Here is a 288,358-nt window from a genome sequence, read left to right as displayed (position 1 = left end):
TGTAGGAACTGCACTCTTCAAGGCAAGTGGAGAGTATTCTATCACACTCCTGACTTGTGCCTTGTAGATGGTGGAAAGGCTTTGGGGAGTCAGGAGGGAGTCACTCGTCGCAGAATACCCAGCCTCTGACCTGCTCTTGTAGCCACAGTATTTATGTGGCTGTTCCAGTTAAGTTTCTGGTCAATGGTGACCCCCAGGATGTTGATGGTGGGGGATTCGGCGATGGTAATGCCGTTGAATATCAAGGGGAGGTGGTTAGATTCTCTCTTGTTGGAGGTGGTCATTGCCTGGCACTTGTCTGGCACAAATGTTACTTGCCACTTATCAGCCCAAGCCTGGATGTTGTCCAGGTCTTGCTGCATGCGGGCATGGACTGCTTCAGTATCTGAGGAGTTGCGAATGGAACTGAACGCTGTGCAATCATCAGTGAACATCCCCACTTCTGACCTTATGAGGGAGGGAAGGTCATTGATGAAGTAGCTGAAGATGGTTGGGCCTAGGACACTGCCCTGAGGAACTCCTGCAGCGATGTCCAGGCACTGAGATGTTTGGCCTCCAACAACCACTACCATCTTCCTTTGTGCTAGGTATGATTCCTGCCAGGTTAGGCTGTCTGGCCAGTAATTACTCAGTCCATCCCTTTCTCCCCGTTTAAACAACTGTACAACATTTGCAGTCATCCAATCCTCCGGCACCATGCCTGTAGCCAGAGGGGATTGGAAAATGATGGTCAGAGCCTCCGCTATTTCCTCCCTTGCTTCTCTTAACAGCCTGGGATACATTTAAGAACATAAGAACATAAGAAATTGGAGCAGGAGTAGGCCAATCGGCCCCTCGAGCCTGCTCCGCCATTCAATAAGATCATGGCTGATCTGATCACAACCACAAATCTAAAGAACACAAGAAGTAGGAGCAGGACCCGGCCACACAGCCCCTGGGCCCTCTGCGCCACCCACAGGGCATTGACCGATCCGAACTCTGCTTCATGTCCAATTTCCTGCCCGCTCCCCATAACCCCTAATTCCCTTTACTTCGAGAAAACTGTCTATTTCTGTTTTAAATTTATCTAATGATGTAGCTTCCACAGCTTCCTGGGGCAGCATATTCCACAGACCTACCACCCTCTGAGTGAAGAAGTTTCTCCTCATCTCAGTTTTGAAAGAGCAGCCCCTTATTCTAAGATTATGCCCCCTAGTTCTAGTTTCACCCATCTTTGGGAACATCCTTACTGCATCCACCCGATCAAGCCCCTTCACAATCTTATATGTTTCAATAAGATCGCCTCTCATTCTTCTGAACTCCAATGAGTAGAGTCCCAATCTACTCAACCTCTCCTCATATGTCCGCCCCCTCATCCCCGGGATTAACCGAGTGAACCTTCTTTGTACTGCCTCGAGAGCAAGTATGTCTTTTCTTAAGTATGGACACCAAAACTGTATGCAGTATTCCAGGTGCGGTCTCACCAATACCCTATATAACTGCAGCAATACCTCCCTGTTTTTATATTCTATCCCCCTAGCAATAAAAGCCAACATTCCGTTGGCTTTCTTGATCACCTGCTGCACCTGCATACCAACTTTTTGATTTTCTTGCACTAGGACCCCCAGATCCCTTTGTACTGCAGTACTTTCCAGTCTCTCGCCATTAAGAAAATAACTTGCTCTCTGATTTTTCCTGCCAAAGTGCATAACCTCACATTTTCCAATATTATATTGCATCTGCCAAATCTCCGCCCACTCACCCAGCCTGTCTATATCCCCTTGCAGGTTTTTTATGTCCTCCTCACTCTCTACTTTCCCTCCCATCTTTGTATCATCTGCAAATTTTGATATGTTGCACTCGGTCCCCTCCTCCAAATCATTAATATAGATTGTAAAGAGTTGGGGACCCAGCACCGACCCCTGTGGAACACCACTGGTTACTGGTTGCCAGTCCGAAAATGAACCATTTATCCCAACTCTCTGCTTCCTGTTCGATAACCAATCCTCCACCCATGCCAGAATATTACCCCCAATCCCGTGATTTTTTATCTTAAGTAATAATCTTTTATGTGGCACCTTGTCGAATGCCTTCTGGAAGTCTAAATACACTATGTCCACTGGTTCCCCTTTATCCACCCTGTACGTTATATCCTCAAAGAACTCAAGCAAATTTGTCAGACATGACTTCCCCTTCATAAAGCCATGCTGACTTTGTCCTATTAAATTATGCTTATCTAAATGTTCCGTTACTGTCTCCTTAATAATAGACTCCAAAATTTTACCCACCACAGATGTTAAGCTAACTGGCCTATAATTTCCAGCCTTCTGCCTACTACCCTTTTTAAATAACGGTGTTACATCAGCAGTTTTCCAATCTGCCGGGACCTCTCCTGAGTCCAGGGAATTTTGGAAAACTATCACCAAAGCATCCACAATCCCTACTGCCACTTCCCTCAAGACCCTAGGATGGAAGCCATCAGGTCCAGGGGATTTATCCGCTTTGAGTCCCATTATTTTACTGAGTACCATCTCCTGAGTGATTTTAATCGTATTTAGCTCCTCCCCCCGTAGAGTCCCCTGTTTGTCCAGTGTTGGGATATTTTTAGTGTCCTCTACTGTAAAGACTGAAACAAAATATTTGTTCAGCATTTTTGCCATCTCCATGTTTCCCACCATTAATTTCCCGGTCTCATCCTCTAAGGGACCTACGTTTGCCTTAGCCACCCTTTTTCTTTTTATATAACTGTAGAAACTCTTGCTATCTGTTTTTATATTTTTTGCTAATTTCTTTTCATAATCTAACTTCCCTTTCTTAATCAATCCTTTAGTTACTTTTTGCTGTCTTTTGAAGACTTCCCAATCTTCTATCCTCCCACTAAGTTTGGCTACCTTATATGTCCTTGTTTTTAGTCGGATACTATCCTTGATTTCTTTACTTAGCCACGGATGGCTGTCATTTCTTTTACACCCTTTTTTCCTCAGTGGAATATATTTATTTTGAAAGTTGTAAAATAACTCCCTAAATGAACACCACTGCTCATGTACCGTCTTACCCTTTAATCTATTTTCCCAGTCCACTTTAATCAATTCCGCTCTCATACCATCATAGTCTCCTTTATTCAAGCTCAGTACGCTTGTTTGAGAATCAACCTTCTCACCCTCTAATTGGATATGGAATTCAACTTTCAAAGATACTATTCCTGTTAATACTTCCTCTCTCACTATGTTTATCCCATCCAATATTTCACACTCCTCCTCCTTAACTATAATGTCTGCATCGTCCCTCTCTTTTGTGAAGACAGACACAAAGTATTCATTGAGAACCATACCCATATCTTCCGACTCCTTAAATACGGTACGGTAGCATAGTGGTTATGTTACTGGACTAGTAATCCAGAGGCTTGGACTAAAATCCATAGTTAAGTGTTCAAATCCCACCACAGCAGCTGGCGAATTTAAATTCAATTAAATAAAAATCTAGAATTAAAATGCTAATATCAGTAATGATGGCCATGGAACTACCGGATTGTCGTAAAAACCCATCTCCGGTGTGGCCTATATGTGACTCTAGACCCACAGCAATGTGGTTGATTCTTAATTGCCCTCTGAAATGGCCAAGCAAGCCACTCAGTTGTAAAATCTCGCTACGAAAAGTCACAATAATAAAAAAATAAAACCGGACAGACCACCCGGCACCGGACATGACAACGGCAAACCAAGTCCCAGTTGACCCTGCATAGGTCCTCCTCACTGCCAAAATTGGGAGAGCTATCCCACAGACTAGTCAAGCAACAGCCTGACATAGCCATACTCACAGAATCATATCTTTCAGCCAACGTCCGAGACTATTCCAACACCATCCCTGGGTATGTCCTGTCCCACCGGCAAGACAGACCCACCAGAGGTGGTGGTACAGTGATATGCAGTCAGGAGGGAGTGGCCCTGGGACTCCTCAACATTGACTCTGGAACCCATGAAATCTCATGGCATCAGGTCAAACATGGTCGAGGAAACCACCTGCTGATTACCACCTACTGCCCTCCCTCAGCTAATGAATCAGTCCTCCTCCATGTTGAGCACCATTTGGAGGAAGCACTGAGGGTGGCAAGGGCACAGAATGTACTCTGGGTGGTGGGACTTCAATGTCCATCACCAAGAGTGGCTCGGTAGCACCACTACTGACCGAGCTGGCCGAGTCCTGAAGGACATAGCTGCCAGACTGGGCCTGCGGCAGGTGGTGAGCGAACCAACACGTCCAACACGAGGAGAAAAACTTACTTGACCTCGTCGTCACCAATCTACCTGTCGCAAATGCATCTGTCCACGACAGTATTGGTAGGAGTGACCACCGCACAATCCTCGTGGAGATGAAGTCCCGTCTTCGCACTGAGGACACCATCCAACACACGTGTTGTGTGGCACGACCACCGTGCTAAATTGGATCGATTCAGAACAGATCCAGCAGCTCAAAACTGGGCATCCATGAGGCACTGTGGGCCATCAGTAGCAGAATTGTATTCCAGCACAATCTTTAACCTCATGGCCCGGCATATTCCTCACTCTACCATTACCAACAAGCCAGGGGATCAACCCTGGTTCAATGAAGGAGCGTAGAAGAACATGCCAGGAGCAGCACCAGGCGTACCTAAAAATGAGGTGCCAACCAGATGAAGCTACAACTCAGGACTACATGCATGCTAAACAGCGGAAGCAACATGCTATAGACAGAGCTAAGCGATTCCACAACCAACGGATCAGATCAAAGCTCTGCAGTCCTGCCACATCCAGTCGTGAATGGTGGTGGATAATTAAACAACTAACGGGAGGACGAGGCTCTGCAATCATCCCCATCCTCAATGATGACAGAGTCCAGCAAGTGAGTGAAAAAGACAAGACTGAAGTGTTTGCAACCATCGTCAGCCAGAAGTGCCGAGTGGATGATCCATCTCGACCTCCTCCCAATATCCCCACCATCACAGAAGCCAGTCTTCAGCCAATTTGATTCACCCCACGAGATATCAAGAAACGGCTGAGTGCACTGGATACAGCAAAGGCTATGGGTCCCGACAACATCCCAGCTGTAGTGCTGAAGACTTGTGCTCCAGAACTAGCTGCGCCTCTAGCCAAACTGTTCCAGTACAGCTACAACACTGGCATCTACCTGACAATGTGGAAAATTGCCCAGGTATGTCCTGTCCACAAAAAGCAGGACAAATCCAATCTGGCCAATTACCGCCCTATCAATCTACTCTCAATCATCAGCAAAGTGATGGAAGGTGTCGTCGACAGTGTTATCAAGCGGCACTTACTCACCAATAAACCTGCTCACCGATGCTCAGTTTGGGTTCCGCCAGGACCACTCAGCTCCAGACCTCATTACAGCCTTGGTCCAAACATGGACAAAAGAGCTGAATTCCAGAGGTGAGGTGAGAGTGACTGCACTTGACATCAAGGCAGCATTTGACCGAGTGTGGCACCAAGGAGCCCGAGTAAAATTGAAGTCAATGGGAATCAGGGGGTAAGCTCTCCAGTGGCTAGAGTCATACCTAGCACAAAGGAAGATGGTAGTGGTTGTTGGAGGCCAATCATCTCAGCCCCAGGACATTGCTGCAGGAGTTCCTCAGGGCAGTGTCCGAGGACCAACCATCTTCAGCTGCTTCATCAATGACCTTCCCTCCGTCATAAGGTCAGAAATGGGGATGTTCGCTGATGATTGCACAGTGTTCAGTTGCATTCACAACCCCTCAAATAATGAAGCAGTCTGAGCCCGCATGCAGCAAGACCTGGACAACATCCAGGCTTGGGCTGATAAGTGGCAAGTAACATTTGCGCCAGCTAAGTGGCAGGCAATGACCATCTCCAACAAGAGAGAGTCTAACCACCTCCCCTTGACAATCAACGGCATTACCATCGCCGAATCCCCCACCATCAACATCCTGGGGGTCACCATTGACCAGAAACTTAACTGGACCAGCCATATAAATACTGTGGCTACGAGAGCAGGTCAGAGGCTGGGTATTCTGCGGCGAGTGACTCACCTCCTGACTCCCCAAAGCCTTTCCATCATCTACAAGGCACAAGTCAGGAATGTGATGGAATACTCTCCACTTGCTTGGATGAGTGCAGCTCCAACAACACTCAAGAAGTTCGACACCATCCAAGATAAAGCAGCCCGCTTGATTGGCACCCCATCCACCACCCTAATCATTCACTCCCTTCACCACCAGCGCACTGTGGCTGCAGTGCGTACTATCCACAGGATGCACTTCAGCAACTCGCCAAGGCTTCTTCGACAGCACCATCTACCACCTAGAAGGACAGGAGCAGCAGGCACACGGGAACAACACCACCTGCACGTTCCCCTCCAAGTCACACACCATCCCGACTTGGAAATATATCGCTGTTCCTTCATTGTCGCTGGGTCAAAATCCTGGAACTCCCTACCTAACAGCATTGTGGGAGAACCGTCACCACATGGACTGCAGCGGTTCAAGAAGGCGGCTCCCCACCACCTTCTCGAGGGCAATTAGGGATGGGCAATAAATGCCGGCCTCGCCAGCGATGCCCACATCCCACGAACGAATAAAAAAGAACGTTACCTTTATGGTCTCTAATAGGTCCTACTTTTTCCTTAGTTACCCTCTTGCTCTTTATGTATTTATTTACCTTTAGGTTTTCCTTGATTTTACTTGCCAGTAGTTTTTGCTTTCCTAATTTCCTTTTTAATTTCATCTCTGCACTTTCTATACTCCTCTCGGCTTTCTGCAGTATCTGACATAAGCTTCCCTTTTTTCCTTTATTGTACCCTGTATGCTCCTTATCATCCAGGAGGCTCTAGATTTGGGAGTCCTACCCTTTCTCTTTGTGGGAATATATTTGCCCTGAACCCTCACTATCTCCTCCTTGAATGCCTCCCACTGCTCTGACACTGATTTACCTTCAAGTAGCTGCTTCCAGTCCACTTTTGCTAAATCGCTTCTCAGCTTAGTAAAATTTGCCTTTCCCCAATTGAGAACTTTTACTCCTGTTGTATCTTTGACTTTTCCATAACTATGCTAAATCTAACTGAATTATGATCACTACCACCAAAATGCTCTCCCACTGATATTCCTTCCACCTGCCCAGCTTCATCACCTAAAACTATGTCCAAAACTGCCCCCATTTAGTTAACAGCTTAACTGTGTATGAACATCTATGCAATAGCGATCATAACATGATCGAGTTCAAGGTAGTGTTTGAAAGGGGAAAAAGTGAATCAGCTGCTAAGATTCTAGACTTGGGTAAGGCCGACTTCAATGGGATGAGATAGAGACTGTCCACAGTAAACTGGGCAAATCTGTTAATGGGTAAAACGACTGATGATCACTGGGAAATATTTAAAGAAACATTTAACATGATGCAGAACCGGTTTATACCCCTGAGGGGCAAGAACTCTACTTGCCAAAAAAAACAGCCATGGACAACTAAAGAGGGAAGGGTTAGTATAAGAAATAAGGAAAGGGCATACAAAAAGGCAAAAAATGGCACTGATCCTGGCGAATGGAAAAGATACAAAGATGAACAAAGGGTCACAAAACAGATGGTAAGAGCTACAAAAAGAGAGTATGAAAAGAAGCTTGCAAGGGATATCAAAACCAATACGAAGAACTTTTATAGTTACATTGGGAAAATGAGGGTGGTCAGGAGCAGTGTTGGCCCCTTAAAACTGAAAGTGGAGATATTGTCATTGACAATGGGGAAATGGCGGACATGTTGAACAATTACTTTGCATCAGTATTTACAGTCGAAAAAGAGGATAGCATGCCGGAAATCCCAAGAAAACTAATATTGAATCGGGGACAGGGACTCAATAAAATTTACATTAGTAAAACAACACTAATGAAGAAAATAAGAGCACTAAAGAGTGACTAATCCCCAGGACCAGATGGTTTCCATCCCAGGGTTTTAAAGGAAGTAGGTGAGCACATTGCAGATGCCCTAACTATAATCTTTCAAAGTTCTCCAGATTCAGGAACCGTCCCTCTAGACTGAAAAATTGCACATCACTCCGCTTTTTAAGAAAGGAGAGAGAGGGAAATCAAGGAATTATAGACCAGCTAGCCTAACATCTGTTGTGGGGAAAATGCTGGAGTCTATAATTCAGGATAGGGTGACTGAACGCCTCGAGGATTTTCAGTTTATCAGAGAGAGCCAGCACGGATTTGTGAAAGGTAGGTCGTGCCTGACAAACCTGATTGAATTTTTTGAAGAGGTGACTAAAGTAGTGGACAAGGGATGTTATTTATATGGACTTCCAGAAAAAAAATTTCCACACCACCTGAGGAAGGGGGAAGCCTCCGAAAGCTTGTGGGATTAAAAATAAAATTGTTGGACTATAACTTGGTGTTGTAAAATTGTTTACAATTGTCAACCCCAGTCCATCACCGGCATCTCCACAACAAAGATTGGTGGCATTGTAAGCAGTGTAGATGAAAACATAAAATTACAAAGCAATATTGATAGATTAGGTAAATGGGCAAAACTGTGGCAAATGGAATTCAGTGTAGACAAATGTGAGGTCATCCACATTGGATCAAAAAAGTATAGAACAGGGTACTTTCAAAATGGTAAAAAGTTAAAAACAGTGGATGTCCAAAAGGACTTAGGGGTTCAGGTACATAGATCATTGAAGTGTCATGAACAGGTGCCGAAAATAATCAATAAGGCTAATGCAATGCTGGCCTTTATATCTAGAGGACGAGAGTACAAGGGGGCAGAAGTTATGCTGCAGCTATACAAAACACTGGTTAGACCGCACCTGGAGTACTGTGAGCAGTTCTGGGCACCGCACCTTCGGAAGGACATATTAGCCTTGGAGGGAGTGCAGCGTAGGTTTACTAGAATGATACCCGGACTTCAAGGGTTAAGTTACGAGGAGAGATTACACAAATTGGGGTTGTATTCTGTAGAGTTTAGAAAGTTAAGGGGTGATTTGATCGAAGTTTATAAGATATTAAGGGGAACAGATAGGGTGGATAGAGAGAAACTATTTCTGCTGGTTGGCGATTCTAGGAGTAGGGGGCACAGTATAATAATTAGAGCCAGACCTTTCAGGAGCGAGATTAGAAAACACTCCTACACACAAAGGGTGGTAGAAGTTTGGAACTCCCTTCCGCAAATGGCAATTGATGCTAGCTCAATTGCTAATTTTAAATCTGACATAGATAGCTTTTTGCCAACCAAAGGTATTAAGGGATATGGGCCAAAGGCAGGTATATGGAGTTAGATCACAGATCAGCCATGATCTTATCAAATGGCGGAGCGGGCTCGAGGGGCTGAATGGCGTACTCCTGTTCCTATGTTCCTATGTTCCTGTCTTGTTCGGCTTGCTAGATACTGGCTAAAAAAGTTCTCCCAAATGCATTTTAAGAATTCTGCACCTTCTACACCTTTTACACTGATTCTGTCCCAGTTAATATTGGGGTGGTTGAAATCCCTTACTATTACTGCCCTATTGTTTTTGCATTTCTCAGAAATTTGCCTACATATTTGCTCTTCTATCTCCCTCTGACTATTTGGGGGTCTATATTACACACCTACCTGTGTGATGAGATTTTGGAGATTTGAGACTTTTGATGAGATACAGTTTCAAGAAGGCCAGCCATCTTTCAATACCTTACCCAAATGACCATTCATCATGAGTCAGCCTGGACAGCACTTGTTGGCAGCTATTTTGTCATGGGGAACACAACAGCTATGCTGATCCTGGCCCCACCCACCATCCTTGCATGCACACTTCCAACAGGAATTAGTGGATAGTGATCAAGAGTGGGAATACTGTCTCATTTTTTCCCTACCTAGCCCAGGGATACTCAGGCCAATTGTAGTACCCCTATTTTTGCTCCTACTGAGATCGGCTCACTCAGCACAGACGAGGGATTGAATTTGGTTTGTATGGCTCAGTTCCACACTTGGAAGTGCACTTGTCAGCTGGGCCACTAGGGGAGCCTTTGACATCAGATTTATGGTGAGACATCTGCTGGCTTGGAAATCAACAACAACTTGCATTTATATGGCGTCTTTAAAGTAGTAAAATGACCCAAGGCGCTTCATAGGAGTATAATCAGACAAAAATTGACACCAAACCAAAGGAGACATTAGGATAGGTAACCAAAAGCTTGGTGAAAGAGGTAGGTTTTAAGGAGCATCTTAAAGGAGGAAAGAGAGGTGGAAGAGGTGGTGAGGTTTGAGAGAGAATTCCATAGCTTAGGGCCTAGACGGCTAAAGGCACGGCTGCCAATACTGGGGCAAAGGAAGTGGGGGATGCACAAGAGGCCAGATTTGGGGGAACGTAGAGTACTCGGAAGGTTGTAGGACTTGAGGAGGTTACAGAGATACAGAGGGGCGAGTCCATGGAGGGATTTGAACACAAGGATGAGAATTTTAAAATTGAGGCAATGCGAGACTGGGAGCCAATGTAGGTCAGCGAGAACGGAGGTGAAGAGTGAATGGGACTTTGTGCGAGTTAGGATACGGCCAGCAGAGTTTTGGATGAACTTAAGTTTATGGAAGTTGGAAGATGGGAGGCCGGCCAAGAGAGCATTGGAATAGTCAAGTCTGGAGGTAACAAAAGCGTGGATGAGAATTTCAACAGCAGATGGGCTGAGTCAGGTGCGTGTTAATTGTATCATGCGATTTATATCAGTTAGTGTTAATTGTATTCAGGTGGTGTGTGTCAATTGGGGACTTTCTTGTGTCCTTTTTATATGAGAGCTTAACTAGGGTGTGGTGTGTGCGTAAGGGGGATCTCTGTGAATAAAGGCTTGGAAGCAACTGAAGACTAGGCTCCAGGATTCTACCCTTCACCACCAGGCTATCCAGTTATAACAGTGTGAAGTCGGGCGATATTATGGAGGTGGAAGTAGATGGTTTTTGTGGTGTAGAGAATACGGGGTTGGAAGTTCAACTCACAGAGTTTGCGAACAGTCTGACTCAGCCTGAGACGGTAGCCATGGAGGATTGAAATTGATGGCTAGGGAATGGAGTTTTTGGCTTGGGCTAAAGACAATGGCTTTGGTCTTCCCAATGTTTAATTGAGATACAAACAGTGTGAATGTTATAGAGGGCGCAGAATTCTTAAATTGCAGACAGCAGAATTTTTTTAGCCAGTATATAGCAAGCCCAATGAGAGTGGGGGACAGTCCTGGATTTAGTTCTAGGAAATGAAGAGGGGCAGGTGGAAGAAGTAGCATTTTGGTGGTAGTGATCATAATACAGTTAGTTTTATCATAGTTATGGAAAAGGACAAAGACAGAGCAGGAGTTAAAGTTTTGGGGAAAGGCCAATTTTACTAAACTGAGAAGTGATTTAGCAGAAGTAAACTGGAAACAGCTACTTGAAGGTAAATCAGTGTCAGAGCAGTGGGAGACATTCAAAGGGGTGATTCAAGGGGTTCAGGGTAAACATGTTCCCACAAAGAAAAAGGGAGAGGCTGCCAAATCTAGAGCCCCCTGGATGTCAAGAACCATTCAGGGTAAGATAAGGCAGAAAAAGAAAGCCCATGATAGACACCGGAAACTCAATACTTAGAGGAGTATAGAAAGTGCAGGGGTGGTTAAAAAAGAAAATTAGGAAAGCAAAGAGAGGGCATGAAAAAATATTAGCAGATAAAATCAAAGAAAACCCAAAGATGTTTTAGAAATACATTAAGAGCAAGAGGATAACTAAGGAAAGAGTAGGGCCTATTAAAGACCAAAAAGGTAAACTATGTGTGGAGGTGGAAGATGTGAGTATGGTTCGTAATGAATATTTTCCATCTGTCTTCACAAAGGAGAGGGATGATGCAGGGATCGGGGTTAAGGAGGAGGAATGTGAAATATTGGATGGGATAAACACAGTGAGAGAGGAAGTGGATAAATTACCAGTGCCAGATGAAATGTATCCCAGGCTATTAAAAGGAGCCAAGGAGGAAATAGCAAAGGCTTCAACAATCATTTTCCAAACTTCACTGGATACAGGCGTAGTGCCAGAGGATTGGAGGACTGCTAACGTTGTACCGTTGTTTTAAAATGGAGCAAAGGATAAACTGAGTAATTACAGGCCAGTTAGCTTAACCTCGGTGATGGGTAAATTATTGGAATCAATTCTGAGGAACAGAATAAACCGTCACTTAGAAAGGCACGGGCTAATCAAGGACAGTCAGCATGGATTTGTTAAGGGGAGGTCATGTCTGACTAACTTGATTGAATTTTTCGAGGAGGTGACAAGGAGGATCGATGAGGGTAGCAAGGTCCCACATGGCAGATTGGGCAAAAATGTAAAGGCCCATGGGATCCAAGGGACTGTGGCAAATTGGATCCAAAATTGGCTCAGTGGCAGGAAGCAAATTGTAATGGTCGATGTGTTTTTGCAACTGGAAGGCTGTTTCCAGCGGGGTGCCGCAGGGCTCGGTACTAGGTCCTTTGCTTTTTGTGGTATACATTAATAATTCGGACTTAAACATAGGGGGCACGATTAAGAAATTTGCAGATGAAACAAAGATAGGTCGTGTAGTTGATAGTGAGAAGGAAAGCTGTAGACTTCAGGAAGATATCAATGGACTGGTCAGATGGGCAGAAAAGTGGCAAATGGAGTTCAATCTGGAGAAGTGTGAGGTAATGCACAAGGCAAGGGAATACACAATAAATGGGAGGATTCTGAGAGATGTAGAGGAAGTGAGGGATCTTGGAGTGCATGTCCACAGATCACTGAAGGTAGCAGGATAGGTAGATAAGGTGGTTAAGAAGGCATATGGAATGCTTTCCTTTTTTAGCAGAGGTATGGAATATATGTTTTATCAGTACATTAAGAACAAGAGGATAGCTAAGGAAAAGGTGGGACCTATCAGGGATGATAAGGGTAACTTGTGTGTGGAAGCAGAGGATGTGGGTAGGATTTTAAATGAATATTTTGTCTCCACATTCACAAAGGAAAGGGATGATCCGGACGTAGTAGTTAAAGAGGAAAGGTGTGAAATATTGGATAAGGTAAACATAACAAGAGAGCAAGTACGAGAGGGTCTGGAATCCTTGAAAGTTGATAAGTCACCAGGGCCAGATGGATTGTTTCCTAGGCTTTTGAAGGAAGCCAGGAAGGAAATAGCAGATGCTCTGAGGATTATTTTCCAATCCTCACTGGATACAGGGGAGGTACTGGAGGACTGGAAGACTGCAAACGTAGTACCATTGTTTAAAAAGGGTACGAGGGAAAGGCCGAACAATTATAGGCCGGTCAGTCTTACCTCGGTGGTGGGCGAACTATTAGAATCAATACTGAGAGATAGGATAAACTGTCAGTTGGAAAGGTATGGTTTAATCAGGGATAGTCAGCATGGATTTGTTCAGGGAAGGTCATGCCTTACAAATCTGATTAAATTCTTTAAGGAAGTGACAAGGAGAATTGATAAGGGTAGTGCAGTGGATGTTGTCTATATGGATTTTAGTAAGGCATTTGACAAGGTCCCACATGGCAGACTGGTCAGAAAGGTAAAAGCCCATTGGATACAGGGAAATGTGGCAAATTGGATCCAAAATTGCTCAGTAATGGGAAACAAAAGGTAAAAGTCGATGGATGTCTTTGCGAATTGAAATCCATTTCCAGTGGTGTGCCACAGGGCTCAGTGTTGGGTCCCTTGCTGTTTGTGGTATATATTAATGATTTGGACTTGAATGTAGGGGGCATGATTGGCAAATTTGCAGATGACACAAAAATTGGCCGTGTAGTTGATAGTGAAGAGGATAGCTGTAGACTCCAAGAAGATATCAATGGGCAGAAAAGTGTCAAATGGAGTTCAACCCGGAGAAGTGTAAGGTTTTTTTTTATTCGTTCACGGGATGCGGGCGTCGCTGGCGAGGCCAGCATTTATTGCCCATCCCTAATTGCCCTCGAGAAGGTGGTGGGGAGCCGCCTTCTTGAACCGCTGCAGACGGTGTGGTGACGGTTCTCCCACAGTGCTGTTAGGAAGGGAGATCCAGGATTTTGACCCAGCGACAATGAAGGAACGGCGATATATTTCCAAGTCGGGATGGTGTGTGACTTGGAGGGGAACGTGCAGGTGGTGTTGTTCCCATGTGCCTGCTGCTCTTGTCCTTCTAGGTGGTAGAGGTCACGAGTTTGGGAGGTGCTGTCGAAGAAGCCTTGGCGAGTTGCTGCAGTGCATCCTGTGGATGGTACACACTGCAGCCACAGTGCGCCGGTGGTGAAGGGAGTGAATGTTTAGGGTGGTGGATGGGGTGCCAATCAAGCGGGTTGCTTTATCTTGGATGGTGTCAAGCTTCTTGAGTGTTGTTGGAGCTGCACTCATCCAAGCAAGTGGAGAGTATTCCATCACACTCCTGACTTGTGCCTTGTAGATGGTGGAAAGGCTTTGGGGAGTCAGGAGGTGAATCACTCGCCGCAGAATACCCAGCCTCTGACCTGCTCTCGTAGCCACAGTATTTATATGGCTGGTCCAGTTAAGTTTCTGGTCAATGGTGACCCCCAGGATGTTGATGGTGGGGGATTTGGTGATGGTAATGCCATTGAATGTCAAGGGGAGGTGGTTAGACTCTCTCTTGTTGGAGATGGTCATTGCCTGGCACTTATCTGGCGCAAATGTTACTTGCCACTTATCAGCCCAAGCCTGGATGTTGTCCAGGTCTTGCTGCATGCGGGCTCGGACTGCTTCATTATTTGAGGGATTGCGAATGCAACTGAACACTGTGCAATCATCAGCGAACATCCCCATTTCTGACCTTATGATGGAGGGAAGGTCATTGATGAAGCAGCTGAAGATGGTTGGGCCTAGGACACTGCCCTGAGGAACTCCTGCAGCAATGTCCTGGGGCTGAGATGATTGGCCTCCAACAACCACTACCATCTTCCTTTGTGCTAGGTATGACTCCAGCCACTGGAGAGTTTTCCCCCTGATTCCCATTGACTTCAATTTTACTCGGGCTCCTTGGTGCCACACTCGGTCAAATGCTGCCTTGATGTCAAGGGCAGTCACTCTCACTTCACCTCTGGAATTCAATTCTTTTGTCCATGTTTGGACCAAGGCTGCAATGAGGTCTGGAGCCGAGTGGTCCTGGCGGAACCCAAACTGAGCATCGGTGAGCAGGTTATTGGTGAGTAAGTGCCGCTTGATAGCACTGTCGACGACACCTTCCATCACTTTGCTGATGATTGAGAGTAGATTGATGGGGCGGTAATTGGCCGGATTGGATTTGTCCTGCTTTTTGTGGACAGGACATACCCGGGCAATTTTCCACATTGTCGGGTAGATGCCAGTGTTGTAGCTGTACTGGAACAGTTTGGCCAGAGGCGCAGCTAGTTCTGGAGCACAAGCCTTCAGCACTACAGCTGGGATGTTGTCGGGGCCCATAGCCTTTGCTGTATCCAGTGCACTCAGCCGTTTCTTGATACCACGTGGAGTGAATCGAATTGGCCAAAGACTGGCTTCCGTGATGGTGGGGATATCGGGAGGAGGCTGAGATGGATCATCCACTCGGCACTTCTGGCTGAAGATGGTTGCAAACACTTCAGCCTTGTCTTTTGCACTCACGTGCTGAACTCCGCCATCATTGAGGATGGGGATGTTTGCAGAGCCTCCTCCTACCGTTAGTTGTACGGTACGGTAGCATAGTGGTTATGTTACTGGGCTAGTAATCCAGAGGCCTGGACGAAAATCCAGAGTCATGAGTTCAAATCCCGCCACGGCAGCTGGCGAATTTAAATTCAATTAATTAATTAAATTCAATTAATTAAATAAAAATCTGGAATTAAAATACTAGTATCAGTAATGATGGCCATGAAACTACCGGATTGTCGTAAAAACCCATCTGGTTCACTAATGTCCTTTAGGGAAGGAAACCTGCCGTCCTTACCCGGTCTGGCCTATATGTGACTCCAGACCCACAGCAATGTGGTTGATTCTTAATTGCCCTCTGAAATGGCCTAGCAAGCCACTCAGTTGTAAAATCTCGCTACGAAAAGTCATATTAAGAATAAAACCGGACGGACCACGAGGCACCGGACACGACAACGGCAAAACACCAAGCCCAGTCGACCCTGCAAGGTCCTCCTTACTAACATCTGGGGACTTGTGCCAAAATTGGGAGAGCTGTCCCACAGACTAGTCAAGCAACAGCCTGACATAGCCATACTCACAGAATCATATCTTTCAGCCAACGTCCCAGACTCTTCCATCACCATCCCTGGGTATGTCCTGTCCCACCGGCAGGACAGACCCACCAGAGGTGGCGGTACAGTGATATACAGTCAGGAGGGAGTGGCCCTGGGAGTCCTCAACATTGACTCTGGACCCCATGAAATCTCATGGCATCAGGTCAAACATGGGCAAGAAAACCTCCTGCTGATTACCACCTACCGTCCTCCCTCAGCTGATGAATCAGTCCTCCTCCATGTTGAACACCACTTGGAGGAAGCACTGAGGGTAGCAAGGGCACAAAATGTACTCTGGGTGGGGGACTTCAATGTCCATCACCAAGAGTGGCTCGATAGCACCACTACTGACCGAGCTGGCCGAGTCCTGAAGGACATAGCTGCTAGACTGGGCCTGCGGCAGGTGGTGAGCGAACCAACACGAGGGAAAAACTTACTTGACCTCGTCATCACCAATCTACCTGTCGCAAATGCATCTGTCCATGGCAGTATTGGTAGGAGTGACCACCGCACAGTCCTCGTGGAGATGAAATCCCGTCTTCGCACTGAGGACACCATCCAACGTGTTGAAATGGGATAGATTCAGAACAGATCTAGCAGCTCAAAACTGGGCATCCATGAGGCACTGTGGGCCATCAGCAGCAGCAGAATTGTATTCCAGCACAATCTGTAACCTCATGGCCCGGCATATTCCTCACTCTACCATTACCAACAAGCCAGGGGATCAACCCTGGTTCAATGAGGAGTGTAGAAGAGCATGCCAGGAGCAGCACCAGGCGTACCTAAAAATGAGGTGCCAACCTGGTGAAGCTACAACTCAGGACTACATGCATGCTAAACAGCGGAAGCAACATGCTATAGACAGAGCTAAGCAATTCCACAACCAACGGATCAGATCAAAGCTCTGCAGTCCTGCCACATCCAGTCGTGAATGGTGGTGGACAATTAAACAACTAACGGGAGGAGGAGGCTCTGCAAACATCCCCATTCTCAATGATGGCGGAGTCCAGCACGTGAGTGCAAAAGACAAGGCTGAAGTGTTTGCAACCATCTTCAGCCAGAAGTGCCGAGTGGATAATCCATCTCAGCCTCCTCCCGATATCCCCACCATCACGGAAGCCAGTCTTCGGCCAATTCGATTCACTCCACGTGATATCAAGAAACGGCTGAGTGCACTGGATACAGCAAAGGATATGGGCCCTGACAACATCCCAGCTGTAGTGCTGAAGACTTGTGCTCCAGAACTAGCTGCGCCTCTGGCCAAACTGTTCCAGTACAGCTACAACACTGGCATCTACCCGACAATGTGGAAAATTGCCCGGGTATGTCCTGTCCACAAAAAGCAGGACAAATCCAATCCGGCCAATTACCGCCCCATCAGTCATATAGGATGTCATTTGTGACTTTGATAAGGTCTTTTTCAGTGCTGTAGCAGGGGTGGAAATCTGATTGGAGGGGTTCAAACATGGAGCTGTGGGAATGATGGACATGTATTTGGGAGGCAACAACACGTTCATGAAACTTTGGAGAGGAAAGGGAGGTTGGAGATACATATGAACATATATACAAATTAACAGCAGGAGTAGGCCATTCGAGCCTGCTCTGCCATTTGATAAGATCATGGCTGATCTGATTGCGATCTCAACCCTACTTTCCCGTCTACCTACTATAACCTTTGACTCCCTTGTTAATCAGGAATTTATCTAACTCAGCCTTAAAAATATTCAATGACCCTGCCTCCATCACTCTCTGGGGAAGGGAGTTCTACAGACTCAAGACCCTCTGAGAGAAAAAATTTCTCCTCATCTCTGACTTAAATGGGAGAGCCCTTTTTTTTATCTGTGGCCCCTAGTTCTAGTCTCTCCCACAAGGGGAAACATCCCCCCAGCATCTACCCCTTCTAGTCCCCTCAGGATCTTATATGTTTCAATATGATCACCACTCATTCTTCTAAACTCCAGTGTATACAGGCCCAACTTGTCCAACCTTTCCTCATAAGATAACCCCCTCATCCCAGGAATCAGCCGAGTGAACCTTCTCTGAACCGCCTCAAAAGCAATTATGTCCTTTCTTAAATAAGGAGACCAAAACTGCACACAATATTCTAGATGTGGTCTCACCAATGCCCTGTACAACTGTAGCAAAACATCTCTACTTTTATATTCCATTTCCCTTGCAATAAATGACAACATTCCATTTGCCTTCCTAATCACTTGCTGTACTGGGACACCCAGATCCCTCTGTACCTCAGAGTTCTGCAATCTCTCTCCATTTAAATAATATACTGCTTTTCTATTCCTCCTGCCAAACTGGACAAGTTCACATTTTCCCACATTATATCCATCTACCAATTTTTTGCCCACTCACTTAACCTATCTATATCCCTTTGCAGACTCCGTATGTCCTCTTCACAACTTACTTTCCTATCTACCTTTGTGGGTCATCAACAAATTTAGCAACTATACATTCGGTCCCTTCATCCAAGTCATTGATATAGATTGTGAATAGTTGAGGCCCAAGTATTGATCCCTGTGGCACTCCACTCGTTACATCTTGCCAAGCTGAAAATGACCCATTTATGCCTACTCTCTGTTTCCTGTCAGCTAACCAATCCTTTATCCATGCTAACATGTTACCCCCTACACCATGAGCTCTTATCTTGTGTAGTAGCCTTTGATGGGGCAGTTGTTTGCAAGGACAGAGGTGGGTTTTTTGAGGGGGGGGTTGATGATGGCAGATTTGAAAGGGAGGAAGACAGTACCCAAGGAGAGGGAACAGTTAACAATATCAGCTCGTATGTGGCCAGGAATGGAAGTTAGGTGGTCAGCAATTTAATGGGAATATGGTCCCAAGAGCAAGTGGTGGGTCTCATGGACAAGGTGAACTCCGAGAGGGCATGAGAGGAGATAGAACAGAAACTAAAGAAAAATGCGAGTTCAGGGCTAGGTCAGGGGGGAACCGTAGGGGAAATTTGGCTTGGAGGGCTAGGGAAAGGGAGGGGTGAGGCAGAGGCAGCTGAACGGATGGTCTCAATCTTAGTGACAAAGAAGTCCATGAGCTCCTCACACTTGTTGCTGGAGGTGAGGGTGAAGGGAGCAGGAGAGAGGAGTTTAAGGAGATGGTTGATAGTTGAGAAAAGAAGCCAGGGATTATCTTATCATTCCAGGATGATCCTGGAGTTGTGAGCAGTTTTGGCAGAGTAGACCAGGGGCCACGTGTGCCAGATCTGGTGATGAATGGCCACACCAATTGTGCCCTATAAACGTTCAAATCTGCATCCCTTGGACTTATGGGAGCTTTGTATGACCTAGTGATGGTTTTGCAAGTCACCCTCCTGTACAATTATTAACCTCCATCTTATTTGCAAGGCAGAGGGTCAAGGTGGGTTTTTTGAGGAGGCGGGTGATGATGGCAGATTTGAAAAGGGGGGGGACAGTGCCTGAGGAGACGAAACCATTTACAACCTTGGCAGTGCTTCATGTGATGAGAGAAGGTACTGGGAGTTCAGGTGTAAAGATTAGGTTTTTCATCTATTAAAATGAATTAAATGAAGCTCTATGCCATGGGTCTTAATTTGTTAAATCTACCCTCAAGTTCTTGCATGTTGTTTATTTTCTTTGATATTTCTTCAGTTGGTCCTGGTGAAGCAGGAGAGATGGCCTACCCCCTACGGGAAAGCAGTGGTGAGGTACAAGAGGGTAGGAGTGATGTGGGGCTTGAGCAAAAAACAGAAAACAGCTTCTATGTTGAGAGAAACAGAGTTAACGTTTCAGGTCAATGACCTTTCATCAGAACTAGAAGTTAGAGATTTAACAGTATATAAGCAAGTACAGAGCCAGGGAAAGATGTGGGAGGGGAGGAAAGAACAAAAGGGAAGGTCTGTGATAGGGTGGAAGCAGAAGTAATTAAGTGACAAAAGGGATGATGTTGCAAGGCAAAGGGGGTGGTAATGAGGCAAATAAAGAAACAAAAGCACCTGCTGCCTGAAAAATGGGAGCAGTGGTTATTGAAATCAATGTTGAATCTGAAAGGTTGTAAAGTGCCTAGTCGAAAGATGAAATGCTGTTCCTTGAGCTTCTGTTAAGCTTCATGCTTATATATTGTTTAAATCTCTATTCTGATGGAAGTTCATCAACCTGAAACATTGGGCTCGATATTGCCAGGGCTGCGGGTTTGCGGCGGGGGTCTGCGCCCGGCGAAATCAGTCTGCCCCGCGCGCGATGACAGCCTAATTGGATCCACTTACCTGTTCTTCCGGGTTCCCCACTGCTGATCTGCGCGTCAGGTGGACTGTGCATACGCAGTAAGGTCTGTCAGCTGGAGGAGCTCTATTAAAAGGGGCAGTCCTCCACTGACAGATGCTGCAACAAATAGGAAAAAATACATCATGGAGCAGCCCAGGGGGAAGGCTGCTCCCAGGTTTAATGATGCCACACTCCAGGTATCATTGGATGGGGTGAGGAGGAGGGGCAGGACAGAGATCTTCCCCCCGGCGGGCGGGAGGAAGCGGCCTGCCTCTGCCACCAGGAAGGCCTGGCTCGAGGTGGAAGAGGAGGTCACCTGCACCACCAACATATCGCCCACCTGCATACAGTGCAGGTGGCGCTGCAATGACCTAAGTAGGTCAGCCAAAGTGAGTACACTTACTCATTCCCCTACACTCCATATGCCACATCACCGTCCCCACCCCACATCTCCTTCTGCCACATCACCCCTCACACCCACTCAAACCTCAGCCTCATCTTACCTGCACTTACTCACCTCGCCAGTACTCATCCCGCCACTACCACTCAACCCAATCCTCATACAATCTCATGGCTCTATCTCATACTCACCCTCTCATGCATCTCTTTCACAGTCAGCCTCACTCAACCTGCCACTACTTGTGCTGCAGCCACAGGGCATGCATCACATATGTGCAGTAGGAAGCATAAGGCAAACGTGTCGTGAGCATGAAGGGGATGCACAAGGGTGTTTGAGGGTTTGTCATGGTTTTTACTCATATTTAATTTCTGATCAACTCACATCACATATTATATTGGCACCACTACTGCCACATCTTTGCGAATCCTGTCTGGTTTGTGCAATAATGCCCTTTCCTGAGGATCACTATGAAGACCCACAACTGATGCCACCCATTGTGTCACTGCAGAGTGGGTGTAGGTGTATTTGCAGGGCTCTTTTGTGCAGACGACTGAGAGACATCGGCGATGTCCCCGGTGGCACCCTGGAAGGATGCGGAGGAGAAGTTGTTGAGGGCAGTGGTGACTTTGACAGCGACAGGTAAGAAGATGGTGCTCAGGCCAGCCGGGAGCAGCTCGACATGAAGGAGGCTGCAGATGTCCACAACTACATGTCGAGTGACTCTGAGCCTCCGTGTGCACTGCTGCTCAGAGAGGTCCAGGAAGCTGAGCCTCGGTCTGTGGACCCTGTGGCGAGGGTAGTGCCCTCTGCGACACATCTCTCTCTGAGGTTGCCCTCCCTCCTGCTGTGCAGATGGATGTGTCACAGCACTGTGTTGTGGAGCTCCACGTGTCAGACGTGGACGGCTTGGCCGGCGAGGCTGGTGATGCTGTTCGCCCTCCGAGGAGGTCATGACTGCAGCTACGGCGGCCCCCATCCGGAAGATGTACATCTGAGGGGGTCCACAAGGTAGGTACATGTCTCCGGACCCCGGGGTAAGTGTGCAAGTTGGTGAATTTGATTGTCAGGAGGAGGGTGGTAGAGGCCAAACTTTGTCCCAAGAGTGGCCTCCTGCAATGAGTGAGGGTCTCCCCCCACACCTGTCAAATGGACCTTGGCAGCTGCCACAGGCTGATAGCTGCAACACGTCCATTTCAACTGGGAGTGTTTCCCCCAGTACGGGAAACAGTCCCAGTTGTTTCTAAAATCCCACCCCTCCTGACATATTCCCTTAATCAGGTCTGTTAATGACCTGAAATAGCAAGGTAAATACTCATAAGTGGCACCCCGCCGGCTTTAATAGCCTGCGGGAGTCCCACATGCGGGGGCTGCGTGCGCGCGTCGGCGCGTCTGTAGGGAACCCGGAAGTGGGCGGGTTGGAGCTGGACTCCCGACCCACTCCGGGATTCCCCGATTTTCGGAGCCCCCCTGCCAGGAATGCACCCGATAGTGGGTGCTAAAATAGAGCCCATTAATTCTGTTTCTCTCTCCACAGGTGCTGCCTGACCTGCTGAGTATTTCCAGTATTTTCTGTTTTTATTTCAGATATCCAGCAACCGCAATATTTTGCTTTTGTTTTGGGGCTTCAGCTATTGTTTTTTCGTGACTACCATGGTCAAATTCAAATTCCAGTTTCTATGAGACTCTTAATTGGTCCAGTTCTTAAACAAAGAGCTGAGGCCGATACGAGCCAATTTAGACTTGGGCAGTTTGGCAAATCTGTCTTACAAAACAAAGATTGAATTTGTCAGAGTTCAGATATAGTTCTGACATTTTTTTTGTGATCTAATTGTGTTGTTATATCACCGGGGTGCCCTGCAGCTGGGAACTAAATTATTTCTGTGGAACAGCATGTACTGAACAAATTATTATTGCAAAATAAATTAGGTAAAATTAAGACATAGAGAAAACTTGCCTTTTGGCAGACGTATTTAACTTGAGCAGTCCACATTGACCGGAGACACTTAGAATATTCTGATGGCTAATTTTTTTTTTTATTCGTTCATGGGATGTGGGCATCGCTGGTGAGGCCAGCATTTATTGCCCATCCCTAATTGTCCTTGAGAAGGTGGTGGTGAGCTGCCTTCTTGAACCGCTGCAGTCCATGTGGTGAAGGTTCTCCCACAGTGCTGTTAGATAGGGAGTTCCAAGATTTTGACCCAGCGACGATGAAGGAACGGCGATATATTTCCAATTCGGGATGGTGTGTGACTTGGAGGGGAACGTGCAGGTGGTGTTGTTCCCATGTGCCCGCTGCCGTTCTAGGTGGCAGAGGTCGCGGGTTTGGGAGGTGCTGTCGAAGAAGCCTTGGCAAGTTGCTGCAGTGCAGCCTGTGGATGGTACACACTGCAGCCAGTGGTGAAGGGAGTGAATGTTTAGGGTGGTGGATAGGGTGTCAATCAAGCGGGCTGCTTTGCCCTGGATAGTGTTGAGCTTCTTGAGCATTGTTGCAGCTGCACTCATCCAGGCAAGTGGAGAGTATTCCATCACACTCCTGACTGGTGCCTTGTAGATGGTGGAAAGCCTTTGGGAAGTCAGGAGGTGAGTCACTCAGCCCCGAATACCCAGCCTCTAACCTGCTCTTGTAGCCACAGTATTTATGTGGCTGTTCCAGTTAAGTTTCTGGTCAATGGTGACCCCCAGGATGTTGATGATAGGGCAAGAACTCTACTTCCAAAAAAAACAGCCATGGACAACTAAAGAGGTAAGGGACAGTATAAGACATAGGAAAGGGCATTAAAAAAATGCAAAAAATGGCACAGATCCTGGTGAATGGGAAAGATACAAAAATCAACAAAGGGTCACAAAACAGATAGTAAGAGCTACAAAAAGAGAGTATGAAAAGAAACTCGCAAGGGATATCAAAACCAATACGAGGAACTTTTATAGTTACATTAGGAAAAAGAGGGTGGTCAGGAGCAGTGTTAGCCCCTTAAAAACTGAAAGTGGGGATATTGTCATTGACAATGGGGAAATGGCGGACATGTTGAATAATTACTTTGCGTCAGTATTTACAGTCGAAAAAGAGGATAGCAAGAAAACTAATATTGAATCAGGGACAGGGACACAATAAAATTAACATAAGTAAAGCAAAAGTAATGAAGAAAACAATAGCACTAAAGAGTGACAAATCCCCAGGACCAGATGGTTTCCATCCCAGGGTTTTAAAGGAAGTAGATGAGCACATTGCAGATGCCCTAACTATAATCTTTCAAAGTACTCTAGATTCAGGAACCGTCCCTCCAGTTTGGAAAATTGCACATCACTCCGCTTTTTAAGAAAGGAGAGAGAGGGAAACCAAGGAATTATAGACCAGTTAGCCTAACATCTGTGAAAGGTAGGTCGTGCCTGACAAGCCTGATTGAATTTTTTGAAGAGGTGACTAAAGTAGTGGACAGGGGAATGTCAATGGATGTTATTTATATGGACTTCCAGAAGGCATTTGATAAAGTCCCACATAAGAGACTGTTAGCTAAGATAGAAGCCCATGGAATTGAGGGAAAGTACGGATTTGGTTAGGAAGTTGGCTGAGCGAAAGGCGACAGAGAGTCGGGATAATGGGTAAGTACTCACATTGGCAGGATGTGACTAGTGGAGTCCCGCAGGGATCTGTCTTGGGGCCTCAATTATTCACAATATTTATTAACGACTTAGATGAAGGCATAGAAAGTCTCATATCTAAGTTTGCCGATGACACAAAGATTGGTGACAGTGTAGATGAAAACATAAAATTACAAAGCGATATTGATAGATTAGGTGAATGGGCAAAACTGTGACAAATGTGAGGTCATCCACTTTGGATCAAAAAAGGATAGAACAGGGTACTTTCTAAATGGTAAAAAGTTAAAAACAGTGAATGTCCAAAGGGACTTAGGGGTACAGGTAAATAGATCATTGAAGTGTCATGAACAGGTGCCGAAAATAATCAATAAGACTAATGGAATGCTGGCCTTTATATCTAGAGGACTAGAGTACAAGGGGGCAGAAGTTATGCTGCAGCTATACAAAACACTGGTTAGACCGCACCTGGAGTACTGCGAGCAGTTCTGGGCACCGCACCTTCGGAAGGACATACTGGCCTTGGAGGGAGTGCAGCATAGAATGATACCCGGACTTCAAGGGTTAAGTTACGAGGAGAGATTACACAAATTGGGGTTGTATTCTCTTAATTCAAATGTTTATGTATGTTCGTATGTATGATACAGTGGATACAGTGTCTGACCTGGAATATTAATGACCAGTCCATTCATTGTCTGGGCTGAATTCAGCTCTTTTGTCCATGTTTGGTAATGAGGTCTGGAGCCGAGTGGTCCTGGCGGAACCCAAACTGAGCATCGGTGAGCAGGTTATTGGTGAGTAAGTGTCGCTTGATAGCACTGTCGGCGACACCTTCCATCACTTTGCTGATGATTGAGAGTAGACTGATGGGGCGGTAATTGGCTGGATTGGATTTTTCCTGCTTTTTGTAGATAGGACATACCTGGGCAATTTTCCACATTGTCGGGTAGATGCCAGTGTTGTAGCTGTACTGGAACAGTTTGGCTAGAGGCGCAGCTAGTTCTGGAGCACAAGTCTTCAGCACTACAGCTGGGATGTTGTCGGGGCCCATAGCCTTTGTTGTATCCAGTGCACTCAACTGTTTCTTGATATCACATGGAGTGAATCGAATTGGCTGAAGACTGGCTTCTGTGATGGTGGGGATATTGGGACGAGGCTGAGATGAATCATTTACTCAGCACTTCTGGCTGAAGATGGTTGCAAACGCTTCAGCCTTGTCTTTTTCACTCACGTGCTGGACTCTGCCATCATTGAGGATGGGGATGATTACAGAGCCTCCTCCTCCCGTTAGTTGTTTAATTGTCCACCACCATTCATGACTGGATGTGGCAAGACTACAGATCTTTGATCTGATCCATTGCTTGTGTAATCTCTTAGCTCTGTCTATAGCATTTTGCTCCCGCTGTTTAGCATGCATGTAGTCCTGTGTTGTAGCTTCACCAGATTGGCACCTCATTTTTAGGTACGCCTGATGCTGCTCCTGGCATGCTCTTCTACACTCCTCATTGAACCAGGGTTGATCCACTGGCTTGTTAGTAATGGTAGAGTGAGGAATACGCCAGGCCATGAGGTTACAGATTGTACTGGAATACAATTCTGCTGCTGCTGATGGCCCACATCGCCTCACGGATGCCCAGTTTTGAGCTGCTAGATCTGTTCTGAATCTATCCAATTAATGATACTTGCATATGGTGTCTGGGCTGGAATGGTAATGTCAACTGCATACAGTGTTTGGGCTGGGATATTAATGACGTGCATATAGTGTCTGGGCTGGAATATTAATCACAGGTGCCTTTAGTGGCTGACCTGGAATATTAATTGTAAACAATTTTACAACACCAAGTTATAGTCCAGCAATTTTATTTTAAATTCACAAGCTTTCGGAGACTTCCTCCTTCCTCAGGTAAAACATTTACCTGAGGAAGGAGGAAGTCTCCGAAAGCTTGTGAATTTAAAATAAAATTGCTGGACTATAACTTGGTGTTGTAAAATTGTTTACAATTGTCAACCCCAGTCCATCACCGGCATCTCCACATCATGGAATATTAATGGCATACGCATTGAATGTGTGGGCTGGAATATTAATAACCCATCCATACAGTGTCTGGGCTGGAATATTAATGATACGTGCATACAGTGTTTGGGCTGGAGTATTAATGATATTTGCATACAGTGTTTGGGCTGGAGTATTAATGATACATGCATACAGTGTTTGGGCTGGAGTATTAATGACATGTGCATACAGTGTTTGGGCTGGAGTATTAATGACATGTGCATACAGTGTTTGGGCTGGAGTATTAATGATACGTGCATACAGTGTTTGGGCTTTTATATTAATGAATTGTGCATAACGTGTTTGGGCTGGAATATTAATGACACGTGCATAATGTGTTTGGGCTTCAATATTAATCGCAGGTATATAGCTTGTCTGGGACGGAGATGAGGAGAATTTTTTTCTCTCAGAGGGTTGTGTATCTGTGGAACTTCCTTCCCCAGAGAGCGGTGGAGGCAGGGTCATTGAATATTTTTAAGGCTGAGTTAGACAGATTCCTGATTAACAAGAGAGTCAAAGGTTATAGTCGGTCGACAGGAAAGTAGGGTTGAGCCATGATCTTATCAAATGGCAGAGAAGGCTCGAGGGGCCGAATGGCCTGCTTTGCTCTTAATTCAAATGTTTATGTATGTTATGTATGATACAGTGGATACAGTGTCTGACCTGGAATATTAATGACACTTGCATACAGTGACTGGGCTGCAATATTAATGACCAGTCCATTCATTGCCTGGGCTGGAATATTAATCACATGTATATAGCTTGTCTGGGCTGGAATATTAATCACATGTATATAGTTTGTCTGGGCTGGAATATTAATCACACGTGCATACAGAGTCGGAACTGGAATATTAACAACACATGCATTCAGAGCCGAGACAGGAATATTAATGACACATTCTTACCGTGTCTGGCACGGAATATTAATGACACGTGCATACAGTGTCTGACACGCAATATTAATGACACTTGCATACAGTATCTGGGCTCGAATATTATTGACACGAGTATACAGTGTCTGGGCTGGAATATTAATGACACCTGCAAACAGAATCTATGCTGAAATATTAATGACACGTGCATACAGTGTCTGACACGCAATATTAATGACACTTGCATACAGTATCTGGGCTCGAATATTATTGACACGAGTATACAGTGTCTGGGCTGGAATATTAATGACACCTGCAAACAGAATCTATGCTGAAATATTAATGACACGTGTATACAGTGTGTGGGTTGGAATATTATTGACATATGCATACAGTGTCTAAACTAGAATATCAATGACAGATGCACAGCGTGCACAGCGTGTCTGGGCTGGAATATTATTGACACTTCAATACAGTTTCTGACCTGGAATATTAATGACACGTGCATAAGGTGTTTACGCTGGAAAATTAATGATACCTGCATTCAGAGCCGGGACTGGAATATTAAGGACACATTCTTACTGTGTCTGGCATGGAATATTAATAACACGTGCATACAATGCCTGACCTGGAATATTAACGACATGTGCATACGGTGTCTGGGCTGGAATATCAATCACACGTGCATACATGTCTGACCTGCAATATTAATGACACTTGCATGCAGTGTCTGAGCAGGAATATTGATGACAGAAGTATACAGTGTCTGGGTTGGAATATTAATGACACATGCTTAGAGTGTGTGAGTTGGAATATTAATGACACATGCTTTCATTGTCAGGGCTGGAATATTAATGACACATGCTTTCATTGTCAGAGCTGGAATATCAATGATAAGTGCATACATTGTCAGGGTTGGAATATTAATGATAAGTGCATACATTGTCAGGGCTGGAATATTAATGATAAGTGCATACATTGTCAGGGCTGGAATATTAATGATAAGTGCATACATTGTCAGGGCTGGAATATTAATGATAAGTGCATACATTGTCAGGGCTGGAATATTAATGATAAGTGCATACATTGTCAGGGCTGGAATATTAATGATAAGTGCATACATTGTCAGGGCTGGAATATTAATGATAAGTGCATACATTGTCAGGGCTGGAATATTAATGATAAGTGCATACATTGTCAGGGCTGGAATATTAATAACACATGCAGACAGTGTATGGGCTGGAATATTAATGACACCTGCAAACAGAATCTATGCTGAAATATTAATGACACGTGTATACAATTTGTGGGCTGGAATATTAATGACATATGCATACAGTGTCTAAACTGGAATATCAATGATAGGTGCACAGCGTGTCTGGGCTGGAATATTTTGACACTTGCACACAGTGGTCTGACCAGGAGTATTAAAGGCACATGCACACAATGTCTTGGATGGAATATTAATGACACTTAGATAGTTTAAGTATTTGAAGTAGTTAATTTCATGGTGATTGAGGCAGGGGACCGATTTCCATTCAGCCTCAGTGTGTTTCCCGTGCTGTGGGAAACACTCCGGGCGCTAAATTCGGCCATGTAGCGCCCATTGTTTCAGCGCTACACGGCTTCTCTGACATCCAAGATGGCGTCTTGGATGCGTACGCACATTTTCCGTGTGACGTGCGCCAGACGCCATCTTGGTATAGGAGTTAGCGCAGGCGCAGATAACGAACGCAGGAATCATGTAAAGTAGGGTGAAAATGGCTTCAATCAGTGTGCAATGCTGATTTAAAGTGATGGACACCAATTTGGGACTTAACGCTCAACTCAACGCACAGTCTTAACCGCGACCACCTGAATGTTTCTTAGAGTGCCTGGAGGACCCCCCACCAGTGCTGTTTAAAGGGACCATGCAGGATTTACAGGTTAGTGGCTGGATTATTACTTCTGGCTGCCGAGACATTTGTAACTGTTTTTGGAGGTCTCCTAGACTTCAATGCTAGGATGCGAGGACATAGCCGAACATGCAGGAGTGAAGTTAGGAAATGCTTCGATACGCAAAGGGTGGGAGACGTTTGGAACGCTCTTCTGCAGATGGCAGTTGATGCTAGCTCAATTGTGAATGTTAAATCTGAGATTGATAGATTTCTGTGAACCAAGTGTATTAAGGGATATGGGGCTAAGATGGGTATATGGAGTTAGGTCACAGGTCCACCATGATCTCACTGAATGGTGGAACAGGCTCGAGGGGCTAAATGCCACTGTCACTTGCTGCCTCTTGATATGTGCCACCTTCTCCCGCAAGAAAACTGGACATGTGTCTGGATGATGTGCCTGTCATGGTTGAATAGCTGTCAGTGTGTGTGGCCTGTGAGTTGTGGTTGGGCGGCTTGAAACAGTTTTAATGTGTAAGAGTGAGAGGAAGCATCTGATTGGAAGAGTTGAGAACTGATGGAAAGAGTTTATTGGGATGTGGGGGATGGGGGTGTAGTGCATGGAGCAGTTGGTAGGAGACACCACTTGACAGTTGACCTCACTCACCTTGACCACTCATGTCAAAGCATTGAACTTCTTCCTGCACTGCATCCATGTTCATGATGCTGTGCGCCTGGCATTGACTTCATCCCCCGCTGCCTCCCACTGTCTTTTGAGTTTATGTCTGGAGGGCCTCTTGCGCCCCCCCCCACCCCCTGCGGATATAGGATGTCCCTCCTTCTGTCCACCTCTTGTACCAAGATCCCTAGTTCAGCAGAGAACCTTGGTGCATGCACTCTCACAGGCCTGGTACCAACTCAGATCGGCAGATTGGTGAGGTCTGGCGTGCAGATTGGAGGATGTGGGATTTAGTAGTGAGCAACCTTTATTCAATGTTTTAACATAACTCATCAGTGTGTAAACATAGGGATGGGACCTGCATCTGTATTTTACGTGTGCGATGTCTGATCTCTGTTCAGACTCCGTGCAGACAGTAGGCTGTTGTTTTCATCAAATAACGGTTAACAGCTACCTTTAAGAGATTTCTAAGCAGCATCCTCCCTTTAAGAGATTGAGCTCCCTCTGGTGGTGTAGAGTGTGAATTGCATTGATTCCACGTGCAAGGCCTGGAAAGGAAGGCTGATTGCAGGTAAGTCCTTGGGTGGGTCCAAACTTGTGTCCTGCCTGCACAGGAGTCATTGGGCGCAGGGTACTAGTGCATCGTGCTACCTGCGTCCAAAAACGGCCCCTATCGAGATTTTCCCCCTCCATGTTTTAGGAGAACGTGTTTCAGCCAGCAGCCAGTTTGACAAATGGGATAAAAGGCAAGTTATTGCAGCGGAGCACTCTGTTCTTTCAGACAAACTTTTGGCTGGGAGTATTCTTAGTTTCCGCTCAGAATTGTTCTGTTGACAAATATTTACCAACTTTTCGGACCACCTCAAACTCACCGTCAGGAATGGGGGGGGGTCACCATGGCTGCATTCTCCACTACATCCAAGGAAGAGCACCATCACCAGCCTTGCCAGGCACGGCATCCACCTCCGCCACGTGGAGCTCCACAATTCAGGGCTGCGCCACAGGCACCTGCACAAGAGCACAGAGGGCAATAACAGAGAGAGCGATGGAGCAGGAGGCGCTACCCTCGCCAGAGGGTTTACAGACCAAGGCTCAGCTTCCTGGGCCTCTCTGAGGAGCAGTGCATACGGAGGCAGAGAGTGAGTCGCCAGGTGGTCGCAGACATCTGCAGCCTCCTTCATGTTGGGTTGCTCCTGGCTGGGCCGAGCAGCATCTCGTTACCCGTCACTGTCAAAGTCACCACTGTCCTTAACTTCTTAACGCTGGATCATTCTTTTTCTTTTATTCGTTCATGGGATGTGGGCATCGCTGGCGAGGCCGGCATTTATTGCCCATCCCTAATTGCCCTTGAGAAGGTGGTGGTGAGCCGCCTTCTTGAACCGCTGCAGTCCGTGTGGTGAAGGGTCTCCCACAGTGCTGTTAGGAAGGGAGTTCCAGGATTTTGACCCAGCGACAATGAAGGAACGGCGATATATTTCCAAGTTGGGATGGTGTGTGACTTGGAGGGGAACGTGCAGGTGGTGTTGTTCCCTTGTTCCTGCTGCTCTTGTCCTTCTAGGTGGTAGAGGTCGTGGGTTTGGGAGGTGCTGTCGAAGAAGCCTTGGCGAGTTGCTGCAGTGCATCCTATGGATGGTACACACTGCAGCCACAGTGCGCCGGTGGTGAAGGGAGTGAATGTTTAGGGTGGTGGATGGGGTGCCAATCAAGCGGGCTGCTTTATCTTGGATGGTGTTGAGCTTCTTGAGTGTTGTTGGAGCTGCACTCATCCAAGCAAGTGGAGAGTATTCCATCACACTCCTGACTGGGAGGTGCCACCGGGGACATTGCCGGGGTCTCTCAGTCGTCTGTACACAAGTGCATAAGACAGGTCACTGACAGCTTGTTCTGCAGGGCCTCGCAATATGTCAACTTCCCCATGGACGACTTCAGCCAGATGCAGAGGGCAGTGGAATCCCACTTTTGTGGCTGGCTTCCCACAGGTGCAGGATACAATTGATTGCACCCATATAGCAATCAGAGCACCTCCACACGAGCCAGGACTGTTCATCAGTGGTCAGCCAATGAATGCATTGCTTTGGGTGAGGCCGACCGTGAAAGAGATGCATCAGAGGGTGAGTATGAGACAGAGACATCACATTGGACGAGGATTGGGGTGAGTGGTGGTGGTGGGGTGACTAATGGGGAGGTGAGGAAGTGCTGAGGAAGTGAAGGTACGTTGAGGATGAGCTTTAAATGGGTGTGAGGAGTGATGTGATAGAGAAGTATTGGCAGTGCAGAATGAGTTGGGGGGGGATGATGTGGAACACGGAATGCAGGAGAATCAATAAATGTACACACTTTTGTTGATCTAGTTAGTTCATTGAAGTGCTTCCTGCACTGGACCTAGGTGCGGGAGATGTTGCTGCTGGTGGTGACCTCCTCTGCCACCTTGAGCCAGGCCTTCTTGGTGGCAGAGGCAGGGCACTTCCTCCCGTCCATAGGGTAAAACACTTCCCTCCTCCTCCTCACCCCAGCCAGTAGCTGCTGCATTGAGGCATCATTAAATCTTGGAGCAGCCTTGCCCCTGTGCTGCTCCATTGGGCCTTTTTGTTCTTTGCTGCAGCAAAAGCCTTTAGAGCAATATTAATGTCGGGGCTGGAATATTAATGACACAGGCTTACAGAGTCTGACCGGAATGTTAATGACACGTGCACACAGTATCACAGATAGAAACATAGAAAATAGGAGCATGAATAGGCCATTCGGCCCTTCGAGCCTGCTCCGCCATTCAATATGATCATGGCTGATCCTCTATCTCAATACCATATTCCCGCTCTCTCCCCATACCCCTTGATGCCTTTTGTGTCTAGAAATCTATCTATCTCCTTCTTAAATATATTCAGTGACTTGGCCTTCACTGCCTTCTGTGGTAGAGAATTCCATAGATTCCCCACCCTCTGAGTGAAGAAATATCTCCTCATCTCAGTCCTAAATGTCCTACCCCGTATCCTGAGACTGTGACCCCTCGTTCTAGACCCCCCCCAGCCATGGGAAACATCCTCCCTGCATCCAGTCTGTCTAGCCATGTCAGAATTTTATGTTTCAATGAGATCCCACCTCATTCTTCTAAACTCGAGTGAATACAGGCTGAGTTGACCCAATCTCTCCTCATATGACAGTCCTGCCTTTCCAGGGATCAGTCTGGTGAACCTTCGCTGCACTCCCTCCATGGCAAGTGTATCCTTTCTTAGGTAAGGAGACCAAAACTGCACACAATACTCCAGGTGTGGTCTCACCAAGGCCCTGTATAACTGCAGTAAGACATCCTTGCTCCTAAACTCAAATCCTATTGCAATGAAGGCCAACATACCATTTGCCTTCCTAACTGCTTGCTGCACCTGCATGTTTGCTTTCAGTGACTGGTGTACAAGGACACCCAGGTCCCTTTGAACATCAACATTCCCAAATCTATCACCATTTAAATAATACTCTGCCTTTCTGTTTTTTCTTCCGAAGTGGATAACTTCACATTTATCCACATTATACTGCATCTGCCATATATTTGCCCACTCACTCAACTTGTCTAAATCGCCTTGAAGCCTCTTTGCATCCTCCTCTCAACTCACGATCCCACTTAATTTTGTGGGCTGGAATATTAATGACGCGTGAATACAGTGTTTGGGCTGGAATATTAATGACACGTGCATACAGTGTCTTGGCTGGAATATTATTGATACATGCATAAAGTGTCCGGGCTCGAAAATTAATGACACGTGCATACAGTGTCTGGGCTGGAATATTATTGATACATGCATACGATGTTCAGGCTGGAATGTTTATGACACGTGCATACAATGTCTGGGCTGGAATATTAATGACACGTATATAGCTTGTATGGGCTGGAAAATTAATGGCACATTCTTACAGTGTCTGGCATGGAATATTAATTACATATGCATACAACGTCTGGGCTGGAATATTATGACACGTGCATACAGTATCTGGGCTGGAATATTAATCACATGTATATAGCCTGTATGGGCCAGAAAATTAATGAAACATGCATATCGTATCTGTGCTAGAATATTAAAGACATGAGCATACAGTGTCTGACCTGGAATATTAATGACACGTCCATACAGTGTCTGGTATGTAATATTAATTACATATGCATACAACATCTGGGCTAGAATATTAATGACATGTCTATACAATATCTGGGCTGGAATATTAATGACACGTGCATACGGTGTCATCAATCGCCAGAAGTGACGAGTGGATGATCCATCTCGGCCCCCTCCCGATATCCCCACCATCACAGAAGCCAGTCTTCAGCCAATTCGATTCACTCCATGTGATATCAAGAAATGGCTGAGCGCACTGGATACAGCAAAGGCTATGGGCCCCGACAACATCCCAGCTGTAGTGCTGAAGACTTGTGCTCCAGAACTAGCCGTGCCTTTAGCCAAACTGTTCCAGTACAACTACAACACTGGCATCTACCTGACAATGTGGAAAATTGCCCAGGTATGTCCTGTCCACAAAAAGCAGGACAAATCCAATCCGGCCAATTATCGCCCCATCAGCCTACTCTCAATCATCAGCAAAGTGATGGAAGGTGTCGTCGACAGTGCTATCAAGCGGCACCTGCTCACCGATGCTCAGTTTGGGTTCCGCCAGGACCACTCGGATCCAGACCTCATTACAGCCTTGGTCCAAACATGGACAAAAGAATTGAATTCCAGAGGTGAGGTGAGAGTAACTGCCCTTGACATCAAGGCAGCATTTGACCAAGTGTGGCACCAAGGAGCCCTAGTAAAATTGAAGTCAATGGGAATCAGGGGGAAAACTCTCCAATGGCTGGAGCCATACCTAGCACAAAGGAAAATGGTAGTGGTTATTGGAGGCCAATCATCTCAGCCCCAGGACATTGCTGCAGGAGTTCCTCAGGGCAGTGTCCGAGGCCCAACCATCTTCAGCTGCTTCATCAATGACCTTCCCTCCATCATAAGGTCAGAAATGGGGATGTTCGCTGATGATTGCACAGTGTTCAGTTCCATTCGCAACCCCTCAGATAATGAAGCCGTCCGTACTCGCATGCAGCAAGACCTGGACAACATCCAGGCTTGGGCTGATAAGTGGCAAGTAACATTCACGCCAGACAAGTGCCAGGCAATGACCATCTCCAACAAGAGAGAGTCTAACCACCTCCCCCTGACATTCAACGGCATTACCATTGCCGAATCCCCCACCATCAACATCCTGGGGGTCACCATTGACCAGAAACTTAACTGGACCAGCCACATAAATACTGTGGCTACAAGAGCAGATCAGAGGCTGAGTATTCTGTGGTGAGTGACTCACCTCCTGACTCCCCAAAGCCTTTCCACCATCTACAAGGCACAAGTCAGGAGTATGATGGAATACTCTCCACTTGCCTGGATGAGTGCAGCTCCAACAACAATCAAGAAGCTCGACACCATCCAGGACAAAGCAGCCCGCTTGATTGGCACCCCATCCACCACCCTCAACATTCACTCCCTTCACCACCGGCGCACTGTGGCTGCAGTTTGTACCAGCCATAGAATGCACTGCAGCAACTCGACAAGGCTTCTTCGACAGCACCTCCCAAACCCACAACATCTACCACCTAGAAGGACAAGGGCAGGAGGGACATGGGAACAAACCACCTGCACGTTCCCCTCCAAGTCACACACCATCCCGACTTGGAAATATATTGCCGTTCCTTCATCGTCGCTGGGTCAAAATCCTGGAACTCCCTTCCTAACAGCACTGTGGGAGAACCTTCACCACACGGACTGCAGTGTTTCAAGAAGGCGGCTCACCACCACCTTCTCAAGGGCAATTAGGGATGGGCAATAAATGCCGGCCTCGCCAGCGACGCCCACATCCCATGAACGAATTTTAAAAAACGTGCATACAGTGTCTGGGCTGGAATATTAATGACACATGCATACAGTGCCTGGGCTGGAATATTACTTAAACCGCATACAGTGTCTGACCTGGAACATTAATCACACGTATATACAGGGCTCGATTTTAGCACCCGCGATCGGGTGCGTTCATGGCGGGGGGGCTACGAAAATCGGGGATTCCCGGGGCGGGTCGAGAGCCCGGTTCCAACCCGCCCCATTTCTGGGTTCCCCACTTACGTGCTGACATGCGTGCGCAGCCCCCGCATGTGGGACTCCCGCCGGCAATTAAAGCCGGCAAGGTGCCATTTAAAGTAATTGAACAGGTACTTCAGGTTGTTTACGGACCTGATTGACCTGTTATTTTAGCAGGGATGGGATTTTGCAACTGACTGGGACTGTTTCCCGTACTGGGGGAAACACTCCCAGTTCAAATGGACGTGTTGCAGCCTTCAGCCTGTGGCAGCTGCAAAGGTCCATTTGACAGGTGGGGAGGGAGACCCTCACTCATTGCAGGAGGCCACTCTGTCACTTTGGACAAAGTTTGACCTCCACCACCCTCCTAACAACAAAATTCACCAACTTGCACACTTACCCCAGTGTCCAGAGACATGTACCTACCTTGCGGACCCCCTCAGATGTACATCTTCCGGATGGGGGCCGCTGTAGCTGCAGTCATGACCTCCTCGGAGGGCGAACAGCATCACCAGCCTCGCCGGCCATGCCGTCTACCTCTGACATGTGGAGCTCCACAACACAGTGCTGTGACACATCCACCTGCACAGCAGGAGGGAGGGCAACCGCAGAGAGAGATGCGTCGCAGAGGGTCCACAGACCGAGACTTAGCTTTGTGGACCTCTCTGAGCAGCAGTGCACACGGAGGCTCAGAGTCACTCGACATGTAGTCGTGGACATCTGCAGCCTCCTTCATGCCGAGCTGCTCCCAGCTGGCCTGAGCACCATCTTCTTACCTGTCGCTGTCAAAGTCACCACTGCCCTCAACAACTTCTCCTCCGCATCACCGGGGACATCACCGACGTCTCTCAGTCGTCTGCACAAAAGAGCCCTGCAAATACACCTACACCCACCCTGCAGTGACACAATGGGTGGCATCAGTTGTGGGTCTTCATTGTGATCCTCAGGAAAGGACACTATTGCACAAACACCCTTGTGCATCCCCTTCATGCTCACGACACATTTGCCTTACGCTTCCTACTACACATATGTGATGCATGTCCTGTGGCTGCAGCACAGGTAGTGGCAGGTTGAGTGAGGCTGACTGTGGTCTCCTCTTGTGCTGGTACCTACTATGATAGTATGATACTTCTATCGCAACTTCACCAAGGAGGCTATCACTGAGCTATGTCATGTAAGATTCTCAAAATTCACAGATCCCCCAAAACTCGGAGAAAAACCCTAAAGAAAAGGACTTTGGACTCTTTTCTAACCATTTCAGGGTGACTCACACACGCGCCACACCTGAAAGGGTGGTAGAAGTTTGGAACTCTCTTCCGCAAACGACAATTGATTTCAGCTCAATTGCTAAATTTAAATCTGAGATAGATAGCTTTTAGGCAATCAAAGATATTAAGAGATATGGGCCAAAGGCGGGTATATGGAGTTAGATCACAGATCAGCCATGATCTTATCAAATGGCGGAGCAGGCACAAGGGGCTGAATGGCCTACTCCTGTTCCTATGTTCCTCTTAAAGTCCCCCATGATTACTGTATTACCCTTGTTACATGCACTTCTAATTTCCTGCTTTATACCGTGCCCTAAATTACCACTACTGTTTGGTGGCCTACAAACAATTCCCACCAATGTTTTCTGCCCCTTGCTGTTTCTTAGCTTCACCCAAACTGATTCTACATCTTGATCTTCTGAGCCAAGATCCTTTCTCACTGTGGCACTGATCTCATCCTTTATTAACAGCGCTACCCGGACTTCAAGGGTTAAGTTACGAGGAGAGATTACACAAATTGGGGTTGTATTCTCTAGAGTTTAGAAGGTTAAGGGTTGATCTGATCAAAGTTTATAAGATATTAAGGGGAACAGATAGGGTGGATAGAGAGAAACTATTTCCGCTGGTTGGGGATTTTAGGAGTAGGGGGCACAGTCTAAAAATTAGAGCCAGACCTTTCAGGAGCGAGATTAAAAAACATTTCTACACACAAAGGGTGGTAGAAGTTTGGAACTCTCTTCCGCAAACGGCAATTGATACTAGCTCAATTGCTAAATTTAAATCTGAGATAGATAGCTTTTTGGCAACCAAAGGTATTAAGGGATATGGGCCAAAGGCAGGTATATGGAGTTAGATCACAGATCAGCCATGATCTTATCAAATGGCGGAGCAGGCACGAGGGGGTTAATGGCCTACTCCTGTTCCTATGTTCCTACCCCACCTCCTTTTTCTTTTTGCCTGTCCTTCCTAAATGAGAATATCCTTGAATATTCAGTTCCCAGCCTTGGTCACCCTGCAGCCACATCTCTGTAATGGCAATTAGATCATACCCATTTACTTCTATTTGTGCCATCAATTCATCTACCTTGTTGCAAATGCTGTGTGCATTCAGATAAAATGCCTTTAATGTTGCCTTTTTAACATTTTTTCCTAATTTGACCTTGTTTGCTGCTGGCCTTCCAATTTCACTTACTACTTTTTTGCCTTCCACTTCCAGCTTTGTTACTCTCCCTTCTGAATCTCCTCTCAGGTTCCCATCCCCCTATCCCCCTCCCCAACAGCACTAGCAAACCTGTCCTGCAAGGATATTGGTCCCCGCCCTGTTGAGGTGCAACCCGTCCGGCTTGTACAGGTCCCATCTCCCCCAGAATTGGTCCCAATGCCCCAGGAATCTAAAGACCTCCCTCCTGCACAATTTCTCCAGCCACGCATTCATCTGCTCTATCCTCCTATTTCTATACTCACTAGCGCGTGGCACTGGGAGTAATCCAGAGATTACTACCGTTGAGGTCCTGCTTGTTAATCTCTTTCCTAACTCCTTAAACTCTACCTGCAGGACCTCATCTCTCTTTCTACCTATGTTGTTGGTACCGATATGGACCGCGGCCTCTGGATGTTCACCACCCCCCCCACAGATTGTTCTGCAGCCATTCAGTGACATTCTTGACCCTGGCACCAGGGAGGCAACATACCATCCTGGAATCTTGTCTGCGGCCGCGGAAACATCTGTCTGCTCCCCTAACTATGGAATCCCCTACCACTATTGCTCTCCTGACCTTTCTCCTCTCCCCCTGTACAGCTGGGCCAGCCATAGTGCTATGGTCTTGTCTCTGGCTGCCTCACCAGTATTCAGAACTGAATACTGGTTGAAGAGTGAGATGCCCTCAGGCCCTGCACTACCTGCCTGCTCCTCCTTGTCTGTCTGGCGGTCACCCAGTCCCTCTCTGCTTGCACTCTCCTAAGCTGCGGGGTGACCACCTCCCGAAACGTGCTATCCACTTGGCTCTCAACCTCGTGAATGCGCTGCAGTGACGCCAGCTGTTGATCAAGCTCCGAAATCATGAACTCCTCGAGCTGGCAACACTTCCTGTACCTGTGGTTGTCCAGGACATAAGAAGCATCCTGGAGTTCGCACATGGCACAGGATGTGCATTCCACAGGTGTGAGCTGCCCTGCCATGCCTCGATTTATTAGATTAACTAAATTTAACAAAAATAAACTAAAGACTTAAAAAAGACACTCACCAGAAAAAGAAAACCTCACCAGCTAGCAGCCAATCAGCTCCTTTCCTTATGCTGACATCAATCTTGATTTTCTTACCTCACTCCTTGAAGCTCCAAAGTGGTTATAACTCCTCCTAATTTTATCATGTTCATTTACAAGGAGCTCAAAAACATTTCAGTTTAAGCTTGGGGCAGCTTTACAGAGGAAGAATGCATAAGAAAAGGTTGCAACATAACAGGAGGCAGCGCATGCAGATGACAGACCTTAGCTATGACCCTCGTTATGAGGTGAGGGTCGCACAGGTTTTCAGTGTGGAGGCAATAGCGGGAGGGGGAGGTCAGTGGTCTCCCTGAGCTCATGGTTAGTATCATATTTTGTTTCACATTCTCCTTATTCATTCACTCACTACCTTAGTCACAGATATAGACTATGGCATAATGCATGCCATGTACGTTTTTTCAAGGGGTCACTTGCTTCCATTCGTCACGGACTCGATGGGCCAAATGGCATCCTTCCATGCTGTCACCTTTCTATGATTCTATGATTATTCTAAAATATTCTCATGTATTTAATTTTTATTTCTTCCTTTTTTAAAAACCCAGGACATTCAAGAAGTCGGCGAGTGGCGGGAAAGACTGAGACCAGAGCGGGGATACAAAGAGTGTGGAGAAAGCAGGAGTTCAGATGGCGAGCGGCAGGAAGAGTGAGACCAGATCGGGGATATAAACAGCGTGGAGAAAGCAGGAGTTCAGATGGTGAGCGGCAGGAAGAGTGAGACCAGATCGGGGATATAAACAGCGTGGAGAAAGCAGGAGTTCAGTCGCTGCCAGTCAAACCCACCCACCACAGTCTGAGAAAAACCATAGTGTGACATCACAGGGAAACACATAATTGATTGGTTGGTGAGAATATTTTTTTTATTTGTTCATGGGATGTGGGCATCGCTGGCGAGGCCGGCATTTATTGCCCATCCCTAATTGCCCTTGAGAAGGTGGTGGTGAGCCGCCTTCTTGAACCGCTGCAGTCCGTGTGGTGACGGTTCTCCCACAATGCTATTAGGTAGGGAGTTCCAGGATTTTGACCCAGCGACGATGAAAGAATGGCGATATATTTCCAAGCTGGGATGGTGTGTGACTTGGAGGGGAACATGCAGGTGGTGTTGTTCCCATGTGCCTGCTGCCCTTGTCCTTCTAGGTGGTAGAGGTCGCAGGTTTGTGAGGTGCTGTCGAAGAAGCCTTGGCGAGTTGCTGCAGTGCATCCTATGGATGGTACACACTGCAACCACAGTGCGCCGGTGGTGAAGGGAGTGAATGTTTAGGGTGCCAATCAAGCAGGCTGCTTTATCCTGGATGGTGTCGAGCTTCTTGAGTGTTGTTGGAGCTGCACTTATACAGGCAAGTGGAGAGTATTCCATCATACTCCTGACTTGTGCCTTGTAGATGGTGGAAAGGCTTTGGGGAGTCAGGAGGTGAGTCGCTCACCACAGAATACCCAGCCTCTGATCTGCTCTTGTAGCCACAGTATTTATGTGGCTGGTCCAGTTAAGTTTCTGGTCAATGGTGACCCCCAGGATGTTGATGGTGGGGGATTTGACGATGGTAATGCCGTTGAATGTCAAGGGGAGGTGGTTAGATTCTCTTTTGCTGGAGATGGTCATTGCCTGGCACTTGTCTGGCGTGAATGTTACTTGCCACTTATCAGCCCAAGCCTGGATGTTGTCCAGGTCTTGCTGCATGCGGGCACAGACTGCTTCATTATCTGAGAGGTTGCGAATGGAACTGAACACTGTGCAAACATCAGCAAACATCCCCATTTCTGACCTTAGGATGAAGGGAAGGTCATGATGAAGCAGCTGAAGATGGTTGGGCCTAGGACACTGCCCTGAGGAACTCCTGCAGCAATGTCCTGGGGCTGAGGTGATTGGCCTCCAACAACAACTACCATCTTCCCTTGTGCTAAGTGTGATTCCATCCACTGGAGTGTTTTCCCCCTGATTCCCATTGACTTCAATTTTACTCGGGCTCCTTGGTGCCACACTTGGTCAAATGCTGCCTTGATGTCAAGGGCAGTTACTCTCACCTCACCTCTGGAGTTCAGCTTTTTCGATGAGTAGGTTATTGGTGAGTAAGTGCTGCTTGATAGCACTGTTGACGACACCTTCCATCACTTTGCTGATTATTGAGAGTAGACTGATGGGGCAGTAATTGGTCGGATTGGATTTGTCCTGCTTTTTGACTTTCAAAGCAAGTGTAACTTAGTAATTGTAAGGTTTTAGTAGTAGTAGAAGGTTTACTAGCAGCTGTAAAGCTTATTGTGAGTAGTAGGGTTCATGAATTATAAATTTAATTAAGAAGAATAATAAATTAATTAACACATAATAAAGATGGCAGGGCAGGTGATGTGTAGCGACTGCAAAATGTGGGAGCTCCTGGACGCCAGTGTGATCCGGGGCAAAAACGTTTGCAGTAAGTGTCTGCGGCTTGAGGAGCTTCAGCTCAGAGTCATTGAGCTGGAGGTCGAGCTGCAGACACTGCGACACATCAGGGAGGGGGAAAAATTTGGACATTTGGTTCCAGGACGTGGTCACACCCCTTAGGATAAGGTCGTTTAAATTGGTCAGTGGTCAGGGACAGGAGGGTGTGACTGCGAGCGAGGCAGGTAAGGGGATTGAGAAGGTAGAAGTGGAGGAGACGCAGCCTTTGCAATTGTCCAACAGGTTTGAGGTGCTTGCAGCCTGTATGGACGAAAGCGGGGGCTGCAGGGTAGATGAGCAAACTGACTGTGGCACCATGGTACAGGAAGCCATTCAAGAGTGGTGAGTTAGTAGGAATGTAGTGGTAGTAGGGGACAGTATAGTCAGGGGGATAGACATAGTTCTCTGCAGCCGAGAACGAGAGTCCAGAAGGCTTTGTTGCCTGCCTGGTGCCAGGGTTCGGGCTATCTGCTCTGGGCTGGAGGGGAACTTGCAGTGGGAGGGGGAGGATCCAATTGTCATGGTCCATGTAGGTACCAACGACATGGGTAGGATGAGGGAAGAGGTTCTGCTTAGGGAGTATGAGCAGCTAGGGGCTAAATTAAAAGCAGAACCTCAAAGGTAATAATCCCTGGATTATTACCTGCGCCACGAACAAATTGACATAGGGTAAATAAGATTAGAGAGTTAAATTCATGGCTCAAAGATTGGTGTGGGAGAAATAGGTTTCAATTCATGGGGCACTGACACCAGTACTGGGGAAAGTGGGAGCTGTACCATTGGGACGGGCTTCATCTGAACCACGCTGGGGCCAGTGTTCTGACAAATCGTATAACTAGGGCGGTAGGGAAGGCTTTAAACTAAATAATGGGGGCGAGGGTTCAAGAAAGGGAAGATGTGATAAATTAAAGAAAGAAGACAAGGCAAGAGAGCAAGGTAGCAATAAGGGAAATGATAATCAGAGAGTGGCAGGAAGGGACAAAGCATGCAAACTTAAGAGCGTGCCAGCAGATAAGGCTAGAGGTTGCAAAAATAGTAAAAAGTCAGCACTAAAGGCTTTGTATCTGAATGGGCATAGCATTCATAACAAAATGGATGAATTGACAGCTCGAAGAGAAATAAATATGTATGATCTGATAGCCATTACAGAGACATGGCTGCAAGATGACAAAGGCTAGAACCTGAATATTTAAGGGTACTTGACATTTCGGAAGGACAGGAAGCTAGGAAAAGGTAGAGGGGTAGCTCTGTTAATTAAGGATGACATGAGTATAATAGAGAGAAATGACCTTAGTTCTAAAGACCAAGATGTAGAATCAGTTTGGGTAGAGATAAGAAATAGTAAAGGCAAGAAATCACTTGTGGGAGTAGTTTATAGGCCCCCTAAAAGTAATCATGCAGGGTATACAGGAAGAAATAATGGGAGCTTGTGAGAAAGGAACAGCGATAATCATGAGTGATTTTAATCTACATATAGATTGGATGAATCTGATTGGCAAAGGTAGCCTGGAAGATGAGTTCATACAGTGCTTTCAGGACAGTTTCTTAGAGCAGCACATTCTAGAGCCAACCAGAGAGCAGGCTATTCTAGATCTGGTAATGTGTAGTGAGACAGGATTCTAAAGGAGCCTTTAGGTAGCAGTGATCACAATATGATTGAATTTCGCATTCAGTTTGAGGGAGAGAAGAGTAAGTCTCAGACTATTGTTTTAAACTTAAGTAAGGACAATTATGAGGGCATGAAGACAGAGCTGGCTAAAGTGAACTGGGAACTTAGGTTAAGGGATAGGTCAGTAGAGATACAGTGGCTGTCATTTAATGAGATATTTCATAACATTCAGCAAAGATACATTCCAGTGAGAAAGAAAGACTCTCGGGGAAGGATGTACCATCCGTGGCTAACTAAGGAAGTTAAAGATAGTATCAAATTGAAAGAAAAAGCATACAATTCCGCGAAGATTAGTGGCAGAAGATTGGACAGAATATAAAAAACAGCAAAGAATGACGAAAAGAATAATAAGGAGGGAGAAATTAGAGTGCAAGAGAAAGATAGCTAGAAATATAAAAACAGATAGTAAGAGTTTCAACAGGTATTTAAAAAGGAAAAGAGTAAGTAAAGTGAGCGTTGGTCTTCTAGAGAGTGAGTCTGGGGAATTAATAATAGAGGATAAGGAAATGGCGGATGAATTGAACAGATTGATCATAACATGATCGAGTTCAATGTAGTGTTTGAAAGGGAAAAAAGTGAATCAGCTGCTAAGATTCTAGACTTGGGCAAGGCCGACTTCAATGGGATGAGACAGAGACTGTCCACAGTAAACTGGACAAATCTGTTAATGGGTAAAACGACTGATGATCAGTGGGAAATGTTTAAAGAAACATTTAATGTGATACAGAATCAGTTTATACCCCTGAGGGGCAAGAACTCTACTTGCCAAAAAAAACAGCCATGGACAACTAAAGAGGTAAGGGACAGTATAAAACATAAGGAAAGGGCATACAAAAAGGCAAAAAATGGTACAGATCCTGGCGAATGGGAAAGATACAAAGATGAACAAAGGGTCACAAAACAGATAGTAAGGGCTACAAAAAGAGAGTATGAAAAGAAACTCGCAAGGGATATCAACACCAATACGAAGAACTTTTATACTTATATTAGGAAAAAAGGGTGGTCAGGAGCAGTGTTGGCCCCTTAAAAACTGAAAGTGGGGATATTGTCATTGACAATGGGGAAATGGCGGACATGTTGAACAATTACTTTGCGTCAGTATTTACAGTCGAAAAAGAGGGAATCCCAAGAAAACAGGTGATCAGAAAATCAGAATTAACAATGACCCATCGGGAGAAGCATGCGGAAATCCCAAGAAAACTTATATTGAATCGGGGACAGGGACTCGATAAAATTAACATAAGTAAAGCAACAGTAATGAAAAAAATAACAACTCTAAAGAGTGACAAATCCCCAGGACCAGATGGTTTCCATCCCAGGGTTTTAAAGGAAGTAGGTGAGCACATTGTGGATGCCCTAACTATAATCTTTCAAAGTTCTCTAGATTCAGGAACTGTCCCTCTAGATTGGAAAATTGCACATGTCACTCCGCTTTTTAAGAAAGGAGAGGGAAACCAGGGAATTATAGACCAGTTAGCCTAACATCTGTTGTGGGGAAATGCTGGAGTCTATAATTAAGGATAGGGTGACTGAACAACTCGAGAATTTTCAGTTAATCAGAGAAAGCCATCATGGATTTGTGAAAGGTAGGTCATGCCTGACAAACCTGATTGAATTTTTTGAAGAGGTGACTAAAGTAGTGGACAGGGGAATGTCAATGGATGTTATTTATATGGACTTCCAGAAGGCATTTGATAAAGTCCCACATAAGAGACTGTTAGCTAAGATAGAAGCCCATGGAATTGAGGGAAAGTACGGATTTGGTTAGGAAGTTGGCTGAGCGAAAGGCGACAGAGAGTCGGGATAATGGGTAAGTACTCACATTGGCAGGATGTGACTAGTGGAGTCCCGCAGGGATCTGTCTTGGGGCCTCAATTATTCACAATATTTATTAACGACTTAGATGAAGGCATAGAAAGTCTCATATCTAAGTTTGCCGATGACACAAAGATTGGTGACAGTGTAGATGAAAACATAAAATTACAAAGCGATATTGATAGATTAGGTGAATGGGCAAAACTGTGGCAAATGGAATTCAATGTAGACAAATGTGAGGTCATCCACTTTGGATCAAAAAAGGATAGAACAGGGTACTTTCTAAATGGTAAAAAGTTAAAAATAGTGGATGTCCAAAGGGACTTAGGGGTTCAGTTACATAGATCATTGAAGTGTCATGAACAGGTGCAGAAAATAATCAAGAAGTGTAAGATTCTCAAAATTCACAGATCCCCCAAAACTCAGAAAAAAACCCTGTATGGGAAAACTTTGGCCATTGACTATAATCCTAAAATGGAAGGATAGGTGACAGGTCACCAGACGAAATCAACAACACACACACCGTGGAACTTCGGAGAATTAATGCTTCAGACATGTCTCTGTTTTAATGCAAAACCAACAGCAGGTGGTCGACACTCAGAACAAATTCGAAAGACAGTCAGCCATTGAAAGAGGCAACTGCTCCAGACATGGTGGGGCCATGTTTTTGTTTTAATGCAAAACCTATCAACACCTAGGACATTGGATACAAAAGGAAGCCTGTGTACCAGGTGATCAGCAAATCGGAATTAACAATGACCCATCGGGAGAAGCAATTGCAACATGATGAGGGACCATCAAAAGGCCATCAAAGATTCTTAAGGACTTTGTAAGAACTGTTTAAACAGACATGAAGTGTTTTTTTTAAAGTGTCGAAGACCAATTGTAAGAGAGACATCCACAAGTGGAAACTCGAAACCCCTCTCTCGCTCTCTCTCTCTCCCTCTCTCTCTCTCCCTCTCTCTCTCTCTCTCCCTCTCTCTCTCTCCCTCTCTCTCTCTCCCTCTCTCTCTCTCTCTCTCTCTCTCTGGCTTGCTGGCTCTGGTGGGCTGCTTGTCTTGGTTCTGCCTGTCTCTGAAAGGAAAGCAGCTTCCAGCAACAACAAGGCAAGGGATTCTACAGAGAAGGTCAGCAGCTCTAGAAGCAGGCCGACACACAAGAAGAAACCAGAGCAACAGCCCCAGTGACCATCAGACACCTCGCGGCAACAAGGGCCTTACGAAACAACCAACCGAATATTACCACCAACCAACTGGGTAATATTGGCCACCGCGACCAAAGAAAACCAACTCGGGAGAAAACCGAAGATCCGCAAAGTTTCCACTCTGCAATCTATTTCTGACTTACCTTTGAGTGAATTACTGTCAAGGGTTCGTTTGGTGAGCATTATCTCTGGTCCTTTAGAGTCCAACTTAGCTAGTACAGTGGGATTGGGAGGGGTGAGGTATCTTTCTACTGTATTTTCCCTCGTGTGTACTGAAGTGTTCCCCATTTTATTAGAGTGTTAAGATTGTTGTGTTGTATTTCCTCTCTTGAATAAAGGTCAAAGTTTCTTGCACCAAAACCAGTTGTCTGCTGCACTTTGTCACAACCCCCAAATAAGTCCAAGGTCTAGAACCCAGGGAGTGGGAGCGATTCGGACCGCTCAGAAGTCAGAGGTGAAGCTGACACACACCACCACCCCCCAACAGAAGGCAAATGGAATGCTGGCCTTTATATGGAGAGGACTAGAGTACAAGGGGGCAGAAGTTATGCTGCAGCTATACAAAACCCTGGTTAGACCGCACCTGGAGTACTGTGAGCAGTTCTGGGCACCGCACCTTCGGAAGGACATATTGGCCTTGGAGGGAGTGCAGCGTAGGTTTACTAGAATGATACCTGGACTTCAAGGGTTAAGTTACGAGGAGAGATTACACAAATTGGGGTTGTATTCTCTGGAGTTTCGAAGGTTATGGGGTGATCTGATCGAAGTTTATAAGATATTAAGGGGAACGGATAGGGTGGATAGAGAGAAACTATTTCCGCTGGTTGGGGATTTTAGGAGTAGGGGGCACAGTCCAAAAATGAGAGCCAGACCTTTCAGGAGCGAGATTAGAAAACATTTCTACACACAAAGGGTGGTAGAAGTTTGGAACTCTCTTCCACAAACGGCAATTGATACCAGCTCAATTGCTAAATTTAAATGTGAGATAGATAGCTTTTTGGCAACCAAAGGTATTAAGGGATATGGGCCAAAGGCAGGTATATGGAGTTAGATCACAGATCAGCCATGATCTTATCAAATGGCGGAGCAGGCACGAAGGGCTGAATGGCCTACTCCTGTTCCTATGTTCCTATATATTTTGTGTCCGTCTTCACTGTAGACGATACAAATAACATGCCAGAAATAATTGTGAATCAAGAGGTGAAAAGGAGGGAGGAACTTATAACATTTACAATCACCAGGGAAAGTGTTCTGAAAAAAATATTAGAACTAAAAGCTGACTAGTCCCCAGGTCTTGATGGACTTCATCCTAGGGTCTTAAAAGAAGTGGCTGCAGAGATAGTAGAAGCATTGGTATTAATTTTCCAAAATTCCCTAGATACTGGAAGGGTCCCATCAGATTGGAAAATAGCGAATGTAACTCCTCGATCCAAGAAAGGAGGGAGACAGAAAGCAGGAAACTACAGGCCAGTTAGCTTAACATCTGTCATAGGGAAAATGCTGGAATCTATTATTAAGGAGGTTATAGCAGGGCACTTAGAAAATCTCAATGCAATCAGGCAGAGTCAACATGGCTTTGTGAAAAGGAAATCGTGTTTGTCTAATTTCTTAGAGTTCTTTGTGGAAGTAACAAGCAACGTGGATAAAGGGGATCCTGTGGATGTGGTGTATTTGGATTTCCAGAAGGCTTTTGACAGGGTGCCATATCAAAGGCTATTACACAAAATAAGAGCTCAGGGGGTGTAGGGAGTGTCGGGTGTAACATATCAGCATAGATAAAGGATTGGTTAGCTAACAGGAAACAGAGAGTAGGCATAAATGGATCATTTTCAGGTTGGCAAGATGTAACGAGTGGAGTGCCACAGGGATCAGTGCTTGGGCCTCAACTATTTACAATCCATATCAATGACTTGGATGAAGGGACCGAATGTATGGTTGCTAAATTTGCTGATGACACAAAGTTTGGTAGGAAAATAAGTTGTGAAGATGACATAATTAGTCTGCAAAGGGATATAGATAGGTTAAATGGGCATATAGATGGGCAAAAATTTGGCAGATGGAGTATAATGTGGGAAAATGTGAACTTGTCCACTTTGGCAGGAGGAATAGAAAAGCAGTATATTATTTAAATGGAGCGAAATTGCAGATTGATCTCCCTCCCGACCAACGATCGATCTCCCCCTCGACCAACGATCGATCTCCCCCTCGACCCAACGATCGATCTCCCCCTCGACCAACGATCGATCTCCCCCTCGACCAACGATCGATCTCCCCCTCGACCAAAGATCGATCTCCCCCTCGACCAACGATCGATCTCCCCCTCGACCAACGATCGATCTCCCCCTCGACCAACGATCGATCTCCCCCTCGACCAAAGATCGATCTCCCCCTCGACCAACGATCGATCTCCCCCTCGACCAACGATCGATCTCCCCCTCGACCAACGATCGATCTCCCCATCGACCAACGATCGATCTCCCCCTCGACCAACGATCGATCTCCCCCCGACCAACAATCGATCACCCCCTGACCAATGATCGATCTCCCCCCGACCAACAATCGATCACCCCCTGACCAATGATCGATCTCCCCCCGAGCAACGATCAATCTCCCCCACGACCAACGATCGATCTCCCCCCGACCAACGATCGATCTCCCCCTCGACCAACGATCGATCTCCCCCTCGACCAACGATCGATCTCCCCCTCAACCAACGATCGATCTCCCCCTGACCAACGATCGATCTCCCCCTGACCAACGATCGATCTCCCCCCGAGCAACGATCGATCTCCCCCTCGACCAACGATCGATCTCCCCCTCAACCAACGATCGATCTCCCCCCGACCAACGATCGATCTCCCCCTCGACCAACGATCGATCTCCCCCCGAGCAACGATCGATCTCCCCCTCGACCAACGATCGATCTCCCCCTCAACCAACGATCGATCTCCCCCTCGACCAACGATCGATCTCCCCCCGAGCAACGATCGATCTCCCCCTCGACCAACGATCGATCTCCCCCCGACCAACGATCGATCTCCCCCTCGACCAACGATCGATCTCCCCCTCGAACAACGATCGATCTCCTCCCCCTGAGCAACGATCGATCTCCCCCCGACCAACGATCGATCTCCCTCCCGAACAACGATCGATCTCCCCCTCGACCAACGATCGATCTCCCCCTGACCAACGATCGGTCTCCCGCTGACCAACGATCGATCTCCCCCCCCGACCAACGATCTATCTCCCCCGACCAACGATCGATCTCCCCCTCGACCAACGATCGATCTCCCTCCGACCAACGATCAATCTCCTCCAACCAACGATCAATCTCCTCTGATCAACGACCAATCTCCCCCCTGACCAACGATCGATCTCCCCCCCCAACCAACGATCGATCTCCCCCCTGACCAACGATCTATCTCCCCCCCAAACCAACGCTCGATCTCCCCCCGACCAACAATCGATCTCCCTCCGACCAACGATCGATCTCCCTCCCGACCAACGATCGATCTCCCCCCGACCAACAATCGATCTCCCCCCGACCAACGATCGATCTCCCCCCCGACCAAAAACCGATCTCCCCCCGACCAACGATCGATCTCCCTCCCGACCAACGATCGATCTCCCTCCGACCAACGATCGATCTCCCCCCGACCAACGATCGATCTCCCTCCGACCAACTATCAATATCCTCCCCGACCAACGATCGATCTCATCCCCGAGCAATGATCAATCTCCCCCCCAACCAACGATCGATCTCCCCCCCAACCAACGATCGATCTCCCCCGACCAACGATCGATCTCATCCCTGAGCAATGATCAATCTCCCCCCCGACCAACGATCGATCTCCCCACCGACCAACGATCGATCTCCCCACCGACCAACGATCGATCTCCCTCCGACCAACGATCAATCTCCCCCCGACCAACGATCGATCTCCCTCAGAACAATGATCAATCTCCCCCCACCCCCGACCAACGATCAATCTCCTCCGACCAATGATTAATCTCCCCCCGACCGATGATCAATCTCCCCCCCCAACCAATGATCAATCTCCCTCTGACCAACAATCGATCTCCCCTCTGATCAAAGATTGACCTCCGACCGCACGAACAATCGATCTCAACCCCGACCAACGATCGATCTCCCCCACAACCAATGATCTATCTTACCCCTGAACAATGATTAATCTCCCCCCGACCAATGATCGATCTACCCCCGACCAACGATGGTTTTCCCCCCCGACCAACGATCGATCTCCCCCCGAACAACAATCGATCTCTCCCCACCGACCAACGATTGATCTACCTCCAACCAACAATCGATCTCCCCCCAACCAAAGATCAACCTCCCCCCCCGACCAAAGGTCGATCTCCCCCCGACCAACGATCGATCTCCCCCCGATCAACGATTGATCTCCCCCCGACCAATGATCGATCTCATCCCCAAGCAATGATCAACCTCCCTCCGGCCAATGATCGATCTCCCCCGACCAACGATTGATCTCCCTCCGACCAACAATTAATCTCCCCCCCGACCAACGATTGATCTCCTCCCCCAACCAATGATCGATCTCCCCACAACCAATGATCGATATCCCCCCCGACCAACGATCGATCTCCCCTTCCGACCAATGATCAATCTCTCCCCCGACTAAGGATCAATCCCCCCCCGACCAATGATCAATCTCCCTCCGACCAATGATTGATCTCCACCCCCCCCGACAACGATCTATCTCCCCCCTGACCAACGATCAATCTCCCCCCCAACCAACGATCGATTTAATCCCAACCAACGATTCATCACCCCCTCGACGATCGATCAATCTCCCCCGCACGACCAACAATCGATCTCCCCCCGACCAACAATCGATCTCTTCTGACCCAACAATTGATCTCCCCCCCCCGACGAACGATCGATGTCCCCCCCCAGACCAATGATTGATCTCCCCCCGATCAACAATCGATCTCCCCCTGACCAACGGTCGATGAACCCCCAACCAACGATCGATCTCCCCCCGATCAACGATCGATCTCCCCCTGACCAACGGTCGATGAACCCCCAACCAACGATCGATCTCCCCCCGACCAATGATCAATCTCCCTCCGACCAATGATCGATCTCCCCCAACCAATGATTGATCTCCCTCCGATCAACAATTAATCTCCCCCCGTCCAATGATCGATCTCCCCCCGACCAATGATTGATCTCCCCACAACCAACGATCAATCTCCCGCCCCGACCAACGATCGATCTCCCCCCAACCAACGATCGATCTCCCATCCCCGACCAACGATCCATCTCCCCTCAGAACAATGATCAATCTCCCCCCGACCAACGATTAATCTCCCCCCGAGCAACGATCGATCTCCCCCCCCCGGCCAACGATCAATCTCCTCTGACCAACGATTAATCGCCCCCCCCCCGACCAATGACCGATCTCCCCTCCGACCAATGATCGATCACCTCCCCCAACCAATGATCAATCTCCCGCCGACCAATAATCGATCTTCCCCTGACCAATGATTAATCTCCCCCCAACCAATGAACGATCTCCCCCCCGACCAACGATCAATCTCCTCCTGACCAACGATTGATCTCCCCTCCCCGACCAATGATCGATCACCCCCCAACCAACGATCGATCACCCCCCAACCAATGATCAAACTCCCTCCGACCAATGATTGATCTCCCCCTAACCAATGAGTGATCACCCTCCGACCAACAATTAATCTCCCCCCCGACCAACGATCGATCTCCCCCCCGACCAACGATCGATCTCCCCCGCCGACCAACGATCGATCTCCCCCGCCAACCAACGATCGATCTCCCCCCGACCAATGATCAATCTCCCTCCGACCAATGATCGATCTCCCCCGACCAACGATTGATCTCCCTCCGATCAACAATTAATCTCCCCCCATCCAATGATCAATCTCCCCCGCCGACCAACGATCGATCTCCCCCGCCGACCAACGATCGATCTCCCCCCCGACCAACGATCAATCTCCTCTGACCAACGATTAATCACCCCCCCGACCAATGATCGATCTCCCCCCCGACCAAAGATTGATCTCCCCTTAACCAATGATTGATCTCCCACTGACCAACAACCGATCTCTCCTCCGACCATTGATCGATCACCTCCCCCAACCAATGATCAATCTCCCACCGACCAATAATCGATCTCCCCCGACCAATGATTGATCTCCCCCTAACCAATGAGTGATCTCCCTCCGACCAACAATTAATCTCCCCTCCGACCAACGATCGATCTCCCCCCCGACCAACGATCGATCTGCCCCCCGACCAACGATCGATCTCCTCCACGACCAATGATCAATCTGTCCCCGACCAATGATCAATCTCCCCCCAACCAATGATCGATCTCCCCGCCCCCGACCAATGATCAATCTCCCCCGACCAACGATTAATCAACCCCCGGACAATGATCGATCTCCCCCCACCTGACCAATGATCGTTCTCCCCCCGACCAATGATCGACCTCCCCCTGACCAACGATCGATCTCCCCTCCATGACCAAAGATCAGTCTCCCCGCCAACCAATGTTTGATCTCCCCCCAACCAACGATTGATCTCCCCCCCCAACCAACGATCGATCTCCCCTGACCAATAATCTATCTCCCCCGACCAATGATTAATCTCCCCCCAACCAATGAATGATCTCCCGCCTGACCAATGATCGATCTTCCCCTGACCATGATCGATCACCCCCTGACCAACGATCGATTGCCCCCCCGACCAATGATCAATCTCCCCCTGACCAACGATCGATCTCCCCTCCCCATCCAACGATCGATCACCCCTCGAACAACAATCGATCTCCCCCTCGACCAATGATCGATCTCCCCCCTAATCAATGATCAATCTCCCTCCGACCAATGATCAATCTCCCCCTGACCAACGATCGATCTCCTCCCCCCACCAACGATCGATCTCCCCCTCGACCAACGATCGATCTCCTCCACGACCAATGATCGATCTGTCCCCGACCAATGATCAATCTCCCCCCAACCAATGATCGATCTCCCCGCCCCCGACCAATGATAAATCTCCCCCGACCAATGATTAATCAACCCCTGGACAATGATTGATCTCCCCCCACCTGACCAATGATCGTTCTCCCCCCAACCAATGATCGACCTCCCCCTGTCGAAAACTTAAACTTATTATTACCCATTATATACAATTCATTAACTCCAAACAATTATTTCAGACAAGTAAGAATTTATTAAAAGAAACTTGTATACAAGGGTAGCGTGCCCTAAACAATGGTCAGGGCTACGTCTTCCCTGAACAAAGGAAACAGCTCACGTTTATACAGTTAATCAGCAACGCCCACCTGTCGTAGAATATGGGCGTACACGTACATTCTTTATTGGTCGATGCACCCCCAACCAACGATCGATCTCGCCCCGAACGACGATCGATCGCCCCCCCCAACCAACGATCCAACTCCCCTCAAACAACAAACGATCTCCCCCCGACCACCCATCGATCTCCCACCAAAACCAACGATCGATCTCCCTCCAACCAATGATCGATCTCCCCCCAACCAACGATCAATCTCCTCCGACCAACGATTAATCTCCCCACCGACCAATGATCGATCTCCCCCCCCACCGACCAATGATCGATCTCTCCCTGACCAATGATTAATCTCCCCCCGACCAATGAACAATCTCACCCCGACCAACGATCAATCTGCCCCCGACCAACAATCAATCACCCCCCAAACAACAATCGATCTCCCCCCACCGACCATCGATCGATCTCCCCCCGAACAATGGTCGAACTCCCCCCCGTAACCAACGATCGATCTCCCCCCGACCAACAATCGATCTCCTCACTGACCAACGATCGATCTCCCCCTGACCAATGATCAATCTCCCCACAAGACGAATGATCGATCTCCCCCCCGACCAATGATCAATTTCCCCCCCGACCAACAATCGATCTCCCCCCGACTGTTGATCGATCTCCCCCCACCGAACAACGATCGATCTCCGCGCCGACCAACGATCGATCTCCCCCCCGACCAACGATCCATCTACCCCCCACCAACGATCGATCTCCCCCCAATCAACGATCGATCTCCTCCCCGACCAACAATCGATCTCCCCCCGACCAATGATCGATCTCCCCCTGACCAACTATCGATCTCCCCCCGACCAATGATCGACTCCCCCCGACCAACAATCAAACACCTTCCCGAACAAAGATCGGTCTCCCCCCAAGCAATGTTCGATCCCCCCGACCAACGATCAATCTCCCCTCCCCGACCAACGATTGATCTCCCCCTGAACAATAATCGATCACCCCCCGACCAATGATTGATCTCACCCCAACCAACGATCAATCTCCCCCCGACTGAGGATCAATCCCCCAACCAACGATCAATCTCCTCCGACCAACGATTAATCTCCCCACCGACCAATGATCGATCTCCCCCCCACCGACCAATGATCGATCTCTCCCTGACCAATGATTAATCTCCCCCCGACCAATGAACGATCTCACCCCGACCAACGATCAATCTGCCCCCGACCAACAATCAATCACCCCCCAAACAACGATCGATCTCCCCCCCCCCGACCATCGATCGATCTCCCCCCCGAACAATGGTCGAACTCCCCCCCGTAACCAACGATCGATCTCCCCCCGACCAACAATCGATCTCCTCACTGACCAATGATCAATCTCCCCACAAGACGAATGATCGATCTCCCCCCCGACCAATGATCAATTTCCCCCCCGACCAACAATCGATCTCCCCCTCGATCTCCCCCCCGACCAATGATCAATTTCCCCCCGACCACAATCGATCTCCCCCCGACTGTTGATCGATCTCCCCCCACCGAACAACGATCGATCTCCGCGCCGACCAACGATCGATCTCCCCCCCGACCAACGATCCATCTACCCCCACCAACGATCGATCTCCCCCCAATCAACGATCGATCTCCTCCTCCGACCAACAATCGATCTCCCCCCCGACCATTGATCGATCTCCTCTTCCGACAATGATCAATATCTCCCCAACCAATGATCAATCCCCCCCAACTAAGGATCAATCCCCCCCGACCAATGATCAATCTCCCTCCGACCAATGATTGATCTCCCCACCCCCCGACCAACGATCAATCACCCCCCCCCCAAACAACGATGATCTAACCCCAACCAACGATTGATCTCCCCCCCGACGATCGATCAATCTCCCCTCCATGACCAACAATCGATCTCCCCACGACCAACAATCGATCTCCCCCGAACCAACAATTGATCTCCCCCCTCCAACGAACGATCGATCTCCCCCCCAGACCAATGATTGATCTCCCCAATGACCAACGATTGATCTCCCCACCCCCGACCACCGATCCATCTCCCCAAAGACCAATGATCGATCTCCCCCTGACAACGATCGATCTCCCCCCCGACCAATGAACAATTTCCTCCCGACCAACGATCGATCTCCCTCCCAACTAATGATCAATCTCCCCCGACCAAAAATCGATATCCCCCCGTCCAACGATCGAACTCCCCCCCCCGACCATGATTGATCTCCCCACCCCCGAACAAGGATCTATCTTCCCCCGACCAAAGGTCGATCTCCCCCAGGACCAATGATCGATCACCCTCCCGACCAGTGATCAATCTCCCCCGACCAACGATCGATCACCCCCCCCGACCAACGATCAATCTCCTCTAACCAACGATTAATCTCCTCCCGACCAATGATCGATCTACCCCCGACCAACGATGGTTTTCCCCCCCGACCAACGATCGATCTCCCCCGAACAACAATCGATCTCTCCCCACCGACCAACGATTGATCTACCTCCAACCAACAATCGATCTCCCCCCACCAAAGATCAACCTCCCCCCCCGACCAAAGGTCGATCTCCCCCGACCAACGATCGATCTCCCCCCGATCAACGATTGATCTCCCCCGACCAATGATCGATCTCATCCCCAAGCAATGATCAACCTCCCTCCGGCCAATGATCGATCTCCCCCGACCAACGATTGATCTCCCTCCGACCAACAATTAATCTCCCCCCCGACAACGATTGATCTCCTCCCCAACCAATGATCGATCTCCCCACAACCAATGATCGATATCCCCCCCGACCAACGATCGATCTCCCTTCCGACCAATGATCAATCTCTCCCCGACTAAGGATCAATCCCCCCCGACCAATGATCAATCTCCCTCCGACCAATGATTGATCTCCACCCCCCCGACAACGATCTATCTCCCCCCTGACCAACGATCAATCTCCCCCCAACCAAACGATCGATTTATCCCAACCAACGATTCATCACCCCCTCGACGATCGATCAATCTCCCCGCACGACCAACAATCGATCTCCCCCGACCAACAATCGATCTCTTCTGACCAACAATTGATCTCCCCCCCCGACGAACGATCGATCTCCCCCCCAGACAATGATTGATCTCCCCCCGATCAACAATCGATCTCCCCTGACCAACGGTCGATGAACCCCCAACCAACGATCGATCTCCCCCCAATCAACGATCGATCTCCCCCTGACCAACGGTCGATGAACCCCAACCAACGATCAATCTCCCCCTGACCAATGATCAATCTCCCTCCGACCAATGATCGATCTCCCCCAACCAATGATTGATCTCCCTCCGATCAACAATTAATCTCCCCCGTCCAATGATCGATCTCCCCCCGACCAATGATTGATCTCCCCACAACCAACGATCAATCTCCCGCCCCGAACCAACGATCGATCTCCCCCAACCAACGATCGATCTCCCATCCCGACCAACGATCCATCTCCCCTCAGAACAATGATCAATCTCCCCCCGACCAACGATTAATCTCCCCCGAGCAACGATCGATCTCCCCCCCCCGGCCAACGATCAATCTCCTCTGACCAACGATTAATCGCCCCCCCCCGACCAATGACCGATCTCCCTCCGACCAATGATCGATCACCTCCCCCAACCAATGATCAATCTCCGACCGACCAATAATCGATCTTCCCCTGACCAATGATTAATCTCCCCCAACCAATGAACGATCTCCCCCCCGACCAACGATCAATCTCCTCCTGACCAACGATTGATCTCCCCTCCCCGACCAATGATCGATCACCCCCCAACCAACGATCGATCACCCCCCAACCAATGATCAAACTCCCTCCGACCAATGATTGATCTCCCCTAACCAATGAGTGATCACCCTCCGACCAACAATTAATCTCCCCCCGACAACGATCGATCTCCCCCCGACCAACGATCGATCTCCCCCGCCGAACAACGATCGATCTCCCCGCCAACCAACGATCGATCTCCCCCCGACCAATGATCAATCTCCCTCCGACCAATGATCGATCTCCCCCGACCAACGATCGATCTCCTCCACGACCAATGATCAATCTGTCCCCGACCAATGATCAATCTCCCCCAACCAATGATCGATCTCCCCGCCCCCGACCAATGATCAATCTCCCCCGACCAACGATTAATCAACCCCCGGACAATGATCGATCTCCCCCACCTGACCAATGATCGTTCTCCCCCGACCAATGATCGACTCCCCTGACCAACGATCGATCTCCCTCCATGACCAAAGATCAGTCTCCCCGCCAACCAATGTTTGATCTCCCCCAACCAACGATTGATCTCCCCCCCCAACAACGATCGATCTCCCTGACCATAATCTATCTCCCCCGACCAATGATTAATCTCCCCCCAACCAATGATCGATCTTCCCCTGACCATGATCGATCACCCCCTGACCAACGATCGATTGCCCCCCCGACCAATGATCAATCTCCCCTGACCAACGATCGATCTCCCCTCCCCATCCAACGATCGATCACCCTCGAACAACAATCGATCTCCCCCTCGACCAATGATCGATCTCCCCCTAATCAATGATCAATCTCCCTCCGACCAATGATCAATCTCCCCCTGACCAACGATCGATCTCCTCCCCCCACCAACGATCGATCTCCCCCTCGACCAACGATCGATCTCCTCCACGACCAATGATCGATCTGTCCCCGACCAATGATCAATCTCCCCCCAACCAATGATCGATCTCCCCGCCCCCGACCAATGATAAATCTCCCCCGACCAATGATTAATCAACCCCTGGACAATGATTGATCTCCCCCCACCTGACCAATGATCGTTCTCCCCCCAACCAATGATCGACCTCCCCCTGTCGAAAACTTAAACTTATTATTACCCATTATATACAATTCATTAACTCCAAACAATTATTTCAGACAAGTAAGAATTTATTAAAAGAAACTTGTATACAAGGGTAGCGTGCCCTAAACAATGGTCAGGGCTACGTCTTCCCTGAACAAAGGAAACAGCTCACGTTTATACAGTTAATCAGCAACGCCCACCTGTCGTAGAATATGGGCGTACACGTACATTCTTTATTGGTCGATGCACCCCCAACCAACGATCGATCTCGCCCCGAACGACGATCGATCGCCCCCCCAACCAACGATCCAACTCCCCTCAAACAACAAACGATCTCCCCCCGACCACCCATCGATCTCCCACCAAAACCAACGATCGATCTCCCTCCAACCAATGATCGATCTCCCCCCAACCAACGATCAATCTCCTCCGACCAACGATTAATCTCCCCACCGACCAATGATCGATCTCCCCCCCCACCGACCAATGATCGATCTCTCCCTGACCAATGATTAATCTCCCCCCGACCAATGAACAATCTCACCCCGACCAACGATCAATCTGCCCCCGACCAACAATCAATCACCCCCCAAACAACGATCGATCTCCCCCCACCGACCATCGATCGATCTCCCCCCGAACAATGGTCGAACTCCCCCCCGTAACCAACGATCGATCTCCCCCCGACCAACAATCGATCTCCTCACTGACCAACGATCGATCTCCCCCTGACCAATGATCAATCTCCCCACAAGACGAATGATCGATCTCCCCCCCGACCAATGATCAATTTCCCCCCCGACCAACAATCGATCTCCCCCCGACTGTTGATCGATCTCCCCCCACCGAACAACGATCGATCTCCGCGCCGACCAACGATCGATCTCCCCCCCGACCAACGATCCATCTACCCCCCACCAACGATCGATCTCCCCCCAATCAACGATCGATCTCCTCCCCGACCAACAATCGATCTCCCCCCCGACCATTGATCGATCTCCTCTTCCGACCAATGATCAATATCTCCCCCAACCAATGATCAATCCCCCCCCAACTAAGGATCAATCCCCCCCGACCAATGATCAATCTCCCTCCGACCAATGATTGATCTCCCCACCCCCCGACCAACGATCAATCACCCCCCCCCCAAACAACGATTGATCTAACCCCAACCAACGATTGATCTCCCCCCCGACGATCGATCAATCTCCCCTCCATGACCAACAATCGATCTCCCCACGACCAACAATCGATCTCCCCCGAACCAACAATTGATCTCCCCCCTCCAACGAACGATCGATCTCCCCCCCAGACCAATGATTGATCTCCCCCAATGACCAACGATTGATCTCCCCACCCCCGACCACCGATCCATCTCCCCCAAAGACCAATGATCGATCTCCCCCCTGACCAACGATCGATCTCCCCCCCGACCAATGAACAATTTCCTCCCGACCAACGATCGATCTCCCTCCCAACTAATGATCAATCTCCCCCGACCAAAAATCGATATCCCCCCCGTCCAACGATCGAACTCCCCCCCCCGACCAATGATTGATCTCCCCCCACCCCCGAACAAGGATCTATCTTCCCCCGACCAAAGGTCGATCTCCCCCAGGACCAATGATCGATCACCCTCCCGACCAGTGATCAATCTCCCCCGACCAACGATCGATCACCCCCCCCGACCAACGATCAATCTCCTCTAACCAACGATTAATCTCCCTCCCGACCAATGATCGATCTACCCCCGACCAACGATGGTTTTCCCCCCCGACCAACGATCGATCTCCCCCCGAACAACAATCGATCTCTCCCCACCGACCAACGATTGATCTACCTCCAACCAACAATCGATCTCCCCCCAACCAAAGATCAACCTCCCCCCCCCGACCAAAGGTCGATCTCCCCCCGACCAACGATCGATCTCCCCCCGATCAACGATTGATCTCCCCCCGACCAATGATCGATCTCATCCCCAAGCAATGATCAACCTCCCTCCGGCCAATGATCGATCTCCCCCGACCAACGATTGATCTCCCTCCGACCAACAATTAATCTCCCCCCCGACCAACGATTGATCTCCTCCCCCAACCAATGATCGATCTCCCCACAACCAATGATCGATATCCCCCCCGACCAACGATCGATCTCCCCTTCCGACCAATGATCAATCTCTCCCCCGACTAAGGATCAATCCCCCCCCGACCAATGATCAATCTCCCTCCGACCAATGATTGATCTCCACCCCCCCCGACAACGATCTATCTCCCCCCTGACCAACGATCAATCTCCCCCCCAACCAACGATCGATTTAATCCCAACCAACGATTCATCACCCCCTCGACGATCGATCAATCTCCCCCGCACGACCAACAATCGATCTCCCCCCGACCAACAATCGATCTCTTCTGACCCAACAATTGATCTCCCCCCCCCGACGAACGATCGATCTCCCCCCCCAGACCAATGATTGATCTCCCCCCGATCAACAATCGATCTCCCCCTGACCAACGGTCGATGAACCCCCAACCAACGATCGATCTCCCCCCAATCAACGATCGATCTCCCCCTGACCAACGGTCGATGAACCCCCAACCAACGATCAATCTCCCCCTGACCAATGATCAATCTCCCTCCGACCAATGATCGATCTCCCCCAACCAATGATTGATCTCCCTCCGATCAACAATTAATCTCCCCCCGTCCAATGATCGATCTCCCCCCCGACCAATGATTGATCTCCCCACAACCAACGATCAATCTCCCGCCCCGACCAACGATCGATCTCCCCCCAACCAACGATCGATCTCCCATCCCCGACCAACGATCCATCTCCCCTCAGAACAATGATCAATCTCCCCCCGACCAACGATTAATCTCCCCCCGAGCAACGATCGATCTCCCCCCCCCGGCCAACGATCAATCTCCTCTGACCAACGATTAATCGCCCCCCCCCCCCCGACCAATGACCGATCTCCCCTCCGACCAATGATCGATCACCTCCCCCAACCAATGATCAATCTCCCGCCGACCAATAATCGATCTTCCCCTGACCAATGATTAATCTCCCCCCAACCAATGAACGATCTCCCCCCCGACCAACGATCAATCTCCTCCTGACCAACGATTGATCTCCCCTCCCCGACCAATGATCGATCACCCCCCAACCAACGATCGATCACCCCCCAACCAATGATCAAACTCCCTCCGACCAATGATTGATCTCCCCCTAACCAATGAGTGATCACCCTCCGACCAACAATTAATCTCCCCCCCGACCAACGATCGATCTCCCCCCCGACCAACGATCGATCTCCCCCGCCGAACAACGATCGATCTCCCCCGCCAACCAACGATCGATCTCCCCCCGACCAATGATCAATCTCCCTCCGACCAATGATCGATCTCCCCCGACCAACGATTGATCTCCCTCCGATCAACAATTAATCTCCCCCCATCCAATGATCAATCTCCCCCGCCGACCAACGATCGATCTCCCCCGCCGACCAACGATCGATCTCCCCCCCGACCAACGATCAATCTCCTCTGACCAACGATTAATCACCCCCCCGACCAATGATCGATCTCCCCCCCGACCAAAGATTGATCTCCCCTTAACCAATGATTGATCTCCCACTGACCAACAACCGATCTCTCCTCCGACCATTGATCGATCACCTCCCCCAACCAATGATCAATCTCCCACCGACCAATAATCGATCTCCCCCGACCAATGATTGATCTCCCCCTAACCAATGAGTGATCTCCCTCCGACCAACAATTAATCTCCCCTCCGACCAACGATCGATCTCCCCCCCGACCAACGATCGATCTGCCCCCCGACCAACGATCGATCTCCTCCACGACCAATGATCAATCTGTCCCCGACCAATGATCAATCTCCCCCCAACCAATGATCGATCTCCCCGCCCCCGACCAATGATCAATCTCCCCCGACCAACGATTAATCAACCCCCGGACAATGATCGATCTCCCCCCACCTGACCAATGATCGTTCTCCCCCCGACCAATGATCGACCTCCCCCTGACCAACGATCGATCTCCCCTCCATGACCAAAGATCAGTCTCCCCGCCAACCAATGTTTGATCTCCCCCCAACCAACGATTGATCTCCCCCCCCAACCAACGATCGATCTCCCCTGACCAATAATCTATCTCCCCCGACCAATGATTAATCTCCCCCCAACCAATGAATGATCTCCCGCCCGACCAATGATCGATCTTCCCCTGACCATGATCGATCACCCCCTGACCAACGATCGATTGCCCCCCCGACCAATGATCAATCTCCCCCTGACCAACGATCGATCTCCCCTCCCCATCCAACGATCGATCACCCCTCGAACAACAATCGATCTCCCCCTCGACCAATGATCGATCTCCCCCCTAATCAATGATCAATCTCCCTCCGACCAATGATCGATCTCTCCCTAACCAATGAGTGATCTCCCTCCAACCAACAATTAATCTCCCCCCCCCCCGACCAACGATCGATCTCCCCCCCCCACCAACGATCGATCTCCCCCCCGACCAGCGATCGATCTCCCCCCCCCACCAACGATTGATCTCCCCCTCGACCAACGATCGATCTCCTCCACGACCAATGATCGATCTGTCCCCGACCAATGATCAATCTCCCCCCAACCAATGATCGATCTCCCCGCCCCCGACCAATGATAAATCTCCCCCGACCAATGATTAATCAACCCCCGGACAATGATTGATCTCCCCCCACCTGACCAATGATCGTTCTCCCCCCAACCAATGATCGACCTCCCCCTGTCGAAAACTTAAACTTATTATTACCCATTATATACAATTCATTAACTCCAAACAATTATTTCAGACAAGTAAGAATTTATTAAAAGAAACTTGTATACAAGGGTAGCGTGCCCTAAACAATGGTCAGGGCTACGTCTTCCCTGAACAAAGGAAACAGCTCACGTTTATACAGTTAATCAGCAACGCCCACCTGTCGTAGAATATGGGCGTACACGTACATTCTTTATTGGTCGATGCACCCCCAACCAACGATCGATCTCGCCCCGAACGACGATCGATCGCCCCCCCAACCAACGATCCAACTCCCCTCAAACAACAAACGATCTCCCCCCGACCAACCATCGATCTCCCACCACAACCAACGATCGATCTCCCTCCAACCAATGATCGATCTCCCCCCAACCAACGATCAATCTCCTCCGACCAACGATTAATCTCCCCACCGACCAATGATCGATCTCCCCCCCCACCGACCAATGATCGATCTCTCCCTGACCAATGATTAATCTCCCCCCGACCAATGAACGATCTCACCCCGACCAACGATCAATCTGCCCCCGACCAACAATCAATCACCCCCCAAACAACAATCGATCTCCCCCCCCCGACCATCGATCGATCTCCCCCCGAACAATGGTCGAACTCCCCCCCGTAACCAACGATCGATCTCCCCACGACCAACAATCGATCTCCTCACTGACCAACGATCGATCTCCCCCTGACCAATGATCAATCTCCCCACAAGACGAATGATCGATCTCCCCCCCGACCAATGATCAATTTCCCCCCCGACCAACAATCGATCTCCCCCCGACTGTTGATCGATCTCCCCCCACCGAACAACGATCGATCTCCTCACTGACCAACGATCGATCTCCCCCTGACCAATGATCAATCTCCCCACAAGACGAATGATCGATCTCCCCCCCGACCAATGATCAATTTCCCCCCCGACCAACAATCGATCTCCCCCCGACTGTTGATCGATCTCCCCCCACCGAACAACGATCGATCTCCGCGCCGACCAACGATCGATCTCCCCCCCGACCAACGATCCATCTACCCCCCACCAACGATCGATCTCCCCCCAATCAACGATCGATCTCCTCCCCGACCAACAATCGATCTCCCCCCGACCAATGATCGATCTCCCCCTGACCAACTATCGATCTCCCCCCGACCAATGATCGACTCCCCCCGACCAACAATCAAGCACCTTCCCGAACAAAGATCGGTCTCCCCCCAACCAATGTTCGATCCCCCCGACCAACGATCAATCTCCCCTCCCCGACCAACGATTGATCTCCCCCTGAACAATAATCGATCACCCCCCGACCAATGATTGATCTCACCCCAACCAACGATCAATCTCCCCCCGACTGAGGATCAATCCCCCAACCAACGATCAATCTCCTCCGACCAACGATTAATCTCCCCACCGACCAATGATCGATCTCCCCCCCACCGACCAATGATCGATCTCTCCCTGACCAATGATTAATCTCCCCCCGACCAATGAACGATCTCACCCCGACCAACGATCAATCTGCCCCCGACCAACAATCAATCACCCCCCAAACAACGATCGATCTCCCCCCCCCCGACCATCGATCGATCTCCCCCCGAACAATGGTCGAACTCCCCCCTGTAACCAACGATCGATCTCCCCCCGACCAACAATCGATCTCCTCACTGACCAACGATCGATCTCCCCCTGACCAATGATCAATCTCCCCACAAGACGAATGATCGATCTCCCCCCCGACCAATGATCAATTTCCCCCCCGACCAACAATCGATCTCCCCCCGACTGTTGATCGATCTCCCCCCACCGAACAACGATCGATCTCCGCGCCGACCAACGATCGATCTCCCCCCGACCAATGATCGATCTCCCCCTGACCAACTATCGATCTCCTCCCGACCAATGATCGACTCCCCCCGACCAACAATCAAACACCTTCCTGAACAAAGATCGGTCTCCCCCCAACCAATGTTCGATCCCCCCGACCAACGATCAATCTCCCCTCCCCGACCAACGATTGATCTCCCCCTGAACAATAATCGATCACCCCCCGACCAATGATTGATCTCACCCCAACCAACGATCAATCTCCCCCCTGACCAACGAACAATCTCCCCCCGACCAACGACCAATCTCCCCCCCCCCGACCAACTATCGATCTCCTCCCCCCGATGATCAATCGATCTTCCCCCGACCAATGATTGAACTCTCCCCTGAGACCAACGATCGATCTCCCCTCAATCAACGATCAATCTCCCCCCACAATGAACGATCGATCTCCCCCCCCAGATCAATAATCAATCTCCCCCCGACCAACAATCGATCTGCCCACAAACAACGATCGATCTCCCAACCCCCGACCAACGGTCGATGCACACCTAACCAATGATCGATCTCCCCCCGAACAACGATCTATCTCCCCCCGAACAACAATCTCATAGAGTCATAGAGTTATACAGCACGGATAGAGGCCCTTCGGCCCATCGTGTCCGCGCCGGCCATCAGCCCTGTCTACTCTAATCCCCCCCAACCAATGATCGATCACCCCCCCGACCAATGATCGATCTCTTCCCCAACCAACGATCAATCTCCCCCCCAACCAACAATCGATCTCCTCACCCGACCAATGATCGATCTTCGCCCCGACCAATTATAAATCTCCCCCCAACCAATGATCGACTCCCCCCCCCCACCGAACAACGATCAAACTCCCTCCCGACCAACGATCGACCTCCCCCCTGACCAATGTTCGATTTCCCCCTGACCAATGATCCATCTCCCCTCGACCAACAATTGATCTCCCCCCCCGACGAACAATCGATTTCCCCCCCCGACCAATGATCGATCTCCCGCCGACCGATGATCGATCTCCCCCCCGACCAATAATCGAATTCCCCCCCACCGACCAATGATAAATCTCCCCCCCGACCGATGATCGATCTCCCCCCCGACGAACAATCGATTTCCCCCCCCGACCAACGATCAATCTCCTCCGACCAATGATTAATTTCCCCCCGGACAAATGATCGATTTCCCCCCCACCGACCAATGCTCGATCTCCAACCTGACCAATGATTAATCGCCCCCTGACCAATGAACGATCTCCACACCCGACCAACAATCAACCTCCCCTCAATCAACAATCGATCTCCCCCCCAAACAATGATCGATCTCCCCCCGACCAACGATCGATCTCTCCCCCAACCAACGATCAATCTACCACTCAACCGACAATCGATCTACTCACCCGGCCGACGTTCGATCTCCCCCCCAACCAACTATCGATCTCTCCCCTGACCATCAATTGATCGTCACCCAACCAACGATCGATCCCCCGCCGACCAACAATCGATCTCCTCACCCGACCAACGATCGATCTCCCTATCGACCAACGATCAATCTCCCCCCGACCAACGATCGAACTCCCCCCGACCAACGATCGATCTCCCCCGGACCAACGATCGATCTCCCCCCGACCAACGATCGATCTGCCCCCGACCAACGATCGATCTCCCTCCGACCAACAATCGATCTCCCTCCGACCAACGATCGATCTCCCTCCGACCAACGATCGATCTCCCCCCGACCAACAATCGATCTCCCCCCAACCAACGATTGGTCACCCCCACAAACTACGATCGATCTCCCCCCACTGACCAACGATCGATCTCCGCCCCGACCAACGATCACTCACCCCCACGAACAATGATTGATCTCCCCCACAACCAACGATCGATCTCCCCCCGACCAACGATCGATCTCCTCCCCGACCAACGATCGATCTCCTCCCCGACCAACGATCGATCTCCCCCCCGATCAACGATCGATCTCCTCCCCGACCAACAATCGATCTCCCCCAACCAAAGACTGATCTCCCAACGACCAACGATCGATCTCCCCCCCCCGATCAACGATCGATCTCCCCCCGACCAATGATCGATCTCCCCCCGATCAATGATCGATCTCCTCCCCGACCAACTATCGATCTCCCCCCAACCAAAGACTGATCTCCCTCCGACCAACTATCGATCTCACCGCGGACCAACGATTGATCTCCCTCTGACCGACGTTCGATCTCCCCCCCGACCACGATCGATCTCCCCCCCAACCAACTGTTGATCTCTCCCCTGACCATCAATTGATCGCCACCCGACCAACGATCGAATTCCCCCCTGTGACCAACGATCGATCACCCCGTCGACCAACAATTGATCTCCCCCCGACCAATGATCGATCTCCCCATCGACCAACGATCGATCTCCCCCCGACCAACGATCGATCTCCCCCCGACCAACGATCGATCTCCCTCCGACCGACGATCGATCTCCCCCCGACCGACGATCGATCTCCCTCCGACCAACGATTGATCTCCCCCAGACCAACAATCGATCTCCCCCACAGACCAACGAAAAATCTCCTCTGACCAACGATTAATCTCACCCAGACCAATGATCGATCACCCCCACCACCCGACCAATGATCAATCTCACTCCGACCATTGATTGGTCTCCTCCTAACCAACGATAGAACTCCCCCGCCCGACCAACGATTGATCTCCCCCACCAACCAATTTCCCCTCCCCGACCAACAGCCGATGCCCCCCGACCAACGATTGATCTCCCCCCCCGAACAATGATCGATCTCCCTCCGACCAATGATCGATCTCCTACATGACCAATGATCGATCTCCCCCGAGACCAACGATCGATCTCCTCCCCGACCAACAATCGATGTCCCTCCCGACCAATAATTGATCTCCCTCCGACCAACAATTGATCTCTCTCTGACCAACGATCGATCTCCCTCCAACCAACGATCGATCTCCCTGCGACCAACAATCGATCTCCCTGCGACCAACAATCGATCTCCCTGCGACCAACGATCGATGTCCCTGCGACCAACAATCAATCTCCCCCCGACCGAAGATCAATCTCCCCCCCAACCAACGATCGATCTCCCCCCGACCAACGATCGATCTCCCCCTGACCAATGATCGATCTCCCCCCGACCGACGATTAATCTCACCCCGACCAATGATCGATCTCCCCCACCCCCCGACCAACGATCAATCTCCCCCCAACCAACGATCGATCTAACTCCGACCAACGATCGATCTCCCTCCGACCAACGATCGATCTCCCTCCGACCAACGATTAATATCACCCCGACCAATGATCGATCTCCCCCCGACCGACGATTAATCTCACCCCGACCAATGATCGATCTCCCCCACCCCCCGACCAACGATCGATCTCCCCCCGACCAACGATCGATCTAACTCCGACCAACGATCGATCTCCCTCCAACCAACGATCGATCTCCCTCCAACCAACGATTAATATCACCCCGACCAATGATCGATCTCCCTCCGACCAACGATCGATCTCCCTCCGACCAATGATCGATCTCCCCCACCCCCCGACCAATGATCGATCTCCCTCCGACCAACGATCGATCTCCCTCCGACCAACGATCGATCTCCCTCCGACCGACGATCGATCTCCCCCCGACCGACGATCGATCTCCCTCCGACCAACGATTGATCTCCCCCAGACCAACAATCGATCTCCCCCACAGACCAACGAAAAATCTCCTCTGACCAACGATTAATCTCACCCAGACCAATGATCGATCACCCCCACCCCCCGACCAATGATCAATCTCACTCCGACCATTGATTGGTCTCCTCCTAACCAACGATAGAACTCCCCCGCCCGACCAACGATTGATCTCCCCCACCAACCAATTTCCCCTCCCCGACCAACAGCCGATGCCCCCCGACCAACGATTGATCTCCCCCATGGTCAACGATAGATCTTATCCCCGACCAATGATCAATCTCCCCCCAAACAACGATCAATCTCCCCCCCGACCAACGATAAATCTCCCCCCCGACCAACGATCAATCTCTACCCCCGACCAACGATTGATTACCCTCCGACCAACGATCGATCTCCCTCCGACCAATTATCGATCTCACTCCGACCAAGGATCGAGCTCCCCCTCGACCAAGGATCGATCTGCCCCCCAAACAACGATCGATCTCCCCCCCGACCATCGATCGATCTCCCGTCAGAACAACGATCGATGTCCCCCCCGACCAATGATCAATCTCCCCCCAACCAACGATAGATCCCCCCCCGACCAAAGATCAATCTCACCCCCGAACAATGATCGATCTCCCTCCGACCAATGATCGATCTCCTCCCCGACCAACGATCGATGTCCCTCCCGACCAACAATTGATCTCCCTGCGACCAACAATCGATCTCCCTGCGACCAACGATCGATCTCCCTGCGACCAACGATCGATCTCCCTGCGACCAACAATCAATCTCCCCCCCGACCGAAGATCAATCTCCACCCCGACCAACGATCGATCTCCCCCCGACCAACGATCGATCTCCCCTCTGACCAAAGATTGATCTCCCTCTGACCAACAATCAATCTCACCCCCAACCAATGATCAATCTCCCTCCAACCAACGATCGATCTCCGCCCGACCAATGATCGATCTCGCCCCCAACCAATGATAGATCTCCCCCACGATCAACGATCGATCCCCCCCCACGACCAACAATCAATCTCCTCTGACCAATGATTAATCTCCCTCCAACCAATGAATGATCTCCCCCCGACCAACGATCGATCTCCTCCCTGACCAACAATCGATCTCTCACCCGACCAACGATTGATCTCCCTCCGACCAACGATCGATCTCCCCCCCCTGACCAACAATCGACCTCCCCCCCCGACCAACGATCGATCTCTCACCCGACCAACGATCGATCTCCCGCCGACCAACGATCGATCTCCTCCCCGACCAACGATCGATCTCCCCCCCGACCAACGATCGATCTCCTCCCCGACCAACGATCGATCTCCCCCCCGACCAACGATCGATCTCCCCCCCGACCAACGATCGATCTCCCCCCCGACCAACGATCGATCTCCCCCCCGACCAACGATCGATCTCCCACCCGACCAATGATCGATCTCCCCCATGACCAACGATCGATCTCCTCCACGACTAACGATCAATCTCCCGCCCGACCAATGAACAATCTCCCACCGACCAAGGATCGTGCTACCCCCTGACCAACGATCCATTGCCCCCCCAACCAACGATCGATCTCCTCCCCGACCAACAATCGATCTCCCCCCGACCAATGATCGATCTCCCCCCCGACCGAAGATCAATCTCCCCCCCGACCGAAGATCAATCTCCCCCCCGACCAACGATCGATCTCCCCCCGACCAACGATCGATCTCCCCTCTGACCAAAGATTGATCTCCCTCTGACCAACAATCAATCTCACCCCCAACCAATGATCAATCTCCCTCCAACCAACGATCGATCTCCGCCCGACCAATGATCGATCTCCCCCCCGACCAATGATAGATCTCCCCCACGACCAACGATCGATACCCCCCCCCGACCAACAATCAATCTCCTCTGACCAATGATTAATCTCCCTCCAACCAATGAACGATCTCCCCCCGACCAACGATCGATCTCCTCCCTGACCAACAATCGATCTCTCACCCGACCAACGATTGATCTCCCTCCGACCATCGATCGATCTCCCCCCCCTGACCAACGATCGATCTCCCCCCCCGACCAACGATCGATCTCTCACCCGACCAACGATCGATCTCCCTCCGACCAACGATCGATCTCCTCCCCGACCAACGATCGATCTCCCCCCAGACCAACGATCGATCTCCTCCCCGACCAATGATCGATCTCCCCCCCGACCAATGATAGATCTCCCCCACGACCAACGATCGATACCCCCCCCCGACCAACAATCAATCTCCTCTGACCAATGATTAATCTCCCTCCAACCAATGAACGATCTCCCCCCGACCAACGATCGATCTCCTCCCTGACCAACAATCGATCTCTCACCCGACCAACGATTGATCTCCCTCCGACCATCGATCGATCTCCCCCCCCTGACCAACGATCGATCTCCCCCCCCGACCAACGATCGATCTCTCACCCGACCAACGATCGATCTCCCTCCGACCAACGATCGATCTCCTCCCCGACCAACGATCGATCTCCCCCCCGACCAACGATCGATCTCCCCCCCGACCAACGATCGATCTCCCCCCCGACCAACGATCGATCTCCCCCCCGACCAACGAACGATCTCCCCCCCGACCAACGATTGATCTCCCACCCGACCAACGATCGATCTCCCCCATGACCAACGATCGATCTCCTCCACGACTAACGATCAATCTCCCCCCCGACCAACGATAAATCTCCCCCCCGACCAACGATCAATCTCTACCCCCGACCAACGATTGATTACCCTCCGACCAACGATCGATCTCCCCCCCGACCAACGATCGATCTCCCCCCCGACCAACGATCGATCTCCCCCCCGACCAACGAACGATCTCCCCCCCGACCAACGATCGATCTCCCACCCGACCAATGATCGATCTCCCCCATGACCAACGATCGATCTCCTCCACGACTAACGATCAATCTCCCGCCCGACCAATGAACAATCTCCCACTAACCAAGGATCGTGCTACCCCCTGACCAACGATCCATTGCCCCCCAACCAACGATCGATCTCCTCCCCGACCAACAATCGATCTCCCCCCGACCAATGATCGATCTCCCCCCCGACCGAAGATCAATCTCCCCCCCGACCGAAGATCAATCTCCCCCCCGACCAACGATCGATCTCCCCCCGACCAACGATCGATCTCCCCTCTGACCAAAGATTGATCTCCCTCTGACCAACAATCAATCTCACCCCCAACCAATGATCAATCTCCCTCCAACCAACGATCGATCTCCGCCCGACCAATGATCGATCTCCCCCCCGACCAATGATAGATCTCCCCCACGACCAACGATCGATACCCCCCCCCCGACCAACAATCAATCTCCTCTGACCAATGATTAATCTCCCTCCAACCAATGAACGATCTCCCCCCGACCAACGATCGATCTCCTCCCTGACCAACAATCGATCTCTCACCCGACCAACGATTGATCTCCCTCCGACCATCGATCGATCTCCCCCCCCTGACCAACGATCGATCTCCCCCCCCGACCAACGATCGATCTCTCACCCGACCAACGATCGATCTCCCTCCGACCAACGATCGATCTCCTCCCCGACCAACGATCGATCTCCCCCCCGACCAACGATCGATCTCCTCCCCGACCAATGATCGATCTCCCCCCCGACCAATGATAGATCTCCCCCACGACCAACGATCGATACCCCCCCCCCCCGACCAACAATCAATCTCCTCTGACCAATGATTAATCTCCCTCCAACCAATGAACGATCTCCCCCCGACCAACGATCGATCTCCTCCCTGACCAACAATCGATCTCTCACCCGACCAACGATTGATCTCCCTCCGACCATCGATCGATCTCCCCCCCCTGACCAACGATCGATCTCCCCCCCCGACCAACGATCGATCTCTCACCCGACCAACGATCGATCTCCCTCCGACCAACGATCGATCTCCTCCCCGACCAACGATCGATCTCCCCCCCGACCAACGATCGATCTCCCCCCCGACCAACGATCGATCTCCCCCCCGACCAACGATCGATCTCCCCCCCGACCAACGAACGATCTCCCCCCCGACCAACGATCGATCTCCCCCCCGACCAACGATCGATCTCCCCCCCGACCAACGATCGATCTCCCCCCCGACCAACGAACGATCTCCCCCCCGACCAACGATTGATCTCCCACCCGACCAATGATCGATCTCCCCCACGACTAACGATCAATCTCCCGCCCGACCAATGAACAATCTCCCACTAACCAAGGATCGTGCTACCCCCTGACCAACGATCCATTGCCCCCCAACCAATGATCGATCTCCTCCCCGACCAACAATCGATCTCCCCCCGACCAATGATCGATCTCCCCCCCGACCGAAGATCAATCTCCCCCCCGACCGAAGATCAATCTCCCCCCCGACCGACGATCGATCTCCCCCCGACCAACGATCGATCTCCCCTCTGACCAAAGATTGATCTCCCTCTGACCAACAATCAATCTCACCCCCAACCAATGATCAATCTCCCTCCAACCAACGATCGATCTCCGCCCGACCAATGATCGATCTCCCCCCCGACCAATGATAGATCTCCCCCACGACCAACGATCGATACCCCCCCGACCAACAATCAATCTCCTCTGACCAATGATTAATCTCCCTCCAACCAATGAACAATCTCCCCCCGACCAACGATCGATCTCCTCCCTGACCAACAATCGATCTCTCACCCGACCAACGATTGATCTCCCTCCGACCAACGATCGATCTCCCCCCCCTGACCAACGATCGATCTCCCCCCCCGACCAACGATCGATCTCTCACCCGACCAACGATCGATCTCGATCCGACCAACGATCGATCTCCTCCCCGACCAACGATCGATCTCCCCCCCGACCAACGATCGATCTCCCCCCCGACCAACGATCGATCTCCCCCCCGACCAACGATCGATCTCCCCCCCGACCAACGAACGATCTCCCCCCCGACCAACGATCGATCTCCCACCCGACCAATGATCGATCTCCCCCATGACCAACGATCGATCTCCTCCACGACTAACGATCAATCTCCCGCCCGACCAATGAACAATCTCCCACCGACCAAGGATCGTGCTACCCCCTGACCAACGATCCATTGCCCCCCAACCAACGATCGATCTCCTCCCCGACCAACAATCGATCTCCCCCCGACCAATGATCGATCTCCCCCCCAACCAACGATCGATCTCCCCCATGACCAACAATCGATCTTACCCCCGACCAATGATCGATCTCCCTCCCCCCGACCAATGATCGATCTCCCTCCCCCCGACCAATGATCGATCACCCCCCGACCAATGATCGATCGCCCCCTGACCAATGATCGATCTCCCCCGACCAACGATCGACCTCCCCCCTGACCAATGATCGATCATGATTTTAACTTGGCAGTGGGAAGTCAGCAGGTGGATGAGTAGTCACGTGGGAAACCTGGAAAAATTTTTGCACATCATGACTGAATTGAAGGCCCTTAATTATACTTCCGGATTTCACGTCTCCAAGGTGTGCAGAGGGCGGGGATACTTAAAGGGCTATTGCAAAAATGGAATTTGAAGGAGAAAGGAGGAGCATCCAGAATGTAGCATCATAGACCCAAGGCAGCACCCCGTTTCAGTGACTCCTCCCTTGAATTGATACTGTCTGGTGTCAGAAGCACCAGCTGATAGGAAGAAGTGACCTGCTTCTGCCACTAAGAAGGTATGGCTGGACGTGGCAGAGGAGCTAAACAGCAGGAGCTCGGTGCCCAGGTCATGGGTGCAATGCAGGAAGCCATTTAATGACCTAACCAGGTCAGGAGAAGTGAGTACTTCGGTGAAAAGTACATTCTGTGAAAAGAATCCCTGCCCCCCCCCCATTACTCTGTCTTGCCAAGCGTACTCCATCACATCACTCCTCATACCCACTTAAGTCTCATCATCAACTAACCTTCACTTTATGTGCACTTCCTCACCTCCCCATTTCTGAACCCACTACTCCCAGTCACCCCAATCCTGATGCAATGTGATGAATCTGTCTGACAGTCACCTTCTGATGCATCTGTTTCATTGTCAGCCTCACCCAAAGCAATGCATCCATTGGGTGATCACATCACCTTCAGTCACTCACAGGTCTGTTCTTTCTCCCCTTGTCGGGGAAGAGAGCGCAAAATGTAAGGGAGAGGAATAGAACTAGAGGGGGCCTACCATAAATAGTACCCTTGACAGATGCGGAATAGGAGGCGATGGATATAAGTCAGACGGTTGCACGCCTGGCCATCGGAGATGGAGAGACTGGCAACCCACAGATGGCAGGTAACAGAACTTCAACATCTTCACACACATGATGAATTGATGTATCAATGATTGAACTGTTCCATACCTCAGTACGCTCACTGGAAAGATTGTCACTCTGCGATGAATTTTTTAAATATTGCTTTTGTTCTCTTCCAGGGCCTTCATGGGCCTTGATAAGGAGGCAGCTGCCATGGAAGAAGACGATTCCTCAGAGGAGCTCAATTCCTCTGAGGGTGCACCGTCACATCGTATCCAGCCATGCACCAGCGCAGATACTCGCAATTTGGTGGGTCCTGTTAAACAGATTGTTGGGTTGTCAACTGGTGATTCAACACTCACAAGTATGCACGAGCAGACACTGGTGGCAGGGATAGCTGTGGAGAGTCCGCCTTGGAGGGCACACTCCTCTCCGAGCTCTGCTCAGCTGAACACAGATGCTGAACTCTGGACATCATTGAGAGTGAGAATGATCGAGGTACAGCTCCACCTTTGTGAGGTAATGGAAACGGTGTCACACATACTCTCCACAATAGCGGAGGATAGATGGAGGAGTCCAACTCCATTGCTAGTGGATTGGTGGCACAGTTAAGTGCGGGAATGTCTTCAATGGAGAGAGTAGCAGCCTCCATTGAGCTTCAAGTATAGCTCTCGAATGAGTCCATTCAGGCCATGACAACGGCTGTGCAGGTTCTGGATGCCAACATATCTACCACCTTAAATAGACAGGCAGAAACTTCAACCGTGGCCTTAGAACACGACACATCTCCTCACCTGCCTGCTGGCCAGCAGAGTGGTGGGAGTGATATTGAGCTGGCCCGGGAGAGGGCTTGATGGCAAAAGGGGACATGGAAGTGGGGAGTCCACTCAACGCACTCCCACTTCTCACACATTGCACACCCCTCCCAACCAGTACCCACAATGCTGCCTCCTCTCCTGATGTCCAAGTCTGCCCTGCACAGGTGCAGGTGGAGCATTCTTTAGCAGGGCCCTCATGAGCTCCAAAACCCAGAGGTCGTAACCCGAGAGCATCTCATCAGACAGGGCATGAATCTGAGCAACCTGCCACTACCTCTGCTGAAGCCACAGGCGATGCACAACGTAGAAGTGCTCGGAAGAGGTAGGCTAAGATTTTGTAATTCACCAAGAGTATACACAAGGGTATTTCACGGTCTGTTATGTTGTTAATTTACATTTGTTTTTTGTTAACTCCACAGTAAATGTTATAATTCTCACCACCACTGCCACGTCTTGCCTATTCTTGAATCCCTTTTGTGAAGTCACCCTTCCATGTGCTTTATCATGAACGACAAGACATGATGCCACCCATTGGGCGCATGTGCAATGGGTGTATGCACGGTTGAGGAACTGTTTTGTGCAAACGGAAAGGGTGGTTGGTGGTGATGGTTGTTCCAGGCGGCCTGAGTAGTTCACATTCTTCAGTTTGCAGATCTCATTCTGAGAACATGTTAGGTATGAGTAAATCCCTGGCATCACAGGCAGCAATGTGCACCGCTGCTCTGGCGATGGGTTCCCCATCTTCTTCTTCATCCTCCTCCTCCTCCTCCTCTTCTTCTTCAATGTTGCCAGCAGATGAGGATGCTTTATAATCGCATTCGGGCTCCTTCACCTGTAACCCTCTCTGATGAGCGATGTTGTGCAGGACACAACACACAACTATTATTCTGCACACCCTCGCTGGTGAGTACTGAAGGGCTCATCCAGATCTATCCAGGCACTTGAAGCGCATCTTCAGCATTCCTATGGCTTGTTCAATAACAGACCTGGTGGTGATGTGACTGTCGTTGTACCGCTGCTGTGCCTCATTGGTGGGGTTTCTCACAGGTGTCATGAACCACGGCTGCAGGGGGTATCCCTTGTCTCCAAGGAGCCAGCCCTTAAGCCTGACATGGAAGAGGTCTGGGACGTTGGACTCGCACAAAATGAAAGAATCATGGTAGCTGCCAGGAAATCTGGTGCACACCTGTAGAAACCTCCTCCAGTGGTCGCAAAGCAGCTGTGCATTGATGGAGCGATAACCCTTTTGGTTTATGAACAGTTCTGGCTCATGTGCAGGCCCTCGGATTGCTACACGTGTGCAATCAATTGCACCATGCACCCATGGGAAGCCAGCCAGAAAGTTGAAACTCACTGCCCTCTCAGTCTGGCTGATGCCATCACGGGAGAAGTTGACGTAATTGGAATGCCCTGGCAAACAAGCCATCCGTCACTTGTTGTATACACTTATGTGGAAACGACTGAGACCCTGGAGATGTCACCGGTGGCGCTCTGGAAGGAGCTGGTGGTGAAGAAATTGAGGGCAGTGGTGACTTTAATTGTGAAAGCAATGTGTGACCACCGGGCCCAGCCGTGAGCAGCTCTGCACGAAGGAGCCTGCAGATGTCTGCGACCACCTGTCGAGTCACTCTCAGCCTGCGTAGGCACTGCTCCTCAAAGAGGTCCAGGAAGCTCAACCTCTGCCTGTAGAACCTCTCATGTTGGTAGTGCCTCCTGCGACTTCAGCCCCTCCATTGGTCCCCTCCCTGTTCTTCTCCAGGTCCTTGCTGCGCACCTCTGTCTTTTACACCTGCAGATCCCAGAACTGTACGCCGTCCTGCCATGGATGGTGATGTGCCTCCTCCTCAGATATACTGTGGAATACATCCACTGCACACCCCATCCTGATATTATCAGTTTGAGGGGGTCCAAAATGTGGGTAAATTTGTCCAAACACAAGAATTCTCAGTCTCAACAAAGAAATCTTAGTCTAAACACAAAGAACTCCCAGCCAAAGGTTTGTCTGAGAGAACTGAGTGCCCAGCTGCAAAGCCTCATCTTTTATTCAGATGTGTCCATCACTGGTTTAAAGGGTCAAATGAGGTACGGCTGCAACTTGCCTCTGTTTCAATGGCATGTTTCAGAAGCCACAGGAAACACATTCAGTATGAGTTAAATTCGATTGCAGAATCCTCAGAAAATGAATCCCCTTAAGTTTTAAGTACCTAAATTGGCCCTTTAAATATCGACCCGCCAGCTTTAAGTGCCAGTGGGACTTCCGGGTGCCTATTGCGCGCATGCATCCCAACGCACCTGGGTCAAACCTGGAAGTGGGCATGTTGGAGCCGGGATGCAGTCCCGCTCCGAAAGCTTAATATTTTCACTGCCCACCCGTCCGCAACTCACCCTTCTTGGGGTTAAAATTAGCCCCTCGGTGTTTTACTTTTATTCCAGATGGCAAAACAAGTCCGTCAAGAAGTTGCTGATCACATGGAAAGGATCATGTTGAATTAGCTGTAAACTGTCACCTATGGTCTATCAAATAGAAATAGCCCTGGTAGGGAAAAGGAAAGGCACAAGTGGGTTTATATCAATTAGTTGAAGCCCTGCTATGGTAGAAAATCACACATGATAGGAAACAACTGGGTGACGAGTAGGAGAATACCTATGATATCTCTTAAAGAAACAAAGCAGAGTAGCTGAGAAAATCTTACTAAACTCTCTAATCTGATTAGATGAAGGGATAGACATTTACCTATTGGTTACACTATAGGTAGTTGACCATGTTTTAACTAAAGGCTCTAATGGCTCAAATAACTAATACTATAGTTTTACGGTAAGGTGGAGTGATGAACAGGCTCCAAATAGAACAAGCCCTAGCAGGTGGGAGACAAAATTAATGATAACCAGATGAAAAGGACTTTGGTCTGTTATGGTAATGATATTTATTAGCTTAATCACTAATCAATACTTAAGTTTTGCATGAATTCACCGATATTCTTCTAACTACAGATCGGAAGAGACTTGACCATTCCATCTTTATAGCCAGTATAGCTAGGCCAATTGTGTTACTCATTTTAGTTGAATGTATTCATTGATTTATATAAACTCTACGGCCATCATGTATTGTAACGGTAAGGCAACACGTATGTCAGAGGTTATTGTGCTAAGGTACGCTCCTTATAAGGGAGAGTGGAGGATTGTAGAAACAGTGCCCATAAATTGCCTGAAGGGTGCCTTCAAGATTCGAAGGGAGAATGCCCTGTAAACTGCCTAAGGTGTGCCTGAAATAGAGTTTTAGCTTGAAAGCTGCCCACACAATATTGAGTTCAGCTGTTGAACTGAATGCTGGGAAGTAGCTAGTTATTACGGGCTTCCAAGCTCATTGAACTACAGGCTTTCAAGCAATTAAGCCATAAAGCGTCTAAATTAATTATACCTTGACAGTTGTGTAAACACAAGACATTCCTTAATGGTGCCGCAAAGCTATTTAGAAGACAGGTCCAGGGAGGAAGCACTTAGTGAGTCATAAATATGTCATGTCCCCTCATATTTGTGTGGGACCCTTTGTTAAAGATGAGGCTGGAAGGTAAGGTGCAGCGGCCTGTCTAGAAATCCATGCTTCAGTGGTTCAAGAGTACTTACTGATTTGTTGGGGATAATTGGAATGAAATCTGGCACATGTGTGACACAGATTAGTCAGGCTTTCTTTGTCTCTGTTAGTGGTGGCAATCTTTCTTAGTAGTCGGTAGTCAATAGCAAAAGCAGAGTCTCTCATTGTTAGTTCTCTTAGATTCTCTTTATTAATCAGAAGAATTTAGTTTATTTTCTCTAGTCTTCTTCTGTGAGAGCTTTTACCAGCAGACACAGAAAGGTGCCTTTACACGTACAATATATTAAAAACAAAGACAACTTAGAGAAATTAAACAGCTATATAGGTCAGCCACAGGCAGAGATAAGGGTGGCACTTAATTGTGAGTAGCCTGAGATTGAGAAAAGTGGAAGTGAAACCGGCTCTGATATTGTTGCTTGTGCGTAAGGTGGGTTCAGCCGGAACCAAAGATCCAAGTGGAACAGATAACCCATTGCAGAAAGGGAGCTCATTGACTTGATGCTCCAGGGAAGGAAGGAGATTGACTCAACCATGCTGCTCATAAGCTCTGAAACATTGCTAATCACCAGTATCTAGATGATAATCTATCCAATAGAATGACTATCCAAAGCTGTTAACTTGTCAGCCATCTAGGGAGTTATTCACAATAACCTCACCAATTTGTAATCTCAGACTCTGATCACTGCTATAATTAATACTCAGCCTTTGTTAATGCTGATTTACTGTGATAAACTAAATTATCTGTGTAACCTTAAGTAATCAATTTGTTAGTAACTCTGTCCATTAATGATTTGTGGTTCAAACTGCTAGGTAACACTAACTACATTTACTCATATCTATTAAGCAACCTACGACATTTTACTATATTAAAGGTGCTATATAAATGCAAGTTGTTGTTGTTGTTGTTAAGTGTTCATGTACCCAACTTTAACCTTAAATTGTGATTTTCTAGCCAATAAATAGTCTTAAATGTTGTCTGACTCTCTTTGATGATTTGGCAAGAAAGAGTTCACTAAGTAGTATGTGGGTATCCTAATCGAGAGTTGAAAACTAAAACTTAAATTTAATCCAAACTGGTTGATGTAAGCCAGACCCCACGAGTCAACTCAGGCATCACTTACTCCTAGACCTAGGCCTAAAATTGGACAGTAAAACCCCAGACAGTTCCTTAGGGGTAAGGTAAGGGGGTTAAGGATTTGTCTGGTTCCTTTGCATATATTTGTCAGGATACCAAAACCCAGTGTTCTTACGTAGCCACGTCCCCCATACGCATTCCATAGCCACGTCCCCCATACGCATTCCGTAGCCACGTCCCCCATACGCATTCCGTAGCCACGTCCCCCATACGCATTCCGTAGCCACGTATAATGTAGTGTGGGTATGCTGGGTACGGTAGCATAGTGGTTATGTTACTGGACTAGTAATTCTGAGGCCTGGACTAATAAGTTCATTCATTAATGGAATTTAAATTCAATTTATTAAATTAATGTTAAAAAAAGCTAGTATCAGTAATGGTGATCGTGAAACTACCGGATTGTCATAAAAACCCATCTGATTCACTAATGCCCTTTAGGGAGGGAAATCTGCCGTCCTTACCCCAGTCTGGCCTATATGTGACTCCAGACCCACAGCAATGTGGTTGATTCTTAATCACCCTCCGAAATGGCCTAGCAAGCCACTCACTTGTACAATCCCGCTACAAAAAGTGATAAGAATCAAACTGGCATCAGACCACTAGGCACTGGACACGACAAAGGAAAGCCAACCCTTCAAAGTCCTCCTCACTAACATCTGGGGACATGTGCCAAAATTGGGAGAGCTGTCCCACAGACTAGTCAAGCAACAGCCTGACACAGCCATACTCACAGAATCATATCTTTCAGCCAACGTCCCAAACTCTTCCATCACCATCCCTGGGTATGTCCTGTCCCACCGGCAAGACAGACCCACCAGAGGTGGCGGTACAGTGATATACAGTCAGGAGGGAGTGGCCCTGGGAGTCCTCAACATTGTCTCCAGACCCCATGAAATCTCATGGCATCAGGTCAAACATTGTCAAGGAAATCACCTGCTGATTACCACCTACCGCCCTCTCTCAGCTGATGAATCAGTCCTCCTCTATATTGAGCACCACTTGGAGGAAGCACTGAGGGTAGCAAGGGCACAGAATTTCAATGTCCATCACCAAGAGTGGCTCCGTAGCACCACTTCTGATCGAGCTGGCCGAGTCCTGAAGGACATAGCTGCCAGACTGGGCCTGCAGGAGGTGGTGAGCGAACCAGCATGAGGGAAAAACCTACATGACTTCATCCTCGCCAATCTACCTGTCGCAGATGCATCTGTCCATGACGGTATTGGTAGGAGTGACCACACGCACAGTCCTTGTGGAGACAAAGTCCCGTCTTCACACTGAGGACACGTCCAACGTGTTGTGTGGCACTACCACCGTGCTAAATGGGATAAATTCAGAACAGATATAGCAACTCAAAACTGAGCATCCATGAGGTGCTGTGGGCCATCAGCAGAACTGTATTCCAGCACAATCTGTAAACTCATGGCCCGGCATATTCCTCGCTCTACCATTACCAACAAGCCAAGGGATCAACCCTGGTTCAATAAGGAGCTTAGAAGACCATGCCAGGAGCAGCACCAGGTGTACCTAAAAATGAGGTGCCAACCTGGTGAAGCCACAACACAGGACTACATGCATGCTAAACACCAGAAGCAACATGCTGTAGACAGAGCTACCACCAACGGATCAGATCAATGCTCTGCAGTCCTACCACATCCAGTCATGAATGGTGGTGGACAATTAAACAACTGACGGGAGGAGGAGGGTCTGTAAACATCCCCATCCTCAATGATGGCAGAGTCCAGCAAAAGACATGGTGAAGCGTTTGCAACCATCTTCAGCCAGAAGTGCCGAGTGGATGATCCATCTCAGCCTCCTCCCGATATCCCCACCATCACAGAAGTCAGCCTTCAGCCAATTCGATTCATTCCATGTGATATCAAAAAATGGCTGAGTGCACTGGATACAACAAAGGCTATGGGCCCCAACAACATCCTGGCTGTAGTGCTTAAGACTTGTGCTCCATAACCAGCCGCGCCTCTAGCCAAACTGTTCCAGTACAGCTACAACACTGGCATCTACCCAACAATGTGGAAAATTGCCCAGGTATGTCCTGTCCACAAAAAGCAGGACCAATCCAATCTGGCCAATTACCGTCCCATCAATTTATTCTCGATCAGCAAAGCGATGGAAAGTGTCGTTGACAGTGCTATCAAGCGGCACTTACTCACCAATAACCTGCTCACCGATGCTCAGTTTGGGTTCCACCAGGACCACTCGGCTCCAAACCTCATTACAGCCTTGGTCCAAACATGGACAACAGAGTTGAATTCCAGAGGTGAGGTGAGAGTAACTGCCCTTGACATCAAGGCAGCATTTGACCGAGCGTGGTACCAAGGAGCCCGAGTAAAATTGAAGTCAATGGAAATCAGGGGGAAAACTCTCCAGTGGCTGGAGTCATACCTAGCACGAAGGAAGATGATAGTGGATGTTGGAAGCCAATCATCTCAGCCCCAGGACATTGCTGCAGGAGTTCCTCAGAGCAGTGTCCTAGGCCCAACCATCTTCAGCTGCTTCATCAATGACCTTCCCTCCATCGTAAGGTCAGAAATGAGGATGTTCGCTGATGATTGTTCCATTCGCAACCCCTCAGATAATGAAGCAGACCGTGCCCACATGCAGCAAGACCTGGACTACATCCAGGCTTGGGTTGATAAGTGGCAAGTAACATTTGCGCCAGACAAGTGCCAGGCAATGAACATCTCTAACAAGAGAAGTGTAACCACCTCCCCTTGACAATCAACTGCATTACCATCGCCAAATCCCCCACCATCAACATCCTGGGAGTCACCATTGACCAGAAACTTGACTGGACCAGCCATATAAATACTGAATTTAAGAGCAGGTCAGAGGCTAGGTATTCTGCAGCAAGTGACTCACCTCCTGACTCCCCAAAGGATTTCCACATCTAAAAGGCACAAGTCAGGAGTGTGATGGGATACTCTTCACTTGCCTGGATGAGTGCAGCTCCAACAACACTCAAAAAGCTCGATACCATCCAGGACAAAGCAGCCTGCTTGATTGGCACCCCATCCACCACCCTAAACATTCACTCCCTTCACCACCATGGCTGCAGTGTTTGCCATCTACAGGATGCACTGCAGCAACTCGCGAAGGCTTCTTTGACATCACCTGGAAGGACAAGGGCAGCAGGTACATGGGAACACCACCACTTGCACGTTCCCCTCCAAGTCACACGCCATCCCGACTTGGAAATATATCGCCGTTACTTCATCGTCGCTGGGTCAAAATCCTGGAACTCCCTCCCTAACAGCACTGTCGGAGAACCTTCAACACACGGACTGCAGCGGTTCAAGAAGGCAGCTCGCCACCACTTTCTCAAGGGCAATTAGGAATGGGCAATGAATGCTGGCCTTGCCAGTGATGCCCACATCCCATGAACAAATAATAAAATGTACTTTGTACTGTACAACTTTGTACCTATATACATTCCATAACTACTTGCTGCATGAAAAATGAATGGCAACAGCACTGATAAATGGAAATCCAGTGGGCAGGAGCACATATCTTAATGGAAATATTAGCTTAGAAAGAATAATATGTCATGACACTCACTACAGAATACCTGCAATTTTATTACAATTCTTTCAGTACTGTCCCTTATAGAATAATCCAATACAAAAAAAAAGGGCCAGATTTTGCTGGCAAAATCAGTGAGTTTAATGAGCATGCCGTTATTAGTGTGAAAATCATCCAGCAATTTGTGGTGAGGAAGAAATAGCTTGTGAGTTTAAAAGCAACACAAATTGCTGGATGATTTGCGCTGCTCTGCCGTTAGCCTTGTGAAAATGAGATCTCGCCGGCAATCTCCCTGTGAGTTTGCTGCATTTGTGCATTAAGTACCAATTGAACTCGCTGCAGAATGTCAGAGCTGATACTTAATAGTGTAAGTACCTTTTTATTGAGGAGATTTATGTTCCTACAATGCCATTCAACCTCTCCGGCCCAGAAAGGGAACAATTCAAACTGTGGAGTCTCATTCCTACAAGTAGTAAATTATTGTTAAGAGATTTTTAAAATTTTAAATTTAAAATTTTTAAACTATTTTCTTACTTTTCCTTTCTGTCTCTTTTTTCTCTCTCTCTCTTAATCCAATCTTTCCCTCTCTTTATTTCTCTTTCTGTAACTAATTTGACTCTAATTCACCCTATTTCCTTTTCCGTCCTTCCTCTGTTTCTTTCTCAATCTTTAAATCTCTGGTTAAGGAAATAGACTATTGGCCCCATCTGTTAGATTATGCAGGTGTGCGCTAGAAGTGTAACAAATATCAAAGAATTGTTTTTATGCAATGTATGTATTATGAAATACATTTAGCATGTGGCCACACATATTGTACAAGTGATAATTCTGTATCAGGGACTTTTACTGGGGATAGCCACAGACACTCAGTATATTAAGGTGATTAGCTGGGAAGGTGTGTATTGTAGACCCACAGCTCACCCTTTGTTTGAGATGGGGGTTGACATGACTGGGACCAAGTGGGCCCTCTTCCCCCCCCCCCCCCAGAGAGATAAGAGCCCATCTCCTCTTGATGAGATGAAGTACCTTGCCATTGTCCCATGTTGTTAGCATCACTAGCCATCTCCTCTCAGAGGTTAAATGGCTTGCCATTGTCTCAGCAAGTCAATATCATCAAGTCAGGTGCCAGCCAGTCAGGATCTCTTTTGTCAAGCTGATGGACTACGTCTGGCATCATCAACTGTGCTGAGGATGTTTAGTCAGCTCACCACAGGATTTCCTGCTAAACGGTGTATAAAACACAGCTCAAACAAGGGCTCAGCATTGAGGATCCCTCCAGAGACAGAAGGCTAGGTTTGTTAAGGCAGATGTGCTGGCTGGAGCCCAACACCCGTGTCGGAAGAAGGAAAGAAGTCTGCAGAAGGCAGGATCCACGGAATCCAAGAGGGTGGGGCCGTGAGGACCGGGAGAGGCCAAGGTGCAAGCTCTACCCAGAATGGAAGCCGGTAGTATATCTCCAGTCTCCATTCTATAAACTGCTGCTTAAATACTGAGTGTATTAAACTGTTCTTCGTACTAAAGTATGTGCCACCGTAACCAGTTGGGGTCGACTCAAATCCTTTGGAACCGGGAAGTGAGTAGCAGAGCAGGGACTCCCTAAGACCGTATATATATTCCCAATATATCATTACCCAGGTCCCAGCTCACACTTCCAGCAATTTGCAATGCAAAAAATTTCCAAGCTGAAGAGTGAGGGGTAAAGTCTAACTAACGCCGCGAGATGCCCCACTGCAGCAAATTCTGGGCCATTAACAAGCTCCTGAAAAACTATATAAAATGTTTTGTTTTTGATAAGAGATTTTAAAATAATAAAATGTAGATGCTTGTTTGAGTTGGTTGACCATGCTGCACTCAAGAAATCATAGGGGCTCAAAGACTAAGAGACAACATGAGACTTGATCTAAGGGCCAACATAATGGGGCAGGAAGTTTATTTTTGCCTGTTTCTGTTATTTCACACATGGTGACAGCCAAGCATGGATATCTAAATACCCACCTGACAGATTTCTAGGAGTTCAGCTCCTCCTTCTTCCAACTTGATTCAACCACACTGTTCGAGTCTTGTCCTGATGAATACACTGTTTGAGAGATGTTTAGAAGGTGGGAATGAGGTAGCATGCCAGCAATATAAAAACTGAAAATCAGTTACAGCAGTCTACCTACTCATTCCCTACTGCCTCATATTGTCCCTATGCTCCATACCAGCTGCTTTAAAGACAGCAGGGAAAATGGCTTGACTGACTGTAGCTGCTATTGATAGATTAAAGCAAGTGGAAAACCTGGTAATGGCTGAGGTACTAAATGAGTACTTTCCATCTGTCTTTACCAAGGAAGAAGAGGCTGCCAAAGTCACAGTAAAAGAGGAGGTTGTTGAGATACTGGATAGGCTAAAAATTAATAAAGAGGGGGTACTAGAAAGGCTGGCTGTACTTAAAGTAGGTAAGTCATCCGGTCTGGATGGGATGTATCTTAGGTTGCTGAGGAAAGTAAGGGTAGAAATTGCAGAAGCACTGGCCATAATCTTCCTATCCTCCTTAGATACGGGGGTGCTGCCAGAGGACTGGAGAATTGCAAATGACACCCTTGTTCAAAAAAAGGGTGTACGGGTAAACCCAGCAACTATACGCCAGTTAGTTTAACTTTGGTGGTGGGGAAACTTAGAAACGATAATCCGGGACAAAATTAATAGTCACTTGGACAAGTGTGGATTAATAAAGGAAAGCCAGCATGGATTTGTTAAAGGCAAATCTTGTTTAACTAACTTGATTGAGTTTTTGATGAGGTAACAGAGAGGGTTGATGAGGGCAATGCTGTTGATGTTGTGTATCTGAACTTTCAAAAGGCATTTGATAAAGTGGCATATAATAGGCTTGTCAGCAAAATTGAATCCCATGGAATAAAAGGGGCAGTGGCAGCATGGATATGAAATTAGCTAAGTGACAGGAAACAGACAGTAGTGGTGAACAGTTGTTTTTCGGACTGGAGGGAGGTATACAGTGGTGTTCCCCAAGGGTCGGTACTAGGACCACTGCTTTTTTTGATATATATTAATGACTTGGACTTGGGTATACAGGGTACAATTTGAAAATTTGCAGATGACACAAAACCTGGAAGTGTAGTAAACAGTTAGGAGGACTTCAAGAGGACATTGACATGGTGTTGGAATGGGCGGACACATGGCAGATGAAACTTAATGCAGAGAAGTGCAAAGCGATACATTTTGGCAGGAAGAACGAGGAGAGGCAATAGAAACTAAATGGTACAATTCTAAAGTGGGTGCAGGAACAGAGAGACCTGCGGGTATATGTGCACAAATCCTTGAAGGTGGCAGGATAGATTGAGAAAGCGGTTCAAAAAGCATACAAGATCCTGGGCTTTATAAATAGAGGCATAGAGTACAAAAGCAAGGAAGTTATGTTGAATCTTTATAAAACAATGGTTCGGCCACAACTAGAATATTGTGTCCAATTCTGGTCACCGTACTTTAGGAAGGATGTGAAGATCTTGGAGAGGGTGCAGAAAAGATTTACTAGAATGGTTCCAGGGATGAAGGACTTCAGTTACGTGGATAGACCAGTGAAGCTGGGGTTGTTTCCTTAGAGCAGAACGTTAAGAGGAGATTTGATAGAAGTGTTCAAAATCATGAAGGGTTTAGATAAAGTAAAAAAAAGAGAAACCGCTCCCATTGGCACAAGGGTCAGAAATCTGAGGACACAGATTTAAGGTGATTGGCAAAAGAACCAAAGGCATGAGGAAAAACTTTTTTACGCAGCGAGTTGTTATGATCTGGAATCTGTTGCCTGAAAATGTGGTGGAAGCAGATTCAATCATGGCTTTCAAAAAGGAATTGGATAAATACTTGAAGAGAAAAAGTTTGCAGGGCTACAGAGAAAGAGCGGGGGAATGGGACTAACTGGATTGCTTTTACAAAGAGCTGGCACAGGCTCGATGGGCCGAATGGCCTCCTTCTGTGCTGTAACCATTCTATGATTCTATGAAATCCACTTTGAGGAAAGATGGCCTTGAATTATGCCTGACACTCTGCGATCACCATTCATTGCAAAGACATTGACCAACATAGCCACCACTAATGTGAGATTCATTACCAAAAGAAAAATCGAGGCTCAACCATTCAGGTGACAGTTTCATCATGGTCACTAGTGTAACATATAACATATAATATAAATGCACAGACAGATTTAATTACACTCATACCCATATAATAATGTAAAGGCACTGATGCTCAGCCCTATATAGCGTTGACAGATAATGGACGATCATCCTCAGTCTAGATTTCTTCTCATTAATAGTGAATAGGTGGAAGATCTTAACTTGGAACTTTTCTTGAAATCTGCTAACTTCTTCCACAGTTCCTTCCAAGTGTGGTGAGTTGTTTTAACAGTGTGATTGCATGTCATGCCTTTGAACTGCGGAGGGCAGCTGTGTGTTCCCTCATGCCATAAGTCTCTTCAGTGAAGCAGTTATCCATGCCTTAGTCCTTGCATCTGCTCTCCAATTGTCCCACCCTATAGCTGGATTGAGACGCTGAACTTCATTTATAGTATTTACATGTCCAGCACAAGGATTGCAGCTGTGCAAGGAGAAGACCCACCAGTATCTTTTGGGGCAACTAGGAATGGGTGATAAATGAGGCCTTGCTGACATCACCCACATCTCGAGAACAATTAAGAAAAAAATAAAGGGATTACCGTGATTCAGCAACCATTATTGTAGGAGTTTCCTGATTAGCAGCCCAGCTGTGCATTAGTTATAAAGGTACCTAAGCACTACAAGCAAACCTGTGTGTTCATGAGTACTCTAACAGAAACAGGAGAAAAACAATCAATCATTCTCATTTAATACACGATTAAACCCCTAAATGTGTTAAGTCCTACAAGTCCCATAACTGCTTTGTGAAGAATAATTTTGCCACTACTGTTGTTACCTGTTCTAAGTGAACAATTAGAAAAAGCACGTTCTTGATGGTTCTGTAATCATTTTTATGAGCGTTTTTGTTGAGATGTTTTACTGTTCCTAACCCACTGCAAATTTTTCAATATTTTTCCACTGGCAGTGCTTCTGCAGCTGTAGGTGTGATGAGTTGTTATGAGGTTATTACTCACATACAACAACTTTTCCTGGAGGCAGCAAACCTTTGGAAAAAGAAACAGAATTTGGGATAATGCCAAGTGGTTAGGACATTTTCCTTTATCAGATTTAGAAGACACTTGAGCTGATTTCGGCTGTGACAGTCTCCTTGTGATGAGTGAGTGGCTGTTGATAGAATAAACTGCTTCTGAGGCACTGAGCCAGCTACATTGGAGTCTGTCACTTGGAGAGTGAGAGATTGCAGACTGCTGTTGGTGCTTGAGTCTTATATGACGCATACTACTCTGCCAGCCTGCCTTTCCATTCTTTAGATACTCATGTGTGAATGGGGAGGCTGAGATTGAGCCAAATGTGCACAGAGTCCACAAGGCTGCATATGGCTCAAGGCATTAGCAACAAATGTTTAATAACACACTTTGTTAGGATCTGTGTTAAAGGACTGTGATAACCAGATTATTATCCACCATGAAAGCTGGGAACTTTTCTGTTCAATCAAGTGATCTCTTAAACTTATGGGCTACAATTCTTCACATGACAATGTAGAGCAGAGTAGAAATTTGGGTAAAAACAAGCAAAGTGTGTCAGGGAAGGGACAGAAAGTTTAACAAAGGTAATAGAGCATTAATGACTAAGGTCACAACAGGGAGAAAAAGTAAAAAGTTAAAATTAAAGGCGTTATATCTGAATGCATGAAGCATTCGTAACAAGATAGATGAATAAATGGCACAGAGAGATAAATCTAGTAGCCATTACTGAGATGTGGCCACGGAGTGACCAAAGTTGGGATTAAATATTTCTGGGCACTTTACTTTTAGAAAAGAAACGCAAAATGGAAAAGGAGAGTGGGGGAGCCCTGATAATAAAGGAGGAGATAAAGGCATTAGCGAGAAAGGATCTTAGCCTTGAAAATCAGGATGTAGAATCAATATGGGCGGAGCTAAGAAATAACAAGGGGCAGAAAACACTGGTGGGAGTAGTTTACACACTGTTCCCCCCCCCTCCCCCAAACGGTAATTACTGTGTTGGACAGAGTATAAATCAGGAAATTAGAGGAGCATGTAACAAGGGTAATGCAATAATCGTGGGGGACTTTAATCTTCACATAGACTGGGCAAACCAAATTGGCAAAAGTAGTTTGGAGGACAAGTTCATGGAATGTATTCGAGACAGTTTTCTAGAACAATATGTCGAGGAACCAACTATGGAACAGGTTATTTTAGATCTAGCATTGTGTAATGAGACAGGGTTAATTAGTAATCTAGGAATAAAGGATCCCCAGGGCAGAGTGATCATAATATGATAGAATTTCATATTGAGTTTGAGAATGATGTAGCTAAATCCGAAACTAGGTCTTAGATTTAAACAAGGCCAATTATGGACGTATGAAGGGAAAATTGGCTGAAGTAGATTAGGACATTAGATTAAAAGATATGACGGTAGCGAACATTTAAAGAAAGAATTCATTATTCTCAACGAATATACATTCCCTTGAGGAAAAAAACTCCAGGGGAAAAGTGATCCAACCGTGGCTAAGTAGAGAAGTTAAGGATAGTATTGGATTAAAAGAAGAGGCTTACAATGCTGTCAAAAAGAGTAGTAAACCTGAGGATTGGGAGGGTTTTAGAAATCAGCAAACAATGACCAAGAAATTGATAAAGAGGGAGAAAGTTGAATATGAGCGTAAATAGCAAGAAATATAATAGATTGTAAGAGCTTCTACAAGTATGCAAAAAGGAAGAGATTAGCGAAAGTAAAGGTGTCTCTGTTAGAGGCAGAGACAGGAGAAATTATAATGGGGAATAAGTAAATGGCAAACACGTTAAACAAATATTTTGTATCTGTCTTCACGGTAGAAGACACAAAAAACATTGGAAATGGTGGGGAACCAAGGATCTAATGAGAGTGAGGAACTTAAAGTAATTAAGATTAGTAAAGAAAAGTACTGGAGAAATTAATGGGACTAAAAGCCAACAAGTGCCCTGGACCTGATGGCCTACATTCTAGGGTATTAAAAGAGGTGGCTGCAGAGATAATGGATGCATTGGTTTTGATCTTCCAGAACTCCCTAGATTCTAGAATGGTCCCTGTGGATTAGAAGGTAGCAAATGTAATCCTGCTATTCAAGAAAGGAGGGAGAGAGAAAACAGGGATCTACAGACCAGTTACCCTGACATCAGTAGTAGGGAAAATGCTAGAATCTATTATTAAGGACATAGTAACAGGGCACTTAGAAAATCATAATATTATTAGGCAGAGTCAACATGGTTTTATGAAAGGGAAATCATGTTTGACAAATCTATTAGAGTTTTTTGAGGGTGTAACTAGCAGGGTAGATAAGGGGGAACCAGTGGATGTGGTGTATTTAGATTTTCAAAAGGCATTCGATAAGGTACCACACAAAAAGTTGTCACATAAGATTAAGACTCATGGGATTGGGGGTAATATATTAGCATGGATTGAGCATGGTTTATGGACAGAAAACAATGGCCCAGAAATTACTCACCTCCGGACGCCTTCCCTGAATGGCATCCTCTCTGACCGCCGGCGAATCGATGGAGTTAGCTCGCAAATGCGCACATGCACAGTAAAACTCTGAAATCGCGAACTTGCTCCCATTGGTTAGCCAGTGGTTTGACAGTTCTGAATTAAAGAGACATAGTACGCTAAAATCATAGAAATCATTAAACATTTGTAAACTTACCCATCTGCCCAGCTGGAACGAAGATACTTATGCCATCAAAAGGTACGCTGGAAAATACCAGCCCTACACTACTTTTTAAAAGCGCGGTGACTGTTAATGACTGCGAAACAACAAAAAATGTGGAATGTCAAATTACTCTTAATATTTTTTGATCATTAAAAAAGAAATTAAAAATTTAAAACATTTTTTTTACTTTTAATTTCTGTAAGTTTCATTAAATTAAATCATTTGCTTGGCTTTTTATAATGAGATATGTTAAATTTTTATTTAAATTAACATCATTCATTTAAAGTAAACTTCTCTATTTGTACTTGCCTGCTTGTGGGCGTGACATCTCTTCTTGACAGATTCTGTGGGCATAGCTTCTGTTCCATAGTCTTTATCAATATGAAGGAGGCTGTGCTGAAATCACAGCGTGAACTGAAAAAAAAATTGAAAAGGGAGCAAGTGGACATCGGAGACCGCGAGGTAAGTGTTTTCGTAGTCTTTGTCCGCAGGAGGTGCGGACAGCATTGCCATGCCGGTCGGAGCGAGTTCCGCCCCAGAGAGTAGGAATGCAAGGGTCATTTTTGAGTTGGCAGGTTGTAACTAGTGAGGTGCCGCAAGGATCGGTGCTTGGGCCTCAACTGTTCACAATATATATCAATGACTTAGATGCGGGGACTGAGTGCAATGTATCCAAGTTTGCTGACGATACAAAGCTAGGTGGGAAAGTAAGCTGCGAGGAGGATGCAAAGAGGCTGCAAAGGTTAAGTGAGTGGACAAGAAGATGGCAGATGAAGTATAATGTGGGGAAATGTGAAATTATCCACTTTGGTAGGAAGAATAGAAAAGCAGAATATTTTTTAAAAGGTGAGAGACTAAGAGGATGCAAAGGACTAAATGTTGGTATTCAGAGGGATTTGGGTGTCCTTGAACACTAATCACGGAAAGTTAACATGCAGGGTATTCTGCGGCGAGTGACTCACCTCCTGACTCCCCAAAGCCTTTCCACCATCTACAAGGCACAAGTCAGGAGTGTGATGGAATACTCTCCACTTGCCTGGATGAGTGCAGCTCCAACAACACTCAAGAAGCTCGACACCATCCAAGATAAAGCAGCCCGCTTGATTGGCACCCCATCCACCACCGGCGCACTGTGGCTGCAGTGTGCACCATCCACAGGATGCACTGCAGCAACTCGCCAAGGCTTCTTCGACAGCACCTCCCAAACCCGCGACCTCTACCACCTAGAAGGACAAGGGCAGCAGGCGCATGGGAACAACACCACCTGCACGTTCCCCTCCAAGTCACACACCATCCCGACTTGGAAATATATCGCCGTTCCTTCATTGTCGCTGGGTCAAAATCCTGGAACTCCCTTCCTAACAGCACTGTGGGAGAACCGTCACCACACGGACTGCAGCGGTTCAAGAAGGCGGCTCACCACCACCTTCTCGAGGGCAATTAGGGATGGGCAATAAATGCTGGCCTTGCCAGCGACGCCCACATCCCGTGAACGAATTTAAAAAAAATTTTTTTAAAGTGCAGCACTCCTGCAGTACTGTACAGAAGTGTCAGCCTAGATCATGTGCTCAAGTCTCTGGAGAGGGACTTAACTTTGAGTCAGAGGGTTGTGGGTTTAAGAGTGCTACCACTGAGCCAAGGCTGACATGTGCTCTCTTTCCTGCCCCATTTCCATTAGATAGAGAACTCAACATGGAGATACCTAATCAGAGGATCCATGTTCCACCACTCTATGGCAAAATTATTCATTTAAAGATCTCTCTCCCAACAAGTATTGTTAGTTATTTTTTAACATCCTGGTAAATTGATAGAGACTAGGAAATGGAGGAGTATTCCTCATACCGTATATATCATCCACATTCCTCACCAAAATTGTTGTTTCCAGCCACTGAGTGGAATAATTAGAAATTTTCCCAAATGTACTCCATAGTATTGAAATTCAAACTTACAGTTGGTATAAAGAAAGGCAAATGATGGAGCAAGAGCCCCATCTCCTGGTATCAGCTAAAAATGCAGTAAGACATGCAGCAGGGTAGATTTTCAACTTGCCGCCCAGGCATAAAACTGGCATTGTGGCTGCCTGTTATAGAAACTGAAACCAATGTAAACAAAAATTGGGCAGTTTCTATAGCAGGCAGCCACAACACCAGTTTTACACCTGGGCGGCAAGATGAAAATCTACCCCAGAATGTCCGGGTCTGTTGCTGTTTTTGTTACCTTACCCAGGTGGAGTGAAGAATGTCCACTCAGAAGTGAATGTTCCCACGTTGCTGGCAATGAGCCAGCAATGGTAAATGGGGGAAGATTTTCTCTGTACGTTATAGAAAGAACAAGCTTGCATTTATAAAATGTCTTTCATATCCTGGTGAAATTTTAATCTGCTGTGAGGTGTAACTGTAAAAAAACTATAAAGAACAGGTTTATGATTTCATTACACACCACATTTAGTGGAATCCCTCTCCCAGATTTTTTAAACTTTTCCCTGATTCAGGCCCTGATTTTGAGGGCCTCTGCCAGGCAGGAATAGGGTGGTAGCACCTTGACAAGTGCATCACAGAACTTATCACCCAGTTCCTGCTTGTGATCCGCTTGCTGCCGTTTTCTTGAGGGCTTTCACCAGGACTGTTTCAACAACAACAACAACAACAACAACAACTTGCATTTATATAGTTCCGTGAACATAGTAAAACATCCCAAGGCGCTTCACAAGAGCATTACAAAATTTGACACCAAGCCACATAAGGAGATATTAGGGCAGGTGGCCAAAAGTTTGGCCAAAGAGGTAGGTTTTAAGGAGTGTCTTAAAAGAGGGGGGAGAGGCAGAAAGGTTTAGGGAGGGAATTCCAGAGCTTAGGACCTAGGCACCTGAAGGCACGGCCGCCAATGGTGGAGCGATGAAAATCAGAGATACGCAAGAGGCCAAGATTGGATTAGTGTAGAGATCTCAAAGGGTTATAGGGCTGAAGGAGATTACAGAGATAGGGAGGGGCAAAACCTTGGAGGGGTTTGAAAACAAGGATGAGAATTTTAAAATAGAGGTATTGCCGGACCGGGAGCCAATGTAGGTCAGCGAGTACAGGGGTGATGGATGAACAGGACTTGGTCAAAGGAGACATAAGGTGACCAAAAGCTTGGTCAGAGGTGGATTTTAAGGAGAGTCTTAAAAAAGGAGAGGGAGGTGGCGAGGTTTAGGGAAGGAATTCCAGAGCTTAGAGCCTGTGCACTGAAAGCACAGCCACCAATGGTAGGACGAAGGGAGTGTGGGATACGCAGAAGGCTAGGTTGGAGGAACGCAAAGCTTTCAGAGGGTTGTAGGGCTGGAAAAGGTTTACAGAGATAGGGAGAGGTGAAGGATTTGAACATTAAGATTAGAATTTTAAATTTGAGTCATTGGGAAACCAGGAGCTAATGTAGGTCAGCAAGCACAGGGATGATGGGTTAGCAGGACTTGGTGGCCGGCCATGAGAGCTTTGGAATTGTTGAGTCTGGAGGTAACAATGTCATGGATGAGGGTTACAACCATAGAACCATAGAAAAGGTACAGTACAGAAGGGGGCCATTCGGCCCATCGTGTCCACGCCGGCTCGAAGAACAACCATTCTAATCCCACCTTCCAGCACCTCGTCCGTAGCCCTGCAGCTTACAGCACTTTAGGTGCAGGTCCAGGTACTTTTTAAGAGTTGAGGGTCCCTGCCTCTACCATCAATTCGGGCAGTGAATTCCATACACCTACCACCCTCTGGGTAAAAAAGTTTTTCCTCATGTCCCCTCTAATCCTTCCGCCAATCAGCTTAAATCTATGTCCCCTAGTTCTTGAACTCTCTGCTAGGGGAAACAGGTACTTCCAGTCTACTCTATCTGGACCTCTCATAATTTTGTACACCTCAATCAAGTCTCCCCTCACCCTCCTCTGCTCCAAGGAAAACAACCCCAGCCTATCCAATTTGTCCTATTAGCTGCAATTTTCAAGCCCTGGCAACATTCTTGTAAATCTTCTCTGCACTCTCTCCAGAGCAATTATGTCCTTCCTGTAATGTGGTGACCAGAACTGGGATGATGGGTTTCAGCAGAAAATGTGCTGGGGCAGGGGAGGAGATGGGCCATTACTGTTGCGTCACTGGTAGTCCCATGAGGCTACGGCCCAGCACTCCCACTGATCTACCAGAGAACAGACTGTGGGAGATATGTGACAAAATTTAAATTCCTTTCAAAGGTGGTGGAGATGATGGATCCCAAAGCCTGAATGACACCATTTTGATCAGAGGCGCAAGAGCTGATGACACAGACTTCTGGTGTGAGGGCCCAGCTGCAGTGTCCATAGAGTTGACCACATGCTTCATGGTAAACTGCAGAGTTTTGATGCCTTATTCCTGAACGTCACACAAGCTGGACATGGTGCGTCAACTCCTACGCAGGCTGGCCAATGCTGGTGTGCAGAAAGCAGTTGTCTTTTGAAGGCTGGGCCCCTAAAGTTGGCATCTCTGTCGTCTTCAGCAGAGCTAGGAATCAAGCTTGCCCTCCAGTGAGCTGTCTCCTGGGCTGTCCTTTCCACTACTCCATGCTCCTCCTCACTTGTGCTCTGAGCTTCACACTGTGTAGAACCCTCAAACCCACTATCTAGACCACTCAGTGTGCCGACTTCTGTGCTGCGCTGTGCTGGTGTTTGAGCGAGTGCCTGGGTTTCATCCGAAGGGTTGACCCCCTCTGAATCTTCTTTTACAGGGTCCAAGTCATGGGATGGACCTAGAAAAATAGGAGAGGGACAAAGATCAGTATGATCTGTGTTATTAGGTTAGCCAGTAGCAGATGTTCAATGTTTCCATGCTGGTATGTGTGACTGCTTGAGGAAAGAAAAAAGGTAAGAGTAATAGGCAGAAACCTGCTAAGCATGGCCTTCAGTCTCACCATCCCTGATGCCCCTTGATCATCATCAGCCTTCAACCACCTATGCTGAAGCTAATTGGGAGAGAGCCTGGATGGAGGCTGGCCCTCCCCTGACTGTTGTGATCCAGATTCTCCAGCAAAAAGAGAGGTGTGATTCTTGTAAATGGTTGTGCAGATGTGTGAGGCAGCTTCATATAATGAGCATAGTGAGAAAGAGCAGCAAGTTGTGAACAGGATTGGGAGGTACTCATTCAATCAAATCATGGGTGATCTGTATCTCAATTCCTATTAAATCATGTAAATTGGCAGGCCTCCCAAACTTGGTGAGGTCAGCTCCTCACTGTATCACCATGGGAGCGTATGATCAGGCTCATGGAAACAGAAACAGTGGTAGAAACAGAATCCAGAATAATTTTTAAAAGGGAAGAGGATAAATCTTTGAAAAAAATATTTAAAAGGGTATGGAGAAAGGGCAGCGGAATGGGCCTAAGTGGGTAGCTCCTTCAGAGAGCTGGTGCAGGCACTCTGGACTGAATAGCCTCCTCTGAGCTATAAAATTCTATGATTCTCTGACTCTTGAAGAACTTCATTTCACTTGTCCTAATTACTAATAAATTAATCTTGAGTGGCATATGATGGATGCCAAATGAAAAAAAAAGTTTTCCATGCCTTGCAGGGGATTCTTCATTGAGAGAGCTGTACTCCCACCTGATCTTGTACAGAAAATTCATATAACGAGGGGGCACAGATTTAAGGTGAGAGGGGAGAGATACAAAAGGATCCAGAGGGGCAATTTTTTCACTCAAAGGGTGGTGAGTGTCTGGAACGAGCTGCCAGAGGCAGTAGTAGAGGCGGGTACAATTTTGTCTTTTAAAAAGCATTTGGACAGTTACATGGGGAAGATGGGTATCGAGGGATATGGGCCAAGTGCAGGCAATTGGGACTAGCTTAGTGGTATAAACTGGGCGACATGGACATGTTGGGCCGAAGGGCCTGTTTCCATGTTGTAACTTCTATGATTCTATGATTCTATACTTTAGGGTTGGTCAGAATGAACTCCCTTTCCGATGTATGTGCAGCACTTTTATGCCTTCCATGAGTTAATGGGAAGGCTAGAGTCCAGGCTAGCATCAACTGAGATTAACTGGCAGAAGCACACACTGTCAGAAACTGTTTTACCAGAATGTGACCAAGGCATGGTTCAACTCCAATGTGTGGAGAATGGCCTCCCTTGCAGAATTCTTTTTTCTTCAATTTTTGTTATCAGGTGTGGGCCACATTGGCAAAGCTGCATTTATTGCCCATGCAGGAGATGGCAGTCTTCTCTCTTGAGCCACTGCTGTCTGTGTGATGATGGTACTGCCACAATAGTGTAAGTAGACAATTCCAGGACATTATCCAGCAATGATGAAGGAACAGCGATATATGTCCAAATAAGAATGGTATGCAAGTTGGAGGGGAACTTGGAGATGATGGTACTCCCACAACATTGCTGCTCTTGTACTTCTCAGTAGAGGTAGAAGTTGCAGGGGAGGGAGATACTGTCCAAGGAACTTAGGTGAGTTGCTGCAGTGCATTCTGTAGATCATACATACTGCAGCCACAGTGTGCCAATGGTGGAGGGGGCGGATATTGAGTCCAGTAGCAGGGAGCCGATCAAGTGAACTGCTCTGTCCTGGATGATGTCAAGTTTCTCTAGTGGCTTTGTGGAATGAAGAAGGCATGGTGTGTTGCCTCCCTAGTGCCAGGGCAAAGGACATCACTGAGAGGGTACAGAACATTTTGAGGGAGGAAAGGGAACAGCCAGGTCGATGTGGTCCATGCTGCCCTTTCTCCATGCCCTTTAAAATATTTTTTTCAACTATTTACCCTCTTCCCTTTTAAAAATTATTCTGGTTTCTGTTTCCACCACTGTTTCTGTTTCCATAAGCCAATTCCCTGATCACATGGTCCATATGGGAACCAATGTCATAGGAATGAAAAAGGTCAAGGGCCTGCAGTCAGAGTTTCAGGAGCTGGGGAGGAAGTTAAAAAGCAGGACATCAAAGATACTAATCTCTGGATTACTCCCAGTGTCACGTGCTAGTGAGTATAGGAATAGCAGGATAAGGTTAATGCATGGCTGGAGCAATGGTGCAGGAGGTAGGACTTCAGATTCCTGGGACCAGTTCTGGGGCAGGAGGGATCTATTCAAGATGGGACTAATGTCCTCGCAGGGAGGTTAACTAGTCCTATACATGGGAGGGTTTAAACTAATTGGCAGGGGGATAGATACCAGGATGGAATATTAGAGGGGAGAAACAAGGTGCACAGAGGACTAGGCAGGATAAGTAGCACTAGAGTAAAGAATAGTTCAGAAATAGGAGGGATCAGACAGGAGGCAAATGCAAGGCAGTCTAAGATGAGATTGGAGTGCATGTCTATAAATGCACGTAGCGTGGTAAATAAGGTTGGTGAGCTGCAGGCACAAGTTGCCACTTGGGACTGTGACATAGTCGCAATAGCAGAGACGTGGCTCAAAGAAGGGGCGGATTGGGTACTTAATATTCCTCGCTACAAGGTATTCAGGAAAGATAGGGAAGGAAAGAAAGGTGGCAGTATTGATCAAACAAACAATTATAGCACTGGAAAGGGATGATGAAGTTAGAGTCATAGAGTCATAGAGTTATACAGCACGGATAGAGGCCCTTCGGCCCATCGTGTCCGCGCCGGCCATCAGCCCTGTCTACTCTAATCCCATATTCCAGCATTTGGTCCGTAGCCTTGTATGCTATGGCATTTCAAGTGCTCATCCAAATGCTTCTTGAATGTTGTGAGGGTTCCTGCCTCCACAACCCTTTCAGGCAGTGAGTTCCAGACTCCAACCACCCTCTGGGTGAAAAAGTTCTTTCTCAAATCCCCTCTAAACCTCCCGCCTTTTACCTTGAATCTATGTCCCCTTGTTATAGAACCCTCAACGAAGGGAAAAAGCTCCTTAGTATCCATCTTATCTGTGCCCCTCATAATTTTGTACACCTCAATCATGTCCCCCCTCAGCCTCCTCTGCTCCAAGGAAAACAAACCCAATCTTCCCAGTCTCTCTTCATAGCTGAAGCGCTCCAGCCCTGGTAACATCCTGGTGAATCTCCTCTGTACCCTCTCCAAAGCGATCACATCCTTCCTGTAGTAGGGGTCAAAGACAGAATCTATTTGATTAGAATTAAGGAACAATAGAGGAGCTATTACACTACTGGGTGTATACTATAAGCCATCAAATAGTGGGAAGATAGAGGAGCAAATTTGCAAGCAAATTACAGAGAGGTGCAAGAACTATAGAGTAGTGATAATGAGGGACTTCAATTATCCCAATGTAGACTGGGACCATAACAGTGTAAAGGGCAAAGAGGGGGGTGAATTCCTGAAATGTGTTCGCGAACTTTCTGGAACAGTGTGTTTCCAGTCCAACCAGGAACAAAGCAGTGCTGGATCCAGTTCTGGGGAATGAAGTAGGGCAGGTGGAGCGTGTTTCAGTGGGGGAGTAGTGGGGAAGAGTGACCATAATATCATTAGGTTTAGAATAGTTATGGAAAGGGACAAGGAACAATCAAATGTGAAATTGCTTGACTGGAGGAGGGCAAATTTTAGCTAGAGCTCCCTGGATGACTAAAAATATAGAGATTAATATGAAACATAGAAAATAGGAGCAGGAGTAGGCCATTCAGCCCTTCAAGCCTGCTCTGCCATTCAATATGATCATGGCTGATCCTCTATCTCAATACCATATTCCTGCTCTCTCCCCATATCCCTTGATGCCTTTTGAGTCTAGAACTCTATCTAGTAGCTCCTTCTTAAATATATTCAGTGACTTGGCCTCCACAGCCTTCTGTGGTAGAGAATTCCACAGGTTCACCACCCTTAGTGAAGAAATTTCTCCTCATCTCAGTCCTAAATGTCCTACCCCATATCCTGAGACAGTGACCCCTCGTTCTGGACCCCCCAGCCAGGGGAAACATCCTCCCTGCATCCAGGCTGTCTAGCCCTGTCAGAAATCTATACGTTTCAATGAGAACCCCTCTCATTCTTCCAAACTCTAGTGAATACAGGCCTAGTCGACCCAATCTCTCCTCATAAGACAGTCCTGCCATCCCAGGAATCAGTCTGGTGAACCTTCGCTGCACTCCCTCTATGGCAAGTATATCCTTTCTTCGGTAAAGAGACCAAAACTGTACACAATACTCCAGGTGTGGTCTCACCAAGGACCTGTATAACTGCAGTAAGATATCCTTGCTCCTGTATTCAAATCCTCTTGGAATGAAGGCCAATATACCATTTGCCTTCCTAACTGCTTGCTGCACCTGCATGTTTGCTTTCAGTGACTGGTGTACAAGGTCACCCAGGTCCCTTTGTACTTCAATATTTCCCAATCTTTCACCATTTAAATAACACTCTGCCTTTCTGTTTTTCCTTCTGAGTGGATAACTTCACATTTATCCACATTATACTGCATCCACCATGTATTTGCCCAAACAGAAAAAGGAGGTTTATGATGAATGAAAGGTTCATAATACAATAGAGTGCCAGGCTGAATACAGAAAATACAGAGGAGATCTATAAAAGGGAATAAGAGGGGCAAAGAGAGTCTGAGAATGGATTAACAGCTAATATAAAATGGAACCCAAAAATATTTTAGAAACATATAAATAGTAAAAGGGCAGTCAAAGGAAGGGTTGGACTGATTAGCAACAAAAAAGGAAATCTTCTTGTTGAGGTAGAGGGCATGGCTAAGGCACTAAATGAATACTTTGCATCAGTCTTCACTAGAGAAGAGGATGCTGCCATTGTAACAGTAATAGAGAAGATAGTAGCGATATTGGATAGGATAAAAATAGATAGAGGTATTTAAAAGATTGGCAGTTCTCAAAGTAGAAAAGTCAGCTGGTCCAGATGGGATGCATTCAAGGTTGCTGAGGGAAGTAAGGGTGGAAATTGCAGAGGCTCTGGCCACAATCTTCCAATCCTCCTTAGTTACGAGGATGGTGCCGGAGGACTTGAGGATTGCAAATGTTACACCCATGTTCAAAAAAGGGGAGAGGGATAAACCAAATAATTACAGGCCAGTCAGCCTAACGTGGGTGGTGGGGAAACTTTTATGGACATTAATCCGTTGGATTAATAGGCACTTGGATAAGTATGGGCTAATGGATGAAAGTCAACACAGATTTGTTAAAGGAAAATCGTGTTTGACTAACTTGATTGATTTACGAAAATGATTTGGACGCAGGAATTGAAGGTATGGTAGTGAAATTTGCAAATGATACCAAATTGGGGAGTATAGCTAACAACGTGGAGGACTACACCAAAATATAAACAGGAAGACAAACGGGCTTAGAAATTGGGCGGATAAATGCTAAATTCAATATGGTAAAGTGTGAGGTGGTTCTTTTGGTAGAGAAATAAGGAGGGTAGGTAAAAAACTAAATGAGGTGGAGAAACAAAGAGATCTGTGAATACGGATAAACAAATCACTAACAGTAGAAACACAAGTTGATGGGGCCATAAAAAGTGCAAACTGGGGTTCATATCTAGAGGAACAGAATACAAAAGCAGGGAGGTAATGTTATATTTATATAGAACTGTGGTTAGACCACACTTGGAGTACTGTCTGCAGTTCTGGTCTCCATACTAAAGAAAGAATATTGAATCATTGGAGAAAATGCAGAAAAGGTTCATAAGGCTGTTACCAGAATTGAGGATGCAACTATCAGGAAAGATTGAACAGGCTGGGGCTCTTTTCTCTGAAAAAGAAAAAAAAGCAAGAGGAGACCTGATAGAGGTGAGTGCAAAAGACAAGGCTGAAGCGTTTGCAACCATCTTCAGCCAGAAGTGCTGAGTGGATGATCCATCTCGGCCTCCTCCCGAGATTCCCACCGTTACAGAAGCCAACCTTCAGCCAATTCAATTCATTCCATGTGATATCAAGGAACTGCTGAGTGCACTGGATACAGCAAAGGCTATGGGTCCCAACAACATCCCGGCTGTAGTACTGAGCCTTGTGTTCCATAACTAGCCGCGCCTCTGGCCAAGCTGTTCCAGTACAGCTACAACACTGGCATCTACCCGACAAAGTGGAAAATTGCCCAGTTATGTCCTGTCCACAAAAGCAGGATAAATCCAACCTGACCAATTACCGCCCCATCAGTCTACTCTCAATCATCAGCAAAGTGATGGAAGGTGTCATCGGCAGTGCTATCAAGTGGCACTTACTCACCAATAACCTGCTCACTGATGCTCAGGTTGGGTTCCGCCAGGACCACTCGGCTCCAGACCTCATTACAGCCTTGATCCAAACATGGGGAAAAAAAGCTGAATTCCAGAGTGACGGCCCTTGACATCAAAGCAGCATTTGACTGAGTGTGGCATCAAGGAGCCCTAGCAAGATTGAAGTCAATGGGAATCAAGGGGAATACTCTCCAGTGGCTGGAGTCATACCTAGCACAAAGCGATCATCGTGTAATAAGGTTTAGATTAGTTATGGAAAAGGACAAGGAACAATCTAGAATAAGAATACTCAATTGGAGGAGGGCCAATTTCAGTGGGATGAGAACGGATCTGGCCCGGGTAAATTAGAATCAAAGATTGGCAGGCAAAATTGAACAATGGGTGGCCTTTAAAGAAGTGATGGTTCAGGTACAGTCTAGGTACATTCCCCCGAGGGGACAAGATAGGGCAACTAAAGGCAGAGCTCCCTGGATAACAAAAGAGATAAAGAGTAAGATGAAGCAGAAAAAGGGGCATATGACAGATGTCAGGTTGATAATACAAGTGAGAACTAGGCGGAATATAGAAAGTTCAGAGGGGAAGTGAGAAAGGAAATAAGAGGGAGTCATAGAGTCATAGAGTTATACAGCACGGAGAGAGGCCCTTCGACCCATCATGTCCGCGCCGGCCATCAGCCCTGTCTACTCTAATCCCATATTCCAGCATTTGGTCCGTAGCCTTGTATGACCGATCCCTGTGGTACCCCACTGGCCACAGGCTTCCAGTCACAAAAACAACCTTCGACCATCACCCTCTGCCTTCTGCCACTAAGCCAGTTTTGTATCCAAAGTGCCAAGGCACCCTGGATTCCATGGGCTCGTACCTTCTTGACCAGTCTCCTGTGGGGGACTTTATCGAAGGCCTTACTGAAATCCATGTATACCACATCCACTGCGTTACCCTCATCCACAGGGACAAAGAGAGAGTATGAGAATAGACAGGTGGCTAACATAAAAGGGAATCCAAAAGTCTTCTATAGGCATATAAACAGTAAATGGGTAGGAAGACGAGGGGTGTGACTGATTAGGGACCAAAAAGGAGATCTACGCATGGAGGCAGAGGGCGTGGCTGAGGTACTAAATGAGTACTTTGCATCTATCTTTACTAAAGAAGAAGATGCTGCCAAAGTCACAGTAAAGGAAGAGGTATTTGAGATACTGGTTGAGCTAAAAATTGATATAGAGGAGGAATTAGAAAGGCTAGCTGTACTTAGAGTAGATAAGTCACCAGGTCCAGATGGGATGCATCCTAGGTTGCTGAGTGGAAATTGTAGAGGTACTAAGCATAATCTTTCAATCCTCCTTCGATACGGGGGTGGTGCCAGAGGACTGGAGAATTGCAAATAGAATCATAGAAAGGTTACAGCACGGATGGGGGCCATTCGGCCCGTTGAGTCTGCGCCGGCTCTATGCAAGAGCAATCCAGCTAGTCCCATTCCCCCGCCCTATCCCCATACCCCTGCAAATTTTTTTACTCTCAATTATTTATCCAGTTCCCTTTTGAAGGCCATAATTGAATCTGCCTCCACAACCCCCTCAGCCAGTGCATTCCAGATCCTAACCACTTGCTGTGTAAAAAAAGTTTTTCCTCATGTCACCTGTGGTTCTTTTGCCAATCACCTTAAATCTATGCCCTCTGGTTCTTGACCCTTCCACCAATGGAAACAGTTTCTCTATCTACTCTGTCTAGAACATTCATGATTTTGAATACCTCTATCAAATCTCCTCGCAACCTTTTCTGTTCCAAGGAGACCAACCCCAGCTTCTCCAGTCTATCCACGTAACTAAAGTCCCTTGTCCCTGGAATCATTCTACACCCTTGTACAAAAAGGGTGCAAGGATAAACCCAGCAACTACAGGCCAGTCAATTTAACCTTGATGGTGGGGAAACTTTTAGAAACAATAATCCAGGACAAAGTTAATAGTTACTTGGACAAGTGTGGATTAAAGAAAGCCAGCACAGATTTATTAAAGGCAAATCATGTTTAACTAACTTGATTGAGTTTTTTGATGAGATAACAGAAAGGATCGATGAGAGCAATGCGGTTGATGTGGGATATATGGACTTCCAAAAGGCGTTTGATAAAGTGCCACATAATAGGCTTGTCACCAAAGTTGAAGCCCATGGAATAAAAGGAGCAGTGGCAGCATGGATACAAAATTGCCAAAATGACAGGAAACAGAGTAGTGGTGAACAGTTGTCTTTCAGGCTGGAGGGAGGTATATAGTGGTATTCCCCAGGAGTCAGTGCTAGGACCACTGCTTTTCTTGATATATTAATGACTTGGATGTGGGTGTACAGGGCACAATTTCAAAATTTGCAGATGACACATGGAGGTGTAGTGAACAGATGATTTCAAGAGGACGTAGACAGGTTGGTGGAATGGGTGAACACATGGCAGATGAAATTTAATGCAGAAAAGTGCGAAGTGATACATTTTGGTAGGATGAATGAGGCGAGGCAATATAAACTAAAGGGTGCAGGAACGGGGAGACCTGGGGGGTATATATGCACAAATCTTTGAAGGTGGCAGGGCAGGTTGAGAAAGCAGTTGAAAAAACACACAGGATCCTGGGCTTTATAAATAGAGGCATAGAGTACACAAGTAAGGAAGTTATGATGAACCTTTATAAATCACTGGTTTCGCCACAACTGGAATATTGGGTCCAGTTCTGGGCACCGCATTTTCAGAAGGATGGAAAGGGCTTAGAGACGGTGCAGAAGAGATTTACTGGAATGGTCCCCAGGCCCGGACGAAATGTATCCCAGGCTACTGTGTGAGGCAAAGGAGCAGATTGCGGGGGCTCTAACACACATATTCAGAACCTCTCTGGCCACAGGGGATGTGCCAGAGGACTGGAGAACCGCTAATGTAGTACCATTATTCAAGAAGGGGAGTAGGGAAAAACCGGGGAACTACAGGCCAGTGAGCCTAACATCAGTGGTAGGAAAATTATTGGAAAAAATTCTGAAGGACAAAATTAGTCTCCACTTGGAGAAGCAAGGATTAATCAGGGATAGTCAACATGGCTTTGTCAAGGGAAGATCATGTCTGACTAATTTGATTGAATTTTTTGAGGGGGTGACTAGGCGTGTGGATGAGGGTAACGCAGTGGATGTGGTACACATGGATTTCAGTAAGGCCTTCGATAAAGTCCCCCACAGGAGACTGGTCAAGAAGGTACGAGCCCATGGAATCCAGGGTGCCTTGGCACTTTGGATACAAAACTGACTTGGTGGCAGAAGGCAGAGGGTGATGGTCGAAGGTTGTTTTTGTGACTGGAAGCCTGTGGCCAGTGGGGTACCACAGGGATCGGTGCTGGGTCCCTTGCTGTTTGTGGTCTACATTAATGACTTGGATATGAATGTAAAAGGTATGATCAGTAAGTTCGCTGATGATACAAAAATTGGTAGGGTGGTAAATAGCGAGGAGGATAGCCTCAGTCTGCAGGACGATATAGATGGGTTGGTCAGATGGGCGGAACAGTGGCAAATGGAATTTAACCCGGAAAAGTGCGAGGTGATGCACTTTGGAGGGACTAACAAGGCAAGGGAATACACAATGAATGGGAGGACCCTAGGCAAGACAGAGGGTCAGAGGGATCTTGGTGTGCAAGTTCACAGATCCCTGAAGGCGGCGGAACAGGTAGATAAGGTGGTAAAGAAGGCATATGGGATACTTGCCTTTATTAGCCGAGGCATAGAATATAAGAGCAAGGAGGTTATGATGGAGCTGTATAAAACACTGGTTAGGCCACAGCTGGAGTACTGTGTGCAGTTCTGGTCACCACACTACAGGAAGGATGTGATCGCTTTGGAGAGGGTGCAGAGGAGATTCACCAGGATGTTACCAGGGCTGGAGTGCTTCAGCTATGAAGAGAGACTGGGAAGATTGGGTTTGTTTTCCTTGGAGCAGAGGAGGCTGAGGGGGGACATGATTGAAGTGTACAAAATTATGAGGGGCACAGATAAGATGGATACTAAGGAGCTTTTTCCCTTCGTTGAGGGTTCTATAACAAGGGGACATAGATTCAAGGTAAAAGGCGGGAGGTTTAGAGGGGATTTGAGAAAGAACTTTTTCACCCAGAGGGTGGTTGGAGTCTGGAACTCACTGCCTGAAAGGGTTGTGGAGGCAGGAACCCTCACAACATTCAAGAAGCATTTGGATGAGCACTTGAAATGCCATAGCATACAAGGCTACAGACCAAATGCTGGAATATGGGATTAGAGTAGACAGGGCTTGATGGCCGGCGCGGACACGATGGGCCGAAGGGCCTCTATCCGTGCTGTATAACTCTATGACTCTAATGAAGGATTTTAGTTACATGGATAGACTGGAGAATCTGGGGTTGTTCTCCTTAGAGCAGAGAAGGTTGAGAGGAGATTTGAAGAGGTATTCAACATCATGAAGGGTCTAGACAGAGTAGATAGGGAGAAACTGTTCCCATTGGCAGAAGGGTCAAGAACCAAAAGGACATGGATGATTGGCAAAAGAACCAAAGGCGATATGAGGAAAAGCTTTTTTACACAGCGAGTGGTTAAGATCTGGAATGCACTGCCTGAGGAGGTGGTGGAGGCAGATTCAATCGTGGCTTTCAAAAGGGAATTGGATAAATACTTGAAGGGAAAACATTTGCAGGGCTACAGGGAAAGGGCGGGGGAGTGGGACTAGCTGGATTGCTCTTGCAGAGAGCCAGCATGGACTCAACAGGCCGAATGGCCTCCTTCCCTGCTGTAGTCATTGTATGATTCTATGATAGGAAGATGGTAGTGGCTAATCATCTCAGCCCCAGACATTGCTGCCGGAGTTCCTCAAGGCAGTGTCCTAGGCCCAACCATCTTCAGCTGCTTCATCAATAACCTTCCCTCCATCATAAGGACAGAAATGGGGATGTTCGCTGATGATTGCACAGTGCTCAGTTCCATTCGCAACCCATCAAATAATGAAACAGTCTGAGCCCACATACAGCAAGACCTGGACAACATCCAGGCTTGGGCTGATAAGTGGCAGACAAGTGCCAGGCAATAACCATTTCCAACGAGAGAGAATCTAACCACTTCCCCTTGACATTCAACGGCATTACCATCACCGAATCCCCCACCATCAACATCCTGGGGGTCACCATTGACCAGAAACTTAACTGGACCAGCCATATAAATACTGTGGCTACAAGAGCAGGCTACAGGCTGGGTATTTTGCAGTGAGTGACTCACCTCCTGACTCCCCAAAGCCTTTCCACCATCTACAAGGCACAAGTCAGGAGTGTGATGGAATACTCTCCACTTGCCTGGATGAGTGCAGCTCCAACAACACTCAAGAAACTCGACACCATGCAGGACAAAGCAGCCCGCTTGATTGGCACCCCATCCACCACCCGAAACATTCACTCCCTTCACCACCGGCGTACTGTGGCTACAGTGTGTACCATCCACAGAATGCACTGCAGCAACTCGCCAAGACTTCTTCGACAACACCTCCCAAACCTCTACCACCTAGAAGGACAAGGGCAGCAGGCACATGGGAACAACACCACCTGCACGTTCCCCTCCAAGTCACACACTATCCCAAATTACAAATATATTGCCATTCCTTCATCATCGCTGGCTCAAAATCCTGGAACTCCCTACCTAACAGCACTGTGGGAGACCCTTCACCACATGGACTGCAGTGGTTCAAGAAGGCGGCTCACCACCACCTTCTCAAGGACAATTAGGGATGGGCAATAAATGCTGGCCTCGCCAGCGACGTCCACATCCCATGAACAAATAAAAAAAATGCCCTGAGAAAATCTTGATAATTACCTGCATCTGTTGAATTCTTATAACTGTGATTCAGAGAGGGAAATCCATTCAACCAGAGAACCAGGACAGTCACCTTGTAGCCTTGGCAGAGGAAGAGGAATGTGAAATGGGTGAGACTGATGTGCGGTCAGAAAGATTGATGTATTCACTTAAAAGCTGCACTTATGGCCCTGCATGAACAACAGCCATTTAGTTCTTTCTTTACTACAATAACCTCATTAACAACATAGTTTCATGGTAGTGGTATAATAGTCTGGTACAGCACAGGAGGTGGCTATTTAGCCCATCATGCCTCTTTATAAGAGCTATCCAATTTATCCCATTCCCCAGCTCTTTCCCCAGAGCCCTGTAAATATTTTCCCTTCAAGTATTTATCCAATTCCCTTATTAAAGTTACTATTGAATCTGCTTCCACCACCCTTTCAGGCAGTGCATCCCAGATCATCATAACTCGCTGAGTAAAAAATGTTTTCTCAGATCCTTTGGTTTCTGACCCTTCTGCCACTGGAAAGTTTCTCCTTATTTACTCAGTCAAAACCGTTCATGCTTTTGAACACCTCTATCAACTCTCCTCTTAACCTTCCCTACTCTAAGGAAAAGAACTCCAGCTTCTCCAGTCTCTCTGCATTACTGAAGTCCCTTGTGCCTGGTACCATTCTAGTCAATCTCTTCTGCACCCTCTCTAAAGCCTTGACATCCTTCCTAAAAAGTGTGGTGTGTAGAACTGACTGGGACTGGGATGTTATCGCTATTACTGAAACATGGCTAAGGGAGGGGCAGGACTGGCAGCTCAATGTTCCAGGGTTCAGATGCTATAGGAAAAATAGAGAAGGAGGTAAGAGAGGAGGGGGAGTTGCGTTCTTGATTAGGGAGAACATCACAGCAGTAGTGAGAGGGGATATATCCAAGGGTTCGCCCACTGAGTCTATATGGGTAGAACTGAAAAATAAGAAGGGAGAGATCACTTTGATAGGATTGTACTACAGACCCCCAAATAGTCAACGGGAAATTGAGGAGCAAATATGTAAGGAGATTACAGACAGCTGCAAGAAAAATAGGGTGGTAATAGTAGGGGACTTTAACTTTCCCAACATTGACTGGGACAGCCATAGCATTAGGGGCTTGGATGGAGAGAAATTTGTTGAGTGTATTCAGGAGGAATTTCTCATTCAGTATGTGGATGGCCCAACTAGAGAGGGGGCAAAACTTGACCTCCTCTTGGGAAATAAGGAAGGGCAGGTGACAGAAGTGTTAGTGAGGGATCACTTTGGGACCAGTGATCATAATTCCATTAGTTTTAAGATAGCTATGGAGAATGATAGGTCTGGCCCAAAAGTTAAAATTCTAAATTGGGGAAAGGCCAATTTTTATGGTATTAGACAGGAACTTTCAAAAGTTGATTGGGAGAGTCTGTTGGCAGGCAAAGGAACGTCTGGTAAGTGGGAGGCTTTCAAAAGTGTGTTAACCAGGGTCCAGGGTAAGCACATTCCTTATAAAGTGAAGAGCAAGGCTGGTAGAAGTAGGGAACCTTGGATGACTCAGGAGACTGAGGCCCTAGTCAAAAAGAAGAAGGAGGCATATGACATGCATAGACAGCTGGGATCAAGTGGATCCCTTGAAGAGTATAGAGATTGCCGGAGTAGAGTTAAGAGAGAAATCAGGAGGGCAAAAAGGGGACATGAGATTGCTTTGGCAGATAAGGCAAAGGAGAATCCAAAGAGCTTCTACAAATACATAAAGGGCAAAAGAGTAACTAGGGAGAGAGTAGGGCCTCTTAAGGATCAACAAGGTCATCTATGTGCAGAACCACAAGAGATGGGTGAGATCCTAAATGAATATTTCACATCGGTATTTACGGTTGAGAAAGGCATGGATGTTAGAGAACTTGGGGAAATAAATAGTGATGTCTTGAGGAGTGTACATATTACAGAGAGGGAGGTGCTGGAAGTCTTAACGCGCATCAAGGTAGATAAATCTCCGGGACCTGATGAAATGTATCCCAGGACGTTATGGGAGGTTAGGGAGGAAATTGCGGGTCCCCTAGCAGAATCATCGACAGCTACAGGAAGATTGGAGGGTAGCAAATGTTGTGCCTTTGTTTAAGAAGGGCGGCAGGGAAAAGCCTGGGAACTACAGACTGGTGAGCCTGACATCTGTAGTGGGTAAGTTGTTAGAGGGTATTCTGAGAGGCAGGATCTACAGGCATTTGGAGAGGCAGGGACTAATTAGGAACAGTCAGCATGGTTTTGTGAGAGGAAAATCATGTCTCACGAATTTGATTGAGTTTTTTGAAGAGGTAACCAAGAAGATAGATGAGGGCTGTGCAGTAGACGTGGTCTACATGGACTTTAGCAAAGCCTTTGACAAGGTACCGTATGGTAGATTGTTACATAAGGTTAAATCTCATGGGATCCAAGGTGAGGTAGCCAATTGGATACAAAATTGGATTGACGACAGAAGGTGGTTGTCGAGGGTTGTTTTTCAAACTGGAGGCCTGTGACCAGCGGTGTGCCTCAGGGATCGGTGCTGGGTCCGCTGTTATTTGTTATTTATATTAATGATTTGGATGAGAATTTAGGAGGCATGGTTAGTAAGTTTGCAGATGACACCAAGATTGGTGGCATTGTGGACAGTGAAGAAGGTTATCTAGGATTGCAACGGGATCTTGATAAATTGGGCCAGTGGGCCGATGAATGGCAGATGGAGTTTAATTTAGATAAATGTGAGGTGATGCATTTTGGTAAGGCCACACTTGGAATACTGTGTACAGTTCTGGTCACCCTATTATAGAAAGGACTATTAGAATCATAGAAGTTTACAACATGGAAACAGGCCCTTCGGCCCAACATGTCCATGTCGCCCAGTTTAAACCACTAAGCTAGTCCCAATTGCCTGCATTTGGCCCATATCCCTCTATACCCATCTTACCCATGTAACTGTCCAAATGCTTTTTAAAAGACAAAATTGTACCCGCCTCTACTACTGCCTCTGGCAGCTCGTTCCAGACACTCACCATCCTTTGAGTGAAAAAATTGCCCCTCTGGACCCTTTTGTATCTCTCCCCTCTCACCTTAAATCTATGCCCCCTCGTTATAGACTCCCCTACCTTTGGGAAAAGATTTTGACTATCTACCTTATCTATGCCCCTCATTATTTTATAGACTTCTATAAGATCACCCCTGAACCTCCTACTCTCCAGGGAAAAAAGTCTCAGTCTATCCAACCTCTCCCTATAAGTCAAACCATCAAGTCCCGGTAGCATCCTAGTAAATCTTTTCTGCACTCTTTCTAGTTTAATAATATCCTTTCTATAATAGGGTGACCAGAACTGTATACAGTATTCCAAGTGTGGCCTTACTAATGTCTTGTACAACTTCAACAAGACATCCCAACTCCTGTATTCAATGTTCTGACCAATGAAACCAAGCATGCTGAATGCCTTCTTCACCACCCTATCCACCTGTGACTCCACTTTCATGGAGCTATGAACCTGTACTCCTAGATCTCTTTGTTCTATAACTCTCCCCAACGCCCTACCATTAACGGAGTAGGTCCTGGCCCGATTCGATCTACCAAATGCATCACCTCACATTTATCTAAATTAAACTCCATCTGCCATTCATCGGCCCACTGGCCCAATTTATCAGATCCCGTTGTGGGATTGTGGCTAGAGTCTCTGCAATTTCCACCCTTACTTTCCTCAGTAACCTGGATGTATCCCATCTGGACCTGGTGACTTTTCTACTTTGGGTACTGCCAATCTTTTAAGTACCTCCTCTTTATTTTAACTTAACCAATATTGCTACTACTTCCTCCTTTACTACTGCAATGACAGCATCCTCTTTAGTGAAGACCGATGTGAAGTATTCATTTAGTACCTCAGCCACATCCTCTGCATCCACAAGTCGATTGCCTTTTATTGTCCCTACACTTTTAAGAACACAAGAAATAGGAGCAGGAGTCGACCATATGGCCCCACGAGCCTGCTCCGCCATTCAATAAAATCATGGCTGATCTTCAACCTCAACTCCACTTTCCCACCCGATCTCCATATCTCGATTCCCTTAGAGTCCAAACATCTATCGATCATGGTCTTGAATATACTCAACAACTGAGTTTTACAATTTATAAGTTTAGAAGAGACTTTTAGGTTCCCTCTTATGTTAGCCGCTAATCTATTCTCATACTCTCTCTTTGCCCCTTTTATTTCATTTTTTAGATCTCCTCTACTTTCTGCATTCAGCTTGCTTCTCTACTGTATTATGAACATTACATTTGTTATTAGCCTCCTTTTTCGGTTTCATTTTAATCTCTACATCCTTAGTCATCCAGGGAGCTCTAGCTCTTCCTTTCCCCTTCATGAGGATGTGTCTACTCTGTACCTGAACCATCTCCTTCTTGAATGCCTTCCATTGATAATTACTTTTTTGCCTACCAGTTTGTGATTCCAATCCACCTGGACCAGATCCTTTTTTAACTGATTGAAGTTAGCCCTCCTCCAATTAAGTATTTTCACGCTTGATTGTTCCTTATCCTTTTCCATAACTATGATTCAGCCTTGTCTTTCGCACTCACGTGCTGGACTCCGCCATAATTGAGGATGGGGATGTTTACAGAGCCTCCTCCTCCTGTTAGTTGTTTAATTGTCCACCACCATTCAAGACTGGATGTGGCAAGACTGCAGAGCTTTGATCTGATCTGTTGGTTGTGGAATTGCTTAGCTCTGCCTATAGCATGTTGCTTCTGTTCAGCATGCATGTAGTCCTGATTTGTAGCATCATCAGCATTATGCCTCTTGTTCTATCCAGACAGCAGAATCCCTTTTTCAACATGGCAATTGTATATTCCAGCTGAATTTGGATGGAGGTATGAGCCTCATTGTACTTTGTCAGCCTTCGTTCAAGAGTTTGTAACTGGACTTAACAGTCAGCGTTTCAAAAAGGTAACCCTGATCCCATACCAACCTTCCGACCAATCTGCTTGTTCCTTGAAACAGTGCTGGCGGCATGGACTGACTCAAAATAAGGGTATTGTAGCAACTGCCAGGGCATTAAACATTCACTTCCAGTATTCTGTCCCTGTGGCCCAACATCACCTATATGTTGATGGAATGAAAGTCTTTCTTATTCATATGTACCATGCAGTAGTTGTTAGGGGCTTTAATGGCTACATGTTTGCCAGCAAAGAGGCCTTGCACTTTAGGGAAGCCTTCCACCTAGTAAAATTGCTGCCCCTATCATTCTGTCATCTCCTTTCAAGGGTGAAAGTGACTCTAGTCTTCCTCCTGTTGAGATCTGCTTGATACATTGGTGGACTGAAGTCTAATGTGGTAAATGTCACTAGTGGTGACATAAAAGTATCTATCATTTCTATAGCACCTTCCAAAACCCGCGACCTCTACCACCTAGAAGGGTAAGGGCAATAGGCACATGGGAACACCATGTTCCCCTCCAAGTCATGCATCATCCTGACTTGGAAATATATCGCCGTTCCTTCATCATCACTGGGTCAAAATCCTAGAACTCCCTAACAGCACTGTGGGAGTATCTTCGCCACACGGACTGCAGCGTTTCAAGGCGGTGGCTCACCACCACCTTCTCAAGAGCAATTGGGGATGGGTAATAAATGCTGGCCTTGCCAGCGACACCCACATCCCATGAATGAATATTAAAAAAATGATCGGAGCCAAGTTTCTTCACACAGACAATAAAGGATGATAAAAGCGAATATGAAGAGGTTGGGAAAGAAATCAAAAAAAATTAGGAAAGCAAAGAGGAACTACAAAGTTAAATTATCAAGGAATATGAAAATACATAGTAAAATACTCTACAGACACACAAATAACAAAAGAAAAATCAGGTTACTAAGGGATGCACAAGATAAACTCACCAGATAATGACAGCAAAAATGGCAGAAATATTGAATAGTTACTTTGCCTCAGTGTTTACCAGGGAGAGTAATATGGTGGGCATGACATTAGAAGTGTTGAAAAAAGATATAAAGACATTTAAGATAGAATGGGGGGAGATAATTGATAATCTAATCAAACTTGAGGATAAAACCCTGGTCCGGATGGATTGCATCCGCACATATTAAAACTTAGGGAAGAGATAGAAGAGGCACTATTACACATATATATCAAAATTCATTAAAAAAAAAGGGAATAGTGCCATAGGACTGGCGGACAGCTAATGTTTTTTTATATCCCTTTTTAAATATAGGAATAAGTCCAGGGAACTATAAACCAGTTAGCTTAACGTCAGTGGTAGGAAAGATAATGGAATCTCTATTCAAAGATGTAATAGAAAAACATCCAGAAAATGAAAATAAGAGCAGTCAGCACGGATTGCAGAAGAGAAAGTTATGCTTGACCAACCTTATTGAATTCTTTAAAGAAGTAACAGAAAGAGCAAAACATGAATGGCATCCAATCCTTATTTTCTTAATTTTTGATATAAAATTCAACTACAGGGAAGCACACTAACAGTTCAATCCCAATTCCCACTATGCACATCATGCTTGCAAACAAAGATACTTTCCAAACTCGTTACACAAGTTCATTTTGTATAATTGACCTTGCATTTGAGGGAACTGATTTGAACACCACAGCCAGTGGATAAAAGAAAAAAAAGCTAAGTTTACATTCTTTTAATCGTGAGATTGTACAATAACAAGTACTTCAGAACTGTAATCATTTCACAATGAAAGTACTCGCCACATGATTAGATATGTTTTTTTTTAAAAAAAGAGAATACAAATCATACTTGCTAGGTGCTTTCATAGATTTAATGCTTTAAACATGGTCCTGATAGCTGCAAACAGTGTTTAGCAAATATCACAGAAGAACATTTTAAAACAGCAATGGCAGGATTCTGCTGGCTGCCTTGAATTCCAGCATGAATATTCATTTCTTGGCAGCTTTGAGTCTCTCGCCTACATTCTCCCAGTTGATAACATTCCAGATAGCTTTTAGATAGTCGCCCCGCACATTCTTGTACTGCAGGTAGTAGGCATGCTCCCACACGTCTATTCCCAGAAGGGGAATTAGACCTGAAACACATGTGACATGTTGGTTTTAGTGAGTTTGTATCAAGCAATATAGTCTTTTAAACAATTTTATATGTAAGCCATGGACAGATACACAAACATCATTGAATAAATATTTGAAGAAGAATATAAAAAAGGATTGTGAAGAGAAATGGGATTAGAATAGATAGCTCCAGTTGAAGAGGTACATTGGGCCCAATGGCCTCCCTTCTGTGCTGCAATTTCTACGAAATACTCTCTTCCATTTCATCAGTACTGTACTTTGTTTTTCTGGCAGTAGAAAATAATAGAATTATCAGAAAGAATACAATAAAACTAGGATGAACAACTATGGATCTCAAATGATAATGGAAGTGATTACTCTTGCCTCCTCTTTTCTAGAGAAAAAAAGGCCCAGCCTGTTCAATCTTTCCTGATGGATATAACCTCTCAGATTTCAGGTATCATCCTTGCAAATCTTTTTGTACCTTCTTCAGTGCCTCTATTTCCTTTTTATAATGTGGAGACCAGAACTATGGTCTAACCAAGGTTCTATACAAGTTTAACATAACTTCTCTGCCTTTCAATTCTATCCTTCTAGAAATGAAATTTTAAAAATGGCCTAAATAGTGTTTGATAAATTTATTAGAGTTTTTTTGAGGATGTAACTAGCAGGGTAGATAAAGGGGAACCAGTGGATGTAGTATATTTGGATTTTCAAAAGGCCAAAGATAAGGTGCAATATAAAAAGGTTGTTATACAAGATAAAGGCTCATGGGGTTGGGGGCAATATATTAGCATGGATAGAGGATTGGTTAACAGACAGAAAACAGAGAGTAGGGATAAACAGGTCATTTTCATTTTGGCAGGCTGTAACTAGTGGAGTGCTGCAAGGATCAGTGCTTGGGCCTCAGCTGTTTACAATCTATATTATTAATGACTTAGATGAAGGGACAGAGTGCAATGTATCGAAGTTTGTTGACGATACAAAGCTAGGTGGGAAATAAGCTGTGAGGAGTACACAAAGGGTCTGCAAAGGGATATAGACGGTTAGGTGAGTGGGCAAGAAGGTGGCAGATGGAGTATAATGTAGGGAAATGTGAAGTTGTTCACTTTGGAAAGAATAGAAAAACAGAATATTTTTTAAATGGTGAGAAATTATTAAAATGTTGGTGTTCAGAGAGATTTGGGAAATAAGCTGTGAGGAGGACACAAGAAGCACAAAAAGTTAGAATGCAGGTACAACAAGCAATAAGGAAGGCAAATGGCATGTTGGCCTTTATTGCAAAGGGGCTGGAGTATAAGAGTAAGGAAGTCTTACTACAATTGTTCAGGGTTTTGGTGAGACCTTACCTGGAGTACTGTGTACAGTTTTGGTCTCCTTATCTAAGGAAGGATATACTTGCCTTGAAGGTTCACTAGATTCATCCAAGGGATGAGAGGGTTATCCTATGAGGAGAGTTTAAAAGAATGAGAGGTGATCTCTTTGAAACATACAAGATTCCGAGGGGGCTTGACAGGGTAGATGCTGAGAGGGTGTTTCCCCTGGCTGGAGAGTCTAGATCTAGGAGGCATGGTCTCTGGATAAGGGGTCAGCCATTTAAGACTGAAATGAGGAAGCATTTCTTCAGAGGGTTGTGAATCTTTGGAATTCTCTACCCCAGAGGACTGTGGATGCTGAGTCACTGAATATGTTGAAGGCTGAGATAGATAGATTTTTGGACTCTAGGGGAATCAAGGGATATGGAGATCGGGCAGGAAAGTGGAGTTGAGGTCGAAGATCAGCCATGATCTTATTGAATGGCGGAACAGGCTTATGGGGCTATATGGCTTACTCCTATTTCTTATGTTTTTTTTTATTAACTTGGGGTTGCTGCTTTTGGTGATTTGTGTATTTGTACCCCTAGATCCCTTTGCTCCTCTACCCCATTTAGACTTTTATTTTCCAAAGAATATGTGGCCTCCTTATTCTTCCTACCAAAATGCACCATTTCACGCTTATCTATATTGAAATTAAAATAAAAACAGAAAATGCTGGAAAAGCCATGCAAGTAAGGCAGCATCTGTGGAGAATGAAACAGAGTTAATGTTTCAGGTCAAAAGACCTTTTGTCAGAACGAGAAGATATTAAAGAGTTAAAGTTTTAAGCAAGTACAGAGCCAGGGAAAGGGGGGGTGGGGGAGGAAAGAACAAATAAATACTGAAATTAATTTGCTAACTACATGCCCATTTAGTATGTTTATTAATGTCATCTTGTATTTTGTCACAGTCTTCCTAATTATTAACTATACACCCCAATTTGGTGTCATCTGCAAATTTTGAAATTGTTCTTCCAATCAAGTGAAAATTGTTTATGTACATGGTAACTGTATTCCCAGCATCAATCCTTGTGGACCTCCACGTCCCATCTTTAGCCAGTCTGAGTAACTACCCTCAACTCCTACTCTTTTGTTTTATATAGCCAGCTTGCTATTCCTTCTGCTGCATGTCCCCTGACTTCGCATGCTTTGACCTCAGTCATGAGTCTACTATGCAGTACCTTATCAAAGGCCTTTTGAAAAACCAAATATATATTATATCTAACATGCTACCATTTCAGAAAGACCACATATGTAGCTACTCTTTTCAGTAATCTGATTCATGCAAAATTACAGGACCATTATTGGGTTTGTCATCTCACAGTCTGATAACTTGGAAAAGTTCTGAACCCTTTCCATCTCAACATGAAAAGGGGGGGAAAAAGTGGTAGTCATTTGTAAACCTTCAGCTAAAACAAGAGAAGACAATTAAAGGGTCTGACCAAATTTAGAGATTGGTTACTAAATTTGGAGGTAGTCAACATTTACCAGCGAAGTAAAATTATAATAACAACTAACCATACGTGACTTGGTGTTCTATTTAAACCATGTGCATTGACACATGAGAAGGGAAAAACTCACAGGATAAAAAAAAAGGAATGGCTAACCAGTTGTTCCTTGCAGTGGGTCTTGATTGGAACAAGCAGCAAGCTGTAGCCTTCCAGAATTCTTGCTGTAACCCAGCCATCCCCATCCTGAGCCTTGAACACCTACTGAGATTGCAGACATCTTCTCCTTAAACTTCTCAAAGGAACCAAAGTCCCGTTTGATGGTTTCCATTAACTCCCCTAAATATGACCAAAAAACACTGCAGTTAGGAAGCATTCACCAACTCAACCAATATCAAAAAACTCACTAAACAGCTTACAAGACCATATTTTACCAGTTAAAGAACATGAATATTTAAAATGTCTTATTAAACCTACTGAGTATTGCTCGAGTACATTTGAGACGGAGCCTTAATCAGCATCAGCAGCATATTCCGAAGATTACCTGGAGCTACCAGGGGTATACAATGGAGCCCAATTAAATAGCTCATTGGTCATCAAAAAAAACTTATTTGTTCTTCCTTGCTAGAAGTTTTTGCAATTCTTCTACTCAAACCATTTCCAATAAGTACAGCAGTTGACAGCTCATGTCTCACCAGTTCTCCCAACCTACTACTGCTACTGCCTATCTCAATCTCAACAATCTACAAAAGACTGTGGGTATCTAGATGGGAACCACCCATACCCATGAACCTGCTCCCCAGGCTGAAGCACAGCTAAGCCTAGCCTCAGCACCACTGCCGCTGAGAAGATGGGCAAAGGTAGGGAGTACTTGCTGCCATATCACAATTGCAGTATCTACATAATTTCAGACAAGTGTGCAATAGCATTCTCACCTTCCATTCCTACTCTTAGATAGAATACTCCCAATATCCCCCTGTAGCTGACCACTCAGACACTAGGAATCTCCCTTCCCTCTCCCTGCAGAAAGATGCTGCAGATCCACACGGATCTGCAATAAATGCTGGCCTTGCCAGTGACGCCCACATCCCATGAAAGAATATATATATATTAAAAAAAAATCGGAGGAATCGAACTTCAATTCACTTCTCACTCCATGGCTCTTAAGCATAGAAGTCTAATGCTCATCATCACTCCCTCCACCTTAGTTACAAGTATTCATTACATTATTTGCACTAATTAATTGGCACACGAGTCAACATCATAGCTTATTTAATTCCACGGTTCAGTGAAATTCAAACCATTATGAAATGTAATTAAATGCAGTACTTATTACCTGCAAATACTATTAAATGTTACAAATGTATGCATTTTTAAATATCCTTGTGCTACCTATATTAACATATGGCTAACAGTCTCAATCTATTTAGGATTAGGAACAAAAAGAATCATATTGCGCACAATTACTGCAATATCTCCATTACTTCATGTTTTAACATATAGTATCAGATGTGGCAACAGATAATCCCTACCTAAGGGTCTAGTCAGAGTAGAGAGAAACTGTTCCCATTGGCGGAAAGGTCAAGATCCAGAGGACATAGATTTAAGGTGATTGGCAAATGAACCAAAGATGACATGAGCAAAAACTTTTTTTACACAGCGAGTGGCAAGGATCTGGAATGCACTGCCCGAGGGGGTGGTGGGGGCAGATTCAATCATGGCCTTCAAAAGGAAACTGGTTAAGTACTTCAAAGGAAAAAATTTGCAGGGCTACAGGGAAAGGGCGGGGGAGTGGGACGAGCTGGATTACTCTTGCATAGAGCCGACGTGGACTCGATGACCCAAATGGCCTCCTTCCATGCTGTAACCTATGATTCTATTACCTTGCCCACCACTTTGCATTAGTTGCCACTCCACCAGGAGATGAATGCGGCAGTAGGTAACTAAATATGAATAGTCTAAATATGAAAAGTTCCACATCACAGACCACCAAGTTAATGTATATTAATAAACATTTGCCCTTATCCAAAATTAAAAAAAATTAAGCTCAAGGTCATTTATGATGTTCTTAATTCTTTGCATTATACCAGGGGGAAAAAAAGCTTTGCAGCAAAACATGCATTGTACATACGGTTTATATATTTGTGGAAGAAATACCTTATATAACTCACAACCAAGACACCAATCTCAGCAGTTTTATACCAGAGTATTCCATTGCTTCCAGATCATAATTCATACAGGAAAACTGAATTATGTGAATTAATAATTTTTAAAAGTGTAATGTGCTGAGTTTGGTAGATTTGTACCCAAGCATTCCAAATTAAGTTACAAACCTTCACATGGGTTTACATAATGCAAATTCACCTGTAGGTTCTCCTCCACCATTAGGAGACAGATTGGTCCAGAAAATGGAGTGATTAATATGACCCCCACCATTAAATCGCAGTGCTGATTGCAGAGCAACTTGAGTTGTCACATCACCTGAAATACATGAAATAAACATCAAGATCCACACATTTTGCGAACTGTGCAATGCGTGGAAATGTGTTTAATGTTTACATCTATTTACTTGTATTTTATGTTTACATAAACATCTTTCCACAATGGAAACAAAGCCAAATTGTCAGGTTTTTTTCTCCACCCCAACCTGCATCAAGTTATCACTATTTCTGGTTACATAAACCAATATCATTGTATCCATTAACCAGTGAGGACAAGTCATTAAATTCTGAAAATGTTGGACTAAAGCACAGTGTTATTTGCTACTCAGTGCAAACCACGTTCTGATTGAACCTAGATGCTAGAGTAGTAGCAATTTGCTTTCTGTAACACCAGCGTTCTGGCCATTTTTATGAATCATATTTTAAATCCAATACCCCCAAGAAAGAACTGTACTGTGTGGCAAGCTTGTGGGAGTGGCTTAGGGAATAGGATTCACTGGCAGGAGTTTTGAGCCAGGCTCACCTGACTAGGGTGCATTCATTTGCAAATGGACATTTCATACTGACAGGCTGGGTGGAAGGGAACCCAGGCCGATTGACATCACCATTTAACACGATGGCAGGGAACAATACCCCGAGAGGTAACTCAGAGACACTCAGTCCCTACCGAAACTGGTGGAAGGCAGGAGATGGTCTCTTCTTCCAGATCGAATCCCATTACCTGCTAATGGGGGCCATCAATTCAGGCAATGACAGACATCCAGTAATCAGCACCCATTGCCTCTCCAGGTGCAAGGCCTGGGAGCGGGAAAACGAAATAGCATTTTTCACAAAGATTTCAAAGGTTATGAGTCACTCCAGGCCACGGGAGGGGGGGCGAGGTCCCAGACAGATCACCTGAGTCAATGCATCGATCAGTATTGGCAGAAGAAAGGGTGATGGGTTTTGGGGATATAAGGAGCCGCTTGGCAACGGTTCCTGGCTCGGCTCTGCTCTCTTTGGCATCAATCTACAGTGAGTCTCCCGAGCGGGACACCGCTCGATTCAACGGAACACCGCCAGAAGCTGAGCGCCGCTCTTCATCCCTCATCAACGGACCTTGACTCAAACTGGAACTTGGATACTGCGTCGGTGGTACGGAACCAGGAAGAAACTGCAAGCAACAACGGGCAATCGGGGTGAGCATATTAATGGCGCCTACACATCCACAAGACCACTTAGCTGTGTGAGGGGGTGATTGTAAGTCCCAACTAATCCTTAGAGGGTTTTAATGCTTGGGGGGTGGGGGGCGAATCCTGTGTTAGTTTATTTCATGGGAGGGTTCTCTTATTAGGCAGTGGCAATTTAGCACGGCTTATTGGACAAGCCAGGGTTGTACTGTTTAGTAGTGTTATTGTTAATCTTATTAAACACAATACGGTTGAGCCCGAAAACACATGTCAGAGTCTGATCTGTCCTTATAATCCCCATCGTTCCAGAACTTATAGTAAGAGGTGTGTTTTCGGTAAGCCTGAGAAAACCGCGAGCCAGGTAGGAAGATAGGTTTTGTGTCAGATCATAGATAATTCTAAGGGCAAGAGACCTGGAATGGAGGATAGGATTTCCTCCTACGTGTTCAATAAGATTAATGTGTCTCAGCCATGGGTGCTGGAGATGCTGTGCTCAGAGACCCCAGGATAGGGCTGCAGAGTGGACAGATAGCAGGGATCACAGGAAGTCAAAGGAGAAAGCGATCTGGCTCCTTTGTCTGTAGAAGCAAGTTCAACTGCTCAGGGAGTGGGTTGAAAAGCTAGGGAACGAGCTTAAAGAGTTTGAGGATAGGTCAGACGCGAGGGAGATAGTCGGGAGTAGACTATTAGAGGAACTGCACGAGGAAAGGCAGAAAAGACGTGCGCAAGAAGAGACCTCCCGTAACATGGTTGAATACCTACAGTGTCAGGTTACAGAGGCCAAGGTAAACAAGCAGGCCCCACGGGAAGAAAATGCGAGGCTAGTAGCAACAGCTGACAGCTTGAAGGGTCAGCTAAGGGATATAAAGATAGCTTATAGCTTATAAAATAGCCAGGAGCAGAAGCTATGAGGAAGCAGATCACGGTCCCTGTAAGGAAAGGATCCAAAAATTGACCCAAGCCGCGTCCGGAGCCAGAGGTATGGCCTGTTTAATGTGACCGGGGGAAACCGGGGTAGACTGGGACAAGGTGGAACACAGCCTGATGATGGGGCTCAGGACAGGGAGGTCCGACCGGCACCTGAAGCGCCACCGAGACCAATGTCCTCTGCAGCAGAAGGTCGGTCCACCCGCACTGAACGATGACCAGGGCCCGCTGCAGAGCGATTACGTGGTCCCGTACACAACCCCTCAGCTGCAAGCCATGCTGGCAGGGACGCCCAAGCTCAAACAGGACGGGGACCCCTCAATTCACTTTATAGACGTAGGAAAGATAGGGGCGTGGGGGGGTGTCAATGGATGCACTGAGGGTGAGATCAATAGGCTGATGCTGTTCTCCCTTGATGGGAGATTGTATCAGAGCTTATCCGCAGCCACAAAGCGCGGAGGAGGCACCACAGAGGGGTTGAAAGGAGAGATCCTGAGGCATCAGATGCATTCGCGGACAGGCCATGGCCTGCATACGTAAAGGCAACTGGAGGGACGCTTGACCGCGCGCAGTTGATAGGGGCCCCCAGGAATCACTGGCTCAGGGTCCTTGTAGCGAACAGCTTGCCAAGGATCTGGGTCAGGGCAGAAGCGTGGTTTGACCCAGAGGACCTCGCAAATATGGAGGCAGGCGTGCTCAGAAAGTTGAGTCCAGCCTTTAAGGCTGGTTCCGGGGAGGAGGTCAAACCAAAGGGGAGGGTCCATGAAATGAAAGCCAGTGAGGGTAATAGAAAGGAATGGCAACAGGATGGGGTTAATATCAACAAGTCCAGGATTTGTTTCAGGTGTGGGAAGACGGAACACTGGAAGCGGGACTGCCCGTTCTCAAAAGGGAGGAGGCGACAAGGGGGTCCTCCAGTACAAAAGCCATGTGTTACAGGCAGAGGGGATGACCGGCAAGTCATTCGAGCTTCTGGTCGCCGCCCGACGGAAGGCTACGAGGAAGGACAAAGGCAAGTTGGACGCTGCCGTGAGCAGTGAAGCGCCCACCGCACCCGTACGCCCCCCACCCTGACTAGAACGCGCCCAGCCTGAGTACCTATGTCCGCTCACGTACGATGAGTGGGGCAGGCCCTGTGTAAGATTGGGGGTGAAGACGGTGTAGGGGAAATATTTGGTGGACACCGGGGCTTCCAGCACGGTGGTCCATTCAAAACACCCAACCAATTCACCCTGGTCTAGCAGGGTCCCATTCAGCCTCGTGGGGTTCACAGGGAATGAGCAGGCTGAGGCAATCTCAAAACCCCTGGCCATAGAACTAGGATTCCCTCCATGCCACGTGGGAGTGCGTCTTGGTGCAATGGGAACAGCCAGGATCAGGAGTCCTCGGGGCTGACTTTATGTTAGCCAACTGAGTGATTGTGGATTTAAGGAATCACTGCCTACAGGGGGCAGTGGATTCAGATAAAGCCAAGGAGGTGCTAGTGATCCCAAGAGATAGGAAAGGAAGAGGTAATGTGCATACGATGAAGCTCATGGGGAATTACGACCTAGAGCAGTTGGTTTGTAATACCCCAGCCAAATATCAGGCGAATGTGCGGGACAACCTCGCTGCATTCGCCACTCAAAAGCACGACTGTGGCAGGGGTAGAAGTCATGGTGCAAGGGTACCCCATGTCACGGCCACAGAAACAGTAGTTCCCCCAGAGAGGCAGAAGCCGACTTAGAGATGGCACTGGGATCCCTCGTAGAACAGGAGGCATTGAGGCAGATAGCCACCCACGTAAACTCACCACTATGGCCGATTAAGAAGCCCGACCAGTCGTGGAGAGCCACCGTGGACTATCGTGTGCTCAATAAAAATATCCCAGCCTGTGCACCCAGTCGCGGCTGTTGCTGACCTCATAGGGAGCATTCCAGCGACCACAACCACTTTCACGGTGCTGGATATCTCCAATGGGTTCAGGTCAATTCCCCTTAAACGGGAAGACCAGTACAAAATTTGCCTTTACATTTAAAGGGCAACAGTACACCTGGACATGCCTTCCCCAGGGATTTCATAACAGCCCCTTCATATTTCACCAGTATATGGCAGACGCACTCAAAGGCTTCAACCGACCCAACTGGCTAATCCTGTACGTGGACGACTTGCTTTTGTTCTCCGCGGGGGGGGGGGGGGGGGGGGGGGAGGAGCACGAGCTGTTGAGGCTGTTGCAGGAGACAGGGTTTAAAGTGAACCCAAAGAAAGCCCAGAAGGAAGTCAAATTCCTCGGGCTGACCGTAAGAGCTGGTGAGTGAGCGATAGATGAGGCAAAAAGAAAGGTAGTACAGGAGTTATCAGCCCCCAAGGATGTAACTGGGGCAAGATCCTTCCTGGGACTCACAGGGTACTGCAGGGACTTTATAGAGGGTTACGCAGCCACGGCAGCCCCTCTGCTTCGGCTCCTCCGCAAGGGAGTCGGGTGGGAGTGTGACCAGAACTGCCAGGAAGCGTTCACCTGCCTCAAGGAGAATATACAGACAGCACCCGCATTGGGAGCCATCAACAGTAGCGAGGAATTCTTTTTGGAGGTAGCAGCCAGTGGGGATAGCTTGAGCGCGGTGTTGCTCCAGGAGCGGTATGGCAAGCTACGACCTGTGGTCTACTCCTCAAGGGTTCACACTGAGGTAGAAAGGGGATACTCCAACTGAGAGGCATTTCCTAGCCACGTACTGGGCCGTAAAGCGCTCCCAGCTCTTTACGGGATCATCCCCGATAACTTTACTAACTCGCCACACCCCCACTTAGATGTTGTTAGACAGGAGAATAAAGGACAGAACAGTGCTAGTATTACTCGCTGGACTTTATTGCTCACGCAAATGAATCTGGGAGTGCAGGGGTTGAAAGAGCCAAAGCTGGTTATGAATTTAATCTACCCAGGGACTGCCCATGCATGTACTGTAGAAGGGGTGTGGGACGTAGATGTGGGATTCCGGGCTGGGAGACACCCGAAAGGCCTGGACATCGACGTTGACGGTTCGGTGAACGGGGAGCGGCTCACCGGGTGCAGGATTTATGACCCCACAGCTAATGTAGCGAAGGCCATTAAACTCATTAGCACCGAGCGTTCAGCACGCCGAACTGTCGGCGGTGGCGTACATAGTTACCCACCCCGACGAATTCCCCACCCCCATACCATCTGCTCGGATTCCACGTTCACCTGTAATTCCTGCACGGTGCACATGGCCATTTGGGCCAGGCGCGGTTTCAAGTCCGCAGATGGGAAGCCCCTAGCAACAGCACGGTTGCTAGGGAGAATGAGAAGTCACGGGCACCTAGGGAGATTACTACATACACAAGGTCAAAGCCCATTCAAAGACAGAGCCCAAGTGGGAGGGCAACCAAAAGGCAGATGAGCTGGCCAAACAGGGGGCCAGGGGAGGAGTATTCTGGGATCCGTACAGAGCAGGTCCGGTAGCAGCAATCCGGGACAAGGGAGGCACACAGGGTAGCTTTGGCCCTGGACTTAACACAAGTCTAAGCGCAGGATGCCGCACTTAAGGCCATCCTTGTAAAAAGGGAGAACGGCGAACCGGTAGAGGGTCCGTTCGGGGCAGCGGACATCACTGTTAAGGAGAGGATGTTTTTCAAGGGGGATTGTTGGATAGTTCCAGCACAGCACCGGGAGGAGTTCCTCCAGTTGGCCCACCGGGAGCGGGACACCCAGGGCCGGAAACTACCTGGCTAAGGGTAGAGGCGGCGGGGTGGTGGCCCCATCTCAGGGAGAAAGTCAAGGAACTCTGTGCAAATTGTTTGGTGTGTGCGGCTAACAACCCAATCCTCAGCGCAGAAAAGCCCCCATAGGACACACCAGAAGGGACCGTGGCGGTCCCTGCAGGTTGATTTCATCGGACCACTACCCACCATTAAAGCAGGTAACAAGTACTGATTAGTCCTGGTGGACGTATTCTCGAAGTGGGTGGAGGCCTTCCCATGCCGAGCAGCCACAGCACTAGCAACAGCTAGGATCTAGGTGAGGGAAGTGTTCTCCCAACGGGGACTACCACAGGTCATGGAGTCCGACCAAGGGAGCTATTTCACGGGGAAGACGATGCAGGCCACCGTAAAACTTCTGGCAGTACAAGAGAAGTGGCATGTGGCTCACAACCCTCAGTCATCGGGGATTGTGCAGCGCATGAACTGGACACTGAAAGAAAGACTGAGGAGGGAGATAAGCCGGCTACTGCACAGATGGGACGAGATCGTGCCTTAATGGGGTGTCCGGGCCAGCCCCTCCAGAAGCACAGGGTACTCCCCACGAGCTCATGACCGGGAGGATTATGCGCACCCCAACCCACATGTTGGCACTGGCCCTCACAGAAGCTCAGGTCAGAGAGGTAAACCGGGACAGGTTTGTCCAGAATCTGTTTGACACTTTAAAACAGATTCACTGGAGAGCCAGCAGCAGAAAAATCGGTTGCTGCTACAGCCCCAGAGAGCCCACGAGTGGAAGGTGGGAGACCAGGTAATAGTCAGGAACTATGCCCGCCTAGGGGCAGTCGAGCCACCGTACATGGGGCCTTATAACATCGTAGTTAAGATGAGGCCCATGGTATATGCAGCGAGACTCCTGAAACGCACAAAATGGTATCACATCACCTAGTGCAAGTTGTTTAACCCGAGGAGTGGAAAACAAAGAGAAACCAGGGCACGATAATGAGCCTGGTGAATGCAGGTCTTCCTCCCATGATGTGGGACGATGATGATAACCCGGAGGACGGGGCAGCAAGAAGCAGTCGAATACCACGGCCTAGGGTGCCTTGAACGCCTCCTTACTCGCCGACTGCGAGCCGTAAGAGGCCCCAGTTGGAAAGGTTTTAACCGGGAGCACTCGATAACACAAAGAACTGTAAATATATGTAAATAACAAAACCCAGACCTGTGGGGGAAAAACTTCTCACAGAACAGTGTTGCTGTATGGTATAAGAAACGGGATTCCAGGTGTAATTGATAAGTAATGTACAATTTGGTCGAGACCTACAATGCGCCTCCCGCAGTGAAGACGACGAAATTCGTGATATTTCTGGTTTTGATGACGAAATATCAGTGGGGAATGTAGCACCAGTGTTCTGGCCACTTACATGAATCATATTTTAAATCCAATACCCCCAAGAAAGAACTGTACTGTTTGGCAAGCTTGTGGGAGTGGCTTAGGGAATAGGATTGACTGGCAGGAGTTTCGAGCCAGGCTCACCTGACAAAGGTGCATTCATATGCAAATGGGAATTTCACAATGACAGGCTAGGTGGAAGGGAACCCAGGCCGATTGACGTCCTTACCATTTAACATGATTACTGGGAACAATACCCTGAGAGGTAACTCAGAGACACTCAGTCCCAACTGAAACTGGTGAAAGGCAAGAGATGGCCAGGCCATTGTCTTCCAGGAGAGAAGCCAGTTCAGCAAGATCAGTTTGAGATCGAAACCCATTTCCTGCTAATGGGGGCCATCAATTCAGGAAACGACAGACACCCAGTAATCAGCGCCCATTGTCTCACCAGGTGCAAGGCCAGGGAGCGGTAAAACGAAATAGCATTTTTCACAACGATTTCAAAGGTTACGAGTCACTCCAGGCCATGGGGGAGGGGGCGGGGTCCCAGTCAGATCACCTGAGTCAATACATCGGTCAGTACTGGCGGGAGAAAAGGTGATGGGTTTTGGGGATATAAGGAGCCATTTGGCAACGGTTCCTGGCTCGGCTCTGCTCTTCGGCTTCAATCTACAGCGAGTCTCCCGAGTGGGGCTCAGCTCGATTCAATGGAACACGCCAGAAGCTGAGTGCTGCTCTTCATCCCTCATCAATGGACCTCGACTCAAACTGGAACTTGGATGCTGCGTCGGCGGTACGAAACCAGGAGTGAGACGTGCAGGAAGAAACTGCAAGCAAGACAACGGGCAATCGAGGTGAACATATTGCCTGCGCCTACACATCCACAAGACCACTTAGCTGTGTGGGGGGTGATTGTAAGTCCCAACCAAACCTTAGAGGTGGTGGGGGGGTCCTGTGTTAGTTTATTTCATGGGAGGGTTCTCTTATTAGGCCGTGGTAATTTAACATAGAGCTTATTGGACAAGCCAGGGTTGTACTGTTTACTAGTGTTATTGTTAATCTTATTAAACACAATATGGTTCAGCCCGAAAACGTGTGTCCGAGTCTGATCTGTCCTTATAATCCCTATCGTTCCAGTACGTCTGAGAAAACCATTTACATTTCAATATTCAGACTTGCGGGGGTATGGCAGAATGAAGGTGAGGAAGGGTTAGGGACAGGAGAAAACTAAAATCTGCGTTCATTTGCTGGTATGGGTGCACAGTAATGCAAATCCAATTTAATGACTTAATAGTCAAAAAGCAACCACCATCCTCCTTAGATATGGGGATAGTGTCAAAAGACTGGAGGATTGCAAATGTTACATCCCTTTTCAAAAAAGGGGAGAGGGATAAACCTGGCAATTACAGGCCAGTCTGCCTAATGTCCGTGGTGGGAAAACTTTGAGAGACAATAATCAGAAATCAAAAAATAAATTGGCACTTGGAAAAGTATGGGCTAATAAATTAAAGTTAGCACGGATCTGTTAAAGGAAAATCGTGTTTGACTAACTTGATTGAGTTCTTTGATGCAGTAACGGAGAGGGTTGATGAGGGTAGTTCAGTCGATGTTGTGTATATGGACTTTCAAAAGGTATTTGATAAAGTACCACATAATAGACTTGTTAGCAAAATTAAAGCCCATATGATTAAAGGGACAGTGGCAGTGTGGATAGAAAATTGGCTAGGAGATTAATGATCTGGACTTCGGTATAATTTCAAAGTTTGCAGATGACACGAAACTCAAATGTAGTCAACAATGTGGAGGATAGTAACAGACTTCAGGAGGACAGAGACAGACTGGTGAAATGGGCAGACACATGGCAGATGAAATTTAACGCAGAGAAAAGTGTGGAGTGATGCATTTTGGTAGGAAGAATGGAGAGAGGCAATACGAACTAAATGATACACATGTTCCTGCACCCCCTTTAAAATTGTATGTGTGCACATACACAAATCTTTGAAGGTGACAGGACAAGTTGTGAAGGCTGTTAAAAAAACATATGGAATCCTGAGCTTTATTAATAGAGGCATATAGTACAAAATCAAGGCAGTTATGCTAAAGCTATATAAAACACTTTATCTGAATGCACAAAGCATTCGTAATAAGGTAGGCAAATTAACAGCGGAAATAGATGTAAATGGATACAATATAATTGCGATTACGGAGACATGGCTGCAGGGTGACCAAGGCTGGAAGCTGAATATCCAAGGGTATTCAATATTTAGGAAGGACAAGCAAAAAGGAAAAGAAGATGGGGTGGCATTGTTAATAAAGGATGAAATCACAGCAATAGTGAGAAAGGATATTGGTTCAGAAAAACAAGATGTAGAATCAGTCTGGGTGGAGTTAAGAAGCACCAAGGGGCAGAAAACACTGGTGGGCGTTGTCCAGAGGCATCCAAACAGTAGTGGTAATGTAGGGGATGGCATCAAACAGAAAATTAGAGATGCACGTATCAAGGGTACTACAGTAATCATGGGTGACTTTAATCTACATATCGACTGGCCAAACCAAATTAGCAAAAATACTGTGGAGAATGAATTCCTGGAGTGTGTACGAGATTTTTTTTAAACCAGTATGTTGAGGAGCCAACTAGGGAACAGGCTATCCTAGATTGGGTATTGTGCAATGAGAAGGGGTTAATTAATATTCTTGTTGTGCGGGGTCCTTTAGGGAAGAGTGACCAAAACGTGATAGAATTCTTCAATAAGACTGAAAGTGAAGTAGTCCAATCCGAAACTACGGTCCTAACTCTAAACAAAAAGGACATTACGAAGGTATGAGAATTAAATTGGCTATGATAGATTGGGGAGCTTCATTAAAAGGCATGATGGTGGATAGGCAATGGCTAACATTTAAGGAATGCATGAATTGCAACAGTTATGCATTCCTTTCTGGCACAAAAACACAAAAGGCAAAACGGCCTTGGCTAACAAAAGAAATTAAAGATAGTATTAGAGCCAAAGAGGAGTCATATAAAGTTGCCAGAAAAAGTAGCAAGCCTGAGGACTGGGAGCAGTTTAGAATTCAGCAAAAAATAACCAACAGATTGATTTAAGAGGGGAAAAATAAGAGTATGAGAGTAAACTTACAAGGAACATACAAGCTTCTACAAGTGTGTAAAAAGAAAAAGATTAGGAACATAGGAACAGGAGTAGGCCATTCAGCCCCTCGAGCCTGCTCCGCCATTTGATAAGATCATGGCTGATCTGTGATCTAACTCCATATGCCTGCCTTTGGCCCATATCCCTTAATACCTTTGGTTGGCAAAAAGCTATCCATCTCACATTTAAATTAGTGAAGACAAATGTAGGTCCCTTACAGTCAGAAACAGGAGAATTTATAATGGGGAACAAGGAAATGGCAGAGCAATTAAACAAATGCTTTGGTTCTGTCTTCACGGAAGAGGACACAAATAACTTCCCAGAGATGCTAGGGAACCAAAAGTCTAGTGAGAAGGAGGAATTAAAGGAAATTAGTATTAGTAAAAAAAAGTGCTGGAGAAATTAATGGGACTGAAAGCTGATAAATCCCCAGTGACTGATAATCTGCATCCCAGAGCACGAAAAGAGGTATCCATGGAAATAGTGGATGCGTTGGTTGCAATCTTCCAAAATTCAATAGATTATGGAACAGTTCCTGCAGATTGGAGGATGGCAAATGTAACCCCACTATTTAAAAAAGGGAACTACAGACCGGTTAGCCTAACATCAGTAGTAGGGAAAATGCTTGAGTCTATTATAAAGGATGTGATAACAGGACATTTAGAAAATATCAACAGGATTAGACAAAGTCAACATGGATTTATGAGAGGGAAATCATGTTTGGCAAACCTACTGGAGTTTTTTGAGGATGTAACTGGTAGAATAGATAAGGGAGAACCAGTGGATGTGGTGTATTTGGATTTTCAGAAGGCCTTTGATAAAATCCCACATAAGAGGTTAGTGTACAAAATTAAAGCACATGGGATTGGAGGTAATATTCTGGCATGAATTGAAAATTGGTTAACAGACAGGAAACAGAGAGTAGGAATAAATGGGTCTTCTTCGGGGTGGCAGGGATCAGTGCTTGGGCACCAACTATTCACAATATACATCAATGATTTGGATGAGGGAACCAAATGTAATATTTCCAAGTTTGCCGATGACACAAAACTAGGTGGGATTGTGAGGAGGATACAAAAAGACTTCAAGGCGATTTAGACAAGTTGAGTGAGTGGGCAAATACATGACAGATGCAGTGTAACGTGGATAAATGTGAAGTTATCCACTTCGGAAGGAAAAACAGGAAGGCAGAGTATTATTTAAATGGCGATAGATTGGGAAATGTTGAAGTACAAAGGGACCTGGGTGTCCTTGTACACCAGTCACAAAGCAAAAACGCAGGTGCAGCAAGCAGTTAGGAAGGATAAATGGTATGTTGGCCTTCACTGCAAGAAGATTTGAATACAGGAGCAAGGATGTTTTACTGCAGTTATACAATGCCTTGGTGAGACCACATCTGGAGTATTGTGTGCAGTTTTGGTCTCCTTACCTAAGAAAGGATATACTTGCCATAGAGGGAGTGCAGCGAAGGTTCACCAGACTGATTCTTGGAATGGCAGGACTGTCGTTATGAAGAGAGATTGGGTCGACTAGGCCTGTATTCACTAGAGTTTGGAAGAATGAGAGGGGATCTCATTGAAACATATAAAATTCTGACAGGGCTAGACAGATTGGATGCAGGGAGGACGTTTCCCCTGGCTGGGGGTTCTAGAACGAGGGGTCACAGACATAGGATACAGGGTAGGACATTTAGGACTGAGATGAGGAGAAATTTCTTCACTCAGAGGGTGGTGAACCTGTTGAATTCTCTACCATAGAAGGCTGTGGAGGCCAAGTCACTGAATATATTTAAGAAGGAGATGGATAGATTTCTAGACACAGAAGGCATCAAGGGGTATGGGGAGAGAGCGGGAATATGGTTTTGATATAGAGAATCAATCAGCCATGATCAGGCTCGAAGGGCCGAATGGCCTACTCCTGCTCCTATTTTCTGTGTTTCTATAAAAACAGGCCTCAGCTGGAGTAGTGTGTTCCATTCTGGGCACTACAGTTAAGGAAGGATGTCAAGGCCTTAGAGAGAGTGCAGAAGAGATTTACTAGAATGGTTCCAGGGATGAGGGACTTCAGTTATGTGGAGAGACTGGAGAAGCTGGGGTTGTTCTCCTTAAGAGAGAAGGTTAAGGGGAGATTTGATAGGTATTCAAAATCATGAATGGTTTTGAGAAAGTAAATAAGGAGAAACTGTTTCTAGTAGCAGACGGGTCAGTAAGCAGAGGACACAGATTTAAGGTGATCAGCAAAAGAGCCAGAGGTGACATGAGGAAACATTTTTTTAATTCAGTGAGTTGTAATGATCTGGAATGCACTGCCTGAAAGGGTGGTGGAAGCAAATTCAATAGTAACTTTCAAAAGGGAATTGGATAAATACTTGAAGGGAAAACATTTTCAGGGCTACGGGGAAAGAGCAGGGGAATGGGATTAATTGGATAGCTCTGTCAAAGAGCCGGCACAGGCATGATGGGCTGAACGGCCTCCTCCTGTGCTGTAACTACTATGATACCAGCAGAAAAAAATTACAGCAAAAATTCAGTGTGCTAGTTTTTAATAAGTGGATGTTGCAGTTGTATTTGCCCAATACAAAGCATGAAGGAAAAACAAAATAAGTGTCAATTCACCAAATTAGCAGATATAGCATGGGTAGCATTTACCATGCCTATCTGAAGCAATCTGCGATTCCCAAATTTGTAACTATTCCTCTCCCCTGATTTTGTTTTTTAAAACGATTTTTCAAAAAGTCCGAAGTAAACGGTGAAAAATTGAGGAGCGTTTTCAAAAGTTAAAAAAATGTGTATCGTAGCAATGTTTGGGATTTATTGTAGGCCCCCTGTAGGAGACAGAGAGTAGGGATAATGGGTATGTACTCAATTGGCAGGGTGTGACTAGTGGTGTCCCCCAGAGATCTGTACTGAGGCCTCAGCTTTTCACTATATTTATAAATGACTTGGATGAACGAATAGAGAGCTGTATATCTAAGTTTGTTGACAACACCAAGTTAGGTGGCACAGTAAATAGTGTAGATGGGAGCAGAAAGTTGCAAAGGGACATTAATAGATTAAGTGAGCGGCCAAAACTGTGGCAGATGGAGTTTAATGTGGGGAAGTGTGAGGTTATTCACTTTGGACCCAAGAAAGATCAGAGTATTGTCTGAGAAGCTAGGAATTGTGGAGGAGCAGAGAGATTTAGGGGTCCAAGTACAGAAATCACAAAGCTAGTGGGTAGGTACAAAAAAGTAATTAAAAATGGAATTTTGGCCTTTATCTCAATGGGGCTGGAATACAAAGGGGTGGAAGTTATGTTACAGTTATATAAAGTTAGACTTCATTTAGACTTTAATTCCATTTAATTCCGGGCTCAGCACCTCAGGAAGGATATATTGACCTTGAAGGGGGTACAGCGCAGATTCACCAGGATATTATCGGGGCTAAAAAAATTTAAATAATGAGGACATGTTGCATAGACTAGACTTGTATTCCCTGGAGTATAGAAGATTAAAGGGGTGATCTAATTGAGGTGTTTAAGATGATCAAAGGAATTGATAGGGTAGATAGAGAGAAACTATTTCCTCTGGTGGGGCATAACCTTAAAATTAGAGGTAGGCCGTTCAGGGGTGATGTCAGGAAGCACTTCTTCAAACAAAGAGTAGTGGAAATCTGAAACTCTTTTCCTTGCCCTCACCTTCTCCCCCTGCCCCCCAAAAGGAAAAAGCTGTTGAGGGTTGGTCAACTGAAACTTTCAAAATTGAGATTGATAAGATAGTTAGGCAAGGATACTCAGGGTTATGGAACTAAGGCGGGTCGATGGCGTTAAGCTACAGATCAGTCATGATCTAATTCAAGGGCGGAACAGGCTTGAGGGGCTGAATGGCCTACTTCTGTTCTTATGTTATTAGATACTGTGTATTCCAATTTATTTGTTGAACTTATTAGATATTGATAATTGGCATCTACAATATTTTTGAATACTGTCATTACACCAAATGACAAACAAAATGATGCCATGCGATTTCCAAAATCAATCTAAATGAGGTAGACATCTGAACCATGGCAACAGTCACATACAGATTTATTTCTAGATGTGCTACTATTTCCTATAGAGATGCTAACTGTTGGGATTCCTAAGAGGGAGATGAGAAAATTGAAGAAAATCTCATCCTAGGGTGCCATTACTATGCTTCACAGTGGCCAGCACAGGGTAGCAAGTGCAAAGGTCTAGAAGCTGGTCTCGGTTGGTGCGTTGCATTCAGCCCCAAGCCTGTTCCACCATTCAATTAGATAATGGCTGATCTGCATCATAACTGCATCTACTCACCTTGGTTCCATATCCCTTAATACTCTTGCCTAACAAAAACCTATCAATCGCAGTTTTGAAATTTTCAACTGACCTGCCCCCAGCAGCTTTTTGGGGGAAGAAAGTTCCAGATTTCCATCACCCTGTGTGTAAAAAAGTGCTTCCTGACATCATCCTTGAACTGCCGAGCTCTAAGTTTAAGGGAAATCCCCTTTGTTCTGGACTCTCCCGACAGAGGAAATAGTTTCTCTATATCTACCCTATCAAATTGTTTACACCGCTATGTTTACACCGCAATTAGATCAGCCCTTAATCTTCTATACTCAAGGGAATACAAGCCTTGGCTATTTAACCCTTTTAGCCCCTGTATCATTCTGGTGAATCTGCACAGCATCCCTTCCAAAGCCAATATATCCTTCCAGAGATAAAAACAGAAAATGCTGGCAACACTCAGCAGGGCAGGCAGCATCTGTGGATCTGTTAATTCTGTTTCTTTCGCCAGAGATGCTGCCTGACTGGCTATTTCCAGCATTTTCTGTTTTTATTTCAGATTTCCAGCATCCGTGGTATTTTGCTTTTGATATCCTTCCTGAGGTATGGTACCCAGAACTGAATGCAGTACTCCAGACAAAGTGCAGCCTTCATTTGTCTCTAATTAGTTTGTGTACCTGTCCACTAGCGAGCGAGCGTCCAGCCGTCTATCTATCCATCTAAGGTCCAAAGTGAATGACCTCACACTTCTCAACATTAAACTCCATCTGCCACAGTTTTGCCCACTCACTTGGTCTATCAATGTCCCATCTACACTATTTACTGTGCCTCCTCACTTAGTGTCATCACTAAACTTGGATAAATGGCTCTCTAGTCCTTCACCTAAATCATTTATAAACATAATGAAAAGCTAAGGCCCCAGTTGATCCCTGGGGGACACCACTAGTCACATCCTGCCTATTTGAGTACATACCCATTATCTCTACTCTGTCTCCTAACTGTTCACCAATTCCCTACCCTGGTCAATAGGTTACCTCCAATTCCATGCGCGCTCATTTTTTTTTACAAAAAAAAGTCTCTTATGTGGAACCTTATCAAATGCCTTCTGGAACTCCATGTAAATAACATCCATAGACACTCCCTTATCTACCACGTTAGTTACCTCCTCAAAAAATTCAACTACAAATGCATTATTCTTTACAAATCCATGTTGGCCCTCTCTGATCAGCTCATATTTGACCAAATGCTCAGTCCCACTGTCCCCAAGAAAAGATTCTACAAACTTCCCCACAACAGATTTTAGACTAATAATTTCCTAGTTTATCTCTCCTACCCTTCTTAAATAATGGAGTGACAGACAATTTTCCAATCCAAGGGGACAATTGCTGAATCAAGAATTTGGAAGATCATGACTAGGGCATCTACAATTTCCTTACCTAATTTGTCTGCATTGGTCTGATAGCATGTTGATTTTCTGCCATCAAAAGGGTTGGGAAAATGTGGTGGACATCCCACATATTTTCCAGCGAGCAAACTTGGGCACAGTAAGACGAACAATGCAATTATAAAGGATAGAGGTTTTGGTTTATAGGAGATGGTCTGCTTATGGAAACTATTGTCTAACCGAGAACTCAGAGCAAAAGCGTTGGGAGAAAGCCCAAACCACAACACAGTTTTCAAAAGTAAAAAGGGATTTAGGTACAATTACTGACCATTCACTGAAATGTACCAGTCAACAAGGTTAAATCAAGTGTTGGGATGAGTTAAGGGCATTTAATTATAAATCAAACCGGGTAATTTTAATTTTGTACCTTTCATTGTTAAGAATATTGTGCACAATTTTGGCAACCTATTTTCAAAACGAAGACATTGATGCATTCAGAAGCAAATGATTTCAGGACTTAAGGCTTTAAACTATGAAGAGGTTTCTTCATTGTTGAAATGACGTGGGGAAGAGCAACAACAACTTGCATTTATATAGCACCTTTAATGTAGTACAACATCCCAAGGTGCTTCACAGGAGCATTATCAAACAAAATGTGACACCCAGCTACATAAGGAGATATTAGGACAGGCGATCAAAAGCTTGGTGAAAGAGGTAGGTTTTAAGGAGCATCTTAAAGGAGGAGCGAGGTAGAGGGGCGGAGAGGTTTAGGGAGGGAATTCCAGAGCTAAGGGCCTAGGCAGTTGAAGGCACGGAGCGATTAAAATCAGGGATGCGCAAAAGGCAAGAATTGGAGGAGCTCAGAGATCTTGGAGGGTTGTAGGAGGTTACAGAGAAAGGGAGGGGTGAGGCCATGGAGGGATCTGAAAACATGGATAAGAATTTTAAAATCGAGGCGTTCCTGGACTGGGAGCCAATGAAGGTCAGCAAGCACAGGGGTGATGGGAGAACAGGACTTGGTGCAAGTTAGGATACGGGCAGCAGAGTTTTGGATGAGCTCAAGTTTATGGAGGGTGGAAGATGGGAAGCCAGCCAGGACAGCATGGGAAGAGTTGAGTCTAGGAGGTAACAAAGGCATGGATGAGCATTTCAGCAGATGAGCTAAGGCAGGAGCAGAGATGGGCGATGTTAAAGAGGTGGAAGTAGACGGTCTTGGTGATGGAGCAGATATGTGGTCGGAAGTTCATCTCAGGGTCAAATAGGTTGCCAACAGTCTGGTTCAGGCTCAGACAGTAGCCAGGGAAAGGGATGGAGTTGGTGGATAGGGAACGGAGTTTGCGGTGAGGACCAAAGTCAATGGCTTCGGTCTTCCCAATATTTTGTTGGAGGAAATTTTTGCTCATCCAGTACTACGATCCAAATCTTTAATTGGAATTGAATTCTAACTTCCTGAAATGTGAAGGGAAGGGGGATAATTGAAAAGCTGTCAGTTTGCATCTAGGCTACTACATGTAGCAACAAAGAAAATGGAGCAGGATCAGTTTCTTCTCACAAGCTGAGACGTCTGCTGCCCAAACCATACCTCCTCTCCCAAGAAAAAGAGACATCTTGCATCAGGCAGCTATAGTAGCCATCAAAAAGGGACATAAATAAATACTAACAAAGCATACAACGCAATCTACAAGGATTTTGGGTCAAAATTTGATAGCTACTGTCGATTGATAACAAATACAAATTCCTCACTGGGCACTTTAGTTTTGCACAAATTAGAACTGGCTAATGTTACAAAGTCCATTATTCATCTCTTGCCAGCATTTTGGATCATGTTTTGTTTTTAAAAAAAGATTAGCTAATTAATATATTCAGTTTTTAAAAAATCTGCCTGCACATTTATCCCAGGACAGCTACATTATTAGCTGCAGCACAAATCTTATGCCCACTTACCCTTAGCCAAGGACTCTGCATACTTCTCCTCTGTGACATTTAAGTTGTTAACATAGGTAGCATGATGCTTGTTATGGTGCAGCTGCATTATTTCCGCACTGATATGTGGTTCCAAGGCACCATAGTCATAAGGTAGATCAGGCAGCGTGTGCTTTTGTCTGGAGGGCAAACAACGCAAAACTGGAGAAATGTTGGAAGCACATCTGCATGAAAAAAAGCTAAATTAACCAGTGAAATCAAAAATATACACATTGCCAAGCACTCAATGTTAATATTTTAAATACTTAAAAAGATTTTTCAATACCTTTTTCTTCCTTGTTAAATGTCAAAAGTATCCAAATACTATGTGATAAAGATATATCCCATAAATGAGCATCCTTAATATTAGTCCCCCAATGAACACACACGATGTGTCATACTATAATAGCACAGCGCAAGTTCACACACTTGGCACACAAAACACCCAAGCTTCAGGAGTTGATTTTTTTTTAAAAAGATGTGCTACCATTATTATCTTACAGCATGAATGTGGAACTTTTAACAAAATGAAGGTTTTCATATAAGGGCTCATTTTCATTACGCATTACGTGCGCACAAAGGTGCAATATCAGAATATATACTGCTTCGCATCTAGTGATGGAATCCTTTTTGGAAAAGACAGGGAAAGAATAAGCTCCACCCTCCAAGAAAGCAATGCATTTGGAACTACAAACCATTATTGTAATGTCTACATCTTTTTTGCCGTGGCCATGGGTCGAGACTGGTAAAACTCCATTCATTCACTTGCAGTGGCCATCACATTTTCACCTCAGAATACATCAACTCCAGGGGGGGTAACTTTAATCCCCAAGAATGTGTAGGTTGGGGGCGGGTGGGAGGTTAAAGTAGCAGCTTTTTGGAGTGGGACCACATCCTGGCTCCAACGTGCCCATTTCCAGGTTTAACCCAGGTGGGTTCGGACGCATGTGCGCAACAGAAACCCGGAAGTCCAGTCCCCACTTAAAGCTGGCGGGCCGATATTTAAAGGGCCAATTCAGGTAGATGAAAGACTTTAGGTAATTAACTTTGTGGATTCTGCAATAGAAACGGATTTAACTACTCCTGAACAAGTCTCCCGTGGCTTCTTAAACACGCCACTGAAACGGAGGCAAGTTGTAGCCGAAGCTCATTTGGTCCTTTAAACCAGCGATTGACACATCTCAATAAAAGGGGGGGTTTTGCAGCTGGACACTCAGTTATCTCAGACAAATCTTTGGCTGGTAGTTTGTGTTTAGACTGAGATTTCTTTGTTGAGACTGAGAATTCTTGTGTTCAGACAAATTTACCTACATTTTTGAGCCTCTCAAACTGACAAGATCAGGATGTGGGGCGCAATGGATGTATTCCACAGTACATCTGAGGAGGCACATCACGACGCAGATATGTCGTGCAGTTCTGGGATCTGCAGTTACGGGATCTGCAGTTACACAAGACCGAGATGCGTAACAAGGACCTGCAGAAGAGCAGAGAAGCAATCAATGAAGGGACTGAGGTCGCAGGAGGCACTATCCACATGATGGGGTCTACAGGCAGAGGCTGCACATCCTGGACCTCTCAGAGGAGCAGTGCCTACGCAGGCGGAGATTGAGTCGGCAGGCGGTCGCAGACATCTGCGGCCACCTTCAGGAAAGGGCTGCTTCCGGCTGGACCTGGTGGCCACACATTGTCCGCAGTTAAAGTCACCACTGCCCTCAATTTCTTCGCCTCTGAATCCCGCCAGAGCGCTACCGGTGTCTCTGAGTCATCTGCACAAAAGTGTATATGACAGGTGACGGATGGCAGGACATCAGACAACATCAACTTCCCCCACGACGACATCAGTCAGACTGAGAGGGCAGTGGGTTTCCACTCTCTGGCTGGATTCCCATGGGTACAGGTCACAAGTGATTGCACACACGTAGCAATCTGCAGCCCTCCATGTGAGTCAAGACTGTTCATAAACTAAAAGGGATATCACTCCATCAATGCACCACTGATATGCGACCACCAGAAGAGATTTGCGCCGGTGTGCGCCATCCCAGAACAATTTCACACAGAAGACAGACTCAAGGGCTGGCTCCTTGGAGACATGGCTCATGACACCTGTGAGAAACCCCAACAAAAAGGCACAGCAGCAGTACAACCAGAGCCACATCACCACCAGGTCTGTCATTGAACAATTGTAAGGAATCTTACAACACCAGGTGAGAGTCCAACAGTTTTATTTGAAAATCACAAGCATTCGGAGCTTACCTCCTTCGTCACTCACCTGACGAAGGAGGTAAGCTCCGAAAGCTTGTGATTTTCAAATAAAACTGCTGGCCTATAACCTGGTGTTATAAGATTCCTTACATTTGTCCACCCCAGTCCATTACTGGCATCTCCACATCATGTCATTGAACAAGCCATAGGAATGCTGAAGATGCGCTTCAGGTGCCTGGATAGATCTGGGGGAGCCCTTCAGCACTCGCCAGGAGGGTGTGCAGAATAATCGTTGTGTGCTGCACCCTGCATAACATGGCACAGCAGAGGGGGTTAGAGGTGGAAGAGATCGAATGCGCTCATCAAACATTCTCATCTGGCAGCAACATTGAAGATGAGGAGGACGAGGAGGAAAATGAAGATGGGGAACCCATCACCAGAGCAGTGTGCACATTGCTGCCCGCGATTCGCTCATTGCTAACAGGTTCTCATAATGAGATGTGCAAATTGAAGACTTAGAAGTACTCAGACCGCCTAGAACAACCATCACCAATCCTTCCCCACCCCAAACTTTGCACAAAACAGTCCTTCAATCACGCATACACCCAATGGGTGGCATCATGTCTTGGCATTCATGATTGAACACATAAAAGGGTGAATTCAAAAAAAAGAGACTCAATAATGGCCAAGATGTGGCAGTGGTGATGACAATGATTAAATTTAATGTGACACAACAAAAAAAAAATATAAATTAACATGACAGCTTGTCAAACACCCTTGTGCATGCCCTTGAATTACAATTGCTTAGCCTTTCTCTTTCTACCGTTTTTACATGGTGCATCCCCGTGCCTTCAGCGGAGGTATTAGCAGGTTGCTCAGGTCCCTGCCCGAACTGCTGAGATACTCTCGGCCTATCACCTCTGGGTTTTGGAGCACGTGAGGGCCCCGCCAAAGACTGCCTCACCTGCACCTCTGCAGACTTGGGAGAGGAGGCAACACTGCGGGTACTGGTTGAGGTGGGGGTAACGGGTGAGACGTGGGAGCGCTTTGATTGGAGTCCCCACTTCCATGTCCCCTTTCACCATCATCCCTCTCCTGGGCCAACGCAACCTCACTCCCACCACTCTGATGGCCAACATGTTATGAGCCGATGTGCCGCATTTTAAGGCCATGGCTAAAGTATCTGTCTGCCTGTTTAAGGCGGCAGACATGTTGGCATCCAGAATCTGCACGGCTGTGGTCATGGACTGCATGGACTCATTTAAGAGCCATGCTTGAAACTCAATGGAGGCTGCCATTCTCTCCATCGCACACATTCCTGCACTTACCTGCGCCAGTCCACTAGCGATGGAGTTGGACGCCTCCATCCTCTCCACTATTATGGAGAGTGTGCGTGGCACGTTTTCTATTACCTTGCAAAGGTGCAGCAGTATCTCTATCATTCTCATTGATGGCCCTCAGCTGAGCAGAGCTTGGAGAGGAGTGCGCCCCCCGCCCCCCCCACCACGATGTGGACTCTCCACAGCTGCCCCGACCCTGCCACCAGCATCTGCTTGTGCATACATGTGAGTGTTCAATCACCAGGTGACAACCCAACTAACTGTCTAATATGACCCACTGAATGCCAGTATCTGCGCTGGTGCATGGCTGTATGTCATATGATTGTGCACCCTCAGAAGGAATGAAATCCTCTGAGGAATAGTTTTCTTCCATTTCAGCACTTTCCTCTTGAAGGCAATGAAGGCCCTGGAAGACAACAGAAGCCGATATTAATTATTCATTGGAAAAGTGCAAATGTTTTTAATGACCACTGAGGTATGGAACAATTCAATCATTGATAAAAATCAATTCATCACGTGCGTGAAAGATGTTAAAGTTTGTTACCAGCCATAGAATCATAGAAAGTTACGGCACAGAAGGAGGCCATTCGGCCCATTGTGTCCCTGTCAGCAAAAAAGAGCTATCCAGCTTAATCCCACTTTCCAGCACTTGGTCCGTAAGCCTGTAGATTACAACACTTCAAGTGCAATTCCAAATACTTTCTAAATGAGTTGAGGGTTTCTGCCTCTACCACCCTTTCGGGCAGTGAGGGCCAGACCCCCACCACTCTTGGGTGAAAACATTTCTCCTCAGCTCCTGTCTAAATCCTTCTACCAATTACTTTAAATCTATGCCCTCTGGTCACTGACCTCTCAGCTAAGGGAAATAGGTCCTTCCTATCCACTATCTAGTCCCCTCATAATTTTATATACCTCAATTAGATCTCCCCTCAGCCTCCTCTGTTCCAAACAAACAACACCAGCCGATCCAATCTTTCCTCATAGCTAAAATTCTCCAGTCCTGGCAACATCACCATAAATCTCCTCTGTACCCTCTAGTGCAACCACACTTGCCTGTAACGTGGTGACCAGAACTGTATGCAGTACTCAAGCTGTGGCCTAACTACTGTTTTATACATTTCTTATATTCTGTGCCTCAGCTAATAAAGGAAAGTAACCCGTATGCCTTTTTAGCCACCTTATCTACCTGTCCTGCTACCTTCAGGGATCTGTGGACATGCACTCCAAGGTCCCTCTGTTCCTCTATACCTCTCAGTATCCTCCCATTTATTGTGTAGTCCCTTGCCTTGTTTGCCCTCCACAAATGCATTACTTCACACTTCTCCGGATTGAATTCCATTTGCCACTTTTCTGTCCACCTGGCCAGTCCATTGATATCTTCCTACAGTCTACAGCTTTCCTCCTCACTATCAACCACACAGCCAATTTTTGTATCATCTGCAAACTTCTTAATCATGCCCCTTACATTTAAGTATAAAATCATTTATATAGACACACTACAAAAAGCAAGGGAACCAGTACTGAATCCTGTGGAACCCCACTGGAAACAGCCTTCCAGTCATAAAAACACCCGTCAACCATTACCCTTTGCTTCCTGCCACTGAGCCAATTTTAGATCCAACTTGCCACTTTCCCTTGGATCCCATGGGCTTTTACTTTTCTGACCAGTCTGCCATGTGGGACTATGCCAAAAGCCTTGCTAACATCCATATACAGTACATCAAATGCGCTACCCTCATCGACCCTCCTTGTTACCTAGTCAAAAAATTCAATCAAGTTACTCAGACACGACCTTCCCTTAACAAATCCATGCTGACTGCCCTTGATTAATCCATGCCTTTTGAAATGACGATTAATACTGTCCCTCAGAATTGTTTCCAATAACTTGCCCACCACAGAGGTAAGACTTACTGGCCTGTAATTACTCAGTCTATCCTTTTCTCCCTTTTTAAAACAACAGTACAACATTAGCAGTCCTCCAATCCTCTGGCACCATGCCTGTAGCCAGAGAAGATTTGAAAATGATGGTCAGAGCCTCCGCTATTTTCTCCCTTGCTTCTCTTAACAGCCTGGGATACATTTCATCCGGGCCTGGTGATTTATCTACTTCCAAAGATGCTAATCCCCTTAATACTTCCTCTCGAAGTTTATCCCATCCAATACCTCACACTCCTCCTCTTTAACTACAATGTCTGCATCGCCCCTTTTGTGAAGACAGGCAAAGTATTCATTAACAACATCCACATCTTCCGCCTCCACACATAGACCTTTTTGGTCTCTAATACTCTTTCCTTAGTTTTCCTCGTTCTTTGTGTATTTATAAAACGTCTTTAGGGTTTTCTTTAATTTTTCTTGTCAGTTTTTTTTATGCCCTCTCTTTGCTTTCCTAATTTCCTTTTTAATTTCACCCCTGCACTTTCTGCAGTATTGAGCTCTCAGTGTCTGACATAAGCTTCCCATTTTTGCCTTATCTTACCCTGTATGCTCCTTGACATCCAGAGGGCTCTAGATTTGGCATTTGCACCCTTTTCCTTTGTGGGAACATATTTGCTCTGAACTCTCACTATCTTCCCCCTTGAATGCCACCCACTGTTCTGACACTGATTTACCTTCAAGTAGCTGTTTCCAGTCCACTTTTGCTGAATAGTAAATTGCTTAGTAAAGTTTGCCTTTCCCCAATTAAGAACTTTTACTCCTGTTCTATCTTTGTCCTTTTCCATATCTATGCTAAATCTAACTGAATTATGATCACTACCACCAAAATGCTCTCCCACTGATACGCCTTCCACCTGCCCAGCTTCATTCCCTAAAACTAAATCCAGAACTGCTCCCTCTCTTGTTGGGCTTGCTACATACTGGCAAAAAAAGTTTTCCTGAATGCATTTTAAGAATTCTTCATCCTCTACACCTTTTACACTAATTCTATCCCAATTAATATTAGGGTAGTTGAAATCCCCTATTACTACCCTATTGTTTTTGCACTAATCAGAAATTTGGCTACATATTTTCTCTTCTATCTCCCTCTGTCTGCTTGGGGGGCTATAGTACACACCGAGTAGTACGATTGCCCCCTTTTTGTTCTTTCGCTCAACCCATATGGCCTCATTTGATGATATTTCTAACATGACATCCCTCCTCACAGCTATAATACTTTCCTTTACCAATATTGCCACCCCCCCTCCTTTTCTATCGTCCTCCCTATCTCGTCTGAAATCCCTGTAACCAGGAATGTTGAGCTGCCATTCCTGCCCCTCTTTAAGCCATGTTTCAGTAACAGCTATGATATCATACTTTCACATGTCTATCTGTGCCCTCAGCTCATCTGCCTTATTCAATAAAATCATTGCATTGAAGCATATACCACTTAGCACTGTCAAACTCCTTTGTTTTCTATTTTCTAACCTTTGTTTCCTCTGCCTTCCAAACTCGCTTACTAATTTCCTGCTTTCCATTTCCAGCTCTGTTTCTCTCCCTTCTGAGTCTACGCTCAGGTTCCCAACCCCCTGCCAAGCTGGTTTAAACCTTCCCTAACAGCACTAGCAAAACTCCCCGCGAGGATATTGGTCCCGGCCCCGTTGAGATGCAACCTGTCCGGCCCGTATAGGTCCCACCTCCCCCAAACCGCTCCCAATCTCCCAGGAATCTAAAGCCCTCCCTCCTGCACCATCTCTCTAACCACGCATTCATCTGCTCTATCCTCCTACTTCTACATTCACTAGCACGTGGCACTGGGAGTAATCCAGAGATTACTACTTTTGGGGTCCTGCTTATTAATCTCTCTCCTAGCTCCCTAATGTCTGTCTGCAGGACCTCATCCCTCTTCGATATGGACCACAACCTATGGCTGTTCACCCTCCCCCTCAACGTTCTGCAGCCGCTCAGTGACATCCTTGACCCTGGCACCAGGGAGGCAACACACCATCCTGGAATCATGTCTGCAGCCGCAGAAACGCCCGTCTGTTCCCCTAACTGTTGAATCCCTATCATTATTGCTCTCCTGACCTTTCTCCTCCTCCTCCTCTTCTCCCCCCCCCCGCCCCCCCCCGCCGTACAGCTGAGCTGTGGACTTGGCTCTGGCTGCACTCCCCAGAAGAACCCTCTCCCTCACCAGCATTCAGAACTGAATTCTCTAACTGTTAGAGAAGCCTATGCTATGTGTACACAGTGAAAGAAAAACTTGCATTTATATAGCCTTTCACGACCTCAGGACGTCTCAAAGCACTTTACAGCCAATTAAGTACTTTTGAAGTGTAGTCACTGTTGTAATGTGGCAGCAAATTTACATACAGCAAGATCCCACAAACAGCAATGAAGTAGAATTACACAGAATTTACAGCACAGAAACAGGCCATTTGACCCAAATGGTCAATGCCAGTGTTGATGCACCACACGAGCCTCCTCCCACCCTACTTCATCTAACCCCATTGGCATATCCTTCTATTCCTTTCTCCCTCATGTGTTTATCTAGCTTCCCCTTAAACGCATCTATGCTATTCCATGTGGTAGCATGTTCCACATTCTTACTGCGCTGGGTAAAGAAGTTTCTCCTGCATTCCTTATAGGATTTATCAGTGGCTCTCATATTTATAGCCCCTAGTTTTGGACTCTCCTATAAGTGGAAACATCTTTTCGTCTACCCTGTCAAACCCCTTCAGAATTTTGAACACCTTTATTAGGTCGCCCTTCAGCCTTCTTTTTTCTAGAGAAAAAATAAATGACCAGATAATCTGTTTCAGGTATTGATCGAGATATAAATGCTGGCCTGGACATCGGGGAGAACGCCCCTGCTTTTCTTCAAATAGTGCCCTGTGATCCTTACTGTAAATGTCATGAAAAATATGGTTAACAATCTCAACCACTTCCACGTTTTTGACTACCACATGATTTAGGCCAGCATGGGGCAACTTGTAGACAGAAATAAAATAGCTGCTGATGATTTCAAAATCACAAGGACCAATTTGCAAGACTTGCTTTTAAAGTTGACAAATTTATGGCGTAGAGTTGTTTTACAGGAGGCGGACAAAACCAATAGGCAAAAAAAAGGCCAGAAGTTTGTATCAAAAGCTCTGTTTTTGCTTCCTGTACTCATTGTAACACTTAGAGCGAAGAAAGAACACTTCAGCTACTGAGATTTTGGGCAACTTATTATGGTGGCTACTGGTGTCTCAGTGTTCAGTGGCACCAAAGGCAGCGATTTACAGAAATACACAAGGTTAAATTTTTACAAAATCAGATCACCACCAAAATCCACACCATTCTGAATAACAAACAAGAAATGAGTCAATTCAGCCCGCTTGTCATGACAGAGTATAACTTTAATCTTCACAGACAGTCTCATCAACCTGGAATCATGCATATTTTCCGCCCAAGTGACAATATTCAATTATTGGGCAAGTTGCTTTAAATACTGGAAATAAATCAAAGTCTGATTACCATTATACTGATTAAAGATAAATGGGGGAAGGGGGAACAGATGTTTCAAGTTTTGGTCTAGATATTATGTATTGGAGTTTAAGAATTTTATAATTTGGGACAAGATAAAGACATCTATATTTGATTAGCAAAATAAATAATATTTGCTTGGAGTTGAAAGATTGTGTACAATTGTCAGCTACATTCTTCTTATATTCACATGATCAAATGGAGAACATTAAATATAGGTTGGTCACAGAAGAAGTGTTTTTGTTCCTGTTAGAAATAATAAGGTGGTGCCATGCAGTGAGGATGATTACAGGTTTGTGTCCCATTACACACGATCGCTGATCTGAGCTACAATGAAGGAAAACAGACATCTGTCAGCAAAGGAGAAGGGAGGCAAAAAGATAGATCAGAGTATTTTCTAAATGGTGAGAAGATAGGGACTGTGAAGGAGCAGAATGATTTAGGAGTCCAAGTAAAGAAATCACAAAGCTGGTGGACAGGTACAAAAAATAATTAAAAAGGCAAATGGAACGTTTGAGTTTCTCTCAAGGAGGCTGGAATACAAAGGGGTTGAAGTAATGTTACAGTTATATACAGTTATATAAAGCTCTGGTTAGACCCAATTTAGAGTACTGCGCACAGTTCTGGGCATCATACCTTAGGAAGGATATATTAGCCTTGGAGGGGGTGCAGTGCAGATTCACCAGAATGATACCAGGGCTAAAAGGGTTAAATTATGAAGACAGGTTGCATAGACTAGGCTTGTATTCTCGAGTATAGAAAGTGATGTATTTGACAAGTTGAGAAGGCTGTTAAAAAAGCATACGGTACTCTTGGCTTTATAAACGAGGCGTACAGTACAAAAGCAAGGAAGTTATGCTAAACCTTTATAAAGCACTGGTTAGGCATCAGCTGGAGCATTGCGTCCAATTCTGGGCACCACACTTTAGGAAAGATGTCAAGGCCTTGGAGAGGGTGCAGAGAAGATTTACTAGAATGGTGTCAGGGATGTGGGAATTCAGTTACGTGAGAGACTAGAGAAGCTGAGGTTGTTCTCCTTAGAACAGAGGTGGTTAAGGGGAGATTTGTTGACGTGTTCAAAATAGATTAAGTAAAGAGAAACTGTTTCCAGTGGCAGAGGGATCAGAAACAGATTTAAGGTGATTGGCAAAAGAACCAGAGGTGAGGTAAGGAGCGATTTTTTTAATGCAGCAAGCTGTTATGATCTGGAATGCACTGCCTGAAAGGGTGGTGGAAGCAGATTCAATAACTTTCAAAAGGGAATTGGATAAATACTTGAAGAGGAAAAGTTTGCAGAAGTATGGGGAAAGGGCAGGGGAATGAGACTAATCGGATAGCTCTTTCAAAGATGGACTGAATACCTGTTCAGGGGTGATGTCAGGTAGCACTTCTTCACGCAAAGGGTAGTGGAAATCTGGAACTCTTCCCCACTGACCACCCCCCCCAACCCACCCCCAAAAAAGCTGTTGAGGCTAGCTAGGTCAATTGAAACTTTCAAAATTGAGTTTGATAAGATTTTTTATTAGGCAAGGGTATTAAGGGATATGGAACCAAGGCGGATAGAGGGAGTTAAGATAAAGATCCGCCATGATGTAATTGCATGGCTGAACAGGCTCGAGGGACTGAATGGCCTACTCCTGTTCGTATGCTCCTAAGAGATAAAAAGGGGAACAAAATCTTGGACAATCTCTGGTATGGAACCCACCTAGAAACATTAGCAACAGCCCATACACCTGCCCTCTCGGCTACAGGCATCAGGCAAGGCAAAGGGAGAAAGGTTAAGTATACAACATTAAAAAAAAGGAAAAATAGTTTTTAAAAAATAAAGTTTTCAAAAGAAATGTTCAAGAGTTTTTTGGACAAAGGAGTATATTATGATTCCTGCAAAAATACATTAAAATATAATTTAGAAAACAGATCGGTGGACTACCTAGTTTCTAACACCCATTTTATTTGCTTACAGAGCAAACTGAACGTCTCACTAATTCCTAGTGCAAAAGAGAGAGACACTGACTGTGCACAGTGTGACAGTTAGGCATTTAAATACGATGTTCGTGATAAGACTGCTCCTCCACTGCAGTGTGATGGCGACATTCACTCAGCAGTGGAGACAATCAGCCAATTTTTAAAACTTGAACATAAAAAATATTTCCCCTCGCTTTTCTGGGAGGCATACCATTATCCAAAGTTTTGTTTCTCTCCAAAGTTAATCCAATCTAAAACTTGAATGACATGCTAAATTTAAGTAAACATTAATTTTAGAATCTGAACTATGTTAACGATCTCAAGGTCTTCCCAGGTCTGATTACTAAAATATCAGTTGACATCTTATTAGTTGTTAATTTCTATAGTATCCATACATACTTTCAAAATTTATCCCTAATGCAAGTTGTCTCCATATTCATTAGATTATTTTGGGCGCACATCTGATATCAGTAGTGATGCACATTTTCAAATTAAAAAAGAAACAGGCCACAAGACAAACAAGGCGCTCTATCAACACTGCAGTTGAGAAAGTAAGGTTTAATGTGTTGGAAGTCAGGTTTTTAGTTTTTTTAAGAAAAACAGCACAGCAACTGTTCAGTCCAAGAAATAATTTAAGTGATATTAGCCCACAAGATGTAATATGGGGTGGGTTCCAGCAGCTGAAAAACTTTCTGTATTTACCCATATTGTTCCAGCTACAATTTAAAATAAACGTTCAGACAATAAATGTAGATTTCAATTAAACAAGGCTCATTTGATAAATTGGAGATTTAGTTGTTGACCAGCAGTTGTATTTTAACTTTACACTTTGAGCAATCAGAACAATTAAGTTGAAGCACTGCCATATGAGATCAGCATTAGGTATAATTTCTCAATTAATTTATACCATAGCTCAACTTTAAATTTGAAGATCAGCTTCCTTCTAGTTAAACTATCTATTTAGGAAATGAAGTAATCAGCCAAAGAAACTCAAACACAGAGGCAATTGAGAATGGAACATCTTACATCTACTTCAAAGCATCAGACTCAACAGCTGACCATTAGTTAAATAAACAGCATCACATTTTGGGGACAATGTATTCTACCTTAAGTAGCTTCAACTCCAATTTTTCAATGTCGAGAGCAAAACTATAACACAGATCATTAAGGGAAAAAGTTTTTTTTTTAAATTGGATATTCCCAATTTTGGGCACTGAATGAAGATTTATTGCTTGCTTCTTCTGGGGTGGAACTTGGTAAATCATACGACGAATGAAATGAGTTCAAGGATTTTTGCAAATTAAAATTCCATAACTGTGAAGGTATGCACACCAGAAATACTGTTGCTGAAGTATGTGGAAAAGGAAACATTATAGGCCAGAGAAAATGGTAATTTTGAAATATGGTTTTGAACTAGCAGCTCACTTTGATTTACTTCCTGAACTACAAATTAATGATGTGCTGACTGCTTTCCACTATATTCTGAATATACATTTTTGATTACGTTCTAAGAGGAAGCTCTATCCAACTACCAAGATGGTAAATAGAACACTTTTTTAAAAAATTGTTTGCAGAAGTCTTTGCTCCACAGTACGAAATGTCAAACTGTTCAATAGTTGCAGTTACAAAATCGTAATTGAGATGAGTGATAACTTCAATAAGTTTGCCAAACTTCTTGCAGAAGTAAGCATGTGCTGCGTAACTGTAGAGTCAAAGATAAGTGCAAATGCAATCTACAGGGGTGCAGCAGGAGGTGGCTTTTGTCAGCTTCGCTCAGTTCGTAGCATTCTCACGTAAGGTTGTGGGTTCAAGCCCCAATTTCTGAGCTGACACTTCAGTATGGGGGCATGCTGCAATATCAGAGAGGTCATTTTTTGAATGAGACGTTAAACTAAAGCCTCGTCTGGTGGCTCAGGATGAAAGATTCTACTGCCCTATTTGAAGAGGGGGGGGGGGGGGGGGGGGGTGGGGGGAGGAAGTTCTCCTGGCATCCTGGCCAACATTTCTCCCTCAACCAACACTACCAGTAACAGATTCATCTCATTTGCTGTTTGTGCGACTTTGCTGTGTGCAAATTGGCTGCTACATTTGAGTATAAAACACATCCTGAAGACTTCATAGGATATATTTTCTTTCTGTCAAAGATGTGAATACTTAAAAAAAAACCTAGAAAGAGTGAACTTTGAAAAGAAAAAACAGAAACTGACAATGGATGGGGTCTCTGCAGGCTATAACCAGGGATTGTGAACAAGGGATATTGAGTTGAGCAACTGGAATCTTTAGAACAGGCGTTATTCAGCTTTAGTGAGTGGCAGTTGGCAATTAGTGCTCCGCTTAGTAGCACCTGGTGAAGCTGTGTCAAGTGTTGCTGGTTTGGTCATTTGTAAGGGAAAGAGGAAATAAGATTCAGTCGCATTTGGAACTAAATGCATATAAGGAAGATTCAAAGAAAAAAATGTGGGTTTGGAAAACCTCATAAGTAGTTTCAAAACATAAGAAGGAGGAGTGCTAATTTGAACAACTGTTGCTTCATTGGTTACAGCTGACTATGATCAGGAATGAAGGAAAAATAAGGAATGAAAACAAAGTATTACATAACTGCACGTGGCATAAGAAATACACAAATACAGCTTAAAAGGATGTGACGTTGTAGCCGTTAGAGATCTAAGTACAAACTGGGTATGATTGGGAGCTAAATATTCTAGGCTATAGGATCTTCTGAAAGGACAAGGAAATTGGGAAAGGAGGGGGAGCAGCAATATTGATAAGAGATACAACTACAGCAGTGGAAAGAAAGGATATCAGTAAGGGTGAACAGGCAGTGGAAACAGCATGGGTAGAACGAAGGAACAGTAAAGGATGCAAGACTCTGTGGGAGTTGTCTACAGACCTCCAGACAGTAGTGGGTGTAAATAAGGAGATTAAAGAAGCATTAGAGCAGAAAGAACATGGTTACAGATTGAGATTTTAATTTTCACAAACTGGGAGCAGAATAGCTCAAGTAGTGAAGGCAATGAATTTCTAGAATGTATTCAGGACAGTTTTCGGGAACAATGGGGTTGAGTTTCCACTTGTTTACGCCAGTAATATCAGTCTAATCCAGGCATAATCTGTCAAACCAGCGCAAAAGATTGGGGAATTTTAAACTTGAGTTACACCCAAAACCAATTAGGTTTGTATTTTCCGCGATATTTTCCACTGGTTTAAAATTCAATTCGCCGGGTCAGGCCCTGCCCACAAAACTGGCCATGTCCCAGGTTGACATTGCGAGATTCACCAATTATGCTGGTTTGGGAAGGCTCTTCAAATTAAGCTATTTTTCTTAGGTGCAAGGGCACCAGTAGGCACGTTTTTAAAAGTTTTTTCACATCAAAAAAATGAATTTACTAAGAAATTGACTAGTGTACACCAATGAAACTATTAAATGGTTCAGTATAGATTTTTAAAGTCATTTTCAATGATTTTAAATCAGATTACTCACAGGTGGAGGACTGGACTACTAAAAATGCTTATTTTTTGTGATGAACCCATTTTCAGCTGTATTAATAAAAGTAGACCAGGTTACCACTCAAATACATCAATGAATACTTTTTAAATGGAAAGAAAAGAAATTGATTATGTTCTATTACACCGCCTGATTGCGCTAGTTCATGGAAGATTTTACATTTGTGATTATGTCAATGATTTTTATTGGAAATTTGAACTGTAACCTAAGCAGCACAATTTTGAGCACATTATCCCAATAGTTTGAATATATAATTAAATTTGATATTAGGTTGGGGGGGTGGAGGGAAGAAAGAGAAGCAAGAGTCTTAAACCAAGTTTTTAAAATGTAATTAAGGCAAACTTCAAAGGGATGAGAAATAAATTGACCGCAGTAAACTGGGCTGAGCTGTTAATGGGTAAACCTACAAACAGTGGAAAGTTTTTGGCACAATACAAAACCAGTACATACCCCTAAAAATGCAAAAGCTCCACTTGTGCAGTTAAACAACCATGGTCAACAAACGAGGTAAGAGGCAGTCTTAAGCGAAAAGCCTTACACAAATGCAAGGAAAAGTTGAAATCCAGCAGACTGGAAGAGCTATAAAAGAAACAAAGGGCTACAAAAAAAACTAAGAGATACAAAATAGGAATATGAACAAAAACTTGCAAGAGAGATCAAAAGATAACAGTAAAAGTTTTTATAAGTTGAGAAAGAGTGGTAAGAGGGAATGTGGGTCCATTAAAGACAGATGCAAGTGAAACTATAACACATAATAAGGAAATGGCAGACTTGTTATATGAATACTGTACTTTGTGTTCATTTTCAAGAGGAAAAATTACCAGCAGTGCAAGGGAACCTAAAAATAAGTCAAGGGAAGGAACTTATTGGATTTAATACAATGGAATTGGATAAAATAATGGGACTTAAGATAGACAAATCACCAGGATCCAATGGTTTCCCCTGTAGAGTATTAAGATTAACAGGTAGGGAAATTGCAGGTAAGTTAATCAAAATTTTCCTAAAGCTGTAGATTTGGGAATTGTGCCTTTTTGATTGGATAATTGCAAATGTTACTCCTTTAAAACAAGATGGAGGAAGAAACCAGGAAACTACAGACCTGTCAGTTTGTGGGGAAGTTGCAGAATCTATCATCAGGACAGAGTGACTGAGCATTTGAACAAGCATGAGCAAATCAAAGAGAATCAGCATGAATTTGTGAAGGATAGGTCATGTCTGACAAATCTAATTGAATTTTGAGTAAGTCACTAACATGGTGGACAGGAGAGTGTCTATGGATGGAGTCCATATGGACTTCCAGAAAGCATTTGATAAGGTTCCACACAAGAGATTAGCAAAAATAAAAGCACTCAGAATTGGAGGTAACCTTGTGACATGGGTTAGTAATTGGTTGGGAGGTAGGAGGCAGAGAGTAAGGATAGAGTGTACTCTTGATTGGTGGGATGTGACAAGTGGCGTTCCCCATACCCACAAATCTGTACTGGGATCTCAGCTTGTCACCATATATATCAATGAGTTGGATAAAGAAATATATCTAAGTTGTATATATCCAAATTTGCAGATGACACTAAGTTAGGAGGCACAGTAATTTGTGTAGATGGGATCAAGAAGTTACAAAGGGACATAGATTAAGTGAGTGGGCAAAACTGTGGCAGTTCAATGTGGGGGAAGTGTGACATCATCCAGTTTGGATCCAAGAAATACAAATCAGAATATTTTCTTAATGGCGAGACTAGGAATTGTGGAGGAGCAAAGGGAATTGGGTGTCCAGGTATACAAATGACTAAAAGCTAGTGCACAGGTACAATAAGGCTAATGGAATGTCGGCCTTTATCTCAAGGTGGTTGGGATATTGTAGAGACTCGGTCAGACCCCACCTGCAGCAGTTTTGGGCACTGAATCTCGGGAAGGATATATTAGCCTCGAAGAGGGTACAGCGCAGTTTCACCAGAGTGATACCTCAGCTGAAAGGATTAAATTAACATAATAGGAGCAGGAGTAGGCCAATCGGCCCCTCGAGCCTGCTCCGCCATTCAATAAGATCATGGCTGATCTGGTCCTAACCTCAAATCTAAAATCATGTCCAATTTCCTGCCCGCTCCCCGTAACCCCTAATTCCCTTTACTTCTAGGAAACTGTCTATTTCTGTTTTAAATTTATTTAATGATGTAGCTTCCACAGCTTCCTGGGGCAGCAAATTCCACAGACCTACCACCCTCTGAGTGAAGAAGTTTCTCCTCATCTCAGTTTTGAAAGAGCAGCCCCTTATTCTAAGATTATGCCCCCTCGTTCTAGTTTCACCCATCCTTGGGAACATCCTTACCACATCCACCCGATCAAGCCCCTTCACAATCTTATATGTTTCAATAAGATCGCCTCTCATTCTTCTGAACTCCAATGAGTAGAGTCCCAATCTACTCAACCTCTCCTCATATGTCCGCCCCCTCATCCCCGGGATTAACCGAGTGAACCTTCTTTGTACTGCCTCGAGAGCAAGTATGTCTTTTCTTAAGTATGGACACCAAAACTGTATGCAGTATTCCACGTGCGGTCTCACCAAAACCTTATATAACTGCAGCAATACCTCCCTGTTTTTACATTCTATCCCCCTAGCAACAAAAGCCAACATTCCATTGGCCTTCTTGATCACCTGCTGCACCTGCATACTAACCTTTTGATTTTCTTGCACTAGTACCCCCAGATCCCTTTGTACTGCAGTACTTTCCAGTTTCTCGCCATTGAGATAATAACTTGCTCTCCGATTTTTCCTGCCAAAGTGCATAACCTCACATTTTCCAACATTGTATTGCATCTGCCAAATCTCCGCCCACTCACCCAGCCTGTCTATATCCCCTTGTAGGTTTTTTATGTCCTCCTCACTCTCTACTTTCCCTCCCATCTTTGTATCATCTGCAAACTTTGATATGTTACACTCGGTCCCCTCCTCCAAATCGTTAATATAGATTGTAAAGAGTTGGGGACCCAGCACCGACCCCTGCGGAACACCACTGGCTACTGGTTGTCAGTCCGAGAATGTACCATTTATCCCAACTCTCTGCTTCCTGTTAGATAACCAATCCTCCACCCATGCCAGAATATTACCCCCAATCCAGTGATTCTTTATCTTGAGCAATAATCTTTTATGTGGCACCTTGTCGAATGCCTTCTGGAAGTCTAAATACACTACATCCACTGGTTCCCCTTTATCCACTCTGTACGTTATATCCTCAAAGAACTCAAGCAAATTGGTCAGACATGACTTCCCCTTCGTAAAGCCATGCTGACTTTGTCCTATTAAATTATGTTTATCCAAATGTTCCGCTACTGTCTCCTTAATAATAGACTCCAAAATTTTACCCACCACAGATGTTAGGCTAACTGGTCTATAATTTCCAGCCTTCTGCCTACTACCCTTTTAAATAACGGTGTTACATTAGCAGTTTTCCAATCTGCCGGGACCTTTGCCGAGTCCAGAGAATTTTGGAAAATTATTACCAAAGCATCCACAATCCCTACTGCCACTTCCCTCAAGACCCTGGGATGTAAGCCATCAGGTCCAGGGGATTTATCCGCCTTGAGTCCCATTAATTTACTGAGTACCAATTCCTTAGTGATTTTAATCGTATTTAGATCCTCCCCCCCAGAGCCCCCCATTTGTCCACTGTTGGGATATTCTTAGTGTCCTCTACCATAAAGACTGAAACAAAATATTTGTTCAGCATTTTTGCCATCTCCATGTTTCCCACCATTAATTTCCCGGTCTCATCCTCTAAGGGACCTACGTTTGCCTTAGCCACCCTTTTTCTTTTTATATAACTGTAGAAACTCTTGCTATCTGTTTTTATATTTTTTGCTAATTTATTTTCATAATCTATCTTCCCTTTCTTAATCAATCCTTTAGTTACTTTTTGCTGTCTTTTGAAGACTTCCCAATCTTCTATCCTCCCACTAAGTTTGGCTACCTTATATGTCCTTGTTTTTAGTCGGATACTATCCTTGATTTCTTTACTTAGCCACGGATGGCTGTCATTTCTTTTACACCCTTTTTTCCTCAGTGGAATATATTTATTTTGAAAGTTGTAAAATAACTCCTTAAATGAACACCACTGTTCATGTACCGTCTTACCCTTTGAACTATTTTCCCAGTCCACTTTAATCAATTCCGCTCTCATACCATTATAGTCTCCTTTATTCAAGCTCAGTACGCTTGTTTGAGAACCAACCTTCTCACCCTCTAATTGGATATGGAATGTAACCATGTTATGGTCACTCATTCCAAGGGGATCCTTAACTAGGACATTATTAATTAATCCTGGCTCATTGCACAGGACCAGGTCCAAGGTTGCTTGCCCCCTTGTAGGATCAGTTACATACTGCTCAAGAAATCCATCCCTAATACACTCAATAAACTCTTCCTCAAGGCTGCCCTGCCCAATTTGATTTGTCCAGTTAATATGATAGTTAAAATCCCCCATAATTATAGCTGTTCCCTTATTACACGCCCCGACTATTTCCTGATTAATACTTCTTCCAGCAGATTAGGAGGCCTATATACTACGCCCACGAGTGTTTTTTTCCCCCTTATTATTCCTTATCTCTACCCAAACTGTTTCATTATCCTGATCCTTTGTCCCAATATCTTTTCTCTGTATTACAGTGATTCCTTCCCTTATTAAGATAGCCACCCCACCTCCCCTTCCTTCCTGCCTGTCCTTCCTGATTGTTAAATAACCTGGCATATTTAATTCCCAGTCGTTGTCACCCTGCAGCCATGTTTCTGTAATGGCCACAAGATCATACCCATACGTCGTTATTTGTGCCGTTAACTCGTCCATTTTGTTACGAATGCTACGTGCATTCAGATAAAGAACTTTCAAATATGTTTTGTGACACTTAGTTCCTGCTTTTTCCTTTATTAACACTTTACTTTTTTCTCCAGACCTTCTGTCCCTTCCTGACACGCTTTCCTCTGTCTCCTTGCTCAGGTTCCCAACCCCCTGCCACAGCTTTGATGCTGGGTTAATCGCCTTGCACCTTCTAGTTTTTATTTTATCTCTCGTGCCTAAAGTACACTTTCTTTCCGCTGCTCTACGCTTTTCCCTTTCACTTGTTCTTGAACAACTGTTTGTACTATTTGTATTGTAGATTTCCCCTGGGTCTTCCCCTCTCTTGCTGCTCTCAACTTTATTCCCTTCTGACTCCCTGCTCAGGTTCCCATCCCCCTGCCACTCTAGTTTAAACCTTCCCCAACAGCACTAGCAAACACCCCCGCGAGGACATTGGTCCCGGTCCTGCTCGGGTGTAACCCGTCACGCTTGTACAGGTCCCACCTTCCCCAGAACCGGTCCCAATGCCCCAGGAATCTAAATCCCTCCCTCCTACACCATCCCTGCAGCCACGCATTCATCTGGTCTATTCTCCTGTTCCTATACTCACTAGCACGTGGCACCGGTAGTAATCCTGAGATCACTACCTTTGAAGTCCTGCTTTTTAATTTATCTCCTAACTCCTTAAATTCACCTTGCAGGACCTCATCCCTTTTTTTACCTATGTCGTTGGTACCAATATGGACCACGACTACTGGCTGTTCACCCTCCCCCTCCCCCTCCAGAATGCCCTGCAGCCGCTCCGTGACATCCTTGACCCCAGAACCAGGGAGGCAACATACCATCCTGGAGTCACGTTTGCGGCCGCAGAAACGCCTATCTGTTCCCCTTACAATCGAATCCCCTATCACTATAGCCCTGCCACTCTTCTTCCTCCCCTCCTGTGCAGCAGAGCCACCCGTGGTGCCCCGAACCTGGCTCTTGCTGCTTTCCCCTGATAAGCCATCTCCCCCAACAGTATCTAAAGCAGAATATCTGTTTGAGAGGGAGATGGCCCCAGGGGACTCCTGCTCTACCTGCCTAGTCCTTTTACTCTGCCTGGCGGTCACCCATTTCCTTTCTGCCTGCGTAGTCTTTACCTGCGGTGTGACCACCTCACTGAACGTGCTATCCACGATAGTCTCAGCATCGCGGATGCTCCACAGTGAGTCCACCCGCAGCTCCAGCTCCGAAAGACGGTTAGCCAGTAGCTGCAGCTGGACACACTTCCTGCACACATGGTCGCCAGGGACACTGGTAGTGTCCATGACTTCCCACGTAGTGCAGGAGGAGCATATCACGGGTGCGAGCTCTGCTGCCATGACTTGCCTTAGACTCTCAGACTCTCTTCCCGCTCTAGGTCTCCCCTTTTGTACTGTGCTCACCTCTTGGACTCTCCTGCCTCACCTGTGACGTCGCACAGTAGTTTTCTCTTGTTGTAGGTTTGCTGCTGCTTTTTTTCCCCAATCTCAGTCTTCTACTCTCAGGTACACTGCCGCTCTGGGGAAAAAGTCAGGAAAAGCAAGGCAAAGCAGCACCTCCTTCTTCCCCCACTGCACCGAACTCCCACACTCACCGAACTCTCAGCAGCACACACCGTGCAGTTCGCACTGACAGGCCTCTGTATTTCTACAGTTTGTGAGTCAGATGAGTCAGGCCTGCTCCACCTTCAAGTACCAGTTTAATCTAGCTAACCAATTAACTTGCTACAGCAGCTCTCTGCTGAACCCTGACAGAAACTTCAAAATTTAAACTTTTAATTGAACTTACACAGTTGAAAGCAATATGCACTAGATTTAAAGAGATTAACCCTTAAACTCCCACACTCACCGAACTCTCAGCAGCACACACTGTGTAGTCTGCATAAACTTGGTTTGCATTCAGAAGGTTGAGGGGCAATCTAATTGAGGTGTTTTAAATGATAAACCAATTCGATAGAATAGAAACAAAGAAGCTATTATCTCTGGCGAGGGAATCCAGAACAAGGGAGCACAATCTTAAAATTAGAGCCAGGCCATTCAGGAGTGCAATTAGGAAGCATTTTTTCCACAAAGGGTAGTGGAAATCTGGAATTCGCTCCCCCAAAAGTTTGTGAATGCTGTGTCAATTGCAATTTTCAAGATTGAGGACTGGGGACGTTCTCCCCTGCTAATTCGTAAACATATAACGTCGTAAAGGAACATATAATGCACAATATAATTGCATAGAATTATACAGTTTTACTAAAACACCTGTCTTAAATGCTGACTGACCTGCACATTTACAGAATTCAGTTTTTTTTGCCTCAAATAAAATTTGGTTCCAGATTAATTCAACTATAAGTGGATAACCAAGCATTAAGATTGAATCTTTCCACCCCCCACCCCCAGGCTACTGAATCCACCTACACCACCAGCTGCATTTATCACATATGCTGCATTCAATTACTGATACCATATTTACTGCAACTTTGACATCGCTGCAAAGCCATTTCTATTTCGCAAGTGGTGCTAAATTCGCATTATAAATCTAGAGCTCCAGAAAGAAGCAACCGGAGATGCCCCCGACACGAGTTTCCCAGTGCTTGGATTTGACACTACATGGAGTGTACAAATGCAGCATTAAACTGTTCAAATAGACCAATCCCCCTCTCTGCTGGATCGACCTCAGAACATAAAACAACAGGCAACACCAGTTTGCCTCTGGATTCAAAAATACTGAACGGAAATTAAAAACTACATCTCAGTACAAAGTCATCAGCGTAAACAATTGATATCTAATCTCTAAAGCAGAGCAGTTATAAAATCTGATTGTTAGGACAAGATGATAAGCTGGAGGTCATCATGGGAAATTGAATAATGTTGCAGAATTTCAACATAGGTGGAAGCCACAATGCATCAGAACGTAGGAGATTTATCTTTACAATAAGCAATAACTTCCAAACACACCAATTCCAGAACAGCTGCTCCATTAACCTGAAAATCAATTTATAAGCAAAGACAGACATAAGAAATAAAACAGCAAATGGTGGAAATCTCTAACAAAAACAGAAGTAAAGCAAGCCTCTTCTGTCAGGTAGAAAAACAGAAGCGCGACAAGAAACAGATTGGAATATGTGTTACAACACTTTTTTTCAACCCTAAGGGTTGCTTATCTTAGAGTTAAGTGCTGATATGGGCCGTGGGCGGGCGGGGAGACCCCCACCCACCAGGACCGCCCCCCCCCAACCGGGACCGCCCTCCCACCCCACCCCACCACGACCGGGATCGCCCCCCCCCCCACCCCACCACTACCCCCACCACCGGGACCCCCCCCCCACCGCCGGGACCCACCACCGCCGCCGGGACCGCCCCCGGGAACCCCCACCCCACCCCTTCCACCACCGGGACCCTCCCACCCCACCACTTCCACCACCGGGACCACCCCATCCACCCACCAACCAACACCAAGCCCCCCCCGCCCACGACCCCCCACCACCGGGCCGCGGGCGGGGGGACCCCACCACCAGGCCGCGGTTCCCCCACCCCCACTGGTGGGCAGGTCCCCCCCACCACCACCGGTGGGCAGGTCCGTCCCCCCCCAACCACCGCCACCACCACCGGTGGGCAGGTCCTCCCCCCCCCCCCAACCACCGCCACCACCGGTGGGCAGGTCCTCCCCCCCCAACCACCGCCACCACCGGTGGGCAGGTCCTCCCCCCCCAACCACCGCCGCCACCACCGGTGGGCAGGTCCTCCCCCCCCAACCACCGCCGCCACCACCGGTGGGCAGGTCCTCCCCCCCCCAACCACCGCCACCACCACCGGTGGGCAGGTCCTCCCCCCCCCAACCACCGCCACCACCACCGGTGGGCAGGTCCTCCCCGCCCCGCACCACCGCCGCCACCACCACCGGTGGGCAGGTCCTCCCCCCCCGGCACCACCGCCGCCACCACCACCGGTGGGCAGGTCCCCCCCGCACCACCGCCGCCACCACCACCGGTGGGCAGGTCCCCCCCGCACCACCGCCGCCACCGCCGGTGGGCAGGTCCACCGCCACCCCCCGTCACCACCGCCGGTGGGCAGGTCCACCGCCACCCCCGTCACCACCGCCGGTGGGCAGGTCCACCGCCACCCCCGTCACCACCGCCGGTGGGCAGGTCCCCCCCCCCAACCACCGCCACCACCACCGGTGGGCAGGTCCTCCCCCCCCCGCACCACCGCCGCCACCACCACCGGTGGGCAGGTCCTCCCCCCCCGGCACCACCGCCGCCACCACCACCGGTGGGCAGGTCCCCCCCGCACCACCGCCGGTGGGCAGGTCCACCGCCACCCCCGTCACCACCGCCGGTGGGCAGGTCCACCGCCACCCCCGTCACCACCGCCGGTGGGCAGGTCCACCGCCACCCCCGTCACCACCGCCGGTGGGCAGGTCCCCCCCCCCCCCCACCGCCGGTGGGCAGGTACCCCCCCCCCCCCAACCACCGCCGGTGGGCAGGTCCACCCCCAACCACCGCCGCCACCGCCGGTGGGCAGGTCCACCCCCAACCACCGCCGCCACCGCCGGTGGGCAGGTCCACCCCCAACCACCGCCGCCACCGCCGGTGGGCAGGTCCCCACCCCCACCGCCGGTGGGCAGGTCCCCACCCCCACCGCCGGTGGGCAGGTCCCCACCCCCACCGCCGGTGGGCAGGTCCCCACCCCCACCGCCGGTGGGCAGGTCCCCACCCCCACCACCGGTGGGCAGAAGGCGAGGGGGGCACTTAGGGGTGTGGAGAGGGGACTTTGGGCCGACCCATCTCCCTTGGAGAGCGGCGGCGGCAGATCCGAAATTTTTCCCGAGAAAGTACCCCATCATCTTTCGAATTAAGGCTGGTGATACTCACCTCCGAAGATAAATAAGTTTGTTGAGCATACTCAGGCTGGGGTGAGCGCGGGACAACAAACGTGACAACCGTTCAAAGTCGGAGAATTGAACCTTGCCGATCAGCTCCTATAACATCACTCACCGCCCTTGACCTTTCAACTCAGATCCAACCATTTCGCTCGCTCCATTTCTTCTTGGAGAATAATTTAATAAAAAAACACACGTAACCACTATATTCCTTTACCTTAACAATTAGGCAATATTGTTCACGAATTTATAGTTTTTTTCCCCAAAAAATAAAAACTCAAGCTTCAATAAATGTAGTGGTTCCCCCCTATTAGTCCAATTGTCTTTCCAACGATCGACCTTCCTTCTTACACAAAAACCTAAAGTGCGCCTGCGCGTACATTTCCATTGCAGCACTCCGAGGAGGATGCGATTATTTTGGTGGTTCGGTTCCGTGTTTCTCCACTCCGCAGTCTCGCTGTTGAATTTTGAAGTGCGTGTTCCCTTCCCATGAGACGTCATGTGCGCGCGCGTGCGTTCACCGCTTCCCTCACGCACATGGCGGCTGTGGTACAAAGAGCCTCTGTAATACTTGAATTCTTTACCACCCACCCTTATTCCCAATATCAGTCTCCGTAAAGAACGAGTGCGGCAATATTTCATCTTTTGTATTGAGTGGGATTATTCGACTTTTGAAGGAGATCGAGACTGAAGGAGGAGGAGGTCAGGTGAGTGACCGCGGCGGGCGGGGCTGGCTGTACGTAACCGTGCGTTGTGCGGATTTGGCGCTGTTAGGCCAGAGACTGCGGGCGCCATTTTGTGTAGTATTTTTCGATCCTGACAAACAACGGGCTGAGTCAGAAGAGAGGATACGTCTTCTCAAGAGCTGTAACGACCCGGGCCCCTCCTCACACCGGGGGCCTCGCACCCAGACGCACGGTTTGTGTTTCTGCCCATAACGTTTTGCCTTGTCTCCGGAGTTTCCAAAGGGGAGGGGGCGCTGATGCCTCCGCTAGGTGTGTGCACTTGTTTTAAATGGCACTGAGCGGGTGATTTGCTTGGAGTCTTTTCTTAAACTAGGCCTGAAGTAGACAGCGGCGTGTCGTCACCACTTAAATAAGCCGAGCGAATAGGATGGGTTCGTTCGGAGGGCGGGCTGCTACCACCGGGGCCTGATGGCTTATTTTTGCAGTTATTTCGCGATTGTGGCGGAAATGGATCCTGTTGGATGCGGCTTCATCGTGGTCCGATGCAAAAAGGGAGGGCAGGGAATGGAGTGAACCTGTCGACCTTGCTTCCTCTCCTAGTGTAGATTTTGTTTTCTTTTCCCTCTTCTGTGATGCATCGTCTAGGATAAATTCGGACTTCATTTCATGTGGCTGACTATCACGATTCGTATTTGAATACGAAGCTGTTTCCACAATGTTAAGCGTACAGGAGAGCGTACTTTATTTGTAGGTTAAAGCTTTCCCCTGGCTTGATAGAGATTTGCCCAAGCAGGCAATTTTTAATTGGATGGCATAGGCGGTGATTGAGTAGACATGTGTTTTTTTTCCCTTCCTTGACTCTCTTATTGGGATTTGGAGCCTTGGGCGGGAGCCTGAGTCTTGCTACACCAGATTAAACCGCTGAGCTGCTGAATTATTTTGTTTAGGTTCAATTTTTTTAAAAATGCAGATAACATTTACAAAAATAAGGCCTTGTTTACTCGGGTCACAGTGTAACCTTTATTGCACCGTGCTTATAGAACTGCTCAGATACTTAGGTTGCTATTATTTGAAAAGCAAAAAGTTACAATAGGGTGAAAAGTTTTTACTCCACTGCAATATTACTGTTGCGCTGTAATATGGATTTAGTTTTTTGGGTGCCTTTTGCATGTACTTTGTACCTAGTATAACCCAACTCTGAGAAGGGAAATTAAGTAGACAGGAGTAGATAGGAAAGGAAATGGGGACAAGATAACATGTAATTATGGCAAATATTTAAGAAAATGCTGGGATGATTGGATGGGAATCAGAAGAGAGTTATGGTTGATTTTCCCTCTTCCTTGGTCCAGGAGTGCTATGGCCAGTTGTAGCATCCAATTGCAGTCCAGGCTGAGATCAAGGGCCAGAATTTGCCAGTAAAATAACGGTGCATTAAAGGTGCATGTCGTTATTAATGTTTTTTTTTTAAATAGCAACAATTTGTGACGAGGAAGAGATAAGCCGTGCATTACGAATCGCCACAAATTACTGGACGATTTGCGCCGCTCCGCCGTTAGCCATGCAAAAACATGATCTCGCTGTCAGTATTCCCGTGAGTTTCAAGAAATTGCTGGATTTCAGCCATAAGTATGAATTAAGCTCTGTAGAAAGTTAGGGCTGGTACTTGATGACGTAAGGACCCTTTTAATAACTAGATTTATGTTCCTGCAATGCCATTCAATCTGAGGCCCACAAAGGGAACAGTCGAAACTATGGAGTCTCACTCCTGCATGTAGTAAATTGTTCCTAGGGGTCCTTCAAAACTTTTAAATTTTTTTCTTACTTTTCCCTTCTCTCTCTCTCTTAATCCAGCCTTTGTTTCCCTCTGTTTCTCTTTCTGTGTCTAATTTGACTCTAATTCCATCGCCATTGTTCACTCACTCCAGCAAATTCTGGTCCCAAGTAATCCAGAGTCTGGAAATCAAATTTGAGACCAGAATTCTGTATACCTTAGTGCTGTACTGGTATATGCCTTCACCCACTGATTTGCCAGAGTGGGAAAGAATTTTTGATTTCCTAACACAAATTCATGATCAATATCTATTTGTTGCCTTTTATCAACCACCCTTCATTGTGCTTTTGCAGTTGGTGGGTCTTGCCCCTGTTTGGCAAAGAAGCCCAAAAGTGGTAACAAGTGACATACTATACAGCACAATTCCTTCTGAGATGGAAAATATGCTTTACTGTCCCTCCAAAAATCTATTGTACTAAATTCCAATTGAGAGACTTGAGTTTAACAATGTGACCTGTAGCCAAGTGTTTCCATCCTCTCAAGTTTGCAGGTTGCATCTTTTAATCAGGGTGGGATTTCCTCCTGGTAATTAGTCACAATAACCTAATAAATTTTGATGATTTTTGCAAGATGGGAAACTTCATCTGCTTAAATTTTTATATATATTTTATTGCCATCTACATAAGAACATAAGAAATAGGAGCAGGAGTAGGCCAATCGGCCCTTCGAGCCTGCTCCGCCATTTAATAAGATCATGGCTGATCTGATCCTAACCTCACATCTAAATTCATGTCCAATTTCCTTGTTCACCGCCTTCCAAAGCCCATATGAAAGCGTTGGGGCCGGTGCCCTCGAGTACCTGATGGTCGAGATCTTGGAGCTGGTGGGTAATGTGGACAACAATAAGTCATGCATCATCCCCTGCAATGACGAGGAGTTCAGCAAGCTGGCAAGAAGGACTCGCAGAAGTTCTGGAGAGACGATGCTGCAGTTGTAGATTTGAAAGAGTAGAAGCAGTTCCAATTATGCAGTCATTTTCTTGTCCTTAAATAATGTAATTGTGAAAGGGTCTCCAAGGACCATGAAAGGACTTGATGGTAATTGCACTTCACAAGGTGTGAACAGCTGAAGCAAGAAAATATTCTGCTTGAATTGGCCAAAATAGTCAGTGTGCTTAATACTTTCTAAGCGGTGCCTTTGTAAATGACGCATATGGCGAATGGTTAGCGCCATTTGCCCGATATAGGCAGTTGTCGTAAGTGGTGGGGACTGTAATGCAAAAAAGAACACGAGAACACTCTCAACCACAGTACTGGAGCTGTGGCTCTTAGTTGACCTCTGAACCTGCTCAGTGTTTACTTAACAGCAATTGAACTTTGTAGCCTTAAAGAGTGACATCTCCACTGTAGAAAAGTAATACATTGTTTATAAGGACAGTAACATAACAACTTTGACTTGCCATGAGCAGCATTGAGATTTTTTTAAGTAATTAGATGTAATGCATGCAATAAACTTTTGCTAAATAAGATGTTATTAAAATTCATAAACTTGAGCATAGTGAGAGGACAACCCTGATTTTATGAAGCCAGCTATTATAACTGCTTTGGCTGAGTGAGGTTTTGTGTAAACTTAGTGATAGTAAAGTATTAGAAGTGTTTTATCTAAATAGATCCCGGGAGTGTTACCCAAGAGTATTGCTTAAGTGCAACAGTGCTATGAGGTTTTTTGTAGTAACTAAGATTACAAGTATAATGTTTGTGTTTCTATTAAGGTACAGATAGTTTCAAAAATGAAGTCACGTTGCTTATTTTTTTGCAGTCATATGCCAAAAAGGTCAATAATAAGTTAGCATTGCAAGATTAGCTTTTCTTAAAGTGTGCGTAGTTTCTTTGCCTAGGCAAAAGTTAACTAAAGTTAGATTTAACAACATAGAATTATACGGGGTAGAATTGAAGGTGGCAGGGCAGGTTGAGAAAGTGGCTTTTAAAAAAAAAAGCAGACTAGGTCCTGGGCTTTATAAATAGAGGCATAGAGTACAAAAGCAAGGAAGTCTTGATGAACCTTTATAAAACACTGGTGCGGCCATAACTGGAGTATTGTCCAGTTCTGGGCACCGCACTTTAGGAAGGATGTGAAGGCCTTGGAGAGGGTACAGAAAAGGTTTACTAGAATGATTCCAGCGATGAGGGACTTGAATTACGTGGAGAGGCTGGGATTGGTCTCTTTGGAACAGAGAGGGTTGAGAGGAAATTTGATCGAGGTGTTCAAGATCATGTAGGGTCTAGACAGAGTGGTTAGAGAGAAACTGTTCCCATTGGTAGAAGGGTCAAGAACCAGAGGACATAGATTTAAGGTGATTGGCAAATGAGCCAAAGGTGATAGGAGGAGGAACTTTTTTACACAGCGAGTGGTTAGGATCTGGAATGCACTGCCCGAGGGAGTGGTGGAGGCAGATTCAATCATGGCCTTCAAAAGGGAACTGGATAAGTACTTGAAATGAAAAAATGTGCAGGGCTACGGGGTAGGGTGGCACAGTGGGACGAACTGGATTGCTGTTGCATAGAGCCGACGTGGACTCATGGGCCGAATGGCTTCCTTCCATGCTGTAACCTTCAATGATTTGGCCCATTGTGCCTGTGCAGCTCTTTGAAAGAGCTATCCAATTAGTCCCACTCCGCTGCTCTTTCCCGGAGCCCTGCAGTTTTTTCCCCTTCAAGTATTTATCCACTTCCCTTTGGTCGTTTTGCCAGTCTGTGTCCTCTGGTTACCAGCTGGTCTATGCTGGCGTTTATGGTCCACTCCTCCCTCCCTACTTCATCTAACCCTATCAGCATGCCCTTCTATTCCATTTTCCATCGTGTGCTTATCTAGTTTCCCCTTAAATAAATCTATACTATTTGCCTCAACCGCCCCTTGTGATAGCACGTTCCACATTCTTACTACCCTTTTTGCGTAAAAAGTTTCTTCTGAATTCCCTATTGGATTTATTACTGACTATTTTATTTATGACCTCTAGTTTTGGATTCCCCCACAAGTGGAAACATTTTCTCTACGTCTACCCTCTCAAATCCTTTCATTATCTTAAAGACTTCAATCAGGTCACCCCTCAGCCTTCTCTTTTCTAGCGAGAAGAGCCCCAGCCTGTTCAGCCTTTCTGATAAGTATATCCGCTCCTTTCTGGTATCATCCTTGTGAATGTCTTTTGCACCCTCTCCGATTCATCTGTATCCTTTCTATAATATGGAGACCAGAACTGTGCACAGTTGAACTCCAAAAGTGTGGTCTAACCAAGGTTCTATCCAAGTTTAACATAACTTTTCTAGAGGGACAGAAATGAAAAACAGAGGAGAACTCCAGTGTTTGATTTACTTTTTTTTATAGCCTTATTAACCTGCATCACCTCTTTTTGTGTATCTGTACCCCTAGGTTCATTTGCTTCTCTATCCCATTTAGACTCTTATTATCTAAGTAGTATATGGCCTCCTTATTCTTCCCACCAAAATGCACTACCTCACACTTATCTAGATTGCAGAAGAGATTTACTAGAATGGTACCAGGGATGAGGGACTTCAGTTATGTGGAGAGACTAGAGAAGCTGGGATTGTTCTCCTTAGAACAGAGAAAGTTAAGGGGAGATTAATTGTATCATAGATGTCTTTTTTTAAGCTTAAAAAGTAGGGTCAGTAGGGCTATTTCCCTGTGTGGAAAAGAAGCCTGTTCTTGTGTTCTCAATGTTTGATTAAATTGCATTAACTCAGGATTTAAGCCACTAGTACAAATAAAATCCTGCTGTGTCAGTATTTAACTTAATATAGTGGAAGTCTTTGTAAGTGGTAACTGAACAGTGGCCAAGTGACAATACAAATGCCAAGTTTGGCCTCAAGGATTTAATTGAGCATTGTTGCCGATTTCTCAGTTGAATTAAGTGAATGTTTTGGATACTTTATTGTTAAAGCACCTGAACCTGGGAAACAGAGTGATTAGAACCAGACCAGAAATGACTTTACCCATACTGAATAAGAAATCCAGTTACGTTAGTTGAGTATACTGTACTGGCTGTCTAAGGCCAATGTAACAAATATTTAAGTGTATATGCCGCATAAGGAATTGTTCCTGTTTCTCACTTTATTTGAGGGAAGGGAGGTGGATTGATAGATGGGAAAGGCAGGGTAGACTGAAAATTGTTGAAGAGATCTTCGATGGGCCTTTGAAGGAAGAAAGACATGTAGCAAATCAAAGTGGTTTTGACAGTTCGAATGAGGAGGAACATGACAATTTAATGGTTGGCATCTGATGGTGGAACGAGAAGGGGTGAGCAGAGGCCCTGGCAGCATGGGACAAAGAACTGAAGAAGATTGCATGGATAAACAAGTAAATGCACTGTTGTGTTGGTTGAGAGATAAATATTGGTCAGGACACCAGGGAGAATTCTCCTGTTTGAATAGTGCCAATGGAATCTTTTCCACCTGAGTGCATTTGCATCTCATCCGAAAGACGGATTTGATTGTTATTACAAATCAGTAATATCGTGGGGGATCACGGTGCAGCACTTAAAGAATAAACAGCGACAGGTTTACTGAAGAATGTGTGGTTGCATTACCAGCGGTGATATATTTTCTACTAAATTATTGTTCATGCAAGTTTTGGTGGAAACCATAGTAGTTATGTTGGTTATTTACAACTTGTACTTATTGCACTGTTTTACTGGGGTTTCAGGAAGTTCTTTCTCCTGTGATTATTATGAAGTAATTGAATAGTCAGTGTTTGAAAATAACACTTTGTAGTTGACTTGTACCGATCCAACCAGTATGTAGTTTTGAAATACCAGAAAGGAGGGTACAAAACACTTGCTGTCCTTAGTTTAAGAATACTTCCAGATGAAGATCAATGATGAGGAAAACATGACAAACTTACAGCATGCAAGAAAGTAATTGAAACATTATTAGCGGTTATGTTTAATTGTCAACTTTATCCAACTATTTTTATAGTCTAAGCGGTTGCCTAAGTCAAAGGTTGTACATGTGCAATTTCATGAGTTTCATGACGACTAATTTTGTTGATTTTAAGTGGTTAGAAATTTGTGGAGGTCACCTTTTATTTTGTAGTTGTTTTAGGCAGTTAATGTATTTAGTGTCATTAGGATTTCAGTGAGGCGTGATGGATAGTCAAATTTTCACACAGCTGTACTGAGGGAATTTCCTTGCTTTTTTTTTATTTGTTCATGGGATGTGGGCGTCGCTGGCGAGGCCGGCATTTATTGCCCATCCCTAATTGCCCTTGAGAAGGTGGTGGTGAGCCGCCTTCTTGAACCACTGCAGTCCGTGTGGTGAAGGTTCTCCCACAGTGCTGTTAGGAAGGGAGTTCCAGGATTTTGACCCAGCGACGATGAAGGAATGGCAATATATTTCCAAGTTGGGATGGTGTGTGACTTGGAGGGGAACGTGCAGGTGGTGGTGTTCCCATGTGCCTGCTGCTCTTTTCCTTCCAGGTGGTAGAGGTCGCGGGTTTGGGAGGTGCTGTCGAAGAAACCTTGGCAAGTTGCTGCAGTGCATCCTGTGGATGGTACACACTGCAGCCACAGTGCGCTGGTGGTCAAGGGAGTGAATGTTTAGGGTGGTGGAAGGGGTGCCAATCAAGCAGGCTGCTTGTTCCTGGATGGTGTCGAGCTTCTTGAGTGTTGTTGGAGCTGCACTCATCCAGGTAAGTGGAGAGTATTCCATCACACTCCTGACTTGTGCCTTGTAGATGGTGGAAAGGCTTTGGGAAGTCAGGAGGTGAGTCAATCGCTGCAGAATACCCAGCCTCTGACCTGATCTTGTAGCCACAGTATTTATGTGGCTGGTCCAGTTAAGTTTCTGGTCAATGGTGACCCCCAGGATGTTGATGGTGGGGGATTCGGCGATGGTAATGCCGTTGAATGTCAAGGTGAGGTGGTTAGACTCTCTCTTGTTGGAGGTGGTCATTGCCTGGCACTTGTCTGGCGCGAATGTTACTTGCCACTTATGAGCCCAAGCCTGGATGTTGTCCAGGTCTTGCTGCATGCGGGCTCGGGCTGCTTCATTATTTGAGGGGTTGCGAATGCAACTGAACACTGTGCAATCATCAGCGAACATCCCCATTTCTGACCTTATGATGGAGGGAAGGTCATTGATGAAGCAGCTGAAGATGGTTGGGCCTAGGACACTGCCCTGAGGAACTCCTGCAGCAATGCCCTGGGGCTGAGATGATTGGCCTCCAACAACCACTACCATCTTCCTTTGTGCTAGGTATGACTCCAGCCACTGGAGAGTTTTCCCCCTGATTCCCATTGACTTCAATTTTACTAGGGCTCCTTGGTGCCACACTCGGTCAAATGCTGCCTTGATGTCAAGGGCAGTCACTCTGACCTCACCTCTGGAATTCAGCTCTTTTGTCCATGTTTGGACCAAGGCTGTAATGAGGTCTGGCGCCGAATGGTCCTGGCAGAACCCATCGGTGAGCAGGTTATTGGTGAGTAAGTGCCGCTTGATAGCACTGTCGACGACACCTTCCATCACTTTGCTGATGATTGAGAGTAGACTGATGGGGCGGTAATTGGCCAGATTGGATTTGTCCTGCTTTTTGTGGACAGGACATACCTGGGCAATTTTCCACATTGTCTGGTAGATGCCAGTGTTGTAGCTGTACTGGAACAGTTTGGCTAGAGGCGCAGCTAGTTCTGGAACACAAGTCTTCAGCACTACAGCTGGGATGTTGTCGGGGCCCATAGCGCTTGCTGTATCCACTGCACTCAGCCGTTTCTTGATATCACGTGGAGTGAATTGAATTGGCTGAAGACTGGCTTCTGTGATGGTGGGGATATCTGGAGGAGGCCGAGATGGATCATCCACTCAGCACTTCTGGCTGAAGATGGTTGCAAACGCTTCAGCCTTGTCTTTTGCACTCACGTGCTGGACTCCGCCATCATTGAGGATGGGGATGTTTGCAGAGCCTCCTCCTCCCGTTAGTTGTTTAATTGTCCACCACCATTCACGACTGGATGTGGCAAGACTGCAGAGCTTTGATCTGATCTGTTGGTTGTGGAATCGCTTAGCTCTGTTGCTTTCACTGTTCGGCATGCATGTCGTCCTGAGTTTCAGCTTCACCGGGTTGGCACCTTATTTTTAGGTACGCCTGGTGCTGCTCCTGGCATGCTCTTCTACACTCCTCATTGAACCAGGGTTGATCCCCTGGCTTGTTGGTAATGGTAGAGTGAGGAATATGCCAGGCCATGAGTTTACAGATTGTGCTGGAATACAATTCTGCTGCTGATTGCCCACAGCGTCTCATGGATGCCCAGTTTTGAGCTGCTAGATCGGTTCTGAATCTTATCCCATTTAGCATGGTGGTAGTGCCACACAACACGTTGGATGGTGTCCTCAGTGCGAAGACGGGACTTCGTCTCCACGAGGATTGTGCGGTGGTCACTCCTACCAATACTGTCATGGACAGATGCATTTGCGACAGGTAGATTGGTGAGGACGAGGTCAAGTAAGTTTTTCCCTCGTGTTGGTTCGCTCACCACCTGCCGCAGGCCCAGCCTGGCAGCTATGTCCTTCAGGACTCGGCCAGCTCGGTCAGTAGTGGTGCTACCGAGCCACTCTTGGTGATGGACATTGAAGTCCCACCACCCAGAGTACATTCTGTGCCCTTGTTACCCTCAGTGCTTCCTCCAAGTGGTGTTCAACATGGAGGAGGACTGATTCATCAGCCGAGGGAGGGCAGTTGGTGGTAATCAGCAGGAGGTTTCCTTGCCCATGTTTGACCAGATGCCATGAGATTTCATGGGGTCCAGAGTCAATGTTGAGGACTCTCAGGGCCACTCCCTCCTGACTGTGTACCACTGTACTGTCACCTCTGGTGGGTCTGTCCTGCCGGTGAACTATGAAGAACATACTACAATGCTGTTGTAGATTTTGATTTTTATAGTATTTTGAGCTGTGAAACACTGGGGTGCCATACTGGTGGTAACAAATGTTAGTTGTAGTGATGAGAGGAATTTACAGCAGTGTATTCAGAGTATTGGCTACTTTTTCCTATAGCATTGGTACCATTATGCCAAACTTGGTGACAGCAGCGTATAATGATTCTTTACTAATTGTAAGAAGATCATGGTTAATGGTGTAGATTATTATTTTAATTTACCAACTTTTTTTTCCAGGTATCAGAATGACTAATGAAGAACCTCTCCCAAAGAAGGTAAGCACAAAAAAACTATAAATAATCCTATATATTTGTAACTTATGATAGCAATAACTAATGACCTGTTTTGTTTTACAATAGGTTCGCTTAAGTGAATCGGACTTCAAGACCCTGTCCCGAGATGAGTTGTGTTCCAGGTAGTGCTTTGCTGAAGTAAAATTTGAAACTGGGAGTAACTGTTTAACACACATGGGAAATTAATATGGCCTTTAGTCATGGTAGTATTGGATTAGATGACGTTGTAAACAAATTTCAGGATTTTCTGATGTCTTTAGACTCCTAATGGAGTCAGGGCCCTGACCAATTTTTTATCCAATCCTGAGGCCAATTGTACTAATTTTCACATGAACCTCTTCCATCCATGTATACTATTCACGTTTGAAGGCTTTTACTGAATGGGAGCTGTGGAGCAACCAGAAAACTGGCGTCTCATGGGACCAAATATGCTAACGCTCTGATAGCTGGAGATCTTGCCAGTGAGTGGCAATTGGAAGCCATGATTTGTTTCCCAGACTCTCATTGCTTAAGTTTGCTGGTAGTTAGCAGGTATCCTCCATTCAGTACCGATTAATGTTTAACTCCCATGTATTATGGAAGCGAGGACTAAATTATCTATCTTCCCTCAACTTTATTCGTAACCATAGCACCAATATGCTTCCAGTGTTCTATCTAGGCTACTTAAAATGGGTATTATATCCAGTCTCAATTTGTTACAGCTATACATGTCTCTCACCCTGCGCTTTAAACAGACAACAACTACTTTTAAGTTCAAAAAATCTTAAGGTGAAGAATGTTCATATTCTCCAACATTCTTTTTCAATAAAACATTTCCAGCAGTGGTTACGTACATAGGGCAGTGCACAAAATTTTTTACTAAGTATCTGCCTTCATACAAACCCTAAAGCTTGGATTTATGCTTTGAGAGTTGGCTTGAAGTATCAGAGGGAAGTATTTGACCTCCAGTGATGTCCCCTTGTCTTTATTTATCGATAATATGCAAATACAACCTAAAGATTCCCAATGCATCACAGCTCAAACACCCAAAATTATGCCCAGCGCATCTGAATTTTCTCACTTAGTCTGTGTCCATCACTCTTTTAACCTAATAACTTTAGATCTTCTCAACTTTCAGAGAAAATTGAGTCTATTGACTAATTTCTCCTTGCTGAAGTTGCATGTCAGAATACTTGTAGTGACTTTGGTACTTACTGTCCAAAGTGGCTCCCTTCTTCTATTGGTCAGGCTAGCACTAATGCCAAGTCCTTTGTTATCATGAATAACTTTGAGCAACTTGTAAACTACCTGTATTCTTAATTAGCACGGTATTTGCTACTTGCAGAATCTCGTGCAACAAACCAGACCCATCTTATTTCATACTATAAATCAGCTGACAAAAATTTGGTTGTTTGTTCCTAATCCAACTGTTGCTGTTACTTTTCTAATTTTCTCTTTGTCAGCACAGTTACTCTTATCTCTGAAAGTTTGATACCTCACTTTCCAACTATGCATCTTAGTTCAAACTACCATCTTAGTGTCTTTTTAAAAAAAAAAAGAAATAATTTGGGCTGCATATCATGATCAGTCTGCATTCTTAGCCAACTTTTATCTTTGGGCGATGCTGGCAAAGCAACATTTAATGCCCCGAGCAGTTGCGCTGAGGACTTTGAGTCAACTATGTAGTGTGGGACTGGAATCACAAGTCGGTCAGACCAGGCAGGAGTGGCAGCATCCCTGAAAGACATCAGTAATCCAGTTGGATTTTTACAACAATCAAGCATCTTTTGATGGTCATTTTTTCCTGATGTTAGTCCACAAATGGCCAAATTTATTGGATTCAGTTTTACAACTTGCTGTGATGGGATTTGAACTCAAACTCTTGTTACTATAACCACCATACTACTTTTTCCATCAACTCCTGGATCTACCAGAGCTCTGTTCCATCTCTATGCTGATGAGCCTCCATTTATCATCCAAGCCTAATTACACTTGCTGATGATTCCGGTCTACATTCATCAATTGCTTGCTCTACAAGCACACAGCTTTCTTTGTCTACATCTTGCCTCATGCTGTTTTGATGGGGCAATAAATAATTCTGTTCAGTTCTTTGAATGCAATTTCTTTGTGTTCTCTCAATCCTACCACACCTTAATTTTGGTTTCTCCTTTTGCCTCCATCTAATAACATTCTTGAGCTCAATTATTTTCTCTAATCTGAAAGAGAACTCACACCTCTCCTAAATCACCAAACTTACATAGAATTTACAGCACAGAAATAGGCCATTCGACCTAACAGGTCTATGCAGGTGTTTGTACTCCACATGAGCCTTATCTCACCCTATCACCATATCTTTCTATTCCTTTCTCCCTCATGTACTCACTTATCTAGCTTCCCCTTAAATGCATCTATGCTATTTGCCTCAGCCACTCCATGTGGTAGTGAGTTCAACATTCTCGCCTCCCCCTGATTAAAGAAGTTTCTCCTGCATTCCTTATTTGATTTATTATTGACTATCTAATATTTATGGGCCCTAGTTTTGCACTTCCCCACAAGTGGAAACATCTCTGCGCCTACCCTATCGAACCCCTTCATAATTTAAAAGTCTTCTATCAGGTCACCTCCCAATCTTCTTTTCTAAAGAGTCCCAGCCTGTTCAGTCTTTCCTGATATTTGTACCCTCTCAGTTCTGGTATCATCTTTGTAAATCTTTTTTTGCATTTTCTCCAGTGCTTCTGTTTCCTTTCTGTGATATGGAAACCAGAACTGTGCACAACACATGTGTGATCTAACCAAGGTTCTGTGTAAGTTTAACATAACTTAGAATCATAGAATGGTTATAGCAAGGAAGGAGGCCATTTGGATTCAGCCTATCGAGTCCGTGCCGGCGCTATGTAAGAGCAATCCGGCTAGTCCCAATCCCTGCCCTAGCCCTGCAAATTTTTTCCCTTCAAGTACTTATACAATTCCCTTTTGAAAGCCACGATTGAATATGCCTCCACCACTCACTCAGGCAGTGCATTCCAGATCACAGCCACTCACTGTAATAGTTTTTTCTCATGTCGCCTTTGGTTCTTTTGCCAATCACCTTAAATCTATGTCCTTTGGTTCTTGACCCCTCTGCCAATGGGAACAGCTTCTCTCTATCTACTCTGTCCAGACCCTTCATGATTTTGAATACCTCTATCAAATCTCCTCTCAATCTTCTCTAAGGAGAACAACCCCAGCTTCTCCAGTCTGCACATAACTGAATTCCCTCATCCCTGGAATCAGCCTAGTAAATCTCTTCTGCACCCACTCTAAGGCCTTCACTTCCTTATGCGGCACTTTGTCAAACACCTTTTGGAAATCCATATACACCACATCAACTGCAGTGCCCTCATTGACCCTCTCTTTTACCTCATCAAAAAACTCAATCAAGTTAGTTAAACACAATTTGCCTTTAACAAATCAGTGCTGGCTTTCCTTTATTAATCCATGCTTATCCAAGTGACTGTTAATTTTGTCCCGGATTGTCGTTTCTATACGTTTCCCCACTACTGAGGTTAAACTGACTGGCTTTAGTTGCTGGGTTTATCCTTACACCCTTTTTTGAACAAGGAACTCCTCTGCTTTTTAATTCTATTCCTCTAGAAATGAACCCCAGTGCTTTACATTTTTCATGGCTTTGTTAACCTGCGTCGCTGCTTTTAGTTTTTTGACTATCTACCCCTAGATTCCTTTGCGTCACTACCCCATTTAGATTCTTATATTCCAACGAGTAGGTGGCCTTCTTATTCTTCCTACCAAAATGCACCACCTCACGCTCATCTATATTGAAATTAATTTGCCATTTACGTGCCCATTGTTAACGTTGTCTTGTATTTTGTTGCAGTTTTCCTCAGTATTAACTCTTACCCCCCCCCCTCCCCAATTTGGTGTCGTACGCAAATTTTGATATAGTACTTCTGATTCCTGAGTCCAAATCGTTTATATTCGTGGTGCACAACAGTGGTCCCAGCACTGATCCCTGTGGAACATCACTTCCCACCTTCCACCAGTCTGAGTAACTACTGTTAATCCCTACTCTCTTTTTTCTGTTTTGTAGCCAGTTTGCTATCCATTTTGCTGCTTGTCCCCTGACTCCACCTTAGTCATGAGTCTACCATACGGGACCTTATCGAAGGCCTTGAAAGTCCATGTATGTTACATCCATTGCATTACCCTTGTCTACTCTTTCTGTTACTTCAAAGAATTCAATAAAAGTTGATCAAGAATTACCGTTCCTTTTGAAATCAATGCTGACTATTCTTTATTATGTTCTTGGTTTATAATAGATCTTTGAGTAAAGATTCCAATATCTTTCCCACCACCGACGTTAAGTTAACTGGTCTATAGTTCTCTGGGACTGTTCCCTTTTCTATATATAAAATAAAAATAGTGCCTTTGCTATCTCTTCACTAGCTTTTAGTATGCGTGGATGCAATCCATCCGGACCAGGGGTTTTATCCTCGAAGTTTGTCTAGTTTATCAATTATCCCTTTCCTTTCTATCTTAAATGCCTTTATCCCTGGAAATACTGAGGCAAATAAATTATTCAATATTTCTGCCATTTCACTCATTACCTGTGAATTCATCTGTGTATCCCATTTTAATTTTCCTTTTGTTATTTGTGTCTGTGGAATACTTCTGTCTCTTTTTTATATGCTTTGGTTTAATTTTGTAGTTCCTCTTCGCCTACCTAATTGTTTTTTTGACTTCTTTCCTAACCTCTTTGTATTCCCTTTTGTCACCCTCTTTATTGTCTGCCGTTTTATTTAGTTTCAGTTTTTCCTATATCCCTTTATTCATGTATAGGGTTTCGTTATTGTCTAGTTTTTGTTTTTCAGTGGAATATATTACTCCTGAACTTGTGATCACCTTTTTAAATATTTCCCACTGCTCTTGTCTCCAAGAAGTCTGGTTTCCCCTTTCGCTCTTAACTCCCAGTGAAGCCCACGTTTGCCCAAAACTTGAATGTTGCTCCCATATCTGGGAAGGCTTTTCCGCAGCCTCTTGCACTACTGAGCAAGCTACAAAAAGAAGCTCCTTGAATGATGGGCGAGCATCTCTCGTCTCTAGTTTTGAGCGTCTCTTTTGTAACCTTTCCTGTGCGCCTCTTTTATTGATACTATGGTTAACGTTTCCCTGAACATGCCTTTTGTTCCTCCTAAACTACAAATCTTTTCTTGCTCCCTGGATCCCTCTATTATTCAAGACTTATGGCATTTCTACTTTCAACTCCTTCTTTCTCAGGATCTCTCAACTGTGGAACTCTTTACCCCACTCAATCTATTTTTCCCTCTTGCTTTTAAATCCAAACTTGGGATCACCTAATCATGATTTCTTGATTTACTTCATCTTTTCTTTTCAACTTTCCACTATAGCAGTGGCCCCATACCTAATATTTACAGCACAGAAACAGGCCATTTGACCCAACAGGTCTGTGCTTCACATGAGCCTCCTCCCACCTTACTTCAATTCATCTCACCTTATCAAGCTTAATATAGTACCAGTATATACCCCTAAGGTGCAAGAACTGCACTTACCAAATAAAAGAGCCATGGTTGACAAAAGAGGTGAAAGATAACATAAAGCTAAAGGAAAGTCCAGGGAGACAACAGCAAAGGAAGACAAAAAATATAGTAAGGAATGTGAAAATAAAGTTGCTAGGGATAGCAAGATTAACACAGTTTTTGAAATTATATTAGAAGCAAAAGGGTGGTCAAGGGTAATGTGAGCCCTTTAAAAACAGATGGAGGTAATATTGCAAATGAAAATAAGGAAATGGCAGATTTATTGAATAATTAATGTGGTTGATAATGAGGAAGAAAGCTGTAGACTGCAGGAAGATTATCAGTGGACTGGTCAGGTGGGCAGAAAAGTGGTAAATGGAATTCAATCCGGAGAAGTGTGAGGTAATGCATTTGGGGAGAGCAAACAAGGCAAAGGAATATACAATAAGTGGTAGGATACTGAGAGGTGTAGAGGAACAGAGGGACCTTGGAATGCGTTAAGGAGGAATGTGGTTAAGGAGGCATGCGGGATACTTTCCTTGGCCGAGGCATAGAGCAGGGAAGTTAAGCTGGAACTGTATAAAACACTAGGCCACAGCTAGCGTACTACGTACATAGAATCATAGAAAATAGGAGCAAGAGTAGGCCATTCGGCCCTTCAAAATGATCATGGCTGATCGTCTTAACTCAGTACCCTGTTCCCGCTTTTTCCCCCATATCCCTTGATCCCTTTTAGCATTAACAAATATATCATCTCCTTCTTGAATACATCTAATGACTTGGCCTCCACTGCCTTTTGTGGTAGAGAATTCCACAGTTTCACCACCCTCTGAGTGAAGAAAGTACAGTTCTGGTCACCACATTACAGGAAAGATGTGATTGCACTAGGGAGGGTACAGAGGAGATTTACGAGGGTGTTGCCAGGACTGGAGAATTTTAGCTATGAGGAAAGATTGGATACGCTGGGGTTATTTTCTTTGGAACAAACGAGTCTGAGGGGCGATTTAATTGATGAGTATAAAATTTTGAGGGGCCTAGATAGAGTGGACAGGAAGGATCTATTTCCCTTAGCAGAGTGGTCAATAACCAGGGGGCATAGATTTAAAGTAATTGGTTGAAGGATTGGAGGAGAGTTGAGAATTTTTTTTCACCCAGAGGGTGGTTTGGGGGCGGTGGGGGGGGGGTGGTTTGGAACTCTGCCTGAAAAGGTGGTAGAGGCAGAAACCCTCATCGCATTTAAGAAGTACTTGCATATGCATTTGAAGACTACGGACCAAGAACTGGAAAGTGGGAATAGGATGGATAGCTCTTTTTCGACCGACACAGATGCGATGGGCCGAATGGCCTCTTTTTGTGCCGTAAATTTCAATGAATTACTTTGTCAGTCTTCACAGTAGAGGAAGAGGATAATATACCTGACATTCCAGGGAAACTAAGAACGAAACAAGGACTGGAACTCACTAAAGTTAACGTAAGCAAGAAAACAGTATTAGAAAAAATAATGGGGCTAAAGACTGACATCGCCAAAACCTGATCATTTCCACCCCAGGATTTTAAAGGAAGTAGGTGAGGAAATTGTAGATGCTTTAGCTATAATCTTCCAAAGCACTCTCGATTCAAGAATTGTCCCTTTTTAGATTGGAAAGTTGCAAATGTAACTCAATTATTTAAGAAAGGTGAGAGAGAGAGAAACCAGGAAATTATAGACATATTAGTCTAACATCTGTTGTGGGGAAGTTATTGGAATCCATAATTAAGGATAGAGTGACTAAGCACTTAGAGAAATTTGAGCTGATTAGAGAGAGCCAACATGGATTTGTAAAAGGTAGGTCATGTCTAACGAACCTAATTGAATTTTTTGAGGAAGTAACTAAAGTAGTAGACAGGGGAATGTATACGGATGGAGTTTATATGGACTTCCAGAAGGCATTTGATAAGGTTCCATATAAGAGACTGTTAGCTAAAATTAAAGCTCATGGAATTGAAGGCAAATTATTGACCTGGAAGGAAGTGACTGGTGTCCCACAAGGATCTGTGCTGGGGCCTCAACTATTCACTATAGTTATTAGTCACTAGTCACATAACACAATAGAGAGCCATATACCCAAGTTTGTTGATAACACAAAGATTGGTGGCATAGTAAGTAGTGTAGACGGGAGCATAAAATTACAAGGAGACGTTGATAGATTAAGTGAATGGGCAAAACTGTGACAGGTGGATTTCAATGCAGGTAAATGTGAGGTCATTCGTTTTGGACCAAAAAAGGAAAGATCTGAATATTTTGTAAATGGTGAAAAGCTAGGAACACTGGAGGTCCAAAGAGAATTGGAGGTCCATGTTCACAAATCACTAAAATGTAGTAGTCAGGTATAAAAAATAATCAAAGGCTAATGGAATGTTAGCCTTTATAACTTGAGGGCTAGAATATAAAGGGGAGGAAGTTTTGGTACAGCTATACAAAGCCCTGGTTAGGCATCTGGAGTACTGTGTACAGTTCTGAGCACCGCAACGTAGAAAGGATATATTGGCCTTGGAAGGAGTGCAGCGCAGATTCACCAGAATGTTACCAGGGCTCCAATGGTTAGATTATGAGGCGAGATTACATAAACTAGGCTTATATCCTCTGGACTATAGATGGTTAAAGGTGATTGATTGAGGTTTTTAGGATTTTGAAAGGGTAGAGAGAAACTTTTTCCACTGGTGAGTAGTCTGGGACAAGGGGACATAACCTTAAACCCAGAGCCAGGCCATTCAGGAGAGAGGTCAGGAAACACTTCTTCACATAAAGGGTGGTAAAAGTGTGGAACACTTCCACAAAAAGCAGTAGATGCTAGCTCAATTAGTAATTTTAAATCTGAGACAGATAGATTTTTGCTAGCCAAGGGTATTAAGGGATATGGAGTCAGGATACAGATCAGTCATGATCTCATTGAATGGAGGAACAGGTTCGAGGAGCTGACTCGCCTACTCCTGTTCCTATTCTATTACTTTCACCCTCGTACTTATCCAGCTTTCCCTTCAATCCATCTATGCTATTTGCCTCAATTACTCCATGTGGCAAGCATTACCTAGGCTTTGCAAGAATGAAATGCATGAAAGGATCATTGTTCTAGCTTTTCTTTTAACCTTTTGAAAAATCTCTATTTGTGATAACACTAGTTCTAGAGAATAAAACTGTTTGCCACTCTTGTTCTCTTTGGCCAACAACTACAACTTTTTTTTAGTGTGGTGTTTAAATTGGATTGTATGTGTGAATGCAACAAAATATAGTTTTCACTTAGTGTTTGCGTAGGAACCAGTTAAGTGTCTAATTTATGACTCTTCCTTCCTCTAGATGGAAACAGCAAGAAGTATACGTGCATGCGTTAGAGACTAAGTGCTCAGAGCTCAGCTGTAAGTTACTTTATTTTGTTGGTAATTGACTTTAACTACAAAAACATCCATCCAATCAAAATAGCTACAAAAGATTTTAAAAGCGCCAAACGTCCTTCGTAATAACTGATAATTAGATGGTATTCACCAGTTGCATGGACTTGGACGTTCGTCTTGGTACAACATAAAGAAATAGTGAAAATTGCAAATTATGGACACCTAAAGGACTTGCATCAGGTGTCCTTATTTTCAAAATGGTCATTGTATGTACAGTAAACCAGATGAGCCAAATATCCCAGGATTGGCAGCATCTCCTGCAGTGTTCCTTTTTATCGCCCTCACCTGTGATCGTATCTAATTCTGGAGCCCTGCCAGTGGAGTGAGATTTCAGTTCTTTTTCTGTTCGTTAGGTTTCATAAGAACATAAGAACTAGGAGCAGGAGTAGCCATATGGCCCTTCGAGCCTGCTCCGCCATTCGATCAAATCATGGCTGATCTTGAACCTCAGCTCCACTTTCCTGCCCAATCCCTTGATTTCCCCTAGAATTCAAAAATCTATCCATCTCAGCCTTGATGACTCAGCATCCACAGCCCTCTGGGGTAGAGTATTACAAAGATTGTAATCCTCTTAGTGAAGAAATTCCTCTTCATCTCTGTCTTAAATGGCCGACCCCATATCCTGCGACTATGCCCTCTAGTTCTGGACTCCCCAGCCAGGGGAAACAACCTCTCAGCATCTACCCTTGTCAAGCCCCCTCAGAGTCTTGTATGTTTCAATGCGATCACCTCTCATTCTTCTAAACTCCAGACAGTATAAGCCTATTCTACTCAACCTCTCGTAGGACAACCCTCTCATCCTGCCTCTAAGGCAGGTATATCCTTCCTTGGATAAGGAGACCAAAACTGTATACAGTACTCCAGGTGAGGTCTCACCAAAGCCCTATACAATTGTCGTAGGACTTCTTTGCTGTCGTACTTCAACCCCCTTGCAATAAAGGCCAACATGCCGTTTGCTTTCCTAATTGCCTGATGTACCAGCATGATAACTTTTTGTGTTTCTTGTACCAGGACACCCAGATCTCTCTCTCAACACCAATATTTAATAATTTCTTACCATTTAAAAAATACTCTTTTTCTATTCTTCCTACCAAAGTGAATAAGCTCACGTTTCCCCACATTATACTCCATCTGCCACCTTCTTGCCCACTTGCTTAACCTGTCTATATCCCTTTGCAGACTCTTTGTACCCTCACTGCTTACTTTCCCGCCTAGCTTTGTATCATCAGCAAACTTAGATTCATTACACTTGGTCCCTTCATCCAAGTCATTAATGTAGATTGTAAATAGCTGAGGCTTGAGCACCGATCCTTCCGGCACCCCACTGGTTACAGCCTGCCAACCTGTTTATCCCTACTCTCTGTTTTCTGTCCGTTAACCAATCCTCTATCCATGCTAATATATTACTCCGAACCACTTGAGCCCTTCCCAGTCAGTGCCACCCTGGGGTCCTTTTCCATTGAGGGAGGGGTGTCCTGATCACACAATAGTTACAGCACAGGAGGCCACTTGACCCATTGAGCCCATGCCGGTTCTTAGTAAGATCAGTCCAGTTAGTCCCATTCCCCCGCTTTTTCCGCATAGCCCTGCAAGTTTTTTCCTGGGATTTGCAGCTGCTGTAGGGCTGGAGTTCCTGGAAGATCCCAGCCAGATTGGGAGGATTAATGTCCTGCAGACCCCTGTACAGAACCCCCTCCCTCCATGTGCTGCAGCTGCTAATGTTTGAAGGGGTCGGAAGGGGGCTGTTAGCAGCTCATCAGTACCTAACGTACTGGTGGGGTGAGATGTGATGTTGCCCGGTGTAGTTCCTGGCTTTTGTGGAATGGGGATGCCATATCAGCAGAGAAACCACTCTATCCCTGCTTACCTTCGTGTCCCGTGTTTTAAGTTGTAAACAGACATGGTGCATTGAAGGCTGTCCATAATTCGTAATTTGCGAGCGTCCGTGGCTTCAAGGTGCAGCTTGTATCTATGACAATGTAAGTTATTTGGGACCGTCAATAAGTGTCCGTTTTTTGGGGGTGTCTGTTTGTAACAAACCTGTAATAAACATAATGTCTGTGGTAATAATAACAAAATGCTGGAAATACACAGCTGGTCAGGCAGCATCTGTGGAGAGAGAAACAGAGTTAATGTTTCAGGTCATAGAGTTATACAGCACGGATAGAGGCCCTTCAGCCCATCGTGTCCGCGCCGGCCATCAGCCCTGTCTACTCTAATCCCATATTCCAGCATTTGGTCCGTAGCCTTGTATGCTATGGCATTTCAAGTGCTCATCCAAATGCTTCTTGAATGTTGTGAGGGTTCCTGCCTCCACAACCCTTTCAGGCAGTATAGAAGGTTAATGAAGGTCATTAACCTTCATTAACCAAGTTGTTGAAATCATTGAGTCTGGAAGGTTGTAAAGTGCCTAATCAAAAGATGAGATGTTGTTACTCAAGTTTCCATTGAGCTTCGTTGGAATAATCAGAGGTCGGAGTGGGACAGAGAATTAAAATGGCAAGTGACCGGCAGCTCATGGTCACGCTTGCAGACTGAACGGAGGTGTTCAGCAAAGCGAAGCGATCATCCAATCTGCGTTTGGTCTGCCCAATGTACAGTGTACTAAATTGAAAGAAATAAAAGTAAATTGCTGTTTCACCTGGAAGAAGTGTTTGGGGCCCTGGATGGTGGGAAGGGAGGAGGTGACAGGGCAGATGTTGCATCTCCTGCGCGCGCACGGGAAGGGGAACGGGTGTTGGAGTTGAAGGAAGAGTGGACCAGGGTGTTGCAGAGGGATAGGTTCCTTCAGAATTCTGGGAGAGGAAGATCTGTTTGGAGGTGGCGGAAATGGTGGAGGATGATCCATTAAATGTGGAGGCTGGAGGGGTGGAAGGTAAGGACAATGGGGATCCTATCGTGGTTCTGAGAGGGAGGAGAGGGGTGAGGGCAGAAGTGCGGGATATGAGACAGACGCAATTGAGGGCCCTGCCAGCCAGAGTGGACGGGAATCCTCAGTTGAGGATAAAGGAAGACATATCTGAAACACTGGTGTAGAAGGTGGCATCATCAAAACCCAATGTGACAGAGAACCTGGAAGAATGGAATAGAGTCCTTGCAGGAAGCGGGATGGGAGGATGTGTGATCAAGGTAGCTGTGGGAGTTGGTGGGCTTGTAGTAGATATTGGTGGACAGCCTATCCCCAGAAATGGAGATAGAGAAGTCAAGGAAGGGAAGAGTCGGAGATGGACCATAAAATCTGTGGGTATGATTCTTTTGGATTAAGTGTAAACTTGCATACTTCCAGACCGCTCTGTTCCAGTTAATTTTCTGTAAAGCCTGAGGGGATGTAGTTTTTTGCTGCCTATGGAAATCAACATGGTAACAAAAGGTACATCAGCAAATTTGCAGCTGAATCTTCAAGTAATCCAAATGTTAGTGAATGGTTGGGTGCGAAATTAATCATTGTGCAACCAGAACTTAGACAAAAGTACGCTAATTTTTTAATTTGCTACCTTGCTGTGTTTCCGTGTTTAGAAGTTCAGTTGCTTACGAATATGTGCTCCTTTTCACTTCCCAACTCCCAGTTCAGTAATACACCAATTTTGTTGACAATTTATAAATGTTAAACTTTACTGAATAGAAAAAGCTTTACCTAACTGTACACATTATTTTGACTCAGCTGCATATGTTTAGGGGGAGTTGTAGCTGAATACTTGGTTCTATCTGTTTCGTGCTTTCCATACCCACCCACAGGAATAGAGTTCCACAGGGCCAAATGCAATAGATGTGTTTCCCTATACCTGAGGGCAGTGGGCCCAGCTGGTTTGAGAGTGCCTTGCTCTAATTGTATTTTTTAATTAAAAGCTTGGAGTGAGATTAAAATTATTTAAAGATTATATTTAACATAATTTTAAATCAGAAGTTATAGGATTAATAACTTTTGTACTGAGTATGTTGATGGAAGCACTTTTCTTCATGCATTTCTAATTTATTGGAAAAGCGGTTAGATAAAAATTGTGGGGCGCTGAGTTAAAATGGCTTTAAGTAATATTCATTAAGTGTTTTAATCTTCATTTCAAATGATGAATCTTTACATTTTATAAATGGCCAAATGTTCTTTCCAATACAAAAGAGTGGAAGGGTATGAGTTTGTGTTATTTTCCTCCTGGTGCAATATAGATCTTAATCATGCTGCTCTGTGGAGAGGGAACGGGGGAGAGAGGGTACTGGTGCTTGCCAGAGCTAAGGGAAGAAAAATAATTTTTTTTTGTTCATGGGATGTGGGCATCGCTGGCAAGGCCATCCTTAATTGCCCTTGAGAAGGTGGTGGTGAGCCACCTTCTTGAACCGCTGTAGTCCATGTGGTGAAGGATCTCCCACAGTGCTGTTAGGTAGGGAGGATTTTGACCCAGCGACTATGAAGGAAGGGTGATATATTTCCAAGTTGGGATGGTATGTGACTTGGAGGGGAACGTGCAGGTGCTTGTCCTTCTAGGTGGTAGAGGTTGCGGGTTTGGGAGGTGCTATCGAAGAAACCTTGGCGAGTTGCTGCAGTGCATCCAGTAGATGCTACACACTGCGGCCACGGTGCGCCGGTGGTGAAGGGAGTGAATGTTTAGGGTGGTGCATGGGGTACCAATCAAGTGGGCTGCTTTGTCTTGTGGGATTCAAAAGCACTCCTAGGACTGTTTTTTTTTTAAAAGATTCATCCACCCATACATCTAGAAATAGAGAATATAATAAAGAATAGTCAGCATAGATTTCAAAAGGGATGGTGAGGCTTGACCAACCTTTTTGAATTCTTTGAAGAAAAAAGAGTAGATATGGGTTATGTAGTCGTTGCAATATATTTCGATTTTCAAAAGGCCTTCGATAAGCTACCGCATAGTAGACTTATGACTACGGTCAGCGTGTGGAGTCAGGACAAGTAGCAAGCTGGCTACAAAACAGAAAACAGAGTTAGGGTTAAAGATAGTTACCCTCAGACTGGCAGAAGGTGGGATGTGGTGATTCACAGCGGTAGTGCTGTTCACGATTTACACGATTTGGACTTGGGAATCGGAAGTACAATTTCAAAATTTGTGGATGACCCAAATTGGGGGTTATAGTTAATACTGAGGAAGTCTGCAACAAAATGGACCTGTAAATGGCAAATGAATTTCAATATAGATCATTGTGCGGTGGTGAATTTTGGTGGGAGGTCTAAGGAGGCCACATACTTCTTGGAAAATAAAAGTCGAAATGGAGTTGGAACATGGGGGTACAGATTCACAAATCATTAAAAGTAGCTACACTGGCTAACAAGGGCATAAAAATGCAAACAAAGCACGCTTTTATTTCATAGAAAGGTTACAGCCATTCAGCCAATCGAGTCCGTGCCGGCTGTATGCAAGAGCATTCCAGCTAGTCCTACTCCCCAGCCCTATCCCCATAGCCCTGCAATTTTTTTTCCTTTCAAGTACTTATCCCGTTCCCTTTTGAAAGCCACAATTGAATCTGCCTCTACCACCACCCCGGCAGTGCATTACAGATCATAACCACTCGCGTTTTTAAAAAAAATAATTTTCCTCATGTCACCTTTAAATCTATTTCCTCCTGTTCTTGACCCTTCCACCAATGGAAACAGTTTATTTCTATCTACTCTGTCTAGACCCTTTATGATTTTAAATACCTCTAAGTGTCCTCTCTATCTTCTCTGTTCAAAGGAGAACATCCCCAGCTTCTCCAGACTATCCACATAACTAAAGTCCCTCATCCCTGGAATCATTCTAGTAAGTCTTTTCTGCACCCTCTCTAAGGCCTTGACATCTTTCCTAAAGTGCGGTGCCCAGAACTGGATACAATACTCCAATTATAGTCAAATCAGTGTTTTATTAAGGTTCATCGTGACTTTCTTACTTTTGTACTCTATGCGCTGCCCTGCCACCTTCAACGATTTGTGCACATTTACCCCCAGATCTCTCTGTTCCTGTTTCTAAAGGAATAGAATTGAAAAGCAGGGAAGTTATGTTAAATATGTATAGAACCTTGGTTAGAGTACTGTGCACAGTTCTGGTCTCCATATTATAAGAAGGATATAGAGGCACTGGAGAAGATGGAAAAAAGTTTTACGAGGATGATACCAGAACTGAGAGGTTATAGCTATCAGGAACGACTGTACAGACTGGGGCTCTTTTCTCTAGAAAAGAGAAGGCAGATGGGTGACATAATATAGGTCTTTAAAATTCTGAAGGGGTTTGATAGGGTAGACATGGAGATGATGTTTCCATTTTTGGTGAAGCCCAAAACTAGGGGTCATAATAGATAGTCACCAATAAATCCAATAGGGAATTCAGGAGAAACTAATTTACCCAGAGACTGCTATCTGCCTCAACTACTCCCTGATTCATTTAAGGGGAAGCTAGATAAGTACGAGAGGGAGAAAGGAATAGAATGATATGCCGATGGGGTTAGATAAAGTAGGGTGGGAGGAGGCTCGTGTGGGACATAAAAACACTGCATATACCTGTTGGGCCAAATAGCACGTTTCTGTGCTGTAAATTCTATGTATGTAATTGCATCATCTGTAGCAGCAAAGTCTTGAGTTGAACTCCAACCTATTCATTTCCTGGATATGCGCGACATGTCCGAAATATATCTTTTGTTAACTTTATCCTCGCGATGCAAACTGCATCTGACAAAAAGACAAAGAATTGTAGGCTTGAATACTTGAAATATATATATTTCTAACCAAATCAAAGTTTTACCCAACTAGCAGAACATGGAAGTTTGACATTGTTCTGAATTGACTAGTATCCTATACTTCAAGAGCACAATGTAATGCAATGTTGGGCAGCAAGGCACAAGCTTCTCGTGTCTGTATCATGCCATGCGTTCTCTGTAGTTTTGCATGTGGTTCGCCATTTTTGCATTACCAGTGTCAGTTTTGAAGACAAGCAGTTGCAGTTTCTTCAAGTGATCATCTTTAAGCCGCCCTCTGAGGCTGAATTTGCTTATTACACATGACTCTTTCAATCATCAACCCCAGGTAAAACTGTTACCCTCCTTGCCATAACCATACAGTGAATCATATTGGCATTGAATAATTGGAAGCGTTCCATTTTTCATGCTAGATATTACGACCATAAGCTGGTTGAAGTTGTTGGCACATTTGGGCTTGACAGTTGGGGGTCAATGGCCCTGTAGTCTCCTTTACCAGTTATGATCACTTGAACAGTATGTGGCAGAAAGCATTTCGATATTATTTGTTATGTCACTTAAAATGGTCCTTATTGTGGTTTGGGCTTCCCCTCCAAAAAGATAGCTTCCATAAGCACAACTGTGTCTCCTTTGTACTGAAATTTATAACCTTGTACGTAACCTGAATGGAAGAATGTGCCGCAGAGCTAATGATTTGTGGTATTATGCAATGGAGACTGCATGGGCTGCCTAACTTATTCTTCTGTCCATTTCAAAAGGCAGAAAGTACACATTATCAAGAGTGTTGTGTTCAGGCTAAAACTAATAGTTGATTTTTTTTTTTGCAGACAGGTTAATTAAATAGGAAGATAGGAACAGAAGTATGCCTTGAGCCTGTTGTGCCATTCAGTTAGATCACGGCTGATGTGTACTTCAACTCCATTTACCCACCTTCCATATCCCATAATGCCCTTACCAAATAAAAATCTATCGCTTTCAGTCTCTCAATTTCTGCTCTCCCGTAAAAGGCTGTGTATTTTGGCGTCAACAGAAATTTAACAGCAAGAAACTAGCAGTGCAATATGTGAATTATTATATAAAAGTATTTCAAAACAGGAGTGTTGAACCTTTAGAAGTCCATTTCTATAACTATGAACAGGATCGCTGAAACACTAAGTGGCAAAAGTCCACAGAGCCTCTCGTGGCTGCCTTAACATGAAAATGGACAGTCAAAAACAGAGAATTGAAAATCTAAGAACAGCTGCCTGTATAGTCTTGTCTGAATTGGAGGCAGGTTTTTTTGGAAACAGATTGTTCTCCGAAGCCAGCCAGCCAAAATACTCATCATTACCACTTGCAGAAATAGTATGAACAATGTGTACTTTATGCTTTTCAAAGTAAGGTAGGGAGCCCATGCTGTCTCTGGTGCATAATACTGCAAAGCATTAGCTCTATGGCGTATTATTACATTCACCTTGCCGAAAGATTATGTGCATGATGTGATGAGTAGATTTATATGACTGAGTAGAGGCGGTCGAGATAACAGCTTGGCTGCTGAATTATGCTGTGAAGTCTCCATAATCTTACCAGTTTGTCTTGGTTCTTGTATTTTGCACATAATCTTTCTTCATTTAACATACATGAAGCACCTGTTGTGTGTGGCCATTTCACTTTCCCCTCCTACCCCCTTTACCCATGCCAGTTCATCTCCATACATGCACAACCAGGGAACTGAAAGATGACAAACTAGTGTAAGAATGAGCATGGGGAAAGGGGGGATTTCTTAATCTGATCCATGCCAGGCTCTTCTGTCCACGAGTATTGCTCCCACTGCTTTGATCTCCCCCAGCTAGAATAGTTCCAGTGTCATAATGAACCAGCAAGGAACATAGAGTATTTTTTTTAATGGCAGATTAACATTATAATGCTGGTATCATTCAGAGAATATCTCCCATTAACTATAAGTTAAACACAGTCCTGTTAAACCACCACATCTACTGAGCACTCCCTATATAGCAAAAGAGTGATTTTAAAAAAAAAACAGGTAGCACTTTTGTTGTGTTCATCGTAATGCGTTATGCTAGTTAATTGACTCCCATTAATGTTGAGGTCTGCAATGCCAAGAACAGTTTTTTAAAAATTCATTCTCTGGATGTGGGTGCCCTGAGTGGCTTGCTAGGCCACTTCAGAGGGCAGTTAAGAATCAACTATGTTGATGTGGCACTGGAATCACATATAGGCCAGACCAGGTAAGGGCCGCAGGTTTCCTTCCCTAAAGGACATTAGTAAACCAGTTGGGTTTTTACGATAATCCTTCATGGCCACTTTTTCTGATACCAGCTTTTTATTTCCAGATTATTTTAATTGAATTCAAATTTATAAATCTCTTTGGGATTTGTATTCCCGTTCTCTGGATTATTAGTCTGGGCCTCTGAATTACTAGTTCAATCACATAACCACTACACTACGGGTATAGAGAGAAGCGATATTCTTCTCAATCTAGCTAGACGTTTCTTGTATTTTTTTAAAAAAGTTGTTTCCCTCCACCTGGCCACATTGATTTAACTGAGTGCATCGTAGAGCAGCTACATTGGACAATGGAGGCCGCATTGGAGTCGGCATTCCAACTTTGGAGTGGTCCAAGCGTTGCAGGACCCAGAGAAACCACACTACTGCCTGGGTATTCTGGGTTGGTTGTTTTCCTTGCGACCCGTGGATGTATAATGACAATGCTTTTAGAAATAAGCACTTTTTTTAATCATACCAGATTTTAAATTTATTTTTACTATAAAATTGGAAAGATTTTGATTTAAAAAAATTCCCTCCCAGACTTTCTAGGCTTTATATGACAATTGTAGACTGAGATTTGAGCAAAATGCATTTCCTCCTTGGGTGAATGCTTGCTAAGTACAATATTGTACAATCAAGAGTATTGTGTAAGTCTAACGGGCATATTGGTGGATTTTTTTTTTAAAAAGCTACCTAAGCAGCAAAAAAATCTCTATACAAGGTTTTCAGGTCATAAAAGCTGTGTGAAAGTGTGATGTGTACAATGACAATGATAAAAGATATCTACATGATATTTCAGAAATTGTAGCAGAATCTAGCTTTAAATCTATGGCCACAACAAAATTGACTGTATGGATAGAGTGGTGAAAAGGCTGTGAATTTTCAGTCTCTGCAATGGTGTGTTATATGTGACCAAAACAAATGTGAAAAATTTAACCGTACCAAATAAAATTATAACACTTGGTTTTCTGTATTGGGTCATTCTAATTCAAAAGCAAGGATTTGTTAATGTGTATTTCTTTGCACTTCCATGTTATGACAGCAAATGATGTGAGTGGCTTAAGAGAGTCTGAAGAGAAGCTGAAACAGCAGCAACATGAGTCAGCTCGAAGGGAGAACATCCTGGTTATGAGGCTAGCTACCAAGGAACAGGAAATGCAGGAGTGTACTGTAAGTATTTTCTGTATTGCATTTGACCCTTTTTAATATGTTAGACCTTTGTATGCACCTAATTGCATTTGAGGGATATTAGTATAATGAAGTATCTTTGATTCTTGTGTTCTCATTCTTTAATAAGAATGAAAGGGAGCTGTCAACCTATAAAGGCAACTATAATTTTTCTCCTTCGTGTCTCCATTTCAGAAACCTACAAGTTTTGTTCCAAATTTCTGAAAGGCCTTGAAGCTCCAGAATCATTTAATGCATCTTCTGAGTTGTAGTCAGTGGCCTTGTTTTGGTTCTAGGTTGTGGTCAGTCACTCATAGGAACACAAGTTTAACCCCTCGAGCCTGTTCACTCCTGGCCTCTTACTGTCCTTATCTTTCTAAATTCTCTATGCCAAAAAAAGGTCCTGTGAATTAGTACAAGAATATGTTTCTATAAAATCTTGGTCATAATTCTTCAAACCCTATTAGTGCAGTGCTACTAATGCACTTTTTGAGTGTTGATAGCAAAACAAATCTCACCATGTAGCTGCTAAGATAACATTTAGATAATGTAAATGCTTCACGTGATTTTAATATTCTATCTCTTTCGTCCTCTTGGGGAAGAGGACGAAAGAGGTGGAAGAAACACTTTAGCGCCCTCCTCCCCCCCCCACCCCCAAAAAAAATCTGATTATAACCAGTTTTACCCCAAGAATTTAATCTGCTGTTGGAGCTTTCGTCAGATTTGACAAGTGATCTTTCCTTGGTCTATTATCAAAGTTGGCATTTTAGAAAGTCAGACCATTTGTTTTATAACCCATCTGAACCTGAATGATTGACTGTCACTTAAATGTATATTTTCACAAAATGATGACTTTCAAAAGACCATTGGTTCCTTTTGATAGTTATCCAGAAACTACGCATACACATTTATGTATCCGTCAGTACTGACTTCTAACCAAGTTCAGTTTTAAAGTTAATTTATATCCATATCAGATACTGAATCTTTTGTAAGGGGAATTCTAATTTTGTTTTATTCCAGAAACAGCTGAACATTTAAAACTTACTTAAAATGGCATACTTGAGGGGAGGGTAATCTTGCATTACCAATAGGAAGCCATGCTCACTGACAGGCTGGAGTTAACCCTTTTAATTTTATTTGCTCCCCCCCCCCCCCCACCCCAGTTTGTCCTTTTACAGCTCCATTTCCTCCAGAATCATGCTCTGCTCTGCTTAAAGGATAGATTCAGAATGGGGGAATCAAACTACTGTTCATCTACTCCATGGTGCTGGATGTTGGCACACTCATGCATCACTGCCTCCCTTAAAATTACAGTGCTGATATACCAGTGCATATTTTAAATATGTTATAATCTTGCTCTCATGACTTAGTTAATGCCTTCTGAATCCTTTATGCGAAATAGTTGATATAAAATTGCTCAAGGAAGAGTGTAAATATTGGGCACTCTTCTGATGGCTCAGTTGGTAAAAGCAATGTGCAATTGAACCATATAGATCAAAAGGTCCTAAATTCCTCCTAGTCGATGTTCAGTTACCTGCTCTCAGCTCGGACGCCGGTATTGGTACTGCAGTGTCCTTGGCACCCTAAGGCTAGGAAAGGGGAAAAATAGGCTCCTAGTAGTTGCTCAGTAACCCCTTTACTGGAAGTGCACGTATGTGAATATCTGGTAAGGTTGGAATCTGGTTCAGCTGCCTTCATAATCCAATAGCCTATCAAGTAGCAACCTCCAGCATGACTCAATGGCTTTGGGTTGGGTGAGAGTCTGCTGTATTCTTTGCTGACTATTGCAATGGGTAGATGAAGCCTGTTCAGTCAGTTACAGAGCTGTTTGTTTTACTAAATCTGGGGTGAAACTGATACAGCCATTCCAGGTATAATGGGATTAACTGACCTGTTTTTATCCTTGCTTATTGATGGCAGCAAGGAACTACTGAGCTGCGCAGTAAGTTTTCACGATTTCAAAGGAATTCACTTGTTCAATCCTGCAGAATTCCTTAGATCCCCTCCCCAAAAAAGCAAGTTAGAAATGTTACCAATTACAATTTCTGATCTTGCTGAATTTATGTGTAGGGCTGCAGTAATGAATTTCAGTGCCCTGTCACAAGGTGGCAACTCGTGTCTTATTTTAATCTTCACAAAACCTAGGTTTGCTGTTAAATTCTTTATTGAATGATTCTATTTTAGCAAAGGTAATTCATTTTTATATCTTTTTTAAAAAAAACACACACAGGAAAAGCACAAAAACAGGGCATTGTTTGGAGGCTTACAAAATTTCCTAATACTAATTTTGTTGGAGATTGTAACAAGCAAACCTTGATGAAACTTTGCTGATATCTTGATACACTTAATTAGCAAGAAGTGTTATCTAGAACCTATTAACATCCATCTTGTTGCAAATAATGTAATTAGTGTACAGACCTCACCACTTAGCGTGCTCACACTTACGGTGGGCAACAGTTTTATACTAAATGGTGAGTGTTAGTTGCCATCAGCATAGAAATCAATTTCAAAGGTGCCACTTACAACGTATTATGCGCATCATCTATTTCAGGCAATTCTGTAAACTCATTGCCGCTGGAGAGCTTTTGAAATCCTCTAAAATATTCCAACATTTCAGTGGCAAATTGAATTAAATAAAAGGAAATGTATGTACTCATTTCCCAAAAAAAAGAGATCGAAGGGCAAATGGTAGTGGTGGTTACTGCCCTGGTCAATTTCAAAGTTCCCGAACTGTTATCTTTGGGCATGTGTTTCAAAAATTAACATTTAATATAGGGGGTGATTCAAATGCATTAAAATTAACTTAAATGTCAGTGCTGTTTTAATAGACGATTTGGAGCGTAGAGTTCCTACAGCCTGTGATGGTTTTACCGTCCAACACTTATAGAATCATACAGCACAGAAGGAGGCCATTCGGCCCATTGTGTTTGTGCCCACTCATTGAAAAATTAGTTCCACACTCCTGCTGTTTCCCCATGGCCCTGCGAATTTGTCCTTTTCAAGTATATATCCAATTCCCTTTTGAAAGTTAGTATTGAATCTGCCTCCACCACCCTTTCAGGCAATGCATTCCCGATCATAACAACTTGCTGAGTTTTCAAAAAAAAATTCTCATCTCCTCCTGGCTTTTTTGCCAATTATCTTACATCTGTGTCCTCTGGTTACCGACCCTCCTGCCAGTGGAAACAGTTTCTCCCTATCCACTTTACTAAAAACCCCCATAATTTTGAACACCACTATTAAATATCCCCTTAATCTTCTCTGCTCTAAGGAGAACAATCCCAGCTTCTCTAGTCTAGCCACATAACTAAAGTCCCTCATCTCTGGTGCCATTCTCCTCTGCACCCTCTTGACATCCTTCCTAAAGTCTGGTGCCCAGAATTGGCCAATATATTCCAGCTGGGCCCTAACCAGTGATTTATAAAGGTTCAGTATAACTTCCTTGCTTTTGTGCTCTATGCCTCTATACCTATGTAGGTGTTTTTATTCCTACCCTATAGCCATATCCAAATTTTAGACATTTTTTTGTTGGTAAATCAGTGTTCTACAGATCGTTTAGACCTCACCCAACGTTTATGTTCAGATCACTTAACACTGACCATGACAGAAGTGAAGTTGCTAGTATCTGACTGCCTCTTCATTGAGCTTTCACAGTAATGTGCTTATGGATTCTAAAATTCACGAGCCTTGATTTTCTGATTGGCGCTAACTCATTCATTTCATTTTAAACTGGTTTAAATAATAAAATATAAGCTACAGTGTTTACATTAACTGGCCCTCTTCTGAGTATGATCCATACCACCATGTTATTGGTATAAAGAGAGAGTGCTGCATTGATGAATCCTTTGAATGAGTTGTTAAACCATGGTACTCTGTTTGATCTGAAAATGAATAATTCCATGGTACTATTTGAAAATGAGCATTCCGCACTCAACCAATCCCTCCAACAGCATTCATATTGTTGGCGCAGAAAAACTGTCCGCCATTTTCCCGACATAATTGAATTCAAAATAATTCACTGTCGCACTTTGGGATATTTTGAGGTGATAATGGCACGATGTAAATGAAAGCAGTTCATGTAAGTTATTGTATATACTGGTGTATAAGACTTTCTTGACAAAAAAAATAAATCTAACCTATGTATAAGATTACATCAACATTAAAACTATCCAGACAGCAGTATTTCATTGAACTTAAAATAGCTGGACAGTTTTATAAAGAAGTCTTGAAAAGCCACACAAGAAATGTTTGCTTCATATTGGATCAAATGACTTTTTTTTGGTTCAGCCATTGCTCTTAACACTTTAAACTGCTACTACAATTGTCTTCCCAGCACTGGTAACCCACACTGCACTCTCGGGGTGCTGGTCTCCTGCTCCCTGATTTGCATTTGTGCACAATGATGGCACAGTATGGAACAGCTGAGTAGCTTTAAAATGAAATGTTCTGCTGTCTGTGGAGTCAACACAGCTTAGAGAGCTGGAAATTTGATATTAATTTGGTCATGCACTACTACTGGTGTGTCTGTGACACACGCACAATCTGATCACCTGAGAGAACAGAGTGGCGGACCAGGCCAGCAGCAGGTGACTATAATATCATCCAGCACAATGGCTCATTTCCCCGCGCCCCCCCCCCAACAGTGACCTACATTTCTTGTCTTATAGAGGAGAATATACAATAAGTACTGTAGAATAAGTTGTATGTATAAATGATCCTGGCCATTGACAAGCTACATGCTTGTTGCTTCTTTGACTAATACATACTGGGTAGCATTTCATGTAATTGTATGCTAGTTATTCAGAAGATTGTCAACGAAATTGAAGCCAGCATTATTTAAAATGGACCTTGTTTCCCAGTATTCTCCACTCCTGAAGATGGTACTTAATGTTGGCAGTTTTTTTGAGGGCAACAGCCCTGTGGAAACTTGCCTATGGTGACCATTCTTCATGTAGCTCTGGACATTGAATATTTGACAGCGAAGGGCATCAAACCCAAGCCACTTGATCACATCTGGTTTGTAGATGGGGTTATTGGATACCAATCAGTAGCTGAAGACCTGCTTGAGTTACTCCCCATCAGCTTCCCAGCCCAAGGATATAGTGCTATCATCACAAGATAATTTGACTCAGCACAGACCAGCGATTTGGCTAATGGCTCAGCACCACAGCATGCAGTAGTTTAGAGTACAATATGGACTCATAAGATCAGAAAATAAAGTAGGGGACTCATCTTGCACATGGATCCCATACTTCTTCAGGTTTCCCCCCTCGCAGAACCATTTTTCCACACATTTTGGACACAGCAGCACCATGCTGCCACGTTCCTGCCAGGTATTTTTTTTACCCCTCCTCCAGTGCTGTGATATTTAGATGGCAACTTTACCACCTTTTACATGCAGGTATAGATAGTATATCATTGCTACAGTGCAGTTTCTCTTGTTAAACTGTCTCCAGACTTCACTAATCCATTTGGTCTTCCCATAGTGCTTGTATATGCTGATAGACATTATAAATTATCCACTTTTGTAGAATTCTGACTTTCAAAACTAATTTCTTGGACTTTTAATAGTTGCCTTGAGTAGCAAATCTAGCATACATTGTTGCCATTTTATTGAAGGGTTTAATTTGGCTAACAATGAATTAGCAACTGAAGTAATTTGAAAAGTTATGGACATGGATTGACTGAGTTTTGGTGAAACCTGGTATGTTTAAATAGTTAATAGAACAGTGTTAAGTTTTAATGTGCTATTTGTTCTTGCCTGTGGTTTTGATGTAATTTGGAGATGCCCCCTCAATACCAGAACAATGTGATCTAAACTTGAACTGTTTTGTTAGAAACACTGTTGTTGAAATTACCAATGGTAATCATAATGAATAAACTTTGGTTGTTGCCCAACTTCTCAGAATAAATTTATCTTCCTCCACATCGCTAACCCACTAAATCCATTCAGGGATCTGTGCATTTGTTTTGAGTGCTTAACCAGAAATGGTGATATAATACTAGTAGGAATATGGCAACTCATCAAACGTCACCTGATGTCTTGTGAAATGATTCCTATATTGGGAAAAATATTTTTTGCTTTCGTTTTTTCCTCTACAATATTTTTCCTCATCTTCATTATACACATTCTCTCTCTCTCTCTCTCTCTCTCTCTCTCTGAAAGAGCTTCAATATAGTCAGTTTAAAGATGTGCTGAATGTTATGCAAATATAGTGCTCTTCTAATTGAATATAACACTGTATAGAAAACATGAATTTATTTGCAGGTAGGACCTCTGATTATTGGCCTCATTTATTAAACAGTGTTCCTAATTTGAGAGGATGTTATTCTTATTTTGTATGTGTCAGTGATATTTCCTGCTTATAAAGTGCATTAGTGCCACGGGCAAAGATTATTGTGTAACTGGGACTCTACTTTGGAAGTGATTTGTTAGTCCATATGCTAAAAATCATTATCAGCATAATGTATACTTCACTTTGCCAGTTGCTCTAGAATTGATAAACTGGGTTATATATGGGGTGCATGGTCACAAAATACAACTTTTTAACCATAGTAAGCAAAACTCTGAAGATGGTACATAATGACTTTTGGAAATTCTTGAAAAAGGGCAGCCTGTCAACTCTAGCAATACATCATTTGGCTTCACATTGAGTTTGTGAGCTTAAATCCGAGCACTGACTTCAAACTCTGCAAACCTTTGTGAGCAAATTTATTTTGGACTGAGCTGCTGGAGTGGGTGGAGGGAGAGAGGTCAACAGGGAGTTCAGATTTGCCCTCCGAAGTCTGCCTATTGTCTGGCTGCTTAGTGTTAAAAAAGCATCATCACCAATAGTTATAGAAAGACCCAGCTCTTAACATATATAATCTCTATCTGGAAGAAAACATTTTGGAGCAGGGTGTTAACCTTACCAAAAATAAGGTAAGGAATTGATTGGTTTAGGAGAAAAGAACAACCTCAAGCAGAATGAATAAAGTGCAACTAGTTGGTTTAACTGAGTAAAGCAACATCAGGAAAGAAGTCAAATGATTGTGACACTTGAGTACAGTGCACTCATAATATTGGATCTTCTTGAAGGTGTATGATCACTGAGTCTGGGATTTGGATTTTGTTACCCACCATTAGGTAAGCAAAGAAACAACTTAGAGAAGGGCCATAGAAATATCTGCTAAATGAAACAAAATGTAACAAAAGTTAGCTTGTTCATACCTCTTGACAATTGAGCCAGCATTGCAATGCAAATGGGCCTTGCATCACAGTAGTGATGTCTAACTGATATAAAGCAGGAAGTGTTGTAATGCATAGTAAAAAGCTGTGAAGCCTTAAAAAGTATTGTCTGATTTTGGCCAACAAAACAGTCTCTAGAATTACCAAGTGGATTGCCAGGTACTTTGTATTATCACTCGGCGACTTTGCTTGGTAATAGCAACAATAAACTGGATGGTAAGGCGAACAAAAGCTTGGATATTTTACATATGGCACAGTGACTAACAAAGTATTCTATGGGAGCCACAATTCAAAGGTTGCCACAGGGTGCTTTTGAAATGGGGCATGAAAATAACATTGCAATAAACTGCTTGAGCAACAATGGCTTTAATTATCACAACCATCACTGCTTCAAGCCGAGGCAAGATTCATCTAAAAGCCAGCATAGGAGCTTCTGGAGGCATTTACTTTGCTTCACCTGTTAAACACACAACTGAGGCTTTTAGTTCAGAGGCTACCATGTCCTTATCGACAACAATATCTGTACTGGCAGGTCTACTTGAATCACTGCAGGATCGGGTTGCTGAACTGGGTGTAAACTTTTTTGAAAAGTCAACGTCTAGCTGGGCTAGAGGTTTCCTCTACATTCACCATCAACATTGCTGAAGCAAAAGAAGACTCTTGTCTTGTGTGTTTTTTTAACTTGAAAGAAGAATCTTGAAGCTGATCCATATTAAACCCACACAGGTGCAACTTCCATGAATAGTGAGTGCAAAGGTATGTTTGCAAATATGCACTTGGAGGGAGATGGTTTGGGAAGATGACCACTGAGATGAAGAAGCAAATGTGGATATTCCCTGTATCTGTTGTTGTAAAGTTAAACTGTAATAGAAATTGTACTGTATTTTGTGCAAATGTCTATTATGTGGAACTTGCGACTAAACTGTTTATATAAAGTGTTAAAGCCAGTATAAGCGATCACGTGATTTTTGTGTCCTTGGCAGAGTGGACTATTTAGGAGAACATAATTTAAGCAGAATACTTGCTATGTTCCTAGAATTCTTGTATTTTTAATAGTCCATTTGTTACTGCCTCATTTAATTTAAGGATAAATCAGACCTGCTACATCTCAGTAGTTTAATATTCAAGGAAGCACAAGCTTTTTTTGAAGAAAAGTGGACAGTGATGTGAAAATAAATAACACTTAACTGATTTTATGTGGTTTCTTGTATTCACTGGTAACACATAGCAACTGAGATCATCCAAAGATCCGAAAGTCAACAGCTGGCTTTCATTAACCATAGGGATCATTTTCAGCCTGGATCCTGTTTGCAAAAGTACAAGATGCAAGTATCAATACGGTGAATGGTGCCGATTCTGTTCAACTTCTCATCTGTCAAGTGAAAATTTCTGCCCCTGATGCTGATCGATGTTGCTCTTTTCAGACTCGTATGGTGGACTACAGGCCTTTGAATGAATGCCACAATAAATATCAATATCTGATAGTCATGTGCAGTGCCCATTAATTACACTGTACATCTACCTCACACACAATCTGTCTCGCTTTCTGGTTAACTCAAATTTCCCAGCCGATCAAAAAAACACTAATAACGGCCCAATCCATTTCAAACTTTTATTGTGCTCATTGGCTCATCTTGAACAATCCCATAGGGGAAAAAAAGCTGGCTTCCTATTAACTACATAAACTATTTGAGCATCTCTAACAGTATATATAGCCAAGCCCTTGATTGTTGCCTACATGTGGTGCATTGACTTGAGGTAAATGTTCTAATATACACAAGCTTTTGTGGGCCCACGATGGTTTAATGGGTAAACATAGTGTGGTGAGCTACTGCGTACAGACCAGGGCCCATGGTGGAAACCATGTGAATGGATGTAAGATAACACAAAACTGGGCTGAGCTCTGTTGCTCCTCTTCCCCCTCCCCTTTGACTTCCCCGATGCATGCTAAAATAGCTTGTTATTGTCTTGGGCCACAAAGAATAGCCACGGTCACAAGGCACTCGAGGCTTCTGAAGCCTGTTCAACTACAACCTGGCATAGTTATTGCAGAGAGGGATAAAAATTTTGGCTGGGGGAGATAAATCTTTACAATAGGGCATACTCGGAGTTTATATAAGATGGCATTGGAGAGGTAAAGGAGATAACATCCTGTTCATTGGCATGTCAGTATTATTTAATGTACAATAAAATGGTGCCTCTGTGGTGACCGTGTAACTTTTGCTTCCTACAGAACCAGATCCAGTACCTCAAGCAAGTTCAACTGCCCAGTGCTGCTCAACTCCGATCCACCTTGGTTGACCCTGCCATTAACTTGTTTTTCCTTAAAATGAAGACTGAACTGGAACAGACTAAAGACAAACTGGAACAAGCCCAAAATGAACTGAGTGCCTGGAAGTTTACACCTGATAGGTAAACAAACAAAATACTCCCCAGTCAAGACTTCCCTGACAGTCCCACTGCAAGAATGCTATGGTGGGATGGCCAAGTACTCTCTTGTCAGAGCAAGACAGCCTCAGCCTTTGAGCCAAAAAAAATCCAGATTCTTTTACTGCTCAGCTTGTTATGCTTAATGTAAAACATTGTCAGATGAACGTTCTGTTTCAGCTTTTTCCCCCTTCTACTTCAGAGGCCTGAAGGAGTCGGACTGTTCCGAAGAGGTGGCCTACATCCAACTAAAAAAAAATTCTTCCCCCTCCTAGAACATTTAGCCACTGTTCATATTTGGTTTTTATAGAAGAAAATAAAGGGAGGAAAAGAAGTCACTTCTGCAAAAAGGGAGTGTAAAGTCTGCTGCACACTGTTCTGGTGGCTGTGTTTGCAGACAGTTTGGAGGAGAGAACGTAGCTTTTCTCGTCTCAGACACTGAGCCTGAATTGAGTTCGTGTAAATTCGTTTAAAGTAGTGGAATGCCCTGCACTCCAAACGTTGCGCTAGTGACCAATAGACACTGGAAGTCAATTTGGTGTAAGACTGAAGACTTCCTGCTTGTTCATGGTGAACTGTCAAGAGTTGAAAAAACACTGAAGTGACTTTAGAGCACAAAGGTTTCAATAATTTTTTGAACTGGCCACCAACTCTATGTAGAGTTGAATTTACAAGCCATATTTTCGTATTGATTCATTCTGCAGCAACCTTCCCTCTATTGTGAATATGGTTTCTTTAACTTCATTAACTAACCAACTCGTACGTACCAATTGGTGAGCAGTCTTTATAAATGTAAGCGGATAACTTGAAATCTATCTCTTTGGTTAGCTTTTTGTTAGTGAAATTTAAACCCCTTCCACTGGCTAACTATTGGAGGGAATGTTGTTTTTTTTTAAATGTGCCACTTTTGTACTGGGATTTTGATTTTTGAAGTGTTGCCATTGGTGACTTATCTGCAAACACAACTGTGCAATCTTAGAACCCAAGTGTATTGAAATTTAGTTTTAATTTTAGGAATTGAAAGCAGTTACTGTACATCTAAAGGTTTACACCAGATTAAAATTAACACACTAATGTAACTTTGGGGAGATCTTTGTTGTTGGTGGGGGCAGTATTAAAACACATGTGTTTGAGCCAAAAAGTGATGTGCCCTTCCAGTTGAATAAGACAACTTGATAATTGACATCAGAAAATTTATGTCCGGTATGTAACCATAAACAATATATTTCCAGTAGGTTTCAGTATTATAAAAGTTCTGGTGTTTCTTAATATAGTGCTTTATAAAAATCAGGCTTTCCAAATGTAGTTGTTTACCCTGGTTGCTGTAATCTAAACAGACTAATTGGGCACAATGTCCTGATTTCAAGTAATGTGACATAACAATTCGTGCACCAGAACATAACTTACTCCATTCCTCATCTCTGAGCTGAGAATACAAGTTTGGGATGCTTTTTGTTTTGTGGAAATGGGATGCTGAATTTGTGCACCACACCATTTGCCTTATTTAGTTTCTTCTGAACCAGACTGGGAGCTCCCAATTCAAAAAAAAATCCCTCAACTACACTAATCCTCCTCAGAGTATTTGGTTCTGAAGCAAAATTTCAAACAGCAATTTTTTTTAAAAAATTTGGCTTGTGTGCAGCTTCCGGTGATGAGATGTAATGTTGATTGGATGGGAATTTTTAATACTGGTCTATGAAATTCAGCCCATTCTGGTGATCCAACTGGGAGGGAGAAAATATATACTGATGTGCACATACTGTACAGTTTCATGTATCTTGCTGTTTTTCCAAGTGTTCATTGTAAAGTTCACAATGCAGTTTGATGAAGTCTAACCCTATTTCCCCATTTCCATATTTGGGTCATATTCACAGTTTTTATTGTACAGTATTCTGTATAGTTTATTTTAATACTGCAAGATGGCCTGTCTCAGTAAAAATAGTTCACAGTAAATGTACTTTTTTAAAACTGCAAAACTAAATTCCTTGTTTAGTAAAATGTTTTGTATTGCATTGGGATAACTGTCTGTACCAGTAAAGTTGAAGATCAAACTGGTAAATATTCATTCAAGTCAGTGGAATGAACATTTTAATCAAATTCATCACAAAATGGCCTTTTTTGGGAGAATTCCTTTGATTAAAAGCACCTGCCATGCTTTTTTTTAAAAAAAAAGAAATTTGATCACATATCTACTTAAATGCACATTCTCAAAGGCCATAACATTTGTTCACATTTGACCCCAGTTTTCAAATGGTTTGTATGATTATTGATGTAGGAAATCTCATCCAAGTCTTGCAGGGATGGCTATGTCTTAAATTATATCCACAGAATAGTGTATGAATTTGTAAAACTTTCATTTTTAATTTTTTTAAATCTTATTAACTTGCCTTTTATGTCTCAGTCCAACTATGTCTTGTAAAATAAGCATCGCGTAGGTATGTGTGGCTGTTTGTCATTGTGTATCAATTGTTAATGGTGCATACCATTTCTAAGTATAGAGGAGAAACTGCAACAGACGACATGACAGATGGCCTGAGATCAAGTTCAGGCCACGACGTAAATCTTCAATTCAGCAATATATCAGTTTCTTAAAGGGGATAGAACATGCGCGGCATCGACAGTTCAGTTCACCTTTAAAATATCTTGTTTGATTCCTATTTTTAAGTCCTGTAAGAATAGAGGACTAGGCTTACACCAGTGTAACTTTATATGTATGATTAGTATAGAACTTAATGTAACATTTTAAACTACTTAGCCCGTGCACAGCTTCTGGTCTGCACCATCAATTGAGGGTGTGGTTATGCTTTTTTTCCTCGGATGGGGTTTGGGGGTGGGGGGGGAAAAGAGGACAGAATTGCATTATTGTGCATTGACAATCCTAAATTCTGCCTATACAATGCACGTTTCTGCACCAGTGAGCTTTCATTGGTTAATACGAATCTAGTTCCTGCATTTCCAATACTGATGCCACCATAGGCCACTGTGTTTGGTTCCTGTTTTAAACTTTGTGGTTTTGAGGTATACTTCCATGGAAAGGTCTGTTATCACTGTTTTGTAATGTAAGAGAACTCTGCTCTACATTGCTAACCTGTGCTGTTCGATAAACCTATGACATTTTATCGCCCTTTTTTGGCACTTTGTTACACTCAATGTGTCCTTTTGTGTTAAATCCACTACGAAAGCATCTCAATTTTAAATTTATATTAGGTCATCTGAAGATTTTATTGCCTCCAGTTTTTCTCCTTTTTAAGTTGCATGACTTGCTTGTGGTGCAGTTCCACATCCACCAATGGCTCTCTGGCCACTTGAGTTGAAGTACTGTTCTTCCTGTGTGTATTGGCTGGCCAGTTGACTGTTGGGGACATGATAGCCAAGCCCAATCCTGTTACTGTCCATATACAGACCTATTCCAGCAGGGGTTACAGTACATGATCAGAAGTTGGAATGCAGGCTGATTTCTCCTGCTCCTAAATCACCCTCCCAAAACTCAGAGGCACTTAGCCTATTTGTAGTAACCTGCTGCTGCCCGCTAAAATCAGCTAGGTCAGCATAGCCCTGGGATCAAACCTGAGACCTGCTGGTTTGAATACCTTCCTACTACACCCCACAGTGTATGTGGGGAGCCCTGAATAATTATAAATTGAGTTGAAACTTGTTTCTTTCATACATTGATATTTCACAGGGTTTTTCCTCTCCTGAGAAATCAGATTTTTGTTGCTGTAAACTTTGAAGTGATTTTTATTGACTAACCATACCTTTGTTCAAGTTGTCGTAAGATCTCTCTGGACATTTCAACTCCATATAGGCTCAGCGTTGCAACCAAAAATCCTGCAGGAACTGGCTGACATTTTTTTCCAGAGCTTCACCGTACCGTTAAAAAAAAAATCCCACATGATTTATGAAAAGCACTTAAAACAGTGTGGGGGGAAAAAACGGCCTTTGAATTATTTTTTTTTGGTTTTTAATACTGAGTTTGAAACTATTCTATGTTTAAAATGGGGCTACCAAAGCCAAAATTGGCCATACGGTGGGCTAGAAATGTTTGGTCTTTAATAGTATGTGATCATGTGAAGTGATCTCCAGTTTATGAAGAACTATCGTTTCCCTCTGTGATGGTAAGTGTCTGTCTTTACAGCCAAACGGGAAAAAAGCTGATGGCCAAGTGTCGGATGTTAATTCAGGAAAACCAGGAGCTGGGAAGACAGCTGTCCCAGGGACGCATTGCGCAGTTGGAGGCTGAATTAGCTTTACAGAAGAAATACAGTGAGGAGCTCAAAAGCAGTCAAGATGGTGAGTGGAGTTCAGTACTGAGTTCTTGACCGCGTTTGTGGGGGAAAGAATGCGTTCTTCTAGGAGAAGCTCTTTTTGGTCAATAACACGCTAGTGTGGCATTCTCTCTTTGTCGCTTTTATTAGTCAGTATTAATGAGCCATGTTAAAGTATAGTATCTGCAATGGGACTAACCTGTGTTGTATAAAATACAAGGGGTGTGTTTTTTGTTTGAAGTTTAATTCCAAATTATTTTCTGCAAAAGTTTTGTTCACATCAGTATAATATATCAGCTTGGCTAATTTGGTAGCACTCTCTTCTCTGGGTCAGAAGGTTGTGAGTGTGTTCAAGCCCACATCAGAACTTGAGCACTCAATCCAGGCTGACATTTCAATGCAGTACTGAGGGAGTGCTACACTTAATCTAGGCTGACAGTGCAGCACTCCCTCAAGTACTGCATTGAAATATCAGAGGTGCCCTCCTTTTGAGTGCTATTCAAAGGAAAGCAGGAAGTTGTGTGTGTTCTGGTCTACATTCCTCGCTTAATCGAAAGTGGCCATTCATCCAATTGTTGTTTGTGGTACGTGGCACAGAATGGCTATCATTTTTATCTGTCCAAGTTACTGCACAACAAAAGTAATTACATAAATGCCATCTTTTTTAATTGGTGCTGCGGGGCATTGTACTAAGTAAGGTTAGAACATAGCTTCCCTGCATAGTGAATTCTCAATCTTGAGCAGACTATTGATTTATTAAGCTGAAGCTCAGCATTTTCCCAAAACTGGGAACAAGTTGCCAGCCTGTTGTACCTGTGGCCAGAAAATGCTGCATTGCTCAGACACATGAAAGGTAGACTTTTTTTTTTAAAAAGATATTTTGTTATGCTAAAATACTGCAAGGAAACTTTTTTTTAAAAAGTTGTATTGTAAGACCATTATTTCAGACTCATTAAAGAAAAATGTATCTGCCATCCCGTGGCATATTAAGGATAGTGGAAGTTTCTATGGTCTTGCAGCCATTCGTAAACATCTTCGCTCTAGGTTATGATGTTGTGGGTAAGCTTCTACAGGTGGAATATTTGCAGGGGGTTGGGGGATCTCCTGATCTCTAACTATGGCTGGAGATCAGCAGAAACGGAATGAAATTATGGAGACTTAAAGCCATGGTTTAATTAGAGACAGTCAGCATAGATTTGTAGAGAGATGACTGCGGGTCAGAAAGCAGAGAGTAGGTGTGAATAGATGTTTTTTGGATTGGTGAGTACTGGTGTGCCCTGGGTCCTGAGTTGGGATCTCTTGTTTTCCACTTGTATAAATGACTGTGATAAGAGGCATATCCTCAAATTTGCTAATGACACCAAATGAGAGGATATGGCAAACTGTCAGGAAAAATGCAGGAAGACATAGGTTGGCGGGGTAGATAGATAAGTACAATGCACAGGAATGTGAAGTAGTGCATTTTGGGGGGAAATAATACCCTAAAAGATAAGATCCTTGAGCGTAGAGGGGCAGAAAGATCTAGGGATGCGGTTACATAGATCATTAAAGATGGGAGTGCAGGTAGAAAAGATTGTGCAAAAAGGCAAATTTAGTATTGCGTTTTTATAGAGGACCATTAAATATAAAACCAAAGAAGTGATTAATTTATACAAAATATTGGTTAGGCCACAATTGGAGTATTGCATGCAGTTCTGGGCAGCCCTTTGTAGGGAGGATATTGGAGTTTAAAGCTATGGAAAGGGCAAAAATTCACCTGAAATTATATCAGGAATGAGAGGTTATGAAGAGACATTTGGAATAGAGAAGGTTAAAGGGGATCTAATAGTGGTTCCCAAAATTATGAACAATTCTGAGGGGGTAAATAATGAAAGATTGTTTCCACAAGTTGGTGAATTAGTTACACATGGCATATACTGTATATTATCAATGGAAGAAAGAATGAATGAATGTTTTCTCAGTTATTAAAATAAGGAGTGCTTTATCACAAGTGGCTGTTTAACATTAGAATTTAAAAGGGAATTTCAGAGAAGTGACCGTACAGGATTTGCCACGTTTCCAACTTGTTGAGTGGATGCATAAAAATTTTGCACTTGTGGCACAGTGACTGACCCCATTCTGTTTCGCAGAAAATACGTCCTTCCTTTTTTGGTTTCCATGTCTGCTTTTTTGGGTTTGGCTCTATGTGCACTGTATAGCCTCACTTAAGAGTTTGGACTTGTTAATGAGTTTTATGATATGAGCTTGTTTGCAAGTTCAGATGTACTTGTATAAAAAATCATTGTGAACAAAAAGCCTTTCTCGTTGTGAGCATGGAAATTAGGACTTTTTTTAAAATATAGATACGGCATGTGGGTAAATACGCTATCAGGTAGAATGCCAAGACATGTAGATTAGGATGGTCTTGGGTTGGATCCCCAATCTTTGCTGAGTTAGCTGTGTTAGACAGGCACCAAATGGCCTCAACATTTGGCCTGGATGGGGACAAACAGCTACAGTTCCTCTTAATTGGTATTCAGTAATTCCTGCTGAGAAAATCGGCGTGTAGACATCAGGTTGCGACAGGATCAGGCTGGATTATGTTGGCATCTATGTTCAGATAAGACTGATGACACTCATTCTATAGGCTCTCAAATGAGGAATGGCCACTCAGGCAAGATAGTGGACTGCAGATGTTGGTGGAACCGTGCCCCAATAAGGCCATGGTCATGAGAGAAGCAGAGAAAACTGAGAATTAAGAAGATACTGCAAATTCATCCCACTTAAGCATATAGACCACAGTGAATTGATTAAATATTCTTGCATTGAGTCTACACAGAAACAGGACTTTCGGCCCAACTGGTCTATGCCGACGTTTATGCTCCACAGAAGCCGCCTCCCTTCCTACTTCATCTAACCTTATCAGCATACCCTTCTATTCCTTGCTCCCTCGTGTGCTTATATAGCTTCCCCTTAAATGCATCTATGATGTTTGCCTCAACTACTCCTTGTGGTAGCGTGTTCCACATTCTTACCTCATTAGGTAAAGAAGTTTCTCCTGAATTCCTTTCTGGATTTATTAGTGGCTGTCACTAATAATCAATTATTATTGATGACCCCTAGTTTTGGACTCACCACAAGTGGAAACATTTTCTCCACGTCCACCTTATCAAATCCTTTCATTATCTTAAAGACCTTTTTATCAGGTCACCCCTCAGCCTTTTTTCTAGAGAAAAGAGCCCAAATCTGTTTAATACCATAGTAGGTACAGCACAGGAGGAGGCCATTCAGCCCATCCTGCCTGTGCCGGCTCTTTGACAGAGCTATTCAATTAATCCCATTCCCCTGCTCTTTCCCATAGCCCTGTAAATTTTTTCCTTTCAAGTATTTATCCAATTCCCTTTTGAAAGTTACTATTGAATATGCCTCCACCACCCTTTCAGGCATTCCAGATCATAACCCACTAAAAAAAAATGTTTCTTCGTGTTGCCTCTGCCTCTTTTGCCATTCATCTTAAATCTGTGTCCTCTGGTTTTGGACCCTTTCGCCAAAGGGAACAGTTTCTCTTTATTTACTTTATCGAAACCCTTCATAATTTTGAACACTGCTATCAAATCTCATCTTAACCTTCTCTGCTCTAAGGAGAACAACCCCAGCTTCTCCAATCTATTGATCAAAGATACTGTTGCAGCCCTGGAAATTGAGGGTTCAAAGACAGAATCTATTTGGTTAGAGTTGAGGAGCTATTATGCTGCTGGGTGTGTACTTTCGACCACCAAATAGAGGGAAGGAGATGGAGGAGCAAATTTGCAGACAAATTGCAGAAAGATAAGAAAAACAGTAGAGTAATAATGGGGGATTTCAATTATCCTAATATAGACTGGGGGAAAAAACAGTGTAAAGGGAAGAAATTTCTGAAATGTGTACAGGAGAACTTTCATGATCAGTATGTTTCCAGCCTAACTGGGAAGGAAACAGTGCTGGATCTAGCTCTGGGGAATGAAGTGGAGCATGTTTCAGTGGGAGAGTACTTGGGGAAACAGTAATTAAAATATCATTAGGTTTAGAGTAGGATTAGAAACAAAGATTGGCAGGTAAAACAGTAAATGAGCAATAGGAGGCCTTCAAGGATGAGGTAGTTTGGGTATGGACTAGATACATTCCCTTGAGGAGGATAAGAGTCCAAAGCTAGAGATCCCTGGATGACTAAACAAGTTGAGTTTAAAATGAAGTGGAAAAATGAGGCTTATGATAAATGTCAGGTGAATAATATGGTAGAGAATCAAGCTGAATACAGAAAGTGCAGAGGAGAATTGAAGAAGGAAATGAGAGGCAAAGAGAATGTATGAAAAAAGATTAGCGGGGAACATAAAAGGGAACCCTGAAGTCTTTTATAAACATATAAAGAGTAAAAAGATAGTAAAAGGAAAGGTGGGGCCGATTAAGGACTTAAAAGGAAGTCCATGCAGAGGGCGTGGCTAAGGTACTTAATGAGTGTTTTGCATCTTTGTTCACTAAAGAAGAGAATGCTGCCACTGTCACAGTAAAGTAGGAGGGGGTAGCAAAATTGGATAGGATAAAAATAGATAAAGTGGAGATACTAAAATGGTTGGCAGTGCTCAAAGTGGAAAAGTAATCAGAATGGGTCCTAGGTTGCTGTAAGATTCTTGGACTTGACGCCAATTTGGTTGCAAATAATCTTTATTGAGTTTGACCAAGTCTCGACACTCTCAATGTCTAAAGCAGTAGTCATAGAGAAATAAACGATATTATCTGCTTTCGCTCTGGATAGAGAACATAACCTTCATTGATTCTTTCGTTCTCTCTTTACGAATTGTGACAGAAAACTGAAGATCTTTATAGGGCTCTAGTCGTGCACAGCCATCCCTTAAAAGGAGTTGTTTTTCAGTTTCCTAACTGGTTTGTTGATTTATTGTCTTTTGTGATATAAGCTACCCTCTTATCTGAAAGACCTTATTCAGCATTCCTTGCTAACAAAAGACCTCTCCTTGCTGACTAAGCTTTTTCTTGTTAAATGTCATCCATACTCTGAAGAATTCTGTGAATGAGCAACTTGACCATTTTATTATTTCTAGCTTCAGCACAGGTCTACAAGCTATTTATAATTGAAAAGAAAGCAAAAACCTTAATCATATGAAATTAAACCAAATACTAATCCTAATGTGTATGTATGTACTAATCCTTATATGTATATAAGATGTATCTTAAAGCTCCCCCTTTGAGAGTGAAGAAATCACTATCTGTTCCCTCATTTCCGATTCAACGACGCCACCATTTTTAATTGTTCATACTGGTGTTTTAAACTTCTCACTAACCTTCAAACCCACCAAACACTGATCAACAATGCTACAATTGCTACCATTTGGACAACGAGGAACATTTGAGACAACAACCTCACCCAAGGTCTTTCTCCTGTATTGTGCACATTTTGCCATCAGGAATGAGCTCCCTGTTTTGGCCTCCACGTTGTTTTGTTGCGTTTTTACCAGATGCCTTAGAGGTAACCCCTTTAGCTATTACACTCTGCAGACTAAAAGACAGAGAAGGTGTAGGGTGTCCAAATGCTACAATTGCTTGAAGGTCACCCCTCACCTGTATTTTAGTAATGATTGTGTTTTGCAACCGAGACCTGAAAAACCTGATGGTTCCCTAACCCAAATGCACAAGAAGGTATAACACACTGGTTTGGTGTCGGTAGTGGGCACTCTCTTCCACCATGGTAAAATATGGCTTCATGGGTGGTATAACAATACTCCCTTTTTCCTTTATATGCAATATTTGTCCCTTCCCATAAGGAGCTAATCAGCATATCACATAATGGTGATTTGTCTGCAAAAGTATAATCCACGTGATTGTGATACCCTAGTATGGTTAGCTTCACTTGCCCAGCTATCTCCTTGTCTAACACATGAATCCAAACTCACTTCCATCCATCTGTTAAGTGTGGTGGGGGATTACGGTACTCCTTCAGAATTACTCATCCTATAGACTGAATCTTATACTGCTGTTGTCCAATTTGGTTCCCAAACTCTGGTACCTTAATAAGGACCCCAGATGAATAATGTTCCTCTGTAGGATGAGAATGAAACAGGTGAAAGAAATCATCAGCAAGTTGTGGGGGTGCATACCACAGTAAACATTTGGACAGTCGAGCAATTTTTGGACTAATGGGGCGGATCTATCCTTAGCCCACTGAGTAGCCTGAGGCAGTGGTTTGCTGAAGGCGTGCCATTCCTTGACCAATGGTATGGTTCAAATAAAATGCAACTCCTGTGCTGCTGAATTTGCTAAGCCAAGAACGCTGACCTGGGGAGGTTCCCAAGGCTGGCCTATTAGGGCAGCTAAGAGGCAGCTCAATCATAGAAGTTTAGAATCATAGAAGTTTACAACATGGAAACAGGCCCTTCGGCCCAACATGTCCATGTCGCCCAGTTTATACCACTAAGCTAGTCCCAATTGCCTGCATTTGGCCCATATCCCTCTATACCCATCTTACCCATGTAACTGTCCAAATGCTTTTTAAAAGACAAAATTGTACCCGCCTTTACTACTGCCTCTGGCAGCTCGTTCCAGACACTCACCACCCTTTGAGTGAAAAAATTGCCCCTCTGAACCCTTTTGTATCTCTCCCCTCTCACCTTAAATCTATGCCCCCTTGTTATAGACTCCCCTACCTTTGGGAAAAGATTTTGACTACCTTATCTATGCCCCTCATTATTTTATAGACTTCTATAAGATCACCCCTAAACCTCCTACTCTCCAGGGAAAAAAGTCTCAGTCTATCCAACCTCTCCCTATAAGTCAAACTTTGCACTCTTTCTAGTTTAATAATATCCTTTCTATAATAGGGTGACCAGAACTGTATACAGTATTCCAAGTGTGGCCTTACTAATGTCTTGTACAACTTCAACAAGACATCCCAACTCCTGTATTCAATGTTCTGACCAATGAAACCAAGCATGCTGAATGCCTTCTTCACCACCCTATCCACCTGTGACTCCACTTTCATGGAGCTATGAACCTGTACTCCTAGATCTCTTTGTTCTATAACTCTCCCCAACGCCCTACCATTAACGGAGTAGGTCCTGGCCCGATTCGATCTACCAAAATGCATCACCTCACATTTATCTAAATTAAACTCCATCTGCCATTCATCGGTCCACTGGCCCAATTTATCAAGATCCCGTTGCAATCCGAGATAACCTTCTTCACTGTCCACAATGCCACCAATCTTGGTGAGTTTCCCTGCGAATGTTTACTACCTGTCTTAGTATGGAGCTCCCTGTTTTGGCCGCCTAATTTTGTTGCGTTTTTACCAGACGCATTCAAAGGGGCACGGGGCTTATCTGGATTTGAGCGCATGCCACAAGGAAATCAATAGTGATGCGTGTATTAAAGTTTTCCTGTCAGACGTTTTAAAATCATTTTTATAGTATAGCGGGAGGGACAGCGTAGCACTATCTGGCCAGGTATTGACAGGTAGTTGGGAGGTGTCCTTCACAACTGTCAGCAGAGCAGCTAGTCCGGCATACTGAGCTGGATGAGTGGTACACTTGTGCTGGCTGACATCATGTGGAGTGCAAACAGCGAATCCAGTCATAGGTGTACCATCTTGGTGAATGGAAGACCCATCGATATACACACTTTCACCATCTGGCAGTGATCCTTCATGTGTTTCGAACTCCAACAGGAGCAGTTTCAATTGGAAGCAGTTTCCCCTTATTTACGCTGTCAAAACCGTTCTTGATCTTGAAGACCTATCAAATCTCCCCTTTAACCTTCTCTGTTCTAAGGAGAACAATCCCAGCTTCTCCAATCTCTTCACATAACTCAGCTCCCTCATCCCTGGCACCATTCTAGCAAATCTCTGCTGCATCCTCTCTAAGGCTTTGACAGTCTTCCTAAAGGGTGGTGCCCAGATTTGAACACAATACTCCAGCTGAGGCCTAACCAGTGTTTCATAAAGGTTTAGCATAACTTCTTTGCTTTTGTACTCTGTGCATCTATTAATAAAGCTCAGGATGCCAAATGCTTTTCTAATATCCTTCTCAACTTGTCCTGCCACCTTCAAAGAAGGTATGTGCACCCCCAGGTGTCTCTGTTCCTGCACTACCTTTTAAAATTGTACCTTTTAGTTTATATTGCGCCTCCTCTTTCTACCAAAATACATCACTTCACACTTCTGCATTAAATTTCATTTGCCTTGTGTCTGCCCATTTCACCAGTCTGTCTATGTTCTCCTGAAGTCTGTTACTATCCTCTACGTTATTTACTACATTTCAGAGTTTTGTGTCCTCGGCAAGCTTTGAAATTATACCCAAGTCCAGGTTATTAATATACATCAAAAAGAACAGTGGTCCTAATACTGACCCCTGGGGAACACCACAGTATACTTCCCTCCAGTTTGAAAAACAACCATTCACCACTACTCTACTTCTGTCCCTTAGCCAATTTTGTATCTATGCTTCCATTGTCACTTTAATTTTGCTAACAAATCTATTATGTGGTAGTTTATCAAATGCCTTTTGAAAGTCCATATACACATCAACCCCCCCCCCTCCTTTTCTTCACCAAAGAACTCAATCAAGGTAGACAAACACTATTTTGCTTTAATAAATCCGTGCTGACTTTCATTTATTAGCCCATACTTTTCCAAGTGCCAATTAATTTTGTCCGTGATTATAGTCTCTAAAAGTTTCCCCACTTTGGCTGACTGGCCTATAATTTCCGGGTTTATTCCTCTCCCCTTTTTTTTGAACAGGGGTGTAACATTTGCAATCCTCCTGTCCTCCAGCACCATCCTCGTATCTAAGGAGGATTGGAAGATTGTGGCCAGAGCCTCCGCAATTTCCACCCTTACTTCCCTCAGTAACCCTAGGATGTGTCCCATTTGGGCCGGCCAACCTTTTAAGTACCTCCTCTTATCGATTTTTATCCTATACAATATCGCTACTACCTCCTCCTTTACTGCTCAATGGCAGCATCCTCCTCTTTAGTGAAGAGAGATACGAAGTATTCATTTAGTGTCTCAGTCATGCCCTCTGCCTCCACAAGAAGATCTTTTTTGTCCCTAATCGCTACCTTTGACTACCCTTTTACCATTTATATATTTATAAAAGACTTTTGGGTTCCCTTTTATGTTAGCCACTAATCTATTCTCATATTCCTTTCTTTGCCCTTCGTTCCCTTTTTTAGATCTCCTCTGTACTTTGTATTGAACCTGGTTCTCTGCTGTATTATGAACCTTACATTTGTCATGAGGCTCCTTTTTGTTTCCTATTAATCTCTATTGTTAGTCATCTAGGGAGCTCTAGCTTTGGATGCTCTTTCTTGTCCCCTGGTAGGGATGTGTCTACTATGTACCCGAACCGACGACTCCTTGAAGGGCTCCCATTGTTTTGCCTACCAATTTTTGATCCCAGTCCATCTGGGCAAGAATCCCTTTTTAACTCACTGAAATTTGCCTTCCTCAGTTAAGCATTTTCGCATTTGATTGTTCCATGTCCTTTTCCATAACTATTCTAAACCTGATGATATTATGATCACTGTTCCCCAAATGCTACCCCACTGAAACACACTCCACTTGCCCCACTTCATACCCCAGAACTAGATCCAGCACTTTCATTCCTGATTGGGCTGGAAACACACTTTTTCAGAAAGCTCTATTGAACACATTTCTGGAATTCTTCCCCCTCTTCACCCTTTACACTGTTACTGTCCCAGTCTATATTGGGGTAATTGAAGTCCCCTGTTATCACTACTCTATCGTTCTTGCAACTTTCTGTAATTTGCCTGCAAATGTTCTCCTCTATATCGTTCCCACTATTTGGTGGCCTATAGTATACACCCATTAGCATAATAGCTCCTTTTGTTGTTCCTTAATTCTAACCAGATAGATTCTGTCTTTAACCCCTCAACTACATCATCCATTTCCAATGCTATAATAATTTCTTTGATCAATACTACTACACACCTCCCCCAGCCCCCCTCTTTTCCTTCCCTTTCTTTCCTGAACACCCTGTAGCTAGGAATATTAAGTATCAAGTCCTCACCGCCTTCGAGACAGGTCTCTGTTATTGCCACTATATCCCACGTGGCAACTTGAGCCTGCAGCTCACCAACCTTATTTAACATGCACTCCAATCTCATCTTAGACTGCCTCGCCTTTGCTCCCTGTCTGATTCCTCCTATTTCTGAACTATTCTTTACTCCAGTGCTACTTGTCCCTTCTAGTTCTCTGCACCTTATTTATCTTCTCTAATGTTTCATCCTGGTGCCCATCCCCCTACCAAAGGTAGTTTTCTTTGGGACGATATCCAAATCACACTCCATTAGTAACAAAGTCCAATAGTACAGCCTCGCAGAGGAAACCAGAGTGTTGTCTTGTCGTAGCAGGAGTATGATGGGGAGTAGAGATTCAGCAACTGCAGACCAGTAATAAAGGTAAAATGTTGAACTGCCCATAACCTGGCTAGTAAATGTCTCTCACAGGCATTATGTCTTCTCCACCCTAGTGAGAATCCATGAGCCAAATGCAATGGGAAGTAGTTTTTTCTGAACCCCTTGGCATAAAACTGCAGCCTTGATCAGTAAGCTTTGACCAGTAGCAGTAACTTCAAGGTTGAATCCTTATCTAAGGAAGGATATACTTGCCTTAGAGGTGGTGCAACGAAGGTTCACTAGATTAATTCCTGGTATGAGAGGGTTGTCCTATGAGGAGAGATTGAGTAGAATGGGCTTTACTCTCTGGAGTTTAGAAGAATGAGAGGTGATCTCATTGAAACATACAAGTTTCTGAGGGGGCTTGACAGGGTAGATGCTCTGAGAGGTTGTTTCCCCTGGCTGGGGAATCTAGAACTAGAGGGCATAGTCGCAGGATAAGGAGTCAGCCATTTAAGACTGAGATGAGGAGGAATTTCTTCAATCAGTGGGTTGTGAATCTTTGGAATTCTCTACCCCAGAGGACTGTGGATGCTGAGTCGTTGAGTATATTCAAGGCTGAGATAGATAGATTTTTGGACTCTAGGGAGTCGAGGGATATGGGGATCGGGCGGGAAAGTGGAGTTGAGATCGAAGATCAGCCATGATCTGATTGAATGACGGAGCAGGCTCAAGGGGCCGTATGGCTTACTCGTGTTCTTATTTCTTAACGTTCTTATGAATGCTTTATCTGGATCGGGTGAGATGAGGCAAATAGCTGTTCGATTGCGTGTTCGATAGTAACGTGGGGGTCTCTCTCATCACGGCTGCTTTTAACTGTTCGATTGCCTTAATGTATGCTTCTGTCCAGTTATCTTTAAGTTCTTTATCCTGGAGCTTCAGCAGGTCATACAGTGGTCTGGCGAACTCGGCAAATTGTGGAATAAACGATTGCTGGTAGCCCACCAACCCCAAAAAAGATCGCAAAGCTGACGTAGAAGCAGGCACTGGCAGTTTCTGGATCACATCAACTTTACGTTAGTCAGGGCTGCGTCCTTCATCCAAGATGTTAATGCCTAGGAAAGTAATTTCAGATTGCAGGAGGTTTGCCTTTTAAGAGTTAATTTTAAGACCAGCATCTCCTGAAGCAATTGTATATGTTCGTCACGGGTTTTGGTGGCAAGAAGCAGATCATCGACATACTGCAACAAACAATCTAGATATGAAAATGACTGCCGCAGTCATTCTCTTACAAAAAATGTGGCAGGCAAGTCCAGATATACTGTTGATCCCTAAAAGTAAAGGGTCCTCCCTCCTTACAGGATTACTCCAGAACCCGATGGAGGTAGAGTATTGAGAACCATTTGGCTTTCCTTGGTATCTGGGATAGTAACGTGGGGGTCTCTCTCACCACCGCGGAGCAGGCTGGGGTCACCAGATTTAACTTCCAATAATCGATTGCGAGAAGCCAGCTCCCATCTGGTTTTTTAACAGGCCAAATGGGCAAATTGGTCTTGAAAGTGCGCTGCTGTTTAACACCCTGCTGTAACAGCGCCTCAACCATAGTTTGCAATGCAGGATAGCTCTCAGCTGGAATAGGGTACTGCTTAACTTTAACATATGTCAGCCCGCTAACTACTTCCTCTCCCTACAGGTGCCCACAATCATGCTTGTGCATAGCAAACACTGCTCTCTATTGTGTTAATAGCATCTGTATATCTAGGTGTGAGGGTAAGAGATGTAGCTCAGTTCTCTTAATCGCAAAACTGCGTGTGTGTCTGACACAACCTGGTTGAGGGGGCCCCTTGGTGAAACCATAATACATTGTTCATATAATCGACAGTCATATCACAACGCTTGAAAATTGGATACAGTCACAATTTATCATTCTCATCACTACGGGATGGTCAAAAATGAATTCTATCTGACCGAAGCTAAAGTGTGCCTCCTTAATCTCATGCGCCTGGCCCATAGATCCCTCAAAAGCAGTTAAAGAAGTAAGCTTCCCTGTCGTTGCAGCGTGGCGTTCAGGGTATGTGGTATGAATGATCGTAGCAGATGATCCAGTGTCTGTCAACATATTCTGTCGTTGGCCTCCATTAATAATGACACACACAACGGAATGGGTACTACGATCACGCCAGACCCCCACCACTGACTTCGGAGAGGCCCCGTTTCGTCGTTGCAATCAGGAAGAATGGATGATTGTGCACTGGCCACAGTTTTACCTCTGTAGTTCATCTGTTAAGCTGTCATTAGAGCAATTAGCTGTTCCAATTGTTGCTCTACGAGGCTGACGGTGAGTGATTCCGTTAGCATAGGCCCATTTTTACGCCCCTGATCGCGGTTGTCAAAGGTGTGGCTACGACAGTCCTGTAAATTTCTGGCACTGATCATTACAAGAGATGTTTCCAAAGTTAGGTCCCTGAATTATTACGGAGAGGCCCCTCAACAGCCGCCACAGGCCTTTTATTATGGCTGAGGTGACCAATGTGGTCCTTCACAGAGCCCCATGTCTGAGAGGCAGTTTCATCAGTCCAGGGGGTATTTTTATTAATTGACACCCCTAGGGCTGCCTTCACGAAGGGGTGCAGTTGGGACAAAAACATCTGTTTAAACAGGATAATGTCCCTTTGATTGCGGGCTGGGCCCCCACCCCGGGGAGGAGCCCTGGTAGGCTGAATCAATTCATATAAATCATAGAGCCAGTTTGCGAATGCACTGGGGTGCTTTTCTGGTCCTTGAGTAATCTGTCCACATTGATGCATTATATTTAACTGATCCATGCCCAGTAACTGCACGATGTCTGTCACAGCTTCTACCGGTGTAGTGGCCGGAAGGTGGATGCTAGGATTGAGGGAGGAATGCAGCCCTGACTCTCGAGCAACCCTAAGCACCTTATATTCCTCATCGCTCAATTCTCCATGTACCTGCCAAAAGACCGCACAGCGCCATGATACATCAACCGGGTTATCCAATCGTCGTTGTGATGTCGCCTCACCTTGCGCTTTTTCTTTTAACACATCACTTACTCTATTTTCACTTAATCTGCGTGCAAAAGTGAGCAGCGTGTATTAACAAATGCCTTGCTGCTTTTAATTTAATTTTCTTTTTCTCATTCACCAACCCCTCTATATGGGTCATTGTCTGTTTTGGCCATTACGGTGACCAACACCTCAGGCTACATCAGTTTCTTCTGAAGAACTTCCTTGACTCTCTCCTACTACTGGAGAGATAACCCCATGCACCCACCAAAACGGTTTCCTGCCCTTGACTTGGTTTAGCTCCTTGTCTGTCATAGGCACTCTCTCTCAAGTCACATTATTGCTTGTCCCGTCCCATCGTGGTGGCCACTTTTTAAGGTTCTTGGACTTGACACCAAGTTGGTTGCGAATAATCTTTATTGGGTTCAACCGAGTCTTGACACACAATGTCTAAAGCAATAGCCATACAGAGAAATAAATGATATTACCCACTTTCGCTCTGGATAGATTACGTAATCTTCGCCGATTCTTTCGTTATAGGGCTCTGGTCATGCACAGCTATCCCTTAAAAGGAGTTGTTTTTCAGTTTCCATGACCACTGACCCCTTTTTCAGCATTCCATGCTAGCAAAAGACCTTGCTGGTAAAGCTTTTTCTTGCTAAATGCCCTGACGAATTTTGTGAATGAGCAACTTGACCATTTTATTATTTCGAGCTACAGTACAAGTCTACAAGCTATTTGTATGTGAAAAGAAAGCAAAAACCTTAATCATGAGATTAAGCTAAATAGGGTATCTTACAGTGTTGAGGGAAGTAAGGGTGGAAATGGCGGAGGCTTTGGCCGCAATCTTTCAATCCTCCTTAGATATGAAGATGGTGCCAGAGGACTGGAGGGTTGCAAATGTTACACCCCTGTTCAAAAAAGGGGAGAGAGATAAACCAGGTAACTACAGGCCAGACAGCCTAACATCGGTGGTAGGAAAACTTCTAGAAACCATAATCTGGGCAGTAATTGTCACTTGAAAGAACATGGGTTAAATGACAGCCAACATGGATTTGTTAATGGCAAATCATGTCTGACTAACATGATTCTTCAATGAAAAACAAAGAGGGTTGATGGAGTGCAGTTAATGTGCATATAACTTTCAAAAGGCATTTTGATAAAGTGCCACATTATAGACTTGTTAGCAAAATTGAAGCTGTGGGATTAATGGGGCAGTAGCAGCGTGAATACAAAATTGGCTGAGAAACAAAAATCAGAGAGTAGTAGTGACGGTTGTTTTTTTAGACTGGAGGGAAGTATACAGTGGTGTACCCCAGAGGTCGGTATAAGGACCACTGCTCTTTTTGATATATATTAATGACTTGGACTTGAGTATAGGGGGCATAATTTCAAAGTTTGCAGATGACATAAAGCTTGGAAATATAGTAAACAGTGAGTAGCTTAGTAGCAGACTTCAGGAGGACATAGACTGGTGACACATGGCAGATGAAATATAATGCAGAGAAGTTTGAGGTGATATATTTTGGAAGGAAAAATTAGGAGAGGCAATATAAACTAAATGGTACAATTTTAAAGGTGCGGGAACAGAGAGACTTGGGAGTTCACATACACAAATCTTTGAAGGTGGCAGGACAAGTTGAGACGGCTGTTAAAAAAGCATGTGGGATCATTGGCTTTATAAATAGAGGCAGAGTACAAAAGCAAGGAAGTTATGCTAAACCTTTATAAAACACTAGTTAGGCCTCAGCTGGAGTATTGTGTCCAATTTTAGGCACCACAATTTAGAAAAGACGTCAAAGCCTTGGAGTGGGTGCAGAGTAGATTTACTAGAGTACCACCAGGGATGAGGGATTTCAGATATCTGGAGAGACTAGAGAAGCTGGGATTGTTAGAGAAGAGAAGGTTTAGGGGCGATTTAATAGAGATGCTCAAAATTATGAGGGGTTTTGATAATAGTATTTTCCATTAGCAGGAGGTTCGGTAACTAAATTAACAAAAAAGCCAGGAGAGAGATGAGAAGAAATGATTTCACTCAGTGAGTTATGATCTGGAATGCGCTGCTTGAAAGGGTGGTGGAAGCAGATTCAGTAGTAACTTTCAAAAGGGAATTGGATAAATACTTAAAAAGGTAAAATTTGCAGGGGAGTGGGACTAATTGGTAGCTCTTTCAGAGAGCCGGCGCAGGCTGAATGGTTCTATAATATATGTCCAATCACTTGAATGTAAATTTTACTCTGCATTTTGAAAATTGTAAATTGCTGTAACTTGCTCATCATTCACTCTTCTATTGTGAACCGTTTATAGCTACTTTGTGAAGAAATTCAACTTTTAATGTTTTTTTTCCACCACAAATAGGATGTCCTTCTGATATGCATTCTGGGTTATTTGTCATTGCTGGTCACTGTAACCTCCTTGAGTTGTGTAGCTCTGCTCAGAGTTTTGCAGAATTTTGGTCTGGGATCTGAATCTGTTGCTTAATGTAATCTAAATTCGGAATACAAGCTACCATGAGATGATTGTACACAGAACAATTTGTGTTGTCCTGGACACCAATTTTGTTTAAAGCTCCTGATTCAGGAAAATAAGGACAGGTAATATTTCCAAGGGAAAAATCCTGAAATTTCTTACTGAGCCCTGAAGGTAACCACGTTTTCAAAAAGAAACCTCCAGATCAATTTACTTAGTCTTGTCCACACCGAAAGGTCCAAATGTTTGGCCCATAGCTCTAAGAATCTGGATCATGCTGCTCAGTCCTATTTGCTTTTTTTTTTACTCTGGTTTGCCCTGTTTAAATTCTGTAGGCCTGGAAGGGGCTGCTACCTCATTAGGAACAGGAATAGGCCATTTAGCCCTTCGAGCCTGTTCTGCCATACACCAAAATCATGGCTGATCTGTGACCGAACTCTGTTTACCTGCCTTAGCTCCATATCCCTTAATACCGTTGGTTAACACAAAAATTTCAATCTCAGATTTAAAGTTAACAATTGAGCTAGGTTTGCAGAAGAGAGTTCCAAACTTCTACCACCCTTTGCATGTAGAAGTGCTTCCTAACTTCACTCCTGAAAGTCCTGGCTCTAATTTTTAGGCTATGTCCCCTAGTCCTAGACTCCACAACCAGCGGAAATAGTTTCTCTCTCTCTCCACCCTATCAGTTCCCCTTAATATCTTGAAAACTTTGATCAAATCACTCCTTAATCTTCTAAATTCCAGGGAATACAACCCTAGTTTGTGTAATCTCGCCTCATAATTTAACCCTTGGAGTCCATGTATCATTCCAGTAAATCTACACTGCACTCTCCACAGGGCTAATATATCCATCGTAAGGTGCGGTGCCCAGAACTGAACAAGTGTGGTCTAACCAGGGCTTTGTGTAGCTGTGGCATAACATCTACCCCCCAACTCTTTACGATCTATATTAACGATTTGGAGGAGGGGACCGAGTGCAACATATCGAAGTTTGCAGATGATACAAAGATGGGAGGGAAAGTAGAGAGTGAGGAGGACATAAAAAACCTGCAGGGGGATATAGACAGGCTGGGTGAGTGGGCGGAGATTTGGCAGATGCAATACAATATTGGAAAATGTGAGGTTATGCACTTTGGCAGGAAAAACCAGAGAGCAAGTTATTTTCTTGATGGCAAGAGACTGGAAAGTACTGCAGTACAAAGGGATCTGGGGGTACTAGTGCAAGAAAATCAAAAAGTTAGTATGCAGGTGCAGCAGGTGATCAAGAAGGCCAATGGAATGTTGGCGTTTATCGCTAGGGGGATAGAATATAAAAACAGGGAGGTATTGCTGCAGTTATATAAGGTATTGGTGAGACCGCACGTGGAATACTGCATACAGTTTTGGTGTCCATACTTAAGAAAAGACATACTTGCTCTCGAGGCAGTACAAAGAAGGTTCACTCGGTTAATCCCGGGGATGAGGGGGCGGACATATGAGGAGAGGTTGAGTAGATTGGGACTCTACTCATTGGAGTTCAGAAGAATGAGAGGCGATCTTATTGAAACATATAAGATTGTGAAGGGGCTTGATCGGGTGGATGCGGTGAGGATGTTCCCAAGGTTGGGTGAAACTAGAACGAGGGGGCATAATCTTAGAATAAGGGGCTGCTCCTTCAAAACTGAGATATGGGGAAACTTCTTCACTCAGAGGGTGGTGGGTCTGTGGAATTTGCTGCCCCAGGAAGCTGTGGAAGCTACATCATTGAATAAATTCAAAGCAGAAATAGACAGTTTCCTAGAAGTAAAGGGAATTAGGGGTTATGGGGAGCGGGCAGGAAATTGGACATGAATTTAGATTTGAGGTTAGGATCAGATCAGCCATGATCTTATTAAATGGCGGAGCAGGCTCGAAGGGCCGATTGGCCTACTCCTGCTCCTATTTCTTACGTTCTTATGTATTCTAGTTCTCTGGATATAAAGGCTAGTATTCCATTAGCCTTTTTGGTTATTTTCTGTACCTGCCCATGACATTTTAGTGATCTATGTACATCGACCCCTCAGTCTCTTTAGATCGCCACTGTTTTGAGCTTTTCACCATTTAGAAAATACTCTGATCTATCCTTTTTAGATCCAAAGTGGATGACCTCACACTTGCCTACATTGAACTCAGTTTCCACAGTTTTGCCCATTTATTTAATATATTAATATCACTCTGTAATTTTATGCTTCCATCTACACTGCTGCCTATCTTTGTGTCATGGGCAAACTTGGATATATGGCTCTCTATGCTGGCATCTAAGTTGTTAATAAATATAGTAAATAGTTGAGGCCCCAACACAGATCCATGTGGGACACCATTAGTTACATCCTGCCAATTTGAGTACCTGCCCATTATTCCTACTTTCTGCCTCCTTCTGCTCAGCCAATTTCCTAACCAGGTCAATAATTTGCCCTCAATTCCATGAGCTTCAACTTTAGCTAACAGTCTCTTGTGAGGGACTTTTTCAAATGCCTTCTGGAGGTCCATATAAACAACGTCCATGGACATTCCCCTGTCAACTACTTTAGACACCTCTTCAAAAAATTCAATCGGGTTCATCATTACAAATCCATGCTCTGATCAGCTAAAAATTTTCAAGTTGTTCAGTCACTCTATCCTTAATTGTAAGCTCTTGTAATTTCTTGTCAACAGATGTTCGGCTAACTGGTCTATAATTCTCTGGTTTCCCCCTCTTACCTTTCTTGAATAGCGGAGTGACATGCAATTTTCTAATCTAAGGGAATAGTTCCTAAATCGAGAGAACTTCGGAAGATTATAGTTAGGGTTTCTGGAATGGAAACCGTCTGGAGGTTTGTCACTCTTTAGTGCCATTATTTTCTTCATTATTGTTAATTTGCTTATGTTAATTATGGAGTGTTCCCGTCCCTTACTCAGTTTCAGCAGTCTACTTCCTCTACTGTACATAATAACGCAAAGTAATTATTTAACAGGTCCGCCATTTCCTTATTTTCATTTACAATATCACCACTAAGGGACCCACGTTGCTCTTGACCGCCCTCTTTTTCCTAATATAATTGTAAAAAAAAATTGTGTTGATTTTGTTATCCCTTGCAAGTTTCTCTTCATACTCCCTTTTTGTAGCTTTTACTATCTGTTTTACCACCCTTTGCTGTTTTTTGTATCTCTGAGTTGTCAGGATGTGTACTGTGTTTTGCATTTTTGTACGCTTTTTGTTTTAATGTTGTCCCTGGTTTTTTTTTGGCAAGTAGAATTCTTGCCCATTAGGGGTATAAACTGGTTCTGTATCACGTTAAATTCTTTTTTGAACACCACCCACTGATCTGTCATTTTACCCATTAACAGATTTGCCCAGTTTACTGTGGACAGTCTCTATCCCATCTCGTTGAAGTCGGCCTTAACTAAATTTAGAATCTTAGTAGCTGATACAGGTTTCTCCCTTTCAAACACAATGTTGAACTCGATATTATGATCGCTATTAGATAAATGTTCACGCATCGTTAGGCTTTTAACTAAATCTGGCACATTACTCATTATTAAATCTAATATGGCCTGCCCCATTGTTGGTTCTAGGACATATTGTTGCAAAAAGCTCTCCTGAATCCACTCAAGAAATTTGCTACCTTTTTGACATTAGCTAGTCTGCTTATCCCAATCAATATGAAAGATAAAATCCCCCATTAAAACCACTCTGCCTTTGCTACATGCTTGTCTAATCTCTGCATTTATACATTCTGCCACTTCACAGCTGCTACCAGGGGGCCTATACACAACTCCCATTAAATCCTTTTCTATTAATTCTACCCATAAAGCCTCCACTGCCTGCTTACCTCTCATCATATCCTCTCATCATTGAAGTAATTTCATCCTTAATCACTAAGGCTACTCCTCCCCCTCTACCAATTTCCCTATCCTTTCTATAGACCATATATCCTGGTATATTCAGTTCCCAGTCCTGACCGCCTTGCAGTCATTGGTGGATCAATCCTAAATCAGAACATCAAGAACGGTTAATATCAGCTGCTTGGGATATATGCAAATTAATGGAAGTGTGGATTTAGCATGGCACCTTGGGTTCCTTAGTATGACCTGGACATTCTTGTTTTACACTGAGACCTGGTGGTTAAGTATTTCCTTTTTATAGTTTTTGATCTGTATTTTAAGAGGTGTATGATTTTAGTCTGCAATTTATTCCACTGAATTGTAATACAGTAATTCATGATTAATGACTCTGTACTTTAGCCACAGATAACTGGAACATGTAATGCTGCTTCCAATTACATAGGAAGGAAAAGGGTTGAGGTCCTGCAGTCAGAGTTTCAGGAGCTAGGGAGGAAGTTAAAAAGCAGGACCTCAAAGGTAGTAATCGCTGGATTATTCCCAGTGCTACACATTGGTGAGTAGAGGAATAGTAGGATAAAACAGGTTCATGCGAGGCTGGGGCAATGGTGTAGGGCGGGGGGGGCTTCAGATTGCTGGGGCATTGGGACCAGTTCTAGGGCAGGAGGCATCTGTTCAAGATGGACGGGTTGCACCTCAATAGAGCTGGGACCAATGTCCTTGCGGGGAGGTTAACTTGTGCTGTGGAGGAGGATTCAAAACTACCTATGGCAGGGGGGTGGGCACCAGGATGCAACATTAGAGAGAAGAAACAAGGTGCACAGAGGACTGGGAGGGACAAGTAGCACTAGAATAAAGAATAGTTCAGAAATAGGAGGGATCAGATAGGAGGCAAATGTGAGGCAGTCTAAGATGAGATTGGAGTGCATGTAGCGTGGTAAATAAGGTTGGTGAGCTGCAGGCACAAGCTGCCACGTGGGACCATGATATAGTGGCAGTAGAAGAGACCTGGCTCAAAGAAATGGAGGATTGTGTGCAGAATATTCCTGGCTACAAGGTACTCAGGAAAGATAGGGAAGGAAAGAAAGGAGGGGATTGGCAATATTGATCAAACAAACTATTATAGCGCTGGAAAAAGATGATGTAGTTGAGGGGTCAAAGACAGAATCTATATAGAATCATAGAAGTTACAACATGGAAACAGGCCCTTCGGCCCAACATGTCCATGTCGCCCAGTTTATACCACTAAGCTAGTCCCAATTGCCTGCACTTGGCCCATATCCCTCTATACCCATCTTACCCATGTAACTGTCCAAATGCTTTTTAAAAGACAAAATTGTACCCGCCTCTACTACTGCCTCTGGCAGTTCGTTCCAGACACTCACCAACCTTTGAGTGAAAAAATTGCCCCTCTGGACCCTTTTGTATCTCTCCCCTCTCACTTTAAATCTATGTCTGGAATTAAGGAACAATAGAGGAGCTATGATATTACTCGGTGTATACTGTAGGCCACCAAATAGTGGGAAGGAGATAGAGGAGCAAATTTGCAGGCAAATTACAGAAAGATGCAAGAACTATAGATTAGTGATGACGGGGGTCTTCAATTATCCAAATACAGACTTGGACAGTAACAGCGTAAAGGGCAAAGAGGAGGAGGAATTCCTGACTTGTTCGAGAACTTTCTGGAACAGTGTGTTTCCAGCCCAACCAGGAAGGAAACATAAGAACGTAAGAAATAGGAGCAGGAGTAGGCCATACGGCCCCTTGAGCCTGCTCCACCATTCAGTCAGATCACGGTTGATCTTCGACCTCAACTCCACTTTCCTGCCCGATCCCATATCCCTTGATTTCCCCTAGAGTCCAAAAATCTATCCATCTCGGCCAGGAATATATTCAATGACTCAGTATCCACAGCCCTCTGGAGTAGAGAATTCCAAAGATTCACAACCCTCTGCGTGAAGAAATTCCTCCTCATCTCAGTCTTGAATGGCCGACCCCTTATCCTGAGACTATGCCCCCTAGTTCTAGACACTGTAGCCAGGGGAAACAATCTCTCAGCATCTACCCTGTCAAGCCCCCTCAGAATCTTATGTTTCAATGAGATCACCTCTCATTCTTCTAAACTCCAAAGAGAATAGGCCCACTCTATTCAACCTCTCCTCATAGGACAACCATCTCATCCCAGGAATTAATCTAGTGAACCTTCATTGTACCACCTCCAAGGCAAGTATATCCTTCCTTAGATAAGGAGACCAAAACTGTACGCAGTACTCCAGGTGAGGTCTCACTAAAGTCCTGTACAACTGTGGTAAGACTTCCTTACTCTTGTACTCCAACCCCCTTGCAATAAAGGCCATTTGCTTTCCTAATTGCCTGCTGTACCTGCATACTAACTTTTTGTGTTTCTTGTACGAGGACTCGCAAGTCTCTCTGAACACCAACATTTAATAGTTTATCACCATTTTTTAAATATTCTGTTTTTCTATTCCTAACATAGGAACAGGAGTAGGCCATTCAGCCCCTCGTGCCTGCTCCGCCATTTGATAAGATCATGGCTGATATGTGATCTAACTCCATATACCCGCCTTTGGCCCATATCCCTTAATATCTTTGCCTAAAAGCTATCTATCTCAGATTTAAATTTAGCAATTGAGCTAGTATCAATTGCCGTTTGCGGAAGAGAGTTCCAAACTTCTACCACCCTTTGTGTGTAGAAATGTTTTCTAATCTCGCTCCTGAAAGGTCTGGCTCTAATTTTTAGACTCTGCCCCCGACTCCTAGAATCCCCAACCAGCAGAAATAGTTTCTCTATCCACCCTATCCATTCCCCTTAATATCTTATAAACTTCGATCAGATCACCCCTTAACCTTCTAAACTCCAGAGAATACAACCCCAATTTGTGTAATCTCTCCTCGTAACTTATCATAGAATCATAGAAGTTACAACATGAAAACAGGCCCTTCGGCCCAACATGTCCATGTCGCTCAGTTTATACCACTAAGCTAGTCCCAATTTCCTGCACTTGGCCCATATCCCTCTATACCCATCTTACCCATGTAACTGTCCAAATGCTTTTTAAAAGACAAAATTGTACCCGCCTCTACTACTGCCTCTGGCAGCTCGTTCCAGACACTCACCACCCTTTGAGTGAAAAAAATTGCCCCTCTGGACCCTTTTGTATCTCTCTCCTCTCACCTTAAATCTATGCCCCCTCGTTATAGACTCCCCTACCTTTGGGAAAAGATTTTGACTATCTACCTTATCTGTGCCCCTCATTATTTTATAGACTTCTATAAGATCACCCCTTAACCTCCTACTCTCCAGGGAAAAAAGTCCCAGTCTGTCTAACCTCTCCCTATAAGTCAAACCATCAAGTCCCGGTAGCATCCTAGTAAATCTTTTCTGCACTCTTTCTATTTTAATAATATCCTTTCTATACTGTACACAGTACTCCAAGTGTGGCCTCACCAATGCCCTGTACAACTTCAACAAGACATCCCAACTCCTGCATTCAATGTTCTGACCAATGAAACCAAGCATGCCGAATGCCTTCTTCACCACCCTATCCACCTGTGACTCCACTTTCAAGGAGCTATGAACCTGTACTCCTAGATCTCTTTGTTCTATAACTCTCCCCAACGCCCTACCATTAACGGAGTAGGTCCTGGCCCGATTCAATCTACCAAAATGCATCACCTCACATTTATCTAAATTATACTCCATCTGCCATTCATCGGCCCACTGGCCCAATTTATCAAGATCCCATTGCAATCCTAGATAACCTTCTTCACTGTCCACAATGCCACCAATCTTGGTGTCATCTGCAAACTTACTAACCATGCCTCCTAAATTCTCATCCAAATCATTAATATAAATAACAAATAACAGCGGACCCAGCACCGATCCCTGAGGCACACCGCTGGACACAGGCACCCAGTTTGAAAAACAACCCTCTACAACCACCCTCTGTCTTCTGTCGTCAAGCCAATTTTGTATCCAATTGGCTACCTCACCTTGGATCCCATGAGATTTAACCTTATGTAACAACCTACCATGCGGTACCTTGTCAAAGGCTTTGCTGAAGTCCATGTAGACCACGTCTACTGCACAGCCCTCATCTATCATCTTGGTTACCCCTTCAAAAAACTCAATCAAATTCGTGAGACATGATTTTCCTCTCACAAAACCATGCTGACTGTTCCTAATTAGTCCCTGCCTCTCCAAATGCCTGTAGATCCTGTCCCTCAGAATACCCTCTAACAACTTACCCACTACAGATGTCAGGCTCACCGGTCTGTAGTTCCCAGGCTTTTCCCTGCCGCCCTTCTTAAACAAAGGCACAACATTTGCTACCCTCCAATCTTCAGGCACCTCACCTGTAGCGGTGGATGATTCAAATATCTCTGCTAGGGGACCCGCAATTTCCTCCCTAACCTCCCATAACGTCCTGGGATACATTTCATCAGGTCCCGGAGATTTATCTACCTTGATGCGCGTGAAGACTTCCAGCACCTCCCTCTCTGTAATATGTACACTCCTCAAGACATCACTATTTATTTCCCCAAGTTCCCTAACATCCATGCCTTTCTCAACCGTAAATACCGATGTGAAATATTCATTCAGGATCTCACCCATCTCTTGTGGTTCTGCACATAGATGACCTTGTTGATCCTTAAGAGGCCCTACTCTCTCCCTAGTTACTCTTTTGCCCTTTATGTATTAACCCTTGAAGTCCGGGTATCATTCTAGTAAACCTACGCTGCACTCCCTCCAAGTCCAATATGTCCTTCCGAAGGCCAGAACTGCTCACAGTACTCCAGGTGCGGTCTAACCAGGGTTTTGTATAGCTGCAGCATAACTTCTGCCCCCTTGTACTCTAGTTCTCTAGATATAAAGGCCAGCATTCCATTAACCTTATTGATTATTTTCTGCACCTGTTCATGACACTTCAATGATCTGTGTACCTGAATCCCTCGGTCCCTTTGGACATCCACTGTTTTTAACTTTTTACCATTTAGAAAGTACCCTGTTCTATCCTTTTTTGATCCAAAGTGGATGATCTCACATTTGTCTACATTGAATTCCATTTGCCACAGTTTTGCCCATTCACCTAATCTATCAATATCGCTTTGTAATTTTATGTTTTCATCTACACTGCTTACAATGCCACCAATCTTTGTGTCATCGGCAAACTTAGATATGAGACTTTCTATGCCTTCATCTAAGTCATCAATAAATACTGTGAATAATTGTGGCCCCAAGACAGATCCCTGCGGGACTCTACTAGTCACATCCTGCCAATGTGAGTACGTACCCATTATCCCTACTCATCACCTTTTGCTCAGCCAACTTCTTAACCAAGTCCATACTTTTCCCTCGATTCCATGGGCTTCTATCTTAGCTAACAGTCTCTTATGTGGGACCTTATCAAATGCCTTCTGGAAGTCCATATAAATAACATCCATTGACATTCCCCTGTCCAGTACTTTAGTCACCTCTTCAAAAAATTCAGTCAGGTTTGTCAGGCACGACCTACCTTTCACAAATTCATGCTGGCTCTCTCTGATTAACTGAAAATTCTCGTGTTCAGTCACCGTATCCTTAATTATAGACTCCAGCATTTTCCCCACAACAGATGTTAGGCTACCTGGTCTATAATTCCCTGGTTTCCCTCTCTCTCCTTTCTTAAAAAGCGGAGTGACATGTGCAATTTTCCAATCTAGAGGGACAGTTCCTGAATCGAGAGAACTTTGAAAGATTATAGTTAGGGCATCTGCAATGTGCTCACCTACTTCCTTTAAAACCCTGGGATGGAAACCATCTGGTCCTGGAGATTTGTCACTCTCTTTAGTGCTATTATTTTCTTTATTACTGTTGCTTTACTTACGTTAATTTTATTGAGTCCCTGTCCCCGATTCAATATTAGTTTTCTTGGGATGTCCGGCATGCTGTCCTCTCTTTCTACTGTAAATACTGACGCAAAGTAATCATTCAACATGTCCGCCATTTCCCCATTGTCAATGGCAATATCCCCACTTTCAGTTTTTAAGGGGCCAACACTGCCCCTGACCACCCTCTTTCCTAATGTAACTATAAAAGTTCTTCGTATTGGTTTTGATATCCCTTGCAAGTTTCTTTTCATACTCTCTTTTTGTAGCCCTTACTTTCTGTTTTGTGACCCTTTCTTGATCTTTGTATCTTTCCCATTTGCCAGGATCTGTGCCATTTTTTGCCTTTTTGTATGCCCTTTCCTTATGTCTTATACTGTCCCTTACCTCTTTAATTGTCCATGGCTGTTTTTTTTTGGCAAGTAGAGTTCTTGCCCCTCAGAGGTATAAACCGATTCTGTATCACGTTAAATGTTTCTTTAAACATTTCCCGCTGATCATCAGTCGTTTTACCCATTAACAGATTTGCCCAGTTTACTGTGGACAGTCTCTTCTACCAAAGTGAACAACCTCACATATCCCCACATTCTACTCCATCTGCCACCTTCTTGCCCACTCCTCTCAGCTTACTTTCCCACCTAGCTTTGTATCGTCAGCAAACTTGGATACGTTACACTCGTTCGCTTCATGTAAATGATTAATATAGATTGTAAATAGCTGAGGCCCAAGCACCGATCCTTGTGGCACCCCACTAGTTACAGCCTGCTTACCTGAGAATGACCCGTTTATCCCTACTCTGTTTTCTTTAACCAATCCCCTATCCATGCTAATATATTACCCCCAACCCCATGAGCCCTTACCTTGTGTAAAAACCTTTTATGTGGAACCTTATCGAATGCCTTTTGAAAATCCAAATATACTACATCCACTGGTTCCCTTAATCTACCCTGCTAGTTACATCCTCAGTGCTGGATCTAGTTCTGGGGAATGAAGTGGGGCAGTTGGAGTGTGTTTTAGTGGGGGAGCGTTTTGTGATCATAATATAATTAGGTTTAGAATAGTTATGGAAAAGGACAAAGAATAATCAAATGTGAAAATGCTTAACTGGAGGAGAGCAAATTTCAGTGAGTTATAAAGGAATCTTGCCCAGTTGGATTGGAATCAAAAATTGGTCGGCCAAATAGTAAATGAACAATGGGAGGCCTTCAAGGAGATGATGATTTGGTAGACAGAGTAGGCACATCCCTACGGTGAAAGGAAGGGCATCCAAAACTAGAGCTCCATGGATGACTAGAGATATAGTGATTAAAATGAAACAGAAAAAGGAGGCTTATGATGAATGTAAAGTTCATAATACAGGAGAGAACCAGGCCAGAATGAAAGGACAGAGGAGATCTAAAAAGGAGAATAAGAGGGGCAAAGAGAGAGCATGAGAATTGATTAACGGCTAACATAAAGGGAACCCAAAAGTCTTTTATAAACGTATAAATAGTAAAAGGGTAGTCAAAGGAAGCATGGGACTGATTATAAACAAGAAAGGAGATCTTCTTGGAATCATAGAATGGTTATAGCACAGAAGGAGGCCATTTGGCCTATCGAGCCGGTGCCAACTCTTTGTAAGAGCAATCCAATTAGTCCCATTCCCTCACTCTTTTCCCGTAGCCCTACAAATTTTTTCCCTGCAAGTATTTAGCCAATTCCTTTTTGAAAGCCACGATTGAATCTGCTTCCACCACCCTTTCAGGCAGCGCATTCCAGATCATGACTACTCACTGTGTAAAAAAGTTTTTCCTCATGTTGCCTTTGGTTCTTTTGCCTTCAATCTGTGTCATCTGGTTTTCAACCCTTCCACCAATGGGAACAGTTTCTCTTTATTTACTTTATTGAAACCCTTCATGGTTTTGAATACTTCTATCAAATCTCCTCAACCTTCTCTGCTGTAAGGAGAACAACCCCAGCTTCTCCAGCTTATCCATGTAACTGAAGTCCCTCATCCCTGGAACCATTCTCGTAAATCTCTTCTTCACCCTCTCTAAGGCCTTCACATCCTTCCTAAAGTGCAGTGCCCAGAATTGGACACAATACTCCAGTTGTGGCCGAACCAGTGTTTTATAAAGTTTCAGTTTAATTCCATGCTTTTGCACACAATGCCTCTATTAATAAGACTCAGGATCCCATATGCTTTTTTAACAGTCTTCTCAACTTGTCCAGCCACCTTCAAAGACTTGTGCATATGTACCCCCAGGTCTCTCTCTTCCTGTGCCCCCTTAAAATTGTACCATTTAGCTTATATTGTCTCTCCTCGTTCTTTCTGCCAAAATGGAGGCAGAGGGCATGGCTGAGATACTAAATGAATACTTCGCTTCCGTCCTCACTAGAGAAGAGGATGCTGCCATTGTAGCAGTGAAGGAGGAGGTAGTAGTGATATTTATAGGATAAAAATAGAGGAGGTACTTAAAAGATTGGCAGTATTCAAAGTAGAAAAGTCATCCGGTCCAGGTGGGATGAATCCTAGGTTACTGAAGGAAGTAAGGGTGGAAATAACGGAGGCTCTGGCCACAGTCTTCCAATCCTCCTTAGATATGGGGACAGTGTCAGAGGATTGGAGGATTGCAAATGTTACACCCCGGTTCAAAAAAGGGGAGGGGGGATAATCTTGGCAGTTACAGGCCAGTCAGCGTAACATACGGTGGTGGGGATTCTTTCATTCAAAAATCCAGGACAAAATTAATTGACATTTGGAAAAGTATGAGCTAATAAATGAAAGTCAGCATGGATCTGTTGAAGGAAAATCGTGTTTGACTAATTTGATTGAGTTCTTTGATAAAGTAACAGAGAGGTTGATGAGGGTAGTGTGGTTGATGTGTATATGGACTTTCAAAAGGCATTTGATAAAGTACCACATAATAGACTTGTTAGTACAATTAAAGCCCATGGGATTAAAGGGACCGTGGCAGAGTGGATACATGAAACTCTGAAATGTAGTAAACAATGTGGAGGATAGTAAGAGACTTCAGGAGGACATAGACAGACTGGTGAAATGGGCAGACACATGGCAGGTGACATTTAATGCAGAGAAGTGTGAAGTGATGCATTTTGATAGGAAGAATGATGAGAGGCAATATAAACTAAATGGTACAATTTTAAAGGGGGTGCAGGAACAGAGAGACCGGGGGATGCACATACACAAATCTTTGAATGTGGCAGGACAAGTTGAGAAGGCTGTTAAAAAGGCAAAAGGGATCCTGGGCTTTATTAATAGAGGCAGAGAGTACAAAAGCAAGGAGGTTATGCCAAACCTTTATAAAACACTGGTTAGGCCTCAGCTGGAGTATTTTGTTCAATTTTGGGCATCACATTGTAGGAAGGACGTCAAGGCCCTAGAGCGGGTGCAGAAGAGATTTACTAGAATAGTGCCAGGGATGAGGGACTTCAGTTATGTGGAGAGACTGGAGAAGCTGTGGTTCTTCTCCTTAGTGCAGAGAAGGTTAAAGGGAGATTTGATAGAGGTGTTCAAAATCATGAACGGTTTTGATAGAGTAAATAAGGAGAAACTCTTTCCAGTAGCAGATGGGTCGGTGACCGGAGGACGCCGATTTAAGGTGATCAGCAAAAAAGCCAGAGGCGACACAAGGAAACCTTTATTTACGCAGCGATTTGTAATGACCTGGAATGCACTACCTGAAAAGATAGTGGAAGCAGATTCAATAATAACTTTCAAAAGGGAATTTTGAAGGGGAAAAAATTGCAGGGCTCTGTGTTAAGAGCAGGAGAGTGGGACTAATTGGATATCTGTTTTAAAGAGTCGGCACAGACATGGTGGCCGAGTGGCCTCCTCCTGTGCTGTACCTACTATGATAATCCTAGCAAATGCTTTTTTTTGAAGAAAAAGGTTAATAGAAACTTCCTGAAATTCATGGTCCGCTTTGGAAGATCTCAATTTAGATATTTTGTTAATTAGGAGAAACATTTACGTGGAAAACAGAACAACAGAAAATCGCTGACATTTTAGTCACATTTAAAATATCTGGACATTTTTAATTTGAGGTTCAATTTTAACACGTTCCCTTCAAGGCAATGATACTTCTGAGTTTATCTGCATGTAATTGTATTCCGGGAGTTTAAAGGTTTACTGCAATAGATGTTAGTTTGATATAGATGTTTTTCTGGGTTGAAAAAGATGCTCAATTCCCACTTACTGAATTATTTTTATTCCTGTGTAGAGCTGAATGATTTCATCATCCAGCTTGATGAGGAGGTGGAAGGGATGCAAAGCACTATCATGGTTCTGCAGCAGCAGCTGAAAGAGGCACGTCAGCAGTTGGCTCAGCTTCAAGGACAGCAGCATCATCAGGCGTTGCCCTCTGGCACCAGCAGGACTCCAGCCCCTGAGCCTTCTGCACAGGGGGAGACCATTACTAAAGATTGCAGCCGGCTAGTGAACGGACCAACCAATGGCGATTCATCCCCACAAGGGAGAGCAGCAGCTACCTATCAAGACAAGACTAACCTTTACAGAGAAGGAAGCAGCACGGAGGATGATTTCCCGTCATCTCCTGGCAGTGGGAATAAACTTTCAAACCACAGTGAAGAAAGGCTGGACCGAGCAGGCAGCAGTAGCATGTATCAGCTAGGTGCTGGATATGAGAGTGTAGACTCCCCCACTGGTAGTGAGAACTCTCTTACTCAGCACTCAAATGACACAGACTCCATCAATGACCCTCAGGAAGATAAACCACTTATTGTGAAAGGTACCAGAACTATGGGTTCCCGTCACGTTCAGAATGGGTTGGACTCAGTCAGCACACAGGGGTCGGTTTTGTAACACTTAATGGGCTTTGTCTGCAGTCTTTTTATATAGTGTCATTTCATTTGGCTGATGGCTGTCCAGTGACTGTTTAAGCTAGTGTGTAATTTTGTTTAAAATTCAGCCTTTTTGTGTTTTTGCTTTCTTGTAAAACTGTTGCTACTGTTTTTTTTTAAAGCATCATAATTGCGTTGGCTGTTGCTGAAAGGATGTTGATACATGTAGACCTCGGTTATTTTTATATGATTTAATCTGAATAAAATGTATTACTACAACTTTAACATTGCGGGAGAAAATGTGTAAAACCGGGACTCTTATGTACATCTAGGACTCCAGTGAAACGCTGTCGGCATTTTACCACAACCCTGTCATACAGTCCTGCAACAAGAGAAAGTTGCACCAAGTATGTGTGTGATGATGTAAGCTTGCCAAATGCAGTAGTTTTTTTTCCAAAGGGAGATTGGATGTTGTACTTGCCATATTCAGGTTTCGGGAGTCTATGTAGTTTGTGTTAACTACAATGACTTTTTCACCATGCATATGTGTACATTTTCCCCAGTGACAGACTGTGTTGAAGAATTAGTGTATATTGTTACCCAGTTTCTAGGCAAGAGTTGTTTCTTGTGTAATGCATATTCTGTGACTATCCCCAGAAATCCCTCACCTGTACTGACCAAACTTAATAAAGTCTTTTAATATCCTATGTCTTGAATTTTACTTTCAGTTAGTGATTTGTCGACGACTGTGATATACAGGACAAGGTCTTGCTGGTTCAGACTGCACATACTTTCTTCTAAAATGTCTTTCCCTTCTCACCTCTTTAGGCATCCCATGCAAGAGGACAGACTGAGATGGCCTCTACCATATTTGAAGTAGCCGCTGGCTGTGTGTGAGGAGCCTGGAGTGGCATATCAGTTTTTTTTTTTTGTTTTGTCCCTCTCGTAACAGCAAAGTTGAAATGAGAATCAGTGGGCTGTTACAGATGCAAACCCACATACTACTTTATGGCACATTGTAAATTGCCAAGTTACATCTAGAATTGACAGTTCAAGCAGACTTCAGTCATAGAATCACGGAATTTTACAGCACAGAAGGTGGCTTTTTAGCACATTGTGCCTGTGGCAGCTCTTTGAAAGAGCTGCCTACTGAATCCCATTCCCCTACCTATCCACATATCTTTGTAGAGTAATGGAAAGTCTTCCTTATCCACAATGTTCTGTGTCGCACAAAATCCGACCCCTCAAGGTTTGATTACAGGGAATTGAGAAAAGTGCCGAATTTTTAGGTAGCATTGCCCGATCAGTAGTTTCTGCCTCAGCTGCTGACATTTGTGCTGCTGATATCAATAACTCTAACTCAACTCCCAGCTGCATACAGAAATTAAAACAAGGACACAGGCCATTCGTCTCAACCAGTCCTTGTTTATCCTCTACATGAGCTATGTGCCTGTGCTGTGCCCATATCCCTTTTAGCCCCACCTTCAACCACCTATTTAATCTATTCTTAACACTTGACATGGTCTGTGCTTCAGTCATTAACTCTGCATTCCACAGCCTCACAACCTTCTGTGTTTTAAAAAAAAAGGTTTTTCCTGCTCTATGTCCTAATCTCACATTCTATGACTCCTTGTTTTAGACCTTTCAATCACAAAGCAGTCTATTTCTACTTACTTTGTCCCATCCCTGCAATAATAGGTATTTATGGTTGGTAGTTACATGAATGCTGTGTGGTCTCTTTGTACAATGGATTCCTGCTTATCAAAGGAAACCCTCAATCAGCCTGAACAGCCAATCATGGGGAAGGGGGGGGGGGTTAATTGATGAAACTGCTAGAAGATGGTTTTATAATCACTACAAATACATATCAACATTTAGAAAGGAGCTGCAAAGAATCTGTGTGATAGATGTGTGTGTATAAGCTACGGTTGCTGAAAAGTTGGGAGTTGGAGAACCAAACCAGGAAATAAGTGAATTCCACTCTTGTCCCAAACTTAAGCAATAATAGATGGTAAGCCATATAGATATACAATGAAACATCTAGTTTTTATTGGCTCCTTTAACTTAGTCATGGTACTTTTAAAAAGTAGCTATATCCACAAAAATCCAAACCTGAATCAATACTGTGGTTCAAGGATTATTCTGCTGCTTCTGGGTAGTTTGCTTAAGGGAGGGATCAAGCCACACAATTCAAACATAATCATGCCATGTGATTGATTTAAGATGTCTGGTAGGCAGCTCCCTTTGAACTTAGGAAATAGTTATTCAAATTCCACGAAGCCCTGCCAACTTTTTTTTAATTCATTCTCCAGATGTGGGTGACATTGGCAAGACTGGCATTTGTTGCCCATTTCTATTTGTCATGAAACAACCGAGTGGCATGCTAGGCCACTTTAGAAGGCAGTTAAGAGTCAACCATATTGGCGTGGGACTGGAGTCACATATAGGACAGCAGGTTTCCTTCCCTAAAGGATATTAGTGAACCAATTGGGTTTTTACGACAATTCAACAGCTTCATGGTCACTTTTACTGATAGCAGCTTTATGTTTCGAGATTTTTTTAAAACTGAATTTAAATTCTCAAACAGCTGTAGTGAGATTTGAACTCACGTTCTCTGGATTATTTGTGCAGGCCTCTGGATTGCTAGTCCAGTAACATTAAAAACTATGCTACCGTATCCTATTTAATAGTGTGGAATATTTTTTAAATCTTTTGAGTTTGATCTGGAGTCTGACATACTGTCTGAATAAAGTAAAGAAAGACTTGCATTTATATAGCGCCTTTCACAACCTCAGGATATCCCAAAGAGTTTTACAATCAAATACTTCTAAAGTGTAGTCACAGTTGTAGGAAACGTGGCAACCAATTTGCACACCGGGAAGTCCCACAACAGCAATGAGATGATGACCAGATAATCTGTTTTAGTGGTGTTGGTTGAGGGATAAATATTGGCCAGGACACCATTAGAACCTCTGCTGAGAATCAACTAACCAGACAGTTCCCTAATTGGTGAGAATGTAAAAGAACAACCACGTATATAAAAGCCAAGTATAAAATATAGTTTAGAATAGAGATTGTGAACTACTATTTCCCTTATATGAAGAGTTTCAGCACCTAAAGAAAATATATATTGTCTTGTTCATTTATTCAATAAATTTGTTTGGCAATTAAAACCCAAAAAAACAGTCCACTGTTGTCATTCTTTTTCTCCACGATATGAGAAGGATCCTGTTGAAGCAGGGATAGAACCAATAGCTGAAGCAAATCTAAAAAAGGGATTTCTGTTCATTATAAACACACCATTCCAACCTACTTAGATATTGGGCCAAGTGTAAACACACCCTGATGTGAGGAGCAAGGGCTTACTTACCAGAGTAGAATGAGAGACAGAAGCCAAATATATATCTGAAGTAAAAAGACCAAAAAAGATTACATTTTTAATCTACTGTAATCTTTTGGTGACTAAACGAAGTACTGTTTGTCAAGATGTATTTTAAAGAGGAATGGTTTAAAGTGTCGTGCTTTTATATATAAAAAAAATCACTTCAAACTATAAATGGTTGTTGGTTTTATTCTGTGCTGTTTTAAGTGTTGGAAAAAAAATAATGTTGGGTGTTCATGACTTAACTGAATAACTGGCTTGGAAGAATTCATGGACTTGACCATGCAATGGAGTACTTGTAGAGAAATTGCTGACTTTTTAACTGTCGGCATTGGTCCTTTCCCTCGTACTCATGGATTTGGATTCTGCCGACTCTCTGTACTTACATAAACAAAAATATACCACGTTATAAAGACAATCCAATAAAAGGATTCTAGAATTAGTGCTGTAACCATTTACTTTCAAAAGGGATCCTGAATCCTTCTTTGAAGGAAAGCCTTAATCATTGCATCTTATAATTGTGTAGCACTCAAGTAATGTCACATAACTAACAGTAGAAATTTTGTTTTAAGACAGTTAAAATAGTACCCCATTTATACAAAATAACCAGCAAGAAATGAATTTGGGCAGTCTCAATCCTACTAGTGAGCATAGGCCTAAAGCACAAGATTACCCCAATTTGGAACTAATTGGTAATGTCACCCAGATAAGCCTTGGGGTTCATGGTGTGAGAAATGGGTAAACTGCTACATTGGTGCAGTAGGGGTTGCTCTTCTGAGGTCGGGACAAAATAGATGGAACTTTATTGTGCATCTGACTATACTATACTTGATCTGGGAGTACTTGATTTTAACACTGGGTGCCTTAAATGAGAGGCATCCCCAGCATCAACAACTCTCCCCTTAACAAGCACATTTTTTGTTGTTTGAAAAGACGTGCAGAAAAGCTGATGCCAGGATATAATACAGTTTAAATTAAAAACTTTTACAGCTCAATCTATAATTTGGTTTCCTCATGCTGACAAACTTGCTTTAATAGCTTTGGAGTCATTTTGCTAATCCATATGTTAAAATGTTTAATTATGTGTTCTTAGAAGTCTTACATTTTGATAAACTGCATGTTCAGTTAGTTGGATTTGCAGTTTAAGGAGCCTGGTATCAAAATCTAGGTTATTCCTGATTTCTGTTCTGCACTGAAGTAGGAATTTCAATTTGTGAAAGAAAAGCAAGATCCCCTTGTGGTTACTTATCACAAGTGTTTGTTCTTCCATTTTACATCAACCATCTCTTGTGTTCTCAGTGGGATTTGGTGGTGTGTTCTTAACCATTTTGATGGTTTAAAAAAATGCTAAAATATTAATTCAACCACCAATGTTGTAACTCCCCAAAAAATACAAAAATAAGGGAAATCAGAGACGTCAAAGATGAAAAAAGCCCTTCAGCTCATTGAAGCTCAACCCTCTGGTACTCAACTTGCCAAGCTTTTCTATAATGTCAGTTTTTTCTCAGTTTGTAGCATACTGAATCAGAAGGTTGCAGGTTCAAGATTATTTGCAGAACATAATCTAGGCTGACACTTCATTGCTGAGGGAGTGTTGCATTGTTGGATGAGATGTTAAACCAAGCTCCCTTCTGCCCATTCAAGTAGACAATAAAGATCCCACGGCACTATTTGAAGAGCAAGGAATTCTCAATATCACACCCAACATTCCGCCACCAAGTAATACCACCAAAACCAAATTAATTGGTAATTTATCTCTCGCTTTGTGTTACGTGCAAATTGCCTGCTGCATTTATCGACATAACATCACTGCACTTCAAAAAGTAATTTATTGAAGTGCTTTGGGCTATCCTGAGGATATTATAAGGCGCTCTATAAATACAATTTCTTTCCTTTTCCACCTATTTTTAGTATCCAGCTGCACTTTCAACATTCCTGTCTTGTTTTCTTCCTGTCTCCTGAATGAGTTGACTTGTACTAGGATACTAAAGCCCCTAATACTGCCAACTCAGCACAGAGCTTGGAATTGAGCCTTGGACCTTCCTAGTCTTTATGATTCTAAGACAGACTCGGTCCCTGCATCATTAATGTGGCCCTATTTTCCGACCTACTATATAAGATTTTGTATACTTTCCCTTTAATGCTACGTTTCTGAAGGCAATGCAGAGAAGAGCCATGAGGCTGATGCCCAGTGTCAGAGGGCTAAATTATGAGAAAAGACTTGTGAGGTGGGCTTTTCAATCTCGAAAGGAGGCATTTGAGAGGTGATCTTACAGGAACAGGAGTAGGCCATTCGGCCCCTCGAGCCTGTTGCATCATTCAATTAGCTTATCTGTATCTTAACACCATCTACTCACCTTGGTATGTAAGATAGTAAATTCGAAATAGTTAACTTGGAATATTATTTCAAATTAAACAGCAGGGTAAGATCAAGGGACATATCCAAACTAGTAAAAGGTAACTTTAGAGGAGGTTCTACATGCAGAGAGTGATCAACATCAGGAATGGATTTAGGGCAGTGGTGGAGATTGAAAAGTATGGAATCATTTAAGAAACAACTCGATGCAACAATGGGGGGAGTTTAGGGTTATGTTGAATGGATGAATTAAGATGGGCCAATTGGCCTCCTTCATCCAAGAAGACACTTGTGACGTTTCCTCATAGTTCATCTCCATTACACTTGGCATCAGTTTTGCAGCTCTTCTCTCGATCCTGTTCAATGCATTTATGTGTTCTGTGGGGGTAGTGAGCAAACTACCAAGTGAGTTCTGAGAAGTGCATTTTAATGTCCCCACATAGCTTCTAGACTCATACTCCACTGTTCTGGTTATATATCCCAGCATTCTACTAGTTCTTAAATGTCTAGACATTGAAAATGTTGGATTTACTTTTAGACTCAGGTCCCTAATGGTCCTGCTGCCTTTCAATTCTACATTATGCACATTATTTGACCAACGTGCAAAACTGTGATTTATATTTATTGGTCTTAAATTTGTTAATCTCCTGTCCAGTTGCTCTCCCTATATTAGGGTTGTTGATTTCAAAAGTCAGGTCATTAACGTGGATTAGAATCGACCGCGGTCTAAGTAGCGACTCAACAACCTCCTGCCTCCAAAGGCAAATCTTTACTGGTTTGAACTGAACAACGTGCAGATTAATAATTTGTTCAGAGTAGCAATCCTATGTGAAACAAAACTAGATTGCAACTCAAGAGTAGCCAAGACTGGAGTGATGCAGCATATGTGAGGTGCCCTTATGTAAGGAGTGAGGACAAATGAGAAAGAAAACTTGTATTTGCATAGTGGCTCATCATATCTGAAGTTATACACTTTAAAAAGGTGGCCTAAAGTGAGTCACAGCAATCCGTTCATCTCCTGGGACCTGGGTTTGAATCCAGGCCTGCCCAAGATTAAAATCTGTTGAGAGTAGTAAGTGACTGTTTTAATGCAGTTCCTAATGGTTGTGAGCCTATGGCAAACTAAGTGACAAGCCAATAACATAGCTGGTGTGGGAAACGAAAATGTCCCTTTCCTTCTATCGGCACTGGAAATGACGGGATGTTCATGCAGGTGTCTGTCGGACTCTCGTCGAGCAGAAATTGATAGCCAAGTTCCGCACCCATGAGGACGGCCTCAACCGGGATCTTGGGTTCATGTCACGCTACACGTTACCCCACCAGCGAACAAATGTTATCTGTTTTTAATATAATGGGTCAGTTGCTGTCTTTTCTATGTTTCTACCTCTCTATCTCTGTTTTTTTTTGTTTGTTGTTTTTTTTTGGTGATTTGTATATTCTGTGAGACCTGGCAGGTAACACCTGTCTGTCTGCACACTGATTGCCTTGGCAACAGGCAGTTGAAAAAACTGTCTGTACTCACCAAGCATTGTTCTGTGAATTATAAATGCGATTTCATTTCGAGGATTTCATTTTCACATCGTTCACCTGACGAAGGAGGAAGCCTCCGAAAGCTTGTGAATTTAAAATAAAATTGCTGGACTATAACTTGGTGTTGTAAAATTGTTTACAATTGTCAACCCCAGTCCATCACCGGCATCTCCACATCATGGCTCTCAAAAGCCTTTGAAGCCATTGTTGGAGTCAAAGGCATCTGAGCTTCTCTCAATAAGACCTTCATTTAAGAAAGAATTTACATCGTTTCACATCCTCAAGATGTTCCAAAGTGTTTTAGCCAATTAATTACTTTTGATGTGTAGACACCTGTTTTGTAGGCAAACGGGGCAGTCAATTTGTGCATAGCAAGATAAATGACCGGTTAACCTGGTTGTAGTGATGTTGATCGATATGAAGGTTAACAAGGAACCGAGAACATCAGGCAGGTGGGCGGGCTGTGACGAGCAGAGCAGAACCCACCCCCAAGCCGTGATGTGTGGCCGCTGTCTCTGTACTGACTCCTCCCCGACTTCTCCCATCCACTGCTCGCACCATGAGTGAGGAGGACGCTGTGGTTATTGTGTCTGCTGCCAGAACTCCGGTCGGTAAGAGCACTCGGCGTGGGAGGGGAGGGGAGGCTCGGGACCGGACTCCGTGTGATGGGGAGGCTCGAACCTTCGGCTCCCGGCGGAGATTCCTTCTCTCCTCTCCTTTCAAATGGGAGACGGTTCCCATCTTTAAAATGGGCCGGATGGACCGCGGCCTATCGTACACTGCCCGCCGGTTAAGCAGTGCTCCGGATGGGGCCACATTACAGTGGGGAGAGGAGGGGAGGAGCGGCGACTCGCAGCCAATCAGGCGCTCCGTCAGAATGTGGCCTGGTTCTCACGCCAGCACCTGGTTGGCTGCGGCCTCATTGCCTGTTTCAGGCTTTAATATCGTTCACCTGAGGAAGGGGGAAGCCCCCGAAAGCTTGTGAATTTAAAATAAAATTGCTGGACTATAACTTGGTGTTGTAAAATTGTTTACAATTGTCAACCCCAGTCCATCACCGGCATCTCCACATCATTAATATGTTGTGGAGATTTACCTGAGGAAGGAGGAAGTCTCCGAAAGCTTGTGAATTTAAAATAAAATCATTAATATGGAGAGTGGAGGTAAGGCAATTCACCAGGGAGGAATACAGAGGATAGATAACCAGCAATAAATTACTCATACTTCAAACTGGATCCAAAATAATAGTCAAAAGCAAAATACTGCGGATGCTGGAAATCTGAAATAAAAGTAGAAAATGCTGGGAACACTCAGCAAGTCAGTAAGTATCTGTGGAGAAAGAAACTGCAGTTCTGACGAAGGGTCTTGAACCTGAAACGTTAACTCCGTTTTTTTCTCCACAGATGCTGCCTGACCTGCTGAGTGATTCCAGCATTTTCTGTTTTTATTCCAAAATAATAGTGTTCCAAATCTTAAAGTCTTTATCAGAATCGTTTAACTGAGACGTGGATGCTCCATGGAGTCCCATTTCACAATCCAGACTAGGGGAAAACTAGCAGCACTTCAACTACTCCAGGTGGGCTTTTGACACAGCAGATCAAAGCAGTCCTTTTAATTGAAATAGTCAGCACAGAACTTTTAGAGAAAGCCATTTAATTTATACAAAGGATATTGGATTTGTATAAATGGACAAATCCAGCATCTGACTCGTATACTTCTCAGTGTTGTATTTTCCAGGAATATATCTTTTAAGTTATTTTCATTTACGTTCTGCCTCTAGTCCCCCATTCTGCCCGGCCCCTGTGCTTGCAGTATGTTGCAGCAAACCCTCAGAGGCAAGGGGATAAAATCAACTTGTTGGTGATAAAAATTGAAAATATTGGAAATACTCAGTGGCCCCTTCATCAGAATTCTGATGAGTTTTGGCAGAAGGCACTACCACCAAACTGTTAAACCATTTTTTTCTATTTTCAGATGCTGACAGACCTGTGCATTTCCAGCATTTTCTGTTTTAACGTTCTGCAAACTGGGGCGCCTGGAATTCCCGTGGGGGATATCCTGCTGTAAATTTGGCAGAAACAGCTGTTTAAGTTTTCTGCAGGGTTTCTATCACAGCTACGACAGGCGATTGGGGATTATCTGCGGAAATTCTACCCTGGTGCCTGTGCTTTTGTATTTGTGGGTTGCTTAAGTCTGTTTGCCTTGGGGCCACATATAAAGTTTAAATCCCTATTCCTATTAATTCCCATTTATCTCAAGTTGCTGATAATAGGTGCTGGTGATTTGATTTAGGATGTTTTTTTAATTCATTCATGGGATGTGGGCGTTGCTGGTAAGGCCAGCATTTATTGCCCATCCCTAATTGCCCTTGAGAAGGTGGTGGAGAGCAGCCTTCTTGAACTGCCACAGTCCGTTTGGTGAAGGTTCTCCCACAGTGCTGTTAGGTAGGGAGTTCCAGGATTTTGACCCAACGACGATGAAGGAACGGCGATATATTTCCAAGTCGGGATGATGTGTGACTTGGAGGGGAACGTGCAGGTGGTGTTGTTCCCATGTGCCTGCTGCCCTTGTCCTTCTAGGTGGTAGAGGTCGCGGGTTTGGGAGGTGCTGTCGAAGAAGCCTTGGCGAGTTGCTGCAGTGCATCCTGTGGATGGTACACACTCCAGCCACGATGCGCCAGTGGTGAAGGGAGTGAATGTTTAGGGTGGTGGATGGGGTGTCAATCAAGCGGGCTGCTTTGTCCTGGACGGTGTCAAGCTTCTTGAGTATTGTTGGAGCTGCACTCATCCAGGCAAATGGAGAGCTCTTGTAGCCACAGTATTTATGTGGCTGGTCCAGTTAATTTTCTGGTTAATGGTGACCTCCAGGATGTTGATGGTGGGGGATTTGGCGATGTAACGCCGTTGAATGTCCAGGAGAGGTGGTTAGACTCTCTCTTGTTGGAGATGGTCATTGCCTGGCACTTGTATGGCGCGAATGTTACTTGCCACTTATCAGCCCAAACCTGGATGTTGTCCAGGTCTTGCTGCAGGCGGGCATGGACTGCTTCGTTATCTGAGGGGTTGCGAATGGAACTGAACACTGTGCAATCATCAGCGAACATCCCCATTTCTGACCTTACGATGGAGGGAAGGTCGTCGATGAAGCAGCTGAAGATGGTTGGGCCTAGGACAGTGCCCTGAGAAACTTCTGCAGTAATGTCCTAGGGCTGAGATGACTGGCCTCCAACAACCATTTTCCTTTGTGCTAGGTATGACTCCAGCCACTGGAGAGTTTTCCCCCTGATTCCCATTGACTTCAATTTTACTAGGGCTCCTTGGTGCCACACTCGGTCAAATGCTGCCTTGATGTCAAGGGCAGTCACTCTCACCTCACCTCTGGAATTCAGCACTTTTGTCCATGTTTGGACCAAGGCTGTAATGAGGTCTGGAGTCCAGTGGTTCTGTTGGAACCCAAACTGAGCATCGGTGAGCAGGTTATTGGTGAGTAATTGCTGCTTGATAACGCTGTTGGCGACACCTTCCATCACTTTGCTGATGATTGAGAGTAGACTGATGGGGCGGTAATTGGCCAGATTGGATTTGTCCTGCTTTTTGTGGACAGGACATACTTAGGCAATTTTCCACATTGTTGGGTAGATGCCAGTGTTGTAGCTGTACTGGAACAGTTTGGCTAGACATGCGGCTAGTTCTGGAGCCCAAGTCTTCAGCACTGCAGCCGGGATGTTGTCGGGGGCCCATAGCCTGTGTTGTATCCAGTGCACTCAGCCATTTCTTGATATCACATGGAGTGAATCAAATTGGCTGAAGACTGGCTTCTGTGATGGTGGGGATATCGGGAGGAGGCAGAGATGGATCATCCACTTGGCACTTCTGGCTGAAGATGGTTGCAAACGCTTCAGCCTTGTCTTTTGCACTCACGTGCTGGACTCCGCCATCATTGAGGATGGGGATGTTTACAGAATCTCCTCCTCCCGTTAGTTGTTTAATTGTCCACCACCATTCACGACTGGATGTGGCAGGACTGCAGAGCTTTGATCTGATCCGTTGGTTGTGGAATCGCTTAGCTCTGTCTATAGCATGTTGCTTCCGCTGTTTAGCATGCATGTAGTCCTGTGTTGTAGCTTCACCAGGTTGGCACCTCATTTTTAGGTACGCCTGGTGCTGCTCCTGGCATGCTCTTCTAAACTCCTCATTGAACCAGGATTGATCCCCTGGCTTGTTGGTAATGGTAGAGTGAGGAATATGCTGGGCCATGAGGTTACAGATTGTGCTGGAATACAATTCTGCTACTGCTGATGGCCCATAGCACCTCATAGATGCCCAGTTTTGAGCTGCTAGATCTGTTCTGAATCTATCCCATTTTGTACACAACACATTGGATGGTGTTTTCAGTGCGAAGACGGGACTTCGTCTCCAGGAGGATTGTGCGGTGGTCACTCCTACCAATACTGTCATGGACAGATGCATATGCGACAGGTAGATTGATGAGGATGAAGTCAAGTATGTTTTTCCTTCGTGTTGGTTCGCTCACCACCTGCCGCAGGCCCAGTCTGGCAGCTATGTCCTTCAGGACTTGGCCAGCTCGGTCAGTAGTGGTGCTACCGAGCCACTCTGGTGATGGACATTGAAGTCCCCACGCAGAGTACATTCTGTGCCATTGCTACCCTTAGTGCTTCCTCCAAGTGGTGCTCAACATGGAGGAGGACTGATTCATCAGCTGAGGGAGGGTGGCAGGTGTTAATCAGCAGGAGGTCTCCTTGCCCATAGTTGACCTGATGCCATGAGATTTAATGGGGTCCGGAGTCAATGTTTTGGACTCCCAGGGCCACTCCCTCCTGACTGTCTATCACTGTATCATCACCTCTGGTCGGTCTGTCCTGCTGTTAGGACAGGACATACCCAGGGATGGTGATGGAAGAGTCTGGGATTTATCTACCATTGAGGCAACAGTGCTAAGAACAGCCCTTCCAAACCTCCAGACCCACAAAATTGAAATAGGACAAACCAGCAAATAAGAAACACAAATTAATCAAGTGTCCCATTAATAAATGTTTCCTTGGGAAATCTGTGTTCTTTACATTGCATATCCTGTGGTATCGTAGTAAATTTTAATGCTATGGATTTATTTGTCTGTGTAGGTTCCTTCAATGGCAGTTTATCTAGCCTGGCTGCCCATGGCCTGGCTTCTGTGGTGATTAAAGAAGTCCTGAAGAGAGCAAATATCAAACCAGAGGACGTGTCTGAAGTAATTTTAGGACAGGTTTTAACCGCAGGTACAGTATTGTAATTGGGTAGAAATGAAGGTGAGGGTTGCACACAAAGAAAGACTTGCATTTCTATAGCGCCTTTCACAACCTCGGAATGTCCCAAAACACTTTACAGCCAATTAAGTACTTTTGAAGTGTAGATAAGCAATGGCAAACATTTAAAGAAATATTTCCATATTCTCAACAAATATACCTTCCGTTGAGCAATAAAAACTCCACAGGAAAAGTGATTCATCTGTGGCTAACTAAAGAAGTTAAGGATAGCATCAGATTAACAGAAGAGGCCTTTAATGTTGCAAAGAAGAGTAGTAAGCCTGAGGATTGGGAGAGTTTTAGAAACCAGCAAAGGATGAGCAAAAAATTGCTAAAAAGGGAGAAAACAGAATATGAAAGTAAATAGTAAGAAATATAAAAACAAGTTGTAAGCTTCTACTAGTATGTAAAAAGGAAGAGAGTAGCAAAAGTAAACGTCGGCCCCTTAAAGGCTGAAACAGAAGAAATTATAATGGGGCATAAGGAAATGGCAGAGACATTAAACAAATATTTTGTATCTATCTTCACAGTAGAAGACACAAAAAGCATATCAGAAATAGTGGGGAATTAAAGGGCTAATGAGAGTGAGGAACTTAAAGTAATTGCTATCAGTAGAGACAAAGTACTGGAGAAACTAATGGGACTAAAATCATAGCAGGAGGCCATTTGGCTCATCGTGTCTGTGCCTGCCAAAAAAGAGCAATCCAGCCTAATCCCACTTTCCAGCTCTTGGCCCGTAGCCTTGTAGGTTGCGGCAGTTCAAGTGTACATCCAACTAAAAGCATAAGTGCATATCGACTAAAAGCCGATAAATCCCCTGGACCTGATGGCCTATATCCTGGGCTTCTAAAAGAGGTGGCTGCAGAGATAGTGGATGCATTGGTTATGATCTTCCAAAATTCCCTACATTCTAGAACGGTCCCAGCAGATTGGAAGGTAGCAAATGTAACCCTGCTATTCAAGAAAGGTGGGGGGAGAGAAAACAGGGAATTACAGACCAGTTAATCTGACATCAGTTGTCAGGAAAATGCTGGAATCCATCATTAAGGAAGTGGTAACAGGGCACTTAGAAAATCATAATATGATTAGGCAGAGTCAACATGGTTTTATGAAAGGGAAATCGTGTTTGACAAATTTATTAGAGTTCTTTGAGGATGTAACTAGCAGGGTAGATAGTGGATGTAGTATATTTGGATTTTCAAAAGGCATTCGATAAGGTGCCACACAAAAGATAAGGGCTTATGGAGTTGGGGGTAATATATTAGCATGGTTAGAGAATTGGTTAACAGATGGAAAATGGAGAGTAGGGATAAACGGATCATTTTCAGGTTGGCAGGCCGCAAGGATCGGAGCTTGGGCCTCAGCTATTTACAATCTATATTAATGACTTAGATGAAGGGACCGAGTGTAACGTATCCAAGTTTGCCGATGATACAAAGCTAGGTGGGAAAGTAAGCTGTGAGGAGGACACAGAGTCTGCAAAGAGATATAGACAGGTTTAGTGAGTAGGCAAGAAGATGGCATATGGGGTATAATGTGGGGATATGAGGATATTCACTTTGGTAGGAAGAATCAAAAAACAGAATATTTTTTAAATGGTGAGAAACTGTTAAATGTTGGTGTTCAGAGAGATTTGCGTATCCACGTACAGGAAACACAAGAAGTTAGCAAGCAATTAGTAAGGCAGACGGCATGTTGGCCTTTGTGACAAGGGGGTTGGAGTATAAGAGTAAGGAAGTCTTACCAAGTTGTACAGGGCTTTGGTGAGACCTCATCTGGAGTACTGTGTACAGATTTGGACGTCTTATCTAAGGAAGGATATACTTGCCTTAGAGGCTGTGCAACAAAGGTTCATTAGATTGATTTCTGCGATGAGAGGGTTGATGAGCGATTGAGTAGAATGGGCCTTTACTCTGGAGTTTAGAAGAATGAGATGTGATCTCATTGAAACACACAAGATTCTGAGGGGACTTGACAGTCTGAGAGACTGTTTCCCCTGGCTGGAGAGTCTAGAACTAGGGGATATAGTCTCAGGATAAGGGGTCGGCCATTTAAGACTGAGATGAGGAGGAATTTCTTCACTCGGTGTTGTAAATCTTTGGAATTCTCTACCCCAGAGGGCTGCTGATGCTGAGTCGTTGAGTATGTTCAAGGCTGAGATCGATAGATCTTTGGACTCTAGGGAAATCAAGGGATGTGGCAGGAAAGTGGAGTTGAGGTCGAAGGTCATCCATGATCTTATTGAATGGCGGAGCAGGCTCAAAGGGCCGTATGGCCTACTCCAGCTTCTATTTCTTATGTCACTATTATAAAGTAGGAAACGTGGCAGCCAATTTGCGCACAGCAAGGTACCACGAACAGCAATGTGATAATGACCAGATAATCTGTTTTAGGTGTTGGTTGTGGGATAAATATTGGCTAGGACACCCCTGCTCTTCTTTGAATAATGCAGTGGGATCTTTTACGTCTACCTGAGAGGGCAGACGGAGCCTCAGTTTTACGTCTCATCCGAAAGAAGGCACCTCTGACAGTGCAGCACTCCATCAGTACTGCACTGAAGTGACCTCCTGGAGAGGACTTGAACCCACAACCTTCTGACTCAGACGCGAGAGTGCGACCACTGAGCCAAGGCTGACGCCACAAGGCAGGTAGGGTGCAAGTACTGGACAAGAAGTTGGGACGAAGATGCTTTTGGGTTAAAGACTATAGACGTTAAGATATGGAAAATTTGTAGTTTCTTGCTAACATTAAATTATGTTTTTTTTCTTTGCCAATTTTCTCCTCTCCTGAAAGAGCTGAGTCTATCCTGCAGTTCTCTGGTACATCTTCTAGGTGCATATCTTTCAGATGCAGGCATCAAACAGTGAATGTTGATAGGCTATTTGATTCTGGAGGGGACATCACGTTTCGGCCTCCTAGCCTCACCCTACATTTGCACAAATGCATTCCAGCGGAGGGAACCAGGTCACTAGATAGCGATCAGGGTGCAGGAACACTGTCCAATTTATTTAATTTCCCCCACACCCCCCCCCCCCCCCCCCCCCAACCTCCTTAACTCCAGGATGCTGAGGCCAATTGTAGTGCTCCTACCACAGCCCTGGCTGAGATCAGCTAACGCAGCACAGGCTGAGCTACTGGAGGACAATGACGTTTAAAAATTGATGTTAGGCAGCAAAGTTAAGATGATAATTTAACTTTTTTTTGTTGCCAATATCGTCCCTTTTTCTCCTAAAGGCTGCTCCTGGTTCATAGGCAAGAGCTATATTTCATGTCTGAATTTAGACAGTGAGTCTAGGCCACTGTTCAACTATCAAGCCAGCTTGTGGAGGGGACTATCAAAGCTGAATTTGATCACTGATGGAGTAAAGTCACTCCGTATGTCACAACATAGAAGGAGGCCATTCAGCCCATTGTGCCTGTGCCGGCTCTTTGAAAGAACTATCCAATTTGTCCCACCCCCCTGCTCTTTCCCCATAGCCCTGTAAATGTTTTCCCATCAAGTATTTATCAGATTCCCTTTTGAAAGTTATAGAATCCGTTTCCACTACCCTTTCAGGCAGTGGATTCCAGATCATTACAAATCTTTAGGTAAAAAGAATGTTTCCTCTGGTTCATTTGCTGATCACCTTAAATCTGTGTCCTCTGGTTACCGACCCTTCTGCCACTAGAAACAGTTTCTCCTTATTTACTCTGTCAAAACTGTTCATGATTTTGAACACCTCTATCAAATCTCCTCTTAACCTTCTCTGCTCCAAGGAAAACAACCCCAACTTCTCCAGTCTCTCCACATAACTGAAGTCCCTCTTACCTGGTAACATTCCAGTAAATTTCTTTCGCACCCTCTCTAAAGCCTAGTTATAGTCCAGCAATTTTATTTTAAATTCACAAGCTTTCGGAGGCTTCCTCCTTCCTCAGGTAAATGTTGGAAGGAGGAAGCCTCCGAAAGCTTGTGAATTTAAAATAAAATTGCTGGACTATAACTTGGTGTTGTAAAATTGTTTACAATTGTCAACCCCAGTCCATCACCGGCATCTCCACATCATCTCTAAAGCCTTGACATCCTTCCTTAAGTGTGGTGCCCAGAATTGAATACAATATTCCAGCTGCGGCCTAACCAGTATTTTATAAAGGTTTGCATAACTTCCTTGCTTTTGTACACTCTGCCTCTATAAATAAAGCCCAAAATCCCATATGCTTCTTTAACAGCATTCTTAACTTGTCCTGCCACCTTCAAAGATTTGTGTACATACGCCCCCAGGTCTCTCTGCTCCTGTATCCTCTTTAAAATTGTACCATTTAGTTTATATTGTCCCTCCGCGCTCTTACTACCAAAATGCATCACTTCACACTCCTTTGTGTTAAATGTCTAGTCTATCAATAACTTTGCTACTATTCACTGCAATATCCTGATAGACATTTAGAAGATGCAAGTCCAACAATCTGGAATGCACTGCCAGAGGGGGTGGTTGAGGCAGATTCAGTCATGGCTTTCAAAAGGGAACTGGATAAGTACTTGAAAGGAAAAAAATTTGCAGGGCTACAGGGATAGGGCGCGGGAGTGGGACTAGTTGGATTGCTCTTGTATAGAGCCGGCACAAACTCGATGGGCGAATGGCCTCCTTCCATGCTGTAACCTTTATGATTCTATGATTTCTAAATTTCATCTGCCATGTGTCTGCCCATTCAATCAGTCTGTCTGTGTCCTCCTGAAGTCTGTTAGTATCCTCCACATTGTTTACTACATTCCTGAGTTTTGTGTCATCTGCAAACTTTGAAATTATACCCAAGTCCAGGTCATTAATATATATCAAAAAGAGCAATGGTCCTAATGCCGACTGCTGGGGAACACCACCGTATACTCAATCAAGTTTGTCAAACACAACTTTCCTTTAACAAATCCCTGCTGACTTTCATTTATTAGCCCATACCTTTCCAAGAGCCAATTAATTTTGTCTCTAAAAGTTTCCCCACTGCTGACGTTAGGCTGACTGGCCTGTAATTGCCGGGTTTATCCCTCTCCCCTTTTTTGAACAGGGGTGTAACATTTGCAATTCTCCAGTCCTCTGACACCGCCCCCATATCTAAGGAGGATTGGAAGATTGTGACCAGAGCCTCCACAATTTCTACCCTTACTTCCCGCAACAACCTAAAATGCATCCCATCTTGACCGGGCGACACTTCTAATTTAAGTACTGCCGTCCTTTTAAGTACCTCCTCTTCATCTATTTTTATCCTATCCAATATCGCTACTACTTCCTCCTTTACTGCTAAATTGGCAGCATCCTCTTTAGTGAAGACTGATGCAAAGTGGCTCTGCTGCACAGGAGGGGAGGAATAAGAGAGGCAGGCCTATAGTGATGGGAGATTCAATTGTAAGGGGAACAGATAGGCGTTTCTGCGGCCACAAACGTGACTCCAGGATGGTATGTTGCCTCCCTGGTGCTAGGGTCAAGGATGTCACGGAGCGGCTGCAGGGTATTCTGGAGGGGGAGGGTGAACAGCCAGTAGTCGTGGTCCATATCCGTACCAACGACATAGGTTTAAAAAAGAAAGAGATGAGGTCCTGCAAGGTGAATTTAAGGAATTAGGAGATAAATTAAAAAGCAGGACCTCAAAGGTAGTGATCTCCGGATTACTACCAGTGCCACATGCTAGTGAGTATAGGAACAGGAGAATAGACCAGATGAATGCGTGGCTGCAGGGATGGTGTAGGAGGGAGGGATTTAGATTCCTGGGACATTGGGACCGGTTCTGGGGAAGGTGGGACCTATACAAGCAGTGCGGGTTACACCCGAGCAGGACCGGGACCAATGTCCTCGCGGGGGTGTTTGCTAGTGCTGTTGGGGAAGGTTTAAACTAGAATGGCAGGGGGATGGGAACCTGAGCAGGGAGACAGAAGAGGGGGAAACAAGGATAGAAACAAAAGACAGAAAGGGAAGAAGCAATAGTGGAAGGCAGAGAAAACAAGGGCAAAAAACAGATAGGGCCATAGTGCAAAATAATACTAAGATGACTAGCAATCTTAAAAAGACAAGTCTAAAGGCATTGTGTCTTAAATGTGTGGAGCATTCGCAGTAAGGTAGATGAATTAACAGCGCAGATAGATATTAATGGGTATGATATAGTTGCGATCACGGAGACATGGCTGCAGGGTGACCGAGGATGGGAACTGAACATCCAGGGGTATTCAATATTTAGGAAGGACAGGCAAAAAGGGAAGGAAGGTGGGGTAGCGTTGTTAATAAAGGAGGAAATCAATGCAATAGTGAGGAAGGATATTGGCTCGGAAAATCACGATGTGGAATCTGTATGGGTGGAGCTAAGAAACACCAAGGGGCAGAAAACGTTGGTGGGGGTTGTCTATAGGCCCCCAAACAGTAGGGGAGGGCATTAAACAGGAAATTAGAGACGCATGCAAGAAGGGTACAACTATAATCATGGGTGACTTTAATTTACATATAGATTGGTCAAACCAAATTAGCAATAATACTTTGGGGGAGGACTTCCTGGAGTGTGTACATGATTGATTTCTAGATCAATATGTTGAGGAACCAACTAGAGAACAGGCGATCCTAGACTGGGTCTTGTGCAAGGAGAAAGGATTAATTAACAATCTTGTTGTGCGGGGTCCCTTAGGGAAGAGCAACCATAACATGATAGAATTCCTCATTAAGATGAGAGTGAAGTAGTTGAATCCGAAACTAGGGTCCTGAATCTAAATAAAGGAAATTACGAAAGTGTGAGGTGGTTAGGAAAGATTGGGGAACTTTACTAAAAGGAATAATGATGGATGGGCAATGGCTAATATTTAAAGAACGTGTGCAGCAATTACAACAATTATTCATTCCTGTCTGGCGCAAAAATAAAAACAGGAAAGGTGGCTTACAAAAGAAATTAGGGATAGTATTAGATCCAAAGAGGAGACATATAAAATTGCCAGAAAAGCAGCAAGCCTGAGGATTGGGAGCAGTTTAGAATTCAGCAAAGGAGAACAAAGAGATTGATTAAGAGGAGAAAAATAGAGTATGAGAGTAAACTAGCAGGGAACATAAAAACTGTAAGGAATCTTACAACACCAGGTTATAGTCCAACAGTTTTATTTGAAAATCACAAACTTTCGGAGGCTTTCTCCTTCGTCAGGTGAAGTGTGGGATTCCTTGAAGGTTACCGCGTTTATAGTCAGAGAACAATGCCTGGTGATTACAGATAATCTTTCCAACTGCCCGTTGTCAAGGCAATCAAAATGTTCAGACAGAGAGACACCGAATATACAAACGGCCAGAACAAGAGACAGAGACATCCGAAAGGAAGAGAAAGAGAGAGAATGACCCGTTGTATTAAAAACAGATAACTTTTTTTTCGCTGGTGGGGTTACGTGTAGCGTGACATGAACCCAAGATCCCGGTTGAGGCCGTCCTCATGGGTGCGGAACTTGGCTATCAATTTCTGCTCGACGATTTTACATTGTCGTGTGTCTCGAAGGCCGCCTTGGAGAACGCTTACCCGAAGATCGGTGGCTGAGTGTCCTTGACTGCTGAAGTGTTCCCCGACTGGGAGGGAACCCTCCTGTCTGGCGATTGTTGCGCGGTGTCCATTCATCCGTTGTCGCAGCGTCTGCATGGTCTCGCCAATGTACTATGCTCCGGGGCATCCTTTCCTGCAACGTATGAGGTAGACAACGTTGGCCGAGTCACAGGAGTATGAACCATGTACCTGGTGGGTTGTGTCCTCTCGTGTGATGGTGGTATCTGTGTCGATGATCTGGCATGTCTTGCAGAGGTTGCCGTGGCAGGGTTGTGTGGTGTCGTGGACGCTGTTCTCCTGAAAGCTGGGTAATTTGCTGCGAACGATGGTCTGTTTGAGGTTGGGTGGCTGTTTGAAGGCGAGTAGTGGAGGTGTGGGGATGGCCTTAGCGAGGTGTTTGTTGTCATCGATTACGTGTTGAAGGCTGCGGAGAACATGGCGTAGTTTCTCCGCTCCGGGGAAGTACTGGACGACGAAGGGTACTCTGTTGGTTGCGTCCCGTGTTAGTCGTCTGAGGAGGTCTATGCGATTTTTCGCTGTGGCCCGTCGGAACTGTCGATCGACGAGTCGAGCGTCATATCCCATTCTTACGAGGGCGTCTTTCAGCATCTGTAGGTGTCCATCGCGTTCCTCCTCGTCTGAGCAGATCCTGTATATTCGCAGGGCTTGTCCATAGGGGATGGCCTACAGACTCTGAAAGACGCCCTCATAAGAATGGGATATGACGCTCGACTCGTCGATCGACAGTTCCGACGAGCCACAGCGAAAAATCGCATAGACCTCCTCAGAAGACTAACACGGGACGCAACCAACAGAGTACCCTTCGTCGTCCAGTACTTCCCCGGAACGGAGAAACTACGCCATGTTCTCCGCAGCCTTCAACACGTCATCGATGACGACGAACACCTCGCTAAGGCCATCCCCACACCTCCACTACTCGCCTTCAAACAGCCACCCAACCTCAAACAGACCATCGTTCGCAGCAAATTACCCAGCTTTCAGGAGAACAGCATCCACGACACCACACAACCCTGCCACGGCAACCTCTGCAAGACATGCCAGATCATCGACACAGATACCACCATCACACCAGAGGACACCACCCACCAGGTACATGGTTCATACTCCTGTGACTCGGCCAACGTTGTCTACCTCATACGTTGCAGGAAAGGATGGTACATTGGCGAGACCATGCAGACACTGTGACAACGGATGAACGGACACCGCGCAACAATCGCCAGACAGGAGGGTTCCCTCCCAGCCGGGGAACACTTCAGCAGTCAAGGACACTCAGCCACCGATCTTCGGGTAAGCATTCTCCAAGGCGGCCTTCGAGACGCACGACAACGCAAAATCGTCGAGCAGAAATTGATAGCCAAGTTCCGCACCCATGAGGACGGCCTCAACCGGGATCTTGAGTTCATGTCACGCTACGCGTAACCCCACCAGCGAAAAAAAAGTTATCTTTTTAATACACCGGGTCATTCTCTCTGTGTGTGTGTGTGTGTGTGTCTTTTGTTCTGGCCATTTGTATATTCGGTGGTCCCGTATGTAATGTTTCTCTGTCTGAACACTTTAATTGCCTTGACAACGGGCAGTTGGAAAGATTATCTGTAATCACCAGGCATTGTTCTCTGACTATAAATGCAGTAACCTTCAAGGAATCCCACACTTCACCTGACGAAGCAGAAAGCCTCCGAAAGCTTGTGATTTTCAAATAAAACTGTTGGACTATAACCTGGTGTTTTAAAATTCCTTATATTTGTCAACCCCAGTCCATCTCCACATCACAACATAAAAACTGACTGTAAAAGCTTCTATAAATATGTCAAGAGAAAAAGATGAGTGAAGACAAATGTAGGTCCCTTACAGTCAGAAATGGGGGAAATTATAATGGGGAACATAGAAATGGCAGAACAATTAAACACATACTTTGGTTCTGTCTTCACAAAGGAGGACACAAATAACCTCCCAGAAATGTTAGGGAACCAAAGGTCTAGTGGGAGGGAGGAACTGAAGGAAATCAGTATTAGTAAAAAAAAAATAGTGCTAGGGAAATTAATGGGGCTAAAGGCAGACAGATCCCCAGGGCCTGATAATCTACATCCTAGAGTACTAAAGGAAGTGGCCCTGGAAATAGTGGATGCATTGGTGATCATCTTCCAAAATTCTACAGACTCTGGAACAGTTCCTACAGATTGGAGGGTGGCAAATGTAACCCCACTATTTAAAAAAAGGAGGGAGAGAAAAAACAGGGAACTAGATCAGTTAGGCTAACATCAGTAATGAGGAAAATGCTAGAGTCTATTATAAAGGATGTGATAACAGAACACTTGGAAGGCATTAATGGGATTATGAAAGGGAAATCATGCTACTGGAGTTACTATAAATCTACTGGAGTTTTTTGAGGATGTAACTAGTAGAATAGATAGGGGAGAACCAGTGGATGTGGTGTACTTGGATTTTCAGAAGGCTTTTGATAAGGTCCCACACAAGAGGTTAATGTGCAAAATTAAAGCACATGGGATTGGGGGGTATATACTGGCATGGATTGAGAATTGGTTGACCGACAGGAAAGAGAGAGTAGGAATAAATGGGTCTTTTTCTGGGTGGCAGGCAGTGATTAGTGGGGTACCGCAGGGATCAGTGCTTGGGCCCCAGCTATTCACAATATATATCAATGATTTGGATGAGGGAACCGAATGTAACATTTCCAAGTTTGCAGATGACACAAAGCTGGGGTGGAATGTGAGCTGTGAGGAGGATGCAAAGAGGCTCCAATGTGATTTAGACAAGTTGGGTGAGTGGGCAAGAACATGGCAGATGCAGTATAACGTGGATAAATGTGAGGTTATCCACTTTGATTGTGAAAACAGAAAGGCAGATTATTATCTGAATGGTGATAGATTGGGAAAAGGGGAGGTGCAACGAGACCTGGGTGTCCTTGTACACCAGTCGCTGAAAGCGAGCATTCAGGTGCAGCAGTTAGGAATGCAAATGGTATGTTGGCTTTCATTGCAAGAGGATTTGAGTACAGGAACAGGGATGTCCTACTGCAGTTGTACAGGGCCTTGGTGAGACCACATCTGGAGTATTGTGTGCAGTTTTGGTCTCCTTATCTGAGGAAGGATGTCCTTGCCATGGAGGGAGTGCAACAAAGGTTTACCAGACTGATTCCTGGGATGGCAGGACTGACGTATGAGGAGAGATTGGGTCGACTAGGCCTATATTCACTAGAGTTTAGAAGAATGAGCGGTGATCTCATCGAAACATATAAAATTCTAACAGGACTAGACAGACTAGATGCAGGGAGGATGTTCCCGATGGATGGGGAATCCATAATCGGGTCACAGTCTCAGGATATGGGGTATGACATTTAGAACCGAGATGAGGAGAAATTTCTTCACTCAGAGGGTGGTGAACCTGTGGAATTCTCTACCACAGAAGGCAGTGGGGGCCAAGTCATTAAATATATTCAAGAAGGAGATAAATATATTTCTTAATGCTAAGGGATCAAGGGATATGGGGAAAAAGCGAGAACAGGGTAATGAGTTAGACGATCAGACATGATCATTTTGAATGGCGGAGCAGGGCCGAATGGCCTACTCTTGCTCCTATTTTCTATGATTCTATTCATTTAGTACCTTAGCCATGCCCTCTGCCTCCACCAGAAGATCGTTTTTGTCTCTAATCAGCCTCACCCTTCCTTTGACTATCCTTTTACTATTTATATGTTTTATGTTAGCCGCTAATCTATTCTCATACTCTTTCTTTGCCCTTCTTATTCCCTTTTTAGATCCCCTCTGTATTTTCTGTATGTAGCTTGGTTCTCTACTGTACTTTGAACTTACATTCGTCATAAGCCTCGTTTTTCTGTTTCATATTAATCTCTATATCTTTAGTCATCTAAGAAGCTCTAGCTTTGGATGTCCTTCCTCTCCCCCTTTGTGGGAATTTGTCTACTCTGTACCCAAATCATTTCCTCCTTGAAGGCCTCCCATTGTTCAATTACTGTTTTGCCTACCAATTTTTGATTCCAATCCACCAGGGCAAAATCCCTTTTTAACTCACTGAAATTTGCCCTCCTCTAGTTAAACATTTTTACATTTGATTGTTCCTTGTCCTTTTCCATAACTATTCTATTATGATCACTGTTCCCTAAATGCCCTCCCACTGAAACATGCTTCACTTGCCCTACTTCATTCCCCAGAACTAGATCCAGCACTTTTTCCTTCCTTGTTGGGCTGGAAACACACTGATCAAGAAAGTTCTCTGTATGAATTTCAGGAATTCCTCTGCCTTTTTACCCTTTACCCTGTTACTATCCCAGTCTATAATGGGATAATTGAAGTCCCCCATTATCACTACTCTTTAGTTCTTGCATCTTTCTGTAATTTGCCTGCAAATTTGCTCCTCTATCTCCTTCCCACTATTTGGTGGCCTATAGTTTGCACCAGTAGCAAAATAGCTCCGCTATTGTTCCTTAACTCTAACCAAATAGATTCTCTCTTTGACCCCTCAACTACATCATCCCTTTCCAGTGCAATAATAGCTTTTTTTTAACATGTTTGGCAGGACACAGAAATTGTTCTGGAAGTAGACAGGGAGACCCATGAAAAAGTACATCCTCATCGACATCCATCTGTTACATCACGCAATCACAAGATTACTACGGTGAGGAAGGCCATTCAGTCCATCTCACATCATCCATTCAGAGAGATTCTAACCCCCTTCCCGATTGTATCCAATCATCTCAAACGGTTTTCAGCTTCACTGCTCTATCTGGAAGTTTATTCCATAATTTGATCACTCTTTGTGGGAAGAAGAATTTCCTGATATCCGACTGTAAAGTTACCTTTTACTAGTTTGAACCCTGTAACTCCTACAGGTTAATTTAGTAATATTCCAGTTTAACTTTTTCTATATTCTTAATATTATAGGTTATACATCTATTAGATCACCTCGTGGACGCCTCCTTTCTAGGCTGAAAAACCCAAGTTTTTTAAGCATTCCCAGTTATTTTAATGGGAGACTAATTAACTGGGGAAACCCAATTGCTTTGGTGGTTTGCAGAGTTAGTAGATGTAGTTCATGACTGCTTCTTGACCCAGTATGTGAAGGAAGCTACGAGAGAAAATGAACAAGAAATGAAAGTTGTAGCACCTCTGGGGACAGGATGATAAAATTTAACATGATCTTGGAGTCAGAAATACCTAAGACAAGGAGTCAGGTACAGAACTTTAAAAGATCGAAATTGGATGAAATGACAAGACAGCTAAAGTAGAAGACACATAGAATGCCTTTAAAGATATAATGTTGACCATGCAGGACAAATACACTTCCAAAACTTTGAGAAGTATTGTTGATTGCGGGACGTCTGGGTGTCAGCAGTCGATACCACTCACACAAAGTAAATGAACATTTGCAGGGTATTGTTCGTGATTCACTCTTAACTATTCCACATGTTTCTAACATTAGATTTTAAACTAATTTATGTTCTATGCAATCACAAGACTGGAGACTTGAATTATTACTGTAGTGTTCAGTATGCATGATATAGAATACTTTAATTAAATAGTAATTGCTCAGCTCCAAAACTAGATTTTATTCCACATCAGTCCTTGAGTGCATCGTCTGCAGTACTGGTTAGGGTGGCACTTTCAGGAACTTGCTGTAAATTATACAGTTTTAGTTCAATTGGTGCCAAGCAGCATTTGATTTGTGAAGAGTCTCCTCCAATGATTTATAGATCACAGTTTGTAGTTTAACGGTCCAGTGCTACATGACACTAATTTTCCAGTTGTAGTTGAGATTACAGAAGCTTAGTCAATTTGAAAACAGGCTACGAATCAGGACACGTCAACCCATTGTTAGTCTTAGCTGTCAACTGATTATGTGCTGACACTGAGAACCTTGAAGAAGCTTGCAACTTGGAGCAACCCTTTATCCAGGCAGAAAGAAGCTGCAGTAAGGATAAATGGGGTTTATGGAAGGAGGGGGAAGAGAGAGAGAGATAGTTGACAAATAATCAGACAGGAAACTAAAGAACTGTTTTATCTATTTACTGTAGGCACATCATGTCGTCCGGTTAACAAACACTTACTTTGTGTCACTTTCCCTGTCATACTATTTCTATCACACCCATATATCACAACTGTCTGTCACACTGCAATTTACCATTATACTTCCTATTTTTCATTTTAATTTCCAATGCTTCTCTTATTGGCAGATTCTTGCTATTTGACACATTTAGCTTGAACCTTTGAGCTACTTAATCCTGATCGGCTTTCTGAATCATGTGATGAAAACATGTCTCAGTTCCCCAAATGTGACCCACTTCTTGTGTATTTTTCAGACTCTGTTCCCCACTCTTTTAGGATTGCTAGTCCCCGCTGTTTTTTTAACATTCATTCACCATTGCCTTTTATTTTGAAGACTTGTTCTCCATCTGCTTTTTAAACCATGGGCATCCTAATGCAGTGAAGATCCAGCTCAGCTGTGAATCCTCTTGTGGTTGAATAGCTTGCTAACACTCATTTTCAAAGCTCATACAAGAAAAATGACCACTTGGATAAGGTTCCAGAAGGGGCCGGTGAACAGTAAGTGCAACAATAAGACAGCAAGATGTCAACACCTTCAGGAAAGGTGGAAGAGATGGGAAAATATTTGTGAAAAATTGTGTATAACAGAATCAAATCTCACACAAGAAAAATAATCTCATTAACATAGAAACATAGAATATAGGAGCAGGATTAGGCCATTCGGCCCTTCGAGCCTGCTCTGCCATTCAGTATGATCATGGCTGATCCTCTATCTCAATATCATATTCCCGCTCTCTCCCCATACCCCTTGATGCCTTTTGTGTCTAGAAATTTATCTAGCTCCTTCTTAAATATATTCAGTGACTTGGCCTCCACAGCCTTTTGTGGTGGAGAATTCCACAGGTTCACCACCCTCTGAGTGAAGAAATTTCTCCTCATCTCAGTCCTAAATGTCCTACCCTGTATCCTGAGATTGTGACCCCCCCTCGTTCTGGACACCCCAGCCAGGGGAAACATCCTCCCTGCATCCAGTCTGTCTAGCCCTGTCAGAATTTTATATGTTTCAATGTGATCCCCTCTCATTCTTCCAAACTCGAGTAAATACAGGCTGAGTTGACCCAATTTCTCCTCATACAACAGTCCTGCCATCCCAGGAATCAGTCTGGTGAACCTTTGCTGCACTCCCTCCATGGCAAGACTATCCATGGAGACCAAAACTGCACACAATACTCCAGGTGTGGTCTCACCAAGGCCCTGTGTAACTGCAGTAAGACATCCTTGCTCCTATACGCAAATCCTCTTGCAATGAAGGCCAACATACCATTCGCCTTCCTAACTGCTTGCTGCACCTGAATGCTCGCTTTCAGCGACTGGTGTACAAGGACACCCAGGTCCCTTTGTACATCAACATTCCCCAATCTATCACCATTTAAATAATACTCTGCCTTTCTGTTTTTCCTTCCGAAGTGGATAACTTCACATTTATTCACATTATACTGCATCTGCCATGTATGTGCCCACTCACTCAACTTGTCTAAATCGCCTTGAAGCCTCTATGCATCCTCCTCACAACTCACGATCCCACCTGATTTTGTGAAACATTCCCACATATCTTTTGTCCTTTTTTAGTAATGATGTGCTTTGTGGTATGAAAGCATTGCTACTACATTTTTCTTTCTCCATTTTGTAGGCCAAGGACAGAATCCTGCTCGGCAGGCTAGTGTCGGTGCAGGAATCCCATATCAGGTGCCGGCATGGAGTTGTCAGATGATTTGCGGCTCCGGGCTGAAAGCGGTGTCTCTCGCAGCACAGGCCATCATGACAGGGAGCTCAAATATTGTGGTAGCAGGAGGCATGGAGAGTATGAGCAAGGTACGAGTGCAATGGGTTTATCACATCCAGTGGTCATTCTCGCCAAACACCTCTTGATTAAGGGGCAGATTTTATTTTTAATTAATTCTCGTTGTCACTGGCAAGGCTGGCATTTATTGCCCATCCTAATTGCCCTGATAAGGTGGTGGTGAGCCACCTTCTTGAAATGCTGCAGTCCATGTGGTATTCTTTGTAGTGGCTTGCTACAACTGGGTGGCTTGCTAGGCCATTTCAGAGGGCAGTTAAGAGTCAACCAAGTTGGTGTGAGACTGGAGTCACAAATAAGCCAGGACAGTAGATTTCCTTCCCTAAAGGACATTAGTGAACCAGTTGGGTTTTTACAACAATCTGACAGCTTCATGCTCACTTTTACATGGTACCATCTTTTTATTTCCAGATTTTTTTTGACCAAATTTAAATTCTCAAACTGCCATGGTGGGATTTGAACTCACGTTCTCTGGATTATTAGTCCAGGCCTCTGGATTATTAGTCCAGTAATATAAACAGAATTACACAGAAGCATGCTGGTGTTTATGCTGCACACAAGCCTCCTCCCACCCTTCTTCATTTAACCCCATCGACATATCCATCTATTCCTTTCTCCCTCATGTGTTTATCTAACTTTCCCTTAAATGCATCTATGCTAGTCGCCTCAATTATGCATTGTGGTAGCGAGTTCCACATTCTAAACACTCGCAGTTTCTCCTGAATTCCCTATTGGATTTATTAGTAACTATCATATATTTATGGCCTCTAGTTCTGGTCCCACCCGCAAGTGGAAACATCTTCTCTACAACTACCCTATCGAACCCTTTCATAATTTTAAAGACCTCTATCAGGTCACCCCTCAGTCTTTTTTCCTAGAGAAAAGAGCCCCAGCCTTCTCAATCTTTCCTGTTAGGTATAACCTCTTAGTTCTGGTGCCATCCTAGTAATTTTTTTTTCTCCAATGCCTCTATATCCTTTTTATAATATATAACCACTACACTACAGAATGTTGTTTGTCCAACTGTTACATTTTTGGAATGTCTGAAACTATCAACAAATTCTCCCAACGGACTCATGCAGGGGTTCCAAAATTGTGGCCCAGGGGCCAGAAACAGTTTCTGATCCTCGCCAAACCAGCACTTGAAGCCCATGCAATTCAGCCCTAATTGTGCTCATATTTGTTGCTCGCTCATTTGAATTTCGTGAACCTGGAAGTTTGGAATGGACTGTTCATAGCACTGTTGCCTCATTGCTGGATCAATCCTAAATCAGAACACCACAATTTGTTAGTATCAGCAGCATACAAATGAGAATAAGGATTTAAACTTTATATGGGACATCCCAAGGTGCGATAGTGCACACTGATGCAATCCTGGAAGACACAAAGCTTGGAAACCTCTGACCTGGTGGATGAAGATACTGTCTGATGTATCACTATTTATAAACCAGAAGGTCCCTGGGTCGATTCCTGTCTCGAGTTAACAGTTGCAGCAATTGGAGAGCTGCAGTTGGCCTCAGCACTTCAAGTTCAAAAAATAAAATCAGCCAGGGCTTCCCCTCCTTATCACCATCTAGTCTTCGAACAAGTGGAGACATTGGGTGTGAGCAGGATTACCCTCTGTTGTGATGTCCTTCGTGGTCGAATAGCCCAGCAAAACTCACCATCTAGGCTCAAATTTGATCGAGATGCTGGAGGGAAAGCAGTGCCTGTGGAACCCAGTGGGTATCAATGCACAGGAAAGAACAACGTGAGGTTTATTTTCTTTTAAAAAGTGTGAAGAATAGCCACAGCAAAAGCCAGCATCTTCAGGAGAGATGAGGAGGGGGCGGTGGGGGGATGAATTTTCTTCATCCCACTGCACCAAGTTTAACCCTCACACAAGCACAGACAGAATGTATAGGTTACCCTCATATACACACAATTTCTTTTTAGAACATGGGAAAAGTCCTTTTTCCCTTCTCCTCTTTCCCCCCCCCCCCCCCCAAATCACCAAATATCGTTTTCTTCTGCTTCTCTCCTGAAAACATAGACCTTTGCTGGAATACGGCCCCATGAGCACCAGCAGGCCTCTCGTACCTCACCCAATTGGCCATTTGGAGAACATGGGTCTCAGCACGCTATTTGACCACAGAGGACATCATAGACGAGCACCTGTCTACACCCAGTCCACACACACACGTGTGTGCTTCCCCTCGGTAATGTTTAATCTGTTCAGTGTTATATGTCTAAAGCACAATTTTTTATAGTGATAACAATATGCAGATTAGGATATTTGTCTGTTTAAGTTGTTTTTAACCAGGTCTTATCTCAAGCACCTGTAACAAATGCGGACCCACTGCGAAATGCTAGACTAAAAGCTGCATTCATTTTTGTACGTTAGGCTCCACACATGGCACAGATGAGAGCTGGGGTCAAAATGGGGGATGTGTCGCTTCAGGATAGCATTCTGTGTGATGGTCTAATGGATGCATTTCACTGCTACCACATGGGAATAACAGGTAAGAGCTGCCACTAATGTGGAATAGACTCCTCCAGTGCACTGTAAATGCTATTTCAGACAAACAGGATTTTTTCACCATGTGAGTGAATCGTGTGGATGCCATGGCAACCCTGAGAGCGATTTGATCCTTTAAGTGTCAGCCTTGGCTCGGTGGTAGCATTCTCGCCTCAGAATCCCACTTCAGAGACTTGAGCGCAGAGATTGAGATTTCAGTGCCGTACTGAGGGAGTGCTGCACTGTCGGAAGTTTAGTCTATCCAGTGTGACGTTAAACCGAAGCTGCATCTGCCCTTTCAGGTAGAAGTAAAAGATCCCCTAACACTATTCGAAGAGCAATGGAATTCTCCTGGAGCCCTGGCCAACATTTATCCCTCAACCAACATCACTGAAACAAATCAACTGGCCATTTATCTCATTGATGTGTATGGGACCTTGCAGTGTGCAAATTAGGTGCCACATTTCCCTACATTACAACAGTGACTACACTTCAAAAGTACTTAATTGGGTGTGAAGCACTTTGGAACATCCTGAGGACATCAAAGACACTACATAAATGCAAATCTTTCTTCTGCATACTGTTATCTCTGCTCCAGTTATAGCTACAGCTGTAAATCCAAATGCAGAGTGATATTGTGGTCGTAGAGCAGTGAATGAGGGACGAGGCCATCGCTAGGATGGACAGCTGTGCGCTTTACTGTTTTCTACATATTTTAGTTACAAAGAGTGCTTCCAAAGGCTGACTTCCTGATTTGACCAAGTAGCAGACAGGTGGAAGAATCTAAGAAGATGGGGTGAGAACAACAACTCAATAAAGTGGGAGATGAAATAAACCTTTAAATACTGTGGATTTAAGGGGTTAGGGGGGAGGTAACTTTCCTCTCGCACTTGCGTGTAGAGCATCACATGGGAAAGTCTGATGTGCTTGTGTTATGGAAGTGTGATCTACCATGCTCTGTTTACCCATGTGCCTTCCATTATGTTGACACGCCATGCCCAAACATTAAAGAGGAAAATTACCACTAAGCTTTTTTTTGAGAGGCCTTCCTAACGACTATTTTGGTCACTTGAGGTTTATCTTATCTCCCACTTTATTTAGTTATTGTTCCCCTCTCCTTTCCTTTTAGATCCTCCCACATGTCTGATGTACTGCACTCATCAGGAAATAGGCCCTCTGTCAATCCTACTGATTTTTGAATCTTCCCAAACTGCTTTAATTGTTTATTATTCAGTTAATTTAGTCGCAACTGGTTCACAGACCTGCCTCCAGACAAAGTACCAGCTCTCAGATGGAATCAGATGCCAGGAAAAATGTCAAACGGTCCAAATGGATTACGCCTGAAATCTGTTCAGGTTAAACAGTTAATTCTGCTTCTGATTCATAATGGGGAAACTAAGGACATTTGAATGGACACTGGGTAGCAGCGCACAGGGCATGTCAGTATAGAAGTCTGCTGCACCAGCGTGCCTTGCAGCAAGGTTTGCTGATTTTAGTCGGGCTGTCACACAGGAACTGGGGAAAACTTCAAAGTTTGAGTACCCCAGGGGACTCCTAGTGATAGGTCATTTGGCCACTGCCTTTGCTCGGGGATAGTGCGTGTTGCAGGAGGTGCTTGAAAGAGCAGAAATAAATAAAAATGAGCTTAAACAGGAATGGTGTTGAGTGATCATAGATTGAGCGACTATATGTCACAGTGCACGGACCGAGTTCTCAGCTAAGGGGAGTAATTTTGACTTTGGGCGATAGTGCAAAACAAGCAATATTGGATCATCTGTCCGTTGTACACACTGCCCGATCATCATTTCCACAATTGGGTGGCGGCTGATCGTAGAGCAGCATCATTTTTACAGCACAGTGTTTTATTTTGTTGTTCTTCTCCTTCTCCTTGTGCAGCCGAGAACGTGGCCAAAAAGTGGAACGTGAGCCGAGAGAAACAGGACAGGTTTGCTGTACAGTCCCAGAAAAGAACTGAGGCGGCGCAAAAAGCAGGATTTTTTGAGAAAGAAATTGTCCCCGTCTCTGTCCCATCTAGAAAAGGTAATAGTGCGATTTCTCCTGGGAGGTAGTGCGATCTTTGATATTGGTCAGTGGATCAGCTCTGTTTATTGGGGGAGAGGGGCTGGAGTGCAGGGGAGGTGGTTTCAGTCTCCATGTCATTTCCCTTTTCCTCGCCTGAAAGTGCTGCTTAATGCTGGGGTCCTTTTGTTGATACTTAACCCTAATTATATATTCTTTCATCTGTCACCCTTGACAGTGCATGTTGATTGTGGAGGGGACACCTCAACCAAGCCAAACCGTAGCTTGATCTAGCCCAGTGTTCACACACACTCTCACTCTCAGCAGCAGCCACTGGATGGCAGTCAGCAGCAGGAACTTTATCTGAGCCTTTCCCTGGCCTCAGGAGCACCAAGACCAATTGCATCAGGCAGGTCAGCATGAAGATGCGGATCGAACCTCTGACCCTCCTGGTCTGTACAGCATTCAACAGCCAAGCCTTTGAAGGGAGCTGGCGGCAATTATTCCTGTGGTGATTGCAAAAGCCCACAGCCACACCCAGTCTGTATACACACTGACAGCATGGGTAATGAGCACTGTGACTGCATCACAGCCACTCAGGGCTGCTCTGCAGCAAGTGAGTGTATACAGAGCTCAGTACTGATGTCACAGGTTTATGGTGTGGCCTATACCACTGTAGGCCTCTGCCCCCTTTGTGTCTCTAATTGACACTGATTGCTGCTGCAATTCTGTGGGATATGTGTAAAGCTGAGTTCAAGTTAGAGTACCAATCAAATTATAAGTATTAATTGTTTCTTTCAGACATTTATAGTAGTAACCAGGCTTTTGGGATGTCATATGTAACAACCAAAGCAAATTAAGAGGGCACTGTTATGACTTCTTCATCTTAGCAAAATGTCTTCATGGAGCCTCAGTCCTATAAAGTCTAAATCCCTGTTCCCACTAATGTGCATATTTAAATACATGATCCTGTTAATTTGCATATTTGAACCCATGTAACTTAATTTGCATAGATCTCGAGTTGCTGATACTATCAGCTCTTGGTGTTCTGATTTGGAATTTATCCCTATCGAGACCTCTAGGCCCACAAAATTCAAACCAGTGAATAAGAAATAAAAAGACAAATAGGACGGAGTCATCTGGGCGTCAAGGGCCGGATTACCAGGGCTGGGTGGCCACAGTTGCTCACTCCTGAAGTTTAATATTATGGTGGCATATTCTGTCTCCGCTAGTTGTTTTGGCAGGTGAAGGATGTCAGTGCTTGCTAATAAAATGCTTTTCTCCTATTTGCTCCTTGTGTACCAGATGAATGGATGATAAACCCAATTTGAATGCATCCAATCCTACCAGCTATACATAACTGCATTTCTGTCAAATTAGCACATGTACAAATGCTGGGCTATTTTAGTTGATGGTCATTGTAGCTTCTCCCTCTGAAGGCGCCAGCAAAATCAGAGTAAAGCTCCCTTGGAGAACCTCTACTGCACTAATGGGATGTTATACATTCCCGACTTCAGCCGCCAGCTCTGTACAGACTACAGTAAAACAGACCCTGGATCATTTTATTAGACATGTCCTGTATCACGAATAAGGAAAATCACTCAAAAATACAAATTCAGGGTACTAGGACAGTGAAACTGGATCCATCATACATGCATTTCATCCTTTTGTTCTGAATACATGTTGGGGTGTGAAGTAGATTTTAGTTTTGATGGTTTTCACATAGAAAAGACACCAACAATGACACTTCACCAGGGGTCTGTCTCGTATTGTTTTGAGTGTTCAGTGTTGGCTTCTGCTTTTACATAACTGGACATAAACATATCTCTCTTCAGGCTCTATTGAAGTGTCAGCTGATGAATTTCCCCGTCACGGGAGCAGCTATGAAGTGATGTCGAAACTGAAGCCATGTTTTTTAAGCGATGGGACGGGCAGCGTCACTGCTGCTAATTCATCAGGTGAGTGAGGTGCCTTCCCTTTAAATCTCAGATAGTCGTCCCCATCTCCCGAGCAGAGTTGACTGGCTGCCACAGTAACTGGACTGATGTTACTTTGGTTCCTGTTCCTGTTGCTGCAGGTATAAATGATGGGGCTGCAGCTGTAATTCTGATGAAGAAATCAGAAGCTCTTGAAAGAAATCTGACACCTTTGGCACGTGTTGTATCCTGGGCTCAGGCTGGTTTGGATCCTGATATGATGGGGATTGGCCCTATACCAGCAATAAGAAAAGCGGTAAGACAAGTTATTAAGCAAGTTGTTTCAGAGCTTCGTGCATTAATACTAGGCCCTATTTTATTGCATATACCATACACAGTGAAGCAAAGTATAGCAGAATATTTAATTTCTTTCTTTCTTGGTTATTTCATTGGAGAAGTCAGATAATTTCACAAGGGAAATCAGTAGAAGAACTTTTCCCTTTCAGAAAACAGAAAGTTCTGTCTTTATTGCGTATGATTTTTATAGAGAAAAAACACTAAGGTCAAAAAGGAGACTATTCTCGCTTCAGAGTTTCAAAATGGAAATCAGTAGATGTCAGGCTGCTAGTAATGCCTTGTTTTCTTGAAATCAAATTACTCTGATGACTGTGACAGTTTGAAATGCTAATATTTAAAATGTTAACCTTCAGATTCAACTATTCCAATACTATCTTGGACAGTCTTCCATTTTCCACCCTCCAAAAGCTTAAATTGATCCAAAGCTCTGCCATCTTGTCCTATCCCATATCCCATACCAAGTCCTGCTCACCATCACCCCTGTCCTCACTGAGTTACATTATATGGGAATAATTTCCTAGTTATAGTTGAGTTAAAGACTGTTCCCTGGATTATAAGGGTATTGTTTTAGAATTATAGAATGATACAACACAGAAGGTGGCCATTCGGCCCATCGTGCCTGTGCCGGCTCTTTGGAAGAGAGGTAAGATGAAGGGTGGGATGAGGCCCATGTGGAGCATAAACGCATGGACCTGTTGGGCCGAATGGCCTGTTTCTGTGCTGTACGTTCTATGTAATCTGCTTCCACCATCCTTTCAGACAATGTATTCCAGATCATAACAAATCAGTACAGCACAGGAGGAGGCCATTCGGCCCATCATGCCTGTGCCAGCTCTTTGGAAGATCTATCTAATTAGTCGCAGTCCCCTGCTCTTTTCCCATAGCCCTGTAAATTTTTTCCCTTCAAGTATTTATCTAATTCCCTTTTGAAAGTTAGTTAGTATTGAATTTGCTTCTACCACCTTTTCAGGCAGTACATTCAAGATCATTACAACTCGCTGTGTAAAAAAATGTTTCCTCATGTCGCCTTTTGCCTATCACTGATCTGTGTCCTCTGTGTATCGACCCTTCTGCTACTGGAAACAGTTTCTCCTTATTTACTCTATCAAAACAGAGGAAATTTTCAGCCTCCTATATGCCCTGCAGTGATTCCAGCGCTCCTCAAGCTCAGAAACCCTGAGCTTGAGCTCGAGCAGCTGGAGGCACTTCCTGCACACATGGTTACCCAGGACACCTGAAGCGTCCTGGAATTCCCACATGGCACAGGAATTGCAAACAATGGGTCTCAGCTGTCCCTCCATTCTGTTTAGAGTCTACTTGTATTTATTTTTTTATATATATGTTTTATCTTAGTGCCCCTTTAACCCTTATTTATTTATGTATACCAGATTCTTATTTAATATAATTCCTATCCCTTTAGTGTTAGTATTCCCGACTTAGTTTATTTTATCTCCTTAGATCTAATTATTTACTCATTTATTTATATATTTACTTATTTAACTATTAGTAAATGGATTTAATGTGATTTGAAATTAGTAATTAATTAATTTATCCGATTGTTTTAAACTATTTCTTAATCTACATACCCTCGTTTACTGTGACTTCACTTTCTCAAATGTGACGTTACTTTCTCAAATTCTCTCGGTATTTGTTTTATGCCTCTGCCGATTCTGCTGCAGCCGCTCTTTTTAATTCTCAGGCCTCTCCCGTGGTTCTCCCCGCTCTCCTAGATTTGGTTGGGGTGAAGCTTGGTACTTGGATTATAAATATATCATTTTCTAGTTATTGTTGGTTTGAAGCCTGGATTATAAGGGTATAATTTTCTAGTTATACTTCTGTTCCTGGCGCCCATGCTAGCTGACATTGTAAACTGTTTCCTCTCCTTAACCGCTATTACCCTCCCTTTCAAATTTGCTATTGTCAACCTCTCTCAAAAAAAAAACACCCTTGACCCCTCTGTCCTAGTAAATTATGATCCCAATAGATCAAAGTCCTTGAACATGTTTCCAAATCCGTGCACTTCTTTCCCACAACTCTGTTTGAATCTCTCCAATCAGGTTTCTGCCCCTCCCCCTATGACAAAATGGCCTTAATTAAAGTCAGGAATTACGTTTTCTGTGACTGACCATGATGCATTATCCATCCACAGCCTCTCTGCAGCCTTAGATCCTTCTTCAGCAGCTTACCTCCGTTGTGCAGTTTGGTAGGACTGTCCTCGCTTTGTTCCACTCATCGTAGCTAAAGCATCTCCTGAGCAATGGCTTCTCTTTCCATCACCACATTGTTCACCTCACAAATCCTCCAAGGAACTATCCTTGGCCCCTCCACTTCTTTATCTAACTGTTGCCCCTTGGTGACATCATCTGAAGACATGAAATCAGTTTCCATATGTTCTCTGATGACACATAGCTCTACCTCTCCACCACCTCTCTTGACCCATCCACTGCCTCTGTGTTGTCAGACTGCTCCATTCTTGGATGAGCCACAATTTCACTCAGCTAAACACTGGGAAGACCAACACTATAGTTTTTGTCCCCCACTAAAGCTGTGTACTCTTGCCACCTTCTCAGGTTGAACTAACTTTGGCCTCCTATTCAGCTCCGCGCTGAGCTTCCGACCCCATACCCTCTCCATCACAAAAACTAGCTACTTCCATTAACGGCTTCTGTCCCTACTTCAGGCCATCTGCCAACGAAACCCCCATCAATGCTTCCAGACTCAATTATTCCAGTGTTCTCCTAGACGGCCTCCCATTCTCCGCCTTCTGTAAACCAACTCATCCAGAACAGTGCTGCCTATATCCTGTCCTGAGGGAGTTTGAGGAGCTAGTATCAAATTAAAAAGCAGAACCTTCAAAGGTAGTAATCTCTGCCTTACTACCTAAGCCACACGCAAATTGGCATAGGGACAAACAGATTAGATGGTTAAATGCATGGCCGAAAGTGTGGTGTAGGAAGCAGGGGTTTCAATTCATGAGGGACTGGCACCAGTACTGGGGAAAGAGAGAACTGTTCCGTTGGGACAGGCTCCACTTAAACTGGGCAGGGACCAGTGTCCTGGTGAATCAAATAACTTGGGCAGTAGATAGGGCTTTAAACTAAAGTTGGGGGGAGGGTTCAGGTAAGGGTAAATTTATCAGTCTAAAGAGAAAAGTTAAGGCTGTAGAGCGGAGCAGCGATTTGGGTGAAAACAAGCAGAGTGTGTCAGGAAGAGACAGAGAGTAATAGGGCATTAGTGACTAAGGTCACATCAGGAAAAAGTAGTAAAAAGTTAAAATTAAGGCGCTATATCTGAATGCATGAAACATTTGTAACAAGATAGATAAATTAATGGCACAAATACAGATAAATAGGTTTGATCTAATAGCCTATGTGGTTGCAGGGAGACTAAGTTTGGAAACTAAATATTCCAGGGTACTGGACTTTTAGAAAAGATAGGCCAAATGGAAAAGGAGGAGGTGGGGGGGAGCCCTGATAATAAAGGAGGAGATAAAGGCAGTAGTGAGAAAGGATCTTAGCTCAGAAAATCAGGATGTAAAATCAGTATGGGTGGAGCTAAGAAATAACAAGGGGCAGAAAACACTCTGACTTGATAGGGTAGATGCTGAGAGGCTGTTTCCCCTGCCTGGAGAATCTAGAACTAAAGGTCATAGTCTCAAGATAAGGGGTCAGCCATTTAGGACCGAGATGAGGAAAAATTCCTTCCCTCAGAGGGATGTGAATCTTTGGAATTCTCTACCCGAGAGGGCTGTGGATGCTCAGTCATTGAGTATGTTCAAGACTGAGATCGATAGATTTTTGGACACCAAGGCAATCAAGGGATATGGGGATAGGGCAGGAAAGTGCAGCTGTGATCTTACTGAATGGCAGAGCTGGCTCGAGGGGCCGTATGGCCTACTCTTCTTATGTCCTGCACCAAGTACCACTCTCCTATCACCCTTTTCCCTCACTGACTTACACTGGCTCTCAATGTCTCAGATTTAAAATTGTCATGCTTGTGTTTAAATCCCTCCATGTGCTCACCCCTCACTATATCTATCTACCTACCCCCACCCCACCAGGCCCCCTGGGAATTCTCCATTGCTCTGACTCTGGCCTCTTGTGTATTCCCCTCCCTTCGCCATAACATTGGCAGCTATGCCTTCAGCCGCCTAGGCCCCATATTCTGGAGTTCCCTCCTTAAACCCCTTCATCTACCTCTCTACCTTTAAGACCCTTCTTAAAACCAAACTTTTGATCATCCATAGCTCCTTCTTTGGCTCAGCGTCATGTTGTTCCTTATGCCTTTGTGAAGTGCCTGGGGACTTTTTTCTACATTAAAAGCGCTGTATTAATGCAAGTTGTTGTAAATAAAGTCAGTTACGGAACAGTATTCAACATGAAACAGTGTATTACAAACTTTGCTATCCTTCACTATACTCCATCTCTCCACCTTGCTCGCATTCTTTAAGACCTTCCTTATAACCTTTGTCACTTCTCCTAATATTTCCTTCTTTGGCTTGGTGTCAATTTTTGTCTGATTATGCTTCCGTGAAGTGCCTTGGGACATTTTCCTGTGTTAAATATAAATGCATGTAGTTGTTTTTATACATTTATCAAATGTAATGAAGATCCTTCCCCTGAGCTATCTTTCAGCATAACTGGATCTTATGTGGTACAATGCAATGAGAGTCAACTTGCCCAGACCCTCACCCATAGTCTAAATCCTTTGAAGTTTTACTGAAACAAAGCTCATTCACAAAGGACAGCATTTCTCATAATTAAAATTAGATAGACATTCTTTGACAGTGGGATTGGACATTTGTTCCCCCAGTTAAAATATCTTAATATAATTGGACAGCCATCATAGATACTGTAAAGCAGTAAAGTGTGCTTCTGCATTCAATCAATAATGGCATATTAAAACCATTTTTTATTTCAACAGGTACCAGTCAAATACACCTACTGACACAAATATTGATATCAACCCAGGCAGCCTGTCTGGTTTCCAAATTGAAAGTGTCAAACAGATTGGTCATTTTCCATGTGATTATTTACCCCTCATGTTTTGTTACAAGTAATAAGGAATTCAAATCAATCCAGGCAAAAATATGGTTTCTGTCACAGTCACCAGCTGCAATTCTGTATATATTTCTAAGTATGTGTTTCTTTTTGTTCAGTCTCTTAACTCCGTGACCTCCTGTGTGCCCACCTGCATCACTAATTCGATGCTTCCGTCACACAAATGCACTGTCTGTGACTTGCTCAGTAGTGCTGTCATACGTCTTGCAGATGAGAATAAGTCAGCACAAAGCTTCATGGGGGGAGAAAAGATGTGGCATTGTGGGAAAAGCTCGCTTTTACATTTTAGCTCCCTAACATGAGTTGCTGTACTGACCAGATGAATTCATGACCTTTTTGCTGTTGCCACCCATGATAATGAATTCCCTCTAACAAATCTACCCAGCATCTTGTAACAGTTTTTTTAACGTTAAAAACAGCCTCAATATTTTCAATACCCAGAGGAACACAATTTGTGTAAAATCACTGCTGAGCTGCGGGTTCCATTTACTGACTTGTTAAATTTACTAGGTGGAGAAGGCTGGCTGGACACTAGATGAAGTTGATCTGTTTGAAATTAATGAAGCTTTCGCAGCACAGTCAGTCGCTGTTGTCAAGGAGCTGGGTTTAAACCCAGAAAAGGTGAGATGTAGATACAAAAATCCTTTTAAAATTAATTGAGATGGTTTACCTGGAAAAGAAAGGTATTGCAAAAGCAAATGAGTTTTATAGCAATCTCAATGATGACTAGATATATTTATATTGGAGCAGAATGAAATGCTAGACAGGAGTTGGTGTGGTAACAGAAACAGACCCTTGTTTGAGGCATATTTTGTATCTGAAGCATCAGAGAATATCACTGCACCATTACAGATCAGTTGACAACTTTAGCTTTGCGGACTTAAGGCAGTGTGTTTTTATATCTAATTCCCTCTTCCCCCTACGCTCCTAAAAGTGCCAGGTCTTACTGGAGTATGGGTGCATGAGCATTAGCCACCCTCTGTTACTTTGCCCAAGTGCCACTTCTTCATCTGTTAGCCAAGTCAGTGAGTAGCAGTGGGCTATTCAAATGTGGGGGTGCCATAGCCGAGCCACTGAGCGTTCACACATTCGCTTTCCAACAAAGGGTTATTTGTGAATTAGAGGGAAGAATCCTTGCTGTGTTTTTTCCGCCTCCCTTTCTGGTGGGCTGAGGCCAGTTGTCAATGTTCTGGCTGAGTTTAGCTAATGCAGCACAGATCAGACCTGGGAGCTTCTGTTGCTCAGTTCATTTATCCATCAAAGAACTTTTCAATTGTACTCTTAACTCTCTCTCAATGAATTTCAACAAACCTTTTGCTCACTGCTGGACATTCCTATTAAAAGAGCCCCATAATCTAGTAATTGGTGATGTTGTTGCAGTTTCTGTATAGCTTATGATCATATCCCAACATAGGAACAGAAGTAGGCCAGTTAGCCCCTCGAGCCTGTCCCGCCATTCAGTGAGATCATGGCTGATCTGTGCTTTAGCCCCATGTACCTTAATACCCTTGGTTAACAAAAATCTATCAATCTCAGATTTAAAATTAACAGTTGAGCTAGCATCAACTGCTGTTTGCGGAAGAGAGTTCCAAACTTCTACCACCCTTTGCGTGGTAGAAGTATTTCCTAACTTCACTCCAGAAAGTCCTGGCTCTCATTTTTAGGCTATGTCCCCTAGTCCTAGACTTCCCAACCAGCGGAAAGGGTGGATAGAAAGAAACCATATCAGTTCACCTTAATATCTTAAACTTCGATCGATCACCCCTTAATCTTCTAAATTCCAGGGAATACAGCCCTAGTTTGTGTAATCTCTCCTCGTAATTTAACCCTTGGAGTCCAGGTATCATTCTAGTAAATCTACACTCCCCCCAAGGCCAACATATCCTTCCTAAGGTGCGGTGCCCAGAACTGAACACAGACTCCAGGTGTGGTCTAACCAGGGCTTTAGCATAACATCTACCCCCTTGTATTCTAGTCCTCTAGATATAAAGGCCAGCATTCCATTAGCCTCTTTGATTATTTTCTGTACCTGCCCTTAACATTTTAATCATCTATGTACATGGACCCTTAAGTCTCTGGACCTCCACTGTCTTGAGCTTTTCACCATTAAGAAAGATCTATCCTTTTTAGGTCCAAAGTGGATGACTTCACACTTGACTACATTGAAATCCATTTGCCAGTTTTGCCCATTCACTTAATCTCTGTAATTGTATGCTTCCAACCAAGGCTACCCCTACCAGGGTTTGCAGTCACCTGTCAAATAGCCTAGAACATAATATTAATGCAGATATCTTTATTAGCTGGAAGAGATATATTTATTAGGTTTTAAATTACTCTACTGAGCCAGCTGTGATTATCCCACTTACCACCCAGATACCAGGACATAGAACTATACCCCCACACAACTTACTGCCTTCAGCAGAATTGGGTACAGGGAGATTGATAAATCAGTGTTAAAGTTCTAGGATAAAGTAACTTTTACTTAGAAAACAAGTTGTTTTGATTGACATTGGAACTAATTGTGTTTTTGTAGGTAAACATCCAAGGTGGCGCTATTGCTTTAGGTCACCCCCTGGGAATGTCTGGGTGCCGCATCCTGGTCACCCTTCTCTACGCACTGGAGAGAACAGGAGGAAAGCATGGGATCGCTGCTTTGTGTATTGGTGGTGGTATGGGAATAGCAATGTGTGTTGAAAGGCAATGAACCAAATTTGAGCTTTTGCTGCAACAAAACCCTGCACTCAAGGTGCTGGATAAAACTAAGCAGGCATTTCACACAGCTGCTTTACCTTAACAAAATAAAAAGGTGATTGCATTCTGTTGTCAATGATTGATTATGCTCCTTCAACATGTTGGTCAAGAATTTGCTGGTAAAATAGCAGCGAATTAAAGGCATACAAGATATTATTAGTGTGCTTTTAAAAAAAAATGCAATTTGTGGCGAGGAGCAAATACGCTGTGAGTTACGAATCACCACAAGTTGCTGTGTTGTTAGCTTCGCAAAAACCAGAGCTCACCATCAACCTCCCCATGAGTATTGAGAAATTGCTGCATTTGTGCTGTAAAAAAATTAAACTTGCCGTAGAAAGTTAGGGCTGCTATTTCATGGCATAAGAACCCTGTTAATGTGGTAATTTATGTTTCCAATGGCCTTCCACTTTGAAACTAGTTAGCAATTAATGATAATTGTTCTGCAAATGCCATATAAAGCACACAACCAGGATGCAAGTTAAACTGGGGAAATTATAAAAGTAAGTAAATCCTTCTTAGAAAAAAATGTATTAGGGAATACAACTAAATGATAGAACTGAATGGAAACAGAGAGCACAGCTTGGAAAGTGCTTTACTGTACACGAATGGCACTGATGGAGAATACTTGGGCTGGCTGGCAAATCAAGAAATCTTTCTGACCAGCAGGGAGGAAGATCATCAAATTTGATTTTTTTGTGAATTACTAAAAAATATATAGCTTTCACTTGTAGGCAGCAGTTGGCTTTGGTTCCTGAATTTCATGAATTAAAAAACAATCTGAATCCTGGGCAGGAGGCTGTCTTATTCATGTTTATGCGTCATGTTCCATAGGCAAAAAAACACATTTCCCTGCATGTAATTCGGTATTTTAATAAACTTCATTTGAATGATCAGATATCCAAGCTGCCACTTCAGAGCTTTGCTAACCACAACAACTTGCAGTTATATAGTACGTCAACTTAGTAAAACATCCCAAGACGCTTCACAGGAGTGATTAGCAAACAAAATTTGACACCAAGCCACATAAGGAGATATTAGGACAGGTGAGTTAGGTTTTAAGGAGCATCTTAAAGGAGAAGAGAGAGGTAGAGAGGTTTAGGGATGGAATTTCAGAGCATAAGGCCTAGGTAGCTGAAGGCACGGCCACCAATGGTGGAGAAAAAAAAATCGAGGTTGCGCAAGAGGACAGAATTGGAGGAGTACAAAGATCTTGGAGGGTTGTAGGACCGGAGGAGGTTACAGAGATAGGGAGTGATTTGAAAACAAGGATGAGAATTTTAAAATCGCAGCGTTTCCAATATAGCTCAGGGAACGCAGTGGTGATGGTTGAACTGGACATGGAGGGATATGATACGGACAGCAGAGTTTTGGATGAGCTCAAGTTTAGGGAGGGTGCAAGGTGGGAGGCCGGACAAGAGAGCATTGGAATAGTCGAGACTAGAGGTAACAAAAGACATATTAATGAGGGTTTCTGCAGGAAATGAGCTGAGGTTCAAATTCAAATCCTCAAATTTAATCGGTTACGGTCCTGTAGTTCACCAAGGTCCCAGATGCCCCGTTGACCTCGCCACTGCGCCATTATCAACTTGCACTTCCAGCAATTTCCGGTGTAAAATTAATTGGAGCTGAAAGGTGAGGAAAAAAATCCAACTTACAGTGCTTACCCCTCCAGCAAATTCTAGGCCAAAGTTGAAGAAATGTAAGAATGCATTTTGTCTACTATATTTAGATATAGCCTGAGTGTGTGTATACATGTTTATTGACTACACCGCTGCCAGCAGTGACTGCCGAAATTGACACTGCAGTCCGAAGTGCGCATGTGCACTTTTGCAAACTGGCATTGTCAATTCCACTAACATTTCTGTTGAAGATTCTGAGACTTTATTAACCGTGCATGAGTAACTCAATGTCATAAAAGTAATTCTCTGTAATGTCTAAATCGCGCGTAGAGATGGGATACGGTTCTTTATAGAGCAAAAATAAAACTCTGGAAGTAAGAATTATACTAGGATGAGTGAACATTAAAGGGAGTGATGGAGCCTGTCTAGAGAATCACCCACATATATAGAACAATAATGCAGGGTGCTAACTCATCTCATCCCTAACAACATGGGGTCAGGGTATAGTGAGGGACCAGGGTAAAGCATGAGTCCCCAGGGTATAGTGGGAGGCCCCAGGGTCTCATTAGGCACCATTTGTTTGGCCTTTCAAAGACTTAATGCCTCTTTCTACCAGGAGCTGGAAGGAGATTTCTTATCTCCATACATGTACATAAAAAGTAGCCATGTAATGATGAACCAGATAAACGTATGTATCCGAAGATTAGAACAGCAGAAGGATTCAAAATGCCTCCTAAGTAACGGCAGTCTGTGCCTGCACTGTAATGGGCCTTGGCGTTTCAAGCTGTCTTGCCTGACATTCTCCAGAAATTGCGTTTTTGAAAATCTCTGGAGAAACTGTCTTAGATCACAAAATGAGGATGAGGTTCCCAATACAAAATGAATCCAAATCACCTTCACATGGTGCAGTTTCTGCATCTAGTGAGCTGGGCTGCAACATATCTATTCAGACCTCTTTGGACATCGCTGAAACAAACTGAGAAATTAAACATTTAACCACCACACTCATGTAGCTCCTTTGCTGAATACTTGGGTCAATTTGGTGTGTGACTATTGTTCAGGAATGTTTCTATCAATGCCTTCCAAGAGAGTATGACTCAGGTCTACTGACCATTGCTCTGGATGGCAGTTCAGGTCGAAGTCCAGTTTACAGACAAAGGCCTCGACTAAGCACTGGGTTTCATTTCTAGAGGGATAGAATTGAAAAGCAGAGATGTTACATTAAACTTGTATAGAACCTTGATTAGACCACACTTGGAGTACTGTGAATAGTTCTGGTCTCCATATTATGAAAAGGATATAGGGGCACTGGAGAAGGTGCAAAAAAGATTTACGAGGATGACACCAGAACTGAGAGGTTTTACCTATCAGGAAAGATTGAGCAGACTGGGGCTCTTTTCTCTAGAAAAGAGAAGACTGAGGGGTGACCTGATAGATGTCTTTAAGATTATGAAAGGGTTTGATAGGGTAGACTTAGAGAAGATGTTTCCACTTGCAGGGGAGACCAGAATTAGGGGCCATAAATATAAGATAGTCACTAATAAATCCAATAGGAAATTCAGGAGAAACTTCTTCATCCAAAAAGTGGTTAGAATGTGGAACTCGCTACCACAAGGAATAGTTGAGACGACTAGCATAGATGCATTTAAGAGGAAGCTAGATAAACACGAGGGAGAAACTAATATAAGGGTATGCTGATAGGGTTAGATGATGTAGGGATGGAGGAGGCTCGTGTGGAGCATAAACGCCGGCATGGATCTGTTGGGTCAAATGGCCCGTTTCTGTGCTGTATATTCTATGTAATTCTATGTAATGTCACAACACACAAAATAAAGTTTAGATAAATAAATAAATAGAGTTTAAAATCAGCACTTCTTTTGAACTGAAAAGGGGCCTCTGCTCCATTTAATAAAAATTTCTTATTTGACTGTCCATCTTTTCCTCAAACATGTGTACTTCAATGTCCCACTGTCACATTCATTCAAAATGAGCGCATTATGTGCAGTTTCTTTGCAATTTGAATTTTGAAAGCTTTCCTTTTGATCCGCGTTGACTGTTCAATAGTTCAAGATTTGTCACAGCAACCCTTGGAAAACTTGATCTGTGCAGCGTCCATTAGTGGTATCAGTTGTCAGATTGCGTAGGTCATTTACCAATGATTACTTTGCTTCTACCCAGAGCTGGAACTTTTCTTCTCCAAAGTCGAACGGTTTCCTCAAAAATCGCAGCAGTTATCGACAGAAGAGCAATAAAGAACCACAGGCTACAACAATGCCCACCTCCTTTGTCACAAGGAACAAAGATCTCTGCACCGACACTATTTAACAGTATCTCATTAGTGAGGGCTACCAGTGTTTTAGAAAGGTTCAAGTTAATTCCTTGCTTTTGTACACAATGCCTCTATTTATAAAGCCCAGGATCCCATATGCATTTTTAACAACCTTCTCAACTTGTCCTGCCACCTTCAAAGATTTGTGCACATATACCCCCAGGTATATGTGGTAGTTCCTGCACTCCCTAAAATTGTACCATTTAGCTTATATTGCCTCCTTATTCTACCTGCCAAAATGGAGGCAGAGGGCAAGGCTGAGGTACTAAATGAATACTTCACATCCGTCTTCACTAGAGAAGAGGATGCTGCCATTGTAGCAGTAAAGGAGGAGGTATTAGCGATATTTATAGGATAAAAATAAAGGAGGTACTTAAAAGATTGGCAGTACTCAAAGGAGAAAAGTCACCCGATCCAGAAGGGATGCATCCTAGGTGACTGAGGGAAGTAAGGGTGGAAATTGCGGAGACTCTGGCCACAATGTTCCAATCCTCCTTAGATATGGGGATAGTGCGGGAGTCTTGGAGGATTGCAAATGTTACACCCCGGTTCAAAAAAGAAGAGACGGATAAACCTGGCAGTTACAGGCCAGTCGCCTGACATTAGTCAGTGGTGGGGAAACTTTCAGAGACAATAATCTGGGACAAATTTAATTGGCACATGGAAAAGTGCGGGCTAATAAATTAAAGTCAGATTTGTTAAAGGAAAATCGTGTTTGACTAACTTGATTGAGTTCTTTGATGAAGTAAAGGAGTGGGTTAGAGTCATAGAGTTATACAGCACGGATAGAGGCCCTTCGGCCCATCGTGTCCGCGCCGGCCATCAGCCCTGTCTACTCTAATCCCATATTCCAGCATTTGGTCCGTAGCCTTGTATGCTATGGCATTTCAAGTGCTCATCCAAATGCTTCTTGAATGTTGTGAGGGTTCCTGCCTCCACAACCCTCTCAGGCAGTGAGTTCCAGACTCCAACCACCCTCTGGGTGAAAAAGTTCTTTCTCAAATCCCCTCTGAACCTCCCGCCTTTTACCTTGAATCTATGTCCCCTTGTTATAGAACCCTCAACGAAGGGAAAAAGCTCCTTAGTATCCATCCTATCTGTGCCCCTCATAATTTTGTACACCTCAATCATGTCCCCCCTCAGCCTCCTCTGCTCCAAGGAAAACAAACCCAATCTTCCCAGTCTCTCTTCATAGCTGAAGCGCTCCAGCCCTGGTAACATCCTTGTGAATCTCCTCAGCACCCTCTCCAAAGCGATCACATCCTTCCTGTAGTGTGGCGACCAGAATTGCACACAGTACTCCAGCTGTGGCCTAACCAGTGTTTTATACAGCTCCATCATAACCTCCTTGCTCTTATATTCTATGCCTCGGCTAATAAAGGCAAGTATCCCATATGCCTTCTTTACCACCTTATCTACCTGTTCCGCCGCCTTCAGGGATCTGTGAACTTGCACACCAAGATCCCTCTGACCCTCTGTCTTGCCTAGGGTCCTCCCATTCATTGTGTATTCCCTTACTTAACAGTTATCTATCCATCTCAGTCTTATTCCAATAAACACAGCATTCACATCCTTTTGGGGAGTATAGTTCCAGATTTCAACTACCCTTTGTCTCAAAAAGTGCACCTTAATTTTGCTCTTGAATGTCCCAGCTCTAATTGTTAGATTCTGCTCACTTGTTCTGATGTCCCAATGTCTTCTTGTAATAAGTTCTGCGTGGAAAGTGCACCACAGGAAGGGGGCTGGGGCCTGATCTGCTGCTGCCCTCTACCTCAGACCTGGCTTGAGGAACCTGCCAGGGACTCCTTCACATTGGATCCTGGGGACAGGACCCTTGTGTAGGCAGGGTAAGCTGGAACGACCGATCCATTCGCTGCATTCTGTGTGGTAGTTGAGTGACTGAGTGCAGTGGCGACCTGGAGGGCGATAGTTAATTGATGGTGGCCACTGCAGATGATATAACGTCCATCACTAGTGAGGCAGTAGACTCCCTGGTGTTCCCCAAGAGTCTCGTCCCATCCCCACCGCAGAACTCCAGGAGATCATGGAGAGTAATCGCCACCATAGGAGGCTTAAGGAATTGGCTTTGTTTGAGCTGGGAGTGGAGGTCATACTCTCGGCTCACGCTTAAGACCAAGGCATCAGGTTGCTATAAGTCGCACTCGACCCTGACTCCATTAGGCATGTCTACTGCTCAACTCTGAATTCCCACACTCACCAAATGTTGCCAATGGTAGTCCACTCTGTCTGCTTCCAGCATTCTGCATCACCAGATCACTCCGTGATTTTTTTTATTCATTCATGGGATGTGGGCGTCGTTGGCGAGGCCAGCATTTATTGCCCATCCCTAATTGCCCTTGAGAAGGTGGTGGTGAGCCGCCTTCTTGAACAGCTGCAGTCCGTATGGTGAACGTTCTCCCACAGTGCTGTTCGGAAGGGAGTTCCAGGATTTTGACCCAGCGACGGTGAAGGAACGGCGATATATTTCCAAGTCGGGATGGTGTGTGACTTGGAGGGGAACGTGCAGCTGGTGGTGTTCCCATGTGCCTGCTGCTCTTGTCCTTCTAGGTGGTAGAGGTGCTGCAGTGCATCCTGTGGATGGTACACACTGCAGCCACAGTGCGCCGGTGGTGAAGGGAGTGAATGTTTAGGGTGGTGGATGGGGTGCCAATCAAGCGGGCTGCTTTGTCCTGGATGGTGTCGAGCTTCTTGAGTGTTGTTGGAGCTGCACTCATCCAGGCAAGTGGAGAGTATTCCATCACACTCCTGACTTGTGCCTTGTAGATGGTGGGGAGTCAAGAGGCAGAATACCCAGCCTTTGACCTGCTCTTGTAACCATAGTATTTATATAGCTGGTCCAGTTAAGTTTCTGGTCAATGGTGACCCCCAGGATGTTGATGGTGGGGGATTCGGCGATGGTAATGCCGTTGAATGTCAAGGGGAGGTGGTTAGACTCTCTCTTGTTGGAGATAGTCATTGCCTGGCACTTGTCTGGCGCAAATGTTACTTGCCACTTATCAGTCCAAGGCTGGATGTTGTCCAGGTCTCGCTGCATGCGGGCACGGAATGCTTCATTATCTGAGGGGTTGCGAATGGAACTGAACACTGTGCAATCATCAGCGAACATCCCCATTTCTGATCTTATAATGGTGGGAAGGTCATTGCTGAAGCAGCTGAAGATGGTCGGGCCTAGGACATTCCTCTGACGAACTCCTGCAGCAATGTCCTGGGGCTGAGATGATTGGCCTCCAACAACCACTACCATCTTCCTTTGTGCTAGGTATGATTCCAGAGTTTTCCCCCTGATACGCATTGACTTCAATTTTACTAGGGCTCCTTGGTGCCACACTTGGTCAAATGCTGCCTTGATGTCAAGGGCAGTCACTCTCACCTCACCTTTGGAATTCAGCTCTTTTGTCCATGTTTGGACCAAGGCTGTAATGAGGTCTGGAGCCGAGTTGTCCTGGTGAAACCCAAACTGAACATCGGTGAGCAGGTTATTGGTGAGTAAGTGCCTCTGGATAGCACTGTCGACGACACCTTCCATCACTTTGCTGATGATTGAGAGTAGACTGATGGGGCGGTAATTCACCGGATTGAATTTGTCCTGCTTTTGTGGACAGTACATATGTGGGCAATTTTCCACATTGTCGGGTAGATGCCAGTGTTGTAGCTGTACTGGAACAATTTTCGTGGCTCAAAGCATAATCAGTGATAAACGAATGGCGCACTACTCAATTAGAAGTGTTCCAGCTGCAACACCTACGTCTGATTCGGTCTCATCCCAGTAGAGCGGACCCGCCCATACTGGACGCAGTGCAGTTTCGACAAAGATGTTTTATGAATACATTAAGAGCAAAAGGATAACTAAGGAAAGAGTAGGGCCAATTAGAGACCTAAAAGGTAACCTATATGTGTGGAGGCGG

The 288,358-nt window shown here is 44.7% G+C and overlaps 3 protein-coding genes across 10 annotated transcripts; 2 read left to right on the top strand and 1 right to left on the bottom strand.

Annotated features, from left to right (window-relative positions):
* Positions 1-116,183: 116,183 nt before the first annotated feature.
* On the bottom strand, positions 116,184-164,277 carry sod2 (superoxide dismutase 2, mitochondrial). Of its 5 annotated transcripts, none has more exons than XM_067989140.1 (5): positions 164,198-164,277; positions 139,630-139,832; positions 121,616-121,732; positions 119,411-119,590; positions 116,184-116,469 (listed from the first exon to the last, which is right to left on the bottom strand). In XM_067989140.1, the coding sequence occupies exons 1-5, from the start codon at positions 164,203-164,205 to the stop codon at positions 116,324-116,326; spliced, it is 654 nt and encodes a 217-aa protein (XP_067845241.1). In that variant the 5' UTR covers positions 164,206-164,277; the 3' UTR covers positions 116,184-116,323. The 5 variants fall into 5 exon arrangements, with proteins under 5 accessions (XP_067845241.1, XP_067845244.1, XP_067845239.1 ...); XM_067989143.1 differs by lacking the exon at positions 164,198-164,277 and adding an exon at positions 164,035-164,172; XM_067989138.1 differs by lacking the exon at positions 164,198-164,277 and adding an exon at positions 163,933-164,012.
* On the top strand, positions 164,238-238,598 carry wtap (WT1 associated protein). 4 transcript variants are annotated; one of them, XM_067989135.1, is made up of 8 exons: positions 164,238-164,524; positions 174,454-174,491; positions 174,576-174,631; positions 183,357-183,415; positions 193,443-193,570; positions 203,029-203,207; positions 207,358-207,512; positions 237,312-238,598. In XM_067989135.1, exons 2-8 carry the CDS (start codon positions 174,462-174,464, stop codon positions 237,911-237,913), a joined length of 1,209 nt encoding a protein of 402 aa, XP_067845236.1. In that variant the 5' UTR covers positions 164,238-164,524; positions 174,454-174,461; the 3' UTR covers positions 237,914-238,598. The 4 variants fall into 4 exon arrangements, with proteins under 4 accessions (XP_067845236.1, XP_067845238.1, XP_067845237.1 ...); XM_067989137.1 differs by lacking the exon at positions 164,238-164,524 and adding an exon at positions 164,588-164,735; XM_067989134.1 differs by lacking the exon at positions 164,238-164,524 and adding an exon at positions 164,736-164,812.
* Positions 238,599-245,681: 7,083 nt separating this feature from the next.
* acat2 (acetyl-CoA acetyltransferase 2) lies at positions 245,682-283,956 on the top strand. Its single transcript, XM_067989133.1, has 9 exons — positions 245,682-245,770; positions 250,300-250,434; positions 265,717-265,898; positions 268,268-268,385; positions 270,278-270,421; positions 272,236-272,358; positions 272,478-272,632; positions 278,244-278,354; positions 280,267-283,956. Exons 1-9 carry the CDS (start codon positions 245,719-245,721, stop codon positions 280,435-280,437), a joined length of 1,191 nt encoding a protein of 396 aa, XP_067845234.1. The 5' UTR covers positions 245,682-245,718; the 3' UTR covers positions 280,438-283,956.
* The last annotated feature ends 4,402 nt before the right edge of the window (positions 283,957-288,358 follow it).

The sequence above is a fragment of the Heptranchias perlo genome, chromosome 8, assembly GCF_035084215.1.
Source record: "Heptranchias perlo isolate sHepPer1 chromosome 8, sHepPer1.hap1, whole genome shotgun sequence".
Lineage (NCBI taxonomy): Eukaryota > Metazoa > Chordata > Chondrichthyes > Hexanchiformes > Hexanchidae > Heptranchias > Heptranchias perlo.
This window is presented reverse-complemented; position numbering and strand designations above follow the sequence as displayed.

Bases quoted from the DNA above. Each gene is read 5' to 3' on its own strand.
- acat2 (XM_067989133.1), top strand. From the start codon at position 245,719: ATGAGTGAGGAGGACGCTGTGGTTATTGTGTCTGCTGCCAGAACTCCG. The intron at 265,899-268,267 runs GTACGAGTGCAA...TTTGTACGTTAG, and splicing joins GCATGGAGAGTATGAGCAAG to GCTCCACACATGGCACAGAT. The intron at 272,359-272,477 runs GTGAGTGAGGTG...CTGTTGCTGCAG, and splicing joins CACTGCTGCTAATTCATCAG to GTATAAATGATGGGGCTGCA.
- sod2 (XM_067989138.1), bottom strand. From the start codon at position 163,964: ATGGTTGGATCTGAGTTGAAAGGTCAAGGGCG. The intron at 139,833-163,932 runs GTGAGTGATGTT...TTTTTCATGCAG, and splicing joins GAGTTGAAAGGTCAAGGGCG to ATGTGCTTCCAACATTTCTC. The intron at 121,733-139,629 runs GTAAGTGGGCAT...CATGTATTTCAG, and splicing joins TGCAGAGTCCTTGGCTAAGG to GTGATGTGACAACTCAAGTT.
- wtap (XM_067989134.1), top strand. The intron at 183,416-193,442 runs GTAAGTTACTTT...ATGTTATGACAG, and splicing joins TAAGTGCTCAGAGCTCAGCT to CAAATGATGTGAGTGGCTTA. The intron at 193,571-203,028 runs GTAAGTATTTTC...TGCTTCCTACAG, and splicing joins AGGAAATGCAGGAGTGTACT to AACCAGATCCAGTACCTCAA.